Source organism: Papio anubis, chromosome 2 (genome assembly GCF_008728515.1).
Source record: "Papio anubis isolate 15944 chromosome 2, Panubis1.0, whole genome shotgun sequence".
Classification (NCBI taxonomy): domain Eukaryota; kingdom Metazoa; phylum Chordata; class Mammalia; order Primates; family Cercopithecidae; genus Papio; species Papio anubis.
This window is the reverse complement of record NC_044977.1, coordinates 137,294,230-137,538,022: the sequence shown is the minus strand read 5'-3', so window position 1 is coordinate 137,538,022 and position 243,793 is coordinate 137,294,230. Positions and strand designations below refer to the sequence as shown.

The following is a 243,793-nucleotide window of genomic DNA, read 5'->3' as shown; positions in this document are numbered from 1 at the left end:
CCAACCCCAACCCCTCAAATACCAAAATCCATGGATGCTCAAGTCTTTTATATAAAATGGCATAGTATTTGCATGTTACCTAGGCACAACCTCCCATATACTTTAAGTCATCGCTAGATTATTTACAATACCTAATACAATGTAAATACTATATAACTAGCTATTAAACTGTATTGTTTAGGGAATGACAAGGAAAAAAAGTCTGCGCATGTACAGTACAGACACAACCATCCTTTTCTTTTTTCAAATATCTTCTATCCACAGTTGTTTGAATCCACAGATGTGGAACACATGGATATGGAGGGCCAACTGTATCTTACAGGCAAGGAAAAAGAGAGAGAAGCCAAGACTAAGTGACAGAGCTGAGACCGGAACCAAGGTAATCAGGCTTCAGACCATGCTCTCAATTGCTATATTATGCTGCTACAGGGTGATGTAAAAAAGGCACATGTTTTAAAAATAGTAAACACAGCAAATGAACCAAGCCATAGGTGGAAATGTAGAAACCAATCCAAGAAGTTGGCTGAGATTTAACATTGTACATTTTATTAAATACTGGACTTTATTACAACAAATTAATTTACTTCCGATAGAAGTTTCATTTTCAAAAATGTGGTTGTGTTCAAATTCTTAATTGACACTGTTTTTTTGGGTAAACATCCTATTTTTACTGGTGGTATCATCAATCATTATGAGAAGAAAGATTAATTTTGTATAACAGGACAAAGGAATTTCTCAAGTGGACAATACTCAATATATATAAAGGGAATATACTCCCAAAGAGTGGGCATGACCACAGCAGAGTATATGATCAGAGAACATATTGTTTTTACGGTGTGTGTGTGTGTGTGTGTGTGTGTGTGTGTGTGTGTATGTATGAAATAGTTCCATATAACATCATGTCATGCACATTAAGTCTTTACTACCTACTGAAAGTTTCTACCTTACACATGAAAATTGGTCATGTCCCAGGATTTGGCATCCAGCCAAAATTTAAACAATGAGGAAGAATGGCTGTCAAACAGACTTTTCAGACCACCCCTGCAAAGCTGTCAGCTGTAATATCCATCCTGGAATCGTGGCGGAAAGTTCCTGGGAGTTGCCTTTTCCTGTGTTTTGATCAAGTCTATAATAGCTGACAGCACTGCACAGTCTCTGGATTTAGTGTCATTCCAGTCTACAGGATGAGGACTTTCAATCTTCTCTTGCAGAAGAATATCTAGCTCCTTTCTTAATTCCTAAGGTTGAAAAAATTATACATATTCAACAAAGGCAGATATATTGCCAAATAACATAATAAATGAAACTGATTTACCTGATACAAGGAGTTTCAAAAGCGATGGCTCAAAAGCTAAACTATTTAGTGAGCAATCAACTAAAGTGTGGTTATGAGCGAATAACTAAAGTTAAAATTCACATGCAATCACATTGAGCCATTTAGAATGGCTGGTCTGCTACCATCTGAAAAAACAATTCAGAAAAACCAGGAACCATTTTTTCAAAATTATTTGCTCTACTGAAATACAGCAAGAAATGTTAATATATGTAACATTTTGAACAAAACCACTTGACCACATGCTGACTTACATGTAGATTAAAGATAATCACATAAAGTCAGTTACCTTAACAAGATGGGCAATTCTTGCTGGAGACTGAAATACAATCCACTCATCTACAGCAATAGTTTCCTGATCGTTATCCTTCTGGATGGAAATATCACCTCCAAAAAACAAGAGACAGTATGGGGAAACCTCTGTGCAGTCATACAAATATATCTGTAATGAAAATTAAAGTGAATTAATACATTCAGGAGTCTGAAAAGATTACTACATAAATTCAACAATATCACCCGTATTAATTAATGAGTACCTTCCTTCTAAAATATTAACCTGCTATTGTAATTACAGAGATTAATTTGTAAGATACCATTTTAAATGAGCCATCTTCATTATTCAGAGAACACAGGAATATTTTTTAGTTTAAACTAAGCACTACTGTTTGAACAAAATATTTTCTGAGTGACGAAACCAAAACACGAATATAGCTGAAGTTATTTTTATCCAGTTTTTAAATAAATCATCTCAAATTACTGTTCTAAAGAGAAAATATAAACAGAATCTCACTTAATATGCTGAACAATACTTATAAGATATATTGACATGCTAACAAAATTCTCTATACAATGTAAGGTCCTGTATACCATAAAATATGCCAATATTTCTTGAAAGCAAGTTCTGAAAGAAAATTATGCAATCCAGTAACTGTCCTAACTAAACTACAAAGATCTATCATTACAGACCTGAAAATTAAAAGAATAGGTTGTTTGAGGGACAAAGTTACTCATGTCACAGGAATAAGAAACAACAAAAAAGAAAAGTTTGTATATAATTATTAAAACTGTCATAAAAATATAATGAGACAGATAATCAGATCCTTAATTATTTTAAGTGTTCACTTACACTGCTTGTTCTCATCTTCAGGTGATAGATAAGCCAGTTGTAGTGAAAGTCTGTTTGCTCCACATTAACAGATTTAGGATGAATAGCAACCAGGCCATCAGTTTTTGTGTAAACTTTCACCCTTTAAAAAAAGTTAAAATGCAGTTTGTTAAAAAGAAGTCTTCTAGAGGATTTTTGTTTGTTTGCTTTAACACTACTTGAAAAACTGATAGAAGAGCTTGGTAAAAACCAAACAAATTCCGGAATCTAAAAAAACTCCAGAGAATGGCCGGGTGCGGTAGCTCACGCCTGTAATCCCAGCACTTTGGGAGGCCGAGGCAGGTGGATCACGAGGTCAAGGTGATAAAGACCATCCTGGCTAACATGGTAAAACCCCATCTCTACTAAAAATACAGAAAATTAGCCAGGCATGGTGACGGGCACCTGTAGTTCCAGCTTCTCCAGAGACTGAAGCAGGAGAAAGACCTGAACCCAGGAGGCGGAGCTTGCAGTGAGCTGAGATCGCGCCATTGCAATCCAGCCTGGGTGACAGAGCGAGACTCCGCCTCAAAAAAAAAAAAAAAAACCACTCCAGAAAATCAGTTTATTTTTGCAAAACATATATTTATATTTGAGGACAGAGCACAATTTCCTTAAAAATATATGAAAAAATGCTATCAGTATGAATAATTTAAATCATGTAACTAATCTTCTTGCAGGTATAATTACTCAATATTTTAGAAAAATGACAGAATATTCTTTTCCTTAATGTTAATGCACACTATCCCACTGAAGAATAAAGAACAAAATAAATATCTAAAATAATTAAGTGATTCGTATCAAGAGAAGAGTCTATACATTTTACTATGACAATCGTATTGATAAAATAGCCCTTGACTTACAAAATAACTGTAAAATTAACTTAAAAATTTTAGAGTATGACCTAGATGAACAAAAAATGAAGTTAAGAATTCTATTTAAATTCCTGTTGACAGTTCTAATTCAATCTTTTTTTTGATAGTCATATACACAGTCATATACATTTGATAGTCATATACTTTTTTTATAGTCATATATATTTTATCTCAATTTGTAAACATCTTTAATGTTATTCAACAGGGAGATGTTTAATAATTTTTAAATAGTTAATGTTAATTACCTGTATTAAATTAACAGCATAAAAGCTAATAATCCACTAATCTTTCCTATTTGTTTTTACAAGTGTCTCTTCTGAAGTTTTTTTTTTTTGAGACGGAGCCTTGCTCTGTCACACAGACTGGAGTGGAGGGGCCCAATCTCAGCTCACTGCAGCCTCCGCCTCCCGGGTTTCGGTGATTCTCCTGCCTCAGCCTCCCCGGTAGCGGGGATTACAGGCATGTACCACCACCACGCCCAGCTAGTTTTTGCATTCTTAGTAGAGATGGGGTTTCACCACGTTGGCCAGGCCGGTCTCAAACTCCTGACCTCAGGTGGTCCACCCACCTCGGCCTCCCAAAGTGCTAGGATTACAGGTATGAGCCACCGCACCCAGCCACTTCTGAAGTTCTAAGAATTCATAATACTTGTAGTCAAAATCATGAATCATAGTTATGAATTCATAGCTCTAAATACTGAGAATAAAACCAAAAATTATTTTTTCTCACTTAAGTCAATTTACCAATGCCACCCTGCAACCCTGCATAACTAGAGCAGTAGAAGTTGGAAAATTTCTTTTTTTTTTTTGAGACAGGGTCTTGTTCTGTCACCCAGGCTGGACTGCAGTAGCATGATCTCCTTTCACTGTGCAATGGTGTAATCTTGACTCACTGCAACCTCCACCTCCTGGGCTCAAGCAATCTGCCTGCCTCAGCCAACCAAAGTGCTAGGATTATAAGTGTGAGCCACTGTGCCTGGTCCAGCAAATTTCTATACAGGACCAGATAGTAAATATTTTAGGATCTATATTTGGGGGTCTATAATTTCTGTCACAACCACTTAACTCTACTAGTGTAGAATAGATAACATGAAAACAAATGGGCCTGGCTGTGTTCCAACAAAAAATGTACAAAACCAAATTTTTGGCTTATAGGTCAAAATCTGCTGACCCCTAGTCTGGACAAAACTAATGCACCAGTCCACGGAAAAAACTATGTTTGTTCATAAAGCCCTCCCAGGATGGCAGAGAGGAAAATAAAATGAATTTCAAAGTAACTCTCTGTTAAGCTACCTGTAAAGTTAGGTACACATTAAAAAAAAAAAAAAAAAAAAAAAAAAATTGTCCAAGTATTGATTTTGAAAAAGTACTTCGATCACATAAAATGTAAATAATCCAACCATAATGATTAAAATTCATCAGTTACCCATTCCTTCATACCTTGGAATAAGGTTTCTTGACTTTAGTACTACTGACACAATGTTACAACAACCAGAAGTATCTCTAGACACTGTCCAATGTCCCCTTTGGGGGCAAAATCACCCCAGTTGAGAACCATTGCCCAAGAACAATGCCTGCACTTTGGCCTATCTATAAAGTCTATATTTTTTCATGTTTGTAATTCTAGAATATCCAACTTTCATTTAACATCAGTTTAAATATTTTACATGTTACTACACAATGACTGTTTTAATGCCCACCTATGGAGATGCATTATATAGTATTATAAAACCACAATTTTCCATTTGCTACTAGAAATCTGTATTATTTACAATATAGCCATTAGAAAACATTTGAAATTACTTCCTTAAGACATGCCTATCAAATTAAAAACTCACTCATCCATGCACTGGGTCAGTGACTATTTTAATGACTCAATACAGAATTCTAACCCAGAGTGCCTTCCAAAATAGTAGCAACCACACCACTGGCCATCTGTGACTCTTAGTTTCTCTGTATCCTTTAGCTAGAATGAGCTCATTCTAGCTCATGCTTCATTGCTATCTCCAATTACTACTGAGGCTATCTACACATATGTTATTATACTTTATTTCTCAAAATACTGATATAACAATTTTATTCAAAGAGCTAAGTTATCCATTTTATAAGACAAGAGGAAAAAAGTTTTCTGAAATAAAATCTACTCTAAGCAATTTCAATCCAGGCACTGGTATTTACTGGCAGGCTGGCTTTTCTAATATTTACACTGGCATCATGTGGTAGCATTCTTTGTGAATAATGGGTTATCAGAGAGGTGATTCCAGGATATGTTGTGAGGGAAAGTGATACCAATGCTAAACAGTTCACCTTCTCTGAAATGATTAAAAGAACAAGAACATAACCCACATATGAGTAAGAACAAATTTATAATATAAGCCTTGTTACATGAGATTTCAAAAGTTTAAGAAGAGAATTACAAGTAATTCATAATAATCTTCAATGCTTACATTTTTCTTTTTTTACCCAAATTTAGTCGAATTTTAGCAACTTTGGGATATAAACCAGCACAGATGACAGCTTTAATTATCTTCTCATTATCTATGGAGGGGTGGGGGTGAGAAGGTAGAGGGAAAAACAAGTAAAATACTGATACAATAGACAAAAGATACTTATTTACACTGTGTTTTCTGCTGTACCTGAATTTATATTAGATTCTGGATCTTTAGGATTTCTACTGCTTACAAATCCGGCTCCAAGAAGATGCTCAGCAAACTGTCCTTTCATGTTATGCAGCATCTAGGGAGCAATGGTAACAAATAGAACTAGAATACCTTTCACACATTGAGACTATAAAATATACACTAATAGATAAATTGAGTTGTAAGCTCTCTCTGCTTTATGAAAACTTTTGCAAACATGTTTTAAAGCAAAGGCTGGCAAACTACAAAAGCTGTTTTTGTCAATAAAATTTTATTGGAACACAGCCACACCCATTCATCTACATTTGGTTGCTTTTGCACTACAATAGTAGAGGTCAATGCTTATAACTGAGCTTATGGCCTGTAAGCCTAAAATATTACCTGACTTTTCATAGAAAAAGTTTGCATGTTGTAAGGAATAGCCACCGATGTTTAAGGATTACTCCATTTTGTGAAAGACTAATAGAATTTTTAAAATTACTTTCCATCCCCATTTTAAAAAAAATATACAAAAGCATAAAGAAAATAATCAACATCCACATTTCTATTACTGAGAATTAAATATGGTTAACAATGGCACGTAAACTTAAGGTTTTTTTTTTTTTTTTTTGGAAAAAAAACGATACATGGCTTATTATAAAGCATTCAAGTAATTATAAAGCATTCAAGTAATATAGAAAAGTACTTCCCATGCCTCAATACTCAGTCTTCTAAATAAACAAGATTGCAGACACCTATTAAGCATATATACTGATAGAAGAAATGTATCCTAATGACAGAATCATAGTATAGAAATTCTTTATACAACAATTAACTTTAGTTAAATTTAAAGAAAAGTTAAATAGAAATGAAAGTGAATGACCAGTGAATCTTAAATTTTCATAAGCACAGAAACATTTCCTAAGGAATTCCTTTTAGAGATTATGAAATATAAAGTTGGTTATATTTAAGTATATACCCCTTTTATGAAAGGTGTGATTTCCCCACCTAATTTCCTTACACCTGACTTTCTTAGACACCTCCTGGTTTTTACTGCCATTATTTTATACTATTCAGGATAATAACCTTTACATTCTATTTTTCATGTATAATTCCTAACACCATTTTATTATTAGCTCTATATTTAAATACTTCTAATGTATACTACCAGCTGATAAAGCATGCACTCTCCAATCCTGAAATCTCCACTGTGATTCCCCTTTTAACTGACAGCACTTCACTGTCAATGGGCTTTTCAAGAAGAGATCAGGGTTATAGTATTTCTTGAGTATTTTCTTGAATATCTGTTGTTTTTCTTTACACCTGAATTCATATCCTGACGACATGACATTCTCAAACACTTGGATTCAGTTATGTTTTCATACTTCTGTTCATTTTTTCCATTTCAAAAAAAATGTTCTTATATATGGCTCAAAATAAATATTCAATTACACAGGATTTCTATGCAGATACTAATATCTACTGTTCTCATGATGGATCAGTTCTGTCTTCCTGTCTTTAAGATTTTACTTATTGCTTTAATTTTTGTCTTTTTCAGGTACCTCCATAAACTATGATTAGTTCAAGCTTTTTTCCTATGGCAATAACTTGTTTTTAAGGGGTGTCCATTCTATTCCTTGTGATTTCTTTTGTTCTTCAATTTGTTTTCTCAGCTCTGGAGTCTTTTCATTCACTCTATTGTTTATTTTCTAACCTTTGTTTTGCTGGATTCATATTCTTATTAGCTATTCCATATCATGAAACAGCTGTAAGGTGTTTTCTATTGAAACATGGCATTCCATTCTTTTTTTTGTCTTTTCTTTTCCTTTCTTTCCGATTTGTGGTGAACCTTTTTTTCCATTTTGCTAATGACTGGGCACTTCTGATTCGGTATGTTAGATTTTTTTGTTTACTACTTTGTATATCTGTTAAACGTCCAGTATAAGGCCTCACGTCACATAGCTGGGGTGTATGTGTACTGGGAGATGAGGATATTTCTATTCCCACTGGCTTCGAATCCCCAGTTCAGTGTAGTCTGAAATATAATGGTATATGCACTCTTTACTGTTTTCTTCTGTTTTACAAATGCTTGTCTGCGGTGTTTCACTGTATTAAACCAGAAAACATACAGATATCTATCCTATTTGATACTTTTCAACAGATTTTAGAAGTGTTAGCAAAAATTCTCAGTCTGAATCATCAAAACGGCAACTAGAATGTGGGGACAGGAACAGAAATTGAACCTTACTGCGCTTTGCTCTTATCCTCTGGAACTGTGTTTCTTTTCCTTGTTTTGTTGCAGTTGATTTAAGAAAGATCCCCCATTATTTTGGGTATATATACAAATATACTCAATTTCCATATATTTGACTTTTTTGCTATAGATCTAATTGTACAAAATGGATACACATATTCTGTAATCTAGCATATATGATAATTATTGCAAAACATTCACCATTACCTGCAGTGTGTTTGAAGACAGAAAATATTCCCAGCAATAGTCCTTTTCGTATCTGAAACCACGTCGCCTAGCCTCTTCCCAACCCTGTGGGGCAAAGAAATGAAGAAATATATATTCTTCCTGCAAACGAAGATTACTACTCGTTTCCCTCTTTATTTTAGTAAAACTTTAATATTCTACTAATATTTAATTTTCTTTGTAAAAAATTCGAAGAACTTTATAACTGACAAACTAAAAACACATACACTCCCCATGATCCTAGTCCTTAAGAGATAACCACCACTGAAGTTCCAGACCTTTATACAATTAAGTATACAGTAATACATTATGTATTTTACACAAAATGACATCCAAACTGTACATAATACACTAATCAGAGCACACTATTAAACCGACCTAAATGCTATTACACATTTTCAAATTCACAACTTTTCTTTATGGCTTGCTTTTTTTTAGAGGAGGGAAATGGGAGAAAAAGCAAAGACAAGTTGAATAAGCTCAAAGATAAAAAAACATGAATTTCCCCATAATATGCCATACAAAACAGAATGTAGAGCTACAGAAAAAAGATACTGTCTCTAAAAACCAAATTACATTTAAATTTTACCAAGATAGGTGATAAATGTTTACCCTCAGATACACCTGGCTTTTGGGAGGTGTCTCCCAATCTGAATTATGCACATGATTATGATTCTCTATTACATGTTAAATCTGAACACAGGGTAGTTTATTAATGAATAGAAAGAGATTGTCATGAATGTTAATAAGCCAAAGATACAAAGAAATTATTAAATACAAAATTTTAAAATAAATGATTCACTTGTTCATTCTTACCAAAAACTACTATGAATTATAACTTTTTTCAAATGTTCAGCTAAATTTCAACATTCTCAGCAATTTATTCCTGATATTTATGATTATATAATATAGATTTTGGTTTTTTGTTTTCACTGAGATGGAATGTCACTCTGTCGCCCAGGTTGAAGTACAGTGGCACGATTTCGGCCCACTGCAACCTCTGCGCCCCCGGGTTCAAGCAATTCTCCTGCCTCGGCCTCCTGAGTAGCTGGGATTACAGGTGCCCGCCACCACACCCAGCTAATTTTTGTATTTGTAGTAGAGACAGGGTTTTGCCATGTTGGCCGGCCTGGTTTCGAACTCCTGACCTCAGGTGATCCGCCTGCCTCAGCCTTCCAAAGTGCTATAAATACAAGCATGAGCTACCATGCCCGGCCTTATGATAACACAGATTTCAAAAGGTTAAATATGATCCTTATTCTATTATCAGCATTTCATTTGAATAAACTGTCATAATCCAGAACAAGATTTTTTTTTTTTTACCTCAAATGCATTCACAACTGTTAAGTGATCACTTCTAGTATCCTTTGCCAATTCCTTTCTTCTTGCATCTGCAATCTTTTCTTTTCCCTTAAAAAGAGCAGATATAGGCAATTTAAATTGCTCTGATGCTATAACAGAGAACAGCATTCTAATAAAATGCTAATGAAAAATACATCTAAGCAACTCCTGTTCACATCTAAAATAAATTGATTTTGTTTCAATTTTTCTTACCAATGGAATGACAAATGGATCTTTGAAACTGAGACTAGCAGCAATAGTGAGTACTGGGTCTAAGCAGCAGAACAGAGCTCCAAAAAGAATCATTTTTCCAATATGTGGCTCAACGGGTAATCGTGCCAAGTGGACTCCAAGAGGTGTCAATTCTTCTTGTTTATCCAAAGCGTTCTGTAAAGGAAGAGTGTGTTTAAAATCGATCCTGTAAAGCATTACATTTAAAATGATTTTAGGTTGCTTTAAAAAGAGTAACAAGCCACTACTCTCTCTTCTAAGTCCAAATGCCTAAAAATCGTTCAGCTTTAGTTTTCCCTACCAAAACATAAGTTGTGAGGTCAGCAAAGGTTACAAACTTATTTAAACGAAACCAAAATTAATGCACATCTTGGCTTTTCTGTGTTAAGAAGAAATACCAGAAATGACAAACTTTCTGTTAAATAAAGAAAATCACCTAATAAAGTATAAAAGTTGTAAAAACAAATAACAAAAACAAAAGATACACTATCATACATTTGGAATGCATAATGCATACTCTCTAGGTTCTAGTAGTTTAGGTGACATGAGACAGAAAAGCAAAAGAAAAAGGAACTATCTAAAACCCTAGAAAATAGGAGTGACTTCTGCTCTGATTCCCTAGGTCATCTGGTCCAACCACCCCACTGTGGACAGCTAGAAAAGTAGCCTGAAGATACCAAGGAGTTAACAAAGAATTACAAGTCAAGAGGTCAGGGAATGACAGACATCTAAGGGAGGTGAGTGTAGAGGTTGGGGCCTCTTTTCCTGGCAGAAAAGGAACATATCCTTGCTGAAAAAAAGCTACCCTCATCCCAAGCTTCAAATTTTTACCTATAAAGAATTTTGTAAACAGAATTTCCAGTGCACAATTAAAATAACTAGGCATACAGATGTAAACAAGAAATAATAATAAAAGAACTCATAAGCATCCCATCAGACACAGATTTTGACTCAACAGTTTTGGAGAAAATACCCTTAATTTTTTTTTTTAAGACCTCTTTCAAATGAAAGAAAAAAAAAATGAAAAACCCTCAACCTGTTTTCTGAACCTAGAATAGCTTGATATCTAAATTTTACAAGGACATCTGAAGAAAAGTGAATAAACTCACATACGAAAATCACAAAACAAAATAATGGCAAATGGAATGCTGGCAAGTTAGGTTTACTCTAAGAATAAAAATTTGTTTAATATTTGAAATATCAGTGTATCTGAATACATGAACCAACTAAAGAAGTCATACCATAATCTCATCAGAAGCAGAAGATACTTGATAAAACTGATTATTCATACAGGATAAAAATGTCTTAGTAAACTTAACGTAGTAAGAGCTTCCACACACCAAACAAAACAAAACAAAACAAAACAAAAAAATCAACAAACATTATACTCTCAATGACTTGCTGATGGCTGTTCCTTTACACTACCACATCACTTCTGCTCAACACTGTATTAAGGGTCCCAGAAACTTGAACAAGAATAAACAAAATTGTAATTATTTAGAGATGTGATTATATATGCAGAAAAAATCTACATAAAGTGATTTGAATTAGGGGACTTTACAGCATTAATGAATACAAAGTCAATCATTCAAGCAACTTTATTTCTGTAAACTATCACACTCAAAAGATGATGAAATACCACTTATCTTCTAGGTTAGTGGTATTTTGGATTCTGCTTTTAAATATTTAAAATCTAAATTTTTAAAAATCTAAATAAAGACACATAAAACCCCAAAGAAAACTCTAAAACACTGAGACTGAATACCCAAATAAACAGAGTAGTAGATGATGATCTTTTTGCTAAAACTCAATACTGTAAAGATACCAGTTCTCCCCAAAATGATTTACAGACAGAATTCAATCAAAATCAAACTCCCAAGATTCTCAAATGTATCTGGAAAAACAAAGCACCAAGAAGGGCCAAGACACTCGCCTGTTTTAAAACAATTCACTATTATTATTATTATTATTATTTTTTTAGAGATAGGTCTTTTTCTGTCATCTGGTTTGGAGTGCAGTGGCACAAGCACAGCTCACTGCAATCCCTCAAACTCCTGGGCTCAAGCAATCCTCCCACCTCAGTCTCTGGAATCAAGACATTCTTGAAGAAGAATGAAAGGGAGTGATCTGTTCTACTAGAAAGCAAGACTTATCATAAAGCTAGAGTAATTAAGGCAATGTGATACCAGCTCAGGAGAGAAATACAGGCCAACAGATGAGAAATAAGCCTAGAAACTGACAAACAAATCCACAGACCTTGACCTATCAAAGACCGCAGAACAAGGACAAAAAGAGATGAACTTTTCTATAAATGGTGCTCAGTCAATGCTCTACATATGTAAAAACTTTTATTTCTACCTCAATCCCAACACATATCAACTGCAGATGCATTATAAACAAAAACAATAAAAATTTTTTAAATGTATCTTTATGACCTCAGGAAAAGACTTATTAAAGGCTAAAAAGCAATAACCTTTGAGAATGATATATTTGACAGCATTAAAATTAGGAATTTAGGCTGGGAGTGGCGGCTCATGCCTGTAATCCCAGCACTTTGGGAGGCCAAGGTGTGCGGATCATACAGGAGTTCCACACCAGCCTGGCCAACATGGTGAAACCCCATCTCTACTAAAAATACAAAAATTAGCCAGGCGTGGTGGCACGTGCCGGTAATACCAGCAGGAGGCTGAGGCAGGAGAATTGCTTGAACCTTGGAGGCAGAGGTTGCAGGTTGCAGTGAGCCAAGATCACGCCACTGCACTCCAGCCTGCGTGACAGAGTGAGACTCTCTCAAAAAAAAAAAAAAAAAAGGGAATTTGTTTATCAAGGTATTAAAAACAGGTAAGTTGAAAACAGATATGCAATAATGCAATATACAACCAATAAAAGGTGCAGATGAAGAGTACACAAGAACTGTTATGATGATCTACAATCCAACAGAAAAACAGACACTAGCAATTTATCAAAGAGACTACACAAATGGATAATAAACATAAAAGCTGCTGAAAAATTCAATGATAGTCATAGAAATGCAAATTAAAACCACTACATACCTTTAGAATAAAAGGCCGATTAATACCAAGGAAGCTACAAAGCAACAGGAATCCTCACCCATCACTGGTAGGAGTTTAAGTGGTTTGCAGCTATGGAAAACTGTTGGGCGTTATCTACCGAACTTGATCATACATGTACCTTATAACCCAGGAGGTGGAGGTTGCAGTGATCTGAGATCACACCAGTGCACTCCAGCTTGGGTGACAAAGTGAGAGTCTGTCTCAAAAAAAAAAAAAAAAAAAGGAAAAAGACAAAAAAAAAAAAAAAACACAAGAAAACCACAGCTAAAAGCAACAATACATTTGGATCTCATAATATTAAGTGAAATAATCCAGAGCTCTGCTCCCTCAAAGAACAAAAAAACCCACACACATTCTGTATGGGTAAAGTTCACAAAATAGGCAAAACTGAACTCTTTATGAAGATGCATACCTGTATGGTAAAACCATCAAAAAAAAAAAAAAAAAAAAAAAAAAAAGCAAGCCATTATAGTTAAAGTCATGATAGACAATATCTATCATGATTGGGACAAAGGGACAGTGGAGTGATTGGGAAAGAGAAGGAAGGGGGCTTTCAGCATACTGAGAATGTTCTTCTTGACGTAAGTAATTACTACATAGTCCTTCCTTTGTGATGAATCATTTAGCTGCACATTTGTTTTACTCGCCAGTAATTAAAGACCAGTAAATTTAAAATTTCAAATTTTATGTAATCTTAAATCAGGCCTACAATGAGAAAAAAAAGTGCAGAAAGATCCTAGTCTTTCAAGAATTATTACGAAGATATCACTTTATAACTTTCTAATGCCTATCTCATAACCTGATAGTTCTAAATTGATAGTCAAATAGCAAATCAAATTTGGCATTGGACATCACTGGTCTTCCTTGCAGTAATGAGAGTAAACATTATAATTAATTGGCTTACATGCTCTAGTATTGTAAGTTAGAATTAAAAAAACAAGTAAACAAATTTACCAGCTCCATCAGGTGTCTTATGGAGAGTAACACTGCCTCATTTGATGGTGGATCCATTAACCTACTCAGAAAATAAGCAATTCCACCTAGCCTTAAAATCTGGGGGTGGGGAAGACAAATATAATTAAACACATATAGTATTAATATACTAGCATTACAACTTAGCCCTACCTGGGCTGATGACTCAAAGCATCAAATTTATACATGATTTTCAAGTTATTTTACCAAAATGAATTAAAATTATATTTGTATTTCTATAAAAACATGTTTAAAGGCCCATATATATATTACTACTTTCTACCATCAACTCTATTAATAGGAAAAGTAGCTGGCTAAAATCTTAATGAACAAGTTGATTATCCACTATCTTCAAAATAAGGCTAACTATATCAAAAGACACAAGACACTGAAAAAATAAGTAGTTTATAATGAAGGATAACATGTTAACATGTAATAACAGTAGAATGTTCACTGAGCACTTACTATTTGCCAGGCACTGTTCTAAGAATTTTAGGAGGTTAATTTAAACAACCTGCCCAATACAACAGAACTAGCTTTTCCGGGGTGGAAGCAGGATTCAAACACAGGCAGTCTGCCTCCTCTAGAGCAGCATGTAATTTAAAATTGCTTAATATACATTTGAAGGAAGTTTAAATACACAATTCACTAACACACACACAAAATAAACTGAGTTAATAATTCTTTCTTGGAGATTAATACAGTACTTTGTTCTATAAAAGATGCTGAAAATGAGATCACTTCCATTTAGTTTCTTCATTCTCCCACCTAATTTACCTTTATTTGTAAACAAAGTTCTTCCAAAGGAGTTCTCAAAATTTCTGGCAGTTGATAGTCATCTAGAAGACTTGCTCTAAGACCATTATACAGATGATAACAATGACCAGGTTGAACTCTTAAAAACAAAACAAAACAAAGAGGGACAGTCATCAATGACTTTTTAGAACTCCAGAGAAAACAGTAGGCAGGGAAGTAGCCAATATCTATTTCTTATAAGCCACATAATAGCTAATGTACATAATTATTTTTCCCTTTTTATGAATCATGTATTTCTTCTGTTTAGAAAAACCCTACACCCTCTACCCTTGTCACAGTTTTAAGAAAGATACACAATAATTCCTCCCTACGCCAATAATTTGCTTCCCTATTTCTGACAGATTCCAGATTACTGTGCTCAGTAACAGCAGTCTACTCAGGTTAAGGCTAAGAATAGTAACCTCAAGTATGCCTTGTGATCAATTATATTATGTAATGAATCCTGGCATTATGCTAACCTGTCTATATTACTGAAAAATATTTTAAGTACTGTATATTCTATTTAGTGAGTTCTCAGAGGGATATTAAAAGTTTTTGTTTTATATTTGTAACTAGAACCTTAAATGATACCATTTTTTGGACAATGATAAGACTAGATGTAGACTGGGCATGATGGCTCATACCTGTAATCCCAGCACTCTGGGAGGCCAAGGTGGGTGTATCACATAAGGTCAGGAGTTCAAGATCAGCCTGGCCAACATGGTGAAACCCCATCTCTACTAAAAAAAAAATACAAAAAATTAGCTGGGTGTGGTGGTATGCTCCTGTAGTCCCAGCTACTTGGGAGGCTGAGGCAGGAGGATCACTTGAACCCAGGAGGCGGAGGTTGCAGTGAGCCGAGATCATGCCACTGTACTCCAGCCTGGTGACAGAACGAGACTCTGTCTCAAAAAAAAAAAAAAAAAAAAAAAAGACTAGATGTGAAGTGGTGACCATATTCAAGTATTCTCAAGCAGAATAAATATTTCTATAGGCTCTTGCTGCTGTAGGAACAAAAATGAATTCTAAAAATCTTAGCTATTTCTGCCATGAGTCTACATAGATCCATTGTCTATTATATAATATACCTGAATATCTCTCCAGTAGAAACTAAAATAAGAGTACCTCCATTGAGAGCCACATAGTATATAGCTTTTTCTGATCTCCAAAATAAGGTTTTGCTAAAAGAATTTTAATCTATAGACTCTACAAACGACTATTTTCCTTTTAAATTAAAACACCAATTTCAGGATTAGTTAAAATGCAATACTCTATTAAGTTTAGTTCTAGTATTGTTTCATGGAACAAATCTAAGGCTTAGTATGTTTACTATTCATATATAAAGGTGTGCCAAAACCTGTTCACTATGGTGAATACTTTTTGAATCAGTATTTAGTGGTGATGGGTCTTACATGGGAAAACCTCAGTCTTTCTGGGTCCCTTATCAAGTTATTCTCTGATAACTGATTATCAGGAGGGTATACTTCTTTGACTAACCCACGATTTTGGTTCAACAGCATCAACTCTCTAATAAACTGTCTCGAAATCAAGTTATACTGGGATAATGTGCAAAGATTACAGCAAGTAAGTCAGAGCTTTATAGATATTGTACAAACTTAAAACAAGGGGGTTGACAGATGGTCTGTAAAGTTTTCTTTCAACTCTCCTTTTCTTAAGTCTGTATCGAAAGATTAATGGAAATCTCTTATTCTATCTATAAAAGGTAAAAGAAAAACCCTCTTCTGAAAGTCCAGATATAATTCTATCACTCATATAAGTGTAGAAATACTGTGACACATGCATTAAAGTCCAATTTTTTGTAAAAGTTCAAGACAAATCATTTTTCCTACCATTAAGACAGAGATATTTTTACTTCTTAAGTTATTGTACCATTATGAGGAAAAGTACTTTCCTTGTGCTTTCATTGAAAAGCACTGGTGAAAAATCAGTACTGCTATAAAATCCAGTGATTAGGAGCCTAGACTGTGGAGTCAGAATGCCTGGATTCAAATCCTGCGTCTGTAATTTAGAAAGTTATGGCACTTTGGACAAGTCATTTAACTTCCTTGTACCTTAATTTCCTTATCCATAAAATGGATATAATAACCTACCTCATAGTACTGTAGTGAGGATTAAGAAAGTTAATATGAATCAAGTGTTTAGGAGATGATCTGACACTCAAAAAGTATTAGTTGCTATTATTATTACACATATTATATGCTTTAAAAAAAGAAATGAAAACCAACTATTATAAATAACATAACTTATTAATCAAACTCAGAAGTTTAAGGCAAAGGATTCATAAAATAGAAAACTTGGCAGATACTTTTCCAAACTATGATTAAAATAACTTTCTATTTAAAAATGTTTTGCAGTAAGCTCAAAATAATAAGAAAGGTAACTCTTCTAATAAATATATTTAAATGCCAGCATCACATTTTGTTACACAAAATTTTTGTGTGTTCTAAAAGCTTTGGACAGAGTTCCCATCTTACCTTCCAGCTCGACCTTTTCTCTGTTTGGCATTAGCTTTACTAACCCACTCAGCGGACATTGTACTGATATTGTTCTGAGTATCAAAATGTGTCTCTTTTATTTTTCCTCCATCTATCACATAAACGACATCATCTATGGTAATGCTGTTTGGAAAACAGATATATAAAATGTTAAAAAAAAAAAAAAAACACATACACACACACATCAAAAGCACTATTAACCTATAAAAGACCTATAGACAGGGATTTCAGAGCATTTTTTTTTTTTTATTGGATCAAATGATTTTAGCCATTCAGGATGTTCACTACTCTTCACACCCACATTTACCAATATTATAGGGATCGAGTACCTAATAGTAGGCAGTGTCAGGCACTGTAAGTGACAGCACAGTATTAGTTCTTCAGACCATATACTAAATTCTTACTTGCCTACAGCCAAATATCACAGGTTGCCTCACACCTAGCTACATGGGAACCCCAACAGCATGGTTTAATATCAGCTTTCATAAAAGAATCTGTTTCAGTGACTAAACTATGTCTTAGTACCCCAAGAGAATACAAGAAAATTTAAAGGCTGGATATTAACTAATTACCAAATACTACCCCCAACCAGAAACAGGTGAAAGGACAAAATTTACCTCAGCTCCCGTGCTTCTTTAGGTAAACAAAACAAAACCTAACACCTAAAATGCTATTTCTGAGCTAAAGCATTATTATAGGTTAAAAAAAACCCCACAAAATTGGCCATGCATGGTGGCTTAGGCCTGTTATCCCAGCACTTTGGGAGGCTGAGGCAATAGGATCGTTTTGAGCCCAGGAGTTAGAGATCAGCCTGGGCAACACAGTGAGACTCTATCTCTACAAAAAATGTTAAAAATCAGACAGGTGTGGTGGCACATGCCTGTAGTACAAGCTACTTGGGAGGCTGAGGTGGAAAGATCACTTGAGCTGAGGAGGTCAAGGCTGCAGTGAGTCATGATCGTACCACTGCACTCCAGCATGGGTGACAAAATGAGACCTTGTCTCGAAAAAGCCCACAAAAAATAAAACTATGCTCACTGCCATAAAAAAGGTTTTATTTTTAATAAATTACAAGGCATGTGGTAGAGAAAAAAGATTAACGTATGTAAATACTTTATGGTGTTTAATCAGTATTTGATATTTAAAACAACTTTTACCTAGTCTCCGCAATGTTGGTAGCAATTACTATTTTCCGAACACCAGGAGGGGTTCTTTTAAACACCTGTAAAAATAAATACATCAGAATCACAAAAGAACACTAATTTCTAATACATTATTTTTGTAATTAGAGGAATTTCTTCAGATACTGTTCATTTTTAGCATTCTATGTTCAGTCACTGACATATACATCTAATATTTATTGACGTATTTATAAAGTATAGATCATTTTCAATATTACAAAATTATCTTTTGGTAAACCAAACTAAATCTCCCACAGATGTCACAATCTTATCACAAACAAGATTTCCAATGAGGTATCATTATTTAAATATACAGCAGTTTTTTAACAAAAGCTGGAGGTTATAAAGTAGAGGGAGGGATATTTATGTTAAGGACAAGAATAATGAAGTCAAATCTCCATGGGTAAGAACAATAAACAATCAGGCAGATGCCCAACCCAGCAGAATAAATGTCAACTGTGCAGCTGTACCAACCACTGTCTACTAGCTTGAGATCAGACTGGAGTGAAAAAAAAATCCTCTTCAAATGGGGAATTCTACAAATACTGCCCACAACCCTGACAAAGTCACTAAAGTAGAAAGAAGATAGGTAATCAAGTACCACTGGCAATAATGCAAACAAACAAAAAAAAGCATTAACTTATCCTTTCATTTATAAAACTGGTAATCAATAGAGAAAATGCTTCCCAGGCTATACACATACTCTCCAGCAAAGGAATACATAATTTACTAGGTTATGATGTGGAAGATGAATACTTTCATGCTGGATACTCTTTCAGTCTTTAACATCAAGAGTTTTCTTTCTTGCCCCTTCTCTTTTCTCAGGTATGTACTCTGTAATTCGTGACTAAGGTACAGCAACAAAAATATTAAAAGGGTCTCAGAGAAAAATATGGTGATATTTTCTTACAAAAAGAGAAAAGGAGAAACTAGAAACGGGGAGAGGAGCAGGTTTTCTAATCAATTTCATTTTGCAAGAGCCTGCAAATACTATAGATCATAACATTATCTTGCCTCTGAGAATGTAGTGTTCACTCTAATTAGGAAAGTGCCTGTATCTGATGGAGTCAAAACATTCATAATACATTATTAAAACAAGAAATTTTATACCTGTGAATATACTAATTTTGTGAAATTAAATCTCAAATCATTATCAAACTGTAGTACGTCATAGATCATTAATTTCCAGGTTTGGTTACTGTTGGTAGTACTGACATACCTTTTTCTCTTATTCAGGAAACCCAACCAAGTCACTGGTGAAACCAATTCTTTAAACTTTTCCCTAATGTAGACACAACTAATCTAATTTGTGGGTTATCCTCTAATATTCAAGTTTCTGAGCAATCATTCCCTGAAGACTCATTTGCAAAGGTTCTCAAATAAGTGTTTTTTACATGAATTACTATTTGAAAATGCTCCTTAAAAAAAATAAAGGAAAACATGTAACAAGCAGTCCTTAAAGCTTGCCTCAGTTTGAAATACATTTAACAAATGTATCCATTTAACATACCTGTGTCTGGTTAACTGTAGGCATCAATGAATGTAAAGGTATAATTAAAAATTTATCTGAAAATTAAAGAGAATTAAATTTTAAGATAAAGAGTTGCAGAAAAGCTCCATCAAACACATGAGACAATGAATTCAGATGCTAAGCCACATAATTCTTTTTTTTGATAAGACATTGAACATTGTTTAATGAAAAGAGCTAAACCATCTGAGTTATTGACAAATTGCCCATGTGTTTAAGAGAACCACACAATTCTTAATTTATATTTCTACATACAAACAAACCAACTTAATTTCTTTATAGTCTTGTTTTCTGAGTGCTCCAAGTTCAAGCTAATACTTTGTTCTGTTATTTCATATCGATAAGTATTTTCCCCAAATTCTTAAAGAATGCTCAAAAGTTGGGAGTAACTTTTTCAAATTACACCAATAAAAGTTGAATAGCCGAAAATTCTGTTTAACATGAATATGTTTGTACACTTTGAGTGCTCCTATTTTTTTGTTGTTGAGACAGGGTCTCATTCTGTTGCCCAGGAGAGTGCAGTGGTATGATCTCTGCTCACTGCAACCTCTGCCTCCTGGGCTCAAGTGATCCTCCCACCTTAGCCTCCCAAGTAGCTGAGACCACAGGCATGCACCACCATGTCCGGCTAATTTTTGTATTTTTTGTAGAGATGGGGATTTGCCATGTTGCCTAGGCTGGTCTTGAACTCCTGAGCTCAAGCAATCCACCCGCCTCAGCCTTCCAAAGTACTGGGATTACAGATTACAGGCATGAGCCCGGCGCCTGGCAATCCTCACTATTCTAATCATAACAATAATATCTAAATTTTTAGAGCAAATTACTTATTAAATACCCATGTCCTACTTAGAAAATAATGAAATAGTCCTTGTTAAAAATAATACATTCCAAGAGTGACCCACATTTTAAACCTATTTTGGTGCTCGCTTCGGCAGCACATATACTAAAATTGGAACTATACGGAGATTAGTATGGCCCCTGCGCAAGGATGACACGCAAATTCGTGAAGCGTTCCATATTTTTAAAAAAAGAAAAAAATAAAAAATAAACACATTTTGTTAAAAATATAAGAAATTCCTACTTTTTAAGTTTCCAAATAAAACAGCTCAAGCCCATTCACGATTATTAGTGAACACAGAAAGCCTGATAAAATACAGTGATGGGTGAAAGGGAGAGTATTAAGAAAACAAGGGTTAATTTCACATTTAAGTATGCTTACAAAAATACAATCTGACTTAAATGCCCAAATGATTCAAGTCAGCTATATTTCCCCGGAAAAGAACTGTTGTTATCTAAAGGAGATATGATGATCCCCATGGATTCTGTGAAAAGATTTTATGAATCCTAAAAAATAAAAAGTAGTAAACAGCTGTCAAGTAACTGACGTCGCTAAAAGAATGCTCTGAATTACTTGTCTCCGTGACAGTATGAAATATTTCAACTATAAGGTTCGAGCCAAAAATACTTGAATTGAATCAAGCCTTCAGATATAACTTCCAAGTTACAGGAAATACAGGTAAGAGAGAATCAAATGAAATGATAGCATAAAGAGTCAGAAAAATTCAGACAGTTGGACTTACTAGAGAACAACTGGCCTGGTCTTTTCCATGACTTTATTACCATGAGGTAAAAAGGAGGGAGTGGAGGGGAGCAATGTTCTAGAGCCAGATCAAAAGATGTATTTAGTTTGACATTTTCTATAGTTTGAACAGACTAGCTGTGAAAGACACTTCAAAAAAATGGGAAAATCTGATTACAGACTGGATTATTAGATGGTATTAAGGATTAGGTATGATAAAGACATGATGGTTATATAGAAAATTGCCTTTAGAGACTCTTGCTTATACATTTAGAAATAAAATGTGACAGCTGCAATTGACTTTAGGAAAAAACTAGGACTGAAAAAATAATTGTTGGCACTGAAGTCGTGGATATATATATGGTATTCATTAAAATTCTCTAGTTTTGACTGTGTGCAGTAGCTCACACATGTAATCCCAGCACTTTCAGAGGCCAAGGCAGATGGATCACAAGGTCAGGAGTTCAAGACCAGCCTGGCTAAGATGGTGAAACCCTGTCTCTACTAAAAATACAAAAATTACCCAGGCATGGTGGTGGGCACCTATAATCCCAGCTACTCGGAAGGCTGAAACAGGGAACTGCTTGAACCTGGGAGGCAGAGATTGCAGTGAGCTGAGATCGCACCACTGCACTCCAGTCTGACAGACAGAGACTCCATCTCAAAAAAAAAAAAAGATTCTCTAGTTTTTTGTATGTTTAAAATGCTTCTTTACAAAAAGTTCAAAAAGCTAGGCATAATAGGCCGGGTGCGGTGGCTCAAGCCTGTAATCCCAGCACTTTGGGAGGCCGAGACGGGCGGATCACGAGGTCAGGAGATCGAGACCATCCTGGCTGACACGGTGAAACCCTGTCTCTACTAAAAAATACAAAAAAAAACTAGCCGGGCGAGGTGGCGGGCGCCTGTAGTCCCAGCTACTCGGGAGGCTGAGGCAGGAGAATGGCGTGAACCCGGGAGGCGGAGCTTGCAGTGAGCTGAGATCCGGCCACTGCACTCCAGCCTGGGTGGCAGAGCGAGACTCCATCTCAAAAAAAAAAAAAAAAAAAAAAGCTAGGCATAATAAAAGTAAAAACAATTTTGTTGAAGACTACATAATCGGGGAAAAAAAATTTATATTGCTGATACCATACAACTAATAGAGTTAATGAGAACAAAATCTACACTCTTATGAAAAGAAACAAGAAATTGATAAGCATTTAATAAACTGAGTTTCAAAACTTAACTTCTCGGCACAGAGTTAGGCCAATTTTTTCCCCATGACAGTGACTGACTATACAACTGATTATCAAGGCTAAGCTTTTTTCAACATAATTTGAGAAAAAACACTCAAGTTCTGGAAAGATTTCCTTTAAAAGGAATTGAGCTGGTAGTGGAAGTATATACATCAGTAACTCTTTCCTTTAGAATAATGAATTCAAACTAGAAAGTTAATGAAGTCAATTATAATAATCTATAATATCACACCCTTTTCCCACTCCCCACCACATACACTAAATGATAATATTTTGGTATATATCTTATCTTTATTGGTAAATATATGCATATATTTTTAAAGATTATAAGTATACTATGCAATAATGTTTATAATGGGGGAAGGAAAGGCCAGAGTTAGAAGATTTAGCCAATAAAAAATTTTAGTTGTTTGAAAAAAAAAAATTCAGCTGTCTAATCATGACAAACTTTTCTACAGAGAAAAGTTGTCACACAAAAAGAAAACAGAAAACAGTGTTTCTTTATAGAGAAGTCAATTAGATCAAAATACTTCACCAGCTAGATAGTAAATAATTTTAATTACAGAGAATGCTTTCAGAGCATGACAACGGGATTTAACAAATAATAAAAATACGCATTTATTATTTTAGTCAATACAATTAGATCAAAATATTTTCTGGTGCCTGTAAATTTTGTCTGGCTGGGCGTGGTGGCTCATGCCTGTAATCCCAGCACTTTGGGAGGCTGAGGCGAGCAGATCACGAGGTCAGGAGTTCGAGACCATCCTGGCTAGCACGGTGAAACCCCGTCTCTACTAAAAATACAAAAAAATTAGCCGGGCGTGGTGGTGGATGCCTGTAGTCCCAGCTACTCAGGAGGCTGAGGCAGGAGAATCGCATGAACCTGGAAGGCAGAGATTGCAGTGAGTCGAGATCGCACCACTGCACTCCAGCCTGGGCAACAGAGTTAGACTGCCTCAAAAATAAATAAATAAATAGATAAATTTTGTCAAAAGCACTTCAACAGAGTGAGGTTAGAAATTATATTTGGAGGCCACGTGTGGTGGCTCAAGCCTGTAATCCCAGCACTCTGGAAGGCTGAGGTGGGAGGATCACTTCAGGTCTGGAGTTCGAGACCAGCCTGGCCAACATAGTGAAACCCCATCTCTACTAAAAATGCAAAAAGTCGGCTGGCATGGTGGCACATGCCTGTAATCCCAGCTACCCCGGAGGCTGAGGCAGGAGAACTGCTTGAACCCAGGAGGCAGAGGTTGCAGTGAGCCGAGATGGCACCAACACACTCCAGACTGCCAACACAGTGAGACTTCATCTCAAAATAAAAAAGTTATATTCAGAACCGTAAAAATTAAATAGAATTTGCTTTGTAGTTTTTATATTTGAAGTTAATGATTGCTGAAAATACTCAATTTTATAGGAAAAAAATGTTCTCATTCATTCCTCTGAAGTTTATATGTTTCAAAATATGCTGCTCATACAGGATCAAAATCACTTGAGGAATTTTAAAAACTTCAGATGTTCAGGTCACATTCTTAGATTTGGGGTGATGATGGGGTCTACGTATCTGAACCTTAAAGAAGCTCCATGGGTGACTCTGTTGCATAGTCAGAATTCAGAAACACTGGGCTAAGGGATTTCTTTTTTGCAGCAGTGAGTGAAAAAATGAAAAACCCCACATACCTATGCTTTAAGAGCCAATTTTATTAGGCAAATTGTGAAAAAGAAAGAAAATATTCTCTTCAAAATACTAAATAAAAAGCTTTCCCTTCATCTGTGACCTAGTAGAAGCAACACTTCTTCAAATAAAATAAAAATATACACATCCCACATATAATTCAAATACCACTCTTTGAATTATAGTAAAATACATTTACATAATACCTGATTTAAACATTACTTGTGACATCAAGAGATCATGTAAAGTGCTGATATTGTCCCAGCCTGGTAGAAAGACCAGTATCGCACCATCCTATATGAAGGGGAAATAACCATTACAATGGATCGTATCAACAAAATGCAGTAACAGTAAAATTGTGTGCACACTTAAGTTTCCATTAAAATTACACTAGATCAGGATAATTTTCGTTAATTAAAAGATAATAAATTATAGATAATTAAAAGTCTATAAGCCCACTTTTTTTTTTTTTTTTTAAATTATTGGTTTTGAGCCAGAGTCTTGCTCTGTCACCCAGGCTGGAGTACAACGGCATGACCTCGGATCACTGCAACATCTGCCTCCTGGGTTCAAGCGATTCTCATGCTCAGCCTCCCAAGTAGCTGGGATTATAGGCCTGCGCCACCACGCTCAGCTAATTTTTGTATTTTTAGTAGAGACAGGGTTTTGCCATGTTGGCCAGGCTGGTCTCAAACTCCTGGCCTCTAGTGATCCACCTGCTTTGGCCTCCCAGAGTGCTGGGATTACAGGCGTGAGCCACTGCACCCGGCTAAGCTCACTATTAAAAAATGAGATTTATAATCCAGATATTTGTTTAGTCTTTTCTTCAAACAGGTCAAATGCCTAAATCTTCTGCTACTATGAGATGATTTCTAGTATCAAAAGTAATTTCTTCCAAGCCATTTTATAAACATTTAAGAAAATTGTATTTTTCATGGCCTTGATACATTAATAAAATTAAAATTATGTTAACTGAAGAAAGAAAAATAAACAAAACTAACCTCTTCTTCCAAAACAATGTATCGGATAAGGGCAACAATCAAATTGAGATCAACTTTATCATCATCCATCATTTCTATAACATCTACAGTACTTGCAGAATACCTATCAAAGTTAAACACAAAGTTACGAAATACTTAAGTTTTCTAGTAACTTGCTACAAAAGTTTAAAATTAACTCAATCTGCAAATGGAGGAACATAATCTACACATCGGAGAGAATTACTGGGCTAATAATGCTTAAAAGTCAAATCAGCACAATATTTAGCTGGAGTAAGAGATTCACAGTCCTCTCCTTTAAGTATGTACAGATTCCAGAAGATGCTCCCAGCCCCTGGCTTTCTGTTTTAGTTATTGAGCCACTGATTTCTCACCTTCAAACAAAATAAACTCACCTTCTTCGCAGTTCCCTTACATAATCTGGCCAACGTTCTTTATATATTGCTTCTTTTTCTTCTTTTTCTTGTCTGTTTACATGCCCTTGCATGAAACCCCTCTTAAACTGGGATCTGTGTTCTTTTTGTTCTGGAACATACCTAAAATAAAAACATTCTTGAATATCTTCACTTTTTTGAAACTCTAGTTTTAGCTAAAATCTGTGATATTTTATATTTAGGATTTTCAAAAAGAATTCTAAAGAATATTTTCATTATGCTTTCGAGTGAATACTAGCTAAAATATCAGTTTGTGTTCATTAACTTATAAAACCTGATATTTTAGATAAAAATCATTCTTCTCTATTGAAGTACAGAAACCTATAGACCATTTTTAGTACTTAAAATTTTTAAAAAACACTAAAGTAACTTTTACCTTAAATTTTAAGTTTGCTTTAGAACAATAGTTAACATTAATGTAAGTCCAAACCTGACTGCACATAAGAATTGAATCCCTCAGAGAGTTTGTAAAATACAGACTCCTAAATCCCATCCCTGATGATTTGGATTTGGTAGGTATGCCTTGGGTCTATTAATCTAAGAATTTTAATTAGTGCCTACAGGAGATTCAGATAGTATATCCAGATCTATAGACCCATGCTAGAGAATTATTTAATTCTGCTCAGTCACACAGTTGTAGCTAATGGCAGATCCAGAATCAGCATTCAAGTCTCTCATATGTCAATCGAGTGCTGTACTATGATTCCACTACCATCCTATAGTGACTGCTAAAACCACAGAGGGCACATCTGGACAATAATTCTACCTATCACTGTCAGTCCTGCGAGGCATGGGGTGGGAAAAGATAAAAATGAACCCACACTTTAACCCCAAGGCATCTCTGCATTCAACTAGAGGACAGCCTCTAGATGGAATGGGGGAGGGGTTAGAGCATGGACTCCTAAGTCAGAATTGATGTTCTTGCTCAGCTACTGACTAGCTGCGTGACCTTAGATAGGGCATTAAATATCTGGTCTTTAGTTATATTATTTGTGAGATTAATATGCTTATAACAGTACTGGCATGAGATTTTTAAAAATGTGATAAAGTTGAAAAAAAAAAGTGATAAAGCCTCACGTATAGCAGACACCCAGAAAATGTTAATCCCCTTCCCTATTCAGTACCTGTGACCCAGAATTCCCCTAAGTCTTCAATACATACAGAGGCACCAACTTGAGGTAGTGCAAACTGAGACACAGATTGGTTCTAGTCAGCAGGATGGACCCACAGTCGGCTCCCTTCCCAGAAATTGCAAAACAGAGGTAACCTTCAATCCTCCCACCTCCAGTCACAACCCTCCATATCATCTTGCCCTGCTCTTGTTCTGTCATTGTATTTTCTTTGCTACCTCCCTGCTGTGCAGCTCTTCTTCTGGGAAGGGGACAGCCAGGAGCTTCTGATGAAAATCTCTAATCAAGGAACACCATCATTCAACTCTCCTCTTAAGAGTTGATCAGCAGATGACAAAAGCACAGATACCATCTTTTCGTTTCAAGAGACTGCTTGGCTACAATTCCATATGCATTCCCTAATATCCAGGGAGCTTCAGAAAGCAAGTTTCCATCAGGTGCCTTCAGATTATTGATCCTCAAAACTTTGTTTTCATTGTTGCCAAGCAGTTGCCTATTATTTTCCTGGCAAGCAATTGCTAAATGTGCCATGATAGGATGTGGGACACATGGTAAAAAGTGGAAATGAAGAGGGAGGATACAGAAAATTTATGGCCACTGATGATAAAATCAGGACATGGAAGACCATTACATGCTGTCTCTCTGAGGCTTTTAGTATGTTCTATCTTCTCTGACATATACATTTCCCTCTTTCCTACTTCGACTTCAACTGCTTTCCTAACTTGACCAGTCTCTACCTAACATATAAAATCTAATTTCTAATATACTCTTCACTTCCCTCAGACTTCATATATAACAGCTTATGTGTCTCCCTGTCTACAAATAAATTCTGAGAGGATATACCAAGTCTCCCCTTGCTTAATGTTCAGACCCTAGCACAGTGCAAATAATTGAGTAAATACTTGTGAAATAAATGGTCAAAACTCAGCAGATTTTTCTTCATATAAAAATGGTTGTAGGAACTTTGCTCTCACCTTCCACTCTCACTTCCTGGTTTTCTTAAGATAACTTTAGAGTCTTGAAAAATCTCATCCCAAGTGTTTCTACATCTAGTCCCCAATCCCTTTTTGAAACAGGGCCTCCCTTTGTCACCTGGGCTGCAGTGCAGTGGTGTGATCTCTACTCACTGCAATCTCCGCCTCCCAGGCTCAAGAAATCCTCCCACCTCAGCGTCCTGAGTAGCTGGGTCTATAAGCGTATGGCACCTCATGCAGCTTACTTTTGTATTTTTTGTAGAGACGGGGTTTCACCACATTGCCCAGACTGGTCTTGAACTGCTGGGCTCAAGCGATCTGCCCCATCTCTGCCTACCAAAGCATTGGGATTACAGACATGAGCCACCATGCCTGGCTGTCCTTTTTTTCATTCAGATTTACCATAGGTTAGGCACTGTGCTATGTACTAGTTACTAAAATAAACAAGACAAAATCCTGAACCCCAAAAAGTCTGAAATCTAGTGCAAGAGGCAAATACAAAGAGATACACTATACAACAAATAACATAAGTGTTATAAGAGATATGATACAAATGTTGCAGGAATACAGATGAGAAAGAATTAAAGGCCGGCCGGGTGTGGTGGCTCACACCTGTAATCCCAGCACTTTGGGAGGCCGAGGGGGGCAGATCACAAGGTCAAGAGATCGAGACCATCCTGGCAAACATGGTGAAACCCCATCTCTACTAAAAATGCAAAAATCAGCTGGGCATGGTGGCGTGCACCTATAGTCCCAGGTACTCAGGAGGCTGAGGCAGAATTGCTTGAACCTGGGAGGTGGAGGTTGCAGTGAGCGGAGATCACGCCACTGCACTCCAGCCTGGCGATGGAGTGAAACTGTCTCCAAAAAAAAAAAAAGAATTCAAGTCTGTGAGGGGTATTAGGGAAGGCTTAACAAGCAATGAAGCTGGGATTTTTCTTATATAATCAATAGCTTACAAATGAAAGGATGGAGAAGATGACATATAAAGGTCTAAGAGGAAGGAAATCATAACAGCGCAAATTCATGAATGAGAGGGCATGGCATGCTAAATATACCATTATGGAATGGTATACTTAGCACAAGCAGGCCATAGGACACGTGACTGGGAAATGAGGCTAGAAAAGAGGATGGGGACACACTGTAAAGGGCCTTGGAATGACCAGCTAAGGAATTTGAACCTGATCCTATGGGGCTGTGCTTCTCAGTCTTTTTCCCATCAAAGAATACAAATACAATTCTACACAAGCTCCTGGAGAAGTCTGCTAGCAGCAAAAGGCCAGTGGTCAGAATGCTGAGGGAATCAGTAACTTAGGCATACCAGCTGATGTGCTCTATTATAGCCATGGCAAACCAAAAAAGGCTCTTAACAGTTTCTTAAAGAGATATCACATATGCAAGGAGCCTGCCGAAGAAAGCTCACATGAACAAATTGTTTTTAGGAAAATACATGGCAGCAATCCTAAGAGTGAAGAATATAGTACCAAAAGAGTAACTATTATATAGCACAGGAGAGACAATAAGGACCTTGGCAAAGAAATAAAAATGAAAAGGCATGTTCAAGAAGAAAGTTCCCACGGTTTGTGTCTGTTTGAAGGCAAATACAAAATGACTTGTATTAACTTGGTTACTCAGTGTGTAAAACAGTTGCCATACCTGGTATATAATTGCCCGATACACACTAGCTTTTGATTTATAGGTTAGAAAACTGAGTGGAGGATAATTAACCATTATATAGTAAAGTATAAAGTATAAAACATTGTTTTATTTTTTTGGTGGGAGAATATAAGATAATGATTTAGGCTTGAGAAATGTTAGGTTCAAGGCATCTGTGGTACTAGACTACTACTGAGTAGAAAGCCAGTTCAAAGATCAGGAGAAGCTTCAGTTCTGAAGCTATACTACTGAAAGCTGTGAAAATATACAACTACAGTCAGGGATATAAACAGGTTTGCACAGTGAAAACATAAATGATTGAGAAGCCTGGGGGAAATTATATTTAAATGTTAGGCAATGGAAGCCAACAAAGGAAAGTAAAAATCAGGTAACAGAACCATCAAAACGGCTCAAACACTAAAGACAAAGGTTCCCAAACTTTGCTGCCCAGGGATCTTCAAAAAACACTGATGCCAGCCAGGCATGGTAGCTCATGCCTGTAATCCCACTACTTTGGGATGCTGAGGCGGGCAGATCATGTGAGGTCAGGAGTTTGAGACCAGCCTTGGCCAACATGGTAAAACTGTGTTTCTACTAAAAATACAAAAATTAGCTGTGCACAGTGGTGTGTGCCTGTAATCCCAGTTACTTGGGAGGCTGAGGTGGGAGAATCACTTCAACCTGGAAGGCGGAGGTCGCCGTGAGTGGAGATGGCTACACTGCACTATAGGCTGGGTGACAGAGAGAGACTCTGTCTCACAAAAAAAAACAACAACAACAACAACAACAAAAAAAAAACCACTGATGCCTGGCTACTACCTCAGACATTGTAATGTAATTTAGGTAGCGAGTATAAATCAGGCATCTGGAGTTTAAAAAGCTCCAGGTAATTTTAATGTGCAGCCAAGTATAGCTAATTCCCAGCAAATTTTTTACAAGGCAGTAGTCAATGGTGGGTTTCTGAGACTAAAGTTTGACATAAGAAAAGTGATATATTAGTACTTTTTAATGTTTTTTATTTTCTAATGTTTACTTACCTTATTTTTTCAATTATATCTTCCAAAAGATATTCCACAACCGGAAAGGTAAAACCAGGTATATGTATCATTGGACAGTTACCTATCACGGCAGACAAAATATAAGCATAAATTTGTACTCAAATGTTAAAAAAATTAATATACTGTAAATAGGACAATGACTCTATTACTTACTATTAATTCCAGAAAATGGTCCTGTAGCTTTTACAGTTCTACCCTATTTATCCATATCTACTTTAATAAAAAGCAGCAGTCTAGTCTTCACTCAATACCACTTTACTGCTACCAAACTGTACACACATCTCAGTTCTACAAAATAACACAGAATACCAAAGAATAGAGTTTTAAGTTGAACTCAAAATCCATTAGTTAGAAGTCTATTTTCTCTTCATCATTAACCCAGATGGTATCATAACAGAATATCCAGAATATCGAAGTTTTACTGAATTCCAGATAAGCATTACTACTTGTAGCACCCAGAATTAGTGGAGAAAAGTAATCAAAACAAGACCTAAACAAATAAATTGCTACTATTTCAAAATTACTAATAAAAAAATCCCTTCAGCATTGTTATTTAAATGCTCTTTACATTTCATAACAAGGAAAACAAGCAGTACACACTGAAAAATCAAACATCACATGGGAGGTCAAAATATCTGAGCAGGTATCACTGCTCTACATATGACGTGCATACATTTGAGTAAGGTACTCAATGTTAGTTCTAGAAGCCTCATTTTAAAAAAACAACAACACCTACCCCAACTAACCTTACATGGTTTTCAGTTTAACTGGGATGTATTTTAAAGGACTTTTATAATGCTGATGACAAGAACATTTATAAGCCGGGTGCGGTGGCTCAAGCCTGTAATCCCAGCACTTTGGGAGGCCGAGACGGGCGGATCACGAGGTCAGGAGATCGAGACCATCCTGGCTGACAAGGTGAAACCCCGTCTCTACTAAAAAATACAAAAACTTAGCCGGGCGAGGTGGCGGGCGCCTGTAGTCCCAGCTACTCGGGAGGCTAAGGCAGGAGAATGGCATAAACCCAGGAGGTGGAGCTTGCAGTGAGCTGAGATCTGGCCACTGCACTCCAGCCTGGGCGACAGAGCGAGACTCCGTCTCAAAAAAAAAAAAAAAAAAAAAGACAAGAACATTTATTAAACATAACTATATTACATTGTAATTCCCTCCCTTTCCCCTTCTTTCCTTCACAAGTATAAGCAGGAAAGACAGTTAGGACTGATTTTAAAAGAATGTGCTTTGCAGCTGGTCCAATCTATGTTCAGCTTGGGACAGCTACTTAACTGCTCTGAGGCTGCTTTCTCATCTGTAAAAATGTGAATAATAGTACGTACCTCATAAAGTATTATAAAGACTAAGGAAGACAAAGTGGTAAATATACTACCTGGAACATTGAAGGTGTTTCGTTAAGTGGTCACTAGCAGTATTAGCAGAAAACTGCCACCCTAACCTGTGATAGTAGATAAAAGCCACAGAAAAATTACAGAAAGAAGTTTATAAAATTACGCAAATCTGTGGTTTGACTTCAACAATGCCATCTTAATTGTGTGGTGGTAGCAACAAGAAGCTACCTGTCCTCACTATCAGAGATGATGCCATCATTTAAAAATAGACCCAACTGTCTAATCCATGAAACTGTAGGGTAGAATAATATTAAAATAAAATTAATAGCTAAACATTCATTTTGACTACTCTTTACCTAGTATCATATTAATTTTTTTTAATTAAGTGGTTTTCTAGTACCTTTTCTAATGTAGTAACTACACATTTTACTCACCAAAATATTCTGAAAACTTTTCTGCATTCAATGTTGCACTCATCAGTATTACTTTCAAGTCAGATCGAAAATTGAGAAGATCTTTAACAACAGTCATTAAAACATCTGACTGCAGGTTTCTTTCATGGATTTCATCAAGTACGATATGACTAACGCTGGACAAACACCTAAGGCAGAAGTGTGAAGTACAAAATTTTAAAACCATTTTTCTTTAATGACTAGTAAAATCCAATTTAATAATTACATCTTTTCATAATACTTATATTTCCTTAATTGAAACATACTCACGGGTCTGACTGGAGCCACTGAAGGATGATTCCTGTTGTACAGTATAAGATAGAACCCTGTTTCCTTGGCAACCGACTGTGAATGAAAGACATGAACTAATAATTCTTGGTTTTCTTTCCTAGTAATTAGCTAACTACCACAAAGGTTTATATCTTCAATTTTAGAAATGCTTTCAGTTTTAATGAAAATCTTCATATTTTTTTTTTAGTTATAAGAACACCCACCACAATAGGGTAATGGGAAATACTTCATTCAAATTCATTATACATTACCATTGTTGTCATTGATACAATGTTAATTTCTTTTAAAAGATAAGACCATTGACATTGAGATAACAACTGACTTACTTACAGGGCCTAAATATTTGGTTCATAATTGGAAAGTTCACTCATTTGAAAAGGCAAACGTGTCAGGCGTGGTGGCTCACGCCTGTAATCCCAACACTTTGAGGCTGAGATGGGAGGGTTGCTTGAGCCCAGGAGTTCAAGATCAACCTGGACAACATAGGGAGATTCAGTCTTGAAAAGTAAAAAAAATTAGCCAGTCATAGTGGTGTGCACTGATAGTCCCACCTACTTGAGAGGTTGAGGTGGGAGGATTGCTTGAACACAGGAGTCTTAGGCTGCAGTGAGCTGACTGCACCACTGCACTTCAGCCAGAGCGACAGAATGAGAACCTACCTCTAAAAAACGTTAAGTAAATTAAAACATAAAAAGGCAAATGGAGTCCGAAGCTCCAGAAAAGGACCAGATATGTACTGCACAGTGGAGTTGGATAGGGGGTTAAGATACCAAAATCAATTTAAAAAGTCAGTCAGAAGTGTGTGGAGGTGGTACTGAAAGGTATAGAACACAATCTTTTCAGAGAGAGTAATGGTCTACTAATCTATGTCCAGGAAAAATGTTTATTTTTCTAATCATTCCAAATATAAAAGCACTATTTTAAAAAAGCAATCGAAGTCCGACTGGGTTAAAAGATAAATTTGTGGCAGCAAGCCATCTATGCTGCAATTACTTTAAATGGTAATTGTAATAGTAATAACCATCATAAATGTGGGGAAAATATCCTTTCTTTTGAATCTCCAGCTTCAAAGTTTCATAAAATCTGCTTGCATATAAGAAGTGAACATTTCTTACCTCTGGAGACGAATTTGATATCCAGTACTATTACCATTGCCACAAGATTCTGCCCTTTCTGCAGCCACTCTTTCCGCAACCTTTAATTCAAATAAAATATAAAGAGAATATAATTTCCTTTAGAACAAATATCCTGAATATCCATGAAAATCTCGGACAGTTGAAAAATTGCTCTTCAGATTTCTAAATGAGTTAAAAAAAAAAACCAGATATTAAAATCTGAGGTATTTAAAACAGTGTGTGCCTCTCTCAAGAGCTGTTCATGCTTATTTTTCATTTCCTCTTATAAAATCTTGTAAGGCCAAGTTCTCTCATCACTAGTTTCAAAGCGCCTTTCTATAGCATCCTCTCATTAATTTATACATTTTTGGTCTTTTCTAAGAGCTGCAAATCAAGATCTAAACTTGTAGAAGTTATGTGTAATTCGAAAGTAATTACATATTGATACTCTTCCCTTGTGTTTTTGTTTGTGGTAGGGACTGGTGTTGAATTTCTAGCTCTTGGTCATGCTTTGAAAGTCACAACTGCCAAAAATAAGCTTTGGAAAGATGAAATGTTATAATCTAATACTGATTTGTACAACTAAAAGTAACTGACAGTTATTTCATGACAGAACAGTGATAATAAGGGATCAGAAATAGAAAATGGCATAATTTCTAAGAAATAATATTTTGGAAGTAAAACTTTCCAAAGTATAACTAGTACACACTGACAGACCACATTAACCTGTCTACTCAAATTCCAACAGATGGTGAAAAAAGAAGAAAAAAACTACCTACTTAGCATTTCTTCCTACTATCTGCATATACAATAACGGCTATATATTAGTGAAAATATTTAAGTCTAGCTACAAAACTGTGTTATAACAAAAGTGGTTTATTTTTCACCATTCCGTAATTTTATGCTATTTCCTGGAATATCGTCCCCATAAAAGGGTGAAGACCACCTGAAACTAAAACTACTAGAAGAAAACCTAGAGAAAAACTCTTTCAGACATTGGTCTAGGCCAAGAATTTATGACTAAGACCTCAAAAGCACAGACGACAAAAATAAAAATAGACAAATGGTAATCAACTAAGAAATTTCTACACAACAAAAGAAATAATCAACAGAGTAAACAGATAATCTCCAGAATGGAAGAAAATATGTACAAACTATTCATTCAGCAGTGGACAAATATCCAGTATACACAAGAAACTCAAACAACAACAAAAGACAAATCATCCCATTAGAAGGAGGGCAAAAGACAAGAACAGACATTTTTCAAAAGAAGATATACAAATGGCCAACAGGTATATGAAAAATGCACAACATCATCATCAGAGAAATGCAAATTAAAACCACAATGAGAAATCATCTTACTCCAGTCAAAATGGCTACTATGAAAGAGTCAAAAAATAATAGATCTTGGCCAGGACATGGATAAAAGAGAACTCTTACATACTGTTAGTGGGAATGTAAATTAGTACAGCCTCTATAGATAACAATATGGATAGAACTAAGAATAGTGCTATCATTTGATCCAGCAATCCCACTACTGGGTTTGTACCCAAAGGAAAAGAAATCAATGTATCAAAAAAAAACCAACCAACCAACCAAACAAAAAAACACCTGCCTTGCATGTTTATCACAGTACCATTCACAATAGTCAAGATATGGAATCAATCTAAGTGCCCATCAATGGATGACTGGATAAGGAATGGAATAATACTATTCAGCTGTGAGAGTGAAATCATGTCGAAATAGACACAGAAAGACAAATATCATATCTCACATAAGTGGGTGCTAAAAACCAGGTATATGTTGACATAAAGTATGGAATGACAAACAATGGAGACTCAGAAGAGAAGGTAGGAGGGGGACAGATGATGAGAAATTACTTAATGGGTACAATGTATATGATGTGGGTGATGGACACCCTAGAAGCCCTCACTTAACCACTACAGAATCTATGCATGTAACAAAATTGCACTTGTATCCCATAAATTTACACAATTTTTTTTTAAAAGCAGTGAAGTCTACTGCTCTTTCTTTATAGTACTTCTTAGAAACCAAAGCTTAAAACATACACTGTATTTTCTGAGAAATACTGTCGTAATTGGTAATGTTTTTAACCACAGATTCTATATTAAATTACTTAGACATGTGATAAACAGCACTGTCATAAAACCAAAGACAAACACAAATCTTTATAATTTATACACAAAATTATACAGCATAAACAAATTCACTATGCATACTGAAATATGACAAGAAACCCCAAACACCTTTAAAAAATATATAAAACATATTTAACTAGGTCATCTAACTAAAAATAGTAACAACAAAATCAATGTACAGGTTGAGTATTCCTTAGCCAAAATGACCAGGACCAGAAGTGTTTCCGGTTTTGGATTTTGGAATATTTTCATTATACTTGCCCTTGTTAAGCATCCCAAATCTGAAAATCCAAAATGTGAAATGCTCTAGTGAGCATTTCCATGTTGGTACTCAAAACAGTTCTAGATTTGGGAGCATTCTGGATTTCGTATAGTCAACCTGAAATAAGTTACTTATAAGTGTTACTTATGTATGCCTTCCCAAAATTTTGGACTTGACAAACCAGAAACAATACCTTATTTTTCCTCATGATAAATTTCCTCTTACTGAGTAGCTGCATTCAAAATGACTGACTATGACTGGGCACAGTGGCTTATGCCTGTAATCCCAGCACTTTGGGAGGCTTAAGTGGGCAGATCATTTGAGCCCAGTATTCAAGACCAGCATGGGCAACACGGCAAAACCCCATCTCTACAAAAAATACAAATATTAGCCAGGTATGGTGGCACATGCCTATAGTACCACCTACTTGGGGGGCTGAGGCAGGAGGATCACTTGAACTCTAGAGGTTGAGGCTGCACTGAGGCCGTGTTATCACCACTGCACTCCACCTTAAGTGACAAAGTAAGACCCTATCTCAAAAAATAATTAAATAAAACACTGTTTATAGAAATACAGCTTAAAAGGTTTCCCACTTTCACCACCATTCATACTGAAAAAATGACAGAAGTAAAAAAAAAAAATTAAATAAACCAAGTAGTAAAATGTAAAGGAATCAAATGATGGAGATTATTTGAAGCTTGTAATCAATTCCGTAAACATTTTATCTATTTCATTCTTGTGAATACACACTGAAATTTGCCTGGATATAAAGTTTATCTTGAATTCATAAATATCTATTATCTGTTAAGACAGTGGTTACTCAATTTTTTGGCCTTTATTATTAAACATGTTAAGCAAATATTTGCTTTCACAGTCACAAATCCTAAGCCTAATTAAGAATCACTCCACACCTTCAGAATCAGTAGGTTCTAGCAAGATTACTTTAAAAAAGACATTTGTAATAAGTTAAGAGATTACTTACTGAAATGGCACTAATTCTTCTTGGCTGAGTACAAACGATCCTGCAAGCAGATCCTTTTCCTCTTTCAATGTAGTTATCCAAAATGAACTGAGTAACTTGAGTGGTTTTGCCACAACCAGTTTCACCACTTATTACTGTTACCTGATGTTTATCAATTAAATTTACCAATTCCTATTTCAAAAGGGAAAATAAAGAATATCACATGTTGTCTAAGTTTGAAAAAAGATATTAATCAAAATTCGACCAAACTGAAGATAATTATTTTTAAAAAATATATTAATGTTTTCTAAATTTTGTCATATCCAATACTGGCAGTTTGGATATCTGGATCTACCAATCTGCAAGAGATAAGTGCACCAAACTATAAAGAACAAAGCCAAAGCACTGTTAAAGAAAAACATACTGACATAAACAAGAAGAGATAGCTTATAAGTTCCACGCAGAAGAATTAAAATAATGTTGACATGTGGGGCTACTGACTACAGAAGCAAACTCCCGGCCTAAACAACTACTGATGACATTACGAATTTATATCATAATTCATAAATATGGCTTTGTCTGCAGAACAAGTTTTGTATGCCATTTTAGGAACAAGGAAGAAAATACTGTAGTTTAAAAAGACTTCCTTTCAAATAATTAAAATAAAGTCATTAAATATCTAAACCAAAGCTATCTAGAAAACCTCATACTTGGGGAAGATGTTCTTCTACAAAATTATATGTATTAGTATTTTTAATAATAATATTCACTGTATAAAGAAAGTCATCTTACTATCTCAAAGGGACGTTAGGGGTTATTTTCATGTACAAAACAATTTAATTTGAAAACCTACCTTTTAAAAATTCCCCACTTAGGCCAGGCATAGTGGCTCACGCCTATAATCCCAGCACTTTGGGAGGCGGTGGCAGGCAGATCTCGAGGTCAGGAGATCGAGACCATCCTGGCTAACATGGTGAAACCCCATCTCTACTAAAACTACAAAAATTAGCTGGGCATGGTGGTGGGCACCTGTAACCTCAGCTACTCAGGAAGCTGAGGTAGGAGAATCGCTAGAATCCAGGAGTCAGAGGTTGCAGTAAGCCGAGATCATGCCACTGCACTCCAACTGGTGACAGAGCAAGACTCCCTTTCAAAAAAAAAAAAAAATTCCCCACTTATTCTAACACATTATACATATATATAGATATATATATATCAGAAAAAAGTTTTAAGTTTGAACACTGAAATTATAGCTGGTAAATACCAAGAAGTGAAATGTGATTCATCCGTTCAATAGGTATTTGTTTACTGGATGGCTTTAGAATGCCAGGCACTGTTCTGAGTCAAGAGACACAGAGTGAACAAAACAAATCCTATCCTCAAGAACTTACACTGGCCTGGGAAGGGAAGACACACAAATGTCAGGTGGTAATAAGTGCTATGAAAAGCAAAAAATAAAGTAAAATAAAATAAGGTTGAGAAAACAGAGAAGGATGAGAGATCATATTATTCTATATAGGGTAGTTATATTTTAAGATATAGTGTAATAAATTAAAGAACTGTATTTTTAGTAGTACATTAATTATTTCACACCTTGATTTTAATTAATACATTAATTTGTACATTAATCTTAACTGAAGTGTCTGGTCTTGACTTAAGTGCAAGGTATTTATCCAAAGTAACTTATAAGAGGAAATTTTACTTTTTAAATTTCAAAGATTTTAATTATGAACAAAAACAGGAGAAAACATCAGGAAAATTGTTTATGTCCTTTTATTTCTTTCTGTCCTTAATTCAAAAGAATAAAATTAACTTCCAATACTATCCTGTAGAAGAAAGTTCATTAATTTACATTTTTTTCTTGATACAGAGCTCTTTAAAAAAAAATTGTGTATTTAATTTGTAAATCAAATTAAATAGTGGAAAAAAACACTTTACCTTTTGCATTCCATATGAAGGCAGCTTTTCTCTGAAATGCTGAAATTTAAAAAAAGTTTTAAATTTTCACAAAAGATATGTAATTAAATTATAATCATGGTAATTAGGATACATCATAGGGTAAATTCGCTAGAATCCAAAAGTATTTTTATTATCTTACGGCTTGTGTAAAAAAATTATAAAGAATAATTTATCAATTCCTTTTATGTCTGAAACATTCAAAACCAGAACTCCATTCCCAGCAAAATGGAGACAATGCTTTAAACTCCGTGGCAGTAAAATGAAATCGGATCTGTCCTAACAGCATTCTAATGATTGCTAAATTACTTTCACTATTTTTCAATATGTTTTATATATTCATCTTAGATTTGATTTCTGTATTATCTTTTCCCACCCAACAGTACACTATTTACTAATACATTAGGCACACTGGAGCAGATTCAGAAATTATTTCAGGATACTTGCCTTTGAGTGTAAGAGAAAAGTAGTATCTGCACAGTCAGAAAATCTGGTACTGCCATTTTACAGCTGTGATCTCAGTTAAGTCATACTTAAAGTGTGAACATCTAAAAGATTTTATCTCACAGGGTTGCCACAATGTCTAAATGAAAAACCTTTATATAAAAAGCAAATACCAGTTTCTGACACATATAAGCTACTCAATAGATTTCCAATGTGTTAAATTACAATTAGAATACTACAAAAGGAATGACTATTCTTTCCCGTATTTATGTGACAATTTCTTCCTAATTCTGAAAACTCTTATGGAACTTTATACCCATATTACATAAAAATACTTAAGAAGCAGTACTGTAGTTTACATTCAACTAAGTACATATAATGTAAAAAAAGAATCTTCAGTGGCATAAAAATAAAGTCAGCTTTAACAAACGCCCTTTATTAAAATGGAAAAAATTGACGGGGTGCGGTGGCTGACACCTGTAATCCCAGCACTTTGGGAGACCGAGGCAGGCAGATCATGAGGTCAGGAGTTTGAGACCAGCCTGGCCAGCATGGTGAAACCCTGTCTCTACTAAAACTACACAAAATTAGCCGGGCATGGTGGCGCACGCCTGTAGTCCCAGCTACTTGGGAGGGTGAGGCAGGAGAATTGCTTGAACCTGGCAGGTGGAGATTGCAGTGAGCCGAGATCGCGCCATTGCAATGCAGTCTGGGTGACAGAGCAAGACTCCATCTCAAAAAAAAAAAAGGAAATAATTAAAATATATATATATATATAATTAATAAAATTAGAATTGTCTTTGGTAATCTAGTATTATATTATTGTCATGTTTGTCATGGTCAGGTAATTCTTATCAGCACCATAAAAATAACAATCACTGTGATGACTGAAATGAATTCTAGCGATTTTAAAATAACAAAAGCTACCACACTTACCTTACCTTATAATAACTTCTCTTGTAATAATTTTTTAAATTATCTAAAAACCATTTTTTAATGACATAAGTATTAACACCCCAGGTAGTCAAATGTTACCATATTAACACATACTTATACACAAGCTATCCCACTGCATTTCAAACTGGCATTAACCATATATGATTTACACATGTAAATGCCACTGGAAAGAGAAGTATAGCCCAATATTCTTTCCCAAGGCAGCCAAAGTTTCTATGTGCTTTTGACCATCACCAAGATGTGAGATAGTTCAACTGTAAGCTCTCTGAGAACAGGAAATATCTTATTACTCTTAAAAAAAGAGTAATAAGCACAATTGGCTGGCATGGTGACTCACACCCATAATTCCAGAATTTGGGGAGGTTGAGGTGGGAGGATCGCTCAAGCCCACGAGTTCAAGACCAGCCTGGGCAACAAAGCAAAACCCTGTCTCCACAAAAATTACAAAAATTAACCAGGCGTACTGGCACATTCCTGTAGTCCCAGCTACTCAGGAGGCTAAGGTGGGAGGATCACTTGAGCCTGGGAGGTCGAGGTTGCAGTGAGCATGATGGCACCACTGCACTCTAGCCTGGGTCACAGACTGAGACCCTGTCTCAAATATATATACACATACACACACACATATATAGCACAATAATTGGTATCCAGGAAGCAGAAAATTAATGTTTATTAAAGAACATCAAGAAAAAATATTGCACATGGCTAAAAATGATTAAAAAGCTGAGTTCTTAAACACAGCTGAATTTTAGATCTGATTCTGTTATGAGCTATGCAACCTTAGGTAGGTCACTTAACCTAAATCTTTTTCCTCATCTACAACAGACATGTAGTCTCTTATTCAAGGTTATTGAGAAGCTTAAATCATGTAGTATATATGAAGCATTTATGACAACACATGAGAAATAGGAAGACCATCAACTTTTCAAATGTTTTACACATTTTTTTCTTTCTCTGAACTAGATCAATCACCCATCTTTAGTATATGAGTTCTGTCTACCATACATAGCAAAGAGAAAGACACTAATTCTCCTTGTTCTTAAGGCTGTTCAAGCAGCTCTTCTCAACCAGAAGATTCTGAATTAATTCATCCTGAAATTTCCTCCATTTTCAAATCAGTTTTACCCAACAGGCATCAAAGAGCTACACAATTTGGCCCTGGACAACCTCGGCTTATCTATTCTAATAAGGAAATCCAACTTTCATCAGTAACAGTCCGTGGATCATTCTTTCCTAATAAGGAAATTCAGCTTTCATCAGTTAGCTGAGGGATCCTTTCTTTCCTATAGGAGGTGCTATATCCTTTCTTTATCAAAAACAGCAATGTGTATTTACATATTAAGATATGGCCCTCAGAGTTCCCTCAGTAATTTCTTTTAAAAATATACACACATACATGCAACCACTTTATTACACCTCTAGAACACCCACAAATCATACAATTTTATGTTTTAACTGAAAGGGACCTTAAAATATCTTGCCTAGTGTAGAAAGAAAATATCAGAATTCAGGAGACTCTCAGGTCTTGTGATAGTCCTGTATTTACAATGTTAGTGAACATAGCACATCACATAACTTCTGAAATATTTAATTTTATCATCTACAAAAAAAGAGATGTATTAAGTAACCTGGAACAAGCTTTACAATTTTAACTGCCTTTACTGCACATGGCACCTCACTAAACTGGCCTAGAAAAGCTGAAGAGTAAGTTTTTTTTTTTTTCCATTTGCACCAGCATTTCTCAAACATTTCTTCTCCTCACCACATAAGCTTCTGTGGATGAGACAGGATACTGTAGGTTATGTGTAACTTCCATTCCCACTGCTTTTCTCTACCATTCGAAAATAAAAGTAATTCCCACCGAGGATGTCTTGTTGAGGATCTCACTGATCTATGCCATGCAGCTACCTCTAACCATATATACATTTTTAGAAAGTATAAGAAAAAAAATGACAAAATATTTTTTGACATCTTTCTACTACCTGCATTTCAATATACCGAAGGTCATTTTTTTTCTTTTGTAAATCTTCCAATAATTTTTGGTCTAAAGTTCCATCTGGTTCATTTTCTTGCAAGAGATACTCAGAATCTCGGTCAATATACGATTTGTTCCTGATTCTAAACATTTTTTTTTCTTGGTTTATCAACTTCTTTTCCTGGATGTCAAGTTTCTTCTCTGAGCATGGTGTGTTCTTAGTGGAAACTTCAGTACCATATCTGTTTTGACAAAATAAGAAAATAAGAAAGGTCAGATGAAGAGCCACTCGAAACCTGGAACAAAACAAAACAAAACAAAACAAAACAAAACATTGTTGAAATATTTCACAGTCATCCAAATCCAAAGCTTTTCTTAGTACAGTAATTATGAAAATATACTTAGATTCTTGTAACAAATTCAAATTTTTCCTTCCTTTAAATAGATATTGCCAGATTAAGTTATTCCTTGTGGTAGTTAAAAAAATCCACACAATAGTCATTCCTTCACTGCGGTTAGTTACAGTGTTTCTCTTTTTCTGGTTTTCTTGAACTTGTTTCATGTCACAACATCTTTTTTTCTTGCCACCCTTTCTGAGCTAAAAATAGGATGCTACAATACACAGTCCATGAAATACTTGTACTAATTTTTCCTCTAAATGATACAGTTCTTGTAACCTTTCTAAAACAGTAGCAATTTCACTTCTTGCAGACCTCGCAGATAGAATAATTTCATAAATACAAAGAGGACAGGTAGGGAGAAGAATAAATAACAACTTAATACAACTCATATCCAGATACACTATTATTCATACCATTTAGCTTTCCTGTAGAAACATGCCATCTAAATTTTTAAAAGTCATTCTCTAAATCTGTTTAATCTACATAAGAAAAAAAAGTACATCAAGGTTAAACTTCACTTATTGAAGAAAATAAAGATGCTATTTTTTACTCTTTGCCTATTCTTTAAAACAATACTTCTTGTCGTACCCATGATCTTCAGGAGCAAACCAGGATATCTGTGCTTCCGACTCTTTATCATTCTTCGCTTGAACAGAATTCAGTAGCTGCACAATTTGTTCTTCTCGTCGTTCATCCATGTGTACTACAGCTCTCTAGTTTGTGCCAAGAAAAAAGCATCTTGTCACCATAAGAAAGCATATGCAAAAATTATTTGATACTAAAGAAAATAAAAGCTAAGTAATATACGTTCAACAAATACATATAAAAGAAAGTTATTCACACTTGTCCTCTAGCCCAATCCCCCTTCCTAGACCTAATTAATTAATATTAAAATTTTGGTACATATCCTTCTAGACCTTTTCCAACAAGCATTTAAAAAATTAGCCCTATTATGACTGGCAAAGAAAGCTCATTTATGTCTCTTCCTACAACTCTGGTTCTCTTACTCCCAATCCTCACATACTAATTATTAGGAATTTCTCCTTATATTAAAATTTCAACGTTATTAAAACTCAAATGGTTTAAGAAAAAAGTTGAAAACTGGAAATAGTTTGGTCGCAATGCACATTTGAAAGTTCTTAACACTAAACAGAAGAATATATTGGTAAGTAAGGCTGAGCTCAGAAGGAGTAAATAAAATTGATCAGTGCTCATTAGGTGATCCAATGTGGCAAATGACGCAGTTGCTTCAAAGAATGAGAATAAAACACAACAAATTGGACAAAGATAAAGGTCCATGGTGAAGCATGAAAATTTTCAGAAACTTTACGCATTTAAGAAATGTCCAAGGTTAAAAAAAAAAAAAAAAAAAAAAATTGCCAAAACCCAATTCTTTGGAGACTTTTATATTTAGACATAGTAAGTTGAAAAACAGATTCTTCAAAATCTACGGGTCTACAAACGTTAGGTTCTAATGTGCATATAAATCCATAGGCAAAAGGAAACACATGAGGAGTGGTGAAAATTAGAGTGTGTTAAAGAACCAAAGGAGGCGGAAGGTAAAAGTATAAATGAAAAGAAAACAGTCAAAAATCGAAAGAAAGAAACCATAGGACTTAATGACTATTTGGTGGAAGTTGGAGACAGACAAAAAGGAAGAATCAAAGACAACTGTTTCCAAATTCGAGGGTGGATCACGAGAGAACAGCAGTAAGATGAATCATTAGGAGGAGGCTGCTCTGTGTTACTGTACATTTTTGTGTACATGTAGTGGTGATGGAGGTCAAAACAGGATGCTAAGTTTGGATTTTAGGCAATTAAGAACAATGATGAAAGTTCCCAACTTGTAATAATGATTAGCCAGATGAATATATGGAAATGGATCTCTGAAAGGTTTTGTTTTTAGAGTTATGATAGAAATTTTGGAGTGTTCTGTAAAGTTGAAATCACACAGACACAGGATTCTTTTAATTTACAAGTAATACCACCTCCAAAGATGAGGACAGACGGTTGACCAAGTCTGGCATTCAGGGGGCCAAGGCAAGAAAATAAGTCAGAGGAATAATCAAGAGAACAAGCAAAAGACTAGGAGCACACAGTGACAAACCACCCCTATGAAGTGAAGAAAGGTGTTAAAAAAAGGAATCAGAAGTATAAAATTGACATAACTAAGGCAGAGAACTGAAAAAATTACCACTGTATCCAACAACTAGGCAGTTGGGAATGTTCTTCAAGATGTTTTTAGTTTTTGAGGTTTGGTTATTTTTGGGGAGAAAAGAGGGAAGCAGGAGCTAAGGTAAGGAGACTGATGAAAGCAGATGGCAAATGTGTAAAATATTCTAAAATCTAGAGCAATAGATTTCAATTGTTTTTTATTTTTTTCATAGCAATCTGCAGTAAAACTAATGACTCAGTACACACATATACAACTACGTAATTTCACAAAATACTTTCCTTACTCTGTACAGTGCAACTCTTATCTTCTCTTCACTGTATTCTATCCCAATTAAACAAACAGGAAAATAGCTGGTCATAACAAAGTTTAACATAAAGTTTGAAAACCCAGGGTGGGTGGAGGAGTATATGTCCCAGGAGAACAAGACATAAGCATGTTTAAGACAAGAGACAGGGTTTTATGAGACATTCTAATTCTAATTCAGTATTCCATGCTTTGTGAAAGCTCAAATAAGTTTACACGAGTAAGAGGATAACCTAATGTGATAAAAATAAGAAGTTAGTAATAAAACAAATCTGAGGAAGCAAGGCCAATGAACTATACTCTACCTCCTTTTTTGAAGTGAAAATAAGTGGCTAATTTCAGTTGTCAGGATATAAAATGTGTCTACTAAAAGTCCTCTTAAGGTTTCTTGATGTATCTGTTTAGTTAGAACATAACCTGTATCTGCTATTCCTACAGTTCTCACTTTTCCATGTTAACTCATTACTCTGTATTTTGTTTAGTAAACAATTTCCTAGATTGACATTTCACAACACATTGCCCACCTCCTGCCCATAACAGCACAAAAGATTATTCTAATTTTATGAGATTTCACGTCCCTTGGGAAAGGTAAATTACTGGATAACAGTCTACAGAAAATAAACAGATCTACACAATCTTTCAGTCCAAACTATCACAACAAAATTAGTTTTAATTAAAAAGTCAACATTAGTTGGTAGTCTTTAAGACACCTTACACAATGCATATATACCAAGTAAGCATCTGCTAATCAATAAGGAATTAGTTGAATTGTAGTACACCCAATGGTTAAGAGTGGGTAGATCTTTCTGCAAGTATAGAAACAGGAAAGATGACCAAAGTATTAAATCAAAAAAGTCAGTAGTGTAGTAGGATCTTGTTTTTATTACTATTAATTTAAAAAGAGGCTATTCACTCTCCATATCCTATACTTTTTGCAGTGCCTCTGCCAGATATAACTCTGGCCATGGTATATGCCCCAGGAATGAACAGTTGAATCTATCTTTTACAATGAACATGTATGATTAGACCTTGAAAACATAATTTACACTCTAAATAAAAAGATTCGTATTTTTAATGATGTTCTCCCCACAATGAGTTTCTGGACGCACCAGATAGCAGAGAAAATACCTTAATTCCAAACTTGGATCTTGCCTTATTGTAGGATGCCTCTCTCCCACTCAACAACCTTCTTCTACCACACTTCAGTTTATTTCACTCCTTGCCTGGAGAATCTCAGAAACACATTTTGTTTCATGACTATTTTCTTTTGTCATCGAATTTTTATTATTTCCTGCTTTCTTGGACATTCTCAAATATCCTGCTTCTAGTTTTCAGTTCCTGGCAACAGACCCTAAATGATGTCCACCAAATTTATCGTATCAGCTTTCTAATCATGTGCAACTACTTCAAACTATCTCCCCATTCTCTGTAACAGGCCAGCACCACCTTTCTGTTTGCCCTCAGCATGCACACACAGTTTTTCACAAAACAAAAGCCCCAAGAAGAAAAGGTCCTCAGTTGGTTATCACCAAACCTAAACCCACCTGTATCAGAATTTATCCTTTTTTCTTTCCTGTTAAAAAAGAAGTGTGTTTTAAAGGCTAACCCCTCAACCTGAGCTCCGCAGTCCAATTCCTTTCATGTCCTCAGGGCCACCTCCTTCATTGAAATTTACCTTACTTTCCTAAATTTCTAACCTCTCCAGTAGACATTAGGCAGTCAATCAATATTCTAGTTTGCCTCTTTTAGTAATGTGGTAGAAAATCAAACCTGGCTTGTTGTAAACCATAAAGATTTGGGGGTCAGTTATTACTGCAGTATAATTTGGCCCACTTTGATTTCCTCTTCACCGGGCGCTTCCCATCAGGGCATGAACATGGTCAAATCTCTTCACCTTAGAAACAACAAAAACAAAAAACCCTCTCTTGAATTCCCTTACCCCTATCAGCTACTGCCCTATTTTTCTTCCACCTCTTCACAGCAAAACTGCTGGAAAATGTTTCACTTCTTAATCTCTGTTTCACTTGCTACCCTACTGCAATCTGGCTTTTACTTCTACAATGCCACAGAAAGGGCTCCCATTAAGATCATCAACGACCTTGTTGATAAATCCAATAGACATTCTCAGCTCTTACGTCATTTGTGCATGCTTGCCACTATCAATTACTTCCTCTTGTTGATGATACACTCTTCTCTCCTTTAAACACTACTCTTAGATTTCAAAACAACACACATCTTATTTTTCTCTTCTCTGGCTGATCCTTCCTAGATTCTTTTGTAACCTTCTTTTCCTCAGCCTGTCCCTTAAATTTTCATTTTCTGTATTTGACAGCCTGAGTGATCTACAGACCAGCAACACTGGCATCACCTGGGAGCCTGTAACAAAAGTCGAATCTCTGATCCCACCAGTGTTCTACATTTTAACAAGATGTTAGGTGATTCCTATGCACATTCAAGTCTGAGAAGCAATGGTCTACAGAATTCAGGCTGGGCCCATTCCGTTTCTGACTATTCACTCCCACACTCCAACTACTACCCATGAGCCCATTAACTGCCAAATACTTATCTCCAGTCTAGATTTTTCTAGGCATCAGATCTACACAGCCCTCTCCCTCCTGCAAATCCTCATTTGTATGCCCTGTAACAATATCAAACTCATAGTGTCCATAGCCGAGCCAATCACCTTTCTCCAACAAGCCTGATCCTTACAGACAGGCATAAAAGAGTCATCATTAACACTGTACTTATCCCTTCAGATAAAATAGATCACAAAATCATTTTGAGACTACCTCCCAAATCACTTTAATCTGTCCACTTCCCTCCATCTCCACTGCCAACGTGCTAATTCAAGCTGTCATTTCTCACCTTAGTTACTGCAAGGGCTACTTAACTGGTCTCCCTGAACCAGGATTGCCTCTCTTCAATCCATTCCTTATACTGCTACCAGAGTGAATTTAAACATTTAAAATCCAGTCATTTCATTCTTTGTTTAAAATGTTTTACCAGCTTGCTACAGTCCTTAGAAAGACTCAATGTATCTCAAGGCCGTGCTTATTTTTCTAGCCCAGAGATTTTCAAATTGCTGTTTCTGAAATTATATTAAAGGATCATGAACAGCATTAAAAGAGAACAGAGAAGTTCAAAAACAAAAAAACTTCAAAGCAATGTGCAGGTAATTAAATGTTATTTTACAAAACTTTTCATCTAGTTATACATATGTGTGTACTGGGTTGTAAATTCAAATATATTCCTTTTTGTGCAAAGCGGCCAACAAATTTGAAATTGACTGCCCTAACCTCATCTCACTACTCTCCACATCCAGGTTCTCATCTTTTACAGTTTCTTGAACTGAACATGTGTTTCCTTGATCTCGGTGTTGTCGCACATGCTACTGCCTTTGCCTGGAATCTTTTCCAAACCCCAAACTTCAAACACACACACGTACATTCACTTTGCTATCTTTCAACTTCAGGTTAAGGGTTACCATCCCTAAAAAATCTTCTAAAATACCTTGACCTGAGTTAGGTGATAGCACATATTCTCTAATACCTTAATATTGTATTAAATTTATCGCTCCAAACAAACCACAATCTCTGTAGAGCCTATATTAATACAGTGCTTAAGATACCATCACAAAAATAATGTCCTCAATAAATACTTGTTGAAAGAACATTTGTTCAAGAATGCATTCATTTTCAGCCAGGCAACACGACTCACGCCTGTAATGCCAGCATTTTGGGAGGCCGGAGCTGGTGGATCACCTGAGGTCAGGAGCCCAAGACCAGCCTGGCCAACATAACAAAACCCTGTCTCTTCTAAAAATACAAAAATTAGCCGAGTGTGGTGGTGCTCACCTCTAATCCCAGTTACTCAGGAGACAGAGGGTACAGTGAGCCGAGATCACACCACTGCACTCCAGGCTGGGTGACACACTGAGAGTCCGACTCAAAAAAAAAAAAAACTATTCATTTTGAAAACACATGACATGACTTTAAAAGTAAAAGTTACCGAAATTCTGACTGGGAAGCAATGACATCAGCTAAAGGTGGTCAAAGAAGAACTGGGATGAGCCCACTGAAAAATACTCACATTAAAACAAGATGGAAAGGTACATTTTAGACAGGAGAACAGTATGACACTGTAATAAAAAGTAAAAATAAATTATGTTTACAAAAGCTATAATTATATCAGACTGGGGACATGGGCTCGGAGAAATGTGCAAAGTGGTAAACCTGTTATGTTGAAGCCATATTACCAAGATTTCCAGAAAACATGTCAAGATGCAATTGAAATGTATTAGACTGAGACAGAAGTGACCCGACTTCCAAATTCAAGTTGTGAATTAGGGAATGAAATGATCTAATTTTTCCTTTTAAAAGATCACCATAGGCGGCTCTGCAAAGCACAGACAATGCAGAGAAGGAATGGAAGCTAGATGACTAGTTAGAAAGTAAGAACAGTTAGATTGGGATATATTAAGAAGGCAGAGATTTGCTGAAATGAAGAGGAAGAAGCAAAGATAAATCTTATTTGGCCTTGGCAAGTGAATAAATGGTCAGGTCACCACTAAAAGGAGGATAGGAACGCAAGTAGAAATCAAAAGTTCCATTCATAACATCCACTGCACAACTGGCTATATCCTTCATGTGGAAACAATAATGAACATTTTTTCCTGACTTATTTAACTTTTCATCTGTGTAGGTATTATTTTCCCAGCTAGACTGTAAGATCCTTGAATACCACATTTCTTCAAGTCCCTGGAGCAACATGCATAAAACCTTGTTTGAAACAGAGCCTTAATAAACAAAAGCTGTAAAGTTACTTAGACATCCCTATCCTGAATTTCAAAAGCCGGTTTGCCCAACGAAAAAGTTAATTTGGGGCTGTAAAAGAAGTGGATTTGTTTTTTAAAGAAGTTTAAGTTATGAAGATAAATGGATAAGGCCCCCGGAAACACCTGAATGAACATGACATGGTTAAAGAAATAAAAAGAAATGGAATGGTTTTAAAATAGTAGTCTAGGCCGGGCGCGGTGGCTCATGCCTGTAATCCCAGCACTTTGGGAGGCCGAGGCGGGTGGATCACCTGAGGTCAGGAGTTAAGAGACCAACCTGGCCAACATGGTGAAACCCCTCTCTACTAAAAATACAAAAATTAGCCGGAGGGGTGGCGGACGCCTGTAATCCCAGCTACTCGGGAGGCTGACGCAGGAGAATCGCTTGAACTTGGGAGTCGAAGTTGCAGTGAGCTGAGATCGCGCCACTGCACTCCAGCCTGGGCGACAGAGTGAAATCCTGTCTAAAAAAAAAAAAAAAAAGTAGCCTAAATGATGATCTAATTACACTCTATAATACATTTTATAAGGTGGTTTTTAAAAGGAAGTCACCAAAGGCATATACTAAGTTCCTGCTTAATGATAAAAAATTATTTTTATTAGAATTTTATTTATTAGTCACTCCGACAACTTTGTTTCCTTTACTGCAGATCTTTAAGATACAAATCAACCTGACAATCATCTGAAGAGAGGAGAGTAAGCCAAATCATCTCTGGAGATTCCTTTCATTTTCCTTTTCAAAGAGAATCTGCTAATCAATAGAAATTTCTCCACCCCAACACAAAAAACAAAACAAAACAAAACAAAACCTAGGTTTGCGGATAATTTTAACACTAATAATAAAAGCTGGACTATTTTCCTGAACGATCCACAGCCAAAGTAGTGTCTGCCTGCTTTTGTTCCGCGCAAACCTATCTCAAATGTAGAAAGGTCGCTATTTGCTTCTTCACCAGGCAAAGACCTTAAAGTGACAATTATTATTCTAAGTGAAAGGATGGCCAGAGATACGACAACGACACTCCTAATAAAGTTAATTTCGGTTAGAACGTGAACTTAACATTTGCTTTGTCACAGTTCTCAAGTCCTCTAAGCAAAGTATATATTCAGCCTGCATAAATCCTGCCTGTTTTTCGTCAGATGCGCATGGCTAATGTTAAGCAGTACGCCCGCTACTGGGAGCGCCCACACGATACATTTGCGCCTTATTTGCATTTCACAAAGCACGTGCATCACTTAAGACACAAAACCAGGAAAAAGGGGGCAGCGGGAGAGAGAAGAAAACCTGTGCTGCCACATCCCCTCCACTATCGAATCCGAGATTACCTCTTGTCTCTCCGCTTCCTTATTCTTCTGTCCCTGTTTTTTCGCGTACCACATGCCGATTTCGCGGCCTTTCAGGTGCCCAGGGTGCCGGCCCCTGCCGCCTCGACCACCCCCTCCGCCGCCGCCGCCTCCTCCGGAGCCTCGGTTCCCTCCATGACCCCCTGCCGGCCCCCCTCCATAGCCCCCACCGGAGCTGCGGGGCCCCCCATCACGGCCCCAGTTCTGATGGTAGTCATAACTCATTGTCCTGGCGGACTACAACCCGTCAGAACCAGCAACCGCTGGAAATGGCGTCCGATCCCGGAAGGCACTGTGCGCCCACTTCCGTTTTGCTTCCGTAGCGCAGCGCAAGAGGGCGGGCCATTTAGCATCACAAGCAGCGGTTTCTGGTGATGTCACCGCGTGACGACCCCGGTGATCTGGACGGTGGCGGGGGTCTGGTTTTGTCTGATACCCCTGAGTTGTTTACCTTTGTACCTCTGGAGCAACAGCCAGCCAAAGGCCCGTAGATTTTCTTTCGCTAGGCCCAGCAAGTGAGCCAATGGCTTTTGGTTTTTACTTTCTTACTCCTGGTAAAATCCGCAGTTTTCTTGCACTTAGGTCCTAGGGTAGTAAACGTTGATTGAAACGAAAGAACCCGTGGATCAGTTCGCCGTCTTCTAAAACTCTCTAAAAAATGAGTTCTTCTTAAGTCTTGAAAACAGCCTGACAATCTTTCAAACATATAATTTAAAATACCCTTAACCTCCTTGAAAGTATTGTCACTATTTACTACATTTATCCAATAGTGTAAGATGAGCGTGTCTAGCCAAATTCAGTGCAGAGCTCTTAGGCAATGTAAATAAACTACTTTGAAGATTGATATGTTCATTTGAAACCATATACTGTTTATTAACCAGAACACTTGAGTGTTTTGTGCAAGCTGTTCTTGAATAATCAAGTAATTGGGCCACACAGGCTTGGATGTTCACCAGGAGATATATAGCTCATGTTATGGTTAACTGTTGTAAAGGTGCTGGGAATACTCACTGAACAAAGCAAGTATGGCATTAACTTTCATTTGCCTACAGTCTTAAGGGAAAGACAAAGGCTATCTTTGTGCAGTGAATTAAGAAAGGGAAATGTTGTATGCCAGGAAGGGGTCTACGATACACCACTGTGACCTAAAAATTATTTTGAGCAAAGACATTTGAGTTTCTGAAATCTACCTGTCTAAACGCAGAACCACGCGGAAAAATTCAAATCAATCTCCTCCCTGGGAGGGAAACCAGAGAAGACTGACTCTTATCACTGGATGCTAGAAGCTGGCAACACGCTTGAATAGACATTGTCGCAAAGCTATCATATCTGGCATCTGTTTTAAGGTGTCATTTATTTTTTCTAAAAGTCATTTGTTTTTTCCATAAGTGGTGTTTTCCCCTTCCCTTCCCCTTTTAAGATGGTAGATAAGCCGGAATTCTGCCTCCCTGAATCACCTTTTTCTGTGAACTCTATTATGTATGTGGTTAAGTCTGTCTTTTCTCTTGCTAATCTGTTTTGTCACTTTAACTCTGGGACCTGCAAACACTGAATCTAAGAAGATAGACAAAAAGTTTTCCTCCCTAAGAGGCATGAGATATTACAGCAAAAGAATTTAATTTTGGAGTTAGGTGAGTTATGCAACAACTTTTGACATAAGTAGATTTTTGCCAGACTAATGGGCAGAAGAAAAGTATGACAGGTGTAGAGAACAATATGTAAAGACAGATGATGATGTGAAACATCGGAGAGCTTAGACAACTACCCTGAATCTTAAAGACTGATAGGGAAGGCCAAAGAGGTAGATAGGGGTCTGATTATGGACAACCTTATGTGCCACTTCAGGAACAGTGGTATGTTATAAGCAGAGGAGTGGTTATTTTGACTGCTTCAATTAGAAATAAATAGCGGAGACAAGAGTGGATACAGGGAAACTAGTTAGTGTGCTATGATGTAGGGGAGGCAAAATGGGATGACAGGGCATTACATATGGAAATAATTGGAATCGGGGACATTAGAAGATAAAATTAATTTGATGATTCATTGAATGTGGAGAATTAGAAGAGTTAAATGACTCCAAGTTTAAGATTTGAATTATTAACACATGAGGAGACACATTATATCCTGAGACGAGAAATATAGGACAAGGAACATTTTGGGGATGGAGGGCAGAGTGAGTTAATGTGTTTTATTTGTACATTTCAACTTTGAGGAACTTATGAAACATACAAACAGAGTATCTGGAAAGCAGTTGGCTATAAGAGTTAAAAGCACAGAGGCTGGGTGTGGTGGCTCATGCCTGTATCCCAATACTTTGGGAGGCCAAAGTGGGCAGATCACTTGAGGCCAGGAGTTTGAGACCAGCCTGGCCAACATGGTGAAGCCTTGTCTCTACCAAAAATACAAAAATTAGCTGTGCATGGTGGTGCATGCCTGCTATCCCAGCTACTCGGGAGGCTGAGGCAGGAGAATCACTTGAACCCAGGAGGTGGAGGTTGCAGTGAGGCGAGATTGTGCCATTGCACTCCAGCCTGGGCAACAGAGCTAGACTCTGTCTCAAAAAAAAAAAAAAAAAAAAAAAGAAAGAAAAGAAAAGTTGAAAAGTGAAAAGCACAAAGAGAGTAGACTAAAATTATATGTTTTGAGAGTCCTTGGCACATGTGATTAAGGTCATAGGAATAAATAATTTCTACAAAAGCATCCCAATTGGACACTCCTAATATGAAAAGTATGTCAATTGTCTAAGAGATGAGATTGAGTAAGCATATTGAAGATGATAGGGGCCAAGTGGGAAGAAAATGGTGAGAGTGCTATGGGCTAAATCTTTGTGTTCATGCAAAATTCACCATGAAGCCCTAACTCCCAGTGTGGCTGTAGAAGAGGCCTCTAAAAAAATGTAATTAAATCAAAATGAGGTCGTAAAGGTGAGATCCTGATAAAAGGTTTACTGCCCTTTAAAAAGAGGCATCAGAGAGCTAGTTCCTCCCTCTCAGAGGAAAGGACATGTGAGGACAAAACAGCCATCTATGCTCCAGGAATAGCTCCGTAAACCAAAACTAAAATTCTTCCTATTTTATTTTATTTTATTTTATTTTATTTTATTTTATTTTTTGAGATGGAGCCTCACTCTGTTGCAGTGGCACGATCATGGCTCACTGCAGCCCTGAAATCCCTGGTTCAAGCTATCCTCCCATCTTAGCCCCCTAGAGTAGCTGGGACAATAGACGTGTACTGCCACACCCACCTAATTAAAAACATTGGTAGAGATGAGGTCTTCCTATGTTGCCTGGTCTGGCCTTGAACTCCTGGGCTTAAGCAATCCTCGTGCCTTGGCCTCCCAAAGTGCTGGGATTACAGATGTGAGCCACCACACCTTGCCCCAGAATAAAACTGGAAGCCCTCCCAACCAACTGAATAGATCCATCCTCTCAGCCAAGAGCATTCTAAAGTAAACCTGAAATATTTGTTCAGGCCATGATGGGAATGGGAGGTTGGACATGCCTCGTTATACCTTCCTTCCTTTGGAATCAGGTATGGCTGACCTGTATTAACGTTGAAGTAGAGACCTTAAGATTGACAGAACGGACTCTTTGTAGCAATATGATATCAACATAGCAGTAGGTCCTGAAAGAAAGCATTTTACCCCAAAATATATTTCTTTGACATATTTTGAAACAGCCCTTCAAAGCTGTCTCTCATGGGGAAAATTACATTCTGCAGAGAATCTCCTTCCCTTTCCAGATCTTCTCCATGATCCAGGAGAGGATTAACTAAGAATCTGGAACCTTTTTAAGTTGAATAAGAAATAGTTACAATCTCTTCTTTCTGAAGTCTGCTACCTTGGAGGCCTTATCAGCATAATAAGAACCTTGGTCTCCACAACTCACAACTGGGTTAACTTATCTTAACCCAGACAGTCCCTTCTGTTGATTCCAGGTCTTTAGATAAACTCTTTCAATCAGTCAGAAAATCTTTGAATTCACCTATGACCTGGAAGACTCCCTCCTCCTTTGAGTTGTCCAACCTTTTCAGATGGAATCAATGTACATCTTACATGTATTGATTGATGTTTCGTGTCTCCCTAAATATATAGAACAAAGCTGTAGCCTGACCACCCTGGACACATGTTCTCAGTATCTCCTGGGACTGTGTCATGGGCCATGGTCATTGGCATCTGGCACAGAATAAATCTCTTCAAATGTTTGAGAGTTTCACTCTTCGTTGACAGCTCTCATTAGGAATTGGATTAGCTGGCACCTTGATCTTGGACTTCCTAGTTTCCAGACTTTAAGAAACACATTTCTGTTGTTTCAGCTGCCCAGGCTGTGGTATTTTGTTATGACAACACAAACAGACTAATACAGAGAGTAAGGTTGGAAGAGAATTAGTGTTTATTTGTCACTTAGCATTTGCTAGGTATTAGACTAGGTGACAGGCATTTGTGGCAGAATAATGGCCCCAAAGATGTCCTTGTGTGTTTTTTTGGGGGGAGGGGGCTCTCACTCTGTTGCCCAGGATGGAGGGCAGTGGCATGACCATGGCTCATTATAGCCTTGACCTCCCAGACTCAAGCAATCCTCTCACCTCAGCCTTCCAAGTAGCTAGGACTGCAGGTATACACCACCATGCCTGGCTATTTTTTTTTTTTTTTTTTTTTTTTTATCTGTAGAGATGAGGTATTGCTGTTGCCCAGCTTGGTCTTGAACTCCTGGGATCAAGTGATCCTCCCACCTCAACCTCCCAAAGTGCTGAGATTACAGATGTGAGCCACTGTTCCTGGCCGAGATGTTCATGGAAACTCCCTGGAAACTGTGAATATATTACACGGCCAGGGGAAAGTAAGGTTGCTAATCAGCTAATGTGATAATTAATTTCATGTGTCAACTTAATTGGGCTAAGGGATGCTCAAAGAGCCGGTAAAACATTATTTCTAGGTGGGTCTGTGAGGGTGTTTCTGGAAGGGATTAGCGTTTGAATTCATAGACTAAGTAAAGAAGATCACCCTCATCAATGTAAGTGTGCTTGATCCAATCCATTGAGGGCTCAAGTGGAACGAAAAGGTGGAAGGCTAATTCATTCTCTCTTCTTGAGCTACGATATCCATCTCCTGTTCTTGGACATCAGCACTCTGTTCTCAAGCCTTTAGGCTTGGATTAGAACTATACCACCAGCTTTCCCAGGTCTCCAGCTTATAGAAAGCATATTGTGGGACTTCTCAGTCTCCATAATCTTGTGATCCAATCTCATGATATAGCTCAGTTTCTGTGTATCTATAGCTATCCTATTAGTTTTGTTTCTCTGGGAAACCTGATGAATGCAGCTGACTTTAAAGTAGGAAGATATCCTGCATTATCTGGGTGAGCCCTATGTAATCATAAGGGTCCTTGAAAGTAAAAGAGGGTGGCAGAACAGAAGGTCATAGTGATGTGACATAAAGATTTTACTAACTGTTGCTGGCTTTGATGATGGAGGAAGGGATCACAAGCAAAAGAATTTGGGCAGCCTCTAGAAACTAGAAAAGAAAATAGATTCTCCCCCAGGGCTTCCAGAAAGAATAGAACCATACTGATCCTTTTGTAGTTCATGAGCATGATCATTGGGTATTCATATGCACGTGTGAGATGTGCCACCCTCTAACCTTGTTATGACATCGGCACATTGCTCATCTAACATGAAGAAAAATAAATAAATAAAAAGAAATACAATATTGACCCCTTGATTTTAGCCCAATGAAGACTGTTGTCAAAACATTATGCTACAGAACTTTAAGATAGTAAATTTGTGTTAGTTAAGACTCTGTAGTAATTTCTTATGGCTATACTAGAAAAGTAATACAATTCCTTATCTCATTTCACACAATCCTCATGACAGCCCCAGAGAAAGTTAGCATTATCTCTATTTTCTGATACAGTCTTTTATTGCCCTTCACCTCATGTTTGCTGATCCTAAGTCGATTCTTAGTTATAAATGTGAAATTACTGTCTTCCATACTTCTTCAGCATGAACTAGTACTTAAGGTATTACTTGAGGCTATTCCTTTAGGTGAACACTTTAGGACAAATGTCACTGTAGTAAAAATCTGCACAAAAGGAAGATTTTCAATGAAAGACCTGAGAGATTGATGGGAAGGAAAATGTCAGTTGTTACCTGCTTTTTCTTTTTTCCCTGTCTTCATCAGAACCACGAAATTGTTTACACTACCTAATGCCAGAAAACAAACAGAATGGTTCGTTGTAATTGCCATTGTTTCTCTTACTGGTCCTCTGTTGTGTGTTGTTCTTTGGGCAGGCAACCAAGATGTCTCTTCCAAATGTCCCCTTCATTAATGATGGCCTGGGCCACAGAATGCATAGCCATTGCTTTCAAACCCACAGCATTTGGTGTCCAGCTTCTGCTCTCCCCATCATACCTGCTGTCCAGTCTGGAATGCAGCAAAGGTGAGCCACACAGAACCACACCACCACTGGAAACTGTCACAATTTTCTCAGGATCAGGGAATCTTTTATTCATTTTTTTAATCTGAACCCTGTGAAACAACTCTTGTATAATTTATTCATAGCTGTAATATTCATAAAGGCATGGGGGTGAAGGAGATTTTCTTCAGTGTTTTTGGAAAATGAAACCTTTAACTTCTACTTCCACTTGGAGGTGGGGATAGGGACATGCTGATAAAAGTGACTGTACCCTTCTATAGAATGTAAAATCTGGCTGTGGACTGGAACACCTACACATAGCCTCTCCATTTGATTTCTCTGTGTGGCCTAGTTTGAGCCTCCTCACAGCATTGCAGCTGGATTCAAGAGCAGGTGTCACTAAGCAAGGTAGAAGTACATAACATTTGACATCTTTATGAACTAGTCTCAAATGTCACATAGCATCACTTCCTCTATGTTTTACTAGTTGAGACAGTTACAGGTGTCCACTTAGGTTTAAGGGTGGCTAGGGCCTTAGCACACCATGGGAGTATAGAGCCAAAGTCACATTAGAAGAGCAGGATGCAGGAATTAGGGATCAGCCTGGGCAACACAGGGAGACCCTGTCTCTACAAAAAATCAAAAATTAGCCAGGCATCGTGTTGCAAAGCTTGTGGTCCCAGCTACTTGGGAGGCTGAGGTGGGAGGATAGCTTAAACCCAGGAGATCAAGGCTGCAGTGAGTGCATTCATGCCACTGGACTCCAGCCTGGGCAACAGAGCAAGACTCTGTCTCAGGAAAAAAAAATGGAAGAAGAGAAGAGCATGTGGAATGGAAGGAAAACAATTCTAGAAAAACACTATGCTAGGTGAACCAGATATTTGTATGAACAAATGCCATTTCTGTCTACTAATTCCATCTGTTTCCCACAAAAAAGAAAAAAAAAATTGTGACTTTGTAAGGTCATAGAGTTTCAAGATCCACATTAAAAACCTTCTTGAGAGATTTTCATAATGTATTTTCCTTTTAAAACTACACAATCTCATTAAATTGGTGGATTTTCCTCACCCAGTGTAAACATGCAATCTTAGATCTTAGGAAAAAGTATTGTGAAAGAGTACTAAGAAATTTTAATTAATAGAACTTTTTTTAATTTAAAAAGGATAATGAAAATATAAGGCCTTTTAAGGTTCAGTTAGCAAGTAGATAATGTAACTTTACCACGCTAAGTAGTTAACCATGGCTCTGTCTAAACTCCTAATATTTTTTGACCTGACATTAGAAAGTTTTTGGGGCTGGGCATGGTGGCTCACGCCTGTAATACCAGCACTTTAGGAGGCTGAGGCAGGCGGATCACTTGAGGTCAGGAGTTCAAGACCAGCCTGGACAACATGGTGAAACCCCATCTCTACCAAAAATTAGCTGGGTGTGGTGGCAGGTGCCTGTAATCCCAGCTACTCAGGAGGCTGAGGCGGGAGAATTGCTTGAACCTGGGAGGCGGAGGTTGCAGCGAGCCGAGATCACACCACTGCACTCTAGCCAGGGTGACAGAATGAGACTCTGTCTCAAAAAAAAAAAAAAAAAAAGGAAGTTTTTAGAAGTTGTATTTTTACTAAGTGGTAGAGAATACAATTTACCTCTGAGGCATATTTTTTCCCTTATTCTTGAAAAATTACCCAGTGAGACTACGTATATGTGAAGGTAGAGCAAAGGTCTTCCTCTGTAACAAAGTGTTTCAAAAACAACATGCCTTCGATTATCTAAACTGCTCTATATAACATTGCAACAGATTGTGTTCAAAGTTGTTTTATATTTGGATCTTTGACTGCTCAATTCTGGAAAGTGATTGCCTATTCTTGAGAGGAATATATGTTTCTATGCCTGTGTATGAATGTTTGTGTATATGTATTCTCTATGTATTTGAAATTAAGACTTCAAGGCTGTAGGAAAGACTAGCAGATATGATCTTCTTTGTACTTTAAGCTATAAAAGAGATTGTATAAACAAACCACCTTACATTTGGAGCACTATAGTCTGAACTAGAGTGTTGACGTCACAGATTCAGGGTTAAGACCGTACAATTCAAAGTTGGGAAAATGTATCATTGTTCAATTACTGTGTGCAATGCCTCTGCCTCTGCAGCTTATAAAAATGGGCAGGGAGCGCTATTCACATTCTATTATGGTACAGTATGTGATTGTCTAGTTGGTTATAGGGCATGCAACAGAGACAGACTTGCTAGTTCTTCGCCATAGTTTGGGTTCTTCTTCATGTACACAGCTAGATATATTTCCTAGTCTTCTTTGGAATCAGCTGTGGTTCTGTATTGAGTTCTATCCAATAGCAGAGGCTGCAATGACTGAGGTGCAGTTCTTCCAAGCCAGTCTCACCAAGCACTCCAGTGCAGAATCCTTCATGTCCTTTTCCCATCTGTCGGCTGATGCAGATGAGCAAAATGATCATAAGAACCATACATTAACATTGTAAAACTACATGAACCTAGACCCCTGAGCCATATCTTAAGGAAGAAAGGAATGATAAGGAACATTCATTTAACTGCTGCTGCTCTCTGCCTTCCAAATCTTGTACAAATGCCTTTCATTGTTAGATGCTAAACCTGAACTTTGCAGAAAAGAGGGTCTTGGAAACAAAGTTTTCTGTCTTCTAGCCTCTGTGATACATAGAGGAGTGGAGAAACATTGAGATATTGCAGAGTATTGACAGAAAATAAATGTGATAATTGTTCTTCCCTCAAGCTATAGGCTTCATAGGCTTTTAAGAAATGTGTGATTTATTTCATGTTACCAAGGAAATCCTCTCCACTTATTGCATCAGAATACAATTCTAATGCCATCTCTACTACTACCACCCTAAACCTAACCAACATCATCTCTAGCCTAGACTATTAGAATAGCCTAAGTGTTCTTTCTGTGGTGGTTTTTGTGTCTGTACAGTCTTTGGCCCTTGCAATAGACAATCATTTTTGAAATCAGATCATGTCACTTTTTTGCTCAGAGCCCTCTGATGGCTTTTCACTTCATTTAAAACAAGACTCAGTGTTCATACCTGGTCTGCAAGGCACTAATAGCCCATCTCCTCCTGCTATTATCTGTTTGCCTTTATCTCCAACCACTTTCTCCCTTTCTCACTCAGCTGCATTCACATTGACCTCCTTAATGGTTTCAGATTCCAAAAGCCACACTCCTACTTCTGGATACTTGCTGTTCCCTTTGCTGGAACTGTGATTTCCCTAGATAATCACATAGCATGTTTCCTCACTTTATTTGAGGCTCTGATGAAATATTACTTTATCAGTGAAGGCTTTTCTGACTAAATTATTGAAAACAAACACTCTTCCCATATTTGTCCCTTTATTCTAATTTTACTCTTTGGCCATTGTTACCTCTGGTCCCTATTTTCTGTCAATACACTTAATACCAGCATACATATATGTGTACCACACACTTATCACTACCATATGTATATATGTAAATGTATAGAAAAGAACGTAACCTATCCAAAGAGAGGTTTGGCCTTTGTCCTCAGCTTCTGGGGAGGTAATTTCTACGCCCTTGGAATGTCATGGCTGAAGAGTATCTTTGTTTGTCTGGGGGCCTTGGACCAGCAGATAGTAACAATGTGTTTTGGAGAGGGGACTTTTGGGCATTCTGTATCAACTTGGCCTCCTGGAGAGCCTGAAAGAGACATCAGTCATGTGAGTAGTCAGCCATGCTTACCCTTGCTCCCACCATGATGCAGCCCCAGTAAGGACTCTGGACACCAAGGTTCAGTTGAGCTTTTCTGCTTGGCAGTATTCTGTGCAAGTTGTCACACATCGACGCCAAAGAAAGTAATGCCATCCATGACTCCATGGGGAGAGTACCATAGAAATTCCACATTTACAACTTTTCCTGGACTTGGCTCTGTGACCTCTTCTCTAGGCTGATTTTATTCTGTGTCCTTTTGCTGTAATAAACCATAACCATGAGTACACAGTTTTCTATGAATTCTGTGAGCCCTTCTAGTGAGTTATTGAAACTAGCAGTGGTTTTGAGAACTCCTTGAATTTGCAATTTGCAATTTGTGTCACGAGTGAGAGCAATCTTGTGTGGACTGTGTTCTCTGACTTTGTGGTTGTCTCAAACTCAGTAAATATAAATACATATATTTGTTTTGTTTGAGTTTTGTTCAAAAGTTATAAAACCAAGTACCTAGAACAATTTTTAGTATGTCGTAGTCATTTATTAAATATTAGAATGAAGAAATGAATTAGGGTAGCTGAAAAGTATAAGAAATTAAGAGAAAATTGATTTATAAAATCCAATATTACAGACACATGTCAAGAAAAGCTTCCAAAAATGCATAACTAAGACCTTTTTATTATATTATAAGTAATATGATGGCATTTGCTATCTTCAAAGAGTTGCCTCTGTCAGTCACAACTCTCAGAAGTCTTAGAGATTATGTATTAGGTGTTTATACTATTAGGGAGTCTTGGGGATTATGTATTTGCAGTTTATAGGAGTCACCACCAGATGGTGATATTTTTATTAGGTAACAAGAAGTTTTTGCCTTCAGATACATCAATTTATAGAGAAAAGAGATAACTATATAAAATAGAGTATTTATTAATAAGAAGAACAATATAACTATACAAGGGTAAGGTATTTGGCTATATCACAAGATATCTATAAAGGTATTTATTTCCTCTACTAGAAACACTTTTATAATCAATCACTCTACAGAGTAAGTAGACTTAAGTGAACTTGTGTAGTTTAATCTTCTCCTCCTTAACAAGGATTTGGAGCGCCATTCATGCTTAAGCACAGCTCTAGTAGATTTTTCTTGTATACTTAGCTATTGTTGGCTTGGAATTTGAAGTGTTACATGTTAGTAATATGATGCTGATTAGCCTTTCAAACTATGACTTTGGGCTAAATAATCCTGGTGTTGTTTCAATGCAGCAGAATTTTTATGTGCATCCATTATACAGTTAATTCAACAACAAGTGCAATTAAATGGGAATATCTTAATTATTTTTCCAATTCCCCTAGTTTAGACTTTTGTTCAGTTAAAATAAAATGAGAGGGAAAATGGGCATTGCTATCTTCTATCTATTTCTTAATGCTCTTTAAACCTTGATTTCTGTTATAATCTCTGTCCCATTCAAATTGCTGTGCAGTTATAAAGAATGTGTTTGCCTCCAAATCTTTGCTGTTTTTCAGCTTTATTATGATCCTGTGTCTAATTTACTTTTTGCCTGAAATTGCATTTTAAAGCAGCAATATCACCTTTCTCTTTCAGAAAATTATACATCTAAGTTTAAGATATCAAAGCCTATCTTTTACAAAGCATTATTAGAATATTCAATTCAATTTTTCTTTTATAAAGACATTTAATGCTACTGATTTATAATATCTGATTGATCTGTTCATTTGTCACTGTGTGAAAATAGCTGTTAATATTGGTGATACAGTCTTTTAAAATAAAATATATTTGTAATGAGAATACGTTTGACTTTGAATTCATATGTTACACATTATTTGAGGCTTGCTTTACAAACATTATTAGTGGTAATACATATGTTTCCCACATTTAGACAACTAGATAATGAGAAGTTAAAGATTGAGAAAGTCCATTGAGATAATTATTTTGAAAATGACTTGTCCTTGTGGCAACAAAACACCCTTTGAAGATGAAACATTCTGAAAGCCCATGTCAAGCAATTTTGAATTCTCATTCAAGCTAAAAAAATAGAAACAGAAATAAATCATTCTAAAATACAATTCATTCATCTGTAAATAAATAGAGTATATGAGTGAGGGGAGGGGCACAAAGTCTAAGACCACGTAAAGTGTCAACTTAGTAACTTTGGAAAATAAACTTTTAGGTAATATATTTCATATATGTTTACAGGAAGGTTAGAATAAAGCAATTTGAAGAAAAATCACTTTATAATTTTTGAAATACACATTGCTATTATTCTGCCAAGGTGATTCCTGCATTTTTGCAATGTAATGCCTTCTAGAATTGTCTTGAAATGTATATCTTACAATCACTTAATAAAATAGGTTCAATTGTTTCTTTGAGACAACACGTCTTTAGAGAAGAAACAAAAAAGCACCTAAACTTGATATAATATTTGAAGTAAACTTTTCTGTTTCAAGAATAACTAAGAAAGTTTGCCCAATCCATAGCTTTAAAAACAGATACTTCTGTTTTAGACTTATAGGATTTTGGACTGCTGTATTCAGAAGCCTACCATGTTTGAAGGCACCTCTCAGAACTGAATCTGCCAGTATTTTCCCCCAATTTCCACTCAAGTTAAAAAAATTTAGGAAAAAGTATACAATTATATGATTACAACTTTTTTCCAATAATGTTTGAATTAAAGATACTTCTAATTCCACCTCTAACACACAACATACTTGTTTTATGGGACAGTCTTGACATACTGAAAAGATGAAAGGAACACTGTTATAGGTAAGAAAGAAAGAAAAAACAGTAAACAATTTGTATTTGGTAGAAATGAAGGAAACAACTATTTATAGACTAGGAACATGCATGTTTCCCAGTTGGAAGCTAATTTTTCATTTTACAGAAGAATGTAAAGCTAAAGCAGTAAGTGTAATAAGCTTGTTTTGCTAGCCACATTTAGGCAAGTTCCTTCAAATACAATTTGGAGTTTTGTTACATTTCTTCCATTCCCAAAATTTCTCTTTTTACTCCTTTGCAGTAAAGGCCAACATTATATGTAGAAACATATGCATGGAACAGTATAGTAACTGAGTTTATACAATTTTCTGTTTACTAGGAGGTTGACAAACATAAGCAAAAACACTAGTAAAGTAGGCCAAGATTTGATTTAGAACAGATTTTTTAGAAATCGGATAAGAAGCAAAATCTTTTAATTACCACAGTGTGTGATCTCTAGGTAACACATCAAATGCACTTAATTGTTTACACTAGTTCTAGTTGTTCACACAAAAAATTAACTATTAAATCAGTAAAACTTATGTAAACCAACAAATAAAAGGAAATCAGTCTCATAACAAAGGTGTAAGTTTCACAGCTGACGTTGCAGATCCATTCTTGCTGCTGTTAGACCAAATACCCATTAACTACCCTTGCTTTCTTCCTCTCTTTTTCTGTAAGCTTTATTTAACAACTGGATTTCCTCCTGATAGCCATCCCTCTCTTGATGCTGCCTTTTACTATTCTGCCTGTGTGCTTCTACGGTGTCTGGAATGGAGATATTGATATCACCATCAGGATTACTGGTGGGCAAAAAGAGGGAGTATGAGGCCGTTTCCCCTAGATCACAGGAAACAAATCTGTTTTCTTTCCTGGAGTAACGTAGGGATGGAGATCTGACTTGTGTGGAGGACTGGCTGATGTTACTAATGATTGACACAGTGTCCAAGGCCTCTTCATTATCGCAAATTTCAAGAACCTCCAAGTGTATTTTCACACTGGTGTCTGCAAACGTGGATGAAGAATCTTCTGAGTTTGGTTCATGGCCAACACTTTTGGATCGATAGACTTCTATTTTCTTAGAGGCTGGAGTTATTTTTTGCCCTTCTGCGCTTACCTCATAGGTAGAGAGAGACAAGGTTTTCCCTGTAGGTGCATGGAGAGACACAGTCCCCTGGAATGCACACAAGGGAATGGCAAGGGCACCACCGGAACGCTGGGGACAAAAACAGAGTTGTTATTATTGAAAGCTAGTTTCTGAGGCTGAGACATTTAGAAATTCATTTTGTTCATCAGAATGATAAAAGTTTTCTATTTCAGATCAATTTCCCTAGAAACATTTTATAGATATGGGATTTAAATACTGCCACCGAAGCACCATACGTCAGTTTCTTCTAGGTCAAATCAGACATTTAATGAGGGTAGTTAGGAACATTTATTTGAAGATAAGGGCCATATCTCCCCAGTTAAAGGCAAAGGTGTGTACTGATGGGAAGCAATAGATGTTTTCAAAGGCAGAATTTGAACATAAAATTGAATGCATATTTACAATCTGAAATTGCTTTTATGTTTGTGATACACACTCAGTTACATTAAAATGTTTGCAAAAGTTGGAAGAAATGTAGACTGTGTTATCAACATGAACTTTTTTTTTTTCCTGTTTGGTATGCTAGAGTAAATGATAATTGCGAAACTGTGACTTAAGGACAAAAGATATTTCAACTGTTAGGTTTGAGTATACATAAGAGGAACCAAATGTCACTAGAATTATGCTATGGTGTGCTTACTTTTCTACAGAGAAATCAGTCATTAAAGTAAATCCAATAATAAAGAATACTATTCTACCTCTTTCAAAAACTTGCCTAAAAGTGTAAACCTTTTCTATTATGCTTTGTGTATTAAGATTTTTTAAAAACTGTACTTACCACTGAAAGGTGCTTCAGAAATGTAGAAAATAAGATTGATTCTTAAAATAGTCTATACTTTTTATTGCTGATTCATGTGTTCATACTTTCAACTGACATGTTTTGATTTTTGATTATGTGTTAGTCCCAGAAGATGATAATGTGCAAAACTTCTAGAGCAGTAATTCTCAAAACTGAGTCTCCAACTCAGCATCATCAGCAGCTTCTGGTAACTTGTCAGAAATACAGGTTTTTAGCACTATCCCAGACCTACTCAATTAGGTCTCAACCCAGGTACAGGGTCGAGCAATCTGTATTTTAACAAGCCCTTTAGGTGATTCTGTTGCATAGTAAAGTTTGGGATCGCTTGCTCTAACTAAAGAAATGTTGTAGTCCAAAAATAAATAAATAAATAAATAAGGGGGGTGGTGGTGGTGGTAGAGGTACACAGACACTTTTTATATAAGTGCCTACCACCTGTAAAGCCTACAGTTACTAATTGGATTGGCCTAAGTGTGTCTGTCCACCTGGGGAACTGGCATGGGAGATAATGGCATTTTTCCAACTCAAGATGACCAGCTTTCTCAATTTTCCTGGGACTGTCCCATATTTAGCACTGAAATTTCTGCATCCCAGGAAATCCCCCAGTCTTAGACAAATGGGCAGGAGTCGGGACAGTGGGAGATTGATCACCCTACTTGCTATGGGCATTTTCAATCTGGACCCAACAGTGGCTAGAGGAAGACTGGTTCTCACTACTGGAGAACAGTTTAGATTATTTTCTATTTAAAGAAGTTTTAAAGAGGATGAATTTCATTAGGGCTGCCTTCATGCTCTACTTCTTGAATTGAGAGACTACAGAAAAATACAGTGTGGGCTGTGAGACATATGATCATTCTTTCCTGGTTATTCTCTGTGAGGGGGTCTTGAATTCTCTTTACTCATAAGGAGACCTAGAAACCTAACTGTAGAGTCTTGCACTCTAAAGTTTTGGAAATTTTGAAAATTTACATTGTAATGTTCAGTCCAGCTGTCTGCCAAGGAAAAGAACTTCATTGACTCTACATGTGTAATGCTGGCTGAAGTAAGAGAGACAGAGGAACCACACAGGTTCATCACAGCATCAGACTATTAATATTTGAGTGGTGGCAACTTCTGGCAAAAGAAAAGTAGGTTTCATTCCTATTATTGTACATCCAGTCATTAAACATTTGCTAAGTAAGGATGTACATGATTCTGAGGTTGCATTGGATGTATGGAGATGCTACCTCTTAAGACCCCACAGATGATTGGATGAGAAAGTCACGTAAAGAAACAAAATAAAAATTTTAGTTCTAAATGTAGTAATTGAGAGATAGGTACCAAATACTATAAGGTCCAAGGAATGACTATTGTGGGTAGGGAGATTTCATATTGTGGAGAGAGGACACGTGAAATTGATCTTAAAAATCAAAAAAAGATTTACAGGTTTTTTCGTTTGTTTTTGAGACAGAGTCTTGCTCTGTCTGTCTTGCTCAGGCTGGAGTGCAATGGCGCCGTCTCGGCTCACTGCAACCTCCGCCACCTGGGTTCAAGTGATTCTCCTGCCTCAGCCTCCTGAGTAGCTGAGACTACAGATGCATGCCACCACACCCAGCTAGTTTTTGTATTTTTAGTAGAGACAGGGTTTCACTATGTTGGCCAGGTTGCTCTCGAACTCCTGACCTCGTGATCTGCCTGCCTCGGCCTCCCAAAGTGATGGGATTACAGGTGTGAGCCATCTTGCCTGGTCAAGATTTACAATTTTAAAACCTTGCTTTCTGAGTGATAAATCACCAGTTAAAGGGTTATACTGAAAACTTTCCATCCTGAGAAAACATTTTTGTTATCAAAGACTGAAACTTCTGTTTTTTTTCTGAATAAAAATTGACTGAAACATTATTCAGTCAGAAAAGTTGACTGTCATTTAATAATATCTTTCAATAATGTGAATTAGAAATTTAAGAATAATATTATTATTTAATAATGTGAATTATAAATACAGCCTAAGAGACATAGTTGACTTGAAAGCTGAACTTTCTGACATTTTAATTTATTACAGAATTAAAAAAATACCCAAACCTGGTGCTTAAAAAATGTTTCTAAAACTTAATAATGTGATGAAAAAAATGAGTTATTAGACAGTACCCAGCAGTATAGGCATGGCTATCTTAAAGAAACTTTTGCTAGAGCTTTAACAGCATAATTATGTCATTATATGTGCCAACTTGCTTCACTGATAAGTAGTTGATACAAAAGCAAAAGTAACAAAGAATTTTTCTGCACCTGATTTTATGCATCCATACAATGTAGATTTCAATAACTTCCCCATGCTAACCTTACCTTAAAATGAACGAACAAGCTTTATTGAATTATCAAATGACAGCTCATTAAAATTGGCATTTGAGAAATGCATAGTGCCAGAGTTTGGCTATATATGAAGTCTGATTTTTCTGAAAGAGCACACAAAGTCTCAAGTTACTAAAATCATTTCGTGAAACATTCTTATTCAAACGAGTAGGGTTTATTTGAGAGTTATAGAGGTAAAACCACAGACAACAACAACAAAAATAAACAACGTAATTAAAAAATGGCCAAGAAACTTGAATAGACATTTCTCAAAAGAAAATATGCAAAAAGCTGAGAAGCACATAAAAAGATGCTCAGCATCACTAATCATTAGACAAAAGTAAGTCAAAACTATAATGAGATACCACCTCACCCATTAGGATGGCTACTATCAAAATAGAAAATAAATATTGTTAAGGCTATAGAGAAATTGGAACATGTGAGCACTTTTGGTGGGAATGTGAAATGGTACAGTTGGTATGGAAAATAGTATGGCATTTTCTCAAAAAATTAAAAAATAAAATTACCAAGTGATCCAGGAATTCCAGTTCTGGGCAGATACTCAAAAGAATTGAAAATAGGGTCTCAAAGGTATATTTGTTCATAGCAGCATTATTTATAATAGGTAAAATATGAAAGCAGCCCATATCCATTGATGAATAAATGGATAGCAAAATACGGTATATATATAGCATATATAATTATATGTTATATAATAATACATTAATATTAATATATTATTAATTAATTATATGTTATCTATCATGCATATAATATTAATATATATTGTATATATAAAATGGAATATTATTCTCCTTAATAAGAAGGACAATTTGGACATATGCTACAACACAGAAACTTGAAGGTATTATGCTAAGTGAAATAAGCTAGTCACCAAAAGACAAATACTGTATGATTACAGTTACATGAGGTACTTAGAGTAGTCAAAATATAAAGACAGAAAGTAGAATGATGGCTTCCAGGGGCTGGAGGGAAGAAGGAATGGAGAGTGATTGTTTAATGAGTAGAGTTTCTGTTTTGCAAGAGGAAAAGAGTTCTGGAGATGAATGGTGGTGATAGTTGCACAGCAATATAAATGTACTTAATACCACTGCACTCTACCCTTAAAATCAGTTAAGATAACGGCCGGGCGCGGTTGCTCACGCCTGTAATCCCAGCGCTTTGGGAGGCTGAGGCGTGTGGATCACGAGTTGGGAGTTCGAGACCAGTCTGACCAACATGATGAAATCCTGTCTCTACTAAAAATACAAAAATTAGCTGGGCATAGTGGCATGCGCCTGTATCCCAGCTACTTCGGCGGCTGAGGCAGAAGAATCGCTTGAACCTGGGAGACAGAGGTTGCAGTGAGCCGAGATCACGCCATTGCACTCCAGCCTGGGCTACAGGGCGAGACTCTGTTTCAAAAAAACAAAAAAAAATAGTTAAGATAGTAAATTTCATGTGTATTTTACCACAACTAAAAAATGAGGGAAAAACACAGAGACAGATTATACAGAAACAGATCTAAGTGTACATCTTTATATTATTAATTCAAAATTGATAGGTTAGTTTTGGCAAAACAGTACTGACTGTAATTTGGTCATTTTAGTTATGCTAGTTTTGAAAGTAGTAAATGTAAAAATTTGGTTTGGTTTTAGATTTGTATAAGAACTGTAAGTGTAAGAAGTTTACACCAATTTTATTTGTATATCTTTAAGCAAAATCACAAAAACTTGATTTGACAGCGAGATTCATAAAGTTTTTTCCTTTGTAAGAGACTAGTATATTATTTAAGTTAGAGAAACATTTCTCTAGGTAAGAGAAAATAGGAGCTTGAACTGAAAGAGAAGCAAAACTGAAAAGAAGTAATATCTGTATGATACAAGGAGGAAGCTGACAGAATCTTCCATCTCTCTTAGGAATGTGGGGTGAAGACTAATACAGAGTTAAAAGCTAAGAGATTGGGAGGCCTAGGTGGGCAGATCACCTGAGGTCAGGAGTTGGAGACCAGTCTGGCTAACACGGTGAAACCCCATCTCTACTAAAATTGCAAAAATTAGCCGGGTATAGTGGCGGGCGCCTGTAGTCCCAGCTACTCGGGAGGCTGAGGCAGGAGAATGGCGTGAACCTGGGAGGCAGAGCTTGCAGTGAGCCGAGATCGCACCACTGCACTCCAGCCTGGGCGACACAGCAGGACTCCATCTCAAAAAAAAAAAAAAAAAAAAAAAAAAGAAAAAAAAGCTAAGAGAACAAACTAATTGAATCACTATTATGTAGTAAGAACTGGGTTAGCCGGTAACTCCATAGCAATGCAACAATGAGACTTTCATACCTTAAGAGCACATAGAATACAGAAATGCTCAAGCTCATGAACAATTGCATGTCCATGTGTTTGATGCTAAAATAGACCCAGGCTGGGGTATTATGAGACAATGGAATGGGGTGCCTAACGTAGATGGGGTGAGAAAAAAGAAGACTTGAGAATCCTTCCCAGAGCAGGGCTCAATTTTTATAGATAATATCCATATTATTGTCTAACATTGTTCTAGAGGTCCTAGCTGTGCAAAAAATCAAGAAAAAAATAAGACATATATATAATGAGTAAGAAGAGACAACATTATTGTAATTTACAGATGAAAATATTATCTTCCTAGAAAATTCTAAAGAAGTAATCTAAAAATATTAGGGAGTTTAACAAGGTGGCTGAATTTTAGGTAAAAAATATTAAGAAATCAATAGTTATTGCCAGTTGAAAAATAATTTTTAAAAGGTACCATCCAAAATAGCAACAATACTATAGAAGTATGTGAGACTTTATGAAGAAAAAACAGCAATAATAAACGAAATCTTGAATAAGAGAGAAAGAATAATGTTTCTGCATGAGAAAACTTTCTCGCGACTACGGCAGTTTTCTTTTAGTTTACTGATTTAATACAATATTAATAAAAGTTCCACTGAAATTTTGTTTTAGAAGTTTCTCTTAAGATATAGTTTCAGGGGTAAATGCTTGCAGATAACCAAGAACACTTGGAAACAAACAATAAGGTGGATTCCCAAGTATAATATGTAGCTACAGCAATTAATACAGGGTGTTCATTGCAAGATTTGGTAAATCCATGAAGGAAAATATACAGCCAAGAAAGTAGATATAGTATACACTGAAGATAGCATTTCAAAATAAGCAGGGTAATTATACTTTAAAAAGAAACAAACAAAAAACAGAATAAATTATTCAAATAAACTTTTTACATATTATTCATTATCCATTAAAAAATTAAGTTAGATAGCTTTCTGATGTTACATGCGAACGTTTAAAAAAATTCTTCTTAATAATTATTTTAAAGTGCTGCGTGAATACGACCTTTCCAAATCTGGAATGAAAACTGGAAACCACAAAGTAAAAGGTGGACAGATTTCATTGCAAAAAACTTTAAAATGTCTACATAGAAATATATACTATAAACAAAAGTGAAAGACTAAAGGCAACCTAGAAGAATACATTTGTAGTCTATATAGAACAAAGTTGAATAGTGATGCTATGGAGAATTCTTCTAAATCAGTAAGATAAACACTCTGGCAGAAAAATGGAAAAGGGAAGTGGGCAAAAAACAATTAAAGATAAATGGAGAGTAAACACATAAAAATATGTGCAATTTTACCAATTATTTTATTTTATTTTATTTTATTTTATTTTATTTTATTTTATTTATTGAGACAAAGTCTCACTCTGTTACCCAGGCTGGAGTGCAGTGGTACATGTGATCTCAGATCACCGAAACCTCCACCTCCCGAGTTCAAGTGATTCTTGTGCCTCAGCCTCTCAAGTAGCTGGGATTACAGGGGTGTCCCACCAGGACTGGCTAATTTTTGTACTTTTAGAAGAGATAGGATTTTGCCATGTTGGCCAGGCTGGTCTTGAACTCCTGACCTCAGGTGATTCATCCTCCTCAGTCTCCCAAAGTGCTAGGATTACAGCTGTGGCCACTGTGCCCGGCCTTACAAATAATTTTAAAAGTAACTAAAAACAATGGTCATTTTAGCTTTTCAGAATGCCCTCCATAAAAGGTAAACAGAAAAAAAAAAAAAAAAACCCAGCAGAAATAAAAAGATTGATGCCATCTTTAGAGTACATTTTGATTGTATTTGACTATAAAATAAAAATTACATATGCTTACCATTGACCCTATGTCTGTGAGTTGGTTCCTCCAAATACCAGAACATCATAATGTTAGTTTATTTCAGCAGTTTTGTAAGCCCCAAATTAGAAACAGTCTAAAGGTCTACATTTAGAAAATAGTTAAATAAATTGTGATACAGTCATGTCCTGAAAAGCTACCTTGAACAGCTGAGGGAAGGCTGTAAGTTCTGCCCGGGTAAAATAATTTCCATACATTTTAAGATATAAAAGCAAGCAAATTGCAAAACAATCTGTACAGTATGATCTAGTTTTCTTGTTAAAAATCTAGTTTTCTTGTTAAAAATAATCATGAGAAATCAGCCCAGAAAATTAAACATGTATAGGAATGAAAATAGATTCACAGACATACAAGCATACCTATATACGACAGGCATAGAAAAAAGTTTGAAAGGCTACACACCAAGAATTGTTTCCTCTGGGAGTGAATAGTGGCTTGGCATTTCACTTTCAGTATTTCTATATTTCTAAATTATCTTCTTATGATCATGATTACTCTTGATCAAGGAAGTTTATTAGGTAGCGAAGGAGGCAGAGATTACAAAATATTGCTAGAAAGGCATCCAGGATGTAGGGGCAGGGTACTGAGTGTGTTGCCGATGCTGGATGCTGGTAGTTAGCCGCAGGGTTCATCATCTGGAGTATGTGTTGGGGTTTGTTCTATTTTTAGGTTAAGAGACAAGAGACAAGCTGGGTAGAGGGCACTATTTCAAAAATTTGCCCTAATGGTTTGGTTGACTAGAATGAGAGTCTCAATTGGTGTATAGCTAATTTCCCATTCACATTTAAAAAAAAAAAAAAGAAAGAAAAAGAAAAAATGTAGAGAATGGCACTTATGACAGGAAAGAAATATTTTAAAATTATCTAAAAGGAAAAGTAATTAAAATAATCCTATGGTTCTAGTAAGACAAATATATATAACACTCTCAAAGTGTCCAGTGTCTGTAATAAGTCAGATTATCCTCACTAATTTTACTGGAAAACTATTATAAACATTTGAGTCCAACAAGCCGCCAATGTAAAGTTCAAATAAAGAGTCTCATCTCAGGAAACAATAACAACAAACAAGGAAATACCATACAACTTGAATCACAAACCACAATGTAGCCAACAAATTTGAAAATCATTCAGAAAGTTTAAGGACAGTTTCAAAAAGAGACTTCAAAAGTAAAAGGCAATAGTATCTTAACAGAAAATGAACATTAATTGAAAGAAGTAGAATATGATACAAAAACTGTTAATATTGGTTTATGTTCATGTTTGTAATGGGTTGAATAGCATCCTCTTCCAAATTCGTGTCCCCCTGTAAACTGTGAATATGACCTTATTTGGAAATAGGGTTTTTGCAGGTGTAAGCAAGTTGTATGAGGTCATACTGAGTGAGGATGGGCCTCATGCAGTGACTCTTATCTTTATAAGAAGAGGGAAATTTGGACGCAGATGTACCTGGGGTAAGACAGTCATGTGAAGATGCAGATAACAATTGGAGTTATGCTGTCACCAGCCAAGGAACACCAAGGATTGCTGGAGCCACCAGAAGCTAGGGAGAGGCAAAAAAGGATCCTCCCCAAGAGCTTTCAGAGGGAGCATGGTCTTCATGACACCCTATTTCAGACTTCTGGTCTCTAGAAATGTGAGACAACACATTTTTGTTGTTTTCAAATATCTTGATTTGTGATAATTTGTTACGGCAGCCCTAGGAAACTAATTCAATCTTGTATGCAAACATGTACAAAAATACATTTGGAAAAAAACTTATTTTTAAAAGTCCTACAACAGACCATCTTTTTCTGGACACTGGGGCTATGTGGCCATTTCTGTCAAATCCACATATAATATAATCTCTTCAAAGGAAGCGAACATTCCCTTGTTGATCTTTATCTTCTCTGCTACCTATAACAGTGTCTGGCATATGACAGGCCCTCAAAAATATCTGTAGAATGGATAAACAAAAGTGTGCATAAATTGGCAAAACTGACCTCATGTCCTTTCCAGATTCCATATTTTAACTTTTCGCGCAAAAATAGGATCATCTTTTGAAACATTGCTGTTTAACATTTATATTTAAACAGTCCTATATAATAAATGATGATAGTTACAAGTACATCAGAAGGTCATATTAGAACAGATTGTTTTTATCAAAATAAAATATTATGGCACTGAATTGTATGTGAAAGTTATTGCATGACAAAGAATGATAGATTCAGAGAGCATAGAACGATTCATTTTGTAGTCTCTGCTTTCTTTTTGTTTAAAAGTCTATGAATTAGCATATGCTGTCAGGAATAATGATAATCCATTATTGCTATATTCTTGAGTGTAGGTGGCAAGGCGCTTTTTCATTTGGTAATAAAGAGCAGTCTTTAAGCCACACAAATGCTCCAGGAGAAGAGAGCATGCCATGTAAACACATTAGCACTCATAATCTCCTGTGATAATTGATTCAGACTTACTGACCTTGGGCACATTGAATGTTTTGATTTCTTCACTATGAGCCTCCGGGTGAATTCAGGGTGAAATTTTAATATAAAAAGAGTTGCTGCAAATTTTTTTCCTAAGGTGGTGAAGTAGTCTGTTGATAATCTGAATCATTCCAGTTTTAGAAAGACATAATATAGCACCTAGGATCATGGCACTTAGCAGAAACTATGGCATTTAAATTTCTTATTTTATGAAACAAGAACTCACAGCCAGAGAGATCAAACACTTGCCCAGGGTCACATAGGTCGTATCAGGACTGGCATCAGGACTCAGTTTTCTTAACTCTCAGTTAAGTGCTCTTTCTATTATTTGTATCATGTTGTTATTTTAAAAGAAATCTGCTCTAGCTAAGAGTCAACTGTAGGTTTTCTGCCCCGCAAGGTAGAATTCTGTCACTAACTCATGAGTAACCCAAATGACTGACAATTTTAATCTCAATTAAACTCATACAGATGATCGTTAGGTGACTTGGGTGACTTTAGGCCTCTTAAAGTACAGACATTGAGGAATTAAAGTGGAACACGACTATTTAAGATGGTTAGTAGAGATAGGGACATTGAGAGTGGAAAAAAAATAGCATGAAGAACAAGAACTTTGTGAGAAAAACAAAAATAGATTTTTAATAATTTACTTTTTGGACTTTATTTTTTATTCAATATGCAAAACTATGTGGTTACTGTTTTCACATATTCAACTCACAGAATATACCTTGTGTCATTTTGTCATTTTCATTTAAATGTTTAATGAACACAAATTAGAGAAAACACATGAAATCCTCAAGGAAAGAGAGAACAAGGGCAAGAAAATGAGGGCCTTCATCAAGGGTCTATAAGAGGCATGAAAAGTGCTAAGAATTTTAACACATTTCACATTTAATCCTCAAAAGGTTCAAGTTACAAATTAAGGTTTTTGTTTTCTTCTCTTTTTCTTTTTACTTTCCTTTTTTTGAGATAGAGTTCACTTTGTCACCTAGGCTGGAGTGAGTGGCATGATCTTGGCTCACTGCAATCTCCACCTCCTTCAAGTGATTCTCATGCCTCAGCCTCCCAAGTAGCTGGTATTACAGGTGTACCCCACCATGCCTGGCTAAATTTTTGTATTTTCAGTAGAGACAGGGTTTTGTCATGTTTGTCAGGCTGGTCTTGAACTCCCGACCTCAGGTAATCTGCCCACCTTGAAGCCACAGTGTCTGGCCAGCTTATTCTTTTTAAAGATGAAAACTCTAACAACTGAGTAACAGATTTTTAGGATTGATATCCATCCCCCAAAATATTTACTGATCCTGCTGAATAACAGCCATGTATCAACCTTCTTGCTAAGCAGTTTCTATGTACTTTCTTATTTAATATACACAACAACCTCATAAAATAGAAAGAGTAATTATCCTGAACTCGTAGATGATATAATTGAGTCATACGGAGGTAATAAGGGAAGGTAATGAATATATATTAAGTGTCTAGTATGTGCTGGCACTGCACTTGGCATTTTACATATTGTATTAGTTGGTTCTCATGCTGCTAATAAAGACACACCTGAGGCTAGGTAATTTATAAAGGAAAGAGATTTGATTGACTCACAGTTCAGTGTGACTGGGGAGGCCTCAGGAAACTTGCAGTCATGGCGGAAGAGGACGCAAGCACATCCCTCTTCACATGGTGGCAGCAAGGAGTGCTGAGCACAAAGGGGAAAAGCCCCTTATAAAAATCATCAGATCTCATGAGAATCCACTCACTATCACGAGAACAGCAGCATGGGGGTAACAGTCCCCACGATTCAATTACCTCCTACCGGGTTCCTGCCATGACATGTGGGGATTATGGGAACTACAGTTCAAGATGAGATTTGGGTGGGGACACTGCCAAATCATATTACATGTGAAATCTACTACGAGTGAAATATATAATATTATCACGTGGGTGGTAAAATTATTTGCATTTTGCAGACAAATAAATTTAAATATGAAGAGATTAACTAACTTGCCCAGGTAATACAGGAAGGTAAAGTTTTAACTATGATCTAAATTCAGCTCACATTCCAAATCCTTTCCATGATGCCACTGAGGGTCTAAGATGAATTGGAGAAAGGAGAGTGTGGTGGAAGAGAGCGCCAATAGAAGGTTTTTAAAATCATACATGGAGAGAAAAAACAAGATCTGAACTTCCATAGGTAGCAAAAATGGCAAACGTGGGATGGGCTATAGAAATATTGCAAAGGCAAAACTATTGAGGCTGGGGAGGGTCGTGGGGAAGTACTGCTGTGGAGTCGCATACACCTGAGTCACTATCTCTATAATCCTTACTTCTCTAAGCCTCAGTTGTCTCATTTGCAAAATATAACAATTAAATGAGTTAATGCACGTGAAATGATTAGGGGAGTGCCTCATACATAGTGAGTGCTCCATAAATGTTAGTTATTATTGGAAGCTGAGTAAGAGAGAGGAATCTAAGATGTTTTTAAGGTTTCTAATCCTAGTGTCTAGTGCCAATAGCTGAGACTAGAAAGAGGTAGATAATAAAACATGATTTCTACAATCTTTATCTCCGAATTAGACAGCAGATTCCTCTGCAGGAGTTTATTCTTATGGTCTAAATAAACCAATTAAAAGCCAGACATTGGCAGAATGGATTAAAAACACAAATCAATTATATATTGTCTATAAGAAATTCATTTCATATATAATAATATAAGCAGGCTGAAAGTAAAAAAAGAAGATTTATCATGCAAACATCAATCAAAGGAAAAACGAGAGTGGTTATAATAATACCAGATAAAATAGGCTTCTGACCAAATAAAGTTATCAGAGACAGGGAAAATTACTATATAATAATAAAGTGATCAATCCACTTAGAAGACATAGCAATCCTAAATATGTATAGAGCAAGCAACAGAACTGTTAAATATGTAAAGCAAAACTGATAGAACTGAAAGGAGAAATAGTCAAATTTACAAATAAGTTGGAGACTTCAATACCTCTCTCTCAACAATTCATAGGATAACTAGAAAGAAATCAGCAAGAGTGTAGAAGAGCACCATTAATCAATAAAATCTAATCAACATTTGTAGAAAATGTTATGGATAGAAAATGTTTATTTATAGGACACTCCATCCAACAACAACAGAATACACATTATTTTCAAGTGCCCATGAACCATATACTGAGATAGACCATATCTAGGTCATAAAACAAACCCTAAGGAATTTAAAAGAAACACAATTAAACAGTGTGTTCTCTGACCACAACAGAAATAAGGTAGAAATAAATAGCAGAAGATAGCAAGACAATCTCTAAGCTCTTGGAAACTAAAGTAAACACTTCTAAATCATCTAAGAGTTAAAAAGGGAGTCTTGAGGGAAATAATAAAAAAAAGTGAAAGAAAATGAAAATGCAACCTATTGAAATTTGTGCTAGGGAAGATCTGAAAGAGAAATTTAAAGCACTAAATGCATGCATTACAAAAGAGGGATAGTCTTAAACCAATAGTCTAGCCTCCCACCTTGATAATCTAGAAGAGGAAGGGCAAACTAAACTGAAAGCAAATATAAAGGACGAAATAGATAAAAGCTGAAATCAATGACATTGAAAACAGAAAAACAAAGAGGAAATTTATGAAACAAAGTTTTTTTTTTTTTTTTTTAACAGATCAATAAAATAAAAGTCTAGCAGCAGTGACAAAGAGAAGACACAGATTACCGGTATTAGGAATGAAACAGGATATCACTGCAGGCCCTGCAGCCATCGAAAGTATCATAAGGGAGTATTACAAACACCTTTACACATTTAAATTTGACAACTTACATGAAGTAGATTGATTCCTTGAAAAACACAAACTACTACAATGTGCCTAATGCAAAATAGATAATTTGAATATCCCTGTAACCATTAAGATAATTAAACTCGCAGTTTAAAAACCTTCAAAAAGAAACCTCTCTGGGCTCATGTATTTTCTCTGGAGAAATCTAGTAAGTATTTAAGTAAGGATTAATATAAATTCTGCACAATCTCTTACAGAAAATGTAAGATGAATGAATACTTCTTGATTCATTTTATAAACCTAGTTTTATCCTAATAATAAAACTCTACAGACAGTACAAAAAATAAAACTATAGATTAGTATCACTCATGAATATAGATGCAAACATCCTTAACAAATATTAGCAAATAGAATTCAGCAATCTATAAAAAGAATTAAGTACAATAATCAAGCAGGGTTTCTTTCAGAAATTTAAGGCTGTGTCAATATTTATTTATTTACTTATTTGAGATAGGGTTTTGCACTGTCACCCAGGCTGAGTGCAGTGCTATGCTCCCAGCTCACTGTAGCCTCCACCTCTCTCTGTACAAAAAATAAAAACATTTAGCTAGGCATGGTGGTGTGTGACTATAATCCCAGCTACTGAGGAGGCTGAGGTGGGAGGATCATTTGAGCATGGGGGTTGGAGGCTGCAGTGAGCCATAATCATGCCACTGTACTCAGCCTCAGTGACAGAGTGAAACCCTGTCTCAAAAAGAAAAAGAAAAGAAAAGGAAACAAAAATTGTACAGACCAGAAAGGAAGAAATGAAACTGTTGCAACTTGTGGATGACATGATTGATTTATGTAGAAAATCCCAAAGAATGGACAAAAAATCCTTAAGCTAATGATTGAGCTAAGCAAGGTCACAGGATATAAGATACATGTACAAAATCATCTGTACTTCTATGTACTAGCAATGAACACATGGATATTAGAATAGAAAATGCAGTACCATTTATAATTGCTAAAAAGGTTAAATATTTAGGTGCAAATCTTATGAAACATGTATAGGACTAATATACTGGAAACTACTTGACACTTTAATTGACAATCTGAATAAATGAAGAGACATATTGTGTTCATGGACTGGAAGATTTGACAGTAAAGATATCTGTTCTGTACAAACTGATCTATACATTTAATATAATTCCTGTCAAAATCCTAGCAATATATTTTTGCAGTTATAGACAACATCATTCTAAAATTAAAATGAAAAGGTACATGAACCAGAATAACCAAAATTATTTCAAAAAATAAATACAGTTGATCTTTAGTATCTGTGGGGGATTGGTTCCAGGACTTCCTGTGGATAGCAAAAATCTTCAGATGCTCAAGTCCGTTATATAAAATGGCATAGTATTTGTATATAATCTGTGCACCTCCTCCCATATACTTTGAAATCATCTCTAGATTACTTATAATACCTAATATCATGTAAATGCTATGTCAATAGCTGTTTACTGTATTGTTTAGGGAATACTGACAAGAAAAAATGTCTGGTCTGCATGTGTTTAGTATAGGCACAATTTTGTAGTTGAATATTTTTGATCCCAAGTTGGCTGAATTCGTATATAGGAACCCACAGATATGGAGAGTTGACTGTAAAATGGGAGGAATCAGGATATCTAATTTCAATATAGCTACAATAATCAAAATTGTGTTGTTGCTAGAGGGATAGAGACATAAAAAAATGGAACAGAATAGAGAATCCAAATGTAGACTCACTCCAATATACCCAACTGACTTTTTACAAAGGTACAAAAACAATTCAATGGAGGAAAGTTAGCCTTTTCAACTAACAGTGGTAGGGCAATTAGTCATCCACATGCAAAAAATAAAATAAAATAAGCTACAACTGTTTCATGGTTTATTAAAAAATTACCTCAAAATGAATCGTAAACTTAAATGTAAAATATAAAACTAAAATTTTTATTTGAAAAATATAGGAGCAAATCTTTGAGATCTAAGGCTAGGAAGGAGTTATTAGACTTGACACAAAAAGTATGATCCATAAAAGGATATTTGATAAATTGGATTTCATTAAATTAAAAACTTGTTTTGTGCAAATGCAAATTTTGATTCAGGGGGTCTATGGTTGAACCTAAGATTCTGCACTTACTAAAAGTTTTCAAATGATGCTGAAGCTGCTGGTGTAGGAACCATGCTCTGAATAGCAAAAGACAGACACTCTGGCTTCTTACAGTCCTCAAATTATAGGGACAAATAATTTAATGGATAAATAAATTTTGTTATTTTATAGGGTTCAGAATTTGGAGAAGTAGAGGAGATAATTTCAGTTGAAGGTATAATAGAAACACCTCAAAACCCAATTTTATAGCTGCATAAAATAAAAAACAAAATCTTATCTTTTCAAATGTCTTTAATTATCTAATATTCTATTTTTTTTTTTCTAAAAAGAGACAATAAAAGGTTTCTTAATTCAAAGGTATAACTGGATAAGTAGATTTGTTTACAACCATTCTTGTGAAATACTTTTTTTAAAAAAATACGACCAACTTCTTTGAAAATAGCAGACACATACCTCAACTATCACGGGCTAATTTTTGGTGGATAATGTACATAACTAGGCAGAAATAGGCAAGCTGACATTGGTAGATTAACTATCAAATACTCTATCAAAACTCCATTTGTGGCCCTCACTTGTTGATCGATTTCTATTCCCACTTCGTCTTCTACCATCTTTTCAACCTCCTGAGTGACTCCCTTGTCGACTCTGTCTACCTGACCAGCCACCAGATCGACCACCTGACCCGCCTGACCTGCCCGACCAGCCACTTGACCAGTCACTCCTCTGTCTGGGATTAGAGTTGTTTCCATCATAATATTCTTCAGTTTCAGGTAATTTGCCTGGCACTGAGAGTATCCAGTTGGAATCATGCCACTCTGCCTGTAACCTTTCTGACTCAGTTGTAGAAACATCAAAGCAAACACCTATATTTCCTTTCAGGAGACACATGCTGGTAATCCGAGACACTGCATTCTTTTTTTTTTTTTTTTTTTTGAGACGGAGTCTCACTGTGTCTCCCAGGCTGGAGTGCAGTGGCGCGATCTCGGCTCACTGCAAGCTCCGCCCCCCGGGGTCACGCCATTCTCCCGCCTCAGCCTCCCAAGTAGCTGGGACTACAGGCGCCCGCTACCGCGCCCGGCTAGTTTTTTGTATTTTTAGTAGAGACGGGGTTTCACCATGTTAGCCAGGATAGTCTCGATCTCCTGACCTTGTGATCCACCCGCCTCGGCCTCCCAAAGTGCTGGGATTACAGGCTTGAGCCACCGTGCCCGGCCGACACTGCATTCTTTCCAGGCACAGGTGACATCCTGTATTTCCTCTAGGCTTTCCAGAGTCATGGTCTTCAAGGGCGATCAAAGATCGTGGTTCAAAGCTTGATGCACCAGAAATGTGGGCTAAAGTTGTAGCCAATGCATCCACTGACCCTCGCTCTGTCGCCCAGGCTGGAGTGCAGTGGCCCGATCTCGGCTCGGTGCAAGCTCCACCTCCCGGGTTCACGCCGTTCTCCTGCCTCAGCCTCCCGAGTAGCTGGGACTACAGGCGCCCGCCACCACGCCTGGCTAATTTTTTGTATTTTTGGTAGAGACGGGGTTTCACCGTGTTAGCCTGACCTCGTGATCTCCTGACCTCGTGATCCGCCCACCATGGCCTCCCAAAGTGCTGGGATTACAGGCGTGAGCCACCGCACCCGGCACTCCTTTCTCTTCTATCGGTCCCTGAGCTGATGGTCAGAAAAAATCAACAGCAGCATAAGAAACGGAAGTCAGAAACCTGATGATATCCATGCTTTTAGATTTAACCAAATCCATTGTAGAAGGAACACCTACACGTTTAAAAGTAATTGCTGCTTTTTGTTCCACATATCTTAGTTGACCTCTTTCTCTTGGTTGATGAAAACATATACAAATCCCTGTCCAGCTCTACCTGTGCATCCAGAGCGATGGATATAGGACTCAACTTCCTGAGGAGGAGAATGTTGAATCACCAGGTCTACTTCAGGAATGTGCAAACTATGGGCAGCCACATTGGTTGCCACTAAAACTTTAAAACTATCTTCTCTGAAGTCTTTTAGTGTAATTTCTCTTTGTGACTGTGCAATGTCCCCATGTAAACACTGGGCATTCTGTTTTATATGTAGATTCATGGCCATTTCAGTTACATTCTTCTTGTTCTCACAGAAAATAATAGCCCTCCCTTCAGACCCACTGTAGACTTGAAGGACATCTCCAGTAACTGCTGGCCTCTGAGACCAATGACACTGAATGACCAAGTGTTCCACAGTAGTTGCAGCCTTTTGAGTCATTTTTCCAACAAGGTCAACCTGTTCATATCTGGATTTCATGTAATTTTTTTTGCAACTTTGTATACCCACTGTGGGCAAGGTGCAGAAACAAGTAAAGTCTGAGGATTGTCTTCAGAATCAGTTTTGTAGGATTCGTGAATCATATATTCAACTTGCTCATCAAAACCTAAATCTAACATTTGATCCACTTCATCAAGCACAACATGGTGCAGTTTAGAAAGATCCAATCAGCCACTCTGCAGACGGTCTTTATATGACCAGGGGTTCCAACCAAGATGTCAATACCATTTTGCATATGATTAATTGGGCTTTGATATGGTGTTCCACCATAAAAACATGCCATGCTGAATTTCCTAGTTTTATCTTTGAAGTCTGTGGCTACTTGGTTTGCCAGTTCCCTAGTTGGAGCCAAAACAAGTACCTTCGGTGAGCAGCTTTTTAAAAATTGTTTCTTAATTTCTTTGGAGTCTTTCAATCAAAGGGATGGCAAAAAAAAAAAAAAAAAAAAAAAAAAGTCTTTCCTGTTCCTGTCCATGCTCGAGCTATTAAATCTTTTCCTTCATATACAGGACAAGGTCTTAACTTGAGTAGGAAAGAGATATGTTACCCCTCGACCTTTCAGAAACTTTATAGTCTCTTCAGAAATACAGAAATAAGAGAAGGCTCCTTCTTCCTATTCACGTGTTAAGGTCTCCTCTAGTTTATTATCACTTGATTTATGAGTAGAACTATCTAAGGATGATATTCGCTTTGATTTTTTTTTCATATTCATCAATATTTCCATTTGGTAGATCTTTTCTTCTTATGAGATTTAGAGAATTCATCTGAAAGTCTATAAAATCCTTCTTCAGTGTCTCCATTTAGCTTTTCTTTCATTTTAGTTTTTTTTTTTTTTTCTTTTTTGGCCTTGGGAACATCCAGGTCATCTGTAACACCATTTTCTCTTGTTTTGTTCGTAATGGTGCCTTGACTTCCTTCTGTCACTCCAGCACTGTGTAATGTGTTTTCAGTTTATCTTGTTTAAATCTTCATAACAACCCTATAAGGGAAGTACGGGTCTATAATCCCTTATCCGAAATTGTGATATCCATAGAGCTCTTAGTGATAAGGTCAGAGGGGTAGATTCCGCTTCCTAAGGCTATACAAAATAAGCCTCATTCTTTTGTTGAATGTCAGCCTTCAAATACTGCCACCTTAGCCGCTTCAACTGATTTCTTTTTTCCAGGTCAAATGTCTCCAGTAAAAATTTTATCTGTGCATTTTCCAGCATCTTGTGATCCTCTGAGTGTTTCAGGAATTTTTCCCTTTGCCCCCCTTTTTATTTTTGGAGGGCAGGGGGGTGGGAGGAGGAAAGATGCCACAACTCCTCTACAGGCTCCTTGAGGTCAGGGACCATTTCTTACTTAGTTTAAGTTCCTTGATGCTCAGCAAAGAGTATGGTACAAATTAAGGTCAATAAATGCCTTTTGCCTCTCCTTCTTCTGGCTCTCAGACTCCTCCAAGGGTATTTCCAGCTCCATAATGTCCCCCCAAGGAGTTTCCCAGGCATTACTGGCCACCACTGCCTCCCTCTGGGCACAGGGGCCACAACCACCTGCAGTCAGCAACAGCGTGGAAGGAAGCTGGGCCTAATGCTTTATTCAAATGGTACCGATATTGAAAATGATGAACTATTCTGATGAAAAATGATCAAGTTTCTGCATGAAACCTCATTTTACATTGATTTTATGGCCAAAACATAAGCTTCTGAAATGAATATATCATAATACTTAAGTTACTTTATTTATTTACTATTTATTTATTTATTTTGAGATGGAGTCTTACTCTGTCACCCAGGCTCAAGGGCAGTGGCGTGATCTTGGCTCACTGCAATCTCTGCCTCCTGGGTTCAGGCGGTTCTCCTGCCTCAGCCTCCTGTGTAGCTGGGATTACAGGTGTGTGCCACCAGGCCGAGCTAATTTTTGTGTTTTTAGTAGAGACGGGGTTTCAGCACACTGGTCAGGCTGATCTCACTACTGACCTTGTGATCTGCCTGCCTTGGGCTCCCAAAGTGCTGGAATTACAGGTGTGAGACACAATGCCTCTCCACTTTATTTCTTATTATGGGAATTTGTATTCTCGTATTTTGAATTCATACTTTTTAGCCCTGTGTGAATCCGTGTGTACAATCATCACAGGCTACAAAAAGTCCTTAGGGAATTTTGGATTTAAGTGTGTTGTTGCTCTTTAAATTATTAGACAGGGTTCTCCATTCTCAGTTCTAATAGAAATGAAATCTCTAGTTTTATCTCCTAAAATGGCATTTCAAATCAGATATGATGTGTATCCAAATTTATTTCCATATTTTATCCATTATTTCTGTTTTTCTAACAAAATAAAAGAGGATAAACTAGCTTGAAAGTAAGCATACACTGATTCCAGTTTACAAGAAAATAAAATTTCATCAAGAATAAATGAATCCTAAGAAATGAAATAATTTTTTATATTTTAATGATAAGCACTCATTTGACTGGATGTTAGAAATACCGCACAAAAATATTTGCAAGAAAAAAATTTCTCATACGTAATTAACCAGAATTAGGTCAGGAATGATATATTTTCCTTTGTAAGACCGTTTAAAAGGATAAATACAATGTTTTTGTAAGATTGCTATACTCCAGAAAAGGTGTTAAAGTTTACATTGATGATATTCATATAAGTGGAGAAGGCAAGAATACTTTTATCAAACATCATATTGTGGTACAAAGAGCATCAAACTAAAAAGCAAATTTACAGAGGCAAATACACTAGGCAGTGTCCTAGGGCAGAGGAAGCTAGTGACAGGGAATAAGAGCAAATGGGCACTTGGGACCTTACTGGTGTGATGAAAAGGTTTTAAAACTGATTTATAGTGATGTTTGTACAAGTTGGTAAACTTACTAGAAATCATTGACTTATTCCCTTGAAGTGGATGACTTATGGGCTGTGTTAGTCCATTTTCAGACTGCTATGAAGACATACTTGAGACTGGGTAATTTATAAAGAAAAGAGATTTAATTGACTCACAGTTCTGCATGGCTGGGGAGGCCTCAGGAAACTTACAATCATGACAGAAGGTGAAACAGGCAACATCTTACATGGCAACAGGCAAGAGAAATGAGTGAGAGCAAGGGAAATGCCAGATGCTTATAAAATTATTAGATCTTGTGGGAACTCACTCATTATCATAAGAACAACATGGGGGAATCCACCCCCATGATTCAATTACCTCCACCTGGTCCCTCCCTTCACACATGGGGATTATAATTCAAGGTGAGATTTGGGTGGGGACACATAATCAAACTATATCAAAGGCTATGTAACATATTCCTCAATGAAGTATTCTTAAGAAAAGAGCATTTTGGCTAAGCAAGGTACCTCATGTCTCCAATCTCAGCACTTTGGGAGGTTGAGGCAGGCAGATCACTTAAGGCCAGGAGTTCGAAACCAGCCTGGCCAATATGGAGAAACCTCATCTCTACAAAAATTACAAAAAAATTAGCTGGGTATGGTGGTATATGCTTCTAATCCCAGCAATTTGGGAGGCTGAGGCACGAGAATAGTTTGAACCCTGGAGGCTGAGGTTGCAGTGAGCACCACTGCACTCCAGCCTGGGTGACAGAGCAAGACTTTGTCTCAAAAAAAAAAAAAAAAAAAAGCATTTTACTGACATTCAGGAGACCATGAAAGACAGCACTTGTTCTGCCACTAAATAGCTGTATGACCCTGTATAAACAAGGAGTGTATTCATTAAAGATCTTTGTTTCATTATCTATAAAGAATTGGGCTAAATAAACCCCAATGTATCTCTTATCTCTTCCTATTCCAAAATTCTGTGACTATTTTGGCAAAGTAACCTCAATGAAAGCACTTTTTTCCTTGAAAAATATCTAAGTATAAAATCTCTTCTGAAAAAAATTAAAATCACAAAACCTTCTTTAAAAACTTCCCCAAAGAAATTGTGGATCCAAGACACTTCAAAAGAAACTTTATTTATCAATAAAGCATTGTTGTTGAGGGAATATTTGTATCCTTCCAAAACATATGAAATCTAAGCCACTACACAGCCTGTAATGAAAATGTCTGAGGTGGGAAGATATAACAAGAAAGAAAAGAAAGCAGATTATAAACCAATGTTTATGTGTTTCATAGACCTTTGTGAACTAGAACGAAACCTATAAGGATGATTTAATGAAGCGCATATACTTCTAATTTATATCCTCTTTCAATAGGAAACAGTTATTAAGCTTGAATACAGGTAAGAGACCAGGTAATATCCTGTAGATATGGATATATACAGATATGTACATGTCTTATATATTTGCGTGTGCATGTTTGTATATATAATGCAGTGTTAACTCTTTTCTGGTGATAGAAGGAATACATTACTGCTTCATTTTGCTATTGAAATATATCTAAAGAACATGGACCAAGAAGTGCCTTAGGTTATAAAAAATTAAGGATGACTTCTACATGACGATAATGTTAGTAATTTTAACTCTTGTGAAAGAAATCATTTAACTCCATAGAGCCTACATGGATAGCATTATTCAAATCAATGGAATTTTCTTCTCAGTTTTTTTTCATGCAAAATAAGGGACATTCTTTAGAAAATTCTGTGATACTTCTTATCTAGAAAATAATTTGATAAGTTTAATATTTATGCCTTAAAAACATAACATCTGGCATATTATACTCTGGTAGTTTGTATTCTTGTCAGTGAAGCTAAGCTGGGAATTAATTACATTTTCCCTAAGTCTCTTTCTTGTATCTCTCCAGATTGAAGTCGTCCAGGAAAGGAAGTTACATGCTATTTAGAAAGTGTAAAAAGCAATGGCCATAACCATTTGAAAATCTTCTCATAGGCAGAATCAGAGACAGACAGAAGAAGGGTACCAGACAGGGGCCAGCTTGTCATCACGCCTTTCTGCTCCACATCTAGCTTTTCTTGACTACTGTTATTGTTGACCAACAGAGCCTCTGATCCATCCCAGATGCTTGGCTATGGGCACACAGAGGTCGTGGTTATTCAGAGGCAACAGCTTTTCATAGACCTCTCCACAGATTTCCCCTTTGTGGTCCTACTTTGTTGGCTAGACATCCTCGGTTTCTCAAGGGGACTGAGTGGTAACTCTGTCTCTGATCCTCAAACTTCTCTTCAAGTCCTCTTCTTCTCCAGCTGTCTCCACAATTCTAAATGAAATATCTTATCCCACAACACCCATAGTGTTTTTGCTCCTTGGACTAAACCTTAATAGATAGAAATTCCTAACCAACGGAAGAGAAAAACCTAACTAAAATAGTGAAGAAAAATATGAAGATTTTAATTAATTCAAAAACCCAGAAATATTTATGGATGAAAGTGGTGGAAGGTAGTCCAATCACAGAATCTCTCTTATCCAGTAAAATGAAGAAAGAGAACAGTCATAGATTCACTAGCAGCAACCAAATAAGGAAAGGGTCCAGTCTCATGCAAAAACTTCTAAGAGTGGTGGCCACCAAACAGAAACAAAACATTCATCCACTTCTGTAAGCAGTTGCCCAGAAAGAAGATGAGTTGAAAAAAACCTGAGAATTCTGGCTATGAATGGATTCCATTTTGCCAAGAGATGGTTTAAAGTAATGATTCTCAAAATGAAGTCTGCAAGCAGTTTCAGGGGATCTGTGATCAAAACCCATCTTACAAACAGTTTCAGGGGGTCTGTATGGCCAAAACTATTTTAATGACTATATTAAGGTTTTATTTGTCATTTTCACCATGTTAACATTTTTTCTAAAGGTACTAAAGCAATGGTGGATAAAACTGCTGGCAGTTTAACAAGAATCAAAGCAGTGGCACCACATTTTCTTGGTAGCCACTGTATATCTAATCACCGCACACATAGAGTAAAAAATAAACCAACAATTTCACTTAAGAATGTCCTTGATGAAGGTGTGTATTATGGTTATCCCCATTTTACAGATGAGAAAATTGAGATGTACAGATGTTAAGTATCTTTTTCAAGGTCAAACAGCCAATAAGTGGTAGAACTGGAATTCCAATCTGGGCAGTATGGCACTAGAAAAAAAATAGACAGACAATTCGATTTATTCATTCACTGTATTTTTATTGAGTACTTAATATGAGGCAGATTCTACTCCAGGGACTGGAGATACAAAATAATTATCCATCTGTCCACCCAAACATCCATTCATTATTCTCTCTGCGTATGTGCATAGAGACCTATGGTAATTTCTGGGTAGTATAATTTTAGGTTAGAAGCCTCTCTCTTCTTGGTACTTTTATGTACTGCTTGAATTTTACAAATAATGAGCAAATGCTATTTTTATTAAAAACAATAAAGTAATTATTCTTAAGACAAAACTGAACACAACTAATTTCTCTTTTGAAGAAAATACAAAGTAAAATTTCAAGTCTTAAACTTAAAGGAGTATGAAAAGACTGCTCTGTTCTTTCTTCCACTTTTATTCTTTCTCCCCACTACTTACATAGCAACAGAATATAGTATGTGGAAAATTCTTTTCTAAAACTGATTTAGAAGACAAAGTCTCCAAAATCTTCCCATCCCACACAGAAGATACTAAAGCAATTCTTTTTAAAATACATTATTACAAAGATTCTTTAGAAAAAATTAACTGAAAATTCTAGTGGTATTATTGAATCTCAAATAAAAAGAAAGCTAATGATGAAGTTATACATAGAACATCACTCATATGCACACTTTTCAGAAATTAGACACTTGCCTTCAGAGGAAATGAGTTCTGTGAAAGTGAAAATGGCATATTCAACTAGTCTTCTTATTCCTGGGGAGAGAATAGCATACGCATTTTAACAACATCAGGAATACAGAAAAGTATGCGTCCTAATAAAATCTACATGTTTCTTTGTAACCTGATTGATAGTGCTTTTTCAATTGATGGAATTACTAAGATGTTTGAATTTAAAATTTTTCTCAGTTTTGGTTTTAATTCACATTCACTGTGCATATAATGGATAGGACAATCATATGCACTAATGTATATTTTAATTTTATAGGGTGAAAATTTGTAATGCTCCAAAGCTTTTGTTTTCAAAACTTTTGGACCAGTACAGGGTGCTTTTTTTCTTTTCTCTACCAAAACTTGTTAGGGTTTCAGAATAAATTGGCCTTCCTAATGTGGAAGTCTAGGAATCTGGGTATCCAGCTTCTTAGAACCAATAATTCCCTTTATTATAAAAGTATTCGAGGAACATTAAATGCACTGATTGAGCCTATTTGTTCTTCCAGGATCCAGACCTCTAATCTTTATTCTTTAGACATGTTGTTTCCAAATGCCAGTCTTAGATTGGTGCTGAACTGACCACATACAAATACAAGCAGAGCTTATTAGAAAGATACATTTATAGTCTCTACTTTGAGAGGTTTTGACTTAGTATTTTAGAATTGGAAGCCAAAGTTTATATTTGTGAAGAGTTCTCCAGATGATTTTCATATATAGCCAGATTTGAGAACCACTTGACTTAGAATATCCTAAAAAATGATGACAGAGCTGTGATGTCACATGGAAGCAAGCACTTCCTTGGTTAATTTACTGACAGCCCAAAAAAGGACATGGAGAAATATCTTGCTAGATTTCCATATTCTCCTGTTTCCCAAGTTTTAGTCAGAATTACAACTAAAGAAGCCAATAAGCATTTGTGTTAGCTGAAACACTTAAAAACTATTAAAATATCAGAACTTCAGGGGAAAGAAACATTTATCATGAAGCTAAAGAAGTTTAAGTTCCACAACCAATCACATGCATGGGCAATTCTGAATGCTGATTATTGTTGAAAGTGGCAGTGCCCTGAGTGAAGACTGGAAGCCAGGTTGCAATCAGAATGCATTTTTTGTAACTGTATCTGGGAAATGGCCTAAAGAGATCTCAGACAAAATGTGTCTGAATCTCCAATGCACCAATGCACTTATTATTGTTTTTATTGTAAATAAATATTCATTTTTTTATCTAATTTTGTATTCATGATTTGCATACTTTTTCTTACAGTTGTCTTTCCCAAACAAACACTATTCAAGTCCTATATAACCTGGATCCACCCATGTATCAATGGTCAGTATTAAGGATTCAGTGCAGAAATATCAGGGCTATTTAGAGATATTCCACTGGGAAAAGATTACATGTGAGATCACTTGATAATACACATTAGCAGATATTCTTTGAAGAATCCTCTAAGAAGAATTTGGGTAGAGGGTGCAAAGGTCTTGTAGAAAGAAAGAGCATGACATATTCAAGGAAATAAAATTAATAGGTTGGAAACTGAAGCAAATGGTTCAAGGGGAGGTTGAGGAGAGATGAAACCACAGGAGTCAATCACTTAAGCCACATTAAGGAGTTTCAACCTTGTCCTTAAGGGGAAAGGAACTACCAAAGTGTTCTAAGCACAAAGTTGACAGGAGAAAAATTATATTTTTGCAAATTTATTCTGGGCTGTGATGTGTAGATCAGAGGGTTATCTTAGACCACTTTTGCTGCTGTAACAAAATACTACAAACTGAATAATTTACAAACTATTCAGTCTTGAATAATTGGTCTCCTGGTTCTGGAGGCTAGGAAGTTCAAGATCAAGGTTCTAGCATTAGTGTCTGGTGAGGGGTGCTCTCTGCTTCCAAGATACTGCCCCATTGCTGCAGCCTCCCGAGGGACAAACACTGTGTCCTTTCATAGCAAAAGTGACAGGCAAGAGGGTGCTCTCTTCAACCTTGAGCCCATTTATAAGGGTGCTAATCCTGATAGTGACTGGAGACAGACAAATTCCTTAGGCAGACAGGGACAATCCCCATTGTAACCCAACCTTCAAGCCAAGGACAGTCTAAAACCTGAAAACCAAACTGCCAGTTCTGGATAGAGTCCATGACAGGAGTGGGAACTTCTATCCCTGTCTTGCCCACTATCTCGATTGGTTCCTTCTGAATGATGCCTTTTCAATCCAAAGGTAGTTTTTCCAAGACCACTCATGGACAAATCAGCATGCATTCCCCTATTGTAAGCCCATAAAAACCCCAGACTCAGCCTCACAGACAGCAACCCACTTTTGGGTCTCCCTCCCACTGAGAGCTTTCTTTCTGTGGCTCAATAAAGGTCTACTCTGCCTTACTCACTCTCCAGTGTTCATGTACCTTATTCCTCTTGGTTGTGGGACAAGAACCTGGAATTCACTGAAATGCAGGAATGGAAACCATGCTGAGCGGTGGGCAGTGGGAATAAAAAATCTATAACTCTCTCTCCTTCTCATGAACAATGGGAGAGAAGAAGTGAAGCTGCTGGGCACAAAACTCCCTCCTACTCACCAAGGTATGGGAGTGAAGAGGTGAAGCCACTGGTGCCACTCCCTCCTGCTTGCTGAACTATGGGAGTAAAAAAGCTGCAACAGTCCCATTCATGAGGGCAGAATCCACAGGTCTAATCACCTTTCACAAATCATACTTCTTAATACTATTGCATTGGGCATTAAGTTACAACATGAGTTTTGGAGAAGACATCTGATTTAAACCATAGCATTCCACTCTTGGATCCTCAAAATTCATGTTTTTCTCACATACAAAATACATCATTCCATCCCAATAGCCCCCAAAAGTCTTAACTTGTTTCAGAATCAACTTTAAAGTCTAAGTCCAAAGTCTTATCTAAATATCATGTAAATCAGATATGAGTGAGCCTCAAGGTATGAGTCATCTCAGGCAAATTACTCTTTAGCTATGAGCCTGTGAAATCAAACAAATTATCTATTTCCCAAATACAATGGTAGGATAGGCCTGACACAGACATTTTCATCTCAAAAGGGAGAAATAGGCAAGAAGAAAGAAGTAATACGTTTCAAGTAAGTCCAACACCAAAAAGGGAAAACAACATTGAATATCAAGGCTTGAGAATAATCTTCTTCAGCTCTATCTCCTGTCTTATAGACATACTGAGACTAAAGTTGGGCTCCAAAGGCCCTGTTGGATCCCACCCCCATGACTTTGCTGGGTGCTGCTCATGTAGCAGTTCTCACAAGTTGGAGTCAGGTGCCTGCAAGCTGGGATTGCACTCTGGCAGTTCTAGAGTTCTGCAGTTTCAGGACAGCCTTACTCCCACAGCTTCATGAGACATTGCCTGAGTAGAGACTCTGTGGTGACCCCATCTTCACAGATCTGCTAGGCATTGCCCTGGTGGGGACTTTTTGCAGTGGCCCCACCCCATGACTCTGCTAGGCATTGCTCTACTGGAGACTCTGCAGCCACCCTGCTCCTGCGGCATTTCTTTGCCTGGCCTCCTGAGACTCTCTGAGTCATCCTTTGAAATCTAGGTAGAGGTAGCAAAGCCTCCACAACTTGTGTACTTTGCATGCTTGCAATCTTAGCAGCACTTCAATGATGAATGTTGATACCTTTTAACCCCACAGTTGGGAGCAGTTCACTAGAGTATGGGGGAGGAGAGACTTGAGGTGGCCCTGGGCAGCAAGCCCCAAGTTTCCACAGGTGCCCTGGGCCCCTCCTTTGAAACTTCTGCCTTCAAGGCTCTGTCATTCTTGGCCTATGATGGGAGTGGCAGTCTCAAAGATCTCCAAAATGCCTTCAGAATGATTCTTCCATTGTTTTGATCAACAGCATCTGGCTTCCCTCTATTCATACTAATCTCTTTATCAATGAGTAGCTTGGCCACACCCTCAGTTTTCCCTCTTTAACCATACTTTGGTTCTTTATATAACCAAGTTGAAAGTTTTCCAGATCTTTACCTTCTGCTCTAGTTTTGATTGTAAATTCGATCTTGAGCTATTTTTTCTCTTCTCACACTTTACTATAAGTGGTTAAGAAAAACCATGCACCACCCTGAGCACTTTGTCTAGAGATTTCTTACACCAAATGTCTTAGTTCATGGCCCTTAAATTTTGCCTTCCACAAAGGATTAGGACATGAACATAATTCAGCCAGTTTTTTGCCACTTTGTAACAAAGATGACCTTTCCTTCAGTTTCCAATAAGATATGCCTTATTTCCATCTAAGATGTCTTCAAAATGCTCTTTTCTCTCCACATTTCTACCCACAGTCTGTTCATGACCACTTAGATAATATCTAACACTGAAGCTTTTATACTGCTTTTCTCTTCTGAGCCCTCACCAGAATTGCCCTTAATGCTCCATTCACAGCAATCTAGGCTTTTTCTAGCATGCACTTAAAAGCTGGTCAAGCCTCTACCCATTATCTAGTTCCAAAGCTGTTTCCATATTTTCAGGTATTTGTTATAACAATACCTTACTTATGGTACCAACTTGTAAGCCAAAAATAAAATCCTAGCCCTCAACCAAATGACTGGACCCTCTTTGGTCCAAAGAGACCCCCAGAGAAATCTTAAAAACTAAATTCTCAGCCATGACAAAAAAGGAGGTCAGGCACTCCTTGTTATACTCTCTTCCTGTTGGAGTTTAGGAACAACTGACCAGCATTGACATTAAAATAGAGATCATAAGCCTGATCTCTTTGAGGCAATAAGATATTAAATTCCTGGTACAGCATTACATGACAGATAGCAGACCCTGAAGGAAATCAGAATACTTTACTCGAAAATACATTTCTGTGACATAATTTAAAATGGCCCTGCAAAGTTGCCTTTGGTGGGGGAAATTTGCACCAGCAGACAATCTCCATTAATGCAGCTAGGCCTTTCCCTGATTTAGGAAAGATTAACTAAGAGTCTGACACCTTTTAAGGTCCAAAAGAGACATTTACGTCTGTTCTATCTGATGTCTGTTACCTATAAGGCTTCATCCGAATAACAAGAACTTTGGTCTCCACAACTCCCCTTACCTTAACTCGAGAATGTCTTTCTACTGACTTCAAGTCTTCAGACAAAGTTTTACTCCTTTCAACCAATTGCCAGTCAGAAAATCTTTGAATCTACCTATGACCTGTAAGCCCTGGCACTGAGATGTCCTGCCTTTCTGGGCCAAACCAAATCAATACCTTACATGTATTGATTTATATCTTTGTCTGTGACTTCTGTCTCTCTAAAATCTGTAAAACCGAACTGTAACTTCACCACCTTGGGTACAATTTCTCAGGATTTCTTGAAACTGTTCTCTAGGACATGGTCACTCATATTGGCTCAGAATAAACCTCTTTAAATATTTTACATACCTTGGTTTTATTGTCAAATTTTCATCTTAGTTCATTTGTGTTGCTTTAATAAAATAAATACCTGAGACTGGATAAAGAACAGAAATGTATTGCTCACTGTTCTGGAGGCTAGAAATTTCAAGATCAAGGCTCTGGCAGGATTGGTGTCTGCTGGAGGTTACACTAGGCTTCTGAGAGAAGTTCCAGCTGGGCTTCCTGGGTGGAGTAGGGGCTCAGAAAGCTGTGAAACTCACTCCTTTCCTGCATCAGGACTTACTTTGGTCCTGGATGAATAATATTGAAGATATATGCTGAAAATATTCCTAACATCAGAATTTGTGCCTCTGTTTTCTTCCCCAAGAAAGCTATAAACAGTGAACATTTTGTTGTAAGCTTCCCTGTGTCCTCTCTCCCTCTCTCCCTTCCCCCTCCCCTGATACTAAAAGAAATGTTAAAAGTCCATTTTTCTGTGATCAGCAGACCTTATCTATGCTCTCAATTCCAATTCCTTGTAAACACAGTTTGTAAAGTCCTGTGAGATCCTGTCTCCTTTGCCATGCCCCTGCAAGGTTATAAAGTAAATAAAACTTAAGTTACAATTCCGGTTCTCCTCAAGATCTGAGATATGTTAATTGTCTTTGTTTCTCCTCTGGTAACATCTTCCTGCCACATGCAAGTATTTCCCGCCTTAAAGAGTTTAAAAGGTAATTGAAAAATCTAACACTGGCTACCGGCTTGGGACCCCTTCCACGCTGTGGAAGCTTTGTACTGTCACTCTGCTCAATAAAATCTACAGCTTTTTTTCTCTTGGTCCGATCCATGTCTTCCTTTCACTGCGGGCTGCCGCTAAGGCAAGAACCTTTGGCGTTACACTTCCAAGATGGCACCTTGTTGCTACATCCTCCGGTGGGGTGAATAATATCTTCTTACGTGGCCGAAGGGAGGGAATGGCAAGAGGGCACTCCTTTCAACTCTGAGTTCTTTTATAAAGTTGCATAAGGGCAGAGCCTTCATGATTTATTCACCTTCCAAAGGTTACTACTGTTGTTGTATTGGGGATTAAGTTTCAACATGAGTTTTGAAGGGGACACCATTATTTTCAAACCAGAGCAAGGGGTTCAAACCTAGAGGCCAGAGGACCACTATGGAGGTCATGGAGAGAGAATGGTGATGAGGATGGATGAGAAATAGTGGCTATAGTGAGATATTGGTATATCAAGACATATCTAGGTTTAGGATTTGGTCACTGCTTTGATGTGAGTTGGGGCAGAGGAAGAGGAGTTAAGAATGTAGACCAAGTATCTGGCTTGGGCAACTGAATGATGATGGGTATTATTTTCAGAGACAGGAAACACAGAAGAGAAGCAAGTTTGGGAGGATGGGATAATGGGTTCAGGAGAAGATAATACATTCAGTGTTGTAAAGCTAAAATTGTGGTGAAATTGAATGTCCAATTTTAGAAATTCAGTAGCAGGAGACTGGGCTTGGGACATGGGGCTCAGGAGATACTTTTTCTGGAATATATATTTCAGTAAATATTTGGGTATATATTTGAAATAAAATTGAATCAGGAGTTTGTGTGAAACGAGAAGAGGGTACTAAGGAACATGGACATTTAAAGAATGGGCAGAGATAAAGGAGACAATAAAGGAGGCTGAGAAAAAGTGAGCCAAAGAGGTAGGAGGATTGTTAGGAATGTGTTACGTCATAAAAGTCAAGGACAGAGTAGAACAGTGTCAGATGCTGCTTAGATATCAGGTAGGATAAGAACTGAAAAGCTCATTGATCCCTGAAAGAGCAGGGAATAAAAGATAAGCAAACAGGCTACTGCAGTGGAATCAATGTAAAGATGAACATACAGATTCTTTACTACCAGGGGCCCATACTGGGACAGTGGCTGATGAAACCTACATTGAAAAGCACTTGGAAGGTTTTAAAAGGAAACCATGAGCTTTCATCACTGATTGCCAAGTACTTTAATCAAATAGCCTGTGTTTTATCTGACAGTTTCAATTTTATAAAATCCTCTCTTGTTACATTTGTTTGTATTTGTCAGAACTAATCATCAGATGTTTTTGTTCAAGGAAATATGGTGCTTGTATATTTTAGGAATAGACATGATTAGAACAAGAGGTACAACTCATCCTGTTTTCTACCTTCTTGTACTTAAATGGCTTAGACAAGAACATACATGGGTTGCATCTAGAATTCTCTGTCTTCTACTTCTCTCAGGACTCCTTTGTTCAGGCCTCTATACCTCAAGTCTTCTGCACCAGTATGATGAGTGAGATTTTAGGTAAAGCTAATATACCATGAATAGAGTAGATGATTGTTCATTGCTGTATTCACAGTGCCTGATACAGGTCTGATATATAGTAGGCACTTAATAAATGTTCATTCAATTAATGAATAAAGAAAAATGGGAAAATAAATTTTAATTTTTGTGTCTAACAAAAAAGGGCAAAAATAAACAAAACAACAAAAGCAGAAAATATCTTTTGGGTGCTTATTGTTTTCCTGACCAGTTTAAGAAATTTATGAGCTGTTTGAGAACTCAATCATATATCTAAAATGAACAACAAAAGTCTTTTTTTTCCTTCTATTTTCTTCCTTTTTTTTTTTTTTTTTTTGAGACAGAGTCTCTTTCTGTTGCCCAGGCTGGAGTGCAGTGGCACAATCTTGGCTCACTGCAACTTCTGCCTCCCGGGTTCAAGCGATTCTTGTGCCTGAGCCTCCTGAGTAGCTGAGATGACAGGTGTGCTCCATGACACCCAGATCATTTTTGTATTTTTGTAGAGATGGGGTTCGCCATGTTGGCCAGACTGGTATCGAACTCCTGGACTCAAATGATCCACCCACCTTGGCCTCCCAAAGTGCTGTGATTACAGGCATGAGTGATCACACCCAGTCCAAAAGTCTTTATATTCCCCAAGGGTCCCCAAATGGTAGGTAGGTGGAGGTGAGGGCTCTCTAGTCCCTCACAATATCCAGAAATAGAGGGATGTTTTAGACTCAAACTAGGGTTAGTCAAAATGCATAAAAATTAATATCCTGATTTTTAAAAAGCAAAGAAGAGGAACACTGGCATGCCAAATTTGTATGGGTCATGATATAGGTCCAAAGGGTATATATATATATATTAGAAGAAAGCATGACAAATCTTATGAACCAAGGGAAGATTGAAAAGCAATTGACTGCTGGCTTGCCTTGTGCTTTTCTGATACCATCATTAGTGAGGCAGCCTTTGGTCCCCAGAGAAACATTTGAAATGGGCTAAGCAAACCTACTGGCATTTCCAATAACACACCCATCCTTTCTAACAGACTGCTATTACAGTTACTTAGCCTTGTTTCCTCTGACTAGCCTTCCAAGCTATATAAGGTGGTATAGTTTGAGCAAAGATAAATATTTAGAATTAGTTATATGGCAGCTTTTGGCAGAGGTTTGTTCCTGAAAATTCACATTTCATATGCTCCTTAAGAAATATTCAATATGAAATTCTAATTAAAATGTTTACTCAAGAGCCACTTTTTAATATCCCTTGCTTCCTTTTCTTTCATTTTCTTTTCCTTTACTCTCCTTTTCCTACTAGAGGCACACTGTGTCAATATTCAATTTTATTTGGGTTAAATAGGAAACATTACCTTAAAAAATTTAACAAATGATTTGAGGACACTTTGTCTTCAATAGTTCCATGTCAAAACATTACATTATGTACATGTTGTATTAATTCAAATGACTGTAATCTTTTTAAGAGAGTTTTTCTCTCTATTTCCTCTATCGAACTCTATTCAGTACCATTATCATAGCCTACCACAGGGCATTTTTGTTGGTATTAACTCTCTATAAATTCCTGTCCAAAGTATCTGTAGGCTATTTTGTCAAATTGAAACTAAAACGTTATTTTTACCAGAGGACTATACATTCCAGAACGTAAACTTTTAACATGCTGAATAAATCCTAACACTGAAATTTATCACAAATAAAATTATGTTTTCTCATATCTCATATTCCCCAGTTGCAGTCAGTCTTATCAAACATTTTAACAGATGAATTACGTTGAAAATAGACAGATGTTCATGTCCCTGATTATGGAAAGTATATCATTTTATATGTCAACTTGACTGGACTAAGGGATCCTCAGATAGGTGATAACATTATTTTCTGGGGGGTGAGGGTGGTCTGTGAGGGTGTTTCTAGAAGAGATGAGCATCTCAGTCAGTAGACCCAGCAAACAATATTGCTCTCACCAATGCTGGTGGGCATCATCCAATCCATGGAGGGCCTAAATAGAACAAAAAGCCATAGAAAACACAAATTTGCTGCCTGTTTTACCTGAAACATCCATCTTTCCCTGTTCTCTAACATCCATGCTCCTGCTTTTAGGGCCTTTGGCCTTGGACTGGAACTCACACCATCAGCTCCCCTGGTTCTCAGGCCTTCTGCCTTGAACTGAATTATACACTGGCTTTCCAGCTTCTTCATATTCTGAATAGAAATTTGTGGGACTTCTCAGTCTCCATAATCATGTGAGCCAAATTCTATAATGAATCTATTAATCAGTCTATCTATCTATCTATCTATCTATCTATCTATCTATCTATCTGTCATCTATCTATCTATCTATCATCTATCATTTATCTACTGTTTCTCTAGGAAACCCTAGTTAATACAAAATGTATACAATGTATTCCTATTTTTATCATGTATTTGTTAATTATTTAATTCAATCTTTAGTTGCTGGAAGCAGCATGTCTCACGGTACTCATCTCATTGTAAAGAAGTCATATGGTCAGGACTTCAAGTTAGTTAAAGATATTTTAAGTTTCTCTGCTTTGTATCAATAATCAGTTTCTAAAAAGACATCTATAGTAGCTATGTGCTTATATAAGTCAATTTTCCCTGTTCAGGTTGTTCTTCCTTAAATGTATGTCAGGATGAAACACTGTATAAAGGGATTAGTTATTGGGATTAATGTCAAAGTTCTACAATGAAGTCAAATAAATTTGTAAGTGTGTACATGTATGTGTATTTATATAGTATGTGAATTTATAATTTTTTTCCAGCTACCAGCACCAAACAAATATTTTGGAGGAATGGAAAACAAATTCATATAATGTGTTCACATATTTCATGTTTTGTCTGAGAGAAACTGGAGGAAAGGAACAGTATATTAATACAGTTCGCAGGGTATTCCTGTTTTGGAGAGCTTTATCTAAAAATATACATGTCTATTATAATAGGGAAGATAAAACGCAAAACACTCCCTTTCTTGCACTGCTCCTGAGAGGCAGTGCAGCTCAGCGGTTAAGAGGTTGGGTAGAGGAGTCATATTTCGGCCTTACCACTCTGTGGTAAGGCAACTTCTTTGTGCCTCAGTTGCCTTTACGTAATAAAAAGATAACAATAATGACCACATCATAGAATTATTTTGAGAACTAAATAAAGTAAGGTGAAATAATGAAATAAAACAAACATGTAAAGTATTTAGAAGAGTGTAAACTTCAAAAATGTTAGCTTTTAGTGTTAGCACTGGTAGCCCTGAATTAAAAAAGAAAAAAAAAAAAAAAAACAGAGGATAACAAACAATAAAATACATGGGGTAGAGGGGAGTAGAAAATCATAGCAGGCATTTATAAAGTAAAAAGACGTGAATTGGCAGTGGAACATAATTTTAAAGTAAATGGAATAGAAATGTGTTATGACTTAGTGAATATTTGATAGTGTGGCCTTTTAACAAAAATATTAAATAAAAGGGATTTTAGGCAAAGGATGTTTTGTCTTTAAATTTATAAAGCATGTCTTTGTAAGCTAATATTGGACAGTGAACTTTGCGTTAGAAGATCTTGATCTGTTCTGCAATTATTATTATTATTGTTATTATTATTGAGTCTCATTTTGTCACCCAGGCTGGAGTGTGGTGGTGTGATCTTGGCTCACAGCAACCTCCACCTCCGGGGTTCAAGCAAGTAGCTGGGACTCAGGTGGCGCACACCTGAGTAGCTGGGACTACAGGTGTGTGCCACCATGTCTGGCTAATTTTTGTATTTTTAGTAGAGACAGTGTTTCACTATCTGGCCAGGCTAGTCTTGAACTCCTGTCTTCACGTGATCCCTTTGCCTCGGCCTCCCAAAGTACTGGGATTACAGGTGTAAGCCACTGTGCCCGGCCCACTCGCAATTATTTTTACTAACAACTTCTTTGTAATATAATTTGAATTCCACTAAACTCATTGTAAAGAGTACAATTCAAAGATATTTAGTAAATTTATAGGTTGTGAAACCATCACCACAATCCAGTTTTAGAACACTTCCATTATACCCCACAGAAATTGCTTCATGCTCATTTTCAGTTAATTCCTGATTCCAACTTCCCAGCCCCGATAATCACTGACATGCTTTCGGTTATATAGATTTAAATTTTATGGACATTTATATAAAAGAAATCACACAATATGTAGTCTTTCGGGTCTGGCTTATTTTACTTTGCATACTGTTTTTGAAGTTTTTCATGTGGTAAGATGTATCAGGAGTTCATTTCTTTATATTGAGTACAGTGGCATGATTTTGTCTCACTGCAACCTCTGCCTCCCAGATTCCAGTGATCCTTGAGCGTCAGCCACTGGAGTAGCTGGGATTACATGTGTGCACAACCACAACTGGCTTATTATTATTATTTTTTGCATTTTCAGTAGAGACGGGGTTTCACCATGTTGGCCAGGCTGGTACTGAACTCCTGGCCTCAAGTGATCTGCCCACCTTGGGCTCCCAAAGTGCTGGGATTACAGATGTGAGTCACCACGCCCGAACTATATACCACATTTTTAATCCATTCTCTACTTGAGGAACATTTGGATTATTTACAATCTTTGGCTGTTATGAACAATGCTGCTGTAACCATTCATGTAGCTGCCTTTGTAGGGACACGTGTTTTTGATATTTTTTGGTAGAATGAGAGGAGTGGAATTGCTGGGTTGTGTTATAAGTTTATGTTTAATTTTAAAGGAAACTGCTCAACTATTGTCCAAGTAGTTTGTACAACTTTGTTTTCCAAACACGTTGTGCAATAGTTTGTACAGAAATTTAGAATTTTACATTCCCACCAGCAATGCATGTTTCATTTTTTAACCTTACCAACACTTATTGCTGTATATCTTTTTGATTGTAGCCATTTTTGTGGATGTGTAGTGGTATCCTATTGTGGTTTTAATTGCTGTTTATCTAATGATTTTGAGGATCTTTTTATGTGATTATTAGCCATTCTTATATCTTTGATCAAATATCTGTTCAAATCTTTTCTGCATTTTAAAAACTGGCTAAATTAGGTTGTCTTGTTTGTAAGAGTTCTTTATATATTCTGGATATAAAAGTCCTTTATCAGATAGATATATCACTTGCAAAGGTTTTTTTTTTTTTTTTTTCCAGTTTATGCCTTATCTATACACTTTCTTAATGATGTCTTTTGGAGGACAAAGTTATTTGTTTACTTTCTTTTATAAAGTAAATGTACTTATTTATTTACTTTGATGTTAAACTTTACCAATTTATTATTTTATGGATTGTGCTTTTGGTGTCATATCTAAGAACTCTTTTCCTAATGCAGGGTCACAGTAATATTTTCCTAAATTTTCTTCTATAAGTTTTGTTAGTTCTGGCAGTTAAATCTTCCACCCATTTTGAGTTAATTTTTGTGTATGGTATGAGGCAAGGGCCTAAGTTTTTGTTTTTGTTTTTTGCATGATATCCAAGTGTCCCAGCACTATTTGTTGAAAAGTCTAAACTTTGCCTATTAAATTGTTTGACATCTTTGTGAAAAACCAATTGCTCATAAATGTAAGAATTTATTTTTGGATTCTAATTCTGTTTCATTTATAATATCTATATGTCTATCTTTATGCCAGTCCTGAACTGTCATAATTACTATGTCTTTATAGCAAGTTTTGAAGTCAGATAGTATAAGTTCTATGTATTTTTTTCTTAAAATATAAGATTTAAACACAGGATAAATTTGGGGATATATACATGTATGTGTGTTTTCTGTTCATCTTTTAGTAGAAACAAGCAAGCAAGCAAACAAAAATAAACAACTCCTCCAACAAAACCCAAAATAATCTTCTAATTGTCTAGAGAATCGAATAATCAGGCTCATATGATAAGTGAATATATATACATATATATTTTGTTTTGGTACACAGTTTACATTTGCTAGCTCTTATTCATTAACACCTCTGACAAAATTTGTGTGTGTGTGTGTGTGAGAGAGAGAGAGAGAGAGAGAGAGAGAAAGAGAGAGAGAGAAAGAGAGAGATTGAGAATCTCCCATTGGCTAAGCTTGCAAGTATCAATGGTGTGCAGTGGACTGGAACTAGTTTTGATGCTTTCACTGTGCTTCCAGGAAGTTCACGGCATGCATTATATTGTACTGCAGAAACCCTCAAAATCAAAAACTTATTGTTTGGTGTAAAGGTTTCTCTATTTGAATTGATGTCCATCTCTCCTAATCCCCACTGTTATCCCAGTCATTTAACAGAAATAAGGAAGATAACAAAATAAAGTTAACAAGAAAGGCACAAACCATATTTTGCAACAGAACTGCCTCTACACTATTCTTACATTTATATGATTCCACTAAATTATTTATGTGGATCTTTCTGCCTCAGCCTCCCAAAGTATTGGGATTAGAGGCATGAGTCATGGTACCCAGCCCCATAAATTATTTCAAGGTCAAATTTTTGTCCCTAAATCAATTAAATTCAAACTGCCAATATCCAACTCTATAAAAGCATTTGAGGATTAAATTATTCATATAGAGTTTTTTTTTTTAAATGAAAACCTACTAGCTTAATCACTTGCTATTAGACCAGGTGTCCAAATAAGTCCCAAGCAAATTCAAGCTCAGTATCTTCTGAGCTAAGCCAATGTTAGATATGGGATTTTCAAAGGAGGAGCATTAAAACCAATTACCAGACTCTATTAGCAGAAACAGCTGAAGGAAAATTCCTATAGCTGTTTTACTTTTTGAATACAGCAGATATTATGCTCAAAATTCTAGATTTTCAACTCTAGTGTTTTTCAACTCTAGATACTCGTCAGATTCTCTTGGAGAAAATTTTAAAAATACAAAGATCGGGTTTCCACACACAGAATTTTTTAACTTAATTAGTCTATGTGAAACTGGACATCATTAGATAATTCTAACTTATAGTCAGTTTGAGATAACCATTATTATAAATAAAGCCTCCAAAAGGCAGTTAAGCACGCCATCATGATAGATGCAATTGAAATATTTTTTTCCAGGTTAAAATTCTTATACTGAATAAAACATGGATACCCTTGGAGAAGCTCACTGTAGACCATCATGGTGTATTCACTGGACCCCAACACCTGTTGCTATTCACATGAACTCGTCTGCTACATTCACGTTGTCGCAATCTAACAGAAAATAACCCAAAGAACTGATGTGTTCTTGTTGCTCCTTATATATTTGCTTTTCTGATAACTATACCTTATACATGTGGCAGTTCAACAATTATTACAATACTTTTATCTGAGAAATCAAGCTTTTTAAACTAGCATTTTTCTTGTGTGCTAAGAAAAATAAAGTTTTACTATTTTAATGGCTGTATTTATAAATTAATACAGCTCTGTTAGTCTCCAAGTTGTTAGGGTTTAGTTTTTTTTTAAATATATAACTGATAATTATTTTGAAATGTTTCATACCATACCAGAAATCTCTAATTGGTTTAAGATATTTAATATAAAGTCATTATATCCGTGGTGAGGATGAGGATCTGCAAGGTAAAACAGACTTTAGGATGTTTGGTGGAACTATTCTAACAACTTATCTAGGTCTATTTGAAGAAATAAAGGTAATTATTCGAAGTCTGTTTATGAAAGACCAGGAAAGCCTTGTTGATAAGTCATAATACCCAAAATTGAATTTGGTGATGTGAACTATTAAAAAAATATGTGATTACTTCCTAGCATAAATTGTTTAGGAATACATATTTGTCTTTATCAGGAAGTAAGGGAAAATATTATTCTTAACCCAGATGCATGAAATAGATGCTAAAAATGATCCACTTTCTTGCCTAACTACTTCTATCATACCCTAAATAATAAGGCTTTTTCTAATAGAGATAGTCTGCTAAAAGCCAAACAAGATTTTTTTCAACATAGTGAGTCAATCTTAATATATATCCCTGAGAGTTTTCAAGTTTTCTTATCCCGTTTGCATGATTATGAGAGACTAGAAGACATTTAAAATCTGGGTTTTGAAAGTAGAAGAGCACAGGCTATGGGTTCTGTCATAGCTCAAGGTTCGCCAGTGATGCTGAGCAGGAGATTGGAAGAGAAGGAGTTGGGTCTTAGAGCTATGTGGCACAATTTGGGTAGGGCAAGTTATCTAGCAATGGTGTTTCAGTCACATAAGTAAGACCCAGCTACTTCAGGGAATGGCATTCTCCAGTCAACACTAGGGGCCAGATATAGCAGAACTCAACCAAGGTGGATGGTGTGGAAAACACTCAGAAATCAAGGAAGGCTGCTGACAAGTATAGAAGTATGAACACAGCACCCATATGGCTCGAGATGACACTGACAAGTCAATTTGCAGAAAGCTAATTCACTGAAGGGTCAAAAGTCAAATGACCACTTAATCAAATTTTTCAATTATCAAAATCTCATACTAAAAAATAGTCCTTTTGAATATCTTCAATTAATATATTTTACTCAGCTGTATTTTAAATAATGTTCAAATTTATTAAATGCTGAAGATCACGAGTCATTCAGTTTTCTTATGAGTATGTTCCTGAAGAATAGGTTGATGAGAATATTCATATTTAATATACTCAAGAAGAATACATTCTTAATCATATCTAAACAAAGTGTGTCTTTAATATAGGCTCAACAAGAATATATCCAAATTAATTTAATATACTCAAAATAAATGTTTCAACAAAATTGTTGGCACATTAGAAAAGTCATTACATTCAGTGAATTAGTCATTCAAAAAATTGCTCCTTCAGGGAACTGATTTTTGATGACTTGGTCTGTTTTCAATGTGGACTGAAATTACTGGGGCAGGATTAGGGCTGAGATGAGGGTGGTGAGATCTGGAAACAATACAGAATGGCTCTCATTGAGAATGAAGCGAGGGCAGCCTAGGACATAGTGCCTGTGCCCATCGCTGGGGCCAGCCTGCAGGAAAAGGGGTGCTATAATAAGCCTAGATAAATGGAGACATTGGACTTGAGGCTACTTATTTATATCCTGCTAAAACCCAAATTGCTCTGAAAATAAATAGTGAGGCTGGATCTGTAGAAGATTAAATGAGTTGACCCAGCTGTGAGAGAACTGGGGAAGGCAGAAGCTGGGGAAACAGGAATGGGGGCGAGACATTCCACTGAGCAGACCAAATTTAAGCTATCTCAGAGTTAACATATCATCTCTGCTTCTTTGAAATCATGGGCAGTTCCGTTATAGGAAATGATTCAAGGAAGGTTTGGCTGAGATTGGGGGCACCTGAATCTGTAGATTTCTTTCCTAGGAAGGAGGCAGTATTTTTATTTATTACTTTGTGTGAGTCTTTCACAGTGAATATGGGGCACACTGCTGGCTACATCGAAGTAGTTAAAAAAAAAAAAAACACCCATTAACTTGATACAGTCATATGTGGACACTTGCAGACTCTTTTCAAGTCATTTATGGACACTTCCATGACAGAGTTCTCATTTATACTTTGTGTGGCAAATTTTCCAGTGTTTAGAGTTCATGGGCATATGCTTGGAAAACAGAGGTACTACAGTCATTCCTTGATATTTCAGGAGATGCTATGGTCTGGATGTTTGTGTCCCCCCAAAATTTGTATGTTGATCTTTAACTCCCCAAGTTATGGTACTGGGGGACATTTTAAGAGGTGATTAGGTCATGAGGGTAGAGCCCTCATGAGTGGGATTAGTGCCCTTGTAAAACAGCCCAAGAGAGCTTGTTTGTCCTTTCTCCACCATGTGAAGACACAGTGAGAAGACGGCTGTCTCCAAACCAAAAAGCAGACCCTTACCAGACACCGACTTTGCCAGTGCCTTGATCTTGGACTTTCCAGCCTCCAGAACTGTGAGAAATACATTTTTGTTGTTTATAAGCTATTCGGAGGAAATAAGCTATTTATAAGCTTATTTATGGTATTTTGTTATAACAGCCCTTGCCAACTAAGACAAGATGAGAGAAATTTACATACAAGATACTGCGTTGAAACAATGTACTTTGCACTTAGAGTGCTGAAAGTTAAAGGCGATTTAGAAAACTGTGAAGATTAAAAAGCCCCAGGCATTTACATAAAGCCTCAGGTAAGATCTTATTTTCAGTAAACTAAACTCAAAAAGCAAAGTTATAAATAGCTATTATTAATAAAGTGAAAGTACAGACACTTTCTCATAGCTTCTATATGTTCAGGCTCTTTAGCAATTAGGAACACCCCAAGCATAAAAAGAATTATTCCAGACCAAGGTTATTTGCCTCATCAATAACTGCACCAATAATCAAGGTGCATCCCTCTACAGCTCTTCTAAACAACATCAGTGAGAAATACCAACTGAGACAATTATATAGTAACCATGGAAGCCTAAAAGTTGTGTTGATGTGACTGGGATGGGGAAAACCCTAATACTCTGGAGACAGAAGCTTTTCAAAGTGGAATTTGGGGACTGTGCAATGTATGAAAGAATTACAAACAATAGCGTTTTAGGGCTGAAAAAGACCCGAGGCTATTTAGTTTCAATCTTCCTGTTTTTCTCAAATATCTCATTTTTCAGATGAGAAAACACAGGCAAAGAGCCTGCTCACTGTTACACAATTAATCAGTTCCAGAACCAGAGCTAACAGTCCAAAATCTACCCAGCAACAAGGAAGCCATCCAAAGTTCTGGGGTTTATGTGCCCTTAGGTATAATTACTCTGTGCCAGGTTAGAGCTAATTTAGGGTTTATCATTGGAATTCTATCATCAGGATGACCACTGTTTTTGGCTATGGAACAACTATAGAATAGTTATCAATATTTCTCCTGGGCAAAAGAGGGCAAAATATGAATCACTGTTGCCTCTTCTTCATCTTCATTCCTGGCAAATTCTCCTATGGACTTTCTCCAAATGAATATATAAATAAACTAAAGCCTTTGATGAATATCTTTTGTGTGTGGTAGAGTACATGCCTGTGCTTCAGAAATATTGTTTCTCAAAGGATATGTGTGTGTTTCCTAAAGGACACAAGTATGAAGTGCAGAGCTGAGCTTATGTGTTGTACTTGGATCTGTTTGTGCCTGGGGACTTGGTGTTTAGATATTTTTAACTAGAGATGATTAGATTTTCAGCTAATTTGCTGAAAAGAAATTAATGCTATGTTTGCTGTAGGGCAGAATGATGGAATTGGAGTTTATTTCACCTGGCTTTCATCCCCAATCCCCACAAATTCTTTGGAGATGAAAAATTCAGAGCGGGCTTTCATACTTTTTGTAATGGTTGTGAACGCTAAGAAGCTTAAAAATCAGAAGAGGCACTCTTAATACAGGAACAACACCCTTAGGTACAAATGCTTTGTAAAATTCCAATAAACCAATAATTGTCCTCTTTGTGAATTACTGCCTTGTCTCCTGGGGTGTGAGTAGGGCAAAAACAGAGTTGAAAGTGAATACTGGAGTCTGACACTCTGGGTAGAATGTTGATTAGGCTTTTTACCAGCTGCGTGATTTTAAGGACACTCTTTTTGGTTGGTTTGTTTTTATTATACAATCACATCTACACAAGAACTTCATTCTTAGGAGCCATGTAAGGGACAGTCACACATCCAAAGATCTCCAGTGCAATAACTTTCATGAATTTCTATAACTCTCTGTCTCTTCAGGTACAGGTAAGGGAAATGACTAAAGACTTGTGACATGTATTAGTTGAATGAATACATTATTAAATACATATTTAATGAACAACAAATATCTAATATTTGAAGGATATTTCATACTTTTATATTGTTTTACCTTAGTATCTGGTGAAGTGAGTGTTTTCATCCTCCTTTTTAGTCAAGGGAATTGAGAGTCAAAAAGAAGTCTAACAATAGTTGTGAATCAGGACTAGACAATACCAGTTTTGAAGTACCTGGCTCTGACTCTAAAGACCTGCAATTAAAACTTACACAATTGCAAAGAGCTACACATCATTTGTAAAGACCCAAGAATGTCTGTCTACCTTTGTTTGCAACAGTACAGACTCAGCCTGACGAGTTCCCACCAGAGATTCATACCTGATGTCAAGGGCATACTCTGTTGAGGAATGTGGGTGGCACTGTCTCATAGTGTGACTCTGTAGTCATAAGAAAATGTTGTTTGTACAGACATTTAAAAAGAGAAGATCAGAGTTCCAAGGTTGAGCTTGTATTCATCTCTTTACTGCACAGGAAGCCCTTTGCAGTGCAAACCAGTTCCTTCAGGCAATATGTGTCATCCCCTCAGGAGACACCACCTCCCACTCTTTGATTTCACCTAGAACCTGCCTTAGAGAGACTGTGTGTTCTATGGACAAGCTATTCCTGCAAAAGACATTGCTGAAGAAAACATAAGATTAGGGACAAAAAAGAAGCAAAACCACTGCGGATTGAATTCTCATAGAGCTGACGTTAAGATTTGGATAGCTAAAAAATATTGTTATATTGTTTTGTTACAAAACCATTCCCAATAATAAGGTTAAACATGTCTGAATAGAAGAGCCAATATTTTAAAAATTTTATAATAACGTATGTATTTCCCTCCTATTCAACTGGGATAAATTCAGCCTTTCTTTTTTGGAAGAAGGAGCTAAAGTATATTTTTCTTTTTTTTTTTTTTTTTCCCTATAAAGGGAAATAGCCGAGAGAATCTAGGATTATGCTACAACATATGTTAACATTTAAAACCATTAACTGAATATATATAAAACAATACCTATCATGACGATTTTTGAATATGCATTTTATACTGAAAAGAAATGCGAAAAGTTCCTGGACATTTCATGCTTTTGGGTGTTGAACACACTCTCTTCCTCCCACCTTTTCTGCAGGGTGAACTATTACTCCTTTTAAGGCTTACAGTGAAAGCTGTAATGATTTCACTTTTCCTTTTGGCAAGATTATCTGTGCCTGTAACACTTTTGCACAAACTGTAGAACTCAATTTTCTTGAGGTACTGTCATTATCTGTGCCCTCCCGTTCCTTCTGATCTCTGAGTTACTTGAGAACAAGGGCTTGGTCTTATTTGGCTCTGAATGTTTCAGACCCAGCTTTGGGCTCAATGAATGTTTGTTGAGTGAATAATATAGGCCATGTCACAAGTATACTCATATTCTTCTCAGGTGTCTGAGGTTGAAATGCAGTGACCTGACATAAGCTCAAACCTGTCTGGAGCCAAGTATAGGTCAGATCCCATGTCTCCTTCAATTTTGGTAGAGTATGAGTCAGTGAGCCTAAATTATTTCCCTAGTTCAATCATCTACTATCTCTGGGTGTCTTATTAAACTTCAAAAATCTGTGCCTTCTTCCATCTCATGGGAATGGTGAAAAATAAATGAGATCACATCTAAAGAACCAGGATTTCTTATTAGAGAGTACATTATTATCATTATATCAAGCGAGCTCCGGGCATTCTCCAGAGTGCTAAAAAATCTGCCTTCAGGAAAAACAAAACAAATCAAAACTGGAAACATTTTTACTCTACCTGTGCTGTTTCTATTATTAAACAGTACACATCTTATGAACCTCTATGGCATGACCTTAAAAAAACTGAAAAAAATAATAAGACAAACAGCAAGAAAAACAAGCCTAAGCATAGCTTTTTTTTTTTATGTGTGGGGACATTGATTTTTATAACTTGCCTCAATATATCTATATTTAAAATAAAGAAATAATCATATTTGCCTATTTTGAATTGCAGGAAAGCATTTTGATATGTGAACTATATAGTTTCTAATAAAATACTTTTAAAAACACTGGTTTTTCAGGTTATTTTGGAAAAGTATGCTTTAGTTAATGAGTTATTTAGAAAAATCCACTGATCTATGTTACCTTACATTTATAGTGCATTTACATTTACTGTTTTTTCATCTGTAAAATTAGTCTTGAAAAATACACTGTAAATTGATGAGTAAACAGCAGTATTCATATATATATACACACACACATATACATAATTGAAGGAGACATGGGATCATACATATGTGTGTGTATATATATATACACATACCCCCTTATGAACTGTTGTTTGTGGGAAAAGTGCCAATTTGGAATCCAATTTTCCTTTTGCTTTTCCTAAGTGTGTTAGGAGAATTCAAATAATTTCTCTACATCTTTTTTTCTCTGTCTCTGTCTCTGTCTATCTTTCTCCCCAGCTTTCCACTGTTATCTAAGCTGCTATTTCTGCATTTTTCTCCGTTTCTGTATACTTGAGCTTCCGATTGTGCTTTTACCTGAGGGCTAATTTAGGAGTAATTTTCTGGTACCTTAGAAACAGCATTCAGAAAGCATAGTCCTTGCCTCCTTCCTAGCAAGGCCTGTGGAGCTGACAGGCAGGCTATGATCCATTACTCAACATTCCCTAACTCTATTCCACCTGACTCTATTGCCTTTAACTTGACTCCAGTCTATCTGTATGTCTTAGAGGTTGACTATCCTAACACATAACTTTATCATTCATGGCACAGACACTAGAAAACAGAATTCTTTCTGATAAATTGACTACTGTTAGAAGAACCAGGATTATGGTAAACATTTCACACATATAAAACACACACACACACACACGCACACAGAGAAACACTGTGTCTTGCATAAAAGCACTTCCCCCTGAATGGGAATGGGAGTTAATCCAGGTGAGGAGGAAGAACAAATGGATTTCCTCAAAATTCAATAGAAAGGTAAATCACTTGTAGGGAAATATGGGAGAAAGTGGTTGAACCCCAAAGCATTCATTCATTCATTCTTATGGAGTATTCATTTCACACTAGGCACCATACTAGGATCTTGGAGATACAAAGATTTGAAAATTCATTCAGTAATGTCAGCAAGATGGTAGAACAGAAGCCCTGGATCCTTCTCTCCTCAATGGAAACAATGATTCTATAATAAAGCACAAACTAATTTATTTTGTGAGAAATCCAGAAACTAGTCACAAGTCTCCTGCATCCTGGAGCAAGTGTAAAACCAACTACATGAAAACCAGCAAGAGAGACAGGGATACCCTCTTGCCACGGGCCCTACCCCTGGCATGGTCATGGTGCCATACAACTGGGGGAGATCCTAAAAAAAAAAAGAGGGAAGGCCCAAATAAATAAAATTAGAAATAAAACAGGAGACATTACAACAGATGGAACCAAACTATTAATAAAAAGATTATAAGAAACTACTATGAGCAACTATATACCAATAAATTGGATTACCTGGAAGAGACAGACAAATTGTCAGAAACATACAACCTATCAAGACTGAGTTATGAAGAAACAGAGAATCTGAACAGACCTAGACCCAGTGGCAGGATTGAAACAGTAATCAAAACCTTCCTAGCAAAGAAAAGCCTAGAACCAAATAGCTTTAATAGTGAATTCTACCAAACATTCAAAAAAGAATTAATGCCAGTTTTTCTCAATCTCTTCTAAAGAATTGAGGAGGATGGAGCACTTTCAATCTGATTTTATGAGGCCAGTGTTACCTGATGCCAAAGCCAGACAAAAATATCAGAAGAAAAGAAAACTGCAGGCCAATATCCTTGATGAACATAGATGCGAAAATCCTCAAGAAAATACTGACAAACCAAATTCAATAACTTACTAAGAGGATCAGACACCCATGACCAGCACAATTTATCCCTGGAAGGCAAGTATGGTTCAACATATGAAAATCAATTAAGGTAATACACCATATTGACACAATAAAAGATAAGAATCACATGATCTTAATAGATGCAAAAAAAAATTTGTTAAAATTCAACATCTTTTCATGTTAAAAACTCTCAACAGGATAGAAATAGAGAGAAATTACCTTAACATGAAAAGGCCATACATGAGATTATCACAGCTAACATTATACTCAATAGTGAAGAGCTTTTTCGAGTGTTTTCTTTAAGACCAGGAACAAGGCAAGGATGCCCACTCTCGCCACTTTTATTCAGCCTAGTAGAGAAATCCTGGCCAGAGTAATTAGGCAAGGAAAAAAAAACACATGTAGGTGAGAAAGAAAAAATTAAAGTTATCCATGCCTGCAGATGGCATGATCTTATGTATAGAAAACCCTACAGACTCTACCAAAGAAGTATTATAATTAATAAGTAAGTCAGTAATACAGCAGGATACAAAATCAACATACAAAAATTAGCTGTGTTTCTATATACTAACAATGAGCTATCTGAATAGGAAATTAGGAAAACAATCCTGTTTACAATAGCATCAAAAATAATAAAATACTTAGGAATAGACTTAACTAAGGAGGTGAAAGACTAATATACTGAACCCTATAAACCACTGACAAAAAATTAAAGAACATAAACAAATGAGAAGATATCCCATGTTTATGTGTTGGAAGACTTAATATTGTTAAAATGTCTATGTTACCCAAAGCAATGTAGAGATTCAATGCAATCTCTACCAAAAAACCCAATCACATCTTTCACAGAAAGAGAAAAAATAGTTCTAAGATTCATATGGAATCACAAAAAACACCGAATAGCCAAAACAATTTTAAGAAGGAAGAGCAAAGCTGGAGGCAGCACATTTCCTGATTTTCAAAATATGTTACAAGGCTATAGTAATTTAAACAGTATAGTACAGGCATAAAGACAGACCTACAGACCAATGGAACAAGTCTATAGTTCATGTAGGTAAAAAACTATATTGAGGAAGGATTTTTAAATATCAGAATATTTTAGAAAGAATAGTGAGCGCTGGGATACTAACTTGCTAGAAAACCAGAACAGATATGAAGATTGAGATACTGACCAAAAAAAGAGCAATACATTTAAGAACGACTTATTCTTAGGTGAGCAGCAAGTTAAGAAGGCAGATTTTGGGAAATGTATTTAAAATCAAGTTTTATCATAATTTCTAGAGCAAGACTAAAACCATGAATACCTTAAAAAACATGTACACTCTGCCAGTTAAAGGTAATGTTTTCTAAACCTTGATATATATATATTTAAATGTAAACACAATATGATTCTAAAAACACAATATATATAATTACATATATATATATATAATTTTAAAAATAGTAGGAAAGCAGGAAATCATTTAAAAGTTACTTTTTGGGCTTTAGCCCATGCCTGTAACCCTAGCACTTTGGGAGGCCAGGGCAAGAGGATTGCTTGAGCCTAGGAGTTGGAGCCCAGCTTGGGCAACATAGTAAGACCCTGTTTCTACAAAAAATAAAATAAAATAAACATTAGCCAGGCATGGTGGTGTGTGCCTGTAGTCCCAGTTGCTCAGGAGTCTGAGGTAGGAGGATCCTCGAGCCCAAAAGTTGGAAGCTTCAGTGAGCTATGACTGTGCCACTGTACTCCTGTACTCCAGCCTGGATGACAGAGGGAGACCCTGTCTCTCCTAAACAAACAAACAAACAAACAAACAAACCAAATGTGATTTCCTTATTAAAAAAACACACCCAGGGGCTTCAAAATATTTAATATTTGAAAGTGTATAATTTCTTGACTATTCAATATTTTTCCTGATTCCTTAGGCTCAGATAGAGGAAACAGCAATCAAGAATTATAAATATGCTAATGTGTGTCTAGTTTTGAACCTAAGTCTAAAAAGCACGGAGGTGGTCTGAACTCTGAGATTTTCATTGGAACATATTGTTCTATGCAATTTTTTTTAAATGTTGCCTAGCTGAATTTTAACTTACAAATCATATAAAATTATGTAAATTTTTCATTCAGATCAACTCCGATTTTTAAAATTAGGAAATGTTTGTTTAGTGTGGGATCAACATAACTATTCTCATTTTACAAGACAGGTAACAGAAACTTAAGAAACAAATTCAAGCAACTAATGAATTGTTGAGGAATAGTAGAGTTCACATGTTTTTTATTTCCATTATTAAGAAATTTTCATTTTAGTTTTAGACATTACTAAAGCAACAATATTCTTGATTACAAATATATCTGCTTAAAATACATGTTCTTTTGATTTATTACTTTTAACTTGTAGCAATGGGAGGCTTAAAATGTTTCCGTCTGTAGATGACTTTGTTACTCTTCTTTTGCTTCAAAGTCTCCACAAATCTAAATTTGTTGTAGCTTAGTATGACAGCATTGGTAGGTTGTCATTTTTAGAGAGTTTAATCATTATATAATCTGGTAGGGTATCATTTTTAGGGAATTTAAATCTAAATTATAATATATCTAAATGTAAACAAAATATGATTCTAAAAAACACAATTACAAATAAAGCTTGATATAAATAAAATATTTTTAGGAATATAAATATTAAGATCAGGCTTTATTATGTATGTAAGAACTTGGTAGGTGTGAGTTCCTTTTGCTCTTCCCTTTGTCTTTTTAACACTTCAGCTCTTCATGAATCATTTCTATCAGACTGGAGTAGTGGGGGAGATAGAGGTTAAAAAAATGTAGGTAGTCTTTTGTGTTAGTTATCTCCTTTTTTTTTTTTTTTTTTTTGTCATTGTTGTTGTTGTTGTTTTTTTAAGAGCACTAAACATTGAGTCAGAAGATATGGCCTTGAGTTTAAAACTTAAAATAATGCTGCCTTGAAACTTGGGTGTTTGTGTCTTTCCCACTGATTTTTCTGTCTCTTGGATATGCTGAGAGGAAGGAGAGAAGTGTTGCTGAATTAGAGCTTGAATTTGAAATGGAAGCAAATCCAGCCCCTATTACTTGGGGAAAGTTGAGCGTCAAACTAAGAAGACCAGATACCTAAACCAATTCTCAGGTGAGGTGTCTGGTAAAGGACAGGCTCATAAATGAAAAAAACAGAGCAAGAATCAGATTTTAAGAAGGGTCAGAAAAGATCATTCTAAGAGATGGCAGAGAGGGAAAGAACAGTTCAGGACAGCCAGCTTGGAGGGACTATGGCTTATATGATCAGACTTTGGCTGTTTTTGAATGCATTTTATGCTGTATTTTCTTAAAGAATGGATTGTGTCAGGAGTGAGCTAGAGTTGACTCAGACTGGCTCATGCAATTTTTAGAAATCATGCAAGCTGATTATTAAAAATAAATTATAAAAGATTAAACTGAATTCTATTAAAAACAAAGGCAATAAATACTCAAAACTCATCATTCCCAATTATTCTAATATATTTTGTTATTACTCACATTCTTGAGATTATTTCCATCTATTCTATCTGTATGTTGGAAATACTATATAATATTGTGTTGCTGCACATCACAAGTCCTAATTTGTTGCAATTTCTGACTTGCATGCTATAAATACTCCCACCATGGCTGAGTTATAGCTACCACTGTGACATCATTGAATGCAGACTTGGGAAGAGATGCATGGGAAATTGTGTATTTGAAAACTACTGTGTGATTCAATAAAGAAATCATTTATATCATTGACAAGTGAGTTTAGCATATACCTTAGTTCTTTAATTTTTATCTAACTCATTAGTACATATAAATGTTAACCGACATTTATATTGTCAGTTGTAACTACAGGTTGGCACTGGTTATAAGATTTTTGTAAAAATCAACCAAAGCACTCTGTGAGAATCAGGTAGCTATATGGAAATTACAATACAAAGTAATATCTATGTTAATATTATTTGTAAATTATGTGCCACACATCCTTTGTTATCGGTAAAGCTTGTATAAGCTTACATATATATACACACTTATATACACACCCATTTTCCCCACAATGCCAGTTTCAGTTGTTAAATATTTATCAACACACCATTGGGATATTAATCTCAGTTCAACTATCTGTCAAAGCAGAAGAAAACATCTTCCCTGACTATCTAGAAAGAGGATGAAATTAGGCAATGCATGTGAAAGTTTGTTACACACTGCTAAGTACTACACAAATAACAATTAAGGTAATGATTAGGGAAACCACTTTTCCTCTTCTGGTCCAGGCTTTCTTCAAGGTTTCACAATGACAATATCTTGACTTTCTGAAACAAAAAATTTCACTGGAGAAGAAAGTTGCTTATAGTAACTTGTGTCAATTTTCTCTATCTCTGATATTTTTCTTGCTTATTTTAATGGTCTTTTATCCTAAACTATAAAATAGATCATTCAGAATGGTTATTTCTATTTGCATCTGAATTGAAACCATTGTGGTTTTTCAGTTTACACAGCTGAGAACAGGAAGCTTTGAGTACAATTTAAAAAGAAAGAAACAACAACAACCCTATAATATCATGGGGAAATGAGGTAAGCAGAATAATTACTAAAATTGAAATTTGGCTGAAATGACAAGTTCAAAAACCCAACTATTTCCATATGTGCTCTTGGATCTTAAATAATTAAAAATGGCCGTGACTCATTTCATCAATGTAGGAACTGACTCAGAGAAACCAATACCATTTGTTCATGGATGCTCATGATTATTACCGCTTGATGACTTGGCAAACAGCAGGAAGATTGGATCAAGTCAACTCTGCTTAATTTTCACCATTTGCTCAAATTAAAGTACAAAATAATGTCTCATCCTATTCATCGAGCTGAATGTGACTCCAATAAACATAAGAAAAGGACTCTAATTAAAATTGGAACACTTTTCCCCTCATTATGTTATAACTTAGATTTATAAAATGCAGACTAGTGTTATTCAATCTAAGATGTTCATTGGAATCATTAATTTAAGAAACACTAAATGCCAGTACCAACCTGCTGGGATCCTCATTTGGTTATTCAGAAGTTGGGCCTTGGTATTAGTATTTTTTTTAAGTTTTAACGTCTGGAGGAGGTTGAGCACCACTGGCTGGATTTATGATATTTTCCTATAGTAAGTACTTCTCCAGAGGTCAGGCTCATTAAAGACAAGTCAGAGCTTATACCTGTAATGTGAATATCTTGTCAAAGATTCAGATTACAATAATTTTTTCTTCATACTTTTGTAAAAAATACTGCAACTCTCCTATAAAACTTAAACTTATGTAATATTAGAAAACTAATAAATGCTATTATAAATTAATATTTTTCACATAAAGATGGCCAGTTATAACCTTTCTTTCCCCTAAAATGTTCAAAAATTGTCAGTCATCACTTAGTGTCGTAACTATCACCTTTATCCTTAGTCTAAGCGTGTAATCCTTCTTTCTAATCACTCTGTATTCTACTTTGAACCTAGAGTTCCAGATAGAACTCTAAGTTCAATGTGGAACTTAAGTCTTCATATTGGAATCAAAATTCCCTCATCATTTTCAGAGCTGTTAGCAACTTTCCTCTGCTCTACAGATTGATGGTCCATTTAGTCATCTAAAACTGTAGAAATATTTGAAGGCATGGCCTGAGGTATCTTTGGTGCACTATTATTAGGAAGTCTTGGATATCCTTTGAGTTCCTTTACCAAAGAGCAAGGAAACAACTCTATTAAAAACACCTAAATCACCTCCACACTCCAGCTTGAAATACTCAATTGCTTTCACTGAAATTTATTCATTCAGTTCACAGCATATTATAGAGCCCCTACTCTATGAAATACATGCATATCTGAAGGTTCTGTCACTAGTACTTCTGTACTATTATCATGTACGTGTGTCAATAATTGTATTTGAAATTATGTACAAATTATCACAATATTGAATCCTCATAGTTTTATAAGCTTACTAAGGATCAGAGATTATATTTTTTGCCTTAAGTAATATTTCATATAATATGTAGTGGTTGTGTCAATGGATAACCTTGAAGAGAGTCTTAGTATCCTTTTCAATATTCTTCACTGGTGGTTTCAAAGCCACTTCAATAAACATGTTCTCTAATGAAAATCAAGGAGCTTTATATGCAAAGCACTTTAAGATAATTTATCTAGACACTCCTTCCACAAGATTGTCATTCTGATGCTCTCTCTATGTAGAAATCCTGGAGCCCCCCCGATATCACTGTACTATGTTCTATTGAATTACATGACATCATCTCTGAGTAATTTCCACTTCATTTTTATTGCAATGAATCAAAAGTTGTAAAACCACCCTCCTAAGGTTACAGAATTAAGTTATATGCAGTTGGTAGGAGTTATAGATAATCTTGAAATATTTGAAGGAGATTTAAAGTTCAGGCCTGCCTGTTTCCAAAGCCTGTGCTCTACCTGCAACATTTCATAAGAGACTAGCCATTACTAAAGTGAAAACACATGATAATTAGTGATTAAAACAAAGGATATTAAAGATCATTTTATCTAGAGTAATGTTTGTTCCAAAATGAATGGATACACACTAGACTTTTATACTAAAATATTGTAGAATTTTTTGTTGTATCACAAGATGACAAATGTGTTTGAGTCCTGGTTTTACCACTTAATATATGATTCATGAGAGAAGAAAGCTGGTTCAAGCTATGAAATGCAAAAAACTATGAGCTGATTTCTGAAATTTTTATCTTTTAATTCCTGTAACTGCTTAAAATTGGTGACTCTTATAAATTACTAATAATTGTAAGTAAGTGGTATTAATTTGCTTTTTGTGTTGACACTTTTCTGGCCTTGCAGATAATGCCACTGAACTAAATAAAGATTTCTAAATCACAGCTTAAGGTATAGAAAAGGTGGCTCTTGAACAGAGATTATTTATGAAGGTAGAGGGAATAGGATCTGTGTTTGCCCAGTAGCAAGGCAATGTTTTCAAATGATTCGCTGAGATCTATTAAACTATAAAGCAAATCAGATGGCATATTTTTGCCTTGCCTTGCTGACAGTTTCATCTCACAGAGAGTACAGGAAGCAAGAAGGAACAGTTTCTTAGAATATAATTTTTATCAATAAGAGAGAAATAATTAGTGAAAGTAGAAGAGTTGGACACCTAAGGAGAAAAACAACTATTAATTCCTAGAGTATGTGATATCCAGAAGAAAAATGCTGAACCTACTTGGCTAGATACATTTAAACTTTCAGAAGGCAAATTTGGGGGGAAAACAGGAAAGAAAATCCCACATATGAGTGTCAAGACTGCAGTTTTGGCTGTATAATCATAAGTGATCCAGTTAAGGGATAAAGGAAAATTTCATCTTTAAAATTAATGCAGATCAGGTCAGGCCTGAGGGAGACTTATACAGTAAATTACTCATTGCAAAAGATGGGAAGGTTGATGTTAGGAAGTCTAAATAAACATAATAACCTGTGGCTTACAAAAATACTAAAACAACAAAGTAGGTCTTTGGAAACCTATGTTTAAATCAAAAGGTCAAAAAAAGGAATAGTTCTCACTTCTTGCAGCTAATGCCATCAAGTTAAGGGATGGCAAAGAAGAAGCTGATATCCTCAGCTCCTAATTTGTTTCTGTATCCTTTGTAAATGAATCTTAAAGCACTGAGAAAGTATTTGTGAACATTAAGAAAGACAAATTTAAAATAAAAATGAGAGATCCTTCTACTGTAGAAGCATTTCTGAGGCATTATGTAGCTTCACACAGTATGAAGCATACTGTAGAATTATTTCTCTCTGAAAATAATTATACTCAAAGTTACTGTGAAAAGTTGCTATATGAATATGGTTGTTGCTGATGTCCTTAAAGCAAATGGGAACACTAAAACTGTGCAAATATTTTCAATTTTTAAAATGGGAAGCAGGCCAGGCACCATGGCTGACACCTGTAATCTCAATACCTGGGAGGCTAAGGCAGGGTATCTTTTGAACCCAGGAGTTGGAGGCTATGGTGAGTTATGATCATACCACTGCATTCCAGCCTAGATGGCAGAGTGAGACCCTGTCTCAAATAAATAAATAAATAAATAAATAAATAAATAAATAAATAGGAAGCAGTGAATTCAACAAAGTAGACAAGTGATATTTACATCAATTCCTAGAAAGTTTCTAAGATCCATGAAAGTTTCTAAGATCCATCTTTCTAAGATGAAAGGACAGAGTTTGAAAGCCAAGAAAAAAAAGCTGTAAGACCAAACCACAGTATGAGTTCTCTACAGCTAAGTCTTTGTGTATCAATTCCTTTCTTCCTCAATGTTGCTGGACTTACTACTCCACGTTCTGTGGTCTGTTAAGTGCATTGTCTATATTCTGTACACTTTTTTTCTCAATGGAGTGCCGCTAATTGTTTGAAAATCTTCTTCACATACACGCCTGTGAGGAGCTTGAAAGCAGGAGGCTTATAGCTTTATATCCACAGTGCTTCTATGAAAAATATTTACTGAATAAACTAATGGCAGATGAAAAAAATGCATTTGAAAATTTTATGTTAGTATTCCATTAAAGCATTTTGTAATTTCCTAGTGGTATCCTTGTGAACAAGAAGGAGGAAAAATATATTGACTGCAAGGGCAACTAGGAAATTATAACTATTGGAACCCACAATATTAACAGTGATTTTTTTTTTTTTGATGGAGTCTCACTCTGTTGCCCAGGCTGGAGTGCAGTGGCACAATCTTGGCTCACTGCAAGCTCCACCTCCCAGGTTCATGCCATTCTCCTGCCTCAGCCTCCTGAGTAGCTGGGACTACAGGTGCCAGTCACCACACCTGGCTAATTTTTTTGTATTTTTTTTTTTTTAGTAGAGACAGGGTTTCATCTTGTTAGCCAGGATGGTCTCGATCTCCTGACCTTGTGATCTGCCCGCCTAGGCCTCCCAAAGTGCTGGGATTACAGGCGTGAGCCACCACTCCCAGCCAATATTAACAGTGTTTTTAAATAAATCAAAATGAATGAGAGGACTTGTTTCTAGTAGAGTATAGCAGGGCTCTGTCTTTGGCCCTGTCTTGATCTGCAATCAACTGTTTGGATAGAAACATGAAGCATAACTTGGGTGACACAAATTTTGGAATCATAGTATAGAAGCCAGATCTTAGGATCAGCATCTGAAAGTATTTTTTACAGCATTGAAAAGGCTATTGAAATTAAGGAAGAGTAAACTAAAGGAAGCAGGATGAAATTTAACAGAGATAAGACATAATTGGGTCCAAACAACAGATGACAAATGTACAACACGGGACACTTTATGCTAGGCAGTAGCATGGGCAAAAAGGGCTTGAGGGTGTCAGCTCTTTTTATGCTACATTGCTGTCATCATGTTTGCAAAACTCATTCATGTTTTGTTAGCTTTAGTTTGTTTTGTTCTTTTTTAGATAGAGGTAGAATCAGATTTCAAGGGACTTGAAAGCTTACCTAGCTTTGTTCTTTAAAAAAGGACAGAAATCTTCTTTTTTTAACCTTATGAAAACATATTTCCCCATGAACACATTGACAGGGATCCTCCTAGCCTCGGAAGAAATCAGCACAAGCAAGTTGCCCAAAGTTTTAGCTTCACTGGCTTCATGAAAAATACAATTCTACATGTGGTATTCTATTGTAAAAATAATTCAACAATATATTCTAACGTTGATGGACTTTTGGTCTATTCCTAAATGCTAACTCTATGAAAAAAACAGGGCTGCCAGCATGTAAATATGATTTAGGTGGCACTATCCAATAGAACTGCAAGATGGTCACTTTCCATTTGGGTGCTGTTCAGTACAGTAGTCACCAGCCACATCTCATTACTGAGTACTTGAGCTTTGGTGAGTGCACCTGAGGAATTAAGTTTTAAATTTAAAAAATGTTTAATTTATTTAGATGTAAACAACCACATGTGACTAGTGGTTAGTGTATTGGACAGTGCAATTCTAGGATGTGTAACTAAGAGTGTCATTGCTGAAGTATAAGGCATGGATATATTTAACTTTTGGAAATATTGCTAACCTGTTTTACAAAGTGGTTTTAACAATTTGTCCTACCAACACTTTATATACGTTTACGTTTTTCCATATTCTCATTAACTTTTGAAATTTTCAGACTACTTAATTGGAGTTATTTGTGTGGGTGTGCGGTGGTCACTCACTGTTACTTTAATTGAGATATCTTGATTATTAACGACGTGGTATACCTTTACACATGACCATGATTATTTGAATTTCCTTTTACATGAAGTATCAGTTTAAATCTTTTGCTCACATACTATTGGGTTGCCTGGTGTTTTCTTGTTGTGCTATTGGTGTTCTTTATAAGTTATATACTCTAAATATTAGTTCTGTGTTGTCTATTTTTCAAATATCCACACACAGAGTTTTAAAGAATAATACCCAAATCTCACTCCAGACCAATTAAATCATAGCTTCTGTGGGTGACATTGTGACATATTTAAAGATCCCCTAGGTGATATTAATTTGCCTCTGTGAGGGGAATAGATTTAAACTTAGTGTAAGAAAGGATTGCTAACTATCAAAATTATCTCTCTGAAACAGTGTATGGTTGTGAACATATGGACTGTCTCTGGAATCAGATAACCTAAGTTTGTTCACAGGCTCTGATAGACTTTAGGTTTAACTTCTCTGTGCTTCAGTTTTTTCATCTGTAAAATTGAGTAACAGTACCAACCACATAGAGTTGCTGTGACTACTAAGTGAGTAATTTTTATGTAAAGTACTTAGAACCTCATGTGAAACATAGCAAGTGTTCAATAAATGCTAGCTATCATCATCAGCAGCAGCAGCAGCAGCAGTAGAAATTTAAATTAGCTGCCTCACAAAGTAGTGAGAGTTGTCATCTTTCTTAATAGGAAAACATCAGAAACCTTTCCACTAAGATCAGGAAGAAGGCAAGAATGCTTACCACCTCCTCTACTATTCAACGATGTTTGAGGAGTGTTAGCCAATATAATCAGACAAGGGAAATTAAACAGAGGCATAAATTAATAAAGAAGTAGTAAAGCAATTTCTATTTGCAGATGATATCATATTATGCCTAGAAATTTTTGATAATGATAAAATAAATTTAAACTATAAAAGAATTCAGTAATGTGGCAGATATAAAATTTACAGGCATAAATCAATACCTTCAATACACACACAAACAATAGCCAGTGAGAGGGTACAATGACAGAGAAAACCTCATTTATACTGAAGACAAAAAAGATTGAATATGGCCAGGTGCGGTGGCTCACACTGGTAATCCCTGCACTTTGGGAGGCCAAGGCGGGTGGATCATGAGGTCAGGAGATTGAGACCATCCTGGCTAACATGGTGAAACCTCGTGTCTACTAAAAATACAAAAAATTAGCTGGGCATGGTGGCTTGCACCGTAGTCCCAGCTACTCAGGAGGCTAAAGCAGGAAAATCACTTGAACCCAGGAGGCGGAGGCTGCAGTAAACTGAGACTGCACCATTGCACTCCAGCTTGGGTGACAGAGCAAGACTCCATCTCAAAAAAAAAAAAAGAGTAGAAAGTCCAGAAATAGATCCAAGTAGATATAGAAATGCGTAAGATAAAGATGATAACTCATTGTGGGTAATGATTGACCTTTAAATAAATAATACTTTTTAATAATTACAAGCAACCATTTGGAAAAAACATACAATTATACCCATATCTTCTATCTACCACAAAAATAAAATCCAAATGGACCTGGGATCAAAATAGAAATAATTAAGCCATACAAGGACTTAGAAACAAGCATGGGTGAATTCCATTTTAAACTGGAGTTCTAACTATTACTAAAAAAATTCAAATGCAATTAATAAAAAGATTGATAATTTTTATTACAAACAAACACAAAATTGTGCATGGTAAAAAATATCATAAACAAAAATCAAAAGTCATCTGATAAATGATGAAAAATATTTGTAACATAGTATTTAATGGATGAATAACTAATATTTCTAATATGTAAAGAACTCTTAAAAATTAGAAGAAGAAAAAAATCTATATAAAAGTCAGAAAAAATAATAACAATTTATAATAGAGAAAAAGATAGAAGTCCCTGAAATGTATAAAAACTATTCAAGCTTACTTACAATTAGATAATTATAATTAAAAAAACTCTGAGATATCATTTCTCTCCTATCACACTGGAAAAAGTTTAAAAGTATGATAATATACACTCTCACTGAAGTGATGGGGAAAAAGATCCTCCTCCATACATTGCTGATAGGAGTAGAAACTGGTATAATCCTTCTAGAGGGGTATTCGGCGATTCCTAACAAAACTACATTTATCATTTGACCAAGAAACTCTAATTCTAAGAATTTATCCTGAAGCTATGCCTCCAACAAAGTACAAATACATACACACAAGGTTAGTTACTCATTGCAGTACTGATTTTACTGCAAAATATTGGAAACAAGCTAGAGTAGTTAAATTTACTATGGTATATTCACACTGGGTTATTACACAGCCATGAGGAAGATGTCTATGAACTAATATGTAGTGGTGTCTAGTATTTATTGTTAAGGAAAAAAGTAAAGCATGAAGCATATCTACATGTAAGAGAAGAGGGGATATAAGAAGATAAACATGTATCCACCCAGTTGTGCAAAAAGAAATACAGAAATGTTAAACCATAAACTATATGATTGGTTACTTATAGAGGGTATGTAGGAACAAGGTGGAAAGAATGAGAAAAATAAAATCAGGGAAGAAAAATGAATGAAGCGTATATGTCTTTTGTATTAGTCCATTCTCACGTTGCTGATAAAGACATACCTGAGACTGGGTAATTTATAAAGAAAACAAGGTTTTATGGATTCACAGTTCCACATGACTGGGAAGGCCTCACAATCATGACAGACAGGGAGAAGAATGTCTTAGGTGGTGGCAGGCAAGAGAGAATGAAAACCAAGTGAAAGGATTTTCCCCTTATGAAACCATCAGATCTTGTGAGACTTATTCACTACCACAGGAAGAGTATGGAGGAAACTAAACCCCATGATTCACTGATCTCCCACTGGGTTCCTCCCATAGTGTGTGGGAATTATGGGAGCTACAATTCAAAATGAGATTTGGGTGGAGACACAGCCAAACCACATCATGTTTTATATCGTTCTGACATTTGAAAACCTGATCATGCTTCAACAGTCAAATATAAATCATGAAAAATGTAATATAAAATGCAGGGAATGGAAAAATGGAAAAGCAAAGAACTAATCTAAGTAACTTTGAAAGATAATGTTTTGACTGTAACCTGTAAGCTAAAGGTAAGAACCATTTGTAATTATTATACTCTTAATATTTTTTTCCTACAGGGTGTGGGTTAGCAATTCTAAATTTCTTTATGTGTATATCAGAACTGGGCAAAAAAGTAAACATATTTGTGAATAAGAGCCTGTTTTTTCACTGTCAGGAAAGGAAGTATATAAGAAAAAAGAAAGACTTGAAAGAACTCTGTAGTAGTTGATTGGAATTGGAGGTATCAGTATAAACTCGTTTTAAAATTACTAATATGGAGCAATTAATATAGAAATATAGATAAACACATCAGCATGTGTATATATATGTTCATGTGTATTTATTTCACATGTACACACACACACACACACACACACACACACACACATTTCCTAGCTCTGTAGGATAGGGGCTAGCAGCAAGATACCTCAGTGGCAATAAGTATATCTAGCACCCAGATTTTGGCTTCTCAATACTATTTTCCAGTTAAAGGAATTAGGGCTCCTTGGAAAAACTGTTGATTCTGAGGCAAGGTTAAGGAAAATACACAATGATGCCAGAATATCTCGTGCTGTCGGAAAGTCAGAAAATGCTAAAAAATGATTACGGCATGTTGAATAGATAGAGATACCAACATGAAAGAGCTCCCAATGGCCAAATATAGGATAGTTGGGGGTAACAGAATAAATGATAGTATAGTTTATGATCTATAAGTTAAAATAAACATCTATGAGTCCATACGGACATTAATAAATAAATAAATAGGTAAATGAAGGAGAAGAGATAGCTTTTCCTTATAGTAGAATTCCCATACTAAATATAGAAAGAATGGTAGAAATAAGACCTTGTGAAGATGGCAGATAGGAGGCAGGACTAGCTTGCAGCTCCCACTCAGACGGACAGAGCAGCATGTGGAGACTCACATCACGACCTTTTGTTCCAAGAACTACTGCAGGAACATACCAAGAAAGCCAAAAGAATTCACACATCATTTGAAGGAATTGGATCACCGCTGCAGGCTCCCTGGGACTCCAAAAACCTGTGAGTCAGCTTGCATTCTTAGCAGGGAGGCTGGTGGTCTGAGGCAAGTTCTCAGCCTGGTCACTGGCTGCCTGGAAATTAGATGCCAGGCTGTTAGGGGGACACAGTGGGAGTGAGACTGACCTCTAGGACTATGGGCTGCATTTGGGAGAGGAGTGAGGCCTGTGGCTGATGGCTTTCTCCCACTTCCCTGGTGACCTGTGTGACTCAGCGTTGGTAGTCATAATCCTCTCCTTGGGAATATAACTCCATTGGACAGGGAACCGCACCCCCATCCCCCACAGCAGCTGCAGCAAGCCCTGCCCAAGGAGAGGCTGAGCTCAGACCTGCCTATCCCTGCTACTACCTAGTGGTCTTTCTCCACCTGCCTTGGTAGTCAAGGCAAAAGCAATAATCTCTTGGGAGCTCTATAGCCATGCCCACCACCTGAGAGGCCTGAATACTTAACCAGGTGTCCCCAGGGCAAGTTTGCATCCTCCCTATAGGACTGCAGCTGATACACTCTTGAAAGTGTCACTTCCTGGCTGAAGGTCAACAAACACAAAACCAGCACACTAAACAAAAACACAACCAAAGACCCTCACAGAGTCCACTTCACGCCCCTGCTACTTCCACCAGAGGAGGTGCTGATATCCATGTCTGCAAGATCTGAAGATGATCACATCACAGGACTCTTTGCAGATACTCCCCAGTACCAGACTGGAGTCCAGTAGGTCTGCTGGGTGGCTAGACCCAGAAGAGCAAAAACAATCACTATAGTTTGGCTCTCTGGAAGCCCCATTCCTAGGGAAAGAAGGAGAACACCATATCAAGGAATCACCCCATAGGACAAAAGAACCTGAACAGCAGTGCTTGAATTCCAGATCTTCCCTCTGACATAGTCTGCCCAAATGAGAAGGAACCAGAAAAACAATTCTGGTAATATGACAGAACAAGTTTCTTTAACACTCTGAAAAGATCATATCAGCTCACCAGCAGTGGATCCAAACCAAGACGAAATCTCTGAATTTCCAGAAAAACAATCCAGAAGGTCGATTAATAAGCTAATCAAGGAGGCACCAGAAAAAGGTGAAGTCCAACTTCAAGAAATCAAAAACATGATACAGGATATGAAAGGAAAATTCTTCAGTGAAATAAAAAGTGTAAAGAAAAAACAATCACAGCTTCTGGAAATCAAGTACACACTCAGAGAAATGCAAAATGCACTGGAAAGTCTCAGCAATAGAATTGAACAAGCAGAAGAAAAAACTTCAGAGCTCAAAGACAGACTTTTGAATTAACCAAATCCACCAAAGACAAAGAAAAAAGAATTTTTAAAAATGTACAAAGCCTACAAGAAGTTTGGGACTATGTTAAACATCCAAATCTAAGAACAAATTGTATTCCTGAGGAAAAAGAGAAATCTGAAAGTTTGAAAAACATATTTGAGGGAATAATCCAGCATAACCTCCCCGGTGTTGCTAGACATCTAGACATCCAAATACAAGAAACTCAAAGAACACCTGGGAAATTCACTGCGAAAAGATCATCTCCTAGGAACATAGTCATCAAGTTACCAAAAGTCAAGACAAAGGAAATAATCTTAAGAACTGTGAAGCAAAAGCATCAGGTAACCTACAAAGGAAAACCTATCAGATTAACAGCAGATTTCTCAGCAGAAATCCTACACCCTAGAAGGGATTGGGGCCCTACTTTTAGCCTCCTTAAGCAAAACAATCATCCAGGAATTTTGTATCCAGTGAAATTAAGCTTCATAAATGAAGGAAAGACACAGTCTTTTTCAGACAAACAAATGCTGACAGAATTTGCCACTACCAAGCTAGCACTACGAGAACTGCTAAAATGAGCTCTAACTATTGAAACGTATCCTCAAAATACACCAAAACAGAACCCCCTAAAAGCATAAATCTCATAGGACCTGTATAACAATAACACAGTGAAAAAGAAACCAAGGTATTCAGGCAACAAATACCATGAAGGATAGAATAGTTTCTCACCTCTCAATACTAACATTGAATGTAAATGGTCTAAATGCTCCACTTACAAGATACAGAATGGCAGAGTGGATAAGAGTTCACTAACCAAGTTTCTGCCACCTTCAGGAGACTCACCTAACACATAAGGATTCACGTGGACACGAAAAGTGAGCAAGAGTAGCTATTCTTACATCAGACAAAGCAAACTGTAAAGCAACAGCAGTTTAAAAAGACAAAGAGGGACATTGTGCAATGAGAAAAGAACTAGTGCAACAGGAAAATATCACAATTCTAAATATACATGCACCTAACACTGGAGTTCCCAAATTTATAAAACTATTACCACTAGACCTAAGAAATGAGACAGATGGCAGCACAATAATAGTGGAGGACTTTAATACTCCAAAGACAGCACTAGACAGGTTATCAAGACGCAAAGTCAACAAAGAAACAATGAACTTAAACTGTATCCGAGAACAAATGGACTTAACAGATATTTACAGTACATTCTACCCAATAGAATATACATTCTATTCATCAACACATGGAACATTCTCCAAGATAGACCATATGATAGGCCACAAAACAAGTCTCGGAAAATTTAAGAAAATTGAAATTATATTAAGTATTCTCTCAGACCACAGTGGAATAAAATTGGAAATCAACTCCAAAAGGAAGCCTGAAAACCAGGCAAATACATGGAAATTAAATAACCTGCTCCCGAATGACTATTGGGTCAAAAATGAAATCAAGATAGAAATTTAAAAATTCTTTGAACTGAATGATAATAGTGACAAAACTTATCAAAACCTCTGGGATACAGCAAAAGTGGTGCTGAGAGCAAAGTTCATAGTATTAAATACCTACATCAAAAATTCTGAAAGAGCACAAATAGACAATATAAGGTCACTCCTCATGGAACTGGTTAAACAAGAACAATTCAAGCCCAACCCCAGCAGAAGGAAAGTAATAACAAATATCAGAGCAGAAGTAAATGAAATTGAAACAAACAAACAAACAAAAATACAAAAGATAAATTAAACAAAAAGGTGGTTCTTTGAAAAGATAAATAAAATCTCTAGACCATTAGCGAGATAATCAAGAAAAGAAGAGAGAAAATCCAAATAAGCTCAATTGCAAATGAAATGGAAAATATTACAGCTGATACCACACACATACAGAAGATTATTCAAGGCTAATATGAATGCCGTTATGCACATAAACTAGATAACCTAGAGGAGATGAATAAATTCCCAGAACTATACAACTCTTCTAGATTAAACCAGGAAGATATAGAATCTTTAAACAGACCAATAACAAGCAGCAAGATTAAAATGTAATTAAAAATTTGCCAACCAAAAAAGTCCAGGACCAGACGAATTCACAGCTGAATTCTATCAGACTTCCAAAGAAAAATTGGTACCAATCCTAATGACACTATTCCAAAAGATAGAGAAAGAGAGAATTCTTCCAAAATCATTCTACAAAGCCAGTATCACTCTAATATCAATACCAGGGAAGGACATAACAACTAAAGAAAACTATGGGCCAGTATTCCTAATGAACATAGATGCAAAAATCCTTAACAAAACACTAGCTAACTGAATCCAACACCATGTCAAAAGGAGAATCCACCATGATCAAGTGGGTTTCATACCAGGGATGCAGGAATGGTTTTACATATGTAAGTCCATAAATGTAATACACTACCTAAACCGAATTACAAACAAAAATCACATAATCATCTCAATAGATGCAGAAAAAGCATTTGACAAAACCCAGTATCTCTTTATGATTAAAACCCTCAGCAAAATCAGCATAGAAGGGACATATCTTAAGGTAATAAAAGCCATCTATGACAAATCCACAGCCAACATTATACTGAACAGGGAAAAGTAGAAAATATATGCCCTGAGACATGGAACAAGACAAGGATACCCTCTTTCATCACTTCTATTCAACATAGAAGTCTTAGCCAAGCAATCAGACAAGAGAAAGGAATAAAGGGCAAATTGGCACAGAGGAAGTCAAATTGTTGCTGTTTGCGATGATCCTGGAAAACCTAACGACTCATCCAAAAAGCTCCTAGAACTGGTAAATAAATGCGCAAAGTTTCAGGATACAAATTCATGTACACAAATCAGTAGATCTGCTATACATCAACAGCAACCAAATTGAGAATCAAACCAATAACTCAACCCCTTTCACAACAGTTGCAAAAACAATAAAATACTTGGAGGTGAAAGACAAGGAAAACTACCAAACACTGCTGAAAGAGATCATAGATGACACAAACAAATGGAAACACATCCCATGCTCAAGTATGGGTATAATCAATTTTGTGAAAATGACCTTATTGCCAAAGGAAATCTACAAATTCAATGCAATTCCCATCAAAATACCACCATCATTCCTTCACAGAACTAGAAAAAACAGTCCTAAAATTCATGTGGAACCAAAAAAGAGCCCACATAGCCAAAGCAAGACTAAGCAAAAAGAATAAATCTGGAGGCATTACATTTCCCAAATTCAAACTATAATACAAGGCCATGGTCACCAAAATATTATGGTACTGGCATAAAAACAGACACATAGACCAATGAAACAGAATAGAGGACCCAGAAATAAAGCCAAACACTTACAGTTAACTCATCTTTGACAAAGCAATCAAAAACATAAAGTGGGGGAAAGGACACCCTATTCAACAAATGGTGCTGGGCTAATTGGCAAGTCACATGTAAAAGAAAGAAACTGGATCCTCATCTTTCACCTTATGCAAAAATCAACTCAAGATGGATCACGACTTAAATCTAAGACCTGAAGTCATAAATATCCTATAGGATAAAATTGGCAAAACCCTTCTAGACTTTGGCTTAGTCAAAGTCTTAAAGACCAAGAACACAAAAGCAAATGCAACAAAAATGAAGATAAATAGATGGGATTTAAGTAAACTAAAAAGCTTCTGCACAGTGAAAGCAATAATCAGCAGAGTTAACAGACAAGCCATAGTATGGGAAAAAAATCTTCACAGTCTATACATCTGACAAAAGAGTGATATCTAGAATCTACAAAGAACTCAAATAGGTCATCAAGGAATAAACAATCCCACCAAAAAGTGGGCAAAGGATATGAATAGATAATTCTCAAAAGAAGATATACAAATGGCCAGAAGCACACAGAAAAATACTCAACATCACTAATGATCAGGGAAATGCAAATCAAAATCACAATGTGATACCACCTCACATTTGCAAGAATGGCCATAATTATAAAATAAAAAAAAATAGATATTGGCAGGGATGTGGTAAAATGGGAACACTTTTACACTGTTGGTGGTAATGTAAACTAGTACAATCACTATAGAAAACAGCGTGGAGATTCCTTGAAGAACTAAAAGTGATATACCATTTGATCCAGCAATCCCACTAGTAGGTATCTACCCAGAGGAAAAGAAGTCATTATACGAAAAAGATACCTGCACATGCATGTTTATCACAGCAGAATTTGTAATCACAAAAATATGGAATCAGCCCAAAACCCTATCAATCAACGAGTTGATAAAGAAATTGTGGTGTATATATACATGGAATACTACTCAGCCATAAAAAGGAACAAAATATTGGCATTCACAGCAACCTGCATAGAATTAGAGACTATTATTCTAAGTGAAGCAACTCAGGAATCAAAATCAAACATCATATATTCTCATTCATATGTGTGAGTTAAGCCATGAGGATGCAAAAGTGTAAGAATGACACATTGGGCTTTGGAGACTCAGGGGAAAGGGTGGGGTTAGCTAGGGATAAAAGACTACACATAACCTCAAAATATCTCTTCACAAGACACTTAAAAATCACAAGGGGGAAAAATAGAAGCTTTACATGGAGAAATCTGGCAGACACCAATTTTATGAAGGGAACATCACCTTCATAAGATGCATCAACATCATGTACCTTTTGATATGACGAACTAGAAAAGACAAACATCACTTTGGTGATATTCTTGTCTTTAATTCTATCAACTGAAAAATAAGACAATTACTAATGAGGGGTATTCCCAAAACAAAAACAAAATTGGCCAGTAGTCTTCAAAAGAGTAAACATCATGCAAGACGAAGAAAGAGTGAGAAGCTGTTACAAATTGGAGGTAAGGAGTCATAAAAACAAGTACAATATATCATCAGGGATTAGATCCAGAACCAGAAAGAGGACAATTGGTAAAACTGAAATAAAATTTAGAGATTAGTTATTAATTTCTTGATAATTGCACTGTACAGTGTAACATGTTTACGTTAGTGGAAACTGAATTAAGATATATTGAAACTCTGTACTATTTTTTGCAACTGTTTTGTAGGTCATGTATTAGTTCACAATAAAAAGTTTTAAAAATACGGTGAGTTCCTAGTTACTTGAGTTCAAGTAGAGAGTAACCAAGAAGAGATTTAAGCCACAGCTGGGTCATTTCAGTACACAATCTTTTAGGTTTCATAAGCCAGGAGACTTTTATGAGAATGTTAACAGAATTCTTAGCTAACAGGTAAATATATGATTCAATGAAAGCTTTGACCCAATGCTAATTCCCTTGAATTTGTAGAACGTGAGCAGTTAGAGCTATTTTTACTCATTGCGGCAAAATGATGCATGCTGTGAGGATCACAAAATGTACTATGAAATATCTGAAGTAGTTTAGAATACAATTCCCTTAGGTTCAACTTCCAAGATTTTATATACTTGAGAACAAATTTATATTCATGGATGAGTTTTCAGCCACACTTCAAATAGCCACTGTAAACTACACGAGATAATGACACAAAGGGATGAAACAATTAAATTGAGGTTAAAGTTACACTGTTAAGTGGAGAAAAGCAGAGCGCATGCAGTACATACAGCAGGACTGTGTTTGTTTGTTTGTTTGTTTTTGTCAAAAGTAAAAATATATGCATAGAAAAGAGCGTGATATTTTATACAACAAAATGTAAACAGTGGTTAACTCTGGGTAGGTGGAAATGAGTTTTTTCCTTTGCTTATCGGCAATTTCTAGATTTTCTACAATATTTGTAAGTTAGTTTAATAATTATAAAAACAATAAACTTTATACTTTTATAAAAACTAGGCAGTGTAGCAAATTTTCAAGTTTCTGAGCAGCGAGCAATAAACTAAGCACTTCAAACAAATGAATGTAGTCAAAATTAAAGTATATTCCAGATGATCATTTCTGTTAAGATGACCAGGTGGAGGCTATAAATAGGTTTTAAGTGAATTTTTTCTAGTATGATCATTTCAGTTAAAATGTCAGAAATTACTCAGACAAGTTTAGGCATCTTCATTTTAAGCTAATAGTGTCACAGAAAACAGCAATATGCTGTCCTCATTTTTAAAATAGTTTGTTTTTTAAAGTGAAAAGAAAAGATGCACAGTTTTTAGGAAGAGGGAAGAGATATGTGTATTGAGTATTTTTTTCCAGCTTTATACTTAATGGATCATATCTTAAACAGAAAGAATTAATTTTGCCCTGCACTTCAAACTCATGCCCATTCTCTAGCAATTAGAATCTAAAGCAGTGCTTTTAAATTTTTAATGTGTATATTAACCTACAGAATTTTTATTCTGTAGGTCTGAGGTGGGATCTTGGTTTTGTACAGAAATCATCTGGAAGCTTATTACGAATGGAGAATCTTGGATCCCATCTCATACCTAATCAATCAAAATCCACATTTTAATACGATACCCATTTGACTAGTATGCACATTAAAGCCTGAGAGGCTCTGATCTAAAGAACTCAAAATAGTCTAGCTAGCTTTTGGATCCTGTAGTTTCCTATGAAAATTACTTAAACAATAATATTTTAAAAATACTATAGAAACCAATACTGCTACTAAACTCTGTTAACAACTGATACAACATAACTTTAGAAAACTATTTTTAGACAGCTAAAACATTTTCCTTAAAATGAAAATAAAATTTCCTTGATTCTCAGGCGACTTGAGAGGGAATGTTTCAGAATCTGTTTTTAAAACAGCCTACTGGCAAAATGGAGGACCTTCTGCCTTACAGATCCTATAATGATAGGATTGTAAATAGATTAAAAGTTTCAGAATATCTATGTTTTTGATTCACAAAAATAAATGAGTGAGTTTCTGGAACTCTAAAACAGAACATTAAAAGGAAAGAAAATGGAATCCAGGGTAACTTTATGAACTTAGTATTAAAAGAGAAAATAGAGTGATCACCCACAGGCCAGTCAATTATTTTATAAGTCTAATTTTCTTTATTCATAGATGACAAAATTTGGGGTTCTAGAAAATTATCATTTCATTTCAGAAAGAGTCATACCAGTGGCTATCACATTAAGACTTTCTAACTAAAAATCTCTGACACTTCTGACTATTCCTTCTGAACTTTCAAAATGGTAAACTGCTTAGATTTCTACTTACTAGGTGTTCAAAAAGAAGCAATTACGTGACCAGGTTAAAACTGAATTTCAGTCTTATGAATACCTTCAATTCTTGTAAATTTTATTGGATCACATTTAAATCTACTGAAGCCATTCTATTACCATCATTTCTACACCTTAACCTTGATGTGATGATAGTCTAACTCCTACCAGGACTTCCAAGAAAATATACTGAGAATTGTTAACATAAACTTCAATAAAAAATTAAACAAAGCATATTGTGCAAATAAAGGAGAGCTCACTAAATATGTTTAAAATCAAATCTGCTTTTTAAAAAATCCCGAGAACACATACTATTAAATGTAGTACCATTAGACACAAATTGATAAATTGAGCCTAAATGTTTGAAAGTACAACCATAAAACAATCAAAAGAAGTAGAGTTTTTATAGAGTAACTGCAGTGTCTACCACACAGTTTAATGCATCACTATATAAGATACATATGTTAACATAGCTGAGAGCAATAAACGGCACTGGGAAGAAAAAGATAAAAATGAAAGTCCTTTCTAAGTCATCATTCACTTCCATGTAATATTTGCTGCTGAAGAAAAGGGTAAGAATTAAAAGCTGTTTTGGTCTTAGGAAAAGTTCTCTTAAGATTTTCAGTCCTAAATGTGTTTTTTGCTAACATTTTAAATTACAATGTGAACATTTTTAACTTTGTGCTTTAAAATGTTTCGTATAATTTTGTAACACTTTTTTAATTTAAAATTTTGTATTTGTATTTGAGGCTAACCTTAAAGACCACAGGTACTTTTACTAAGGGAAGGTTATACAAAAAATGTCAATCTGCAGTTTAGGATTTCTTCCTGTTGTTTTAAAATTTATGATAGTATTTTATTTAATTTTAATTAGTTCCTGGAAATAAAAAGTTTTACCTTTCCAGAATATTGTATTATCCATCTTACCTCTAATCATTTTTTTCATGGTGACCATTTCAGAGAAGTTTCCTGAAAGACTTGATCATTACAGTTGTTTAAATATCTATATTTAATAAGCCAATATTTATAGCTGAAAGATATCTGGATTGATCAAAGTTTTATACTTTACATAAATCATTTTAATTTTTGATTTAAAGAAGATTGTGGGTAAGTTGTTCATCATTCTTATGTGCAAAGAGTGTCTGATTTTTTCACATTCTAGTTACAGTTATTCATGTTCCAGTTATAGTTATTTGACTCCACTTTCCAAACTATAACCAAGGCTTTTAAATGAAGGCGTTTAGTTGTGGTATTTTAGATAATAATTACAACTGTTTTGATGAAATAAATAAGAAAATTGAGCTACTCAGCAATGTTAAATGAACAAAAGCAGGCCCCAGAAGACTATATACAGCATGATACCGTCTTTAGAAGGCTCAAAATTAGCAAAGCTAAACAATGTATTATGTTAGAAGTACATACATTTGTGATAAAAGAATGTAACAAAAATAAGATTCAAGATAGCTGTAATCCGTAAGGGTTAATCACGCAGATGATATAGGTGACTAGCACCGAAGGTAGTTACAAGTTATTGGGATGGACACACACACACACTCGCTTCATTATGAACATAACTTAAAACAATTTCTAAGTGCAAGACTAAGAGGTTTAGATTATTCAGGAGCAAATTGATGATGAAAGTGTCGGAATTCCCCTCTTAGTTGGGAAAAAACATTTTTTCTAAACATATGGTGCGTTGTGTTCTTTGGCCTCCACCTTTTACTGTATTATTTAATTTATGACAAATATTTAGTGATATTTTCCATATTTTCCTTTGATTTCTAATCTCTAAACAATATGCACAATTATCTCTTCTTATAATATATTTCATACACCTTCTTTTACTATTCAACTCACTTTAAAAACAATGATATCAGGAGACTAGTAGTTTTACTTAATGAGAATAAAGAAAATCTCAAATTATTCTGCTCATATTTATAGTTCATTTTATATGATCATACTTTTGATCAATGAATACATTATTCCTATCAGTGTATTTCTAAAATAATGCTTTTGATTCCAGAGATTAGGTGCATGTAGATTCTGATTTCCATTAACTCATGTAGAAAAAAGACTCCTTTTTCCTAGGAAATCAATAGTGTGGAAAGCAAGGGCAACTTAATTATCACATATGAAAGCTTGGAGAAAGAAAAAAATCTCATATCAATGTCACACTGCCATTTCAATAAATGAGAAGGATCCCTCACCATTTTAGGAAGGCTGAAATTTAGGAAAGGACGAGAAATTCAAATGCAAATTCTTTTAGCTTTATAAAATACTATAAAACCATTCTTCCATATTTAAGGAGATGGAACATTCATAAGGGCTTGCAAATGCTCACCTGAATGTACTCTGGATTAATTTTTTTTCTGCTGGGTACTGGAGGGATTAGTTCTAGTAAGACTGATAGGCAAGCTGCCTAATATACTTTCAACAGAACAACGCTTCTCACTGCAAGTTGTATAAATATTTGCCTTTACATGGAAAAAAAAAACTTCCCTTGGAGACTTAAGAGATACCTTTGGAATAGAGGAGGGAAAAATAAAATCTACAAACTAAATTAATTTGAACCGTGAGTTCTGAGAATCTAATCTGAATTTATGCAGGTTACTTGAGGTTAAAAAAGAATGCCCTAGAGCCTGTTTAACTCTTCCTGTTATAAAATGTATAGACTTTAAACTGATTAAAAGAATTAAAAAGTCCTTCAAAAGACACCTTGAAATAAAATTAAATATCATGGAAATTAATTGAGGCAAGTGAAGTTAATGTTGGACTAGATTGAATAAAATAAACAACTGATAATGTTTTTCATGACTATCACATTTAGTATCACCTTTAATTTAACAGCAAGAACAATCTTTACTGTACCTGACGAGGGGTTCTTTCTGATTTACTCCTACACCACTCCCAGTCTGAAATATCTGGTTTCTGACTCTCTTCATGAGACAGTCTTCTTTCTGGCCCTTCAGAAAAGGTAGTTTCTTCATAGTGAATATCCCCTCCTGTTTTGTCAGAAAACGCACGCTTTTTGTTGTTGGAATCCTGTTTAGCTTCTGTAATATCAGTATTTGTGCATTTATTGATGCCGCCATGTGTGGAGCTGTCCAGAGAGGGCGTGGTGCTGATTTCTACTTTTATAGCATTGAAGACGTTACGGTTGTCTCTCTGAGGGTCTTTTGTAGTTTCACACTCATAGTTCATCAGGTTGTGATAGAATATGGAATTTTCATCATCATCATAGTAATCTTCATGTGCTATTTTATAAATCCCATAACTTTTTTTGAATGATAGATTGAATTCAAAGCCTTTTCTCTTGACTGAGTAAAAATAAAAACAACAGTTTATGGCTAGTAAGGTAGATATAAACCACATTGGCTATATATAGCAAATAAAAATAGAAAGTGCATTCAACTTGATTATTATAAGTTTTAAAATTATCTTCATTTACTTTTTGTTAATTATGCAAAGAAATTATGCCTCACAAAATTATCTTATTACCCTGTGTCTAATTTTTCTCATTTACACAATGAGGGTCTTGAAATACATACAATCTTAAAAACTCTTTTGGTCACTAAAGAAGCCTTATATAACAAAAACTAAGCCATACATTAGGAAATTCTCAAATACATTGTTTTAGCTTATCTTAGTCTAACCAATTATTTTGCACATTTCCTTATATTTTGGGATAAGATATATTATTTATAAATTTTATTTTGCTAGAAATTAATTAAGTAGTCTTAATATTACATGAGTTATTCAGCTAAGAATACCACCAATAAATATAACTTCTTTAAATATTTTGGTGTATAATTTTTGTCATATGTATGTCTATAAATGCATCCAGTTAAAATTAGACCATGCTGCTAAATAGCTTTCAAATTAAAAAAAAAAAAATGTACATTTCTGATACAAGTAAATGTGAAATGAACGGTAAAAAATTAGATGGATTAATATTTTTTGAAAACTGAAGCACTTTATAATGTCTATAAAGCTGATTATTATAAGAGTTTAGCAGGAATGCATAAAATTTTTATGATTTAAATCAGGTGAAATATGATGATATACTAATTATAGTACTATTAGTTGGTGGAGTGATGCAAACTCTTAGAATAAAAAGCAAGAAAGTAACAGAAAGTGATACAATTTTTATTTTGAATGTCATTAAATGCTAGGTAAGTTTTATATATTAAGAATCAAGTTATATTAAGGTGGTAGACAAGATATAATTTAATGTTTTTTCTTTCATCTGTCAAAACATGGTTTGCGTCAAACAAATTTTCTACTCTGATAGCTCTGTGTTTTATAGTGAGACATTTAGCTGTCTTTGGTAGAAAAAAATGTATGAAAAGATTTAAACTTTCTACAAAAATAAGTAAAATTTGGTTCATTTTGCAACATACCCTAGTGTCATTCATATGCTGATTCTATTACTGAGATGTTTCTCAGAATCTAAGATTTGTAAACCAATTCTGTTGACTGAAAAATAGAATTTATCAGTATCATTCATTGTTATTTGAGCCAGAATACAAGCAAGAAAAATTTTGATTCAAAGAAAAAATAAAAGTAGAAATAGATGTTCATATTTTATATACTGTCTCATTTATATTTTTATTGACGTCTTCTAGTAATGTAGTCAAGTAAAATCAAGTTATGCTGTTTAACTTGCTTTAAGAATGTGAAAGGTGAAGGAACTAAAAGGATGTTTAAATTATTGATGGGTTTCTATTTTTCTCCAAAAAAGATATAAAATGACAAATTGTCAATTCAAGGCCATTAAGAAAACAAATGCTATCATAAAATCCCAATTTTGTGATATAACATGATAAAATTGATGTCTATGACTATAATTTTATGAGTTGCACATTGTAATCTCAAATATATAAAGCAAAAATGAGTAATGTTTGTGAAGGAGTGTGCAGAATGTGTTAATGCGGACTTCACCTCCATATCACAAGGGACAAAGGGCTGTGTGAGGTAGGTTATGAAAAGAATGGAGGATTATCAAGAGACCATGATGTGATAGAACATTCTGAGGTCGTTTTGCACATCGAATATCTCATTTAATACACCAACAATCCTACTTAGTAAAAAACTTATTGATTGATTCTATTTTACGCTGGAGAAAACTGGGGATGACAGACAAAAGCTACTGAAGATTACTTACAGGTAAAATGATCTGAATTTAAAGCTAGCTGTTTTCAGAATTGGAGTTATTTGCCTTTATTTGAAATTGCTTTATTGCTAATCAGACCCATGAAAGTATTATGTTAATGGAAGCAGAGTTACACAATGTGCTGTTTTTAAGTCAGACGAAATACAGTAATTGTGCAGTATAATCAATGAAACATTTCTTGTTAGTGATTTATCACTTAAATGGCAAATTCTGCCTGAAGTAACTAATGTACCTGAGATACTTAAGTTGAGATAATAGGTTATAACAATATCACAAAGTTGACAAGGTAAGATGAGAGGCTGGTTGTAAGGGGGTGAATCCCTATAAAAATACATTAATATAGTTAATAATCAAAATTATGTTGAAGAAAATATGAGAATCAGAGTTAAAACTAATCATTTCTAAGTTCTTTGAGGATAAAGACTGGGTATTTTTTTTTTAAATGAACCAAAAGCAGAAAATAAAAAGTGTCTATGGGGCCAGTTAGCTAACATTAATTATTAACAAAGACAAATGGGAAAGCTCTTTCTCCACCTCAAGCAGGATTCTCAGCTCCAGCCATTTGTGGGGAGATTAGGGGTTGGGTTGTCAAGAATCCTAATTTTTCAGACAAACCAGGTTCATAGACTTGATATAAAATATCCTGATCTTAAAATTTCGGTCCATAATTAAAATTAGTTATAAGTAACTATAAACATTGGTTAAAAACCAGCTCTTTGAATCAAATTCAGCGAATGGGTCATGGGTTGGGAATTTCTGTTCCTTATTGAACATGCGGCACAGTGCTAGACACATAGTGATGTTTTCCCTAATAAATATGTATTTATTGAGTGAGCGAATGAATGAATGAATGGAGCAACCTGTAGGAATCATGCTTGATGTGATAGGAAAGGTTTGTTAGGTTAGCCTTGACTCGATGATGCTAGCTGAATAAAATATGATTTCAAAAAAGTGGTATCTTTATAATATTGATTTGTTTATAGGAGGAAGGCCTTGACAGTGCTACAGTTTTATATCACTAAAAAATTACATAGTTGAGATTTTTTAAAAACTTTTTTTGCATTTTGTGTATTTTGTATTTTGTATTTTTTTTTGTATTTTTTGTATTGTGTATTTCTGTTTGTGAAAGTCAGAGATCTTTCATTGATTAGTAATTTTCAAGAAACTTAAAAGCCATCAGAATATTGTCCAGAATCCTTTGAAATTTATACTAAACATCTTAAAAATAAATATAATTTTTTGTTCTTAAAAGCAAAATCTTTATTCTTCCAAAATCCTCGATAAAATATGAATTAGCTCTAGTCTTCTGCTTTTAATCACATCTTGCCAATTACAATTTTAGATGTGAGTAATTACACCAACTTGTAAAAAAAAATCATTCTTCAGAGTAATATCACTTACCAGATACTATCATTTTGTCAAAAAAAAATAAAGATCAAAAATCTATTTTTTATATAATGTATTTGACATTTACCTATTTAAAAAACATCATGTCAGGCAAACAAAATGGGTCTGATAGCTTTATCCAACCAATATGTCTACTGCCTGAGACCTCTATGTTAAAATCATTTGAGAAAAAAAAAACAAAAAACACTTTTGAGACACCAGTAGTACAGATTCTTGTTGGAAACAGGAGAAGATTATTATTTCTGCAAATTATTTTTCCACTGCTCACATTCATTTTCTGGTTGCACATCTCTCAGTTCCCATTTAGTGAAGTTGAGATTTATAATTATATTTACATCTTCAAAATTAACCTATGATAAATATGTTAGGAAAAAAATATATTTTCTCTCCCTTGCTTCTGAAGTTCGCTGACTGATAAAGGATATAAAGAAAGGGAATCTTAGTTTGTTACGGACAAAAAGTTTAAACATAAAACTCGAACCATCGAAGAATTAAGATACTCTAGCTGATCAACCACCTGTCCACCTAAGCATGTGCTATGTTTGGGGTTTTAAAATTTTGTTGTGTTATACTAGCAATAGCAAAATTGATGGTGGCTTCTCAGACAGTAGAAACACATCACTGTTATTATCAGAAAGTTCTGATATCACAGCCTGGATCATGGGGGGAATGGAGTCGTTTGAACTATAAGTATCTTAAAGTTTATCACAATGTTTTATTTGTGAAGCCATGCTTCTTTTTTTATAAGCCTTCATACAAGTCCCTCTTTGGAATTTTAAAATAAACACAAATAAAAGCAATGGTAATTTTAGAAAAAAATATTATTTTGATCTCAAAAGACATATTTTTAATTTCAAACCTGTGATATGAGTGTGACTGTTGATTCTGCTAGCCTGCCATAAGACTCTTCTGTCTGTGCAGTACAGAAAGTAGAATATTTCATAGGCTGGCTTACAAGAGGCCTGTTAGTTCATGGTTTTCAGCTCTGAGATGGATGGTCCCCACTTCTTAAAAATGACTGCCTTCAACCAATTCACTAAGACTTTTCATTTTCACTGACACTAGACTCATCCCTCTCACAATTTTAGATGTCGCAAAACTGGGCTGGTTTACTAGTTTAGTGGCAAAATGCCAAGATTTATTAGAATGTTAGAGTTTTGAGGCTTGTGAATTGTTTCCTTTATGTTACATGTCTTTATAAGTGGCCCATAAGGGTTTATTATTAATTTTCCCTGTCACTGTTGCTCTGGATATTAACCTTTAGAGACACATCATTATTATAAGTTCTAAGGTTATTTTAAAGACAAATGCATCTGTCATCTACTACTAATAAAACTTAATGACATTCTTAACAAAAATTTTCAGTCATTCCAAAATGGATTTACATTCTAAATTTTAAATGCCATCATTATGACATAAGAAAAATGGCCAGTTCATGGCTAATTACATCAAATAACTTTGTTGTTTAATTGATTGCAGAGTATACTTTGATATTCTCTAGATTTTGCAACCCTAAGCCTGAGATGGACTGTTTTTATTTATCCTTCATCTCTGTTAAATAATAATATACTTGCATGATCTGAGCAAAGGACAATTAATAGGATAGTTAATGCAGCATACACTAATGCATTCTCAGATTTATTAAGTGATAAAACATCCTATTCTCTAGATTTTGCAACCCTAAAATAGCCTGAGATGGACTGTTTTTATTTATCCTTCATCTCTGTTTAATAATAATATACTTGCATGATCTGAGCAAAGGACAATTAATAGGACAGCTAATGCAGCATACACTAATGCATTCTCAGATTTATTAAGTGATAAAACATCCTATATTCTGTCTGGAAAAATACAATAATATCCTTTTTCTTCCTGGCAGAGTCAAAATATACAGCTCACTCCTCAACACTTTTCCTGTCTTAGAATATGGGAACAATTACACTGTACGGAGTTCTGGAATGGACCCTACTTTCCACTCTCATTCTAGGTGTACTCTTCAGAACACAGAATCTTCTTTAAGTAAATAACTTGGCTAGATTCATACATGAACACACAGTAACAAACTGTCACTTGTGTCTTTTTTTTTTTAAACTGAGGATTTTGTTTGTTTTTGTGTTTGGTCCAGGGCACCCGCGCACGCGTGTGTGTATGTGTGTGCCTATGTGAGACAGAGAGAGAGAGAGAGAGAGAGAGAAAGAGAGGCCTACACTTGCAATTTGTTTTGGAACTGTTTTCAAGCACTCTTGATTCCTTACTCTGAAAACTTTCCAAAACCCTGGAAGAATACAAGCAGTAAAACAACAAAAATGTCTTTCTTTACTGTTCGATTGCATAATAATGGGTTATAGTGTAATGAGTTTTCAACTCCTTTCAGAGGGTTAATAATCCTTTTTCAAATTCAAGCTTGTTATGGCAATGCTGCATCTCATTCTAGACTTGGGAGAGGAGTTTGTTTTCTATTCTGGACTAAGAACTACAGTGAATACATCATCTAAGTGCCTTTGTTGACATGATGTGTTAAATGAATTCTAGTCTTTCCTTTTTTTTTTTCCCCCCCCTACTTAAAATAATTATTCAGTGCCACAGCACTTCATGGGGTTTTTCAAAACCAGCCTCATTTAAAATTTACCCCCAAACTGTGGTAGTGATTGTTTCATAATTTCCTCTCACTATTTACCACTTACATTTATCCTTGGACTCTCCATTCCCTACTGAGGCAGCTTTGTTAGTAGACTACTTTTCTGAAAGTCACTGAACGAGTATTGCTGCCAATCACCGCGGTGTTGAGGACTTACTTTTTTTCCCATCGGATGCCACTGCGTATGCGTTCTGCCTGCAGTTGATGATGCAGCCACAGGGCAAGTGGGTCCAGCGTTTGGACAAGACAAACACTGGGGTTACAGTGGTGGCCAGCAGGGTAAGTAGAAAGCTGAATGTCTCCAAGGGAAGGCTCTGAAACCCCACGACGTTCTGGACCACCATGTGCATCTGCAAGGGCAAGAGAACTTCAGATCTAACCTAAAATTATACTTTGTACTTCCCAAGCCTTTTCTCCACGCACGCTGCCTCAGTTCCCTTTCCAGTTCCTTCTCCTGATTGACAGCGAGAGGGGAGCTCTGCTACGGAGCTGGCGCCCTGTCCTTGGTGGTGGGCTGTTGGGAACGGCGGGACGCACCCCGCTACGCCAGACAGCACAGGATTGGGAGGAGTTTCTGCTTTTGAGTGCCGTGTCTGCGCCCGCTGCCTATTCAAGACTCCACCAGAAAGGCACAGTCTACAACGTGGAGGACGCTAGCTGGGAAACAGGCGTCCGGGAAACCTGCATCTGGTTCTCCGAATGGTCTTTGTGGCCTCCCTGGACCCTCACCTCCGCCCATGCGCGCTCGTCACAGCGGGGCGCCACTCTGCCACCTTTTAATCGGCTTCCTCCTAGAAGGAGGAACAAAAGCCTGTTTTGTCCCCTGTCTTCTCCCTCCACAACTGATCTCTCCTCCCCTCTATCCCTCCCTGCTGAGGATGGGCGTCGTCCTTACTAGGCGGGAATGGAACGGCGAGAAAGGGATGACAGAAGGTTGAAGGGAAAAAACCTTTTAATTCCCTTTCTCCTTTTCTGAATACTCTCAGGTTTCGCTGTGTAAGACAATATCCTTGGCCACCACCAATATGGAAAACTAAGCCGCTCGCGACGGAAAGCGATCTCCACGCCCCTGACTTTTGAAAGGAGAAGCATTTAGTAGCAAAGGTTTTGCCGCCAACTAGCCCTATCCCGGACTGCCTTCCTCTATCTAAGTGCATCTCTAAAACCCAGCGAGAGACACTTGCAAGTGGACTTCACTGTGTGTCTCTTGGTGACTCCCCAAACCAGCGACACCGGTCCCGACACTCATTTACACTGTCTGGCACCCACACTCGCGCCTTGTGAGCAACTGCACTTTTACCATCATGGGCAGCCAAAGGACGACTTTTGTAAGTGCTAGGATCAAAGCGAAGCGCTTCTGCGCTACGCTCACGGTGAAGCTCCTGGTGCCGTAGAGAGTTCCCCGGTTCTCACGCCTGCAGGCTCCAGCCCCAGCGGCAGCGGGCGCACCCGGTCCAAACACGGTGTCCGAGCTCGGGGAGCATCCCCTAGAGCGCCGCAGACTCTGGCCGGGAGCATCCTCTGGGGACAGGGAAACCACTCTCCCCGCAGTAGGAGGGGTTCCAGGAGTTGAAGCTCCACGGGAAATTTCCTGGTAGTTGGCGTGGAGTCTCGGCGGCTCCTCAGAACACAGCAATCGGTATGTAAGTGGGACCGAGAGGCCCACGAGGAGTCCGAAGGCCAAAGCGTACACGGTGGAGAGGAGCAGCACGTAGGAACTGGAGCAGTCCACCAGGCATCCCCAGGGCGTGCGCACGAAGGCGCCCCAGCCGCACAGCGGGAGCGCGGAGAGCAGCAGACTGGCTGTCCACACGGTCAGCGCCACGCCAAGCACCTGGCCCGATCTTCTGGAGGCTGTCTGGCTCCCCACAGCCCTGTGCATCGTGTAAAAGTTGTAAGAGACTAGGAGAGTCGCCTTCAAGTTGCTAGAGAGGCCCTGGCATAAATACAATAAGGCAGATGTGGTGCATAGAAATTGGAAGTAACCGGGGACCTCGTTTGGCCACTGCAAAAACATGAAGATGGTCACCGACAGGACGCTCATGAGATCATCCACAGACCAGGAAGCCACAAGCATGGACACAACAGTTCTGTTCTGCATCTTCAGCAGTGAAATTAGTGAATAAATGCTGCCCACCAAGGCTGCAAAAGTCAGGAGACATGTCAAGCAAAAAAGATAGATATTCAGAGTTCCTGGCGGATTTAAAAGGTCCGTAGAATTATGATTCTCTTTCCACAGGCTAGAGTCATTTGTTGATAAGTTACTGAGAAATAAAGACATTGTCCTTGGTCAATATTTAATTTCTCTTATCAATGAGTCTGATAGTTTTCTCAAAAGAAAGACTGGCTGCTGCAAATCAGATTTCATTTCTCCTACCAAGTTCCCCTCTAGATGTTCTCCCGGTCAGTCCTGCAGGAAATGGTCAGGCGTGTCTCCTTTAGATCTGACTCAAGCTATATTTAAAAATTAGGTTCCATTTCAAGCAAAAAAAAAAAAAAAAAAAAAAAAAAAAAAAAAAAAAAACCCGAGCAAACAACTTTTCAACATTCCAACTAAAAACAAAGCGAAAACTCCTTCCCACCGTCAAGTTTCAGGGAATAAAGAAAAAAAAAACCCACAAAAAAACAACTCTTCAGGTACATTGAAAACCAATGATGTCTGGATCCTTTGGGGTTCTTCTTATGGAGCAAAGCAGCTTGTAGCTTGAGATAATCAAACTCTGTTCACTTTTAAGAGCAGTAAAATGATGCATTTGGTTGCAGAGCTGGATTCAAAGGCAGGAGATTGTCAGGTAGGTTTCAGCTTTGAAGGTAGAGAGAAAGAAAGAGAGAGAGAGAGAGAGGGCGAGCGTGAGCCAGTCAGAGGGAGCTTGTGCACAGAATTCCATCTGAACTGCTGTGTTCTTCAATCAGCCTGTGATCCTCAGAGCTGCAGGAAGGAGGAGTCAGCTCCAAGCAGGAGAGAAGCAGGAAAAAAAGGGAGGGGAGTTCAGTGTGTGAACAAAATGATACACATATATCTTAGCCTGCCTCTTTCAAAGCAAGAAACAATGTCCTTGCTAAGCTTCCCCTTTGGTTTCAACATGTAAAACTAGTCCAAATACTTGCTCAGGCTTGATGTGAACTACAAATATCACCTGTGAGAGGTCTAAGCTACTCCAGTAACGAAGGGACTGCTTTTATTCTTATCTAGACTTCCTGCTTCTTAATCCAATGGAGGAAGAATATAATCGATGCCATGTATAAGAATAAGATGAAGGAGATTTCTTTTAAAAAATTAGTGTACTTAAGATTATCGTTGTAGTCCTCATTACTCTAAATGGGATTATGCAGAATCTTTGGATAGAGTCACACTAGCTTTAGACATTTATTTATAGCTATTTATTTTCTGTCAATGGCATCAAGTAAGCAGGCTGTCATTCGAATAAATGATATGTCTAACTTTCCATAAAGTCCGATGATATTATACAGGGCCTAAAAGGAAGATCACCCTACATTTTTAACCAGAGTATTTGGGACATGCAATAGTTTGTATCTCTGAATGGTCAATTTTGCAAGCTGAGTGATTTAGCAAAGAAGTAACGAACAGAAGTACTTCTGGTCCAGCATTTCCCAGTATGCTGTAGGGTAGCATTCTTCTCAGTTCAGCCTCATGACCAAATGGTTGCATTCTCCCACATAGTGCTGGAGGTCTAAATGGAAACAGGGGAAGGGAAAGGAAACAGTTGATATGACAATGATTTAATAACTGGAAGTAGTAATAGAACTGCAATCATTCTTTTCATTTTAGAAATAACTGAAGTATCATTTTGAACCTGAATCTGTTCTAGTAGAAAATGATTGCATTAGTCATTGCCAGTCACACCCTTCAATAAACACAGCAGGTATTTCACTTATCTTGATATGTTGATTGTTTGATTTTCCCCCTCACTCAGCAAATGGAAACAAAAACCACATGTAACAGCTAAGTCAGCACTCTAGCTCTCCCTACTGATAGTATAGACTGTGTAGGGCTGTGTGAGTAAGAAAGGCTGGGCATACATTCATTTTAAAATGACATTGATTCAGAAAGCATGATGAAAAACAAATCTTATTTTTGAAGACTTCAAAGTTTGACATGCCATTCTGCCTCTTCTCACAAACCTTATTCTTCCTTGCTATGGCAAAAATATTATTCTTCAATATGGTACTGAATCCTGCATTTTCAGTTAGTTTGGGCAGTAAGTCTCAGATTGTTAATATGCAATGAATAGAAATTAATAATAGCTACTGTAGTACCATTTCAGGTCTGAGAACATTTCCTCTATTATTACTATCATTTCTGGGTTTTCCGTTAAATATAAATTAGGAAAAGAGATACTTAATCACCATATTGTACTGTTCTTTAGGATATTACAGAAGAAACAAGAATGTTTAGCACACTTCCAAAGGTTGGTAGTAGAACTGCAGCCAGGAGAGAGCTAGTAGAGACATCTGAATTGAACTTTAGACTCTGCTATTGCAGGATAGGTAACCTAGGACAAAAATTCTAGTACTTTCTCTGGGTGTCTGTTTCTGCATCTGTAAAATAAAGAGGCGTTTTAGTCAGTTTTGGGTTGCCAAAACAGAACACCACAGACTGTGAAATTTATAAAGAAAAAAACTATTTCTCATAGTTCTGAAGGCTGGGAAATTCAATATCAAGGTGCTAGCATCTTGTAAGGGCCTTCTTGCTGCATCATCCAATGGTAGAAGGTAGAAGGGCAAGAGAGCATGAATGAAAGAAAGAGAGAAAGAAGGGGCTGAACTCACTTCTTCTTCTTCTTTTTTTTTTTTTTATAAAGATCCAGGGTCTTGCTCTGTCACCCAGGTTGGTGTGCAGTGGCACCATCATCCAACTCCTGGGCTCAAGTGATTCTCCTGCCTCAGCCTTCCAAGTAGTTGGAACTACAGGTTTAAGCAACCACGCACAGTTTTTATTTTTTTATTTTTTTATTTTTTAGAGGCAAGGTTCTCACTATGTTGTCCAGGCTGGTGTCAAACTCCTGGCCTCAAGTGATTCACCCACCTCAGCCTCCTAAGGTGTTGGGATTGTAGGTGTGAGCCTCTGCACATGGTCTCACTTTTATAACAAGCCCACCTTCTGTAACTAACCCACTTCTGAGGTAATGGCAGTAATTCACTCATGAGAGCAGAACCCTCGTGATCGAATCATCTCTTTTTAGGCCCCACTTTCCAAGACTCTTGCACTTGTATTAACTTTTCAACACATGAGCTTTGGGGGACACATTCAAAGCACAGTGAGGGGTTTGACTGGATTATTTTTAGAGACTTTTCCTGTTCTAAAATTAAATGATATAATTTTTAAGTTCAGTTAACCTTATCTCTATTTTATTTCCTGCCTACTTTACAATAATCATCATTGTCATCTAATAAGAGGTGGAAGCCAGCAAGAACTAATGCTTGGGTCTGCCTGATTTCTCCTTCTCAGTGATAGCATGGAGGAAACTGTCTATATGAAGGTAGTATAAGATTCAAGCAGCCTGAAATCTCTGAGCCAACTGAGAGATTAAGGCTTGCTCTGGAGATCTGTACGAACCTAAAGCAAGTTTTGCATGAATGAGAGGTAAAATTTATTGTGTAAATCACTGAATTTGGGGAGTTGACTGATACTGGATAATATCCTAGTTCATCCCAATATTGTTAGATGCATTATTGCTCCCCTTTCATAGGTGAGAAAACAGAGGCATGAGAGATTAATTGATTTGTCCAAAGTCACACATTTATTAAGTGGTGGAGTCAGATTTTAAAATTGTAGTTTAGTTCTGTATTCTTAATCACAACAGATACATATTTGCTAGTAACTCCCTTTTAGTTCTCCATCCTTGGGAACACTTCCAATGGATGTTGATAATCATAAAGTTTTATTTCTGCTTTTCTTTCTTTCAAAGATGTTTGAAATGTCTCGTTTTATAAAATTTTAATCTGCAATATTTTACCAGGTTTTATATTTTATAATGTATTATATATGTATCTACAACATATATAAATATATGTTTTATAATGCATTATATGTATTATAAATGTATATATGTATTTATAATGCATTATATATATTATAAAACATAAAGGTTGGTAAAAGATGGTTTGTAAATTGAGTTAATGAACATTATTACGGATCAGTGAAGAGTTTCTTGAAAATTGTAAACCCTCTCTTGAGCCATAATTTCATTTTCTTTAAGATATCCTCCTGAGGGAAAAAAAATCACTCTCAATGCATTTTAAATAACCAAAATAACTTTTAGGAGACCATGAAGAAAGATTTCTAAGAAGCTTCTTTGTGCCTTAAAAAATCTTACTCGGTTCCCGTGAGTGAGCTTTGTTCATCTCTCTCATCTGTAACAGAAATTTATATCTTCAATGATTGTAAATTCTGTCTTTAAATTTGTTAATGCAAATTTACATTAATTTAAATAAAAATTACGGTTCTGCCAGAACGGCTTAGGTGAAGACATTTATTTTTATCCCACTGCTGCTTTGGCTACTTTAAAACATGTACCATATGTAATATAGCATTATAAACTGTTAAACAACCTACAGAGTGCTAAATTACAGAAATTTTACAGGAATAAATTGCAGACAATTTAAACAACCTACAGAAAATTACATGGCAATACTTCCATTAAGCTAATAGTTTATGAAGCCCTGATGTAATTATATCTTTGCAAAGCACTACAGGCAATTTATTTCTCTAAAAGTCCACACTATATCTAAAAATTCTCAGAGCATCACATCTGAAAATCCTCAAAGACTAGGAAATAGTGTAAAAAGTTATAGTTGAATATTATAAAATAACATTCTTAGCAATGTGGGGCTTTAACAATAAAAAAGTTACCACAGGACCAAATGAAATGGTTTAGTTTGTTTTATAAAAATAAATAAAGCATCATAGATAAAGTTAATCATGAAGGTATTTTTTTTTCTGTTTTTAGAAATAGCGTGCTATGCACCCAAAACATTAAGAGTACTGGCTTAGCATAAGATGCTTACAAACTTATCAACAAATCTCAAGTGAAATATCCATAAATTATTCAATTTCATGCATAAAACATATAAATAAAAGTCATATCTTATCAATGCAAATAGATATGAGTATATAAATTTATAATTTATATAATTGTATATATATCTGTATTATATAAAATACATGCATATTCTGCTTCAGCTGATAGTTTTCCAAGAAAGTGACTAGCAATTTGGCATCATAGGAGAACCCAAATGCTGTGATTTATTTTCTTCTTTATCAATGTATCATTAAAAACCTACAGTATCTTAGTACTATCTAATAACTATGAGTTAAGGACACAATTTCACATGACTCCAAGTCAGAGAGACTTTTTTTGTGAATATAATCTTTAGAAACCTGATTAATATGCTGTCAGTTCAAAGACAGTACTTGACATTTGTGGGGATTGTTTTAAAGGTCTCTCAAATGGGAAATTACATTTTTTTTTAAACCGATTCCATGGATAAGACACAAAAATGTTAAAGAGATGTGTGTTTATGTATAAAAGTAGACCAGCTAGAGAGAAAAAGCTTTCTCATTAGTGGGTGTTGTTTATTCAATTTTAATAATACTCATTCTGGACATGGATCTTAACCACAGTAGTTATGTAACTTCTACCTAGCCATACAATAAATATATCTGGAAGAGAGCTTTTATATAGAGCTGTGTGAAGCCGTTAAATGGATTGGGAATGACTCAACCCATCCCACAGAATAAAAATATAAATAACATACTGCCATCCTAAGCGTAATAATATACTAGAAACATTCATTCATTCATTTATTCAACAACTATTTGAGTGTTTAGCAATCAGACAATGTACATTAGTGGTAGACAGAACATTGTAGTTCCTGTTCTTGTGAATCTTACAGTTTAATCATTTTTCATATTATCACTTTCCTTAAATTCCTCTTTTTGAAAATAACCTCTCATCCTAAAGGACTCAATATACTAAATAATTAATGCCTGGGATGAGAATGCTCTGATGCAAAAAAAAAAAAAAGTTGACTAAGCCTTAAGTTAGTAATGAGGTAATGCAAGGCGAACCCTTGTGCCTTATTATGAGGTCCACTTGAGTTACAAGATTTCAAAGAAATTCTTTTAACATCTCAGTATTTCAAAAATAGAATATTACCCTGAATTAATTACTGTCACTATAAATGATATGCAAGGGAGTTCTGCCATTAATTTTTAGTTTCTTTTTCATTAGATAGCTGGTGAAAACCTTTATGTAGTTATGAGAATAGTTTTTGGTTCTGATATAGTCCCTTTCTCTTCATCTTGCATGGTTTATGTTATGCTAATCCATGATGATTATGTGCCACCCCCTGCACCCTCATTATTTCTGTCCCGTACCAGGATGTATTGGGGTATTACTCCTTTTAAAATAATGTCTTTCTTAGCATTTTCAGAAATATCTCATTCTTTACACGTACAATTGCTCAACGTTTGCTTTAAGTACCAAAAGTTAATCAACCATGTTCTCAAAGATGGTTGCTCTTTCCAATCCTTTGCAAAATGAATGACATACATGGCCCTGGAAGTAATTTTGCTAAGTGCTATAGCTTTACTTTTTAACCTGAGCACTCTGTGCACCCTTTAAGCATCATTATCTTGTCTTGAGGTGATATCTGGAGCATGTAATGGGAAATATGTTTTATCTTATGTCTTTCAGCAAAAACCAACTATGTTATTGAGTCTAAGCTTTCCTCACTAAGTTAAAACAAGGACTTTGAAAGATTTCTTGGTTTATTTTAGGGGTTGGCAAACTATGACCTGTTTTTGTACATAAAGTTTTATCAGAACACAGTCACACCCATTCATTTACTTTTTCTTAAATGGTTGCATTCAAGCTACAACAGAGTTGAACTCTGAGTAGCTCTGAAAGGTGCTATGTGAACAAGAAAGCCCTTTTCAAAAAACATTTTGTTGATTCTTGGTTTATATGAAGGAGGAACATTTCAATGTAAAATTATCTCTTATTGGTAGAGTGTTTGGGTCATTTGTGAGATTTAGACATGTCCATATACCCTGTCTATTCTAAAATACATAATAATATGCTATAGTATGTAATAAAATATGTTATATTTATACATAAATTATGTATAATTATTAATAATAACATTAATGGGAACAATATCAATGGCTAATATTTTAGTTCTTATAATGTGCTAGACATTCTTCTAAGCTATTTACATATATTGACTAATTTAATTTCACAATCTCATGATATGGGTATTAGGTTTAGCCCCATTTTCCAGACAGAGGAACTGAAGCAGAGGTTAAATGACCAAACTATAGCCACACTGCTGGTAATCGAAGGGGTTAGGATTGAACCTGATTATTCAGAGACAGAACCCTGGCTTATAGGGACAGGATGGTAAGTGCTTTATTTTTCTGCCCTATTCTCTGGATTTCTTGCCTTTCCAAGCATACTGTGAGCCTCAATAAATCAGAGTGATTGCTAGCGAAGAGAACTTCTTGAGGCAATACACATTTTACAGTTCCTAAATCAGCAGATGGCCTCCTGTTATTTCTTTTCATTTAGTATCATTGAGCTCCAAGGTCTTACAAAAATTACCTCAGTAGCTTTTAGTTTCCTAAAAAAAAGTTAGGTTTTGTCCAAACTCTGCACTTGAGATGTTAAAGCACGCAAACAAAATCATTTGTTCACTGCAATTCAGTAACAATTAGAAATTAAATTGATCTCCCTCATTTTCCTCATGCCTTGTCTACTCACAAAGGTGGAAGTGTCTTTAAGATCTGTAGTGAGAAATACCCCTAGTTTGGTGTATTCAGGAGTGCAGTGGTGCAATTACGGCTCAATGCGGCATCGACCTCCCAAGCTCAAACCATACTCCCACCTTATTTTTTGATTTTTGTGTAGAGACGAGGTCTCACTCTCTTGCCCAGGCTGGTCTTGAACTCCTGGGCTAAAGTAATCTGTCTGCCTTGGCCTCCAAAGTTCTGGGATTACGGGCATGAGCCACCATGCCCAAACTTTAGGTGCATTCGAAGTGAAGCATTTATGAAGGACTTTTAAAATTTTTGAATGAAAGAAAAACATGGCAAGGGCTTAAAAATAAGAATCCTGCAAAGGTGAAAATTGATATCATTTCTCTAGTTACTATAGTGGGGAAGTTAGAATCTGATAACCCAAATGTCTCGTTGTGGATTTCCTTGAATCCTTCAACAAGTCACTTAATCTATGGCTGAATTCCACTATCTTCATAAACATAGTAATATCTATCTTGAAGAACTTTTAAAGCTTAGATGAAAAGCAGATGAGAATAACAAAAGTCACTGTATACACAATTAAATTCTCCATTTGATGCTCAGATTAATAAGCTTTGGAATGAAAAGAGAGGAGAGAAAGGGAAGTGGAAGCCAGAGAGAGAGAGAGAGAGAGAGAGAGAGAGAGAGAGAGAGAAGAGAGAGAGAGAAGAGAAAAGGGAAGGAAGAAAGATAATACATAGTGGACTTGAATTTGAGGTGTCCGAGCAGATGTATTCTGGTGCTTGTGTCAAGGCATTGGAATTTAAAGAAATATGGCCAGCCCAGAAAGGTTAGGGATATAGACAAGTTAATAGACAAAGATTACACATTTTAAAGTTTATTTGTTTCAAAAAAGATTTGAGATGAATGCCATTAAGTCAGACTTGAAAATGGGCTAAATGTAACTAAAGATATGGCAAACAACAGTCACAAAAGTACAAAAAAAAAACTACCTTCTCCTCTTGCAGCAGTTATGACTATTGGCAGTTTCACGTGTACACACAAATGAAATCTACACTTACATATATCTCAATATCTTGTTCTTTCATGAATCAAATTTCACCGGAGACCGCATCATATCATCACTTAATTATTTTTATATTACTATTTTGTATTTTATTTTATGGATAAACTATAATTTATTTATTTTCTCATTGAAGTACGTATTAGTTTTTTTCCTATTATTTTGCTTTATAAAACGCTGTCTACAAGAGACTCACTTTAGAGCTAAAGACACAGTAGGTAAAAGTGAAAGGATAGAAAAAGATATTTCATGCAAATAGTAAGAAAAAAGAGAGCAGATTATTATAATACCAGACATTAGAGACTAAACAAAAAAATGCTTACAAGAGACAAAAAAAAGACATCGTATGTTAATAAAAGTGTCAATATAACAAGAATACATAACAATAAAAAACATTTATGTATCTAATATCAGATCATCAAAATATACAAAACTGGGCCGGGCACAGTGGCTCATGCCTGTAATCCCAGCACTTTGGGAGACCGAGGCGGGTGGATCACCTGAGGTCAGGAGTTCAGGACCAGCCTGGACAACATGGCGAAACCCCATCTCTACTGAAAATACAAAAAGTAGCCGGGCATAGTGGCGCGTGACTGTAATCCTAGCTACTTAGGAGACTGAGGCAGGAGAATTGCTTGAACCTGGAAGACTGAGGTTGCAGTGAGCTGAGGTCGTGCCACTGCACTCCAGCCTGGGCGACAGAGACTCAGTCTTATCAAAATAAAAAAAAGAAAATACTCAAGGCTGAATAATGTTCCATTGTATGTATGCATCACATTTTGTTTATCATTTTATTTGTTGATGGACATGTGGGTTGCTTCCATCTCTTGGTCATTGTAAATAGCGATGCTATAAAAATTCATGTGCAGATATCTCTTTGAGATTCCGCTTTAAATTCTTTGGATATATACCCAGAAGTGAAATTGTTGGGTCACGTAGTAGTTCTATTTTTAATTTTAAAAGGAATCATCATATTGTTATTCATAGTGTTTGCACCGTTTTATAGTCCTACTAACAATACATAAGGGTTTAAATTTCTCTGCATCCTTGCCAACACTTGCTATTTTCTTTTATTGATAGTAGTCTTTGCTACCACTTTTTCATTTAAATTTTTACCTGTTGAATTTATTTTGGCACAAGAACTTAGAAAAGAACATTATTTTATTTTTATTTCCCAAGAAGCTATTCAGTTGCACCAACATAATCTTATGTATTCTATCTTTTCCCACTGGATTTGATATGACACCTTTAATATACAGGTATAATAATTTCCCATATGAATTAGGTCTATTTACGACTTTCTTTTCTGTTCTAGAGATTATTTTCTGTTGATTCATCCAAAGAAGTAATATTTTTCAATGAATTCCATTGAAGTATAGCATGAATACAGAAAAGTGTGCAAATGATAAGTGTGCAAATCAATAAGTTTTCACAGAGTGAACTAACCTTGAAGAAAAACACATTAGCAGAGTGTAAGAAGCCATGTTGTTCTCCTTCTAGTTACTACCTTTCCTCCCACAACCACTATGCTGATTTTTAATCTGTATTATTGATCAGGATTCCTTGGAATGATAATGTAATTTTGTATGTCTAGCTTCATTTGTTCAACATAATGTTTGTAAAATGTATTCATGTTTTGGAATATAGTGGTTTGTTCTTTCTCTTTGATGTATAGTATTTAAGTTTATGAACCTTCCACAATTTATTTATTAATTCCAACACAGATGAACATATGTGTTTTTGCCAGTTGGGGGATATTTCAAAGAAATGTTGGTACAGTTTACCTTTGCAAGCTAACTTGCCAAGCTAATAAATGAGCTTGCTACAGTTTCTTGGCAAAAGACATAGAATTCTTGGTTGAGAAATAAAAGACTGCAACAGCAGTACTCAAAATACTATCATTTTCTTTTGCCAGTTTCCCAACCCCAAATTCCTAGAGGAACAGGTGCAGAGGGTCAGGTAACATCCATACCTTAAGAGTTGTTAGAGAAGAGGAACCCTGAGTTTAGAGAATGCAAATACAGTCATGCGCCACATAATGACATTTTGGTCATAATGAAGTTTCAGTAAATGACAGACTGTATATAGAAAGGTGGCCCCATATGAGTGGAACAATTCCTGTTGCCTAGTGACACTGTAGCTGTCATAACATTGTAGCACATTAGTCACATGTCTGTAGCATTAGTCACATGTTTGTGGTGATGCTGGAGTTTTTGTCTCTATTTTTAATTCTATTTTTGGAAGGAAGGATGGCTGATTTTGTAGAGAAGAGTTGGGTAAAATTATGTTTTCACCATCTTTGTTTGGAAGTCTCTTTAATAAATAGCTAGTGTAAACAAACCTATTGTGCTGCTAGTCCTATACAAGTCTAGTGCATACAATTACATGCAGGACGTAATACTTGATAATAATGATAAATGACTGTTACTAGTTTACATATATACTGTACTATGTTTTTAATTGTTATTTTAGATTTTGTATCTTATACTTACAAAAAAGAAGTTAACTGTAAAATAGCCTCAGGCAGGTCCTTCAGGAAGTAATCCAGAAGAAGGCGTTGTCATCATAAGAGATCACAATTCCGTGCATGTTATTTCCCCTGAAGAACTTCCAGTGGGTCAAGATGTGGACATGGAAGGACGTGATATTGATGATCCTGACCCTGTGACCCTGTGCAGGCCTAGGCTAATGTGAAGCGTCTTAGTTTAAAAAAAAAATTTTAAGAAGTAAAAAGAAATTAAAATTAAAAATATAAAAAGTTTGTAGAATAACTATATAAAGAGAGAAGATATTTTTGTTTAACTGCATAATGTGTTTGCATTTTAAGCTAAGTGTTATCACAAAAAGTCAGAGTGAAAAACATTTTAAGTTTATAAACTTACAGAAAGCTAAGGTTAATTTATTATTGAATAAATAATTTTTAAAAATAAATCTAGTATAGCCTAGGTGTACAGTGTATATGAAGTCTACAATGGTGTATCGTGAAGTTCCAGGCCTTCACATTCACTCATCATTCATTCACTAACTCGTCCAGAGCAACTTTTAGTCCTGCAAGCTTCTTTCATGGTAAATACCCTATAGAAGTACAGCATTTTATCTTTTATACCACTATTTTACTGTATCTTTTTAATGTTTAGATATGTTTGGATACACAAATATTTAGGCAAATATTGTGTTAACAATTGCCTACAGAATTCAGTACAGTAACATGTATAGTCACATGCTGTACAAGTTGGCAGTCTAGGAGCAATAGGCTGAACCATCTAGCCTAGATGTGCAGTGGGCTATACTATCTAGGTTTGTGTAAACACACTCTATGATACTAGCATAATCCAGTGGCAAAATCGCCTGAGGACACATTTCTTAGAACATATCCCTATCATTAAGTGACACCTGATTGCAGTTTATAATGAGAATACCTGCCCCTTACGCTGGAGACACTATCCCTTCCTTCCAAGGCTGTAAACAAATTTGCCCTTTATTTTGGAAGGAGATAGTTTATTTTTCTTCCCAAGCTGTTTAGTATACAAACTGCACTGAAAAGAGAGTGTAGAAAAAAGGGCAGTTGGTTTCTTGCAAAACATGCAGAAACATGAGAGACCCATGGAGAATTGTCTCCCCACAGGAATAGGACAAGGCTATCCACTATTGGCATTACTATTTAATGTATCATTAATAATATTACCAGTGCTATGAGGAAAAATAAGAACAGAGTTTGAAAAGGATATATGTAAATAAAAAATTATCATAATGTGCAGATGAAATTATCGTAAGCATAAAACTACCCAGAGAATTTACAGATACATTATAACTGCTACAAAGGGAATTCAATTGTCGGGTATAAGATCAATTTTTAAAAATCAGTAGCAGGAACAAACAACTTAAAAAATCTAATAAAATACTTATTTTCATAATTTCATTCCTTGAAACACTAAAAGTTATGAAGTATTTGAGGAATTAGTTTAACCAGTAACACTCAAACTCTACTTAGAGAAAACTTGAAAGCTTTAATCAAAAAGGCATAAAAGATGATCTAAATAGATAGAGAGATTCCATGATTCTGGATAAAGTATTAAAATGATATAATTATTTCTAAAAATATCTACATATTAAATATAATCCACATAAAAATTCAAGTTGAATTTCTTGAGAAGTTCAATAAGCTTAAATTACTTGGAACAAATAGAGGTCCATGAAAAGCTAAGTCAGTTTTATAAAAAAGCCACAATACATACAACAAAGCTATTGTTGTAAAGGTAGTATGGTATTAATACAAGAACATATGAAGTACCAATACAACAGAAGACAGTTCAGAGACAGGCTGAATGTATATGACAACTTATTGTATTTCAAGCATGAACGCATGAAGTACAGGCTGTAGGGTAGCTGATAATGGGAAAACTGACTTACTTTATGGAGAAAAATAAAAATGGCTCCTGATGTTGTAACACAAGGAAGTGTAATTTTAGATGGATTAAAGACCTAAATATAGAAATGAAAACTTAAAAAAAAAGTTGTTTGCAATTTGGTACAGTGAAGATCTTTTTTATTAAACCTTGAAACACAAACTACAAAGCAATAATATTGATGAAGCTTTTTACATCAAAATTTAGAATTTTTGCTATAAAACAAATACCATGCCCAAGGTTTATGGAGAGGTGAAAAAAGGAAAGAATATTTTTGTAGTTGCTAGAACTGAAGAAAAACAAATGATTAGCATCTATTGAAAGGAATAGCTCCAAATCAATAGTAGGAGGACAACTGTCCTGATGCAAAAATGAGAAAAGTGTACCAACAGGCAATTTATGAAAGAAGATATACTAAAAGCCAAGAAGTATGTGAAGAGGTGTTAAAAATAGAGAACTAAACATTAAAACAATTATGAGATATCATTTTACACTTATTAGACCAACGAGAATAGGAAAGGTGAATAATGCCAAGATCTGACAGGGTTATGAAGACATGGAAACATTTTTCATTGCTGGCGGAAGTATAGAGTGATGCATTCTAGGAAAGCACTCCTTAGGGAAATTAATTCCTTAATTCCATACCTATAACCTGGTAGGAACGTGAAATTTTTTATGAATTAATAAGTGGACACGTAACAGGATATTCATTATACCTTAGTTATGTGGGTGGTGAACTGGAGGTGACCTGGGTGTCCATAACTGGAAGAGAGGATACATAAAATGTGACAGATAACATACAGCAGTCAAAAGCACTGGTGTTAGCCAAAATTGAAAAAAAAAAAAAAAAAGGAAAAACAAAATAAAAAAAAAACTACATTGGTGATTTGTACACAGAGCAATATAGATGGATCTTAGAAAGCTGGTTGTTTAAAAGAAAAATTTAAGAAAGAAAAGGAAAATGTATCACATAGTATTATTTACAGATGTTAGAAATACACTAAAGCCTTAACTCATATTTTGTAAGTACACATGCGAACAACAGTGTATATATTAAACAAAATAGATTAGATGCCTAAGGTGTAAGGGAAATAGCAATGAGGGATAGAAATAAAGGAGAAAGGGGGAAAATCATCCATTTCTTCTGGGTTTTCAAATATATGTGCATACAGTTGAGAAAAGCTTTTTGTAACAATTCTTACAATTTTTTTGTATCTTAGCTATTTTTCTCCTTCTAAATTCCTTTTTGAATATTTGTGTTTTGGCACTTTTCTTTCTGGATTAGATTGTAGTGGGTAGTCTATTTTATTGTTTTATTCAAAGTACAAGCTTCTGGATTATTTACTAATTCAGTTTTCATTTTTTAAAACTCTTTATATTGACAAGTCAAATTATTCTTTTTTTTTTTTAACTTGGATTGCATATTTCATTAGTTATTCTCATTTGTTCTTGTGAGGTAATGTGGATGCTTGAGGTTATTTACTTGTTTATTTTAGCTGAACTCCATTATAGCTGAATCCCCTGGGTTCTGATTTGAAGTGAGAACGGAAGTGTTAGTCTGTATGTGCTGAAACCAAATGGTAACTTTCCAATCATGATTGTATTGTTGCCTATGGAAAAACAGTTATTGAGTAAACTAGCATCTTTTCTTTTGAGCTCAAATGATTATTGCTCTTTTATTTCTAACTATGTGAATGTATTTATTTCATTGAATCCCTGAACGTCGATCTGGAATTATATTCTGACCTCAACGACATAATTTTCCACTCACAATAAGATTTTTTTCTGCTTAAAAACTGGATAATTTTCTGTTGTTAGCTTTGATTGTCTCCTTCGCCTTTTCCCTGGGTATGGTGAACATCAACGTCTCTTTAAGGTGCCTCCTCATAAAACATGCATCAGATTTGCACAGACTGAGCAGCACAGGAGGAAGCAGATGAAGGAGAAAGTAGAGGTGTCATATTGCTTGCATAATCTCTATTTCAAAAATTATGTGCAATTTAGACTGCTTTTCATTTGGCCCTAAAATTATCTGAGAGAGTTTTTATTCTGATTTCTAGGTGGGAGGATATGTTTTCATATTTTTTAAACATAATTACTGGTTTTATTATATTGGATGAGAGAAGGTGACCTATTATTTTAAGTTTTGGAATGAATTTAGGTTTTCTTGATAGTGTAATATTTGATTTGTTTTTATGAAATCTTCACAGGCGCTTGAAAAGAAGATATATCCTCTTGATAGAGCATTTGGCACTGAATTTTGAATAAGTCTGTTTCTGGACAACTACAGAGACATGCTTGCTCTTGTCATCTTCCCATCACATTCACCAAAAAATTCTCTGCACTAGTCATCAAAGATGGAGGTTTTTTTCTCTATTTTTTTTTTTTTTTCTTGAGACGGAGTCTCGCTCTGTTGCCCAGGCTGGAGTGCAGTGGTGCAATCTTGGTTCACTGCAAGCTCCGCCTCCCGGGTTCACGCCATTCTCCTGCCTCAGCCTCCCAAGTAGCTGGGACTACAGGCGCCCGCCACCGTGCCTGGCTAATTTTTTGTATTTTTAGTAGAGACGGGGTTTCACGGTGTTAGCCAGGGTGGTCTCGATCTCCTGACTTCATGATCCACCCGCCTTGGCCTCCCGAAGTGCTGGGATTACAGGTTGTCTCTATTTTTAATTCTATTTTTGGAAGGAAGGATGGCTGATTTTGTAGAGAAGAATTGAGTAAAATTATGTTTTCACAATCTTTGATTGGAAGTCCCTTTAATAACTATTTTAAAATACAATTTGATGATAATGATTATAATGTCCAAGTTAACCATTTTGAACGTAAGAATGTATTTACTTTAAGTCAAAACAAAGAGCCTAGGTTGTGGCCTGACTAGGCAAGTTTTATAATAAAAATTGTTCATAATTCTTCATAGGATTCCTCCAATCTTCTCTTTGTATTGGATTTTATTGTTCTGAAGATCTTTAGGATCTTCCTAGAGGATTCTAAAATGAATCCTGAAATAATTTTTTTTATAGGCTTTGGATGTAATGGGATTTGTCCTATAAAAATAAGGAGCACTTATATGTTATAACTATTTACAATATAATATAATATACATATTATAGTGACATTAAAGATGATGAATAGTATCAATTGATGACAATATAAAGAATGAAAATGGATTTTAATGTATATTGATAATGGATCAAAGTTCTGTAAATAATGATTGTAAAAGAGTAAAGGAAAATCTACATTATAATTTTCTCTTTTTACAGCCACGTAGGAAGAAGACTAGACTGTATAGTGTCACAAACAGAGTATAACTTTTTCAACAAATATTTGTTTTTTGAGTTGAGTTAAGCTGCCTTTGTAAAAAAAAAAAAAAAAAAAGGAGGGGGGAGCAAAAAAAAAAAAAGATGAAAACGTCGCATCTTGTCACCTCATGTCAGGTTCTCAAACTCTCTGTGAATAATTTGAGTGTCCTGAACATGGTGTCAGGTTGAGGTAGAGAGAGAGAAGTCTTTAAGACATTCTAAATAAGGGGGTTTTGAATAAAGTAGTTATAGAGGCCAGAAAAATAAAAAAATTGGGATTTTCATGATAAAAATAATAATAGCTTGCATTGATTGAGTGGTTACTTCATACTAGAGTCTCTTCCAAGAGTTCTACTTGTGATAGTTATCTCTGAACATTTATGGAGTTTTTATTAGAGAAATGATATTAGATTTATTTCTTTTTTATGTTTTTTTATTAATTAATTTTATTTTTTAAAAGTTTCAGGCAGGATGTGCATGTTTGTTACATCGGTAAATGTGTGCCATGGTGGTTTGCTGCACCTAACAAGCCATCACCTAGGTATTAAGCCCCACATGCATTAGTTCTTTTCCCAAATGTTCTTCCCCACTGCCCTCCCCTGACAGGCCCCAGTGAGTGTTGTTCCCCTCCCTATGTCCCTGTGTTCTCATTGTTCAGCTCCCACTTATAAGTGAGAACATGCAGTGTTTGGTTTTCTGTTCTTTCTTGCATTAGTTTGCTGAGGATAATGGCTTATGGCTTATGGAACAGAATAGAGAACTTAGATCTATTCTTTGATTCTCCAAATGGGAAAATTAGAACTAAGGGAAATTAGAAAGGGATAGATTTGAGGTGAATACATGAATGAAAAAAAAAAAAAAAAAAAAAAAGACCAGAACTCACTGAAATTCAAATGAGAATCCCCTGAAGTAGTGAGATTTCCTATGATTGGAAGTGTCCAAAGAGCACCTAGATTCTTACTGGCTTGGGAAGTTTTAGAAATGATTCATGATTTCAGTTGAAGGTTAGACTGAGTGACATTGAAGGCCTCTTCCAATTCTGAAACTCTGTGATTCTAGAATCCATTTCTTGAATCTCATTAAAGAAGGTAATGCACCTTTAGGAATAAAAATATAGGCTTTTAATAATGAGATATTGCAGTTATTCCTAGATTTAAATTATTCCACCAGACTTTGAGACACATATTAAAGTAATAAAATTGTAGGCTAGTTAATATTTGATTAATAAAACCAACAAAAGACACTTGTCTCTTAAACATATCCCCAGAAGAGTTTTACTCTTCCGCTGACATAGCCAATACCCAATGTACGACTCCCACCAGTTTATTTAAAAGACAGAAAACAACACAAGACTACAAAATATTCTTTTTGTAGTTCCACTTATCCACAATTAAACACATGCAATGCACAAATCTTCTAGTTCTCTAGTTTAGATTGATTTCTCTCTCTCTCTTTCTTTCTCTCTCTCTCTCTTTCTCCATCTCCCCTAATGCTTCTAATTTTGTTTCCCATTTAGTTCTTCCAAACAGAATTCCCTTTTAGAAACCTGTGGAAACATAAATGCCTAGAGGCAAAATGTACCTAGAATTTTTTGTTTTCTCAGGACTACAAAAATGGTCTCTGTCTTTTATTACACTCTAGCATTTTAAAATCATGGTGCATCTTACTATTTTTATCTATGTGGCTCCTACTGTTTTTAATATCTGTAAAGTGATACAGTTTACTATGTAATTTCACCTTGTGATCTTGTTTACTCTCTCTTTTTTTTTTTTTTTTTTTGAGACGGAGTTTCGCTCTGTCGCCCAGGCTGGAGTGCAGCGGCTGGATCTCCGCTCACTGCAAGCTCCGCCTTCTGGGTTTACCACATTCTCCTGCCTCAGCCTCTGCCTCTCGAGTCTTGTTTACTCTTACTACAGTGTAGTTGATTTAACAAATACTTAGGATTCTTTATTATTTGTCTTTTTTATATGACAACAAACCTTTAACATTTGCAATAGCTATATTCCAAAATGTTCAGAATGTACAATACAATAACTTCCTATGGTATATAATTTCCCCCATAGAATTTTTTTCCAGTCAAGAACTATCTGTTTTTGGGCAGCCTACGACTCTTCTGCATTTTAATTACCATCATGAGCATTTGACTCTCTTTCAGAGGCCATTTTTATAAAAAAATTTTTCTTAGGACTTCACGAGAATTTCAAGTAGATTTTAAAAAACATTTTTTAAGATGCTGCATGTTCACACGCATGTTTATAGCAGCACAATTTGCAATTGCAAAAATATGGAACCAGTCCAAATGCCCATCAATCAATGAGTGGATAAAGAAATTGTCGTATATATATATATACGATGGAATACTACTCAGCAATAATAAGGAACAAAACAATGGCATTTGCAGCAACCTGGATGAAATTGGAGAGTTCACTTATTCTAAGTGAAGTAACTCAGGAATGGAAAACCAAACACTGTATGTTCTCACTCATATGTGGGAGCTAAGCTATGAGACACAAAGGCATAAGAATGATATACTGAACTTCGGAGAGCTGGGGGAAAGGGTGGGGACTGGCAAAGGGTAAAAGATTACACACTGGATACAGGGTACACTGCTCGGGTGATTGGTGTGCCAAAATCTCACAAGCCACCACTAAAGAAATTATTCATGTAACTAAACACCACTTCTTTCCCTAAAACCCATTGAAATTAGAAAATTAAAAATAAAAAAAAAGTATTATGTACTTGAAGTTTGCTCAGAAAGTAGATCTTAAATGTTCTAATGACAGAAACAAATGGAAACCATGTGCATCAATGAATGTGTCATTAGCTTGACTGTGTCAATTTTTTCACAATGTCTATGTAGTATATCAAAACATTGCATTGTATACTATTAATCCATAAAAATTTTATTTGTCTGTTATACCTCAATAGAACTAAAAAAAGTTAATAAAAGAAGACTGAGATTAGGAAGGCAAAATAAATAAATAAATAATAATAATGTGTGTTCAGCTAGATTCACTTAATAGTTAAATTTCTCACTTCTGTGCAAAAGATTTGTCATGTAAATAGGCAAAAATATTGATAAATTAATGGATAGCATGAACCTTCTATATTGGTTAGAAATATTCAATGTGAAGAATGTTTCATTGGGAATGGTAAGCCCTACCTATATGCCAAATAAAGAACTGACTTTAAGTTGCTGGGAACTAATTTCACGTTGAGAATGTTTATCTAAAGTCAATATTGATAAGAACATGATATTTTACAGTGCTTTAGAGATCTTAATAACATGAAAAATAATCCTTTTAAAGGTAGCAGAATAAATAATTTCTGTCTTAATTCTGTGGTTCTGAGGCTATGTCTTTTTTTTCTTTTTCCTTTTTGTTTTGAGACGGAGTCTCGATCTGTCGCCCAGGCTGAAGTGCAGTGGCGCGATCTCGGCTCACTGCAAGCTCCGCCTCCCGGGTTCACGTCATTCTCCTGCCTCAGCCTCCCGAGTAGCTGGGACTACAGGCGCCCGCCACCATGCCCAGCTAATTTTTTGTATTTTTAGTAGAGACGGGATTTCACCGTGCTCGCCAGGATGGTCTCGATCTCCTGACCTCGTGATCCTCCCGCCTCGGCCTCCCAAAATGCTGGGATTACAGGCGTGAGCCACTGTGCCAAGCCTGAGGCTGTCTTTTATGGCCCCAGTAGTAGCTGGGCTATGAGTAATTCATGGAGACTCTGTAGGTTAGCCTGTTCTTTGGAGTTTTGACTTGAGTGCTTTAGAATCTAATAAAGTGTTTCTCTGAAGCTATCAAGAGTCCTGGTATGATGAAGGTTTATGCCAACTAAGAGTTCATTTAAGAACAGTTAGAGATAGCATATCTGAGGCATAGTAGATTTTGTAGTAAAAATCTCAAATAACTTGATGTCTTTTTGCAAAGAGATTTATTTTTGAGGGCTCTGACATTTTGTGAATCAATTCAAAATAGAGAAATAAGTTGTCACCATCTAAACCCAAGTTTGACACAAATCCCTAAATGTGATATGTGCAATTGCATCTAAACATAAAAATCATAGACTTGTGACTCATTATTCTTATCTACCCACCTCAGAGTTAGTAGCTGAGTTTTTTTGTAGGCTTAGAGAATAATCACAACTCAGATAACGGATGCAATCTTTAAAATTTTCCTAATAAATTGTTCAAGAACTAAATAGGCATTATAATATTTTCAGGCTAGTGTTTACAACGACCCTTTAGTGACCATTAGGATTTTCATAGTGTTTTGCTATTATAAAATTGAGTTGGGTGGCTCAAGGTTAAAAATAAATTGATCTAGTGCATTAGCTGAATTTGTTGGTAATTATCCTAAACTAGGTATCAGTCTCTATTATTATAAATAAAAGTCTTAAACACATAGTGAATTTTAAGAGTAGACAGTATTATTACACACAAATGAGATCTAGAGTCCCTGTAATAGCTCAATGAATTTAAAAGAAAGTATTTGATTTGTCCTTGAAAGAGCTTAAAATTTCAATCTGCTGTTAGAATCAAAGAGCTGCAAATAACCTTTCAGATTATTAGTCAGTGCTTTATTTTGGAGAGGAGGAAACTGAGGCTCAGAGAGGCTAAGTGACTCACACAAGCTCAGGAGCTAGCTAATGGCAGAGTTGGCCTTGATTCCAAGCCCACTAAGCCTCAGATAATGCTTTCGTTTTCTGGCAGTGTTTTTGAGGTGATGAAGTTTCCTTACTCTTCTGCTTGGCAATCAAAGTGTTTCAATAATGATTTTCTGAGGTTTTAGGTCTCCCACATCCCAGCCCCTTTCTGCCCAATTAGAGAGTCTGCCCAATTAAATCAGAATCTCTAGGATGAGTATACTCTTTTTCTAAGCTGCCCAGGTCATTCCAAGGTGCATATATATTTGAAAACCAGTAGTTTGTGATTCAGACAGTCTAGGGTGGGGCCTGAGAAGTTTTTGTTTCAAACATGTTCCCAGGTGATACTGATGCTGCTGTCTCAGGTACCATTTAAGAATCACTGTTCTAACCTCCTTTCTTACTCCATTCCTCTGCTTTCTAGTCACTCACAAAATGCCCTGAATCCTACCTTCTAAATATCCTCATATGCAAGTCTCCTCTTCAGTTACTTGCCTCTGTCCTAAATCTCCCCTCTCGAAACTTCTTTCTCCCTGTGTTCTTGTTTCCAGTCTTACCCCCACACTAATTCATTTCCACGTTGCTGCCAGAGTTATCTTTCTAAAAATATGTATATTATATAACCGTGGCTCTACAGGTTTGAATTATTAATTTGAAGTGTGAAATTCCATGAATTTTATAGTCAAACTACATTGCTACTACTTAATCCATATTGTTCCCACCTCCAGCTCATTCTTTCTTGGTGCCCAAGGGAACCTTGGCACTCCTCCATCTTGCACAGAATTGAGTGTAGAATTCTGACATAGCATTAATTACAGTGGTTATTTAGACAGGAGTATTCTTTTCTGCACTGTGGAGGGAGGTAAGGTAATGTATCTTGCTGATCATTATATACCACGGATTTATTGTGGTACTTGGAACAAGGAAGAGTCCAATAAATATCTGCCGAGTGAGTGGGTTGCATTTTTAAAGTTATTTACTCCAAGTTCCTCCAGCTCTTTTTTTTCTTTTTCTTTTTTTTTTTTTTGAGACAGAGTCTTTCTTGCTTCTGTCACCCAGGCTAAAGTACAGTGGCACTGTAGTGGTACTTTTTCACTCAGACTGCATTTTTTTTTTTTTGAGACAGTCTTTCTCAGCCACCCAGGCTGGTATGCAGTGGCGTGATCTTGGCTCACTACAACCACTGTCTCTTGGGTTCGAGTGATTCTTCCATCTCAGCCTCCTGAGTAGCTGGGATTACAGGTACCCACCATCATGCCCAGCGAATTTTTGTATTTTAGTAGAGACGAGTTTTCAGGATGTTGGTCAGGCTGGCCTTGAACTCCTGACCTCGGGTGATCTGCCTACCTCAGCCTCTCAAAGTGCTGGGATGACAGGTTTGAGCCACTGCGCCCCGTCACAGACTGCTTTTTGAAAGAAATTAAGAGCTTTGAAATCTTAACTATCTAAAAATGTCAATATTTCTTCCACAACAAACTATTGTAAGCTATTATGCAAACATAATTTAAAATGCTTAGGGTTTGATTTTTGTCATAGTCGGGTACTTTTTGTAATGGTATAGCAGACTACATTGTGATCCTACATTAATGAGGTGTATTTATGACAGTAATAGACATACCATTCAAAACATTATTCTGTAACTTTGATGGTGACATTTTACTCCATTTACATAAATTGTGGGGAGGAGACAGATTCTCAAATTGAAATTGTAAAGAAGATAGTAATGTAGTTTTAAAAGAACTCAATTTGAAACCCTAAATAAATTTTAAGGTCTGATTGTAATGTTAATCACCATTATGTATTATCTAAATATTTGCATATAAATTTAGTTTGGATTTAGGATGAACTTAAATTTATTAAAGGCCAGTGTTACTGTATAAATACTGAATCGTCATATAAAAATCACATACTGGGCTAAAAGCAGAAGCTTCCTATTTTCTCCATAGGATAAAATCAGCTCTCCCACCTGTGGTAAAGCACGCCAGCATTGTGATGATAATATCATTCGAGGTGTTCCACTCTCCATGACCTAAGGGGTGGACATGTGGCCCAAGCTAAGCCCATTGGCTGGTCCCTCCTGTAATTTTGAAACCTGAGGAAATGAGGACGAAAATGGTTGAAGCCAACTGATCTAAATGACAGTGCCGAGGGTTGGTTAATCAGTGGTGCAACATGCCATCAAAGAACTAGGGTTTACCTTGTTTTATTGGACATCTAGTTTCTGCAGTGTGTAGACTTAGCTAAGAGCTAGGTTCACCTCATGGTCTCAAGACGGCTGCCATGCATCCAGATGTCACAAGACAATGTCTAAATGTAGAAAAGTTAATTTTCCTTTGTAGTATCAAAGAACACTATTTACAAAATCTTACCGCTAGGTTTTCTGTCATGTATTATTGGCCAAAATCACCTTGTAGGTTCATTCCTAAACCAATTATGACAAGGCAAATGGGATTACTATGATTGACTGTCTGAAAACACATGATTCTAAGGTAGCCTCAGTGTTGTCTACTTTTTGTTGTTGTTTTTGGGAAAATATCCAAATTCAGCATACTGTGAAATAATTTTACTTTTATTTAGCCTTATTCTAGTTTCTTCAGTTATGTTCATATAGGAGAGACAATCTAACCCAAGGTTAGGAACACAAGCCATTTCTTCATATTCTTACTCTGTCAGCAGTACCTCAGTTTTTCTAACTCTGTAGCAATTCCATATGGCTATTGTGAGGACTATTAGAACAGTGCCTGGTACATTGTGAGCTCTCAATACATGTCAACAAATTTTACTTGCTAAGGCAGAGGCAAGGGCTGGAGAGAGAAGCTTCTAGCATAACTTCAATTTACCACATTTCTAGGAAGTTTCCAGTTTGTATTTTCAGATGTACTCATTTTGGAATATATTAGTCAAACAGATGATAAAAATAACCACTATTTATTGGACATCTTTGATATGTAAGGAAATGGCTAGGATTTTTTTTATGTTTATTATTTATAACCTCATGTCTATTCTGTGAGGCAATGGTCATAGAAATATTCTTTCCTTGTAATAACCTTCTAATGAGCTTTGAATTGTGATTCTAACCATAAAAAGTCAACCCAACTAAATGACAATAAGGTCAAGGTCAAGGATTTTTAATAAAACAGTTTTTATTATGAAAAATTATATACATTTAAAAGTAGAGAGAAGAGGATAACGAACCCCCATTACCCAACTTCAACAATTCTTAGCTCATGGTCAGACTTGTTTCATCTGTGCTCCACCACTTCCTTCTAGATTATTTTAAAGCAAATTCCAGATACCATGGCTTTTCATCTGGAAATATTTTAGAATGTACTGTCTTTTTCAAAGATGAACATTGCTTGTTAAAATCATACCATGAAACATAAAAATACTAACAAGTTCTTATAAAAACAATTATCTAGACTGGATTTGTATTCTTTAATTGCCTTCTCTCCCTTTGGTGTGGTAAGAAGTAATATTCTAGGCCCATTTTACATGTTTGCTGCACCCAAACTGTCAGTGAATTATTTTTTAGTCAAGGTAAGTTTCAGGGTCAGCTTAATGTGACTGATAAAGTCACATAATAGATGGTCCTGCAACACAAGTGGCCAAAAAATATTTGGAGAAGAAATATATTACCGGGGATTCTATTTTAAACCAGCATTTGGGAAGTGAGCTATTGAGTGGTGATGACCTCTACTAATTGTAATCTTTGGACTGAATTACGTTCATTGGCTCCGTTCATCTCCGAGATAATGTCACAGGTGGTCCCTGGCTCTTCTTACTGGAGGCTTTTCAGTCTCACCTATCCTCCTTACATGTTTAGTTCTATGTACAGACATAGTGCCTTGGAACAATTTCTCATCTTTCTTCCTGACCCCTTTGAGCTTCATTCTGTCTGTGACTAGTTTATTTGGCATTGAGCTGCCCTCCTCCATGAATGTTATCCTTCCCCTCTGCCTAGGCTTCTTGCTGCACAGGGTGGGCTGACCTCACCTCACTCCTCGCCCAAAGAGTCTCCCAAGGCCCCACCCAAGGCAGAACTTTGTCCTTTCTTATTCTTAAAGAAGAGTTTGACATTTTCTCAATAGTGTAATGCACAATCAGTAATACGTCTGAAAAGATGATATCACGAAGATTTCCCCTAGGTTTTTGTGAGAGGAGAAAGATACCACCTTTGGACTAATAACATATGATTGTGTATATATATATATATATTTTTTTCTTTTTTTTTTTTTGAGACAGAGTGGTACCCTGTTACCCAGACTGGAGTGTAGTGGCATGATCACAGTTCACTGCAGCCTCCATCTTCTGGGCTTAGGTGATCCTACCACCTCAGTCTCCCAAGTTAGTTGGGAATACAGGTGCATGTCACCACACCTGGTTAATTTTTTTTGAAGTTTTGTAGAGACAAGTTCTGACTATGTTGCCTAGGCTGGTCTTGAACTCCTGGGCTCAAGTGATCCTCCTGCCTCAGCCTCCCAGAGTGTAGGCAATACGGATGTGAGCCACTGTTCCTGGTCCCAGATATTTCTAAAGAATGACTCTTAACACATAAAAAAGAAATCTTTTAAATTAAAATCTTTCAACTTAGTTACCAGTTTTAAAGGAGAGATGCTCAATCTGTCTAATTCTACTGTGGCTATTATCATACTCCAGTGTTTTGTTACATTCCTGTCTGTATCCAAGGAGGGACAGAAAATTTTATCATTGTCTTACATCAGGTAAAAGTAAAACATGGGTCAAATATTTTCCTAAGTATATTATCTCTTCATTCATCATGGATAGCATATCTCTGATGAGCTAGAGCTTAGTTGCCTAGAAAAATATTATGAAGTCACATAATAATGACAGAGCCAGTTAAGACAGGTTTAAAAATCATGATGTATTTCCCATAAGAGAAACTTTAAGTAACAAGGCAAATTTCTCAAGAAATGGTAGCAGAGTCTGAGAAGAGTGACTGAGAAAAGAAATGATTTCATGTCTAAGAAGACTCTCAAATCATACAAATGTCCTTTTAAAACTTCACATTCTAAAGAAAGATGCAAAAATAGCAATGTCAATTATGGAAAGATCATTTACTATCTGTAATTTGCTATTAGATGTCTTAGTCATTTACTGGATTTAATCTTCACAATGGTCTAGAGGTAGTAGATATTCTCCTGTTATGCAGATCAGGGTAACATCTCAGAGAAGTTAATTACTACATGCTGTATCACTCAGTCTGTTAGTGGTGGAACAGAAACTGAGAATCATGTTTGCTTGAGTAGAAAGTTCATAATATTTCCATTAACACAACATTATCTCAAAATTGCATTAAGAGCCTAAAAAGGTACTTATTTCTTATGCCCTAACCTCATTTCCTATTCCTATTTACTGTACTTTGCATTAAAATAAAATCTCATTTCTGATATTTATCTTAGTTGTTTTATACTAGTATAACATGACTAACCTTCAAAGTAAGTAATTACTTTTATATTTGCCATAATATATGTGTCATGAGCAGTCAAAGAAAACTTCAATTTTAATACTATCTGCACTTTGCATGAACCATTGTTAACTAAATTAATACATTCACATTTATTCCATAATGTTTTCAGATCACAATACTTAATGTACTTTTCAAACACAATGTAGCAAGCTGTAAAATAGAGCACAATTATATTGAATGAATTATAGTATCTAAAAGCAGGATCTGTCAAAATGTCAAATAAGAAAAGGAAATGAAGCCACATATACAATGCAAAAATCATTTATCCTTTATTAATCTGAGAAATGAGTACATGAAATCCATAAAATGTCTTTGGAGAAAAATTTATATTATCTTTGGTGACTCATTGATAAAATCGTACATATTGATGTTTAAAAATTAAAAATGAAATTTCTTTCCTTTGTAAGCTAAAAATCTTGAATTTGACTCACTGGGAAAATACTAGTTGAGGATCACCACATAATACTTCTTAATTTGGATCATCAACGTATTTTCCAGTAGTCAACTAAAGTCAGTTTTATGTTATGCTAGAATATCTCAATGTTGTTGAATGCAATGATTTTTTTTTTCTGGAAAAATCTTGATTAAATCTACTAGAAAAGACACAGTTGATTACTTTTGTAAGGTACTGAAATATTAGAAGAAAACATTCTGTTATAAGTTGTAATCAAAAGTTTTAATTGAAAGCCATGTTTTGATGGTTTATTATGAGATTTTGCTACATCAGTGATAGATATTAAGTTCAAATGAAACAAATGCCTTTGATTCTGTAAAATATATGCATAGTAATACTCCTTTAAATAGCGATAATCAGGAAGTGTTTATTTCACAGTTTTTTATGTGATTAATCTAATTCCTTTTTCTTAGAATTGTTTCTTTATGTAAAATATGAGTGTCGGTTTTTGGCTAAGGGGAGCTTTACCCTCCGTATTCATTTCCTAGGACCACCATAACACATTACCACAAACTTGGTGGTTTAAAATAACAGAAATATATTCTTACAGTTCTGGACACTTGAAGTATGAAAGAAGGTGTAGGACTGGCTGTATTCTCTCCAGTCTCCAGGGGAGAATTCTTCCTTGCCTCTTACAGCTTCTGATGGTTCCAAAGAATGACTTGTGGTTGTCTCACTCCAGTCTCTACCTCTCCCTTCATAAGACCTTCTCCCTTTCTCCCTGGGTCTATCGCCTGTGTGTTGCCTATAAGGACAGTGGCCATTGAATTTAAGGCTCACCTGGATAATCCAGCATGATCTCATCTTGAGATTCTTAATCACATCTGCGAAGACCTTTTCTTTAAGTAAGATCCTATCCACAGGTTCTAAGAGTTAGAAAATAGAAATGTCTTCAATCCACTACACATACTCAATGTTTATGAATGGGCTTTGGGGTCTGGAAGCTGCAGAATAAAATGCTTGCTCAACCACTCATTAGCTCTGTGATATTTGGCAAGTATATTGTATATATTTGGAAGCTATACTGACCAAGAGTTGATGGACATAGGAATTTTGGTATTAATTGATTATTGACCCTCTTGCCTACTAAAATGAGTTTCTTTTGACCATCCATATTCTACATGGTCACTGAGTTGATATCTCTGTGCAATTTGGCATGAATGACCATTCTCTTCTTCCTGAGCTCTTTATTGGTTTAGCTTCTTTCTAAAACCATTTAATGATTATTGTTGTTATTATTATTATTTTAGAGATGGAGTCTTGTTATGTTGCCCAGCCTGGCCTCAAACTCCTGGGCTCAAGTGATCCTCCTGCCTCAGCCTTCTGAGCAGGTGGGACTTTTGGCGTGTGCTAGTGTTCCTGTTTTTAACTGTCTTCGCTTCTAAAATAGTGCACTTCCCTGATTATTTTACTGCTACTTTGACTGTTCTTTCCCCTTCTTGTGCTTTTATCTTGCCCCTTAAATATTAGTTTCCAAGGTTTCTAACATAGTCCTCTTTTTCAACTATCCTATATACTTTCTCCAGGTGACTTAACCTATTTTCAGAATGTCAATTGACAACTGATTGCTGATGATTGAGAAATCTGGATATCCTAATCACATATTTCCCTTCAGCTAGAAACCTGTATGCAACTGCCTCCTAGGCTTTCATACCTAGATGTCCCACTTCTAAGTCTTCATATTCAAATTCAAAGCTAAACCATAATAACTATGTTTTAAATCTAGAAATCTATATCTTCTTTGTAGACTACTGTTATTCTCTAGCCATCCTGACTGACCAGTTGTTACCTAAATATGTCATGTTCTTTTGCTCCTTCTTTATTCTTATCCACACTTTTCTTTCAGTTTGCAATTCTCCTTCTCATCTTGTGAACACCTGTTTAGTTTTTAAGACTTAGCTCAAACATCACTTTGTCCTTAAGATAACCATTTGCTCTTTGCTTTATATCCCTATTGAATCTTATACCTGTTTCCATTACACCAAAAGGCATTTTTGAGGGCTTGTTTTTCTTCCCCATTCAACTATGAGCTCCATGAAAGGTAGGTAACCATGTTCCATTTATCTTTGTAATCTTCCTTTTCAGAATATCATCTGACATATTGCCCTCAATAAACGTTTGTTAAAATGGTTTCTTACGCCTACTAAAAGGACATCTTGTTATTATTATTATTTGTGGTTAGCTTATTCTTAAAGGCATTCAATGATAGTAATAATGGTTAACATTTATTGATAACACACTTATCATCAAAATTCTGAAGTTGTCTATATTCCTTTTGCATTTAGAGTTTATGAAAACAGCAAAACAGGTCGTAAAAGACGGATTACAAAATTAAAGGGAGTTTGATTTGAAAGGAATTAGACAATGAATCATTTTAAAATATTTTTTTAAATTCTGGCAACTAGATGTGTAAATAAAAATATATAAATAAATAAATATAAATAAAAATAGAGAATTTCATAGTTTCCACATTTCTGGAGGATAAATTAAATAAATGGTAAAGACACATATGCTCTTAAAAATGGTCATGACTTACATATATTTTAGTGAACTGTTTTTTTCTGAGGATTTCTTAAAGCAAGCATAAAAGTTTTCATTCTGAAGAAGTTCTTTAGTTATCATTTACCATGTTTAAGTCAGTTAACTGCTGTATTTCAGAACATTCATCTTTATTTTTCATTGAGGTTTTGTCATACTCCAGTCTGAAACATTCACATAGGTTCTATGTGGGCCAAAATGCTGAAATGTACCGTAAATCTCTGTATGCTAATTAAGTTCAGTATTATTGGAATCTTTTAGTTTCCTTTTTACAGAAAGCTATCTAAAGATAATTGAAGGACATGTTACATTTGGGGAAACATTTAGGCCTATGTGCACTATAAAAATAGAAAAACTTGGAGTCGTAAGGCTGAATTTGTAAGAAAAAATGCTCTCATTGATATTTGAAAAGTTTGTACATTTAAAGTATTTTATCTTAGTAAAATTATTCATAAAATGAGAGTGTCTCAATCATTTTTGTACTGATAATGATGGTCTTTTATGTCAGGCAAGTGATCACTTGCGAAGATAGGAGTCTGCAGGCTGCTGAGCACACAGCATGGTGCGGTGCCATCTTGTGTGGTGGTTAAAAACAGAGGGTCAGATTGGCATCTCAATTTCCTCATCTATAAAATGGGGAATGCATTGACACTTATCTTAAAAGGGTTTTGTAAGGAAACAATAAAATCATCTGTATGGAGTCCCCAGGCCCTGTTATAAGTGCTCAAACTTAACTTTTATTCCATTACTATAATTCATGGTATCATTTTCATAGGCAATTTCTGGAATGCTAACCCATTGCTTTTCTAATGCCTCCTTAATGGGATTTCTTTCAAGAAAACCTGATAATATTTAGGCATTAAATTGAACTATGGCTACCAGGCCTCAATCATAATGGGATTTCACTATGTTTTAGTGCCTATCCTCATTCTAGATGAAGTTGGGGAAGGGCTTAGATGGCCAGGGAAGGGAACATTCAAGCTGTTTCCTTTTCAAAGGTAATAAATCTAAACCTTCCCCAAACCATTCAGGCAAACATTTTGAAACAATATTGTGAAGCCCATTGTGTAAAAGAAGCCATCAAGTAAATAGACTGCCATCTTTCCATTTTCTGTACTGTAAAACTTCCTTTTGTGTATGTGTGTTTTAAATTTTGTTTTGTTTAAAGATGGGGTCTCACTATATTGCCCAGGCAGGTCTCAAACTCCTAGGCTCAAGCTCAAGGTCTCAAACTCCTACCTCAGCTTCTTGAGTAGCTCAAGGGATTACAGGAATGTGCCACTGCACTTGGCTCTGTCCTAAGTTGAAAAATATATGAAACTTAGAACAGACTCCTATTCTGCTTTTTAATTTGTGGGGTATTTGTAAGAACAAGGTCTCTGGCACAGCATGAAGAGCTGCAGTCGCATTCCCACACCTCTGTGAATCACTCCTGGGTGTGCCTTCCACCTTCCCATCGTATGTGCTTGCTCTGCTTTGATGGTTCTGGTTTCTCTCTTCTGTAACTATTCAGATCATTTGCAGCAGATAGTCTTTCAGCTTAATTCTAGTTTCACCCTTAGACAGTCTCTCTTTCAGTTTTTCCTTTTTTGGCTTTATGTTCCTCCAGACAGGGACCTTGAGATGTTCTACTCCATCCTAAGGTCCCTGTCTGGAGACAGGGAGTCAATAAGTACCCCGAGTCTTGGGTGTTCCCAGACTAGAGATTGTCCTGAAGAACTAAAAGCTCAAGTTCATTTTTCTGCAGAGTGACCCAAGGTTATGTAAATAGGGTCTCCGGAGATAATTTAGGCTCTGAACTAGGAATGAAGTAGAGCTGAGCCGGGGAGGCTGGATGCCATTCCTGGTTGAGGTTACGAGAATGTTACAAATACCACAAATGTTGCAGGTTGATCCAGCCTGAGTCTACTTTTTTGAGCCTCGGTTTGGAACTGTACAAGTCTCTTCATGTGGTAAAACAAAGTTTTGATGGATATTTCTGAAGATCCGACTTGGAAGAGTTGAGGAAATATTTAAAGATGATGCCCTTGCTGAGTGGTTTTTTTTTTTTTTTTCCTTCAAACTTTAGACCAGTTTGTTCTGAGCCATTCAGTTTTTCTGACCCAGTCCTCTTGCAGCCAAAAAAAAACCCTCATGGCGTAGAGGTATACTTTTTAGAGAATTACCCTGTCCAAATGTAATTGGCTTTAAAAAAAATGATGCAGGGGTCTCATTATGTTGCTGATCTGAACTCTTAGGCTTCAGCAATTGTCCTGCCTCAGCCTCCTAAGTAGCTGGGACTACAGGCGGTTTTCACCACATTCATCTTGTAATTGGCTTCTGTGGGATATGAAACTATGCTCTCCTAAGGCAATACCAGTGCCACAATGAACAACTCTGTAGCCCCAGTCTAAATTACAATGGTCAATTACTTAACTGGCAGATCCTTTTGGAATACATTATTTACTCCAAATATTGCATTGGTAGGTTTTGACGGAAATACAGAAAAATATGTAGATAATTCTTATGCTTGAACAGATTATTACCTATGAAAAGTCAGAGAAACAGTTACACAATAAAACATGCGTTTGTGTTCCAAGTGGTCTGATAAGGAAGTAATTATTTCAGATTGGTGGCAAATGGTTTCATGGGTGAGTTAGATTCAAGCTGAGGCTTGAATACTTTAGACAGTTTGCAGATATGGAAAACATGGGATGGGGAATATTCAGAAAAATTCGCACTGCACATGGAACAAAGCTGTCTATGTTATTCTCATGCTTAAAACCCTTTCATGTTTTTTAGTTGTGCTTCTCAAACTTGAATGCATACATACAATTAAACTGATGACCTTGTTAATTGCAGATTCAGATTTAGTGGGTCTGCAGCGGAGTCTGATATTCCAAATTTCCAAGTTTGCTGCTGCTGCTGCTGGACCTCAGGTGAAACTTTGAAAGACAAAGATGTGCACTAGGACTGAGGAGTGGGGCAAATTGCAGCTTATGAGACAAATCTAGCCTGCCACATGTTTTTGAAGTTTTGTTGGAACACAGTGACATCTCTTTGTTCACCTATCGTCTATAACTACTTTTGTACTATGATGACAGCATTACGTATTGTCACAGAGACCTTATGGCCCACAAAGTCTAACATATTTACTATCTTATTATTTACAAATGATTTGCCTACCTCTGGTATATACTACAGGATAAAATCCAAATATGTTAGTATTATATATGAGGAACAGCAAAATTTGTTTTCAGCCTATCTGCCCAATCTCTCTGCTCTGCCTCCTTAGATACTTGAGTGCCTTATAATCAGCTAGCTGTTACGCAAATCCTAAATGGTCTTTCTCATTTCTTTGCAAGAATATATCGCCTGAAAATATATAAGCACATGATTTGAAAATTAAACTAAAATTACTTAGCAATAAGCTTGTCCCATTTTTCCCAATTTTGCAGACACCCTGTAGAATATTACACATTCGCATGCATGCCGGTGAGTGAGAAGTGGGTGACATAGGAACAAGAGCTGTGGTAAAAAACAGTTGAAAATTTTCTGAAGCTTTTTTTTTGTTTGTTTTTTAATGGCAAGCTTTGAATTACACTCACATAGATTTGAATTCTTATCCTGAATGAATGTATCTGAATATTAGTAAAAAAGATACTTAGTGCTGTGTTTTCTGCAATTATATTTCCCACAGGATTTCTTGCAGTATTATATAGCACACACACACACACACACACACACATATACATCTTGGAAAATGCTGGTTAAACAGATTTCTTTACTGTAGATATTCTCTGAGCCTTTATATATAATAATATGCATTATTAATCTGTAAGAAAGGGATTTAATATGCAGGCGTTCTTAAGGTTATTCGGTTATGAAATCTTTTTGATGTGAGGTACTATTTATCCTACAGTAGTATTTTATAGGATGCCAATTGAACAATGTTGTACTAGTATATAAATGTGCCATATATATATATATATATATCACAGAATTATAATAAGATTACTATAGAAGATAGCTTTATATTCACAGTTCTCTGAATGGTAGCCTGGCTCTACTGCTCAATAAATGTGTGATCTTGGGTAAACTTAATCTTTTGCAAATCAGTATTTCATACATAAAATAGATACAATAATTCTGGTAGTCACTACATTAAAAGTTGTTAGACCTAAATAAGATAGTATAAGTAAGGTGCTTAGCCTGGCACCTAGCACATTATAACCAGTAGTAAATACTGTCTTTTATTATACTATAATTATTAGCACAACTTGCATCTACTGTTCAATTTTATCAGCGCCAATGTTTGCCATTACCCTTCTGTTTTCCTGCCTTGAACTGTGACCCAAAGTCATTGCCTAGGATTTACTGTCAAAAAACCTAGAAATTATATACTGACTTATTATATACTGCTATAGATTGATGTGGTAAAATTAGCTTTAATGTTAAACTGGAAACATTTTATCCTGTACTTTCAAAATACCATGTTTCAGTACATTTTAGCAATAATTTTCACATAATTGTAGTGTATAGTAGCTAAACATATTATTGTAGTCTTCTGAGATCCATGAGACAAAAAAAGAATTTCTCATTTCATGATAAGATGACAAGAATATTTCTTCACCTGTTCCCTGAAATTTATCTTTGTAAAATGACACAGAGAACCACACATTTCCAGAAAAGCTAGAAAAAACTTCTTTTTATTTATATGGTTGGTGTTGTCAGAATCCTAGGGAGTAAAGAAATCCTAGGAAAAATGTAGATAGTCTTTCCTGTGATATAGGCCTCTAGGAATTGAAGAAAAACTTACATTTATGTAGTTCTTAATACCAATATAAATAATAGAGCATAATAGTTTGTGTTATATATTTCAAAACTCTTTTACTAATCTCATTGGATCATCAACTATATCTCTGTCCTGGGTAACCCTAGATTTTGAAAATTGTACATAGATTTATTCTGAAGATTCCTAGATATGGGGAATATATATGCTCAAAAAATTTTTAAAGTAAATTCTACACTTTTGGCATTCACAAAATGATATTTATCTATTGTTCAAATTTAGAGAGAAATGCAAGTCAAAAATTAGCATAAGAGAGTACTATAAACCCTCAAATCTAGATGACCGAAACTAAAACTCTTCCATGAAAAACAGAGAGCAGTTAAAATCTATAGTTAAACAATTGCAAATGAATTATTTGTATCTTTTATAAATAACTGAAACCTAAATACAACTTTTTTCTTGTTTTCTATCCTGTGTATGATATTGATGTTTCCAGACTTGAGAATGCTCATTTTCTTTGGAATCACAATAACAACAAACTGGGTCAAGAAGGAATGGCTGCCAAGGAGCCATCTGCAAATCCTGTCTTTGGTAAACCCTTTGACCTCTCTGAAGCCGAATTTCTCTAATATCAACTGTATATTTTCCACAATATTATTATGAGGATTAAAAAGTTAATGTATGTGAAACAGAAATAAAAACCATAGATCACAACAGAAATCTTAAGGATTGTTGTGGATCATAAGCCATCTGAATTGTTTTTGATCTCAAATTTTTGCAAGCCTGGCTACTTCTCATCATTTAGGTTTTAACTTAAATGTCATCTCCTCAGAGAGGGCTTCCCTGAAGAATTAATCGAAAGTAGAAATCAGAGCCTCTGCCAGTTACTCCCTGCCTGCTACCTTTTTTATACCACTCATAACAATCTAAAATTAATCCAAAATTAACCTACTTTTCAGTTATGTGAGCTTTTTTTTTTTTTGTTCCAGTCCCCCAATACTGTAATGTGAGCTCTATGTGGCAGGGACTGTTGTTTATTGTATTCATTGTTGTTTATTGTATTCATTGCTGACTGCCAGTGTCTGGGACATTGCAATGAAGACATGTGCTCTCCACAATCGCTCTTGTTTTCATGCATGTCTATTCAAATGAATTTAGGTCTTGCAGCTACATCAAGCTGAACATTTTCATATAACTTTCTATGTGTTCAGTAACAAAAGGTCTTCGGAAAGCAGCTCGTTCCTGATGGCAAATCTTATCCAAAAGAGAATGGTTCTCTCTGTGGAGTCATTTTCATGTCAGATAAAGTCTCTTTACTCAAAATGCTGCACGGAATTCATCTGTCTCCAGAGAACCAGAAGAGAGATTTATTTTTTGATTCTCCCTGTTAAAGTAGTTAAGATAATTTAGACGGCTGTTTTGGCATTTCTCTCTCCAGAGTCAGCCTGGAGTTATGATCGTAAAGCTAGGAGGTCAGTCTGGCACTCTCAAATGGCATGATTGTACTTCATAGGTTAAAAGACTGGGTAGTTTATCCTATTAAGTGAAGAATCCCAACGTTTATGTGTTTAGGGAGCTAAAATATCCTTGCCTTACAAAAGGAATGAATTAAACCCCGTGGTTATAGCCACTTGTGAAGTCTCACACATCTAGCCTCCCACTGGCCTCCTGGTTTTATGGCTAGTGCTCTTCTCGTCATTCCTTCATCCCAGCCACATTGGCCTCCTTGCTGTTCCTACAGTCCTCCAACAGGCCCTAACCCCAGGAAAACACAAGGCTTGCTCCCACGTATCTTCAGGTTTTAGCTCAAATGTCAGAGACATCTTTCTTACCACCCTGTTTAAAATCACAAAACCTTGCTCTGCACTCTCTACCTCCTTCCTTGTTTCTTTACTGTTTTCCCCATAACATTTATGATCATCTGACATACTTCATAATTTACTTATTAATTTCTTCATTGTGGACAAGGATTTTTGTATGTTCACTGCTAGGTACTGTTGGCACATGGTAGGTAAGTATGTAATAAATATTTATTAAATTAATTAATGAATGAAAGAAGAAATTAATATGCAAAAGAGTAGCATAATTTGAATAATGGAACTTCAAACAATTCGTTAAAATTGATTATTTATAGTTCTCCATAACTTGAAGCTGGTTGTTAATTAGATTACTGCAAGGAACAAAAACTGTTGGGTTACTCCAGGATTTATTTTAAAGGACTGAGGGGGAAGTAAGGAAGAAGAAAAGCAATTTGTGCGGCCATCCAGGAGTTGCTAACAGGAAGGGGATGTCATAGAGACCACTGTCACTGACCTAGTACAGTAGGTCAGTAGGATGCTGTCACTAACCTAATACAGTAGTTCTCAAACTGTAATGATGTATCAGAATCACCCAGGCGCTTATTAAAAACACAGTTTGCCTGGTCTCCCAGTCTTAAAGTCAGTAAGTCTCAATGGGCTCTGAAAATGTGCATTTCTAATCGGTTCCTAGGTGATTCTCATGCTGCTAGATCAACCAGGGTCCACACTTTGAGCACCCTGGCCTCAGTATAAAAGCCACCTCATTGACCTTGGGCCAGTCTAAGCCTATTGACTTAGTTTTTTCAGCTGTGCCTCCATATTCCTGTTGGATCCTCTGACACCAGTTCTCATTTTTAATCTCAAGTCTTTGGCTCCTTATGAAATTTAGTGCCTCATGACTTCTCCTTTTTACTTTTGCTCTCTGTGACTCCAGCCTTTGTGCCACTTTGTGCCTGCTGACTATGTCTGTGCCTCTCGTTTGCATTCCCCTGGGGAGTTTAAGGGTTGGATTAGATATTCTAATCACTCTTCAGTACAGAGTATCTCTGTGAGGTACAGCTCTCATAACAGATATCTCACATTGGTCTTCTTGGTCATGTAAAGATGCTGCACTGGCAAGGTCACGTGGAATAAAACGTAATTACCTATGCGTAAGGCACCTCATGTCCCTTTATTCAGATGGGGTCTGTGAGAATGAAGGCACTGGTGGGTGTTCAGAAAGGACCACTGCACGTGACATACAACTGGCATGGAGCATCTGCTTCAAGGTGATTCAGGATATTTTGAAATGGCTTAGAAAAGAATGCCTGTATTTTACTGCCAAATTAACAATAAATTAGACAGTGATAGAGGATAAATTTTTGTTTTTCTTTGCGCCTGCCTTTCCTCAGTGACAATGTGAGAGAATTTGGCACGATGAGCTTTAAGTTCCTTTCCATATGCAGTATGCCATGACTTGATGAATCCAATTCATTAGCATACATACACAGGTACATGACTAGGTCAGCCTCCACTTCCAGGTTGCTATGATCTAATTTTTTTTTACTGTTGAACATTATATTCTGTTTTCTTTAAGTGCATGGATATAGAACCAACTTGCCTGGGTTTGAATTCTGGTTTTGCCACTTACTAGCCATATGACCTTGGGCAAATTATTTTGTCTGAGTGTCAATTTTCTCATCCATAAAATGAGGATTATAGTAATTTTCGTATAGTTTTGTTGGATTGAATGAATTATTACATGTGAAACTATAATAGAAATGAAATTCTAAAGTGTTTAAAAGGCTATCTGGCACACAGAAAAGTCTATATAAGTGTCTTAAATTATTTTAATAAATTTTTATCAGTGCTACGTTTTGTCTAATTTAATAAACATGCCTATAATATGCATGGGAATGTTACTTAGAATTGTGCTTAGAATATGAAGCCATCAGAAATTCTTTCATTAAAATGATGCTGTAGTGAACCCTCTTTGAAGTATTTTAGAAATACCTACATTCTTTTAAAATATATTTCTGGAAGCGAAGAGGCACATGACATTTCGTGAAAGACTAAACTATAAGAACACAAAATATATCAATCTTTGCCAAAGGCTAGGAGTTGGTGGGGAGTGGGAGAATTTTCTACAAATGAGCATAGTGAAGCTTTTGCAAGTGATAGCAAGATGCTGTATCTTGTGGTGATGGCTACATGATTGAATGTTTGTAAAACTCATATACAAAAGAAGAGTAAATTGTATTGTATCTATATTATAGCTAAGTGAACCCCACTTTTACAAGGTGCTTCTCAGTGCAATATTTTGATACATGAGATTTTGTAAACCACATAGCTGTGTATAATTCTGTCCTTGCACATTGATTTCCTAAACTTGCATTTATTCTTGTTTCAAGCGTTTGAAATATAACCTAAAATGTCAGTGGAAACAATGCCACAGCTGCCTCCATGTTTGCAGGACCTCATGTTTGCATTTTCAGCATGTGGCGCTTTCTCATTAATCCTTGCAACCTCCCTCTCACCTCTGTAACTCACATGCCATTCGCTACTCCACCTTTGTCTCTGCCTACTCATTTCTTCTGGGGCTCCTTAGGCTTTCACTTACTCAGAAAATGGAAGCAAAGAGGCCCTATGTGATATTTGTTGATGCTATTGTGAGTGGTACTATTTTATAAATTGTTCCTACTGCTTCTCTGGAAAAAAAAAAAAAAAGAGTTTTTGGAAGGTTGATCTCATATTCATTAACCTAACCAAACTTATTTAATATTTTACAGATTATTTTTGGTATTTAAAAAATCTTATTCAAGAAACTTCTATCTTGCTGAGTACTTTTCAATGATTATAAATTGATATCAAATTCTACAAAACATTTTTCTCTGTATTTGCTGAGATCACATGATGTTTCTTTATTTTGTTAATGTGTGATGAATTATACAAATTGATATTCAAGTGTTAAAACAACCTTGCTTTCTTCATATAAATCTATTCATTATGTTTCATTAATTTTCTGTTTGTTGAATTTGATTTGTTAACGTCTTGGCTAGAATTTTTGCGTCTATGTTCATGGATGAAGTTGGACTTGATTTTCTTTCCTTGTGGTTTTCTTATTAGGTTGTAGTATCAAGATTATAATTGCTTTATAAAACAAGCAGAATGGTGCTGACACTTTTTCCATTTTCTAAGGGTTTTTGTAAGATTAGGGATAACTATTACTATTTCTTATAGGTTTAGAAAAATTCACCAGGAAAGCTACCTTGGCCTAGAGTTTTATTTAAGACAGGTTTTAAATTATGGATTTAATTTCTTTAATAATCACAGGACTATTTATATTTTAAAATTCTATTTTATTCATATTGTTAGATACTGTTTATTATAATTTTTTCATATTACTTAAATTTTCAATATTTTATCAGCATAAAGTAATTTATAACATGCTCATACATTTTCAGTGTCTAAAGAATCTGTAGTAATATTTCCTTGGTTTTATGTGTTGTCTCTTTTGTATATTTTGGATTATTTTATTCAACAGTTTTACCAACTTATTAATCTTCTTGGGTAATCAAGCTGTGACTTTGTCAATTCCCTCTAATATGTATTTTTAAAAATTTTAAATTTTTACTCTTATCTTTCTTCTTTTTTCCTTGAGTTTAATTTTGCTTTTATTCTCTTAATCTTGAGATAGATGCTTAGTTCATTAATTTTCAACCCTTCTTTTCTAATCTATGCATTTAAGGCTATAAATTTTCTTTAACACTTATTTATCTGTATCACATAAATATTAATATTTAGTTTATTATATAATTTTGTTATAATTCAGATAAAAGTGTTTTCTAATTTTTATTGTAATTCATTATTTGATGCATGGGTAATTTAGTATTTTTTAATTTCCAAATATGTAGGTATTTTCTATTATCTTTTTGTTATTGATTTCTAGCTTAACTCCACTGAAGCCAGATTTGAATTTTTTGAAATTTGCCTTATGATTCAGCATAAGTTCAATTTTGAGAAGCAATATGCCTGAAAATAATGTTTTCTGCAGTTGTTAGTTTTTGTGTCCTTTATATATTTGTTTGTTCATATTTGTTATTCATGTTTTTCAAATCTTTCATATCTTTTCTGATCCTGTCTCCTCTTGTGTAATCAAATATTGAGAGAGATGTATGAAATTTTTATGTTAATTATGGATTTTTAAATGTATTTGCAGTTCTGTCAATAGTCATGGAAATTTTAAAATGTTACATCTTCTTGATGAATTGAACATTTTATTATAAACTATCTTCATCTGTAGTAATTCTTTTTGCCTTAAAGTATACATGATCTAATACTTAAATACACTTCCTTTTTCTTGATTAGTGTTTGCTGGCATAAAATTTTTCATTTTGTTAATTTTAATTGTTACATATCTTTATATTTCACATGTCTGTCTTATAAATAACATTTAGCTGTGTGTGTGCCTGTGTATGTATGTATGTGTTGTCCAGTATGAAAATCTTTTCAGAAGTTTTAAAAAGTTTTTAATGAAAAATTTAATCACACAGAATGTTAGCATTTTCACATATATATGCACCCATATTTGTGGTTAAATATATATTATTAATATTTTATTTCAACCCATTTCAAAATAATGATTGTCAACATCATGCTACTTCATCGTTAAATATTTTATTCACATCCCAAGAATAAGGACATTTTCTTAAGCATAATACTATTATCACATCTAAAAAATGTGACTAATTTTTCTGGTATTATCTATATCTATAAAATATCAGAAATTCAAATTTCTGCCAATGTCCCCAAAACTCTTGCTTTCCTTTCAAATCAGAATTCAATCAACATCCATACTGTATTTGGCTATTATGTCTTTTTATTCTCTTGTCTTTAAAATTTAGAACAACCTCTCCCAACCTAGCTTTTCTATTATGATGTTGAGCTTTTTAAGAGATAAGGCTATGTATAGATTTGTTTGTGATATTATTTGACTTGTTTCTCTAACTCCTATATTTTGTGTTAATCTGGAAGCTAAAGGGTTGGTTAGAGTCCTGTTAAGTACTCCATTGTCGCCCAGTTTTTATTGTTTTTGTTGAAAAGTCAATTGTCAGTCTACTATTGCTCTTTTTAGAATACTGGGTTTCAACCAGGTGTGATTTTTTTTTCCCCCAATGAATATTTGATTGTCTGGAGACATTTTCAGTTGCTTCTAGTTGGTGGGTGGGTATGTTACTGACATTGGGTGCACAAAAGACAGGAATTATGCTAAATGTCTTGCAATCCCTCTACAACAAGGAATTGTCCAGTCTCAAATGTCAATCATGTTGAGGTTGAGAAACTCTGGCATTAGAGTAACATGTCCTTTCTCTTTAGATTCTCTTAAGGTATCTTTTTTTTGCTTTTTAAAAAAATAGTTTCACTGCAATATGGCCATGTGTTTTGTTTTGTCTTTGTTTTTAATACTGCTCAGGGTTTGCTGGCCTTTCTGAATGTATGTATTGATGTCCACCATTAGTTTTGAAATATTCTGAGCCATTACCTCTTTAAATATTGCTTTTGCTTAGGTATGGATCTAGATTTTTTGGGACCTAAAACTTTTACAATTTCATTATAACACTTAAATAAGAATACAAAGTTGATATGGTTTGGCTGTGTTCCCACCCAAATCTCATCTTGAATTGTAGCTCCCATAATTTCCACTTGTGGGAGGGACCTGGGGGGAGGTAACTGAATCATGGGGGCAGGTTTATACCAGGCTGTTCTCATGATAGTGTATAAGTCTCATGAGATCTGATGGCTTTATAAAGGGCAGTTTCCCTACACATGCTTCTCTTGCCTGCTGCCATGATCATGGGACCTCCACAGCCATGTGGAACTGTGAGTCTATTAAACCTCTTTTCCTTTATAGATTACCCAGTGTTGGGTATTTCTTCACAGCAGTATGAAAATGGACTAACACAAAAGTTAGGTACAAATTGTATTACTTATTTAGTATAATGAAATAAATCTCAACAAATTTCAAAAAAAAATCAAAATACAAAAAAGACTTTTTAAAAATTTAAAATATACTATTTAATTTGCTGCCTGACTTTGGTATAATATTTTTGCTCATCTATTTTGGATTTTTAAGTTATCAATTTGGTAAGCCACTTTCTGTTTATATAACAACAATCTGGTAACAGAATTTCTGATTGAGGGAGTAAAAAATAAATGTAGTCTTTCCTTCAGCATGATTAATCAAAGTTTTTTAATGTATTATTTATATTTTAGAAAAGTTTGTTTTAACTTCAATAAGAGAAATAGAGATGAGAAAGTGGAGCCAGAACCAATGATTCTAACAAGCTCCTTTGAGTAGTTTTACCATAAAAGGAAATGAAGTGAAGGGCACAAGACAACAGGAATTATTTTTGTTTTTTGTTTTTGTTTGTTTGTTTGTTTGCTTTGAGATGGAAGATATTAGACAACTGTTGTATGCCAATGATAATAATTAAGTAGACAGGTAAGGAGATTGGAATTATTTCAGGAATGTAACTCTTACACAGTTGTCTATGAATACTTTACAGAAATGGTATTTAATGCACAAATACAGGGGTTGGCCTTATCTGGCATGTTAAATCTGAGATCCACTGACTTCTGGGAAACCCATAAAAAGCATACATAAAGTTTGTGAAATTGAATGGGCAAAATATGACATTTTAATTTTTACTAATCTCTAACTGAAATTTAACATTTCCTTCAATATTAAATGTTGTCAACAAATCAGAATTAGCTACTAATACAGATATTTTCAAATCACATAACAACTGTTGGAAATATCTTCAAATATATGCTCACTGGATTAAAACGGATAGCTATTAGGCTGCCTGCTAAGTCAGTTTATATTATACATTAATAAAGAAGTACATATGTTACTAAATCACAGTTTAAAAATATTTAGATAACTGAATTTAAATAAATCAGTCTCCCTTGTATCCTTAGGCATTTCATTTTATGCATTGAGAACATTGTTCTGAAAAGAGTCTTCAGGCTTCACCAGATTGCTAAAGGGTATCAAGACACACAGAAAGGTTAAGAACACATGTTGTAACAGGAGGGAAGGCACAGAATATGGACACAGAGGCAGAGAATTTAGCAGATTTGGTGCTGGAAATTGGAGATTTTTTTTTGCTAATTGCTTCTAGTTTCTGAGAGAAATAGAAGGCAAGGTCATCAGGAGGAAGTGAGAAAGGTGGGGGATGGGGGATGTCAAGAGAGATAATGAAAATTTGAGTATAAGAAAGAAGGTGTGAATTAATTTTCTAAGAGAAGAAGAAAGCTAATTTACTAGGAGAATGAAGCAAGATTGCAGGGCAGTGTTGGGTAGCCACTTGTATTTTCAAAGTTGAAGAGAGACCACAGTTGTGAGTCTTCCTTCTGCTCTGTTCAGCTGCTTGTATACAAGTGTAGAGTAAGTAAAGAGTTGAGCTAACCAGAGTTAGGCCTTTACTAAAGAGGAAGGTGGGCAGAGCACAGTGGCTCACCACTATAATCCCAGCACTTTGGGATGCCGAGGTAGGTGGATCGCTGGAGCTCAGGAGTTCAAGACTAGCCTAGGCAACGTGGTGAAACCCCTTCTCTACAAAAATACAAAAATTAGCCAGGCATAATGGCGCACACTTGTAGTCCCAGCTACTTGGGAGGCTAAGGTGGGAAGATTGCTTGAGCCCAGGAGGTTAAGGCTGCAGTAAGCTGAGATAGTGCCACTGCACTCCAGCCTGGGTGACAAAGTGAGACTCTGTCTCAAAAGAGAGAAAAAAAAAAGAGGAAGGTGAAGGAAGAGAGGAGAGAGGAGTAAGGGAATTCATGGTTTAAGTGGGAGAGTGATACTAGAGATAAACTTTCAATATTCAGCTAGATAAAGAGAAAAATAAGAACATGAAGGGTGTTATGGTCAGCAGTGGGGTCAAAGGGTACTGTTTTCATAAAGTACATGGGATGTGTAAAATTAGGGATACTTCAGGAAATAAAATGGAGAGAGGAGGTTAAGTAGAGAGAGTGAATGAAAACAATTCTAATACAAATTGATACAAATTATGATTTAAGGGAGTGAGACACAAGTGAATATTTTAAGGAGGTTTATAAGTTTAAACTCTCAAATTTTGACATTGTAATCAGCCACGCTTTTCTCAACTCTCTCCTAAGTTTCCACACCTAACACTCCACATGGGCTCTTCTCATTTCTCTGCCTCTGAGTCCTCCTGAAGCATGTAGTTGGCTTCCTTTTATATTTGAAAGACCCATGGCCCCTTAGTGTTATAAAATAGTAACAATGCCAATTAGTAAAACAGTGGTTGAGAATTAACATGTACTTTGCGTTTGTTCTATGCTCTGAAATATCTGGCACGTTTTGTCTCTTTTACACACAATCCTGTGAAATCTAGATGAATAAGCTTATTTTGAAGAGGGAAATTAACAAGATTAGGGAAATATAGGTAGCACCTGATGGCGCTGGAAATTTAAAAAAGTTCTGAGTGTAAACACAATTTTCTCATGCTGTCACCTAGGCCAAGAGTCATATTTATACTATTTGTAGGATATATTTATATGCAAGCCTAAGTCTGGTGATTGATGGCTCCCAGAGGAAATCCACTCATGGTATTAGATAACATGAAACATAAATCTTACTTAATTTTGTTGTAGTTTATTAAATCAGCTGACAATTTTTCTTTCTTTTTTTCCTTCTGTACCCATCTTCCCTGAACCAGCAATTTCAATTTTAAGCAAATTTGAGAGTATCCAAATGAAGTGTTCCCCAAATCCTCCTGGCCTGAATATCTGAAAGTTATTTTTGTCATTTCCTCTCTGTGATCGTTCTCAGTGTTATAATTTCTATAAGTTGTAATTTGTTTCCATATAGTGCCAAAATGACCAGTTTATTATGAAATCCATGGAGGGAAAATAAAATTAACTGTTTAATCATATGTATACCTAGCATAAGGTAGAGCAACTAGATTTTTAAATTATCATTGGGTTGATTTTGCGCTTCCTGCATTTGACCTATGTATTATGAGGAGAAAGCAGTTAAGAGAAAATGTTTGGTTTGGCAGAAAATATTTATTCATTCATCCATGATCAAACTACCCATTTGTCCATTCATACATATATTCATTCAGAAACGTCTAATGAATCCACGCCAGGGACTGTGCTAGACACTGCGGATACAATGTATGTATCTTCTTCTTCACAAAATATGCTATATATTTCATGAGGGACAAAGAAGACAAAGACAGCTAAAGTGGGAGGGGCTGTAGAGAATGCCTCCAGACAGCATTCAGCTTGGAAAGACTCATGCCTTCTCACGCCTAAACTCTGATTCCTATGTGTGGAAAGAATGCTGTACAAGAAATAACCCTGTTTCTAAAATCGCCCTAAGCCATGGAGCATCATTAGAGATCACTAGAGGACTTGGGAAAATGACTGGGCCCACTCCTGCATCTTTTCATTCAGTGGTTCTAAGGTGGATGTGAGGTAGGCCCAACGCTGGTCTAAACAGAACCTTGTGAGTGTTAAGGACTAGCATCCCTCTGATGAGTGTGATTATTTGGACAGTATGGCTTGGCCATCAGATGGCATGCTGAGATAGGCAGTCCCATGCCAGGGTGTGAGCTTGGAGAACAGAGCATGGGATGGATTTTAGCCCTCTTTCCTCCTTTGCTCAGCAGAGCTGGGTCTAGACATCTGAAAACGCTCTCCATCTGTCGTTGTTAGGTGCGTCATTGTTCTAAACGTTCTCCTTAAGTGAATGTTGCCCATAGGCCTCTCCCTCTCTAGTCATTGTATACATATGTGTCAGAGAACCTGCACTTCTGAGTAATTTTTTCCATTGAATATGTTCCATTGTTGTACAGAATTCAGCCCCACCCCCCTGCCATCACCTTGTATCTCTATATGATGCCAAGTAATGACATAAAATAAATGGTATCTACATATACACCATTTGCGTATTTCTAAACTCCAGATTTTCTTACAGTTTTCATGGTTGGATAAAATTAATAGCTTTAATTTAATGATACTAATTAAAAAGTTAGTAAATTTGTTGCCTGTTCTGACCGATCACTGTTTACTGAGTTCTGCATGGGATGATTTGATAGTTGGTGATCACAAACACAAGGATATGAAAAAAATGACTTTGTGGGCAAAATGAAGGACTAGCAAAGTTTTGATTATCAATTTAATAACATCTTTATGTTTTTTGCATTTTCCAGGCTATTTCTAGGTAGAGTGGTATAAATTTGCCAAATGTTAGTAACAAACAGTGCCAGAAAGAGCAACATAGAACTGATCAGGGAAACATTACATAGGTCCAACTAGGGCATTGAATAAAAATGGCTTTGAATTCTCAGGGAAAGAAACATCAAGGATAATTACTTTTTAGATATTTGGCCTATTCCGGAGTTCTCTGTCCAAGACAAAGGTAGTGATTTTGGAAAGCAAATGTAACAGCTCAAAATAGCTCTCTTTTTAAAGATCTAAATGTAATAGTCATATTTAGAAAGCAGAGATAGATTTTGCACTTTAGAAAATGAAACCAGAGTTCTAAAGAGGAAGAGCAAAGGAGAGAAAACATGTGCAGAAGGCAGTTAAATAACCCTGATTAAAGTTACTGGAAGAATCTCAGGTCATAATTAAAAATGAATCTATATCTGAAATAGATCCTACATTTTCAGCATCAAATAACTATGAGCTCACAGTCTTTTTCCTAAACTTTTTATATTGGTTTTTATTTTTTCACTTTACAAAATATTGATGTTCATTTTCCTGGGATAAATGACATACTGCTTTCATTTTGCTCCCTATTCTCCAACTAGAATTTAATTTTTTAAATGCCAATGTTAAGGGCTTGATATTTATGAAAATATACAAAATCACATACAATTTCTTTACTTTCTTATTTATATTTTTTAAAAGATTAAAGTATTAAAGTAGATAAATGCTATTTCTGTAGAAAAACTTTTATACAAAAAAGACTAATATTTATTATTCAAATGATTAGAATTTCTGTTTTCAAAAATAGAATTATCCCCAGATTAATGGTGATGTTACAAAGAATGGGCTGGCTTCCCTATACCATAGTCGTTTTATAAAGGCTGGCAAATGAAGGAGTGTCTATTAAAAGACGACAATTTAAAATTCAAGACCAAATATGCCATCTGAAAAGCAGCCATTATTCTTTCAATGGATATTATTGACTATTTACTGCATGCCAGGCTCTATGAATATCAACCTGAAGCGGGGAAACACCAGTGACTGCTGGTTACAGTAGTTCTCAAATGTCAGATAATTGATTAATTCAAAACTAGAGTGACAGAGGTCTCTGTGGATCATATGAAACATAGTTTCAGTATGAAAATGTTTTAACAACCCCATCAAAAACTGGGCAAAGTACATGAGTAAACACTTCTCAAAAAAAGACATACATGCAGCCAATAAGCATATGAAAAAAAGCTCAACATCACTGATCATTAGAGAAATGTAAATCAAAACCACAATGAAATACCATCTCACACCAGTCAGAATGGTTATTATTAAAAAGTCAAAAAATAACAGATGCTGGTGAGGTTGTGGAGAAAAAGGAACACTTAGACGCTGTTGGTGGGAGTGTAAATTTGTTCAATCATTGTGGAAGACAGTGTGTTGATTCCTCAAAGACATAAAGGCAAAAATACGATTTGACCCAGCAATTCCATCACTGGGTATATACCCAAAGGAATATAAATCGTTCCATTCTAAAGACACATGCAGGCATATGTTCATTGCAGACTATTCACAATAACAAAGACATGGAATCAATCTAAATGCCCATCAATGATAGACTGGATTAAGAAAATGTGGTACATATACACGATGGAATACTATGAAGCCATAAAAAGAATGAGATGATGTCCTTTGCAGGGACATGGGTGGAGCTGCAGGGCATTATCCTTAGCAAACTAAATGTAGAAACACAGAGCCAGATACTGCATGTTCTCACTAAGAGGGAGTTAATCATGAGAACACATGGACACAGAAAGGGGATCAACACACACTGGACATATCAGGGGATGGAGGGTGGGAGGAGGGAGAGGGTCAGGAAAAACAACTAGTGAGTACTAGGCTTAATACCTGGGTGATGAAATAATCTGCACAATAACTCCCTGTGACACACGTTTACCTATGTAACACACTTGTACATATACCCCTGAACTTAAAAAATATCTTAAAAAAGGAAGTGTTTTAAATATTTACAATAACAAAATATATTCTTTCTCTTAGATCAATTACATATTATATTGAATTTAAAAACATGTTATTTTAAAATAAAATACAGATATAGAGAAACATCACAAAGAAATAGATAACTTTTTGAGATATTAAAGTAAACATCCTTACAATCATCAGCAAGTTAAGAAACTTTGCCAGGGTCCCCAGATGTCCCTTTATGTGTGTGGGCCCCACAAAGGCTACCACTATCTCAACTTCTAAAGTAATAACTTTGCCTTATTTACAGTGTTATCACTGAGGTGTGAATCTCTAGTTTAAAATATAGTTTAGTCTTGTCATTAAAAAATTTTATTTGAAGTGTTTTTTAAGTCTCTTTTAATTCACAGTTTCCCCTGTCATCCCTCTACCTTTCTAACATTACATCTGCAAAAAGACCCAGGATATTTGACCTGCAGAGTTTCCTACTGTCTACATTTGGCTGACTGCATTTTCATGGCAAACTTCATCATGCACCTCTGTCCTTTGCAAATTGGTACCTGGAACCAGAGGCTCAATTAAATTAAGATCGGATCCCTTTGGCAAAACTCTAGGTGGTGGTGTGTTCCTTCAGATGGCATATGGTGTCTGCTCGTCTCTCATGTTAGAGATGGTAACGGCAGTGATCTTCAAGTGGTCTCTTGAGTCCTTTCAACATGATCCTAGACATTTGTGAGAACTTGCTCACTATGCAGTTTGACAAGATTTCCTAGTTTGTCATATCCCTTTCCTGTCCCAAGCCTGGAATCAACCCATTCTTCAAGAAGCTCTGGTTTCTTTTATTAGGAAATGACAATTGAAGACTACAATCTGGGTGCAAGGAATGTTAATTGCTACTGAGTAGGTCACTATTTCTTGGCGTCTCAGTGGGCAGAAAACATATACAATTTTTAAAGAGAGAATTCCTCATGACTTCATCCTGGTATTTGCAATTCAAATTCAAGACTACAGAATTTCCACATAGCTTCATTTAAATTATACAAATAATCAGTCTCAAATCCACAGGAGATAGTAAAATTTGAATAGCCCAATTATTTTTCCTTACATCATACACACATCTGTCTTAAAATAACACTACTATATTATCATCCTCAACATAATTAACAAGAACAATTAAAATATTGTTTGCATATGCTCTTCCCACGCTCCACCATTTTTTAGAGTTATGCTATATCTACATTGTCTGAACTTAAAACCAATGCATACTGCAGTCTTTCTTTTTTAATCCTCATTTAGTCTTAGTTCTAAAAGTAACTGTATATTCTACATGTTTAATTCTCTTCGTCATTTGGTTGTCTGATGTTCCTTCTCTACTACATTCCTTAGGAAGGACTTACGGAAACAGTATTTACTGCAGTTTTTCATATTGATAATTGTTTGTATCTAAAATCATTGGTTCACATTTTTTTTTCCTAGAATATCCTCCATTTTGTTGTGAAAGAAAGTGTGACTCTCGAAAAGTGTGCTAACGATGTAATATCTATAAGTCATTTGCTATTTTTGTTTCTTTTGCCTAGATGGTCAATTTTTTTTTGTTTTCATTAAAATCCAGTAGTTTTATTTGAACATGGTTTGTATTGGTTTTTCTAAGTTGATAACTTCAAGTATAGAGGCTGCTTTTTCAATATATAGATTCAAATTTATTTTATTTGAGGAAAGTTTTGTTTGAATTATAGTTTTTGTATTGGTTCTGTTCCCTTTCGTTTTTCTCTTCAGAGACTCCTTTTATTTGTACATATTTTAGAAACCTATCTTAAATATTTATCACTTTCTCTCAAATTTTTAATATCTTTATCATGTTTATTTGATTTAAATAGTTTTCTCCTTTTTTCACCATGTAGTTCTCATAAGTGATTTTCTCATCATCTCAGTGTTTACTAATTTTTCTATTCCCTCGGGTTTAATCTTCATTTTATATATGTTTTTTTCTTTTTGAGCACTGTCATTTTATCTCTGAGGTTTTTCTGATACTGATTTACATATTCTTTCACTGTTCTTTTATAGTTTTATTAATATCTTTTAGTTCTGTGTAAAACAGGATACTGTCACTTTTTTTCATTTTGTTTTCTTATAATAGCTTCATATGAGATTTAACCTCAATATTTAATCTTTGCTCATTTTTAAGAGAAATTAGTTTTCCTCCCATTTTGGAAGGAGGTTTTGCTCAGATAGGCTTTCTACCTTCCCAGTGCTCGTTCTTTTCCTGTTTTTGCATAGTGTTAAAAAATATGGCGACTTGCTTTCTGAGATTTCTTGACTCTCTTCCCCTTCCCCACTTTTATCTGGAGCTTCTATTTTCTTCATCTCTGTTTCACATACTCTACTTGATTTTTATTCTGCTCCCAGGAGTTGCTACTGAATGTGAGCAGTCTCTGAAGAGGAAGCCATGTGGCAAGTCAATTGCAAGAATACACATGGTTTAGTGGCCAGACTTTTAACTAATCCCTTAGCTCCCCTCATGGACTCCTTGTATTCATCCAACTTTGAGTTAAGCAAACCTCTCCAAATTTTAAGTTATTTCCAAATCAGCCCACTGTGCTTTCCAGTGATTCGTTTTTGGCTGTTTTGGATTTTTCTTATTATAAGGTCCAACAGATGCTCTGTTTCTTTCTTTGTGTTTCCTGCTCAAATGCTAATATCATCAAGTCTTCTGGGTGTATAGTCTGTCTTCACCTGCTTGTGTTTTTGACATTCCTGAGGATAGTCTGTTCCCTAATGTTGCCATGGTTGATTCTATGTAGTTTTTCTATCTATTTTTACCTAAGAATTCAAAGCTTGTTGCTGCTACCATCTTCCCAGAATCCCTTTTACTAGATTTTGATATAGATAATTTGTAGCCGATACTAAGTTTAATAAAACTGTGTGAGAGAAAACGATGACTGAAGACATTGTATCCATTACTTGTTACTATCTTACAAATTTGGGAAAATTAGATTTTACTTGATTTATATGAGCAAAGCCCCTTTAGATATTGATCTCAGAAAGCCTCTGTGGTGCTGAGACAGTAATACAGGGAAAATTGCTGCAGAAGAGGGAATATATTAAAACTGCCCATGGTAAGTGATTTACCTACAGTCAGAGAAACAGACTTCATGATATTTTTGTCATGCAACGATCACAAAAATAAGATAATTTAAGTATCTGAAGAAAACCTACTTCTGAATTTTTTTAAAAATTGTATTTCCAACTTAGTTGTGGAATACTTTGAAGGGAAAAGTAGAAAAGCTATTTCAAGGTTGTTATTTTTAAAAATGAAGATGCCAGTGAAGATAGTATACTCTGGGGGGTTGAAATTGCCTTGCTGGATGAGTAAATTGAATAGCTTGGAAGGTAACATCGTCCTTTTCAGGTCATGAGAACATCATTCCGGAAGTCACTGATATTACTACTAAAGATATTATCCCTCCTATGAGTTAATGCAGTTTCTAGGGGAGGGAGACAGAGTGCAATAAGCAAAAGTGTTCAACATATAATATCTGGTGCCAGTCCCGGTGTTATCATTTATGATCTATGTAATCTTAGGCAAGATATTTAATGTTTTTAAGTCTTGAATTCATTACCTGTAAATATACATTATATGTGACAATTTAAAACAATGATAAATATTATTATGTAAATACTACTCTTATTTACAGGGAATGGCTTAACACACCAAAACTGCACATCTTCCTCAATTTCCAATCTGTAGTAAGTGGCACAGTACCTGTCCAATTGCCCAGACCAGAAGTATTGAATATTTCTTCTCCTTCTTACTGGCAGCCAACCAATCACTAGGGCCTACAAAATCTACTTTGTCAATATCTCTCAACTACATTTATTTCTCCCCACACCCACCATCACTACTGTAGTTCAGGTCACCATTCTTTTTCATCTGAATTATTGCTAGAACACCCTTCAGAATTTCCCCGCCTACAAGTCTAACATTTTCCAAGAACAGTATCCATGGCATAGCCAGAGTGATCATTCAAATGTGCACAAGATTATGAAATTTTCTCCCTTAGGCTCCCTTAAATAACTATTATTATATTCAGACAAATTTCCAACTTCTTAACATGACTTGTCAGGTCCCCACCTAACTGGTCCATTTGTTACCATTTATAGTCCTTACTCACTTCTGTACAGCCCAGCAAACTAGTTTTGGTTTCCCGAAGGTGCTGTGCATTCCTTTGCCTCAGTGCCCTTGTCTGGAATATATTTATAGCTCTTCCATGTCTCTCACCACCAACTGCCAGTCTTCCCTGAATCTCAAAATCTGGCTTGGTTGTCCCTCTTATGTATTCCCACTACTTATTTTGCATTATACTTTTACTTATTTTGCATTATACTTGTCTGTTTAGTTTAACACTTTCCTCATTTGAGTTCAATCTCCAAGAAGTCAAATACCGTAAAATATTCACCATTGTGTCTTTTATTTCTCATAACAATATTTGCTGGATGAATGATTTACCACATGGTTCTCATAAAACTCACACTTTGTAGACATAATGGTGAGCTGCCTTTCAAACTTGATTAGGAGGTTATCCTGAACTGAACCACAAAAACAGCTCCAATTTTTAAAGATAGAAACATTTCCATTCTGTCCCACTCTTCTATAGATGTTCAAATTATGTTCTAATATTGTAAACAAATCTCTGATGGGCACAATGATAATCTTCTCAATAATTATTTTATTTCCTTTCTAGATATTAAGAAGAATCTGTACACATTAATATGTGTGCCTCAGGGAGGAGGGGCCAAGATGGCTGAAAGGAACAGCTCTGGTCTGCAGCTCCCTGCGAGACCAATGCAGAAGGCGGGCGATTTCTGCATTTCCAACTGGGGTACCCAGTTCGTCTCACTGGGACTGGTTAGGCGGTGGGTACAAACCATGGAGGGTGAGCAGAAGCAGGGTAGGGAGTCGCTTCACTCAGAAATTGCAAGGAGCTGGGGAATCTCCTGCCGCTCGCCAAGGTAAGCCGTTGAGGGACTGTGCTACCTGGCCTGGATACTACACTTTTCCCATGGTTTTCGCAATTTGCAGATCAGTAGATTCCCTCACGTGCCTAAACCACCAGGGCCATGGGTTTCAAGCACAAAACTGGGCAGCTGTTTGAGCAGATACCAAGCTAGCTGCAGGAATTTTTTTGTACCCCAGTGGCACCTGAAACCCCAGCGAGACAGAACCGTTCACTCCCCTGAAAAGGGGCTGAAGCCAGGGAGCCAAGTGGTCTTGCTTAGCAGGTGCCGCTCCCACGGAGCCCAGCAAATTAAGAACCACTGGCTTGAAATTCTCACTGTCAGTATGGCAGTCGGAAGGCGTCCTGGGACGATTGAGCTTGGCGGGGGAAGGGGCATCTGCCATTACTCAGGCTTGAGTAGGCGATTTTCACCTAACAGTGCTAAGGGAGGCTGGGAGGTTTGGACTGGGCAGAATTCACCACAGTGGTAAAGTGGCTGTGTCCAGATTGCTTCTCTAGATTCCTCCTCACTGGACAGGGCATCTCTGAAGGAAAGGCAGCTGCCTCAGACAGGGGCTTACAGATAAAGCTCTCATTTCCCTGGGATAGAGCACCTGGGGGAAGGGGCAGCTGTGGGTACGGCTTCATTGGATTTAGTCTTTCCTGCCTGCTGGCTCTGAAGAGGGCAGCTGGTCCTGACAAGGGTGAATTTCCCAGCACAGCGCTCAAGCTCTACTAAGGGACAGACTGACTCTTTAAGTGGGTCCCCAACCCCCATGCCTCCTGACTGGGAGAGACCTCCCAACAAGGGTCAACAGACCCTTCATACAGGAGAGCTCTGGCTGGCATCAGGCCAGTACCCCTTTGGGATGGAGCTTCCAGAGAAGGAGCAGGCTATAATCTTTGCTGTTCTGCAGCCTCCACTGGTGATACCCAGGTGAACAGGATCTGGAGTAGACCCTCCAGCAAACTGCAGCAGACCTGCAGAAGAGGGGCCTGTTACAAGAAAAATTAACAAACAGAAAGCAACAACAACATCATCAGCACAAAGGACCATCACGCAAAAACCCCATCCAAAGGCCATCAGCCTCAAAGATAAATCCACGAAGATGAGGAAAATTCCAAAAACCAGAATGCCTCTTCTTCTCCAAATGATCGCAGCTCCTCTCCAGCAAGGGCACAAAACTGAACAGAGGATGAGATTGTCGAATTCACAAAAGTAGTCTTCAGAAGGTGGGTAATAACAAACTCCTCTGAGCTAAGGGAGCATGTTCTAACCCAATGGAAGAAAGCTAAGAACCTGGATAAAAGGTTGCAGGAACTGCTAACTAGAATAACCAGTTTAGAGAGGAACAAAAAATGACTTGATGGAGCTGAAAGACACAGCACAAGAACTTTGCCAAGCATATGCAAATATCAATAGCCGAATTGATCAAGTAGAAGAAAGGATATCAGAGATTGAAGACCAACTTACTGAAATAAGGCATGAAGACAAGATTAGAAAAAAAGAATGAAAAGGAACAAAGCCTCCAAGAAATATGGGACTATGTGAAAAGACTGAACCTACGTTTGACTGGAGTACCTGAATGTGATGTGGAGAAGGGAACCAAGTTGAAAAACACACTTCAGGATATTATCCAGGAGAACTTCCCCAACCTAGCAAGACAGGCCAACATTCAAATTCAGGAAATACAGAGAACACCACTAAGATACTCCTCGAGAAGAGCAACCCCAAGACACATAGCATCAGATTCTCCAAGGTTGAAATGAAGGAAAAAATGTTAAAGGCAGCCAGAGAGAAAAGTCAGGTTATCTACAAAGGGAAGCCCATCAGACTAACAGCAGATCACTCTGCAGAAACACTAGAAGCCAGAAGAGAGTGGGGGCCAATATTCAACATTCTTAAAGAAAAGAATTTTCAACCCCAAATTTCATGTCAAGCTGAACTAAATTTCATAACCAAAGGAGAAATAAAACCTTTTCCAGACAAGCAAATGCTGAGGGATTTTGTTACCACCAGACCCACCTTACAAGAGCTCCTGAAGGAAGCACTAAATATGGAAAGGAAAAACCAATACCAGCCACTGCAGAAACACATCAAAATATAAAGACCAATGACACTTTGAAGAAAGTTTATCAACTAATGTGCAAAATAACCAACTAGCATCATGATGACAGGATCAAACTCACCTATAACAATATTAGCCTTAAATGTAAATGGGCTAAATGCCCCAATTAAAAGACACAGCCTGGCAAATAGGATAAAGAGTCAAGACCCATCAATGTGCTGTATTCGGGAGACCCATCTCATGTGGAAAGACACACATAAGCTCAAAATAAAGGGATGGAGGAATAGCAAATGGAAAGAAAAAAAAAAAAGCAGGGGTTGCAATCCTAGTCTCTGAACCAACAAAAATAAAGAAAGACAAAGGGCATTATATAAAGGTAAAAGGATCAATGCAACAAGAAGAGCTAATTATCCTAAATATATTTTCACACAATACAGGAGCACACAGATTCATAAAACAAGTTCTTAGAGGCCTACAAAGAGACTTAGACTCCCACACAATAATATTGGGAGACTTCAAAACTCCATCGTCAATATTAGACACATCAACAGGACAGAAAATAAGCAAGGATATTCAGGACTTGAACTCAACTCTGGACCAAGCGGACCTAGTAGACATCTACAGAACTCTCCACCCCAAATCAACAGAATATACAGTTTTCTCAACACCATACAGCACTTATTCTAAAATTGACCACATAATTGGAAGTAAAACACGCCTCAACAAATGTGAAAGAACAGAAGTCATAACAAACAGTCTCTCAAACCACAGTGTAATCAAATTAGAACTCAGATGAAGAAACTCACTCGAAACTGCACAACTACATAGAAATTGAACAACCTGCTCCTGAATGACTACTGGGTAAAGAACAAAATTAAGGCAGAAAAAAATAAGTTCTTTGAAACCAATAAGAACAGAAACACAATGTACCAGAATCTCTGGGACACAGCTAAAGCAGTGTTAAGAGGGAAATGTATAGCACTAAATGCCCATATGTGAAACCTGGAAAGATCTGAAATCAATACCCTAATATCACAATTAAAAGAACTAGAGAAGCAAGAGCAAACAAATTCTAAAGCTAGCAGAAGACAAGAATAACTAAGATCAGAGCAGAACTGAGGGAGACAGACACAAGAAAAACCCTTCAAAAAATCAGTGAATCCAGGAGCTGGATTTTTGAAAACATTAACAAAATAGACTGCTAGCTAGATTAATAAAAAAGAAAACAAAGAAGCACCAAATAGAAACAACAAGAAATGATAAATGGGATATCACTGTTGATCCCACAGAAATACAAACTACCAATCAAAGAATACTATAAACAACTCTACTCAAATAGCTAGAAAATCTAGAAAAAATGGATAAATTCCTGGACACATACACTCTCCCAATATTAAACCAGGAAGAAGTTGAGTCCCTGAATAGACCAATAACAAGTTCTGAAATTGAGGCAGTAATTAATAGCCTACCAACCAAAATAAATAAAGAAATAAAAGCCTAGGACCAGATGGATTCACAGCCGAATTCTACCAGAGGTACAAAGAAGAGCTGGTACCATTCCTTCTGAAACCATTCCAAACAATAGAAAAAGAGAGACTCTTCCGTAACTCATTTTATGAGATCAGCATTATCCTAATAACAATGGATATTGTTATTAGGATAACAATATCAGAGACACAACAAAAAAGAAAATTTTAGGGCAATATTCCTAATAAACATTGATGCAAAAATCCTCAATATAATACTGGCAAACCGAATCCAGCAGCACATCAAAAAGCTTATCCACCACAATCAAGCCAACTTCATCCCTGGCATGCAAGGGTGGTTCCACGTACAAAAATCAATAAACATAATTCATCATATAAACGGAAACAGTGACAAAACCACATGATTATCTTAATAGTTGCAGAAAAGGCTTTTTATAAAATTCAATATCCCTTAGGCTAAAAAGTATCAATAAACTAGGTATTGACAGAACATATTTCAAAATAATAAGAGCTGTTCATTACAAACCCGTAGCCAATTTCATATTGAATAGGCAAAACTGGAAGCATTCCCTTTGAAAACTGGCACAAGACAAGCTGCCCTCTCTCACCACTCCTATTCAATGTAGTATTGGAAGTTCTGGCCAGGGCAATCAGGCAAGAGAAAGAAAGAAAGTGTATTCAGATAGGAAGAGAGGAAGTCAGATTGTCTCTGTTTGCAGATGATATGATTGTATATTTAGAAAATCCCATCGTCTCAGCCCCAAAACTCCTTAAGCTGATAAGCAATTTCAGCAAAGTCTCAGGATACAAAATCAATGTGCAAAAATCACAAGCGTTCCTATACAACAATAATAAACAAGCAGAGAGCCAAATCATGAGTGAACTCCCATTCACATTTTCTACAAAGAGAATAAAATATCTAGGAACACAACTTACAAGGGATGTGAAGGACCTCTTCAAGGAGAACTACAAACCACTGCTCAAGGAAATAAGAGAGGACACAAACAAATTGAAAAAAAATTCCATGCTTACGGATAGGAAGATACAATATTGTGAAAATGGCCATACTGTCCGAAGTAATTTATAGATTCAATGCTATTCCCATCAAGCTACCATTGACTTTCTTTGCAGAGTTAGAAAAAACTACTTTAAATTTCATATGGAATCCAAAAAAGAGCCCATATATCCAAGACAATACTGAGCAAAAAGAACAAAGCTAGAGGCATTATGATACCTGACTTCAAACTATACTACAAGACTACAGTAACCAAAACAGCATGATACTGGTACCAAAACAATTATAAGAACTAATGGAACAGAACAGAGAACACAGAAATAACGCTACACATCTACAACCATCTGATCTTTGAAAAACCTGACAAAAACAAGCAATGGGGAAAGGATTCCCTGTTTAATAAATGGTGCTGGGAAAACTGGCTAGCCATATGCAGAAAACAAAAAATGGACCCCTTCCTTACACCTCATACAAAAGTTAACTCAAGATGACTAAAGACTTAAATGTAAAACCTAAAATCATAAAACCCTAGAAGAAAACCTAAGCAATACCATTCAGGATATAGGCATGGGATAAGACTTCATAACTAAAACACCAAATGCAATTGAAACAAAAGTCAAAACTGACAAATGGGATTTAATTAAACTAAAGAGCTTCTGTCAGCAAAAGAAACTATTATCAGAGTGAACACGCAACCTACAGAATTGGAGAAAATTTTTGCAATCTATCCATCTGACAAAAGGCTAATATCCAGAATCTACAAGGAACTTAAACAAATTTACAAGAAACAAACAACCCCGTCAAAAAGTAGGCAAAGAATAAGAACAGACACTTCTCAAAAGAAGACGTTTATGAAGTCAACAAACTTGAAAAAAAGCTCATCATCACTGGTCATTAGAGAAATGCAAATCAAAACCACAATGCCATACCATCTCACTCCAGTTGGAATGGCAATCATTAAAAAGTCAGGAAAAAACAGATGCTGGCAAGGCTGTGGAGAAAAAGGAACACTTTTACATTGTTGATGGGAGTGTAAATTAGTTTAACCATTGTGGAAGACTGTGTGGCTATTCCTCAAGGATCTGGAACCATAAATACTATTTGACCCTTAACTGGGCATATACCCAAAAGATTAAAAATCATTCTACTATAAAGACACATGCACACGTATGTTTATTGCAGCACTACTTACAATAGCAAAGACTTGGAACCAACCCAAATGTCCATAAATGATAGACTGGATAAAGAAAATATGGCACATATACATCATGGAATACTATGCAGCCATTAAAAAGAATGAATTTGTGTCCTTTGCAGGGACATGGATGAAGCTGGAAGCCATCATTCTCAGCAAACTAACACAGGAACAGGAAACCAAACACTGTACATCCTCACTTACAAGTGGCAGTTGAACAATGAGAACATATGAACCCAGGGAGGGGAACATCACACCTGGGGGCCCGTGAGAGGGTGGGGAGCAAGAGGAGGGAGAGCATTAGGACAAATACATAATGCATGTGGGACTTAAAACCTAGATGACCAGTTGATAGGTGCAGCAAACCACCATGGCACATGTATACCTATATAACAAACCTACATGTTCTGTACATGTATCCCAGAACTTAAAGTAAAATAAAATTTATATGTGTGTGTGTGTGCACGTGCATGTGCCTCATAACTCTTTGTGGTGCTTGTTGCTGTTCTTTCAGATGTGTAATACCTGAAATTCTTGAAAATACATAACCATCCAGGAATCACTTTTTGAGTCCTAGTGTTACTGTTATGAATTGAATGTGTGTGTGTGTCATATGTTGAAGCCCCAAATTCTTATGTTGAAGCTCTAATCCCTAGTATGATGGTATTTGAGAATGGAGTCTCTGGGAAGTAATTAGATTTAGATAACATCATAAAGATGGTAATATGTTTTGGCTGTGTCCCCACCCAAATCTCATCTTGAACTGTAGTTCCCATAATCACCATGTGTTATGGGAAAGACCTGGTGGAAGGTAATTGAATCATGGGGGGGGGGGGTCCCCCTATGCTGCTATTCTCATTATAGTAAGTTCTCATGAGATCTGATGGTGTTATAAAAGGCTTTTACCCCCTTCACGCCGCACTTCCCTTGCTGTCACCATGTGAAGAAAGACATGTTTGCTTCCCCTTTCACCATGATTGTAAGTTTCCTGCGGTCTTCCAGACATGCTGAACTGTGAGTCAATCAAACCCCTTTCCTTTATAAATTACCCAATCTCGGGTATGTCTTTTTTTAGCAGCGTGCAAACAAACTAATACAGGTATGATTTCCATGAGGGGATTAGTGTATTTATAAGGAAAAGGAGAGAACAGAGTTCTCTCTCTCTCTCTCTCTCTCTCTCTCTCTCTCTCTCTCTCTCTCTCTCTCTGCCATGTGAGGACACAGTGAGAAGGCACCCAACTGGGAACTAGGAAGAGAAAGCCCTCACTGGGGAACTGAATCAGTCAGTACCTTGACATTGAACTTGTCAGCCTTCAGAACTGTGTGAAATAAATTTCTGTTGTTTAAGCCACCTAGTTATGGTATTCTGTTATGCAGCTCCAGTTGACTAATACACTTACTAAACAACAATTAATCATCATTGTATTCATCTAAATGGAGGGCTAAATGAAATATATGTTTATAAACAGAAAACCAATGTGAACTTTTGGTACTTCTAAGGTGAGAAACTCCAAAATGTCAAAAATCAATTAAAGTAACCATTCACACAAAATATTTGTGCCAGCTCCCTACAAAAAGGGAAAAAGAATACTCCTCATAGGGAAAATTTTTGTTGACTGTATTGCGCTCTGGGCATTTTTCTCCATTTCTCACATCCCCAAATTCCCCTTTTCAGGAATATAGCAATATATTTGATTAGATGAAAGCCTACCTAATGCCATCATTCTTGTATGGCTCTCAGTACAGACAGTATTTTTCCATTTGTTTCATAACAGCATGTTTTTCCCATTATTGGGATATCTAAGAGCACAGGAAATAAAAATAAATTATTACCTTCTATACTATCAGAGAAGACTCTAAAGCCTATTCTAAAAATGTAATGGATCTTTTTTGAAAGAAGTTTTTGAAGAAACTTAGAAGATCATGCACTTGTGAATATAGATCCTCCACTTTATCCTAATGTGTCAGAGATTGTATGTGTGTATTGTTTCTGTAGAGATATCATCAAATGAACATCAGTTTGACAAGAAAATAAACATTATTTTTAAAGCAATAGCAATACATCGATGCTAGTGTTGTACTGATATCCATGGGCTCTGGATAATTTTAAGAACTGAAAGTCAAGGAAGAACTCAGGAGATTCACAAATGGAAAGAAAACTGAATATAGAAGAGTCTTGAATGTTAGGTTAAACTGACACTAGCTGTGAATCTGAAAAATTCATGAATATATGATTCAGTTTCCTCTCTCATTGAAATAAATGTCATTCCATATGAAAGAGGAAGTCAAATAAAATAAGTCAATGGATATTGAGAGTTAAAAGTTTTAAATAGGTACAGTTTAAGCACTGCTAGAATATAGAAAAATTGAACTCCTGTTCAGTTACTGGATAATATCCTTAGTGAGATTCCAGTCAACCAGGCATCCTACATGCTTCACACTATATAGTCTCTCTCTTGAAAATATCTGGTGAGGCAACTTAAAAAATTAATAACATGTACTTAATAACACGTATATTGTAACTGAGACCAAAAGGGATTATCCAGAATCACACTGTGTTTATATGTATTAACCCTGTACTTAAACTGATGTTCTATATGCAGTAGATAATATGCAATATAAAGTGTGATGTACAACTACCATTTACTGGCAAAATGATAATAAACATAGCAGATGCTTTCAGTGCTTCATCTATATCCTTGTCCTTGCCACCTGAGTGCATCCAAGCCAGTCGTCTAACTTTCAGCATCTGTATGTCTTTGTCTGAGAGCCTTCTCTCTTGCTACCATAGTCTAGTTTGTCATCAATGTGTTACCTGAAGTAGGCTCAGAGTGCTGGCTTACTAACACTACCACCCTCCTCTGCAGACAGTCTTCAACATATTACTCACTGGAGTTGATGTATAAATGTCCCAGCTCCCTTGCACATTAAAGAACACTCTCAGACATGTGGTAGACTGACTCTGAATTTTCCCAGACAGATTAACCTCCAGTTGCCCACCGTTCCCTTTCTCATTTCTCCTCTCCCTTACTAATACTTCCTGTACCTCCCAAATAAATTAATTTTGCATTTGAGCTCTTGCTCAGGTGTTTTTTCTAGAACAGCCTAAATTAGGAGAATAATATTGTTCTCTCTCTCTCTCTCTCTATGTATATATAGGGGTGTGTGTGTGTGTGTGTGTGTGTATGTATATTTGAGATGGATATATATAGATATATATATATATATTTTGAGATGGAGTCTTGCCTTGTTTCCCAGACTGGAGTGCAGTGGTACAATCTTGGCTCACTGCAACCTCTGCCTCCCAGGTTCAAGCGATTCTCTTGCCTCAGCCTCCAGAGTAACTGAGATTACAGGCGTGCTCCACCATGCCTGGCTAATTTTTGTATTTTTAGTAGACATGGGGTTTCGCCACGTTGGACAGGCTGGTCTCGAACTCCTGACCTCAGGTGACCTGCCAGCCTCGGCCTCCCAAAGTGTTGGAATTACAGGCATGAGCCACTGCTCCCAGCCAACATTGTATTTTAAGTTATACTAGTATTGATGCTCCTGGATTCCTCCTCTTTTGCTTTGGGAAGGAGAAGAAGCCCCTCTTCATTCCTACCACTGTGGGGAGGTAGGTGTGTGGTGATGGGAATAATCTCTTTTTAAAAACCCTGAAGCACTCAAAAGGGTAGCCTTCTTTCCCTTAGTCCTTCCCTTAAAATACCTTGGGATGTGGGTGGAGTCTTGGTTGTTAGGATAGTCTTTGAACTGACGTTTCTAAGTGGTTCTTGAAAGGAGATGGATGGCATAGCCTTTGGTGGTTCTCTGAGCTCAGAATGTGGGACCTTTACCTATGCTGCAAGAAAATCCCACTTGGCCTCCCAGAACAGGTCTGTGGGTTAGGCCCTCTCCAGCACCAAGGTGAGAGGTTCTCAGAGAAATTCACAGGGACGTGGGAAAAACTTGTGGAGACACGGACAATGGTCTTGGGACAAGGGTGAGCTAGGACAGCTGGGGAATAGAAACACAGGCAAGAGGCAAGGCAGCATCCTCATTGTGTGCCCTAAGGAGGTGTAGAACAGCTTCTGCCTGTTGAGCAGTAGAGAATTAAGTCCTAGTAAAGCTGTTGGGGAGGAGATTGTTGGAGCCTGCATCTTGAATGGCAAGTATTTCCCTGGCTAAGGAGACTGGAGACTTGGAGAGGAGTAGGGAGGACTCTCGCAGACAGAACAGGATATGCAAAGGCATTGAGACTTAAAATACTTTATGTGTGCACTCTGAGAAAGCATTTCTACTGTCCTTGTTGAGTGACACTACTGTTATCATTTATGGCATTGTGTATTTTAATTTTTAATTAGCAAATTGAAAATTGTTCTAGATACCAACAATGACAAGAATTATGACCATTTCTTTAAAACTTGAGTAGTAAAAGATCCTTCTCATAAGAAAAGAAAAAGTTTAAAAATGACTGAACCTGAAAGCTGCCATGTGATGGCTATTTAAGCCACAGCTTCTCTTCTGGCCTTTCTGACCTTTCCCTAAGACTCAAGGTGATGCCAGTGCTTGTCATCTTCATCATCACTCATCTGTTCTCCCTGTAGGACATCCACGTCCAGATGTCAAGGCAGGGCAGCTGACTGGCAGTGTTAAGATGACTTTTATTCTGTTCTAAATGATGAATAATTGCTTTAGACAAAATGACTCATCACCTTCTACAGCCTTCCTGCTGACATAGAAAACCTTAAATTTCATAAGCCTTTTGATTGGTATCATACGAAAAGGATTGTTCAGCAGTAGGCCATCTTTTTAGTTATTTTTGCTTTTGTTTTCCAGCAGGACACCAGGGATTTTGTTTCCTAGCTAGCTGGAACACTGAGTGTTGGTTCTTAGGAATGCGTTGTTAGGTTTTATAACTCCATAGAACCCTGTTGTTCAAACAAGTGTTGATCTGTCAAGAATCCGAAAGGAATTGTCACACTGGGGATAACCATCATTCTGTGGGAATGTTAATGTCACTTTGCCACCTGGATTTCTAAACCAGGATTGTGTTTTAATTTTTACTTTACGTAGGGCCATCTCTCCTCTACATTGGAAATAAATATCCAACAGAAGAGAAAATGATTAAATTATAATCTATCACTCTATTGTGTAATAAAAATGATTCAAAAATTTCTCATAGAAAACGTATTATTCTAATTACAATGTTAGTTGAAATCCTTATTCAAAATTGTACAATTATTGATTATTTAGAAATCAATAGAAAAATGGATAAAACTGAAAAGCAGCTAATATTCTTGTTATTTAGAGTTAAAAATTATGAAAGAGTTGAAAATAGTTGCTTAAGTAGGGCAAGAAATAGGATAGTAAAGAGACAATATTTTCCCCCCACAAGCCTTGTAAAACTGTTTGGCTCTAAATTACTTTATGAAAATTGTAAAGGGGCTATGAAGAGATTTGAAAGTTAAGAAGAAAATATTTTTAAAAGTGTATATTTGGTTTTTAATTAAAATTATACAAAAATTTAGATCGGTTTAATTTGAGGAGAATTACTTGAGACGTGCTAACCTGGGAAGAAGCCAGAAGCAACTTTTACCCTCAATAGTATTTAAAACCTGTGAGCAAACACTAGGTCATAATCAAATGACTGCAGAGGATCCAGCCAGGGAGTGTGTCTGAAATGCACACTTAGTGAAGCTCTTCTAAGGTGACCATTGGAGCCAAAGTCAGAATTCAGAAAAGACCAGAGAGTTAAGGAATACAAGAGAAAAAGTGAGTCTGGCCAAATACTGGAAACAATACATCTATCAAGCTTATCCAACCCACCTTCTTTTGTTGTTGTTGTTGTTTTGTTTTACTTTAGGCTTTTAGCAGCCTGAAACCATGGTTTTTAATTTCTGTCTCTAATGATAAGCGGAAAAGAGGGATGAGAAAGGGGCTTTACTGGCCCAACCAGAAACAGAAACTAAGAACCCATGACTATACCCGATTCTAGATTTTTATATGTTGTTGCTGTCATATTTTTGGGTGAACCTGTCCTATTTAAGGACTCCAGAAAGAAGGGGCTCCTATTTTCCTCCGAACTTCCATTTCGAGTTTAGTGTTAGAAAATTTGATGATTTATAGTACTTGCTGAGGCAGGCAGTGAGTTCTGAGGAATTGCCGTCCCATGTCATTCCCAATGAACTGAGTCCTAGAAATGTCTTTGGTATTGCCAAAGGTCAGGTGCCTCTTCAATGATGGCTTCTCCTCATGTTCTTCTTTTTGAAATATCATCTGCTGCGGAGTGGGATCTATACACGTGATTGTCATGGAAAGAGCTAGTTGGAGCTGACATGTCATCTTCACTGGCCGGTGGTGTTGGGTCTCCCATTTCTGGCTTGGATGGGTGGTATAAGCATAGTAGGAGGAGAGGCAGATATCATTCCCTCTTGGGTTGTCTCCTTAGTGCTTGGCACTGGCTGTGCTGGAGTAACTTCTGAAGGTTCTTTTAACAGGAGGAAATACTTTATAATCCTGTTAGATATTGACCTGGTGTCCACGTTGTAGGGAAAACATGGCAAAGAAGCAAGGATGGAAATGTCTGTGCTAAAGAAATGCTCGGTATAAAATTTACATCCCACAGTGACTTGGGAGTTAGATCAATTGCATTGTATGCAAAATAAGTATAAGAGAAGAAATATTTGTTGTCCTGATGACATATATCAGACATTCATCTTTGAATGATGAGTAGCATAAAGGTGATTGCAAATGTAGAGGACTTACTATAGTGCCAAAAAAATGCAAATTGTGGGTAATTGGATAACTCATTGAGGAAAGATCTTAATAAGCAAATGGGCAGTGACTGGTGTGGACAGGACTAAATGATGATTTTGCAAATGGTTCTGATGAATTTACATTGTAGATAAAAATTTTATCCTTGGTTGTGGCTCACCCCTGTAATCCCAGCACTTTGGGTTGCTGAGGCAGGTGGATCACCTGAGGTCAGGAGTTCAATACCAGCCTGGTCAGCATGGTGAAACCTATCTCTACTAAAAATACAAAAATTAGCTGGGAATGGTGGCACACGCCAGTAGTCCGAGCTGCTCAGGAAACTGAGGCAGGAGAATTGCTTGAACCTGGGAGGTGGAGGTTGCAGTGAGTCGAGAGTATGCCACTGTACTCCAGCCTGGGTGACAGAGCAAGACTCTGTCTCAAAAAAAAACAACAACAACAAAAAATTATCCTTAACTGGAAAAAAATCTTCTGAAAGAACTGGCTATTGACACTGCAATTTGATGCCAAAGAAATTTATCAAATCTCTACCCGTAACTATTCCATGTTAACAATAATGACAGTCAGTAATTATTGATTCTATGTGCTAAACTCTGTGATAAAAGTCCTAGATGCATTATCTCATTATATACAAGCTAAGTATTGGTATCATCCTGCTTTTACAGATGGGGAAACTGTGGCACAGATATGTTGTTGCACGGTTACTCAGTAAGTGATGAAGTTGCATAAAAAAAAGTTCTGCTGGCCAGGTGCGGTGGCTCACGCCTGTAATCCCAGGACTTTGGGAGGCCGAAGTGGGCAGATCATGAAGTCAGGAGTTTGAGACCAGCCTGACCAACATAGTGAAATCCCATTTTTATTAAAAATACAAAAATTAGCTGGGTATGGTGGCACACACCTGTAATCCCAGCTACTCGGGAGGCTGAGACAGGAGAATTGCTTGAACCCAGGAGGCAGAGGTTGCAGTGAGCTGAGATTGTGCCACTGCACTCCAGCCTGGGTCACAAGAGGAAGACTCTGACTCAAAAAAAAAAAAAAAAAGGTTCTGTTAACCAAAGGTCACAGTAGAAAGGGCATGGTGGAGGTCTATCCGACTAGAAATGGACTATGGAAGTTTTAACTCTGGCATTTCTGTTTCTACACTTAGTAACAAATAATAAATCAATATTAATTTTCTCTTCCATTGATACAAATAGAAAAACTGTTGTATACTCTGTTCATGTATATTTCTGTTAGCTTTTCTGTCATGTCACCTTTTAAAATATCAAACAGATGAATAAAAGTCATGTTTCATTTAAAAATAGCTCTTTCTTCCTTCTAGCTGTTTGAGTCAGTGCTAGCTCTCACTAATAAAGAGAGATGGACTAGTTAAAATGTTAATGTTAAATGATAAGTTTTAGGGAGTATTCTCTTTTCGAGATACTGAAGTATAAGGTCTGTAACAGTAGCAATGATTGATGATGTTCTCTAAGGAAACCAGACCTCTATAAAATTGTAGGAATAACTAATGGTTACTAATTATTCCTCTGTTTACATGGCAGAATTTGCCCTCTATTATTCATGGATTTTTCAGTATATGCCATATTTAACCAGACACTTGCGATTTTTTAAATGATGATATTCTAGTATTTGCATTTATTTCTCTCTCGCTCTCTCTCTATTTTATATATAGCCTACTATGTATATATATGCCTACTATGTGCTAGATACTGTGCTAAGTTCTAGACATAAAGATTGAATAAGATGACACAATCCTTATTTTCACAGGTGTTTCTTACTTTCATGTGATTCTGCTAGAGGCAAATATAAAACAGATAATTTTACAAATAAACAGTTGTTTAATTACAATGCTGATAGACTGTCAAGGAAAAGCATAAGGTTTATGAAATGTCAGGGAGACTAATTCTAATACTAAGGTTACACAGGGAAGAGGGAGCCAGATCATGCAAAGGCTTGTAAACCTTTAGTGAACTTTATTTTGATATCAAAAGTAGTCATCAGGTAAAGATACTGAATAGATAAGCATTTCCAGCAAAAGACTACTGAAATAGTGAAGTCATCAGATGGTAGAGTCTTGTCTTAGTGTGGTGGTCTCTGAAAAAAAAACGAAGGGACATGTTAGAAAGTTGAGTATGTATTAGAGGGCCTGGTTATGAGATCTTGGGATTTGAAATAACAGGAAATTTGGGTGTGAAAAACTAGCTTTGATTTTTGGCATGTCAAATTCCACATGACCTTGGAGTAGTCACAGGAACTCTTTATAATAAATGAGGCATGGTGTCCTGGCTAAAAATTGGGAACCATTCCTAGAATTTCTGTGAATAGCTTTTACACTTGAGTAAGTCCAAGGAAGGGGCAGATCTTTTAAATCTGCACCAAGGTGGAAAGTGTCTGTGCATCTATAGTGTTGCATCTGGTGCCTAGAAGTTTTGTCAGTTTTGCATTCACACATGTGCTGTATGACCTAAGAGAAATTTAAATGTGGAAATTGGCTGAACTCTTGAGGAATACGTGCACAAGGAGAGATTTAGGAGGCCATTATAAGTGAGTGGGAAGAAGGGGGCGAACAGGTCTATCTGATGAAAATGTAATAATGTGAAAAGAAGGTAGCAATTAAAGCAAACACAGAAGACATCAAGGAGGAAGAAGTCAAGAGTCAAATGCAGCAAAATTTTGAAAAAGAGGTTTGGATGAGAAAATTACTGAATTTGGTGACTGGGACTTTAATTAGAGAATTTAGAGAAAGTTGTGAGAGTAGAAGCTAGATTTATTTCATTTATACATTCATTCATTAGATTTAAGCAGATTTTTAAAAAGGTGGGATGTAGAGGAAGCCACCTTTATGAAGATTCATTCAAGGAAAGCAAAATCTAATTATCATTAAATTAATAGTAAAAAAAAATTGGTGCATGAGAAGAGGTTAAACTAAAAGTAAAAAAAAAAAAAAAAATCAGTGCATGAGGAGAGATACTGTAAAAGAAAAGGAATACTTATGGAAGTAGAACTTCAGAGATTTGAGAAGAGAAGGAAGAACAGCTAATTACAGGATTAACTAGTATAATTTTCAACATGGATTCATTACTAGGAGAAAGTTTGTTTGATAGGCTGAGAGTAGAGAGCCTAGAAATAGAAAGAAAAGACTAGATTTGGTTAAATTATTTAAGAGTTTTTATTTCTAATGTTATCTGTACAGTCCCTTAAATAGTTTTACTATAAATGAAGAGCCAATTTATAAAGACATTAGTGGGAAATAAGTTCTGAAAAATCAATTTTATGTTCATGTGAACTGTATTATGGTTTATAGTTTTCAGAGTTAAATTTATTGTTTTATCTTTTAAAATCATCTTATTCATATGGTAAATCTGAAAAAAATATTTTAATCAGATGAGCAATGGAGATATTAGTGTTTCCATATACTAGCAACAGATATTTGAAAAACAAAACAAAAATAACATGCTTTATAACAGCATCAAAATATTATATGCTTATGAATAACCTTAATAAAAGTATATATGACTTTATACAGTAAACTAAAAAATATTTCTAAGAGAAATTTCAGGAAATCAAAATAAATGGAAGTTCAGCCCATTTTTATGAATGAGACCATTCAATATTTTTAAGATGCAAATTCTACCAATTTGATATTTAAACTCAATGCAACCCCTTTTAAAATAGCAACAGGGTTTTTTTCTTTTTTTGGGTAAACATTGTCAATGTGATTTTAAACTTTATTTAAAAAAAAAAAACCTAGAATAAATAAAACGGTCTTGCAAAAGAAAAATATTGGAGGACTTATAGTATTTGACTTCAAGACATAGTACAAAGTGATGGTAATTAAGAGAGTGTAATATTAGTATAAGGATAGAAAAATAGGTCAATAGAACAGAATAGAGTTCAGAAACAAACCCATCATATATGGTCAATAAAGTTTTCAACAAAAATGTTGAATTGTCAATGAGGAAAGAAAAGTGTTTTCAGGAAATTGTGCTGGATAAGCACATGAAAATTAATCTTAATCTTAATTAATTACCTTACACCATTTGCAGACATTATTTTGATATGGATTGTATACTTAAACATAAAAGTTGAAAGTATAAATATTCTAGAAGAAAATGAATAAAATGGACTTAATACAAATTTTAAAACCTCTGCTTTTTAAAAGACACCATTTGATCCAGTAATCTCATTACTGGGTATATACCCAAAGGATTATAAATCATTCTACCATACTGACACATTCACACATATGTTTATTGTGGCACTGTTCACAATAGCAAAGACTTGGAACCAACCCAAATGCCCGTCAATGATAGACTGGATAAAGAAAATGTGGCACATATACACCATGGAATACTATGCACCCATAAAAAAGGAGGAGTTCATGTCCTTTGCAGGGACATGGATGATGGTGGAAACCATCATTCTCAGCAAATTAACACAGGAACAGAAAACTAAACACCACATGTCCTCACTCATAAGTGGGAGCTGATCAATGAGAATGCACGGGCACAGGGAGGGGAACATCACACACCAGGGCCTGTCAGGGGGTGGAGGCTAGGGGAGGGATAGCATTAGGAGAAATACCTAATGTAGATGACGGGTTGATGGGTGCAGCAAACCACCATGGCACATGTATACCTGTGTAACAAACCTGCGTGTTCTGCACATGTACCCCAGAACTTAGTACAATAAAAAATAAATAAATAAAAAGAAAATTAAAGGTAAACTATAGACTAGCTGATACTTGCAACACATATATCAGGCACAGGACTTGTATTCAGTATATATAAATAACTACAGTTCAATGTTAAGAAGGCAATCACCCAATTATATTTGGCAAGATATCTGAACAGAAACTTCACAAAAGAAGATATGAAATAGCCATTAAGCATACACAAAAAAACTGCTTAGCATCATTAGTCATAGGAAGATGCAAATTAAAGCCACAATGAAGTGTCATCTTGCCCCCGCTAAAGTGGTTGCTGAAGATGAAAAGCAATAGAAACGATGAGGGTGGGAACGTAAAGTAGTAACATCTCTCTGGACAACTCTTGGCAATTCTTTATCAAGTTAAATGTGTAACTATCCTAGCACCTAGCAATTTTACTCCCAGGTATTTGTCCCAAAGAGATGAAAATTATGTGTCCAGAAAAATGACACATAAAAGAATGTTTATGTGTCATTATATATGAATAAAGGTGTCGTATAGCACCTTTTTCAGGTGCTATAAACATTATTTATAATAGCCCAGAACTGGAGACAACCTAAATGCCTATCAACAACAACAACAAAAAGAATCAACAAATTGTGATATCCATACCATAAAGTAATACTCAAAAAGAACAAACTTAATACGTGCTATGACATGGATGAACCTTAAAAACATTATGTTGAATGAAAGAAACCAGACACAAAAGACTACAAATTGTATTATTTCATTCATGTCAAGTTCACAAATAGGCAAAACTAATCTATGGTGAGAGAAATCAAAACAGGGGCTACCCATGGGAAGGTGTTATGAAACTCATAGAAAGATCTGTGAAATGCAATACACATAACGTTTACATAAACAAATAAATAAATTGCCTCTGTGAAAAACAACAGCTAATCAAATTGTTAGACTTTCTATAGACCAGGTAATTTTTTTACTGGGGAGGCTGTATGCCATAGAGGTAAAAAGCATAGGCTCAGCAATCAGACTCTCCGGGGGTTGGAATCCTGAATTCACTACTTAGGCACTTTAAGCAAGATATGGAACATCTCTGATAATTAATTCATTTATCTGTAAAATGGTGTTTTTGTTTGCATTTTGCATTCATCCTTTTCTCTTGCAGTTTGTTTGCTTGTTTGCCTTCACCTGAATTTCTGGCTGAGAAACTGTGGTTTGCACTTTTTGTTAAGCCTCTTATCTTGTGATGATGCCAGGGATGGTTCAGATTTAGTCTGACATTGACGTGGCCCAGGTGTCTGCTAAGTGGCTGTCTCTGCTCCCACCACAGCCCTTGACAATGGCTACAAGCTTCTTTGAAGCTGAATTCTTGGCCAGAGAAGTCCTTTCTATGCCTGGTTTCACAGAGGGCTGGTATGCAGGAATCTCACAACTCACTACTCAAGGAAACTCTGAGTATCCTTTCCCCTTAACAATCCAGAGCTTAGTAGTTTCCAGGACCAGTTCTGCCTCCCAGTGTCTGCTTCTGTTCTGTTCCTGGCCCACGTATTTTAGAGATTTGTTGTTGTTGTTGTTGTTGTTGTTTGTTTGTTTGTATTGAGATGGAGTCTCACTCTGTCGCCTAGACTCGGGTGCGGTGGCGCGATCTTAGCTCACTATAACCTCTGCCTCCCAGGTTCAAGCGATTCTCCTGCCTCACCCTCCCGAGTAGGTGGGACTGTAGATGCGGGCCACCACGCTCGGCTAATTTTTGTATTTTTAGTAGATACGGGGTTTCTCCATGTTGATCAGGTTGGTTTCGAACACCTGACCTCAGGTGATCCACCCACCTCAGCTTCCAAAGTGCTGAAATTACAGGCGCTAGCCACCACGCCGGGCCTAGAGAACTGATTTGTATTTTTAAATTAAAGCATTTGTTAATCTCTTCTTGATTTTGTTAGAGGGTGTTGTGTGGGGAGATATTCTGCATTTTACTGATGGGAAGCAAGGCATGCTTCTTAAGATTTTAATTTAAAATGTTACCAATATTTCTACGATGTGAATGATAACAAATGATAATCTCTCTTAGAGCTAACATGTGAGGGCTACTGCCTGTAAAGTTTATATAAGAAAGTAAATTAGAGGTTTGGTGGTTTAAGCACTTAGCCTGGTTTTGTCAACACTACTTGTGCCATCATGGTCAAATCATTTACTTTTTTTGAGTGTAAATGTTCTAATTTATAAAGCTGACCTGAGCTAGATAAACTCTAATATCCCTTTCATTTGAAAAAAAAAAAAAATGCCAGACTGAGAGTGGTGGCTTATGCCTGTAATCCCAAGACTTTGGGAGGCTGAGGCGGGCAGATCACCTGAGGTCAAGAGTTCGAGACCAGGCTGGCCAACATGGCAAAATCCTACCTCTACTAAAATACAAAAGTTAGCCAGGTGTGGTGGCAGGTACCTGTAATCCCAGCTACTTGGGAGACTGAGGCAGGGAGAATTGCTTAAACCCAGGAGGTGGAGGTTGCAATGAGCCAAAATTGGGCCACTGAGCTCCAGCCTGGGTGGCAGAGCGAGACTCTATCTCAAAACAAACAAACAAACAAACAAACAAAAAGAGGTTGTTAACAGGCAAATCATAGGCCTCCTTTGATTTACCCATACACGGTCCTTTAATTTTTTTAAAATAAAATTTATTTCTTAGAGAAATTTTTGTTCACAGGAAAACTGAGTGAAAATTACAGAGTTCCCATGTCCCATATAACCCCTGTGTTCACACATACACAATCTCCCCCATTATCAACTTCCTGCATCACAGTTGTACATTATTTTTTTCATTATTTTTTTTCTTGGCATGTTTGTTTTTTGTTTTTGCTTTTTAGAGATGGGGGTCTCACTATATTGCCCAGGCTGGTCTCAAACTCCTAAGGTCAAGCAATCCTCCCACCTTCACCTCTGAAAGTGTTGGGATTATAGGCGTGAGCCACCACACCCGGCCTCACAATGGTACATTTGTTACAAATGACAAACCTTTATTGACCCATTATCACCTAAAGTCCACAGTTTACAGTGGGATTTGCTCTTGATATTGTACATTCTACGGATTTTGTCAGATGTTTACTGCTATAGTCACCATTATAGTTTCACACAGAATAGTTTTACTGACCTAAAAGTTCTCTGTGCTCTATCTATTCGTACCTCCCTCCCCACTGACCCCTAGCAACCACAGATCTTTTTACAGTCTCCATAATTTTACCTTTTCCAGAATGCCATATAGTTGGAATCATGCAGTATGTAGCCTTTTCAGAATGGTATTTTTCGCTTTATAATATGCATTTAAATTTTTCCCATGTGTTTTCATGCTTGATAGTTCATTTCTTTTAGCACTAAATACTATTCCATGTACCACAGTTTGCTTATCTATTCACTCACTGAAGTACATCTTGGTTGCTTCCAAGTTTTGGCAATTGTGAATAAAGTTTCTATAAATATCCCTGTTCATGTTTTTGTGCGTATATAAATTTTTAACTTTTTTGGGTAAAGACTAAGGAGCACAGTTGTTGAACTGTATGGTAAAAGTATGTTCACTTTTGTAAGAAACTGCTGAATTGCCTTCCAAAGTGCTGTACCACTTTTCATTCTCATCAGCAATGAAGGAGCATTCCTGTTACTCTATATCCCCAATAGCAGTTAATGTTGTATTTTGTTTTTAGTCATTCTAATGATGTGTAGTTCAATGATATCTCATTGTTATACTTATTTCCAATTCTCTAATGACATATGAAGTTGAACATCTTTTTATTTGCTTAATTACCATCTGTGTATCTTAGTTGGTAATATATCTTTTCATATCCTTGGCCTATTTTTAAATTGGGTTGTTTGTTTTCTTATTGTTGAGTTTTTTTTGTTTTTTGTTTGTTTGTTTGTTTTTTTGAGACAGAGTCTCACTCTGTCACCCAGGCTGGAGTGTAGTGGCACGACCTCAGTTCACTGCAACGCCCGCCTCCCGGGTTCAAGTGATTATCCTGCCTCAGCCTCTCAAGTAACTGGGACTACAGGTGTCTGCCACTGCGCCCAGCTGATTTTTGTATTTTTAGTAGAGACAGGGTTTCACCATCTTGGCCAGGCTGGTCTTGAACTCCTGACCTCATCATATACTTGCCTCAGCCTCCCAAAGTGTAGGTATTACAGGCATGGGCCACTGCACCGGGCTTATTGTTGAGTTTTAAAAGCTCTTTGCATATTTTGGATAACAGTTATTTATTAGATGTGTACTTTGCAAATATTTTCTCCCAGTCTGTTTCTTGAATTCTCATTCTCTTGATATATGCATATATATGTATATACACACGTACATATACATTTCTTTTGCAGAGTAGAAGTTTTTAATTTTAATGAAGTTCAGCTGATCCATTTTTTTCCCCAGATAATGTCTTTGGTGTTGTATCTAAAATGTCATTATTATACTCAAAGTCCATTAGGTTTTCTCCTATGTTATTTTCTAGAAGTTTTATAGTTTTGCATTTTACATTTAAGTCTATTATCTGCTTAGAGTAATTTTTGTTCAAGGTATAAGGTTCGTGTCTAGATTTATTGTTTTTTTACATGTTCATTTCCAGTTGTTCCAGCATCATTTATTGGAAAAAAACTTCTTTTAAATATTTTAATGCTGGTTCCTAGCATTTAAAAATGAGGAGATTTTACATAAAATATCTTGTTCATCTTCCCTTGAAAAAAAATTTAAAGAACTGGAAACACACAGTCCACTTTGCCACATGGTGCCCATAGTAGGCACTAAGTAGTGTTAGCCTCTATTAGTTGGGTCATATGTTCCATGGGCTCCTCATTCCCTATTGTATTCTATATTGTCAATGTGTTGATTCATTTGTGTTACTTCATGGCCTCCACAGGCTTTTGAGTCTAGGCTGATAGTTCTCTAACTTTAGTTTGTACAAGAACCACCAATGGAGATGAAAAACCATGAGTGCCATCTCTAGAGATTCTAATTCATCGGGTCTCTGGTAGAGTCAAATAATCTGTATGTTGCTGAAACAGCATCACAGATGATGTATCTAATAGTAACTGTGGCCTTCAATAGTTGCTGCTTTAGGCTATTTTACACAGCAATTGTCTTACTACCTTGGATGTTAAAACATGAATTTCTGATATATAGATCACAAACAGTTTTAATAAATAAAATATCACGTGTGCTTTGTCTTTAAATCAATGATTCTTAACTTGGAATCTTCCTAAAGGAGTTTCATGTTTTGTATATGAACATGTGGTAGGCACTGTTGGATTTTGTATGAGGGAAGCAATGTACCCCACTAGAAATTCACATTTCTTAGCCTCCCTTGCAGCTAGGACTACACATGTGACACATTCTGGCCGGTAGAACATAGGTAGAAGTTACTGGATAAAAGAAATGGACTCAACTGAAGAAAGCTTTTGTCCTCTATCCTTTCCTTTTCCCTGTCTGAAATACAGATTCATGTTGGAAGTAGATCATATGTCTTGTTAAAGATTGCTGAGCAGAAAAGTGAAAGGCCACAGGTCTGCTTGTATTGTGGAACTGCTATAACCAGTCCTATATTGCTTAACTCTGGGGGGAAAAAAAATCCCCTACTTTGCTCAAATGACTAGTCTGGTTTTCTTTTTTTCATTGTCAGATTCTATCTTAACTGACAGGGTACATTTTCCTTCTGTAGAAAAGGTTCCCTTTTTCGTATTTTCAAAGGGATTTATGATCCTTACAATAAAGAAAAACTTATTTTCTTACATGCACTGGTTAGGACATTATATTGGAATTCACAAAACAAATTAATCAATGCACCAAAGCTTATATTTTATTTTATTTATTTATTTATTAATTATTATTATTATACTTTAAGTTCTAGGGTACATGTGCATAACGTGCAGGTTTGTTACCTATGTATACTTGTGCCATGTTGGTGTGCTGCACCCATCAACTCGTCAGCACCCATCAACTCGTCATTTACATCAGGTATAACTCCCAATGAAATCCCTCCCCCCTCCCTCCTCCCCATGATAGGCCCCGGTGTGTGATGTTCCCCTTCCCGAGTCCAAGTGATCTCATTGTTCAGTTCCCACCTATGAGTGAGACCATGCGGTGTTTGGTTTTTTGTTCTTGTGATAGTTTGCTAAGAATGATGGTTTCCAGCTGCATCCATGTCCCTACAAAGGACACAAACTCATCCTTTTTTATGGCTGCATAGTATTCCATGGTGTATATGTGCCACATTTTCTTAATCCAGTCTGTCACTGATGGACATTTGGGTTGATTCCAAGTCTTTGCTATTGTGAATAGTGCCGCAATAAACATACGTGTGCATGTGTCTTTATAGCAGCATGATTTATAATTCTTTGGGTATATACCCAGTAATGGGATGGCTGGGTCATATGGTACATCTAGTTCTAGGTAGTACCATTCAGGACATAGACATGGGCAAAGACTTCATGTCTAAAACACCAAAAGCAATGGCAGCAAAAGCCAAATTTGACAAATGGGATCTAATTAAACTAAAGAGCTTCTGCACAGCAAAAGAAACTACCATCAGAGTAAACAGGCAACCTACAGAATGGGAGAAAATTTTTGCAATCTACTCATCTGACAAAGGGCTAATATCCAGAACCTACAAAGAACTCAAACAAATTTACAAGAAAAAAACAAACAACCCCATCAAAAAGTGGGCAAAGGATATGAACAGACATTTCTCAAAAGAAGACATTCATACAGCCAACAGACACATGAAAAAATGCTCATCATCACTGGCCATCAGAGAAATGCAAATCAAAACCACAATGAGATACCATCTCACACCAGTTAGAATGGCAATCATTAAAAAGTCAGGAAACAACAGGTGCTGGAGAGGATGTGGAGAAATAGGAACACTTTTACACTGTTGGTGGGATTGTAAACTAGTTCAACCACTATGGAAAACAGTATGGCGATTTCTCAAGGATCTAAAGCTTATATTTTCTAAAGAAATTTGTATCAGTCAGAATTAATGTATCTGAAAGGAGATGGAATGAAACTTCAGCATGTATTTATTCCAACATCTGAAATACCCAAGTAAAGCAGGGATAGTTCTTCATAGAAAGTGACAATAAATACTAATGATTTACTATATTTATATTATTCTTTGTATTTTTCAAGACACTTTCAAATGAAGTACGTGGACCTGTGCCTTGTTGACAATATTCAAAAGTGTATTGTGCTATCTAATAGTGTTTCTCATTTAAAATATTTTTTTCTTTAATTAGCTAGTCAATATGTTCTACAAGAAGAAAAATCAAACAATTTCATAGTGCCAAGGTTAGGAGGAGCAGTAAAAGTCATCTACTGTCTAGACTGCTGAGTTGTTGTAAAATTTGGCTATAGCCAAATACCTTTGGTCAAAAGTATCAAACGTGAAGATGAGGATTCATGAAAGGTGGAGTATTGCAGGGTGTCAGGGCAGGGGGAGGGGAGTGAAAGCAACTTATCTCAAAAGAACACAGCAATCCCAGAGTAGACGAATACAGAGAGGAAAGAGGAAGGACACATTTTTCAGATAGCAAAGCCCTGTCTCAGCAGGCTTGGCGAAGATGAAAGTGGAGGTACATTATAGGAAGCTTTCAGTTTCAACTTGGAAATCTGTCTTGTCTTTTCTGTTGTTATTTATTGCTGCTTAGTTTCTGAGGGTCTCTGCCTCACATTCTTAGAATAACCAGATGGCTTAAAGCTCTGAGTGGAGGCAGTTGTCATCTGAGAAGGCTCTTCTAGCAAGAAAGGTCCAACTCTGCCTATGAAAGCACCGATTCTGGCCATGCGTTGGGCTGGTTCTCTCACAGTTGTTTCCTCATTGATCACGTAGGTGCTTAAGAGTTATAACATTTCAGAACATCGCAGCTAGAAAAGACCTTAGAAATCTTCTAGCCCAGAGTTTCCTAAACTGTATTCCATACATTAGAAGACATTTTGTGAAGAAAAGTTTACGTCATCAGGTGAGTTAGCTACTATCAGAGCTAAGCAGGTTTCTTAGTGCAGGACTTCCAACAGTTTTCAGTGTGTTTAATGTGCATATAAACACCTTGGGGGTGGAAGATAAGGCCCCTCAGAACTCTGGTTCAGCAGGAACCTAAGGAATAATGAAATAAAAATGGTTATTGTTCTGCATGACAAAATAAGGGGAATCCTTTTTTTCTTTTGAGAGATAAAGAGAATCTAGGGAGAAAGGAAACAGTGAGATGATGTGAGGGAGGAAACCAGATGAGGTGAAGTATAATTTGAAGTTGGGTAGTGTGATACCTCCAGTTTTGTTCTTACCTTTTCATGGTCTTCTCCATGCCCAGCTCTACACATGCTTTTGCTATTTGTTACTGCTTTGATACAGATATAAAATCCAGATCTTTCACGGATTTCCACTGAAAATACTCTTTTGAATACTGCATTTGTGGCCAAAAATGAGTTTCCTAAAAACTTGAGAATGACAGAGGAGGTTTAAGTTATAGCAATAGCAGCAGCTTCACAGTAAATAGCAGGTAGCCTCCAGTCCTTTAGAACCTAATTCTGGTACATTTCTGAGGCCCTTCACCTCATACTAAGAGAAATTCACATATGGGATATAAAGCTAAAATTTTCACATTATTTTGTACAAAGTAAAAATGACTTGAATACTAACCACAGAATATTAAGTGGCTTCCACTAGATCAGCATTCCCAACGTGTATCCTGTGCCCCAATCCTGTGAGTAAATTTGTAGACTAAAAAAATGGGATCCATGATGAAGACATTTTGAGAAGCCCTGCTTTTTTGCTAATGTTCATTCTAGTTGGGATGAGGTGATATCTCATTGCAGTTTTGATTTGTATTTCCTTGATGATTGTAATGTCAAGCAAATTTTCATGTATCTATTGGCCATCTATCTATATGCCTTTTTTATAAATATCTGTTCAGATCCTATGACCACTGAATAAATAAATAAATATCTATCTATATATCTTCTTTATAAATATCTATTCAAGTCCTTTGGCCCCAGAAGCAAATAAACAAATCAATTTATTTGCTTCTTTGAGTTCATTTATATTCTGAATATTAACTCCTTACCAGATACATACTTTGCAAATATTTTCTTCCATTCTGTGGGTTGTCTCTTTACTCTGTTGATTATTTCCTTAGCTGTGCAGAAGCTTTTCCTTTAGCTGTCATCCCATTTGTCTATTTTTGCTTTTGTTGTCTGTACTTTCGAGTTCTTATCCAAAAATCTCCTTGCCTGGACCAATGTAATGAAGGATTTTCCTTTGTTTTCTTCTAGTAGTTTCATAGTATTGGGTCTTACATTTACGCTTTTAATTCATTTTGAGTTGGTTTTTGCATACAGTAAGATATAGGGGCCTAGTTTCATTTTTGTGCATATGAATATCCAGTTTTCCCAGCACCATTTATTAAAGACTGTCCTTTCTCCAATGTTTGGCACCTTTTCCAAAAAAAAAAAAAAAAAAGAAAAATGTGATTGTGAAGTGTGTGGATTTATTTCTGTGTTCTCTATTTTGTTCCATGTGTCTATTTTTATGCCTACATTATGCTGTTTTGGTTACTATAGTTTTGTAGAATATTTTGGAGTCTGGTAGTAAAATGCCTCAAACTTTATTTTTTGTTTGTTTGTTTTTTTTGCTCAAGATTACTTTGGCTATTTGAGATCTTGTGTGTTTCCACATGAATTTTGGGATTTTTTTCTGTGAAGAATGTCATTGATATTTTGATAGAGATTACACTGAATCTGTAAATCACTTTGGGAAGTGTGAACATTTTAACAATATTAATTCTTCCAATTCATGAACATAAGATATCTTTCCATTTATTTGTGTGATCTTCAATTTCTTTCATTAATGTTTTATAGTTTTATTGTCTAGACCTTTTACCTACTTGGTTCAATTTATTTCCTGTTGTTTAATTTTTTGTAGCTATTGTAAATGGGATAGCTTTATTGATTTTTTTCAGATACTTTGCTATTGGCATATAGAAACACTACTTGTTTTTGTATATTGATTTTGTATCCTGTAACTTTACTGAATTTATTTATTAGTTTTAATCATTATTTTTGTGAAATCTTTAGGCTTTTCTATATACTGTAAATGGTCATATCATCTACAAACAGGGACAATTTGATCTCCTTCTTTTCTCTTTTCAATTTGGATGGCCTTTATTTCTTTCTCTTGTGAATTTCTCTGGAAACTGCCCAGTCTTTAGTGTATTTAATTTGATTGTAACTTTGAAGAGTTGGGAAATATTGAAACAGCATTTTTTTTTTCCATGAAAAGTTTTTTATTGTGGTAAAATATTCCTAGCATAAAATTTACCAAATTGACTATTTTTAAATGCATATTTTAGTGGCATAAGTATGTTTACATTATTGTGCAACCATCATCATCATCCATCTCCAGAACTCTTTTTATCTTGCAAAACTGTACCCATTAAAAAATAGTCCCACATTTTTCTTTCCCCTGAGCCCCTGGAAATCAACAATTTACTTCCTCTCTATATAAATTCCCTGCTGACTCCAGGAAACATATGCATACAGTATGTTCCTGGGGAAAGGACAGTCTTCAGTAAATGGTGCTGGGAAAATGGGCTATTCATATGCAGAAAAATGAAACTAGGCCTCTGTATCTCACCATTTTGAGTTGCAAAAACCAACCCAAAATGGATTAAAAGCTTACATGTAAGGCCCAATCTACTCTTTCTATAAATTTGCCTACTCCAGGAAACTTATATACACACAGTTGTAGATGACATGACCACACACACACATACACACGCAACACACAAGTATTTGTCCTTTTGTGACTGGTTTATTTTATTTAGCATAATGTCTTCAAGGTTCATTCAAGTTGTAGCATATGCTAAAATTTTATCCTTTTTAAAATCTGAGTAATGTTCCATTGTCTGTATTGCAAAAGTTGTCAGAATCAAAATGGAGTCACTTGTGTTAAAACCCTGAAAAACAGAGCCAGTGAAGGCCATGAAGAGATGGTTCTCATGCATGTATACCTGATAACAAGAACTATCACGAGACTGCAAAATACTACAACCTTGCACAAAGGCCACACAACCTTACAAAAAATTACTTGGGTGACAACATCTGCCCAGGTACTGTCTGTCCAACCTTGGACTGATGCCATCTTTGTTATTGATTACTGTAATCAAGAATAATTATCTCAAAACAATTATATAGTCTTCATTTTGCCTTTAAAAACTTCCCCTTACCTCAACCTCTTTGAATATGCGCATAGTTTACCATGGCATACATATTTTCATTGCAATGCTAGTTCCAACAAATATAGTTCTCCTTTAGAGAACCTATTTCTCAAACTGTTAGTTTGACAGTATATACTGCTTTTTGTTTGTCCATTTAACTGTTGATAAATGGAACAATTGTTGATAGACACTTGGGTTGCGTCTACCTTTTGGCTATTGTGAATAATGCTGGTGTGAACATGGGTGTGAAAATATCTCTTGAGTCCCAGTCTTCAATTCTTTTGTCTGGGCAGGCAGAAGTAAAATTACTGGATAGTATGGTAATTTTATTTTTATTATTTTATTCAACAAACAGCATATTGTAACTCTGCTAGTTAATGTAAGAATTATCTGAGTCAGTATACGATCACTAATACCTTCAGAAAAAATGGAAAGTTTTGAAGTAAGCAGTTACTCAATTGTGAAACCGACAGAAGAAAGGTACTTTTTAAATTTTTAATTTTTTTTTAATTTTTAGATGGTAGTCTCCTTCTATCTCCCAGTGGTGCAATCTCAGCTCACTGCAAGCTCCGCCACCTCCCGGGTTCACGCCATTCTCCTGCCTCAGCCTCCTGAGAAGCTGGGACTACAGGCGCCCGCCACCATGCCTGGCTAATTGTTTTTATATTTTTAGTAGAGACGGGGTTTGGCCATGTTCGCCAGAATGGTCTCGATCTCCTGACCTCCTGATCCTCCCGCCTCGGCCTCCCAAAGTGCTGGGATTACAGGCGTGAGCCACCGCGCCCGACCAAGAAAGGTACTTTTATGTACCTTCTCCAGAAGATGTCATAATTAATTTCACACAATAACATGGCTTCTCTCCAGGCACCTGCCATTGAACTACAGTGTTAATTCATGAAGGTATAAACATGACAAGAATTAAAGTTTTCTACTGTTTGTTAACATCACTTCGTCAACCTACTCTTGAAACCCTGAATCTGGGACACTTAAATCCTGTCCCCTCATCTTAATGCTCATCCTTACCCAAGACCATGGAGCCTATGCATTACTAGTTAGGAGTACTTCAAGGAACATCCGTTCAGTAGTTGGCTCAGCATCAAGTCAGCCATTTTATTCACGACCATATTAATTGTCTATAAGGACACCAGGGTGTGTTTTAGTTTTAGATTATTTTCAGTCTAATAAAGCTGTATAGGCTCACTCAGCAAAATGTTATTAGCTTTAAGAAAGAATAAAGTACATGGAGCACACACTTATGCATAAAAACAGTGTCATGGAGGCCACAAGCTCCCAGATGCTGCTTCATGATCACTGTTACCACATGAGATATGCTTCCATCATATGGGATAAGAACTGGCAGACATTTGAGTCATATCAGCACAGGACAGACCTAGGGGCCTGGATATTTTCAATTTAAATACTTTGCTAGTCCCCTTGGATTTAGCTCTCATTCTTTAATTTAGCTGTGGTCCATAATTTACCAGATTATATAATAGACAAACCTGACAACCAGATACCATATGCTCAGGGACATTTATTTCCAATCAGACACTCTTTTAGTTGATATTGCAAGAAATTTGTCCAATGGTCAAGTTTTACTGAAGTGTTCCTGTAACTAGAAGAGAGGATTGAGAGTCCAGGGGTTAACCCATTCCTTCCAGGGTATTATCCAAAAGAGATGGACTCACATAATTTTTCTGTGACACAATTTTACATACTGTAATGTCAGTCACATCACTTTTACTTATTTTCATACATTTACAATCCAAAAGTCATCAACTTTTATTTTAGAATCAGGGGGTACACGTGCAGGTTTGTTACAAAGGTATATTGTGTGATGCTGAAATTTGGAGTATGAATGAATCCATCACCCAAGAATTGATCATAGTTCACAATAACTAGATTTGCAACCCTTTCCCCACTTCCTCCCTCCCACCTCTTGTATTCCCCAGTGTCTATTGTTCCTATTTTTATGTCCATATGTGCTCAGTGTTTAGCTCCCACTTTAAGTGAGAACCTACAGTATTTGCTTTGCTGTTTCTGTGTTAATTCACTTAGGATAATGGCTTCCAGCTGCATCCATGGTGCTGCAAAAGAGAATGTCATTCTTTTTTTTTTCTTTTCTTTTTTTTTTTTACAGTTGCATAGTATTCCATCATGTATATGTACTACATTTTTTAAAAAATCCAGTTCACTGTTGATGGGCACCTAGGTTGATTCCAAGTCTTTTCTATTGTGAGTAATGCTGTGATGAACACATGTGTGTATCTTTTTAGTAGAACAATTTATTTTCCTTTGGGTATATACAAAGTAATGGGATTGCTGCATCGAATGGTATTTCAACTCTTAGCTCTTTGAGAAATCTCCAAACCGTTCTCCACAGCAGCTAAACTAATTTACATTCCCACAAACAGTATGTAAGTGTACCCTTTTCTCCACAGCCTTACCAACATCTGTTATTTTTTGACTTTAACAGAAGCCATTCTAACTGATGTGAGATAGTATTTCATTATGGTGTTAATTTGCATTTCTCTGATGATTAGTGATAATGAGCATTTTTTCATGTTTGTTACCACTTATATGTCTTCTTTTGAGAAGTGTCTGTTCATATTCTTTGCTCAATTTTTCATCGGGTTATTTGTCTTTGCTTGTTAGTTTTTTAAGTTCTTTATAGATTTTGGATATTAGACCTCTGTCAGATGCATTGGTCTAATATTTTCTCCCATTACATAGGTTGTTTGTTTACTCCCTTGATAGTTTCTTTTGCTGTGCAGAAGCCTGTTACTTTAATTAGATCCTATGTGTCAATTTTTGTTTTTGTTACAATTGCCTTTGAGGATTTAGTCAAAAATTCTTTGCCAAAGCCATTATCGAGGAGGGTATTTCCTAAAATTTCTTCTAGGACTTTTATAGTTTGAGATTTTATATTTGAGTCTTTAATCCATCTAGAGTTAATTTTTTTATATGGTGATAGGTAGGTGTATCCTATCACCAGTACATGGTGATAGGAGTTACCCATCACCAGTTTAATTCTTCTGTATATGGATAGCCAGTTATCCCAGCACCATTTATTGAATAGGGAGTCTTCTCTATTGTTTAATTTTATCAACTTTGTCAAAGATCAGATGGTTGCAAGTGTGGGGCTTTATTTCTGAGTTTTCTATTCCGTTTCATTGGTCTATGTGTCTGTTTTTTTCTACCAGTACCATGCTGTTTTGGTTACTGTAAACCTGTAGTATAGTCTGAAGTCAGATAATGTGATGCCTCCAGTATTATTCTTTATGCTTAGGATTGCTTTGGATTTTTTTGGGCTATCCATTCCTATTTTCTGCCTTCCTAGTAAAGTGAGATTTATTTGCGTTTCTACCTTTCCTCCCATAGATCACAGTTAAAACCTGAATAATCCTATTCCTCTTGATGGTGATTGGTTTAACTATGAGCAAATAAACCCTTTTTGGATAATGTTGGAAATATTTCTCTACTGAGGTCTGAAGTAAGGGTAAACTGATATGTATAATCTCATTTAATCCCCCCTAAACCACCAATTAGATACTGTTAGCTGCTTCTTTCATAGGTTAGAAAACTGAGGTTGAAGATGCTAAATAATCATACCACTCAATAAATGTTGAAATGCATTGCACAAATAATTTCCACAGAGGAAGTAATATAGTAAAATTATATCAAATCTGATATTGTTACATGGAGAAGCTTAATTGCTTTTAAAAATTAGATTCTTTCTCAAGTTAAATGAAGCCATACATTAAAATATATCAGATCCTGGAAATAATATCAGATGGTGTTTCTACCTTTGCAGTTACTGAACTCCATACATACCAAGTTCTCTCTCAGCGCAGTATCCATGCTGTATCTCCAATTCTTAGCACATAATTTGAGTGCTTGCCCTCAATAAAGTTGGTTAACTGACTAAAAGAGTAAATTTTGAAAATTTTGTTTTGCTGCTTCTTGAATGTATCAGGCTGTTGTGCAGTTGAATTCTTGAACAAAATGAAAAAAATATGATACAAAACATGATTTAATCATTAAATAAAACTGGCCTGCGTTAAGGAAATGACTGGTCTTGTCTAAACAGAACTATTTCAGTTTCCTAAGGGAAGCATCAGCTCAGCAAACAATGAGCTAATGATTAAACATTACATAAATAGTCTTTAAAGACAATGATTTTACGTAAAGATTACTATTCACATAAAGATTATGATTTTAACTGATATTATCAAAGGTTTTATTTCTATTATTTTTTCCAACTATCATCTTTTCTAACCAATTTTCTCAAGGCTAGGGGGAGGAAATATTAACATTTCTGTGTCAACTATTTTGTAAGTTTTAAAGTTAATTATATAAAGATCCCAAAAAGTCACGTTTTAGCTCTCATTTTAGTGTCTCAAACATTGATAAACCAAGCATAAATGTGTTCAAAATGTTGTTTCTTTCGTTGTGGTTGTTTGAGACGAAGTCTCGCTCTGTCGCCCAGACTGGAGTGCGGTGGTGCGATCTCGGCTCACTGCAACCTCCGCCTCCCGGGTTCAAAGGATTCTCCTGCCTCAGCCTCTGGAGGAGCTGGGATTACAGGTGCGCGTGCCACTACGCCCAGCTAATTTTTGTATTTTTAGTAGAGACAGGGTTTCACCATGTTTGCCAGGCTGGTCTTGAACTCCTGACCTCAAGTGATGTGCCCTCCCCAGACTCTCAAAGTGCTAGGATTACAGGCATAAGCCACCCGTGCCCGGCCCTATGTTTCTTTTCACTATTCTGGCTACCTCATAAAGTACAATACCAAATTGTAATTTTGTATTAAAATTTCTCATTATACTTGTAAAGATCTATCAAATTTACTAATTGCCTGTGACATTTGTAAAGATCTTAGAATTGAGGATATGCTATACATCTTCTTTTTTAAAATTCTTTTTTTTTTTTTTTTTTTTTCTGAGATGGAGTTTCGCTCTTGTTGCCCAGGCTGGAGTGCAATGGCACGATCTCGGCTCACTGCAACCTCCGGCTCCCAGGTTCAAACGATTCTCCTGCCTCAGCCTCCCAAGTAGCTGGGATAACAGGCATATGCCACCATGCCCGGCTAATTTTGTATTTTTAGTAGAGAGGGGGTTTCTCCATGTTGGTCTGGCTGGTCTCAAACTCCCGACCTCAGGTAATCCTCCAGCCTTGGCCTCCCAAAGTACTGGGACTATAGGCGTGAGCCACCGCGCCCGGCTAAAATTCTTTTTTCTAAACTTGCAAAAATTTAATCTTAATACATATCTATATTTATACCCAACCAATAATCTATACATATATTTCATTTCAAAAATCAGCATAATAAATTGTCATTTGCCTACCTTTACTACTGTGTTAACATAGAATATTTTCCTTAATTTCTAATTCATTTTGTAATCAGCTTCTTCCTTATAGCTTTGGGAATGTTAACTGGTGAGCTTCAATCAAGTCTATTTTGCTACATTTTAAGAATGACAGGCATTGAATGTTCTGGTGTATTATTTGAGGTCATGATATCAAGTTTTCTTAAAAAATTTTTTTTTTTCTATAGCCGTATTGGCAGTGGGAAAACTCATCAAGCAGTTTCCAAAAGAAATTGCCTCTGGGAGCGTTCCAGTGAATATGCCAGTGGATAAACTGCTTATTATATTACAAAAATGTTGTTTATCTTCTTTAAAAGAATCTCGAATTACAGGAAACGTTACTTAAAACAAACTGAGATAAAAATGTAAATCCACTGCAAATAGGGAAGTTATTGGGCTTTTTGTTCCAGCCAGTGGCAGTTTGCCTGTATGCATAATAGCCAACAATTTAGATCCTGCTCAGTAGCATGCACATCACACAGAGATAGCTTATATAGCCTCTGGGCCACCCTCTAAGTAAAGCTAAGATTTTTCGTGTGTTTGCGCACCCTATTCATCTAGGGAACTGAGACATGCATTCATGAAGGTCTATATGATGCCATGAATATCAGCATCTCTTTATGCAAGTTTCTCACATCAATACTAAAACAATACTCAAGTTAATTACATTCCATTGAGCTGGACTTGAATTGCACACAGGCATAGAAAATGTTGCTTAGCAGATGTGATTTCAGGAGCCTGGGGTAAAGCACCTTTTCAGAAAAACAACACTGCAATTAAAAAGATGCAACCACCTGTTCTTTGATATTTATAATGTTTTAAAAGTACACATGGATGTAGATTCAATGATTAGATATTCGGAGAGTAATAAACTTCTTTGATTTACACTAAATACCAATGGCAGGTATTGGAGATATTGGATTCCTTTTGGAAAGAAATGGTGAGAAAGGACACACCACGAGGCACCTCTGAGGAAAGTGGAACCATACAGGAGAAAAGGACTGTGGAAAAGGGCTCGGGGAGACAATATAAATTACAACGTTTGACACATAATTATACACAATTTTGTATATTTCCAAATTTTAAGTTATGTTGACTTTTGTCATATTGATTTCAGATCATTTTTATTTTTTAATGGTGAAAATTAAAGTTGAAGTCCCCTCCTTTTTTTTCCCAGTGTGTGCTTCTTTGTCTGGAGCAATAATTGTGATGTTACTACACAATTAGTTTGTATTTATTTTGCTTTTATTGCATACATATGTGTCCAAAACAAATGTGAAGTTGTTATCCTGTCTATTTTTTACAATTTACATAACTGGTTTCATATACTGATATATTTTTCTGCAACTTTCTCTTTTTCACTGAGCATATTTTGAAGCTGTATCCACTTTAATTGTGGCATTATATTCATTTGTTTTAATGCATCACAATATACTATCCATCCCTCTCCCGTGAACATTTAGATTATTTTCAAATTTTCACCATTTAGTAAATATTGGTGCAATAAACATTCATGTCATTCATGTCTCCTTCTGCACTAGTGGGAAAGCCTATCTAGGATTGCATACGGCCATTGGCTACTTTGCTAAATACTGACAAATTTCCCTTCTTGGCAGTTGTAATTGTTTTGTTGAATGGATAACAACTTGGACAGCTACAAACATGTGGTTTTGTTTGTTTGTTTTGTTTTTGTTTTTGTTTTCCCCAAATCAATGCTTGCAATTCTGTTCCTTAGAATCTTTTTTTCAACTGGGTAGTAGATTTCTTAATGGTATTGTGGGTAGATCTAATAACTTTTTGGTTAATTTCAATAATTACAACTTATTTCATGCCAGTTAAAACTTCAATATGACATCTGGTTCAGAATTATCCCACTCCCCCATTAAAGTGAAGAGATATGGCTCTAGGGTCTTGTAGAGAAGAGGGCAGCATGATCTGCTGTTTTACTCTTAACAGCTTAGTGGCAAGGTGGAAGTGGTCAGGGCGTGATCTACCTTGTACAACTTCCTCCCTATCTCTTGCTCTAGATCCCCATCTTTGAGGATAGGACAAACAGGATGGGTGAAAGCAGAGATCTTCTCACATAACTGGTTTCCTCAGGTGGTTGAGGAGTCTTTGTCTCACTGAGTTACTGTAATTCTGCCTGCTGCTTGTTGCCTTCACTTATGTGGGGTTAAACACATAAAAAGTAACCATGAGGTTTTTTTTGGATTGGTGTGCAGCTTACACAGCCCCACTGACATCCAGGACCGTTCTAGAGAGGTAGTCATGACTACTTTCAACCCAACTAGTTATCCATATCCTAAATCCCTTTCAAAGAGAATGTCTTGCTTAGCCGGCACTACCTCCTTTCTCTAAGCTCTATTCTCCAATGCACATTGCTATGGGGACCACTGAGTTGCTTGTACACAATTTCATAATATAGGTTCCTCCTGATCCTTGTATCTCCAGGTGTACTACATCATGGTGCCTACCTGCCCTTATATTGCAAATACCCTATCAAGCCTCCATCCTTCAGAAATATTTAGGTGAGAAGCAGAGAATAGTCTCATTAATCATGTATGCCCTCAAACTCCAGGGGATATATATCAACATAGCCCAAGAACTCCTTCACCATGCTCCATCCCCTTGTACTCCTACAATGATCCCAAGACTGAATGAGAATTCTGCAGCTCAGCAGGCCACCAGCTGGGGTATGAAATGTCATTTTCCTCTTCTTGCTAGCATCCTGATATTATTAAGTGATTTTTCTTGGAGTTTGCCTCCTTTATTTTTCCTTGGAGCAGGGAAGCAGCCTCTTTTGCTTTTATGACAAGAAGCGGGAAAATCAAGAACATTACATTTCCTATAAGATGAAGGTTCATAATGTTTCTTTCCTCGCTCTACTGCCCTGTCTTCTTAACCAAAGGAGGAATGGAATAATTCCTGAAATAGAACCTTATTTATTAAATGTCAAAGACGCTCTTCAGCTTCAACGCAGGTAGCATTTCTTAGAATGTGGAACATGAGGTCACTTTCTGTATTCTGTTCAGTGATTGGTCTAATCTATTCCTCTCCTGTCTGTGAAAGTGTTCCTGTTTCCCCACTGCTACACAAACATTTGATTAATAGACTCTAAAATTCTCATCAATCTGATGGGTATTTTGTTTTTCTTTTCTCGGTAGTTAAAACATCTTTTCATTCTTATTTTCCATTCAGTTTTTTCTTTGTGAATAATCTTTTTATATCATCTTCCAACTTTTCTATTTGTTTTCTCTACTGATTTGTGCAAGCCTTTTTTTGACTTAGTGTCTATAATCAAACATGCAAGTTTTAAAAAGTATACTAATGCTTTATGTTGTATATTTTCCCCCAGTTTGTGTCTTGCCTTCTCTATCCTGTTCTACAGTTTTCTGTACATTTGAGTCTATGTTTAGGCCTCCTTTTCAGCTTTCTTGACCATTTTGCCTATTCTTTTGCTGTTATATACTGTTTAGTTTTTAATAAACTAAAGCAGTATTGGTATCTGGCATCTTCCTGTTTCTCCAGTGTCTTGGTGATTTTAGCCATTTATTCAGGCATATAAATGTTAGAATTAGTGTGTCAAGTTCCATAAAGAACACTGGTGAAATTTTTACTTAAATTACATTGATTTTCTAAATTACTTTATAGAAAATTTTCCTTCTCAGAGTTTTCCCATCCATGCTTATTTATCTTCATTTCATATGTCTTTTAACTAACCTTCAATTATGTTTATATTTTCTTAGTAAAATTCCTACATATATGTTATTATATCCATCCCTAGATACCTTATAGCTTTTAAATCTTTATTTTATTAAACTTTCTCTGGACATACCTGAGAGATGAAATAAAGCAAATATCTCAATAAAGTGAGGTACACAAATTTTTTGGTTTCCCAGTACATATAAAAGTGATATTTATACTATACTGTAGTATATTAAGTGTACCATAGCATTATATCTAAGTAAACAATGTAAACACCTTAATTAAAAGACAATTTATTGCTAAAAAAAAGTGCTGAGAATCATCTGAGCCTTCTGTGGGTTGTAATTTTTTTTGTTGTTGGTAGAGGGTCTTGCCTGGATGTTGATGGCTGCTGACTGATCAGGGTGGTGGTTGCTGAAAGTTTGGGGTGGCCGTGGAATTTCTTAAAATAAGACAGCAATGAAATTTGCCTCATCTATTAACTCTTGCTTTCATAAAAGATTTTTCTGTAGTCTGCATTGCTGTTTGATAGCATTTTACCCACAGTACAAGTTATTTCAAATTGGAGTCAATTTTACCCACAGTAGAATTTATTTCAAATTGGAATCAATCCTCTCAAGCCCTGCTGCTGCTTTATCAACTAAGTTTATGTAGCATTCTAAGTTCTTTGTTGTCATTTTAACAATGTTCACAGCATCTTCACCAGTAGTAGATTCTATCCCAAGAAATCTTTGCTCATCCATAAAAAGCAACTCTTCATCCATTCAAATTTTATCAGGAGATTTCAGCAATTCAGTCACATCTTCAGGCACCACTTGTAATGCTAGAACTTTTGCTATTTCCATCACATCTGCAGTTACTTTCTCCACTGAAATCTTGAACCTCTCAAAGTCATCCATGAGGGCTGGAATCAACTTCTGCCAAACTACTGCTAATGCTGATGTTCCGACCTCCTCTCATGAATCACAAATGTTCTCAATGGCATCTACAATGGTCAATCTTTTCCAGAAGCTTTTGAATTTACATTGCCCAGATCCAGTAGAGGAATCACTGCCTATGGCAGTTATAACCTTATGAAATGCATTTTTAAAATCGTATGACTTGAAAGTCAAAATTACTTCTTGATTCATAGGCTGCAGAATGAATGTTGTGTTAGCAGGCATTAAAACGTAATTAATCTCATACATCTCCATCAGAACTCTTGAATGACTACGTGCATTGTCAATAAGCAGTAATATTTTGAAAGAAATATTTTTCTGAGCAGTAGGTCTCACACTGGGCTTAAAATATTTAGTAAGCTATGCTGTAAATAGATGTGCTGTCACCCGGGCCTTGTTGTTCCACTTCTAGAATGCAGGCACAGTAGATTTAGCATAGTTCTTAAGGGCCTTAGCATTTTTGGAATGGTAAATGAGTATTGGCTTCAACTTGAAGTTGGCCACTGCATTAGCCCCTAACAACAGAATCAACGTGTCCTTTGGAGCTTTGAAGCCAAGCATTGACTTCTCTTCTCTAGCTATGAAAGTCCTAGATGGCATCTTCTACCAACATAAGGCTACTTCATGTAAATTGAAAATGAAAATTAGTATAGCCACCTTTATCAGTGATCTTAGTAGATCCTCTGGGTAACTTGCTCCAGCTTCTACATCAACACTTGCTGCTTCACCTTGCACTTTTATGTTATGGAGACAGCTTCTTAAATCTCATGAATCAACTTCTGCTTACTTTCATTTTTTCTTCTGCAGCTATCTCACTTCTCTCAGTTTTCATGAAATTGAAGAGTGTTAGGGCCTTGCTCCGGATTAAGATTTGGCTTCAGGGTATGTTATGGCTGGTTTGATATTTTATTCATACTGCTCAGACTTTCCCCATATCAGCAATAAGGCTGTTTTACTTTTTTCTCATTCATGTGTTTACTGGAGTAGCACTTTTAATTTCCTTCAAGAACGTTTTTGCATTTACATCCTGGCTACTTGTTTGGTACAAGAAGCCTAGCTTTTGGCCTGTCTCAGCTTTGGACATGCCTTTCTCGCTAAACATAATCATTTCTTGCTAAACACAATCAATTTAAAGTGAAAGACATGCAACTCTTCCTTTCGCTTGAACGTTTAAAGCTATTAAGGGTTATTAATCAGTCTAATTTCAATACTGTGTTTCAGCAGAAGGGAGGCTCAAGGAGAGGAAGAGAGACAGGGGAATGACTGGTTGGTGGAGCAATCAGAACACACACAACATTCATCAATTAAGTTTATCATCTTATGTGGATGCAATTTGTGGTGCCCCAAAACAATTGCAATAGTAACATCAAAGATCACTGATCTCTCAGGTATACCTCTAATTGCTATTGACATTCTGAAGGATCTCTCAGGTACGCCTCTAATTGTTATTAATAGTGTGCAACGCTAGTGATTTTGTATGTTGAGCTTATAGTTAATAACTCTGCTAAGCTCTCTTATTACTTATAAAAATATGTCAATATACTTTCTTAAATTTCCTACATAGATAATGTTTGTCTTCAAATAATAGCAATATTCCTGTCTGTTTCCTGATTTGATAGGATCACAATTTCACCATAAATGTGAGATAGGAAAGTTTGTTTGGTTTTGCTTGGAAGTACATCAAATCTATGGATTGAGTTATTGGTAAGAATTGACTGTTTTATAATATTTTGTTTTATTTATCAAAGAACAATGTAGCTGCCATATCCCTCTCTTTTTCCGCATTTATATTTATATTTAGGTCTTTTTAAAGTTACAAATCTATATCTTCTTTATGTCTGCTAGTAAAGTTTTAAATTATCTCCCAAATGTTATGCATATTTTAATATGTGGCCAGACGGAGACCCTTCAACTTGGCTCTTGAGCCCTTTTGACATGGTCTTAGTAGTCTTCGTTAACTAGTATATCAAGATGATATATAATAATTTTGTACATTTTTCAGGTTCAGTTGGCATCATCTTTTTCTCTAAGAAGTCCTAGTGTTTTTAGAATGAGAAGTTGTATTTCAAGGCCACTACCTGGATACTAATGACATGCGTGCTTTTTTTATTGTCTTTTGATTTTTCTGTTTCTGTTTTGCTTGTCTTTTCCTTTCATGCATTTTTTTTTCTTTATAATGTGGGTCCCGTAAAAGAGTGAGTATACAATACACCCTTCTGCATTGTCCTCAATGCTTGTGTATTTCTATATGAACATGTTATATTTATATATATAAATATATGTAAGTATATGCAAGTATAACAGTATATTACTGTTTCAAGAACTGCAGTTATTATAAACCACATTTCCACATTCTCAACATAGTGTAGTGATTAAGAAAACAAACTTTGTAGTCAGCCATGTTGGGTTCAAATCCTAGCTTTACCATTCACCAAATCTGGTAGTGTGGGCTCCTTGTGTTTTAATATTTTTGTCTGTAATAAGAGTATAAAAGGATTAACCCCACAGATATTGAGAAGTAAAATCAGTTAATATATATTCCTGGTATATGGAAAGTACTACATAATTTCCCATTTTCTTCTTAATTATTATTATAATCATCATTAAGTTGCTTCTCAGTCAATGATATCTCATAAAATTCCTTTTCCAATAATACAAGGGTTCTTTTTCCACCTTTCCAATTTCTTCACTATAATAAGCCTATTCAGATTTTTAAATTTCTTCTTAAGGCCAAAGTGAATGGTTTTAGTTTTGCTAGGAATATCATCCTTTCTAGAAGTGTGTAAATTTAAAGTTACAGAGTTACACATAATATTTTCTAATAATTATTTTCATTCTCCTTTTATGTAGTTATATTTCTTTTTTTCATATTAAAATGCCCTTTATCGTTTAAAGACCATGTTCTCATCCCTGCTTCTATTCAGACAAATAGTTTGTATTTCTATAATCTTATAGCCCGTCTCTTGCAGAGGAGTAAATGGTTTACTCTAATTGTAAATATTTACCCCCAAAATCAACAGGAACATATTCCAGTCAAACAATACAAATTTAAGTATTAAGTGAACAGTCACAACTAATCTAGTTTTTTACCATCTATTTTCCATTCTTATTTTCCTGCCTTTCTGATCTTGACCTGTGGCCAATTTTTAGATAAAGTTCACATTCCTCAGGCAATCAAGGAATCCTGTTTTTACCATCTATTTTCCATTCTTTTCTCCTACCTTTCTGATCTTGACCATGTGGTCAATTTTTAGATAAAGTTCACATTACTCAGGCAATCAAGGGATCCTGTATTGATGGACCCATCGAATCTATTCTACCTACTATTCAAGAACAATTTCATGAACTCCCACATATTTACTAAACAACTATCATAGGTACATTTTAATTCTGACCAAACATATCCTACTACCCCCACAAACAAATGGATTTCTGCCACCAGACCTTTACTTTTCTTTTTTATATATATATACTTTAAGTTCTAGGGTACATGTGCACAACGTGCAGATTTGTTACATATGTATACATGTGCCATGTTGGTGTGCTGCACCCATTAACTTGTCATTTACATTAGGTATATCTCCTAATGCTATCGCTCCCTCCTCCCCCCTCCCCACAATAGGCCCCTGTGTGTGATGTTCCCCTTCCTGTGTCCAAGAGATCTCATTTTTCAGTTCCCACCTATGAGTGAGAACATGCGGTGTTTGGTTTTCTGTCCTTGCGATAGTTTGCTGAGAATGATGGTTTCCAGCTGCATCCATGTCCCTACAAAGGACACGAACTCATTCTTTTTCATGGCTGCATAGAATTCCATGGTGTATATGTGCCACATTTTCTTACTCCAGTCTGTCACTGATGGACATTTGGGTTGATTCCAAATCTTTGCTATTGTGAATAGTGCCGCAATAAACATACATGTGCCTGTGTCTTTATAGCAGCATGATTTATAATTCTTTGGGTATATACCCAGTAATGGAATGACTGGGTCTAATGGTATTTCTAGTTCTAGATCCTTGAGGAATCGCCTATGTGGTTATATTTCTACTCTACATTCAGAGTTCAGAGTGCTCACAATTACACCATGGAACCTCCCTTTGACTCTAGGTTCTAAACTCATAAGTATGTTTTCCTCTTTTGTTTTCTTGATGAAATTAATCAATGATTTTCATATTTTCAGGGAACCAACTTCTGGATCTGTTTTCATTTTGAGAAAAATTAATTTTAGGATTCCTCTTGTTA

At 36.0% G+C, this 243,793-nt stretch overlaps 2 protein-coding genes, 2 non-coding genes and 1 pseudogene across 5 annotated transcripts; 2 read left to right on the top strand and 3 right to left on the bottom strand.

The window, feature by feature from the left end:
* Positions 1 to 524: 524 nt before the first annotated feature.
* DHX36 (DEAH-box helicase 36) lies at positions 525 to 52,095 on the bottom strand. Of its 2 annotated transcripts, XM_003894932.4 has the most exons (25): positions 51,772 to 52,095; positions 43,724 to 43,848; positions 42,742 to 42,976; positions 39,341 to 39,379; positions 37,424 to 37,594; positions 34,021 to 34,100; positions 32,885 to 32,959; positions 32,597 to 32,763; positions 30,799 to 30,880; positions 25,963 to 26,103; positions 25,571 to 25,673; positions 24,776 to 24,863; positions 20,069 to 20,124; positions 18,535 to 18,599; positions 17,357 to 17,500; positions 14,844 to 14,961; positions 14,049 to 14,147; positions 10,003 to 10,176; positions 9,772 to 9,858; positions 8,431 to 8,514; positions 5,988 to 6,087; positions 5,799 to 5,889; positions 2,460 to 2,580; positions 1,623 to 1,775; positions 525 to 1,238 (listed from the first exon to the last, which is right to left on the bottom strand). In XM_003894932.4, exons 1-25 carry the CDS (start codon positions 52,012 to 52,014, stop codon positions 1,053 to 1,055), a joined length of 3,027 nt encoding a protein of 1,008 aa, XP_003894981.1. In that variant the 5' UTR covers positions 52,015 to 52,095; the 3' UTR covers positions 525 to 1,052. The 2 variants fall into 2 exon arrangements, with proteins under 2 accessions (XP_003894981.1, XP_021790426.1); XM_021934734.2 differs by lacking the exons at positions 525 to 1,238; positions 1,623 to 1,775; positions 5,799 to 5,889 and having other exon boundaries at positions 2,469 to 2,580; positions 51,772 to 52,014.
* Positions 21,006 to 21,109, top strand: LOC116273898. The gene has a single exon (XR_004182402.1). It is a non-coding gene; the product is annotated as a U6 spliceosomal RNA (small nuclear RNA).
* A 5,262-nt stretch (positions 52,096 to 57,357) lies between the features above and the next one.
* Positions 57,358 to 57,461, top strand: LOC116274032. The gene has a single exon (XR_004182512.1). It is a non-coding gene; the product is annotated as a small nucleolar RNA U13 (small nucleolar RNA).
* A 5,100-nt stretch (positions 57,462 to 62,561) lies between these two features.
* Positions 62,562 to 150,322, bottom strand: GPR149 (G protein-coupled receptor 149). The gene is made up of 4 exons (XM_003894931.5): positions 146,979 to 150,322; positions 145,836 to 146,028; positions 139,329 to 139,777; positions 62,562 to 65,892 (listed from the first exon to the last, which is right to left on the bottom strand). Exons 1-4 carry the CDS (start codon positions 147,957 to 147,959, stop codon positions 65,320 to 65,322), a joined length of 2,196 nt encoding a protein of 731 aa, XP_003894980.2. The 5' UTR covers positions 147,960 to 150,322; the 3' UTR covers positions 62,562 to 65,319.
* Positions 80,094 to 85,620, bottom strand: LOC108584656 (annotated as a pseudogene).
* Positions 150,323 to 243,793: the final 93,471 nt, after the last annotated feature.

Excerpts from the sequence above, each read along its gene's own strand:
- DHX36 (XM_003894932.4), bottom strand. The coding sequence starts at position 52,014 with ATGAGTTATGACTACCATCAGAACTGGGGCCGTGATGGGGGGCCCCGC. Across the intron at positions 32,960-34,020 it reads TATCAAATTCGTCTCCAGAG|TCGGTTGCCAAGGAAACAGG; the intron begins GTAAGAAATGTT and ends TTTCATTCACAG. Across the intron at positions 14,962-17,356 it reads AGAAAAGGTCGAGCTGGAAG|AGTTCAACCTGGTCATTGTT; the intron begins GTAAGATGGGAA and ends TTTGTTTTTAAG.
- GPR149 (XM_003894931.5), bottom strand. The coding sequence starts at position 147,959 with ATGTCTTTATTTCTCAGTAACTTATCAACAAATGACTCTAGCCTGTGG. Across the intron at positions 139,778-145,835 it reads GGCATCCGATGGGAAAAAAA|TCAAGAGAAAAGGCTTTGAA; the intron begins GTAAGTCCTCAA and ends ATTTTTACTCAG. Across the intron at positions 65,893-139,328 it reads CAGAAAGAACCCCTCGTCAG|CGTTCCGGTGGTGCCCTTGC; the intron begins GTACAGTAAAGA and ends TTTTGTCCCCAG.